The 285,957-nt window shown below is 44.8% G+C and overlaps 5 protein-coding genes across 32 annotated transcripts; 2 read left to right on the top strand and 3 right to left on the bottom strand.

Moving 5' to 3' along the window:
- Positions 1 to 39,049: 39,049 nt before the first annotated feature.
- MYO7A (myosin VIIA) lies at positions 39,050 to 102,581 on the top strand. 2 transcript variants are annotated; one of them, XM_069016865.1, is made up of 50 exons: positions 39,050 to 39,600; positions 42,684 to 42,797; positions 43,820 to 43,972; positions 46,965 to 46,982; positions 49,816 to 50,000; positions 51,483 to 51,604; positions 53,319 to 53,461; positions 53,563 to 53,676; positions 54,493 to 54,646; positions 55,317 to 55,393; positions 56,637 to 56,756; positions 57,972 to 58,114; positions 58,486 to 58,696; positions 59,172 to 59,307; positions 59,715 to 59,821; positions 63,215 to 63,277; positions 67,811 to 67,948; positions 70,004 to 70,162; positions 70,503 to 70,595; positions 71,936 to 72,030; positions 73,170 to 73,254; positions 74,125 to 74,343; positions 74,492 to 74,599; positions 75,150 to 75,359; positions 75,907 to 76,110; positions 76,918 to 77,094; positions 78,781 to 78,870; positions 80,104 to 80,231; positions 80,766 to 80,892; positions 84,239 to 84,358; positions 85,076 to 85,249; positions 86,408 to 86,635; positions 87,931 to 88,101; positions 89,102 to 89,219; positions 89,479 to 89,605; positions 89,720 to 89,889; positions 89,992 to 90,182; positions 90,728 to 90,852; positions 91,565 to 91,722; positions 92,222 to 92,375; positions 92,490 to 92,645; positions 93,007 to 93,112; positions 94,798 to 94,911; positions 95,972 to 96,059; positions 96,853 to 96,959; positions 97,155 to 97,340; positions 98,193 to 98,309; positions 98,775 to 98,858; positions 99,389 to 99,508; positions 100,222 to 102,581. In XM_069016865.1, exons 1-50 carry the CDS (start codon positions 39,469 to 39,471, stop codon positions 100,309 to 100,311), a joined length of 6,729 nt encoding a protein of 2,242 aa, XP_068872966.1. In that variant the 5' UTR covers positions 39,050 to 39,468; the 3' UTR covers positions 100,312 to 102,581. The 2 variants fall into 2 exon arrangements, with proteins under 2 accessions (XP_068872966.1, XP_068872975.1); XM_069016874.1 differs by lacking the exons at positions 46,965 to 46,982; positions 63,215 to 63,277.
- A 1,034-nt stretch (positions 102,582 to 103,615) lies between these two features.
- Positions 103,616 to 142,230, bottom strand: GDPD4 (glycerophosphodiester phosphodiesterase domain containing 4). 5 transcript variants are annotated; one of them, XM_069016820.1, is made up of 16 exons: positions 142,095 to 142,208; positions 127,064 to 127,272; positions 126,343 to 126,446; positions 125,493 to 125,586; positions 119,883 to 119,942; positions 118,013 to 118,111; positions 115,846 to 115,939; positions 114,167 to 114,312; positions 113,585 to 113,667; positions 112,517 to 112,667; positions 111,610 to 111,834; positions 110,649 to 110,806; positions 108,401 to 108,548; positions 107,207 to 107,289; positions 105,546 to 105,628; positions 103,616 to 104,631 (listed from the first exon to the last, which is right to left on the bottom strand). In XM_069016820.1, the coding sequence occupies exons 2-16, from the start codon at positions 127,244 to 127,246 to the stop codon at positions 104,600 to 104,602; spliced, it is 1,743 nt and encodes a 580-aa protein (XP_068872921.1). In that variant the 5' UTR covers positions 127,247 to 127,272; positions 142,095 to 142,208; the 3' UTR covers positions 103,616 to 104,599. The 5 variants fall into 5 exon arrangements, with proteins under 5 accessions (XP_068872921.1, XP_068872931.1, XP_068872940.1 ...); XM_069016830.1 differs by lacking the exon at positions 142,095 to 142,208 and adding an exon at positions 136,632 to 137,213; XM_069016839.1 differs by lacking the exon at positions 119,883 to 119,942 and having other exon boundaries at positions 142,095 to 142,207.
- An 8,382-nt stretch (positions 142,231 to 150,612) lies between these two features.
- PAK1 (p21 (RAC1) activated kinase 1) lies at positions 150,613 to 253,137 on the bottom strand. 22 transcript variants are annotated; one of them, XM_069016612.1, is made up of 21 exons: positions 239,554 to 239,568; positions 239,125 to 239,237; positions 231,239 to 231,415; positions 229,775 to 229,965; positions 227,349 to 227,549; positions 226,245 to 226,350; positions 198,992 to 199,070; positions 184,096 to 184,306; positions 179,060 to 179,160; positions 177,420 to 177,567; positions 176,352 to 176,389; positions 174,342 to 174,458; positions 173,827 to 174,001; positions 170,817 to 170,880; positions 169,906 to 169,954; positions 167,493 to 167,605; positions 162,063 to 162,180; positions 161,510 to 161,609; positions 159,504 to 159,700; positions 157,822 to 157,959; positions 150,613 to 155,920 (listed from the first exon to the last, which is right to left on the bottom strand). In XM_069016612.1, the coding sequence occupies exons 8-21, from the start codon at positions 184,283 to 184,285 to the stop codon at positions 155,834 to 155,836; spliced, it is 1,635 nt and encodes a 544-aa protein (XP_068872713.1). In that variant the 5' UTR covers positions 184,286 to 184,306; positions 198,992 to 199,070; positions 226,245 to 226,350; positions 227,349 to 227,549; positions 229,775 to 229,965; positions 231,239 to 231,415; positions 239,125 to 239,237; positions 239,554 to 239,568; the 3' UTR covers positions 150,613 to 155,833. The 22 variants fall into 22 exon arrangements, with proteins under 22 accessions (XP_068872713.1, XP_068872812.1, XP_068872698.1 ...); XM_069016711.1 differs by lacking the exons at positions 198,992 to 199,070; positions 239,554 to 239,568 and having other exon boundaries at positions 239,125 to 239,321; XM_069016597.1 differs by lacking the exons at positions 231,239 to 231,415; positions 239,554 to 239,568 and having other exon boundaries at positions 239,125 to 239,321.
- Positions 253,138 to 253,160: 23 nt separating this feature from the next.
- Positions 253,161 to 267,052, top strand: AQP11 (aquaporin 11). The gene is made up of 3 exons (XM_069016784.1): positions 253,161 to 253,755; positions 258,838 to 258,954; positions 265,566 to 267,052. Exons 1-3 carry the CDS (start codon positions 253,161 to 253,163, stop codon positions 265,616 to 265,618), a joined length of 765 nt encoding a protein of 254 aa, XP_068872885.1. The 3' UTR covers positions 265,619 to 267,052.
- A 1,748-nt stretch (positions 267,053 to 268,800) lies between these two features.
- On the bottom strand, positions 268,801 to 282,210 carry CLNS1A (chloride nucleotide-sensitive channel 1A). Of its 2 annotated transcripts, none has more exons than XM_069016807.1 (7): positions 282,034 to 282,210; positions 279,272 to 279,408; positions 276,900 to 277,004; positions 276,059 to 276,169; positions 275,446 to 275,619; positions 272,501 to 272,577; positions 268,801 to 269,962 (listed from the first exon to the last, which is right to left on the bottom strand). In XM_069016807.1, exons 1-6 carry the CDS (start codon positions 282,180 to 282,182, stop codon positions 272,510 to 272,512), a joined length of 744 nt encoding a protein of 247 aa, XP_068872908.1. In that variant the 5' UTR covers positions 282,183 to 282,210; the 3' UTR covers positions 268,801 to 269,962; positions 272,501 to 272,509. The 2 variants fall into 2 exon arrangements, with proteins under 2 accessions (XP_068872908.1, XP_068872900.1); XM_069016799.1 differs by having other exon boundaries at positions 268,802 to 269,962; positions 272,493 to 272,577; positions 282,034 to 282,209.
- Positions 282,211 to 285,957: the final 3,747 nt, after the last annotated feature.

Raw genomic sequence — 285,957 nt, 5'->3', positions numbered from 1 at the left:
AAGAGGGTTTTGGATGGCTTTCCCTCAGAAAACAAGCCTGCACAGTGCACATCGGAGCATTTGAAAAGCCTGGCCCTGGCCATGGGTATCTCCAGTCTTGCTGCTGCAGCATACAGACCCAAAGCTCTGGCACTGGGATCTCACTTCCATCTCAGCTTCCCTCCATCAGCTGCCTGTGCTCAGAGGCTTTGCAGCATGAAGGAGCTGTGTGCTTCTGCAGCCCACCCTTAGGAGCCTGGAGCAGACATCTGGAAAAAGCCCTTCTGTTGTGGGGTGGAGGTATCTTCCCAGACCCTCCAGCCTTAAAAGGACCTTTCTTAGGGGAAAAGCCTCACGAACACCTCAATTCCCCAAACATCCTTTTACTCTCATGGAAGGTGTCCTGGGCAGCAGACCTGGCTGGGCATGTATGGGGCCGAACATAGCACAGGAGCTCTGGTGTAGACCAGGCAGCTTTACTGAGTCTTGCTTGGTGCACATTCTAAAAAAAGGTCTATGCAAGCCTGGGTAAGCCACAGACTATCATGTAGGCATGGAGGTTGTGCTTTCCCACCAACATCCACACCTTGATTTTGCTGATAGTGGGGCAGTGGGCTTAAAAGTGTAGGTTGCTTTGCAGCCCTGCCTGTGTCTGTGCTAATGGTGCACACCAGCACAGAGATAAGGATGCTGGAATTTGTGTGGGACCGCAGCACGTTGAGTGTGGAGATGTGCGGAGACTGTGCATGTTTGGAGACCAGCAGCAAGTAGTAGAGCAGTGTACAGCTCCAGGCAGGATCCACCCCAGGCTCACCAAGGGTCCTGCAGCACCTCCTCATCCCTACAGCACAGTCATTTGCCAGGGATTTCTGCTCACAACATTAATTTCATATAGTTTCATATCAGTTTTTGTAGGGGACTTTTTTTAAGGACTTTTTGTAAGGGCATGTTTTGATAGAGCAAGTGGGGAATGGCTTTGAAGTGAAAGGGTGGGGTTAGATGAGATACCTGGAAGAAATGCTTTACTGTGAGCATGGCACAGGTTGCCCAGAGCAGTTGGGGATGTCCCATCCCTGGAAGTGTTCAAGGCCAGGTTGGGTGGGGCTCTGAGCAACCTGGTCTAGTGGAAGGTGTCCCTGCACATGGCAGGGGTTTGGAACTAGGTGATCTGTAAGGTCCCTTCCAACCCAGGCCATTCTATGATTCTATGATTCTATGATTCTATGATTCTATGATTCTATGATTCTATGGTAAATTGGCAGTTCAGGGTCTGCCTTTGACCTGAAAGTGCATCTTCATGGAGGAACAGACATCCATCCTATGGCTGAAAGTTGATGCTGAAGTATTTCTTCTTGCAGATGGATCCCCCATAGCCACCATCTTCCCACCTTAATGCCTGCATACATTCCCCACCATATGAGCCTCCTGCCCCTCAAAAGGATGAGGGATTTCCAGCAGGAAGGGCTGCAGAGGCAGAAGGGCCTTCAACAATGGGACAGGTTCATTGTCTGTCCCTCAGAACTGTTCAGGTGCTGCCACATCCTTGGCCAATAGCCCAGGTTAATACCAAGGGATTGGCCACTGGAGTCTGTTCTGAGCAGTTGTCTGAAGGATCCTTGCAGTCTTCAAATCCCACCTCCAAACCCAGTGGTGCAGTCAGGAAGCACCTGTGTTCCTGGCAGAGCCTCCCTCACTGCCTTTCCACACATGCATGGGTCATGTTGGGCCCAAGGAAAGGCTGCCCAAGCCTTTCCAAGCACATGAGATGCAGTCCAGAGCAAAGCCCAGAGACAGCCAGGATCTGCCCTCACATCCACACCAACTATATTGACACAGTGAGGAGGGCTTGAGTGAAATTGGGCATGGCCCCAGGTGGTCACAAATCATCTGTCTTGAGCTCAAGGTCCGCTGAGTCTGTTCATGGCTGAGGACGGGACAGAAGCAGGGCATTTCTAAGGGCTGGGGAAGGGACCAGGTGACTGTGCTGTGACTCCTACACTTTGAGCAGAGTTCCTGGTTAGCTTTGAAGCAAGGAGGCTCCCTCTTATTCCTCCTTACTTTTGCAGCATCACCAAAAAAAACGCATTCAACAGGAGGATTTCCAGCTCCCTCATTCCTAAGTGGAGCTTAGAAACAAATTTTATGATAACACTGCAAATGAAAAGGTGTATTTTTCAGCTTTCAGTAGCTCAAATGTCAAGCTTTATACCTAAGTAACAAACCTCAGTAATGTTTCGTAGCTCAATTAAAATCCAACCCCACCTTTCTCAGCAGGAAGGAAAAAAAGACAGTAGCCCAGATTTGGGCAGGGTGTCACCAGGTCAGAGTTAAGCTTCTAGGCAAAATCTCAGCTCTGAGTTTCCTGGTCCTCAAGTGTTTTCCTGTCCCAGTTTTCACATTTACAAGTGCACAAGGCTGGTGCGTTCAAACCATGATGCCTGTCAGCTCCTGGCCTCACCCCACAGGACCTCAATACAGTCCCTTGCACAGGCCAGAGACCTCAGGGCAGGAGTACCCTTCCAGCCACCCTTTAGCCCAAGAATCCATCAGGGCTCCGTACAACGAGGACTTGGAACTGCAGATAAACCTGTAGCAGGGATCTTCATGGGTGCCATGAAAACATTTTACATGAGCAGATAGGAAAAAGGGGGCATGGTTTTAAACTTAAAGAAGGGAGACTTAGATTAGATATTAGGAATAAATTTTTTTACTGTGAACATAGTGTGGCACTGGAAGAGGTTGTTTGCCCAGAGAAGCTGTGGATGCCCATCCCTGGAAGTGTTCAAGGCCAGGTTGGATGGGGCTTTGAGCAACCCGGTCTAGTGGAAGGTGTCCCTGCCCATGGCAGGGGTTTGGAACTAGGTGATCTGCAAGGTCCCTTCCAACCCAGTTCATTCTATGATTTTATGATAACATAACCCGGGACAGACTCCAGGGATGCAGGAGGACGCATCCTTGGAGAGTGGGGCTGCTGCGGGAGCGCGGCGCTTGCGGCTCCCGCGATGGAGGTACCACACGCACACTCACACACACTCACACCCCCACACCACACCCACTCCCATACCAGGGGCTGGCTGCAGCCCGGCTCCTCCCCCGCTAAGAGGCTCAGCCAGGGCAGGCGCTGCCCTCGCTTGGTGCTGGAGGCAGCACGGCTCTGCGCCAGGCACCCGTGCCCCGTCCCCGCCGCCGTCCCTGGCCATGCCCCGCTAAGGTAAGGCGGAGCGGGGGCAGGAGGCACCCGGGGAGCCAGGCGGGGGACTGGGGATGCTCCGGGTGGGGTGCAGCGGGGCTGCGGTGGGAGCGCTGTAGGATGCGGTGGGGCGCGGTGAGGTGCGATGGGTGGGATGGATGGAGGTGCCTCCGCCGGGGCTGCGGGCGGCGAGCCGGATCAAACCTGGGGAAGAGGCTGCGCTCGATGGGAGGGGGGAGACGACACGACCGCAGACCTGCCCTCAGTGCCCAGCAGCCCCGAGCCAGCTCGGCTCCTTCAGCATGGATTAGTGGCTCGGCAATTTCTAGCTGCTGCTTAATTTGTCTGGGGTCACCTAGCAGTGAGCTGGAGTGAAAGGTGGAGGGCATTGCCCTCCTGTGCTGTGTTGTGCAGCCCTCCACCCATTTGCTCCACAACCCTTTCACATTCAGGGATACCTCTGGAAGTGCTTAAACATGGGGAGAGGCTTTGGGGCATGTCCCTGGTGCATGGGTCCACTGACAGTGCCACAAGACCCCAGGTGTCTTCCCAGTCCACCTCACCCTCTCCCTGCTTTCATGCAGCTCCAAATACACCATTTAGGTGGAGAAAGCACAACCTGCTCTCAGGTGGCTGCTGCTCTTCGGGGAGCAGCAGGAGTTTTCCTTGGCTGCAGCATAGCACAGATTGTGCCCAGGCTGGTTTTGGGGGGTGTCCCCTGGGTCACACCAGTGCTGGTAAGCAGTACCCAGGGCCTTCCAGGCTATTTAAATTATTAGGACCATCCCTGGGAAAGGACTGAGACTCGATATGGCATAGGCAATTCCCACAAAGCAGTTTGCATTTTGCTGCCTGGTTTGGGAGTATGATGTACATGGGCTGTGCTGGACCAGCTGAGCACAGTCCCAAAGGAAAGTCCCAGGGTTTCCTAGGATATTTACAATTACATTATCCGAAGGAAAGTGGAACAGACATATCTTGGTGTCTCTGGGAAGACTGGGGTGTATGGTGGAGGACCTGTCATGTAGGCAACATGGAGGGGGAGTTTGAAAGGCAACACGCCAGTGGGTCTAAGATTGCCTGGTCGCCCCTTGCTGTTAAGTCTCCCCTGCAGAAGGAGGTGGTAGAAGCTAGAAATGATTTTCTCATAGCCCTAGGCTGTGGTGCTGGTGTGAGTGCTTCTCTCTATAGTCTGGGCAAAAGCATGTCCAAGAATCAACCCTGTGGGGTTAACCTATGCATTACATAAAGATGGCAAGAACAGGGTTGTTGCAAGCTGACTCCTCGCCCATCCTCCACTGTAGGATGCTATGGGTCTTACTCTTCCCATGAGGTGAGGGACTGCAAGCTCCCAACACTGGTAATGTGAAGCTATGGAATGGTTTTGCAGCTTTGACTGAGCTTCAGTCAAAACCTGCATCCCTGTGAGACCCTGTGAAGTCTGCTCCCTGCCCTGTGCCTAAACTGTCCCAGGGACAACTAAAGAGGGACAAACAAGGGTAAAAAAGCCAAGACAGCACTTCTCTCTTGTTCGTTGATGGTCAAAATTGTTTTTACCTGTGGCTTTGCGATGTCTGAGCTCTTACAATTCCCAAATCTGTATATCTAAATTGTGTTTAACTTTGTGGTGATGGCCTGGTGACAAACTGTCCTTCTTCTCTCCCTGACCTGTTTGAAGCTTTGATCCTCTATAAAACTAAGATGTAGGGCCAAAGTCTCTTCTAGGGCTGTTTGGGGTAAGACTGGAGTTACAGGAAGTTACAGTTACATGAAGCTACAGGATATCACCATGGAGAGGCATTTATGAGATCTGAATCCTGTCCAGGGATGACCCTGTTTTCAAGGCAATATTATTTCTAACTCCTTTCCCCTCCTCAGAGCAGCCAATTCATCTCCCTAACTGTTAAGTTTCCCCGGGCTGAGGGCTGCTGTACAGTGTTTCTGTCTTACGCTTGCTAACTTGTGACTTCGCAATCCTTGGGTTGCCATGGAAAGGATTATGCTGTGATTAATGAAGGCATTGTCAGCTAATAGTTTTTTTCAAAGCCTTTCCTGGAGCTGCATAGAACAGCTTCCAAGCCTGGCAGAAAGGGGCTGACAGGATAGGTGGCTGCAGGCACTCAGTCCTGGGCACATTTTTGGTTGTCTACATCAAGACCATGCTGTCGGTAGCTGGCTGCAGTCACTGTCACATCGGCTCTCCCAGTTCCTTTTGAGGGTGAGAGGAAAAACGGGGGGTTTTTGTTCTCTTGGAGCAGAGCCAGTGTTTTTTTGCTCCCAAAGCAGAGTGGGACAAGTGTCACTGTACCAAGGGTTTGGCAGGATGTGGAGACGGCGTGTAAGACAGCTTTGCACTGTGAAACCCTCCTCTCTGCTAGGCAATGTCCAAGGAGAGCTGATGTGGGATGAACCTATGTGTTTGTGACTTTCTGGTCCCCCAGTCATGTGCCAGGTAGAGGCAGAAAGCTTATCAGGACAGCACTGCCCCAGCAGGGTCCATGTTTATGCTGTCTGTCCAACCCCCATAGACCCTCCCAAACCCTGTTGTGCCTGGAGCTGTGCATGGAGCCACTGCTCTGAACTGTAGAAACATAATGGTTGGAAAAGCCCTCTGAGGTCATCAAGTCCAACCCTCAGCTCAGCACTGCCAAGTCCACCACTAAACCATGTGCCCAAGTGTCACATCTACACGTCCTTTAAACACCTCTAGGGATGAAGACTCCACTACTTCCCTGGGCAGCCTGTTCTGCTGCTTGACCACCCCGTCTGTAGAGAAAGTTGTCCTAGTATCCAATATACAGCTCTCCTAGTCAGACTCTAGTAGAGAACAGAGTGCAGTTGTGTCCAGCTGCACAAAGGGAGTGCAAAACATGAAAATCCAATGAAAACCAGGCATTTTAAGTAGATTGAGTACCAAATGAAAATAGAAAAGTTAGAAATCCATAGCCAGAAATCTCTGTGGACTCCTTCATTTCTTAGCAGTGTTGGATGAGTCCCCCCCAGACCTGCCCAGCCTGAGCAGCTAGGTAGCAGCTTCTACCTCAGCCTAGGTGGAATCTAAAAACTGAGAACTTAGTCCCACTGACAGCCTCAGAGTGGCCACAGAAAATCATTGAACTCTTCTTGGACTGCATTCCCAGCAAATGCCTTTCCCAGGATGTTGGTTGAGCTGCTGCCATCCCGTTTCCTGCGTTTAACCTGGTGTAATGACACAGCATTTGCCCGGGGTGCAGATGACCTGAACACAGTTTCACATGCATGAAAGGAGTTAAAACTTACACTGTAGGTTGGCTGACAGGTGCCTGGGGGGGAAGGTTTGCACTGCTGCTGTTGCTGCACAACCAGCCTGGTCTCCACCTTTATGGATATGGAGGAAGGAAGACTTGCAAGAGGATATGCCTGATGTTATGTGGAGTGCGGGGAGAGTGGAGCCTCTGTGAATCCTGGTTTTGTCCTCTCTTCCCATCTGACACTGGCTTGTACAGTGGGAGCTGTGCTTGGAAGGGGCTTCACCCCATCAGACAAAGCCACTGTCTTCAGCTGTTCCTGCCTTTGGAAATGGGAAGATAAATCTGGGATCATGGTAGCTGTCAATGTCTCCATGTAAATGTAAAGACTTTTAGGAATATGGTAGAATCATGGAATGGTTTGGGCTGGAAGGGACTTTAATGATTAACTCATTTCTACCCACCCTGCCGTGGGCAGGGATACCTTCTACTAGACCAGGTTGCTCAAAGTCCCATCTAACCTGGCACTGATCACTTAGATTTAGTCTCGTAAGGCTTGCAGGTTGCAGCTGTGAAACACGTTTCACCTGAGCAGGACTCACCTGCCCAAAATGCCAGGGCACAGGGGAAAGGTGCTCTGGGCTGTGCTAGTTTGGGACCAGGACCCAAATATTGGGACCAAGCCCTTCTGTGTTCCTCCTCATGTCTGCCATTGTCCAGAGAGAAAATTCCACTCCTCTGCTGATTTATCTAATTTCAAGTAATCTAAAACAAAAATGGTTCCACCACAGAGAATTCTGAGAAAGGAAGGATGGTCAGAGGTTTGAAACACCCTCCACAGGAGGAATGATTGTTTAGACAAAGGCTCCAAGCTGAGAAGAGATGGGAATAAGGTATGTTATAGATCTTGAAAGATCATGTTTGCATGGGGAATGCAAAAGGAAGATTTTCCGTAATTTTCCTTTGAAATACAAAAATTAGGGAGCATCAAATAAAGCTTATAGAGACCAGGCTCAAAGATAAAAAGAGTTTGCACAATCTGGCATCTGTGCTGCTCCTTATGGCAGAACCTCATGGATTCTCAAAGTATTGGGTTAAAAAAAAGCACTCAGACAAGTTTCATTTACAAAAAGCCTCCAAAAAACTATAAACATATATATATTAAAAAAAAAAACCCTACAATTTTTTGGCTCTAGAAGTTCTTGAGATGCGAATTACTAGTTCCTGGGGGAATGTTGCAGAGTAATGCCACTACATCTGCTTTTATACTGCTCCTTAGGCATCCTCTGTCAGAGAAGTATAGTAGATGGGGAGCCCATCTACTATGTATATATATACTACTATACAGACTGGATCCAGTGCTGTTTTATGTGGAGCTTACCTCACTAAAAAGTTGTTCATGCCCTGAGATCCTCCTTGAAACAATTCTTCTGAGATATTGGCCTCACTGCACTTCTTAGTTGTCTTGGAGAAGATAAAAGTGTCAGCTCATCGTTTTAGTACGAGTGCCATGCGTCATGCAGGTCGAGGGAAATACAGCAAAACCTGTTCTCTTCTTTTTTCGTTGAAAATATTTTTATTCCAGCAGATACAGAGAGGAGCTTAATGGGATTTCTTGCAGGTTCTATATCAGCTTTCCTGAAAGCCATTAGGGAGTTGCCACAAAGATATTGATCAGCTAGATCTCTGCTAGAAAAGCTGGGGTTTGTGTGTGGATTCCTGTGATTTCCAGAGCTGACCCATGCTTTTGTTGGGGTCAGGCTTGCTTTGTAAGTCAGTTTTCCATGTGCCTGGTGTGTGTTGGTGTACAGGAGTTTGAATTGATGCCAACAGGAGAGGCTGGGAGAAGAAAATGCTTTGCCTCTTGGTGGCATTGAGTTCCCAGCCCAGGCAAAGCTCCCACTGAGCTCAGTGGGCTCAAACAGCTTCACAGTAACAGTGGGGCTGGAAGGGAAGGGGGAGCACCCACAAACCACACCACCTCTCATCACCAGAGGTAGGGTCCCCTTCCCTGGCTGAGGCTGGGGGGGGGAGAGGCACACCTCCTGCACTGGGACAGAGGAGTCTAGCACGTGTGTGCTGTGGTGAGGTGGAAGGAGTCCTGCAAGCCCAGCTGGAGTGCATCAAAGTGCTGCCTCCCACGTCTGAGCCTTTGGGTGTTTCCCAGCATCAGTGGAGGTTGCTGTTACGTTGTGATACCCCAGCTATTTCTGTCCTGCTTCCTCTCATCCCTCAGCTTTGCTGGATCAGTGCCACCAAGGCCAGCAGATTTACCCTAGGCTGAGATGAGCTCCAGAAGCCTCACACACACACACACATGGTTTGTCTCTCCTACAGCCCACAGAAGGTTTTGGTCTGGAGAAATAAAGGAGTGGTCATTTCATCTGTAATTTCTGTGTAAGAGCCTTCCTCAAGCCAAGTCTCCTGAAAGTTCCCATGAGTTCTCCATGATGTTATTGATACACCTCCCAAACACCCCAGGCCAGGCTGGTGGTGCTACTACTGCATCCCTGATTCAAAAAAAAGTGACAAAACTCTCCACCAGTCCTTTAGGATTTCCTTTCATTTCTGCAGGATTTGAGAGCTACCAGCTCTCTCAGAGGACTTGGGGTGCCCAGACACAGTCTGCCCAGGGATCAAGATCCACAGCAGGAACTATTGGATCTTTTATGTAATTCCTTAAAGCAGTGCACAGAGACTTACAAACAATTAATGAGCAGCTCATCCCAATCTGCTGCCATGCCAGGGAGGGCTCTCAGAGCAGGTATTCTGCAAGGACACCATCCCTCCCATGGAAGGTATTGCTCTTCTCCAGTACAAGACATGGGAGGCTTTGCCTGCTGATGCCCCCAGTGCTCGTGGGTGATGGAGCAGGTCCTTATAGAGTCATAGATTCATAGAATCATTAAGGCTGGAAAAAGACCTCTAAGATCTTGGACAAATGATGAAGTAAATGCAGTTGATTCTGTTTAATTGTACCAATATGAGCTAGGGTGGTGGGTAACAGAGGGTGAAAGCTGTTAGGTCAGCCTTACTGGTCTTAGAAAAAACCCTCTGGATCTGCCCCAATGCCCTGTCCTATCTGTTTTTCTCTCAAGGCAGACTACTGTTTAGAGTAACAAACTATGTCCTGTCCTCCCAGCCCCGAGCTGAGCAGGCAGGGAAGATATTAAGTAAAAAGGGCTGGAATGAAAGTCAGGCTTTTCAGGTGCAGCTGTGATGTTGACATCAGCCGGGGAAATGAGACTTGTCTCCAGAAACTACCGATTTCTTAAGTGTAGCTGAGAGCAAATGACAAATATCAACAGCTGACCCCTTTCTTTGTGTGGGTGTCTCAAAGTACTGCAAAGAAGGGTAGGAACAGAGCAACTTGTTAATGCTGGAATAAGTTAAGGACGTGATTAAAGCTGGCTTTCTCATCTAGGCTGATTTCCATAGGAAACAAGGCTTGTGTGGCCACTCCGCCTGTCCCTTTAGATGTGTCACCTAATCACAGTAGTTTGATGATCAAGTTCACTTCAAATTTGAGCTGTAGCAAGGAAACAAAGTTCCTGGACACTTCCTGAAAAGACACAGGTGAGCATGGGAGAAATCTGCAGCATGATGCCAGTGCCTGTTGGACATCTCAGGTGGGGTGAGAAAGCTATAATGGATACCCCACCTGCAGGAAAGTCTTCTTAAGAGGGGCTATGCCCTACTGACCATCTAGAAATCTTATTATTTGGAATTTCATCATTGTAAATGAGGCTTTTGTTAGTTCTGCTCCTCACAGAGGAAATTGTCTGTTTCTGGCTCTGCTGTTTACCAGGTGGGAACTTGTCATGGAGCAAAGCCACTTTACTTCCTGGACACTCCCCTTCTTTTGTCCATCCAGGCTGTTTCAGGATGCAGTGACTTTTACTTTATGCCTATGCAACACCTAACATATAAAATCATAGAATGGTTTGGGTTGCAAGAGACCTTTTAGATTATCTCGTTCCAACCCACCTGCCATGGGGGCAGGACATGGACACCTGCCACTAGACCAAGCAGTTCAAAGCCCCATCCAACCTGGCTTCCAGGGATGGTGCATCCACAGTTTCTCTGGGCAGCCTGTGATAGTGTCTCACCACCCTCACAGTAAAATGTTTCCTCCTAATGCCTAATCTAAATCTACCTTTTTATGTGCCCTTTAGTCTAACTCTGCTTTGACCTATACAAGTGACTTCAGCTCAGCCAGATGATGCCCTTTAGAGCACAGAGTATCCCATGCACCGAATAACATCCAGCAAGGAGAGCAGTGGATGGGCAGCAAACGGCCCCTGTGACTCAGAATCCCCAGCTGAAAAATTAATACAACTTTCTGCATGTGCAGCCAGTGAGTCAGGGAGTGTCTGTCCCCCTCTCATCCAGACTATTACAGGGTTGATGTCTCCCAGCACTGCCTGATACTGCCCTGAGGGGTGTGATGGTGATTGCACCAAAGGCACCCTGAAAGGGCAGAGCAGAGTCTCCACTTAATTTTACAGTTCCTGTTCACGCAAAACAACCTCAGGAGTCAACAGGAGCCTCAGCAGATAAAACAGGGCTGGTATTTTATGATTTGAACCCACTTAATCCTAACAGCTCTTGCGTTTGGAGGCTGACCCCAGCCTCTTGAAGGGCCACGCCGAATTTCTCCAGGACCATGGAAAAATAAGAGGATAGTGTTAGGGCAGGCAGAAGGAGGATTTCACAAAAAATCCCAGCAAAGGCGTTCCTGCTGAGACAAAAACCCTCACAGGATTACAACAGCTTGCAGAAGTCTTGTTCCAGCCAGCATTAGCAGCACCAAAAGGAGAGAGCCAAGGCCAGACCATTAGGGACTAACAAGAGAGGTGAGACAGCTGCTTATTAGGCCAATTTAAGGCTGGAGAAGAGCAGAGGAGCTGCCTTTATTAAAGACATTCTGATCTGGAGTCATAGGTACAGACTTGGGTGCCCTGGTTCTACTGCATGACCTTGAGGAAAGTGACATCCTCCCTCTATGCCTCAGTTTCCCTCTGTGTGAAAGGAGGATGGCATTAGCCCCTCCTCCATAAATAAGCTGGGATTCAAGAAGGAATAACACAGGATAATATCTCACTGGAGTTCTTGGTAAAACAGTGGCTGAAGTAAAGACTCCTTTAGTGCACACTTCTGTAGGAAAAAAAAGCAGAAGTGGATTAGTAATTAATTTACTGAGCTGGGATTAGTTCAGATCTTACCTCTGCCATGTATTGTCTGGGTGGTGGAAAGTCATCTAGAGACTGCCGTAAAATGGAGCACCTCCCCTTAGATTTCTGGTTCCCAAACCTTTGCAACAGGCTGCCCAGATAAAGCTGTGGATGCCCTGCCCCTGTTGGATGGCTCCTTGAGCAACCTGGTCTAGTGGAAATGCTCCCTGCCCATAGCAGAGGGGTTGGAACAAGATAATTTTAAGGTCCCTCACAACCCAGATCTTTCTAGGATTCTGTGACCTTTAGAGAGTTGTTTTCAGATAAGAGACAGAGTCTTTGTAAGTGCCTGAGCAATACAGCCAAAAGGTTACACCTGCATCTAAGCTAAGGGCTAATGTCTGTGGTTCCACTGCAGGGCTGGCAGAGCCTGGGTGGCTCAGAAGGTTGTGGCCTCCTGAACTTGGCCCAAAACAGGATGTACCATGCATGAATCTCCTCCCAAATTCATGCATTCACTGCATCAGGCTGAAGTCAACCACCTTGTCTGTGTGTATCCCTTGCTCTATAAATGGCAGGGATTTACCTGCCCATGAAGGAGCAGGTCCATGGTGACCCCACTGGCACTTTCTGGTCTGCTCAGTCGAGGCTAGTTGGGGTTCTCTGAGCCATGAGTAGGCAGGTTCTGAGCTCTGGCCTTGGCACAGTGCTGTCCAGAGATCCAAATTTGCTCAGGACTAGCAAGTGGGCTTCCAGTACAGCCCAGCACTGTGGTACTCTGAGGAGGAGAATCTTGAGAGCATGTTCATGTCTCAAATCCCCCCCTTTGTTTCAAACAAAGGCTTTGCTCCTAATTTGTTGTCATGTGCCAGGCCCTGTGTGTAGGGGCAAGACTCAGGAGTTCATCTGCAGGTAAAGAGGAGATGAAAACAGTTGCAAACACTGTTCAGCCAACCTGCAAGTGCAGCATTTTCCCTAGATCAGCTCAGCCTGCTGCGTCTGGATTATGCTGAAATTACACCTGACCTCCTTGCAAAAGGATACTTTATTTGATTAATTATTGTGGCAGTTGAAAAACACTCAATCGCCGGTAGAGGTTGGTGCACAAAAGGAAATTGCCCTCCTTGGGAGGCTGTGCTGAGTGCTCTGCAGAGAGTCGGGATCGGATACTGCCGTGGTCCATTGTTCTGCTTGGGCTGTGTGAAAGCACAGTGAGGGAGAAAAGGTCAGGTCTTTTGTTCAGCTCCCCTACCTGCTGGACTTTTCGAGGAGATTGAATGCAGGGCAAATCTATTGAACTTCTTGCTGAAGGCTTAAAAAATTGATACCTGTTTCCTGACCACTCTCAGATGAACAGAGGCTACTGCTTATCGATTCTCAGACTTTCCAGAGGGGGGAGTTTTCTGTGATTTCTTGCTTTAATGTAACATTTTGGCTGGGACTCATTCAGCTGAGGTGTGTCTTTCCATGGCACTGCTACCAAAACCCTCCAAACAGAGGTTTGGGGATCAAACCCTCGCTGTCAGCTAAGTGCTCTTGTAACATATTTGCAGCTGCTCAGGGATGGGAGAAAGAGGGGGACATAGAAATGAAACCAGTCACCTCAGGCTTCTTCTGTAGCCTACGGAGATAAATAATCCTGACAGATGGAATGAATTGGGCCTTGGAGGCACCAGTGTGTCCCCATAGTCATGAGGGTGATCTTAGAGAATCACAGAATCCTTCAGGTTGGAAAAGACCTCTAAGATGGTCAGTTCCAACCATTAACCCAGCACTGCCACGTTCACCACTAAGAGATGACCCTAAGTGCCTCATCCGCATGGCTTTTGAGCACTTCTAGGGATGGTAATTCCACCACTGCCCTGGGCAGCCTGTTCCAATGCTTGAAAACCCTTTCAATGAAAAAAATTTTGCTAATTTTCAGTTGAAACCTCCCCTGGGACAACTTGAGGCCATTTCCTCTTGTCCTGTTGCTTGTCACTAGGAAGAAGAGACCAACCCCCACCTGGCTACAACATCCTTGTAGAGAGAGATAAGGTCACCCCTGAGCCTCCTTTTCTCCAGACTACATACCCACTGATCCTTTGGCTGCTCCTTGTCAGACTTGGGCTCCAGACCCTTCAGCCTTCCAATCTTTGTTGACTTGATTAAACCCAATGTCTGCGTATAAACAGCTCAATCCCGCCTTGGGTGTTAGATGGGACTTGGAACATGAAAAGAAAAGAATGAGAACCACAAAGACAGCTAAATGACAGCACTGTCATGGGAGAGGAGACAATGGGTGCTGATTTGAGGCATAAAGCCACAACAGAGAGATACAGTAATGGACTCCCGTTCTGGGGTTTGCATGCTTACTCCATGGTCCCCAGGCTTGTGTGGATAAACACAGTGACAGGTGTTTGCTCCCAGCTCTCCTCTGATCTGTGGCATAGCCAGGAGGAGGGAAGGAAATGTTCAGGCATCGTTTTGCACCATCCCTAGGTAGTAAGTGCATCACAAAGCAGGCTCTTGCCTTGGTGGAAATTTTTGCTTCTGTCGTGAGTTCTGCTTAAAATCACATCCTGATGTCTGCAGTGTTTTGGGGTTAGTTTTTTGGGTTAGCTAGCTTATCACCTTTTGAGACATAGTGTCAACTCAGAGTGTTGCACTCTTGCACAGAATAACAGAATCAATTAGGTTGGAAAAAACCTCTGAGATCAAGTCCAGCCTGTGACCAAACACCGCCATGTCAATAGAGCATGGCTAGTCTTTCTTAAAGACTTCCAGGAATGGTGACTCCACCACCTGCCTGGGCAGCTCTTTCCAAAATCTAATCACACTTTCAGTGAAGAAATTCTTCCTAATGTCCAAGCTAAACTTTCCCAGGAGCAGCCTAAGCCTATGTCCCCTTGTCCTGTTGCTGGTTGCTTGGGAGAAGAAACCAACGCCCACCTGGCTGCATCTCAGGTAGTTATAGAGTATAGCTCAGAATGCACCCCCAACATAGCTAAACACACAGGGGGGTCAGCCTCTTTGGGGAACTGTCTTGTCCTCATCTGAAACATGAAAGAGTTTGGGTGACTCTGTTAGGAGATTGGTACTGACTAAGTAGAGGATCAAATGGACCGCAGATGTTCGTGAAGATGCTCAGAGGACCAGAGCACCTCTCCTATGAAGACAGGCTGAGAGGAGAGTTGGGTTTGTTCAGTCTGGGGAAGAGAAGGTTCTGGGGAGACATCCTTTCCAGTACCTAAAGGGGCTAAAAAAATTCTGGAGAGGGACTTTGGACAAGAGGATGTAGTAATAGGACAAGGGGAGGGGAGTTGATTTACACTAAGATATAAGAGAGAATTTCTTTGCATTGAGTATGATAAGGCACTGGCACAGGCTGCCCAGAGAAGTGATCAATGCCCCATTACTGGAAGTATTCAGGGTCAGGTTGGATGGGGCTTTCAGCAACCTGATCTAGTGGAAGAGGTCTCTGCCCATGGCAAGGGGTTTGGATCAGATGACATTTAAAAGGTCCCTTCCAACTCAAACTATTTTATGATTCTCAAAAAGCTCTGAGCCCCTGCAGCCGGAGTTGAGTCTCCATAGTCCTTTCACTGACTAGTGCAGTGCTTTGCAAAAGCAAACATTATGGCACAGCCTGGAGCTGTCATCACAGGCTCTGATTAGTGCTGCAGCTCTTGGTGCAGGAAGGCACAGAGGATCACATTCCTTTCCCTTGCTGTCTTTTCAAACCCTTCACAGTCTCAGGAGAGATCAGCACCTGAGCATTTCATGGCACCGCATTTCACAGCTTGTGGAAATCAGCACAATTTCAACCAAAGTCATTTTATCTCAATCATCTGATTCTGCTGGGGACATGGTCATTGAGATTTTTAGCTGGGTCAAAAGAAACAACACTGTTTGCATTTTTAGCTGATCCATAGTCAGCCTGATCAATGAGGTGAGCTCAGCACATGGTTTATAAGTGCTCAGTTTTCTGGGAGAAGCCACATTTTTCCTATTGTTCATCTCTACCCAAGGTCTGTTGAAAATCACACCCTATTTTTGGGTACTGAAATCTTTGGCTGGAAACGCTACCTCCTGCACAGCCCCTGGCACTCGTCTGTCACTCATGTCGAGTAGATGACACCCTGTTTATTGGTGGTTTCAGTTACGAGCATCATTTCCCCAGGTTTCAGTTGCACTTGCAGAATGACAGACTGCAGTGTGCTTTAGCACTTCACTTTCTTCCTGGAGCTACTTGCATGGAAAAGAAAAAGCCCGAATGTACAGACATGCAAAGTGTCTGTGTACGTAATGCAGCAAGGCTGCTCCTGTGCTGGCCTGTTTTACTACAGAAAGCCACCTTGGTACCTGTGGTCTTTTCATACTGTAGTTGTTTGGCCCATTGATTACCTGGTTGTCCATGTTCTTTTGTGTAGGAAAGGTGGTTTTTACTCCAAGTAGCTGCAGTTTTATGGGTTTGGAGATTCCAGATCTGCAGGATAGCTGGAACATCCCTTTTTGCTTTAAAAAAAAAAAAAAAAAAGAGTGCCAAACAAAACCCCACCACAATAACAAACTATCAGGTCTTCCCTGCAAACAATATCCACCCACGAGAAGGAGAAGCCTGACGGGAGTACCCTCAAATCTAATTAGCACCTAATCCTGTGCCTTTCATCACTGTAAGGCTGAGTGTTGCAGGAATAGCTGGAGAAAAAGCTGCACATCTTCTAAAAGAGCCCTTGCAGGCTGTTTAGTTGCACGGTACTTACTGCACACCAAGGAGCCCTTCTGGGGATCCAGGGCTTCCCGATGGATCTTTACCCAGCTTGCTATCAGATACACCTTTACATGTCAGCTTTCAGCTCTGCTTGAATTTGTCTTTTTCCCTCAGTTGTCTGGGAAGTTGGATCTGCAGCTGATAGGGAGGTAATTCTTTACACCAAAATGCACCTCTTGTTCAAGCAGCTATTCCTCTCCTGAGACCAGCATTCACTGGAAATCAGGTAATCACTCAAGTTCTGTTCCAAAAGCTGTAGGAAAGGCTTTTCTTGACCTTCAGTGAATTTGGGTCAGAGCTTTTCCAGGAAAACAGGCTCTGTGCTGATCACAGTGCATGCTGAGCCCGTGGGCAGGCTGTGTCATGGATGCACGGCTCACATGAGCAGTGGTAATTCCAATGTTTTCTGCAGCTTATTGCCACTGTGACCTGCCTTGCTGAGGTGAGAGCTTCCTCACATTCCTCACGTCATTTGTCAGCCTGACCTCAAGCTGATCTGTCTGTGCGGAGGTGGCAATTAAGGCATAAATAAGGGAACTTTCTCAGCACGGTGGCAGGCAACATGTGGCCAGGTGGTGCTTGCAGTGTCCCTACATCCCCACCACGAGAGTCTTGTGCTGTTTGCTCACTTGCAGAAGCTCAGGGTGTGCTGTCCTGTGTGCAAAAAAACCAGTAAATACTTGAGGTGAATTCCTGTTGCTATTTATTGCACTCTGGGCAATACCATTGCTTTTCATGAGAATACATCTTTTCTCCACGTTAAAGGAGATAACAGGTAACGAAACCAGAAGGCTGGATTTTACATTTCTCGTGGAGTTAGAAATGACCATTTCTTCTTGCAAGGCTGAAGATACATGTGCCATGGGAAGGGAAGGTGTAAGTGAATGGCCACTACTGTGACACTTCAGTCCAAAGCTCAGGTGGGAGAAATGGGGGAGATCACAGAGTCATGGAATGGGTTGGGTTGAAAAGGACCTTAAAGATCATCTAGTTTCAACCCTTTTGCCATGGGCAGGGATACCTTCCTCTAGACCAGGCAAAACCCGCCATGTGGGCTCGTCTATGTGGTCAGTCGTAGTTGGTAAGCTGTGACTGCTTCAGGTGAGAAGCCGAAGGCAAATACAGAAGATGAGAAGATATTTAAATATTTTTTAACACTAAGAATTGTTTGAGCTGGAGCTAATTACCTAGAGAAGTAGTGGGTTGTCTCTGTTGAGGGCTTGCTTGTTGATCAAGCTAGTAGGGAAGATTGCTCTTAGTCAAGAAGATGAATGGCTGCCATATTCAGACTGACATCTTCTGACCTGAAAGCCCTGGTTGCCATTCAGGGCTCTAGGAAGAGTGCAAAAATACAAACTGTCATAGCTTCCCAACCATACCAGCTTCCAGATGGACAAAGAGTAGGAGGAGTGGTATGTAGGGATGCTGCCTTCTTCGTTTCTGCTCGCTGTCACCCACAGTCAGTGGTTAGAGATCCCGAAGACTGGCGGGGTTTGTCAGCTTAACCACATTCAAGAGCCATTGTTTTCCTTCCTGATTGTAATCCTGGTTTTGGTTAGGACAAAGGTGCTTGTCTCTGAGGGTGTAGGTCTGACCTTTTTATTCGCCATTTCTCAGATGAACAGTAAAATACACTGGAAAATCCTTAATCCTTCTCAGATCCCTTGCAGGAGGGCAGGAGGTGAAAGCAGTTGTGTGCAGAGAGCACTGACATGTTAAATCTCTTTGCTCAGCTAAGGTGACAGACACATGTTTCTGCCAGTCAAGTGAAGTGGACATAAGGCAAATGAAATTCTGGTTTTTCACACTATGAAGTGCACAGGGTGTTCTCCAAAAGACAGGCTCTATACCAAGATGGGTATAGAAAGGTACAGGCATGGAATGTGAGTGCACACACCCCATAAATTAATTAATCATTTTTTTTCACTGCATTTACATTCAGGAAAATCATGCGGGGCACAGAACTTCAGGAGAAAAGAATAGATTTTACATTTAGAGTGAAATACCTGAATTTCTTCTAACCAATGCTTAATAAGCATGTGCTCTGGAGGATTAGCACAGTGGAGTGATCCCCCAGGAAGTATGGCCAGTCATGTGGTTGGACTCCAGTCCTCAAGTGCCAACAAGGAGCACAGAAATGCCAGTTAAAGAGATTAGAGTAGCAACCCCCTTCTTTGCAATTGCAGGATAATGGCTTCGTCCAGGTTCCTCAGACTTTCCCCCTCCAGAGTCAAACTCCATCAGGTTCCTTTTGTATTTAGGATCTCTTCAGAACCAGGAAAGCCATGCTGGCAATCACTGTGGTGCAGACCTCATACTGAAACACTCCTTGCTTTCTGTTGACCACAGCTTGCAAGCAAGTGGCGTGCTCTGTGTGACACATCATTCTGCATCCAGAAGTAGTTTAAAGCCCCTTCAGCCTTACCCCACTGCCTCCCTCAGATGCTCAGTTCAGATGGCGTTCAACCAGTGATGGCCAGAAAGCTGAAAATTTAACCCAAATTACAAAAAATACACTTTCCAGAGGGTTGTTTCTGTGCCCTTATGTATGAGTGACTTGGAAGAGGTGCTGGGTATGTTTTGTTTAGCTGACCTCATTTCCCAGACCATCTGTAGCGCTTCTTACAGGAGTGGGATTGAAGTGCCCTACACTCACCTGCCAGCAAGGGTCAGAGGGCCCAGGTGGCTGTTTTGTTCCACCAGGGCCCCCATGAATTAATAGGCAGCTGATCTCTCTGGTGCTCAGACAAGCCCAGTCCTTACTGATCCTTGTGGGAAGAACAGGCAGGGGAGTCTGCTGCTTCCCCTGCCCTTCCCTTTTGGGGTGTTCGCTGCTGAGCAAGCTGTGGGGAAAGCTGGCTCTCAGTTGTGTACAAGCTCCCTTGCAAAGACATCATGAAGGGACTGACAATGCGCTGAACAAGAGTAGGCCTGGTGGCATGGGCTGAGGCTGGACCTTCAGAAAATAAAAATAACAATAACCCACAAAAGACTCTGGCCACCAAAGTCCTGTTTAAAACCAGAGTGGATTTGGTATGTGAATACTCTTCCAAACATGGCACAAGACCTTTTCAGCATCATCACAGGCCAGGCTAAGCAGGATGCCCACACACCAGGTAGTCCTAGTGCTGGGAACCAGGATAGCCATGGAAAAGTGCTTTGCTTCAGCAGCAGCAGGACAAAAGCTGAAGGAGCAGTTCTGAGACCTGAACTTTTGCCTTTAGCCCAGCCTGTGGGAACAGATGTCCCATGCATGGTTTTTGCAGTGTGGACACCCAATGGGGCCAGCACACCTAGGTCACTTGGCTAATTAGCATAAAATTTATTCCTGGAATACTTAGGAGCTCCCTTGTTGGGCAAGATCTCTGTTTTTCAGAGAAGAAAAGAGAGGAAAGGAACTACTAGATGACTTGGTCATAGCAGCTGTCCTTCAGCCAGGGAACTCCAAATACTATCCAACTACCCACCCCAGCGTCCAGCACTGACCCTAATATCATCATGTTCAGACCTCTGAAGAACCTCCCCCAGAGCCTACTCTGAGCCAGGCTAAGATTTCACTGACTATTCCCAGTGGAGTAAACTCTTCAACATCCCTAGGCAATCTGCTTCAGGGTTTTCTACTTGGCAGGGTTAGAAAGTTATTTTCAACCCATGTGAATTAAAGAGAAGAGTAATAATTTAATGTGCTACAGAGAAGGTTCAATCTTAGAATTAGGATAAGTGCCTCACAGCCTTTCAGTTATTAAAGTGTGCACATGATTTTCCACCACTCATCTTCCTTCTAGGAAAAGCAAAATTAATTCACTAAATATGGCCTGTGGCCAGACTTTGTCTAGTGAGTATTTCCTAGTGAACAGTGATGCCCTGGCTGTTCTTAGGACACCAGTTCCTTTCCCAGGCAATGCAGATGGTTTGTGGATCATGTAGATGGCTTTAACAGATGGATGTTTTCATTAAGGTGGTTGAAGGCACTTGGACAGCAAATGCCTACAAATTTCAGTGGGGTAGTTATCTCCATCAAATATGTGGTCTGTGAAAATGTAGAGGCGGTGCAGGCAGCTGGTGAGGAAAAGGGGAATAACTGGAAATTCTGTTGAGCCATTACAGTCTCTGCAGGAGCTAATAGAGATAAATCCTGCCTTTGTAGCTAGGATGGGAACATTTGTGTTTCCCACTACACCTGAGAGGCTGCAGAAAATTCAGCCAGCAGGATCAGCGCCAAAGGCCAAGTCCCTACTTGTCTGAATGGGATGCAAGCAGTGGCTGCTGGTGGGGAAGTCACTTTCCTTGCCATGAGGAAAGTGTGTAGGGACACACTTGACTCATGGCAAATGGGACATTATTGTAACTTTTTTTTTTTGCAAGACTTGAGTCTGTCTCTTTGGGACATCTGACCTGGAGACAATTGTGGGGAGGGTGGAAAGACTTCTCCCTCCCATCCCCCCAAGAAATGTTTCATTTTAGTGAGGGAAGCATAAAAATGAAAGTCATGGCTAAAACTTGAAACAAAATATTTAGGTTTTTATGATGAGTCCAGATTACTTTGCCACTGTGAATGACAATGTCTTGTGTCCTGCAAGATTATCCTTCATCAGCCTTCACATGTCTAGTGTCCTGTGGGAATTGTGTCTCTGAGATCAAGTGCTTTTTTCCCTGCTTTTTAAGGCATGAGTATTTTTACTATGCTGGAAAACATTCCACACCATAAATACAACAATTATTGATTGTCATGTAGCAAGGATGACTGAGAGATTAAAAGCTGCAGAAATTCAATTCTTTGAAAATATTTTTCACTCATACAAACCCAACACATTTAATTTTGGGAGCTGTGAAATGGCACCAGAGCAGCAAGCACAAACTCAGGAGCAGCATGAGACTTTCCCATGTAAATCCCACAAAGATACAATTTGCACTACAGCTGGAGCAGAGAGAGGAAATACTCCATCCAGTTCAGGTCTTAGTTCCAGGCTATGCTGGGGGACTTGATATTTTCTTTCCTCTCTTGAAAGCAGTTTGGATAGAAAGATGAAAAGCCAGCCAGCCCTGTGGTGTGCTAAGGACAGTACTCCCTGTCTCCCTGTGCTTTAGTTCATACCACGGGATCCAAAGACACATGTAATAAATCAGTATCAGTGTGTTTGCTGGGTTAATCCTTGGATAACTTTCTAGGACTCAGTTTACAAAATATTACTTGCATAAGCAACCTCCAGTCCCAGTCTCATTCACCTCTGTGCCAGCATTAATCTGGATGTATTTAGAGGATTGTCTCTCACTGTCTGGAATTAATATTACGAAAGCATTGGGAGTTTCAGTGCTACTAGCCCTCTTCCACACCTAGGGCTGTGGAAACACTGTAGGGTTAGGACAGTCCCCGAGCTGGGTCTCTTGAGTCTGGAGGAGAGTCATTAATTGCTGACTTCTTTTGATTTAGGTCCATTCCTGGTGATTGCTGATGTGTTTATACAGGAACCATGGTCATTCTACGACAGGTAAGTGAATCATTCCTGTCTTCAGCTTCTCTAGTTTTACTCCATCACCACAGGCACTAATAAAAAAATTTTTTGGAGGGGAAGGGTCAAGTCAGGTTATTTTTGTCCTGTCTTATTTCCCTAAAAGGACTGTTACAAGATGCAGAGATACTCATTAGCCTTAATCCTTGATTGGCTTAGAGGAAATCATTGCTCTGTGTGTGTAGTCCAGATTAACCTCACACAATGTTCCACTTCTATTTTCTCATCTGGGATGGCCCAAAAGCTGCACGTGAGTCCTGGACATGCAGAAGAATAAAGCAACTTACTGCCTGACTTAAAATAGGGTCTGGTCAAAAATTGATTTTCAATTTCCAGGAACAGTTCTGCTTTGGTTGTGTAAAAATTGAGTCTTTTTGCACATTCAAAAGAAATTGAGGGGTGGAGGACCTGTGGTGTGAAGACAGTCTGAGAAAGTTGGGATTGAGAAGAAGAAGGGGAAGAGAAGGCTCCAGGGGGGCCTTGTGTCACCTTGCATTACCTAAACGGGGCTTGTAAAAAAGGAGAGCAACTTTTACATTGGCATGCACTGATGGGACTGGGGAAGTGCTTTTAAACTAACAGAGGACTAGACTAGATCAGATATTAGGAAGAAATTCTTTTCTGGAGAGGCACTGGAACAGGTTGCCCAGAGAAGCTGCCCCATCCCTGGAAGTGCTCAAAGGAAGGTTGGAATGGGCTTTGAGTAATCTGGTCTAATGGAAGGTGACCCTGCCCATGGCAGGGGGTTTGGAACGAGATGATACTTTAAGTCTCTTCCGACCCAAACCATTCTATGATTCTATGAATTGAAGAATTAATTGTGTAGCAGGTCTCATGTAGATTCTGCAATAATTTAGGGCTTCAAATTGTAGTGTTTTCCCTTTGTCTAGGCATAACATGTCTCACTCTCAGCTTCTTATTGCCATGTCTCACCTGGGGAGGACTGACAGTCCCACCACGTGTCCTGGGTTGGGGCTGCTGATTGAGACTCAAGTGTATTTGTCAATACAGTCGAGCATTGATGAAATGGAGCAAATCTACCCAACAATTTTGACTGAATTCTGTGTCTTGCTTGGTAAATCTGCTTTTGTCCAGCAGAAAGCACTGGACCTTTGAAGGAACTCACATAGTTTCAGTTTATAGCAGTGACACAAAGAGCTGAGGATAGCTTTGAGTGGAAGGAATGCCAGAGATCTTGTGGAGCAACTGAAATGCTTTTTATAGTGTTTCCCCAACCTGCCAGAACCTGAGCCCAACAAAAACCGGCTGCACTTCAGTAGGGGTGTGAAGAAGTTCAGTCCTCCTTCCAAAGGCTTCAAGGCGTTGGCCCCATGCACAAACTGCCTGATGCAGTTTGCAATGACACGGAAAATGGGTGTGGAAATAAACATGAATTGGGTTAAAAGGTCAGAATAGCAGTTGAGAAATACCCTGTAACAACTCCGTCTAGGATGGTATCGCTCTGGGCTGCCTGTCATGTCTCTCTCTGGGAGGTACCCCTATGTGGTTCAGCTACTGGTTCATAGTCTTCTGTACCGGTCTGAATTCACACTTTGCAGAGCCTTAATCAAATTGAGCACCTTCCTCGTTATCTAAAAACAAAGTGTTCTGTCTAGGCAAGGCTGCAGAGTGCTTCTCAATAATTCTGGGCACTCTCCCTGTGGGTTCAGATGCCAAGCAGTGGCTAGCAGGTATCAGGGAAATAGGTTTGTGTTGAATTTGTTGCTTACTGCAAACATCTCTGCAGCATGGATAAGGTGAGCAATGAACTCTGTGTGATGAAGTAAGGTTACCGAGTTGTTAGCAGGTACAGGCCCTTTCTCAAGTCACTTCATACCACTTTGTCCCATCTGAAGGTCCTTTCTGAGTCACATAGGAAACACTTTTCTCTCTGTCACCCAAAAGACTGCTGTTTATGTGATGCTTAATTGCAAATAGCAGCAATATTCATATTTTGCCTCCTTCAGTTTTGCTGTAAGATTTTGGAAATACATCTGTGATGTTCATGACCTGTATTACTTTCCAAGGAGCTTTCTCTCTGTCATTTTGCTCATTCTTGAATATGCACAACATGCTTACAGTCCTGCCATCCTACTGCTTTTTCAAACAAAACCCCAAATCATCACCTGGGATAGATGACCACAGAGTCTTGGGCCCTTACAGCTTGGTTTCCCTGTCCTTACCCAGCTGTAAATCCAGGAATTCTGAAGATGAGCCTGTGACATTGCTTCCCTTCCATTTTCCCATCCAAACAATTCCTACCAAGATCTCCCTTAGGGAGGGAGAACTGAGCACCGAGGGCAGTGCACAGCTCCAGCGAGGAGGAGAAAGCACACAGAGCTTTCTGCCTGCCCTGTGCCTTCCGCCCAGTAATCCAAAAGAAAAGCCAATATTGTTCCCCAGCAGGGGCCTGCAGGGAGCCAAACTTATCAGCTTTAGTCACTAGCAAATTACTAGTGGCAAGTCCATTTCCATGCACAAAGAAAGGGAAGATGGAAAAGGAGGGCTTCCTGAATTCCTGCCTTGGCAGCCTGACAAGTTGGTTTGGCTCGCAGCACAGCAGCAGCTCGTTCATGCATGTTCTGTCTGCTACGTAAAGCAGAGACATTTTTGGAGCTGGAGTGGCGACAGGGAGGGTGTGGTGGTCCTGCCCACAGCTGACCACACAGCCTGGCCAGGAAGAGGGCTTTCCTGGTGGCAAATGGCAACAGACTGCTGCTTGCTGCATGGCTCTTTTTGCCAGATCTGTCTTCTCACTCTTGTGGGCAAGCCCTCAATTAACCCAGTCTTAAATCCAAGGTGCTGCAAATTTGTTGTTGCTGGGCCAGCACAACAGAAATCAAACCCACTTATCTGCTGGGAAATAAAACGTGCTGCAAAATTTAAGTCTTTCGTGGAAGACTGATTTCAGCATCAGGAGTTGGACTGGATGATCCTTATGCATCCCTTCCAACCCAGGATATTCTGTGATCCTGCAAATCTCATCCATTAAGCTAGACTTTTCAGATTATTGTATCTGTGTTACTGTGGTCGCCTGACCCTGTCCAGACTACATCACTGCTATTGCAGGTTTCCCCCATTCTTAGTGTCCCCCTAGCCTGCTCCTGCAGTTACAGGGAGAAAAGTGGAAATAAGAGTTAAAAGAAACAGTGGAGCCTTAATCCAAGCAGATAAAGGAAACCAAAGTTCAGCCAGACATTAAGGTCCTGAGGGATCAAGGACAGTGGATGCTTCACACTATAAAGCTCTTTTTAGTTCAACAGCAATACAAGGAAGTTGTTCTAACTATTTTGAAACTTTGCAGGAGCCAAGGCTTGGTCAGAGACTTCAGCTCTGCTCTCCTGGCTTGTCAGAGCTGCTGGGGAGGCGACTCTTGGGGGCAATGCCAAAATCTCACCGTTTCCTTGCCACTCTCCACTCTGCAGCTCCCGTGACATCTCTGGCATTTCTTTGAATGTAAAGTCCCCAGTACAGCTTCAGTTTTAAACCCCACAAGGCCAACATGAACAAGACAGTCCTGGATATCTTCATGTCTCTGTTTTCTGAGGGTATTTGTGACTTCCTGCTCTTCTGCCAGGAATGGCCTTTAGATAAAACTGTCCTTTCTCCTTCTTGCCATTTCTCAGTGTTTGTACGCAGAGTTATAGTTTTCCCTTGTACCCTTGGAGCTGACCAAAATCCTACAAAACCCTTTTTACCCCCCTCATGTTAAACAAGCTCTGCAGTCCTCTTGTGATGGCGGCAGCCCTTTCTTCACTACTCCACCTTAGTTTCTTCTTGTTAAGACCAGAATTGCACATTGCAATGCAGGTGGAGGGGATTTGTGCAGTGTTGTAAATGAGCAGAAATAGATTTTGTGACTGCCAGTGTTTACAGAGTCTCAGTTTAATGCTCCAGGAGATGTTTTCCCATGCTGGGAGTAAGAATAGCAGAGACCAGGTTTTGAAATCTTTCAGTTCATTCAGAGACATCACCCCCTTGGGCTGTGTGAGCAGTGGCTTTACCTGGAGCTGACATACACAGTTTTGAGCACACACTCAGCTTTGCCAAGTGATTCATTGTGCAGTATGTTTTGCTAGCAAGGAGGAAGGGGCAGGGGAGAAAAACAACGTTGTTGTAGGTCTTCTTGGGGCTCATCTGTAGTCATGTTATCATAAAAAGCCAAGTGTAACTCTGCTGTTTGGATTCTCTTTCTCATAAACACTGAATAATTTAAGTCTTCTCCCATTTATGCCTTATATCTGTCTGATCTATGAGTCTGAGGCTTCCCTGGATAGCTGTAATGCAGCAGTGAAAAGTCCAGCACAAGCCAACCAAAGGGCACATTTGCATATAGATTGAAACATGAATCGTTGGGAGCCATTCATTAGTTGCAGTACTCAAGACATTTGGCATTTTAACAGCTCTTTGCATCAAATCCTTTCCATCACGTTTATGGGGCAATTAAAGTGCTGGGGTTGTTGTGTGCTGAAAATGAGGCTGCAGGCTAGGGAGATGCTCTTGCACTGCTATGGCTGTGGAATATAAATTGTGTGATGTCAAATAAAGGCAGAGCAAGCAGTCTCAGCCCTGGCATGGAGATACCCTCTTAGAGAGCCTGTCTGAAATCCACTCATTCCTGCTTCTTGATACCTCAGACAAACCCCCAGCATCCATTTTCCCTGAAGTGCATGCACTGAAACCTTCATCTATTTGAATTCAAGACAGAGAAGGCTTGGAGTGAGAGTTGTTGTATGTGGGCCTGAGTTTAGTATTGCTTTTTTAAGAGGCAGTAACAAAATACTCAGCTAATAGGACATTCATTTGAGGGTATAGGAAATTTCAAAGGACTCAATAACAAATTTTACCTTGACTTCCTATTTGGGCCACATGTTTCCCCAGGAGAGCTCTTGCAGAGCAGCTCATATATCGTCTTGTCTTGCTTGATGGTAACTTCTCCATGATTGTCTGAGCCTTTAAAGATGCATTTGACTTGCTGAGACCTGTCATCTGGAGCAAAAAGAGAGGGATTCAGCTCCTCAAACTGTCTCTTTCTCTTAAACCCTCCAACTCATCATAGCCTCAAGTTGTGCCAGGGGAGTTGCGATTGGATATTAGGAAAAAATTTCTTCACCAAAAGGATGATCAGTCATTGGAATAGGCTGCCCAGGGCAGTGGTGGAGTCACCATCCCTGGAGGTATTAAGAAGATCTGTAGATGTGGAACTTGGGGTTGTGGCTTAGAGTGTTGGGTTAACAGTTGGAGTTGATGATCTTAAGGGTGCTTTCCAACCTAAATGATCATTCTATAATTCTATAACCTGACCCTGAAAAAGTCTCACTGTATTTACATGCTTTCTGTAAAAAAAAAAATCCTGTCATGAATCTTGAACCTCACCTGGCCACTCTGTCCCAGCTGGTGGAGCGGGGGTCTGCTGGCCCATCTATCAACCCTTCTTCAGGAGCAAAGTTTGGGGAGGGAGATCAGAAATCCTTCATTGTCATCCACCCCACATCTTATCCTGCCACCAGGGATCAACACAAGGGTTGATTTCCCTTGGTCATCTAGCCATGGAGCCTCTAGTTACTGTTCTCAAAGGGAGGAACCATTTTCATCCCAGCTGTGCAAACAAACAAACAAAAAAGAGCTCAGGAGTTCCTGTCCCATGCTATCCCTCCCCGCCCCATCCCATCCCATCCCATCCCATCCCATCCCATCCCATCCCATCCCATCCCATCCCATCCCATCCCATCCCCATACCCTCATACCCACCTACCTCCATCTGCCCTCCACTCTGTCCCAGATGTGTGAGACAGCTATTAGCTGGACCACCTTATCCATAATTTTGCCAAAATCATATGATTCACGTGTACTTTTAAAAATCTTTTACATAAGTTATGATATTTTTTTTCTGTTATTTTTACTGCATTTCTGTTATTTTTTTCTGTTATTCTTACTCAGGTCAGTTCTCGGATGGGATATATAGGGGCTGACAACTGGAGGGATTTGAGTAAAAGGTAGACATTTAAGCCAACATGTCTGCTGTAAGGAGTGTTTGTGATGTGACATCCTCAGTGGAGTGTGGGACCATGCTTGCCATCTGCTCCTTGTACAAGTGACTATGCAGCAGGCGGGTGTCTCTCCCTGTTTGAGGTGACCTTCCTCTTCATCAAATTCCTCTTGCAAGATTGGAAAACATTCAACAGCAAGGCATTAGAAAGAGAACACTCAACATTTCATGGATTCGAGGTTACAGATACTTCTGTGGAATGACTCTGATTTGAGTTTTATGGTATAAAATTCATTCCCTTTTCAAGGCACAGCATCATTTGCTAGCACAGAGTAGACTTGACAGCAATTTTCCTAAAGAAACCCACTTAGCTCTGGCTTTTGCATCAGGTTCAAGAGACCGAGCACATCTCCTGGGGCCCAGGGGAAGAAAAGCAATAACAGACCTTTTCAAATAGCACAAATTGAAAAATGGCATTTCTTTCTCAGGCAAAAGTTGAGATGGGCGTATAGATAATATCTGTCAAGATGTCATTTCCTGGTCAATAAATAAAATAGTTCCATTGAAATGAAAAGCTGAATTTGGAGACAGAATTCCAATAAGGACATCAAAATTATGCTCTCCATGTCAGTCTTCAGCGAAACTCAAGTGCTTTCACTAAAAGCTTTGTTTGTATGTTTTTCTTGTTGCATTACATGTTTTGGTGAAATGGAAATCTCTAAGGAAAATTTATAATGAGAATTTTTGAGAAGTAAATCTGTTTTGAGTTGGTTCATAAATGTAGCCAAAATTGTAGGATAATTTAGATGTTTGCTTGAATACACATAAAGAGACTTCTGAAAAATAATTCAAAATCTATTTAAGAACAAAGAAAATTCAATACTGGGAGTGAAATAACCTGAGATAGGCCAGTGAGCCAGCTGCCACTTTAGATACTTCTACTGGAGCTTTTGACAGTGGGGAAATGAGATGAGTAAGTGTGGACTGGGAGTTGAGAATTTGTATTCTGATACCTTAGCATTTCCATTTTTCTGCTCCTGGGTATATTTACAGATACTGCCCTAGTGGTGGTCAGCAGTACTGGCCAGCTTGTGCAGAGGTTGTGCATCAGGGTTGCAATGTTAGGGAATTGCCTTTTCCCTGTTGGCCACACCCACATGGATAAGTTTTACAAAAATGGGAAGGTGATACGGTGGTGGATCAGTCCTCTTCTTCTCTGCTTTGCAAATCAGCCCTGTTTGGGAGGTGGCATTGGCAAAGGAAACCATCCGATTTTTGCAGTTTGATATCCCCTTAATTTTGGACCAGAAGAGTATTTTAAAGAAGTATCTCATCTTACCTGTCCTGCTCTGTGCTAGGCAGCATCATGGGCCACTGGAGAAAGCAAGATGCTACCTACCATAGATGGTCATTTGGTGTGCCTTAACCTTGCACATCCATTTGCATGCCCTGCCTGAGCTAATCCCACTTGCATCCTGAGAGTATTGCTCCCAGCTCCTCTAGCAAGAAGCAGATGTCCTCCATCCTTTCCCCAGAGCCACTTTAGCAGAACCCAGGAGAAGAAGAGGTTGGCTTATCTTGTGTGCTGAAGAAAGAACCAAATGCTGCTTGGTTTTAAGGTTAGGAAAAACACCTGTCTGGGACAGTGATTTGCCCACCATGACTCAGAAGCCTTTTGGCAGCTCGTGCAAATGCAATGTGAGCAATTTATGTGCTTCCCCTACCACCCAGCCAGGCGTTTTATTGCCAGCACCATTGCTGGCAAATGACTCTTAAGGTCACACATTGCATTTTCATGATCTACAAATCACTTTGTGAGGGCATTTTACTGCCCCTTTGCCCCATAAAATTGCTAGATTTAGTGTGAGATGAACAGGCAGTCTTTCCAATTACATAGGTGCTGGAAATTAAACAACATTTGCATCCAGCAAAATGCAGTGGGGGCATTAACTGTATTTCCATGATGATACTGTCAGCTAATTCCTTACAGAAACATAGGCTTAATTAATATACCTATGTGATAATACTCTTGCAGTCTCAAAATTAAGGCTGTGTGGTAATTACTGAATTTTATACTGAAAATTATACTTTCTCAGAGCAAGTATAAAATTGATGAGTGTTATTCACATGTATTAATTTCCCTTCAAATGATTTGGGTTTGTACATGAGTACCCATTAGCTGCCAGTTTCTGGACAAACTTCTATTCCATCCTAGGCTCCCTGAAAACCCCCCCATCCAAACCAAAATGTTGGTTCCAGGAGTAACGTTTAGCAAAACTTACTTGTAATGCAACCCTTCTCAAAATGGGTTTTGGAGGCCATATCCCCACGTGCAGCATATGGGCTGTCCTTGTAATAAAATATCCATGAGAAATATAAGCAGTACGAAAACTACAGGAATTATTTGCTGTGCCCAAGTGCCAAGCTTATTTCTTTTATGGTTTCATTCTTCTAGCTACTAGAGTTCAGGATGTCCGTATAAAAGTCTTATCCCACTGCCAATCTTACCAGCCACCATTCCTCAAAATTTTCACATAAGGAGCAGGTCCAATTTCCTTTTCCAAGCTGTGACTATTGCTTTGTTTGCAATGGCTGGGGACTGTTTGGTGGGGCTTGGATTTTGAAACAGGTTTTTGGGCTCGTGCGTGTAAAAAGGACTGATGTTCAGGCTGCAGTTCATGGTCAGTTTCTGAAGGCCAGGTCTCTTCAGTGTGTGCCCAACAAGCTCTAACCCATTAGCTGTAAAGCTGTCCCAAGCTCACAGTTGGAAGGCATCCACAGTGCGCATCTGTGTGTGTCCTGATCCAACAAATCGACTGTCTTGGCTGAGTCTGGTAACTGCAGGTGTGATTTGAACAGTGAAGGTTGTCCCAATCTCTATCATCTTGTGCCAGCCCACAAACTCCACTCCATTTCTGTTTGCAACCTCTAGGATTTGTCTAGCTGAACTTTCCAACTGGTCCCTTCGGACCCTTGATAAACCAGGTTGTCCTCCGTGGTCCCTACGTTATTCCAGAGCCTACTGGAATTTCATATACTATTAGCTTCAAAGTTTAATGAAAACCCATGGCGGAATCATCAGAAGCAAGTCTCCTGATGCATTTGGTAATTCCAGAGAGTTACAGCAGATGGGGCTGGTATTGTGCTGCGCAGCTCTGCAGCTGGTCCGCCTCCTCCCTCGGAGGGACCCACCATCAGCACTATGGGAAGTTTTTCCAATACTGTAGGCAGGGGGATTGAAGAATCCAGGCAAATGGTTGCAATTAGCAACCTTCTCTGAGTTTCCTTTTCAAGGTGATCTTGTATGGAGGCAACTCTGGAGTCTTCAAAACCACAAAGCAAGCAATGAAATCCAGATTATTTTTCTGGGTTTTGATAAGTACTTGTGGGATTCTTTTGTTTTCTATTTCATTCTGAAAAAACAATCGTGTGCTTAATGTTCTCAAGAGTTTTTTCAGAGAATCATATCATAGAATGGTTTGGCTTGGAAGGGACCCCACAGACCATGTCATTACAATCCTCTGCAATGGACAGGGACACCTTCCCCCTAGATCAGGTTGCTCAAAGCCCCACCCAACCTGTCCTTGAACACTTCTGGGTTTGGGACTGCCACACCTTCATTGGGCAACTTCTTCCAGTGCCTCACTACCCTCACTGTCAAGAATTTATTCCTGATATCTAATCTAAACCTGCCCTCTGTCAGTTAAAAGCTATTTCCCTTTGTTCCATCCCTACATGCCCTTTTCAAAAGTCCCTCTCCGTCTCTCTTATAGTCCCTTTAGGTACTGAAAGGTCACAATAAAGGTCACCCAGGAGCTTTCCCTTCTCCCTGCAGAACAATACCAAAACCCAGGTTTTTTACATCTTGGAGTATCTTTTCTCCTTTTGGAAGGATGCTACTTGCATTGCAGCACCTCTGCACCCTTGTTGCTGGCATCTAAGGAACAAAGACCAGTATCGAGATGTTTTGAATTGCATCACAAGCATTGCCAGCACAGTTTGTTTGTTTTCAGTTATGCTTCCTCCTGCCATCCATTCCTCTTAGGGGCTGGCTTTTTGAACACACCCCTGGAGTAGTCAGCTTCTCCCTTCAGCAGTCATACCACAAATTCCCTCAGAATGCTAGTGACTGAACTGCAAACTAACCTCCCTCCAGAACCCCTCACTCTCCTCAGTAATCATCACAACCCTCAGTGGGTAAGCAAAGATAGTGTGCAAAAAGGACAGATCTGCTCAGATGTGGTGTGGCAATGAAGGAAAAGTAGCATTACTCCCCTTTCATTCCATATTTCCAAAGATGAGATATTCTATTTAAGTAGTAGGGCTTGTCTAGACAGATCGTGGCTTTGGCTAATGCAAACCCTTAGCACAGACACATTTCTGGTGGGAAAATTGCATTTACATGAGTATAGACTACTACTATATAGGAAAATAATATATTTGCAGTACGATTAAGCACTTCTTTCTACTAAGTCTGCATCTTCGTTTATGCAGGAATTGCTGTGCAGATTACAATGGTCTCACATCTCTTTGGTACGCAGGAGCTAATTGCAGACTAGGTCTCAGTGAGGTGGTGAAAAGGCAGGGAGGAGCAAAGGAGAGCCTGAAGTAAAGAAATTAAGCAGAAAGCATCTTCCCCCAGCATGGAAGATAAAGCTAAAACTCTGAAAGAGAATTTGACAGGTTGCATGTGAAAAGTAAAAGATATTTTTATCGCAGATGGTGGGAAAATATTCTTTGTTTCCAAAGGAATAAAATCAGCCAAAACAATTAAATTCATGTGGTTGTTTTTAGGCTTCTTTGAACAGCCTGCATGAGCCAGGATTAGAAACATCCCTTCCAATTTACATTTCTGTGTATCATCTTCTTTTTTTATTATTTTTCTCCTTTATCAGTACTGTACAATGTAATTCAAACTGTCCTTTCTGCGAATTGTTGTGATCTTGAAAAGGCTGTATGCCTCAGAGGCAGAAAAATGTTTTGCAGACATACCTATTTACCTCCATCTGTTACATAGTTCTGTGGCTCTTATGCTCATCAGCTGAGATTCTGCTTTCATTAATCAAATCAAACAGTTCTCTGCCTTCATCCAGGGAATAGAGCTCATCCGTGAGTGTGGCAGAGCCTCCATCCAGCTGTGCTTAGTGATGCCACTGCAGGTACCTCACAGGCAGCAGCTCCACTCCCCCAGCCATGCTGCCAGTTCTGTGTTCTTGCTGCTCTCCCTGCTCCTGCACTGAGGCTGTGCTGTTTGCCTGGGGAGCCAGTTCAGGGACTAAACCAGCAAAACACTTTGCAGAAACGCATGAAAATGTTGCTGCTGGGTTAATGCCCTGAGCTAGTCCACTGGGGATCAAATCAAAGAAAAAAATCATAGATTCTTTTAGGCTGATCTAGTCCAGTCCCCCTGCAATGAGCACGGACATCTTCACTGTATCATGTTGCACAGAGCCCTGTCCAACCTGATCTTGAAAGCTTCCAGAGGTGGAGCATCCACCACCTCTCTGGGCAACCTGTACCAATGTTTCACCACCCTCACTGTAAATTAACTTCTTCCTAACATCCAATCTAAATCTCTCTTCCTTTTGTTTAAAACCATTACCCCCTTTTCCTGCTAAAAGGTTTGTCCCCAGCTTTCTTGTAGCCTAAAGCAACCCTACTTCAACTTGAAGCCATTCCCCCTTGTCATATCGCTACATGACCTTGTCAAAAGTCCCTCTCTAGCTTTTTCTTGGATCTTCTTTTTGGTACTGTAAGAGGCTCTAAGTTCTTCCTGGAACCTTCTCTTCTCCATACTGAACACCCCAACTCTCTCCATTTGTCTCCATAGCAGAGGTGCTCCAGCCATCTGAGCGTTGTCATGGCCTCCTCTGGACTCACCCCAGCAGGTCCATGTCCTTCTTATCTTGGGCGCCCCAGAGCAGGTGGAGTCTCACCAGAATGGAGGTGCAGGGGAAAGAATCCTCTCTCTTGGCCTGCTGGCCACACTGCTGGGGATGCAGCCCAGGCTGCAGTTGGCATTCTGGGCTGCCAGTGCACATTGTTGGGTCACGTCCAGTTTTTCATCCACCCTGTCCTTCTCCTCAGGGTCGCTCTCAATCCCTTTATCCCTCGCCCTCTATGGGCCCTGGGGGTTGCTCTGACCCAGGTGCAGAACCTTGTGCTTGGCCTTATTGAATCTCATGAGGTTCCCATGGACCCACTCCTCCAGCTTGTCCTCTGGTGTCATCTCATCCTTAAGGTATATCTACTGCACTACAGACCTCGGTACCATCAAAGGGATGTGAACAGACAGCTGAACTGTCCAGCCTTAGGGACCTCTTGGAACCAGCATCCCTCCCAAGCTATGCTTAGAGAAGGAGATAGCATTCCCTTAGTACCATCTTCCTAAAACTTGACATACAGAAAACATACATTTATAGAAAAATATCCGAAGTGATGCATTCTGGATGGTAAGGACTAGGAGTTTCCATCATGCCTGCTGTTACAAACTAGGAAGATTTAGCTGCACCCTTGGTTCTCTGGGGGTATGGGAGTGACTGTTCCTGGCAGATTTAGAAAGTTCCCAGAGTGGTACCCAGCAACCTCTTACTCCTAGGACCTGAAGGAATATGTCTTGGTCAAACAGTACTGAATTACGTGCTCCCATCCTAAAGTGCTCCCCTTCTGATTCCTCCTGTTTTTATCTTCCCTCAACCCAGTTTTCCAGATTAGTACTTCTTATGATTGCTCTGATGTCTTCATTTGGATTTCTTCCATTTGCATTTAGGACAGGACCCGGCCATGGGGCTAAAAGGCTCAGTCTTCACTTCCTGTTCCACTTCTGCATCTTAGCAGATTTTTCAATCACATCCTAAGCAGCATCCATCAGCTTTTTGTGTGAGGTCTGATACGCAGGGCTCTGGCACAGCATTTGGGTGGGTGACACCCGGGGACAGCCTCATCTGCTTGTAGCATCAACGGATTGCCAGATTCTCCACTTCAACTGTGACAGTAATGCCATAGGCGTCACGGATTAAATCTTCTATCTCCCTGTTTGTCTGCATGCTTAAAATCCACTCCTGAGCCAAGAGGTCCGAAACAAGTCAACAACAAGCTCCTTGCCAAAAGCCAGGGAAGAGGTCAGGCATCACTGGGAGCTGAGCCTCATTACACCGCACTAAGTCGCACCCTTGTAAATCTGACTAAATCCATCATTTTTGCTCCCAGAGCCTTTGACTATCCTTCAGCACCAAACAGGAGAATGTTGGGATGAGTGCCACATTTGTGGGAGGTTTTTTTCACTCCTGTCAGTATCAGAGTTACAGGGCGAGTAAGCAGTGCATCGATTATTGAATTATTTAACAACTCCTCTTGCATCTCTCCCTTTGCTTCAGGAAGCCTTTGTGTGTAGCTCGTTACCTTGGCTGACAGCTGGTGCCTGATGTGCTATAAGAAATTGTGAAAGGAATCTTCTATGAAACAGGAAAATTATTAGTGTTACCAACTACCAGCATGTGCGCTTCTCCTCTACGTTATCATTTGTTGTTAAGCAGAAATGCAAGCTTTTTCTTCCTTTTCTACATTTTCCTGGTGATGGTGGCAAATGCACATCTAAAGATGAGTGCAAAGAGTAGTGATGAGCAGTCCTGATTCTCCCTTGGATTGCACAGCTCTGAATCCAGGAGGAGGTCCATTAAACTGAGCAGGGTACACCTGTGTAATTGCGAGCTGAACTGAATCAGACAGGTGATACCTGGAGGTGATGATAAGTGTTTTTAGTAGAGCATGGATGCTCTACTGCCTGAACAATTCAGGTAGCTGCTGCAAGTCCTAACTGGCATAATAAGGGGCAGTGCACCAGTACATTTGGATTTCAGTCTGTTGTCTAAATCACTCTGAATGGAGCTGGGGGAATACCCTATGTTTGCACTGGTGTCACGTGCAAGGATTTTCATTCTTCAAGGATGAGCAGGAAGGGAGTAAAAGACTCAGCTCTGGAAACCTGGATACGTGATTGTGCCTGTTTCCATTTTAAAAAAAACAAGCAACAAACATCACAAACAGGTTGGTTTACCTCAGTTTTTAGAGGTATGGCCCACAGATAACATTTGGCCCACACAGTGCATCAGCAGCTATTCTGCAGGGTATCATCTTTCTTATTTTAGAAAAGCAAGTTTTAGTGCTCCAGGGAGTAACTGCTGGCCTGAGACCACAGACAGCTTCTGCCACTGATTTTTCCATATCCTTCAGCAATTTACCTGAGTATCAGCCCTTAGGAATTTTCAGTATCCATGCAATGGGTAGGAGCCACCTTAGCTAGCCTTGGACACATGTACTGTAGTTTGTAGCTCCAAAGACTGTGAAGAGTATCCTCTTCACACTCTCCTTTAGGTCAGCATCATCTGGCCTAGTTTAATTACTTGCTTTGGTGACCATAGAAGTGTCTTTTTTTTTTTTTTGCCTTGAATGTAGAGTAGGCTAGGCTAAGCTAGGATATTTAATTTGAAAGGGGTGATCATCCAGCAAAGGTCTGGATGCCTTGCTCAGAGGTGAACACTGGGTTAGTTGAGTTGTACCTGACCTTTTGTCACTGAATAACTCAGCTTTTCAGTGGTAGCTGCAAAATGATTAATTCAAGAACACTTCTTCAGCCCTGGTAGTGTCTGATGCATTTTCTTTGCGAGTGAAAAACAGGCTGGGGCAAAGAAACCCAAGCTTTCATTAAATGAGGTGGTTCACCTGCTGTGAGGGTGCTTCCTGCAGTTAAAATTTCCTTTATTTCTCCAGCAGTAAGGTCCATGCCACTGCAATAGCACTTAATGGGAACTCAGGCCTCAGCAGCAGCATAAACTTATTGTCTGTGTCACATCAATTCTTTAGGATAAACATTTATTTACTATGAATATGCACAAAGCATGTCACAGCAGGACCTTGATCTCAGCTGTGCCTGCTGCTGCAGAGGTGTAGTAAATCATCAGAGCAGGGTCCAGCATGGCTCTTCTGGCTCATACTTCTGTCTCTGCAGGGAAGGGTCTAATGTTACCCCGGAGAGCTGTAATCTAAACCGGATGGCATTGCTGACAGGCTGCCAGCCAGATAAAGGTTTATTTTCCTCCACCGTGGCCCTCCCCTCATTGTACTAAGCGTGTTTATTTGTTTCCCACATAAGGCATAACACATTTCCTCAGAAAAAGCAGGCTGATAGGAGGCTTAGTGCTGTTCCTCTGCCTCTGGATGCATAGAGAAGGGAGGCTGGTTTCCAAGCCAGGCCATCTCTTCCGAGGAATGGGGTTTCCCGTTTCCAGGAGGCAGCATGCTCGGGTCATTCAGGCAAACCTCACTGCAAATGTGAGGTGTCTCTGGCTGACACTTGTGACTCTGCCTAAGAGTCCCCAGAAAATCTGCTAGCAGAGGAGCAATGCAAAAAATATAGTGCTAATGTGTGAAATTATAGATCTTCAGCAGCCCCAGTGCCAGAAGAAAAATAAGCACACTCATATAATAGGACTGCAGAGGCTGGTTTCAGCCCTCTAGGGTCCTATCTATCCTTTGGATCCTCTTCCAAGGATAACCTAGGGCAAATCAGTCCTGTGCTCCTCGGCTTACTCTTTGGCAGCACACTGGGACACACAGCCTCAGAAATATGGTACAGGGTATGGCTGAGCAATTATGGTATTGTCTGCTCCAGTGCAAGGTGAGATAAATACCCCAGCTGCTCTCTTGGATCTGCTGCTCCCACACTGCTCCAGTTTCCATGGCAGAGCACAGTGAGGAAAGGTGTTGTGGTGAACAGAGAGCCTCTGTAGGACCCCACTTTTATCCAAAGAGCCCATCTTCTGGATCCCTTTTTATATATTTAATCATTCCTTTCTTCCTTGTGGATCCTCTCATTTTTTAGCTTCAATTTGACATCTATCTTCTACTTTCTAGGGGAGCAAAACCACAGTCATTTACAGCACTGTGTGTTCAGGTCATGCTGGAGGCAGACATCTCCCCAGGGATTGCTACATTCACTCTGTCCCCTTTTTCATGCCTCATGTACATTTTTACTTACTTCTTTGGTGGAGATCCATCTAATTAATCTTCACCTGGCTTCTTATCCATGAGACATGATCTCTTCCTTACTTTCCCTGAACAGCCACAAGAATTATACACCTTATTGTCCTGCGGCTTTGTAATACAGTTTAAACCTACAACATGGCCTGCCCTTTGGGCAAGGGTTGCCTCAATGTTGTCACTGCTGCTCATGGTTGTGCATAACTAGCTCTTTATGTGTTTAATGTACCCATCACCTGCTGTTGTCCTTGGAGACTGTGTCCCATGAAGGGTACCTATGAAGCCTTCCTTTATCTAGAAAGCTTTCCTCCAAGTATGTAAAATCACAGAGTCATTAAGGTTGGAAAAGACCTCTAAGTTCATCAAATCGAACCATTAGCCTAATGCTGCCGGGCCTACCAATAAACCGTGTCCCTATGTTGTGCTCTTCATGGACAAATAGATTCAAAACTCCATGGAATCAAGGCATCATCAGAGCTTTACATTAAAACAGTGATAAATGAGAATGTCTTAGCAGCTGCGCTGTTACCTAGTCATGCATTGCTCTGGTCTGTATAAATAGCAGTGCTTTAGATTCAAAGTTTTAATGGAAGAAATTGGGGCCCAGCTATAGTGGTCTGAAATCCTCTACATGACCAGAAAAGCCTTTCTTAGATGAAAATGAGACATTTCAAGTGTATCTAAGATAGGACAAGGAAAAAGCAAACCTGAGGCTGCCCAAAACTGGGCTGGGCCAGTGGTCCTGATTAGTCCTTACTAGAACAGTCCTCCCTATAGAGAAGGAGTGATTGCAGAAAGGGGTCTGTGGAGCTGGCAGGTGTAGAGTCAGTGCAACCTCATTATCTCCATGGTCCTTGTATTGAGCCCATTTTCATCCACAGCACAGGCTCTCCTCTCACCTCTAGGCACAGAGGCCGTGCTGTGCTGAACACCTTCCACTCAATTATTTAAAATTCAGTTGCTATGGATCTACTCAAGGCGATCAGTTTAAAGAAAATGCAGATGGCCTCTGGTTTTGAGTTCCCGTTGCGCTTTGGTTAATTTGGTATGTAAAGGTATTAGGTTAATTAAATGCCATGTGTTGCATGGGGACTGACTGCATTTGTGGATTAATAAGTATCCCAGAGTGTTCTGTGCTGAAAGTCCTCAAGCTGGCAGACGGTTATTTCACTAAGAAAGGAAGGTAACGGAGAGAAGTCCTGGGGAAATGAAGAGGTTTCCTGTTAATCCTGCAGTTGTTTTTGCAGAACGGGTAGTTGCAGTGTCCTTCAGGTCCCTGACCGAGTATTAGCCCTTGCTGGAGAGACTGGAAGAATTTAAGTGAAGAGAAGCAAAGTTGTACAGTTTGCTTTGAGATTCCCACAGGTCATATACAGTGAGCGTGTCAGCTGGCCAGGGGAGGACCATGGCTGGTGCGTGGGAATTTTCCTGCTAGGAGAAGATCTTTACCAAGAGCCATATTGTGAATCAGGTCAGAGGGTGTCCTGTGAGCAGCAGGCATGATCGTGCTGCAGGTCTAGAGCAAACCGGGCACCGCATTCTGGCATTCATGGTGGAATACACGTAGAAAGCAGAGACAGGGACAAATACCACTGCAAACTTTTGGAGATGTTGAAGAAGAAGAAAGTCGTTTTCATGCAGCCGTGCCCTGAGGTGGTGGAAGATCAGGAGAGAGACCAGGGCAGATGGACACTACTTCGCAATGTCAACCAGGTCCTGAAGCCCACGACCATTTTAGCGGTAAGATAGGGGGTCCCAAGCCCTGAGCATGGCTGGAAGCTTTCAGGCTTACTTTGAAATCTGTCTTGCTGTTGATGGGATCCTTGTACTGCTTACGCCAGCTTCTCTCACCTTCCTCCTTTGTCCCCCCCCCCCAAGCACTGTAGCTCCCCTGCAGAGCAACCTTCTTGCTCTTCACATTTGGAAGCTCCTCCTTAAGATCCTCTTTGTGAATTGTGTGGATCTGTGTGTGGTGTTTTCTCATCTTGCACCACTGTTTGGTTGTCACTGCCCCCAGTTTGTGAAGTCCTGAGGGTCTGCCCCAGAGCAATTTGGAAGATTTTTCTAGTTTGAAAGGGTGCTAAAACCCACTGGCTGCATTGAGGAGGAAGAGGCAGACCATGTTCATGTTGTGAAGGGTCTGGTGGTATTCTCACTTCTCCAGTACTTTGTCATGTATTTTGGAAGATAAACTGCACCAGTTTAGACATGAGGCAGGTTATGCAACTCACAAGCCACAGCTGGTAAATGCATGAATCACCCCGATTTGCCCTGAAATCCCCAATATATCTGCTGGGTTTGGGGCTGATCCAGAGGTGATTGCTTCAGCAGAAGGAATGTAGCTGACTTCCATAGGGTTTATATGAAATTGATTAAAGTCAGAAAAGGAAATGGGTCAGCACTCTTAATAAGTGATGTTATTTTATAACCCCCCAACCTTCCTGAGCTTACCAGCTTAGCCCATCCCATAAGACTTCTTTCACCAGTATTAAGAACTGCACTTTAATGGGTTTAGAAAGAGCAGTTTGAGGGAACGAGCACTCTGTGCATTCGGCAGACAAAGCATAGAAGTTTTCTTAGTGGTAGTAGAGTATCAATTTACCTTGGGGAGGGCAGACTGCCTTTTATCTCAGCTGTGTGGTAATGCACATATGAAGCAGGCTGCTTTTACAGCTATTCAATATTAGAGATTTTTTTTTTAAAAAAAGACAGCATTACAGTTCTTGGGGTTTTGATCAAGAGCAATTTTTACAGAGCTGCTAAGGTGTTGGAAAGGTTTTCTGCTGAGCTGGGACCAAGCAACCTGGCTCGTCTCTTGCTGACACCTTGATCAGGTTACCCACTGTGTGCATGAATTTGCCCAGTGGTGCAGAGAGGATAACAGTGCTGAACATTCTGAAATGTTTGAGTCTTGGATCAAAGAAGCTAAAAAATAAATATTAATATATATGGATTTATAATGTATCTGCTCCTGACACTGTATTCATTAGTTGTGACTTTTTTTCCTTTTTAATTAAGTTATGAGATGTGAGGATAAGACAGTTAATGAGAAAAAGATATGAATATTATATTTTTATGAGCTGGATAAAGATACTTCTAGCTGTAGCACAACCCTTTGAGGAAATGAAAACCCAAACTAAGGACTGGATCCTGAGCTCCATGTGAGCAGGATGACTTTGTTGATATCCTAGTGAAAACCTAGCAAGGAGCTGCCAAGGGTAGAGTCTGCCACAAAATGGTTGGGGATTCCAGGTGTGTAGTTTCTCCATGTGTGGATCCCTGAGTATAAACTTACATTCTGGTGGTACTCAGAGTTTTGTGTCTCTTGGAATTCTTAGTGAATGATGACTTGGATGGTGATGTCTCCAATTCCCACCGCCCAGCAGAGAGATGAAGGTTATTTAGCAGCCTGTTGGGCCAAACCAAATCTCTAAATATGCTCTGTCCACAGAAATGGTTGATAGTGGATACTCAGGAAAGGGGTTATATCAGAGCACATGCAAAGTGATACATCCTGGTTTTCCCTTCTCCCTCTCCCAGCAGTTCTTCAGGACTTCAAAAGGTAGATACTGCATTTGCATCATGCTTAGTAGGTACAAGTGGAGCTGGTCCCCAGGAATGTGGGTTTAGGTGGGGCTACAAGTCCACCATATTAATCTCAGCTGCATGAATGAAAACACACCTGACAACTAGATTGCTCTCAATTTTGATGCCTTTTCCCACTGAGAATAGGGGTGGGAAATAATTCTGTTTTGTTCCAGTGTGGGTCCTGCTTGGGGCTTTAGTTTGGAGTTATTTTGGAGTTTGCTTTTGTATTGAGAAAAACAGCTTTTTAAAAAGCTTTTTTGCATTTGAGTAATTTAATATCTGCAGAGCTGATGAGCAGATAGTCCCTGCCCAGCAGGACTGACAGAGGTACATAGGATCAGTAGTGACATGGAGTGGGTACATAGGGGTCAACTGCTTGCTGTGTCTTTCAAAATGAAAACACAGAGGTCTCAAATGAAAGAGGTAAAACATTTGAAACATGTAAAAGGACACAGCCTTTTGGGTTTAGGGATGCTAAAACTTTGCACAGCTTCAGAACTCAAGTGAAATTGCTTGCAGCAGATAAAATCCACTGAGAAGTATTAAATACAAACAGCCCGCCTACACATTGCTGTAGCTGGAAGAACTCCTGAAGAAGAACATACAGCTGCCTCTATCTTCTTAACCCATCTTTAGTCATTCCCTTTTCAGAAGTTTCCAAGGAATATCTGGTAATTGTTATCTGCCAGGAAAAAAGGTGCCACAAGCCTCCAGATAAGGCTTAGCAGAACTCAAAATCATCTCCTAAGTTGTGACTTCCTAGGTTTGTACATTACACAGAGGAAAACCTCTACCTGGGTGTTTTTTTCTGCCTGTACCACTGTTCTGTAACCTGTTTCTGCTGGATGCATTCTGTGACCAACAACCACTCACAAGTTTGAGGAGCAGAGACTTAGGGCAGTGCATGTTTGCTGTGTGGACCATGCCCTGTTGCTGGCACCTTGCAGGGGATTTCACAGAGACAGGGAGTCATTCAGGTTGGAAAAGACTTCTAAGATCATCAAATCCTACCATTAACCCAGCACCAGCATGTTCACCACTAAACCACGCACCCAGGTGCCACACACAAAGCACCTTCTTTCCTGAGCTTCTATGAAAAGGGGTGGTTTGTGGTTTGCAAGGGAAGTCATTTGACTTGTGCTAACGATTTGGGTGCCAAACATCAACAACTTGTATCCCAAGGGATGCTGAACTTCCTGCAGCACTGAGTATAACTGTGCTGTCTTTGTTTCCAGGGGGATTATGTGTGGATGGACCTCAAAACCGGACGGGAATTCGACGTCCCCATTGGAGCAGTGGTTAAACTGTGTGACTCTGGACAGATCCAAGTCGTGGATGATGAGGGCAATGTATGTACAAAGGCTTGTGATGTCCCTTCTTCAGCTCTGTGACCTTGCTGGGACAGGGGTCCGAGGGCCATGATAACTGACTGCATTATGGGCTTCTCATATGTCCTTGGGAATCAACTGTGCCATAGTTTTCTATTTGTAAAGACAAGACAGTGTTGTGTCCCTACTTTTGTGGCTGTACTGGGAGTGCAAGATTGAGAAGCTTCTTGAGTACAATGGTAGCAGAAGCCCCCAAAACACATTTAGATAGTTATTTGTGCAAACCCTCCTAAGCCTGAGGTTCCTCTGTTTATATCCAGTCCTTCCTGACCTCCTACCAATGCCTGATGTGCCCGAACATTGGTTCTCCTTCAATTTCCCACCTCTACTTTTGTGCAATGGTGGCTATTTTAGAGTAAGGTCTCTATCACAAGCAGAAGGTGGTTCTCCATGCTTCTTTTGTTTTTCTTACTGGGGTAATTGTAAATGCTCTCACTCCCTTCAAGGGTGATAGAAAGAGACTTGGTTTGGCAGGGTCCTTGTGTGCAATTTGGAGTGGCTTGTGAAGCCCTTAGAAGTGGTGAGTCTAAATAACATTGCCAATAAAAGTATGACTTTGCCATCCCTCTCTCCTTTTCTAAATCATCTTCTCTCTGCTCAACAGTATTTTGTGGCAGAGGGTTAACCAGGGATGTGAAAATGCAGTTGTGAAGGGGAAGACAAATCTGCTTTTTGTTATAAACTCCCCTGATGTGCTGGATGAACACGTTGCCCTGGAGGAGGCTCCTGCCAGGATGGCTTGTGTCTCTAGTCTCTTGCTGCTCCAGTAAAACTCCAATAAAAAGATGTTTTTCTTCTTCTGTTACAAATCTTTCAAACTCATCACTGCCTTACCCCAGAAGTAGAAGCTGTGGCACATGTGCTGATAGTCTCTTGTGTACATTCTTCCATCTGGTCCTTCTGTTTGGGGTGGGCTGTTTGTGTCTTTCATCCAAGTGGTCTCTCATTTGACTTACCTTTCTCTGGCCCTGCTCTTTTCCCAGGAGCACTGGATTTCCCCACAGAATGCCAGCCACATCAAACCCATGCACCCTACATCCATCCATGGAGTGGAGGACATGATCCGCCTGGGGGACCTGAATGAGGCAGGAATTCTCAGGAACCTGCTGATTCGCTATCGGGAGCACCTCATCTATGTGAGTGTCCACCTTACCTCCACCTCTCGTTCTGCTCTCCACCCCCTGCTTTCCTTAGCTCTGGGGAACCCACATTGGGGGGACCCCTGATTGAACTAAGCATCTGGGTTTCTACCTTCACCTTGTCCCAGGTGGTGAGGGGATTCTGACTTTAGAGGACACATTTCAGAGCTTGTGTATGCCCCAGTGAAAAACCCTATGAGTTAGGTGATGGGCAAAGTCCTCATCATCTTGCTGTCCCACCCCTGTAGAGGTTTTGGGCATGTGCATTAGCTTTCTGCATACAGAATAACCAGTTCAACCCAGGCCATGAGCATGTTGTAGTCATCCTAAAGCAAAAACTTTTGTAGAGGTGTAAACTACATGCTGGATGTGACCCTTCTGCCCTCTCCCCCTGAGCCATTAACTTATTTAACCCAAGCGGGTGAAGACAACAATTGCTGGAGGTGGAAGGGGTGGAGAAAGGATGAAGAGGGGCACGTATGAAATAACTGGGAACAAAGAAGTGAGCAACTCCCAGAACACCTCTAAAAAAACTTCCCAGTCTGTGTTAATGGCATATTAGCCCTAGGTTGCCTGGGATCCTGACAGCTGATCTCTGGGGACAGCAGTGTCCTTCCTTAGGTCAGCTCAGTCGTGTCATGCCCAGTGGACCCAGTGCAGCCTTGCCAACCCAGACATTCACAGATTGAGGGGTTTACAGGGAGCCAGTCAGAACTGCATCTCTTTTCTGTGATAGCATCGCAAAGGCCACCTCCCCAGCATGACAGGAGTCAGCATTCAAGTCTCTGTGCTGGTTTTATCAGTGTTCTCTATGCTGTGTAGTCTTATTCATGTTCCTCAGAGAGAAATTCAGAGTGCATGTGTGTTTGCTGCTAGATAATGTACTCAAACAGCCTCTGCAAATATGGAAAATCTAGTATTACTCTTAAATCCTACTGTTTTCATATACTCAGGTAAGTTCCTACTGGGCCTTTGAAGGCCTTTTCAAAGCCTGCTGGTCATGTAACTTTTAAAAGGCTCTAGAGACCACTAGATTTTCAGGCCAGAGGGAACTGCAAGACAGTCAGACTTCACAGATAAAATAAGCTAACAGAGTATGGGCAGAATTTTATTTATCAAGTCTGTTTGTTCACCACTGCTTGATGTCCAGTGCCTTTTGATAGGAAGGTTTTGGATTAGGGCTGGGCAGTGATGGAGAAGACACCACTCTGCTACATAGGCTGTTAATATGATTGACTGCTTTTTGCCCCTTCTCTGGGAGATATCGTTCTCTTCTTTTCAGAGATGGAGTCCAATCCTGGAGGAAAGGGACATGGGTGCTGAAAAGGCACCCCTAAGTCCCCAAAACTTGGAGGAGAATAGAGACCTCCAAATGCATCTCTCACTCAGACACTTTGTTGTCTATGATGCCTAAGTCCCCTGCATTGTCAGTTTAGACAAAAAGAGTATAACCAGAAAATTATTCCCACCTTAGATGAACTGAGTTTCTCCCTTTATAATTGAAATTTCTTGCCATTTATAATGATAAACTAGCAAGTTAACAGGCCAAATTCATGCTTGAGGTGGTGTCTCCATGTGCACTGGGCATCCATGGCAGTCACCAGAGGTGTCAACAGAGCCAGCCAGAGACAAGATTGCCTTTCAGCTATGCAAACAGAAGTGCCTCTCGGATGCTTTAGAGCTGACTGGAGCTTGGATATCGTAGAAGATTTTATGTTGGAAGAAAAGTTTAGGCTGGTGCTCTACAGTTCAACCTCCCCCTGCTCAGAGCACATCTATCTTCAAGGTTAGGTGCAGTACTTATGTGGATAATTGAATTCAAGCAACCTGAATGCCACCCAAGTACAGATGGCCAATAATTTGTAGCTGATTAGCTCATTCAAGGAACTTGTATTTACCCATTGAGCACTGCCCCTTTTTCCCCTGCTTGTGGGCACCCTGCAGTGGCACAAAGTAGATTCCTGCCACTCTCTCTGAGAAAGTTTGGATCATGTTGGATATTTTTTCAGTGGTGTCCATGTGTCTCTTTTGGGGTGCCTCTGTTGTCCAGCAAGTGCCTGTTGCCTCTCTAAGTGACCAGAGGTCCTCAGATACATTTTTGTGTGTGCAGTATCAGATTGCCTGTGAATACACCAAGCTCCTTCGTAAAAGCTCTCTGAGCTCCCTTGCCAAGCTATTCACAGGCATTCAGGAAGATTAGGAACACAAACAAGCACTGGGCAAAGTGTTGTTTGGCAACATCATCCTAATAAGGGCTGATGCAAAGGGTAGCTTCTAGCCTGGAGGTGAGTGTGGGTGGTGATTTGGGCTGAAGTGACACGATAACCACATAGGTTTCTCTTCGAGTTCTTCTGGTTCGATGTGACAGTGCAGTGTGTCCTGCAGAGTTACTGCCTAAGGGATGGCCACATCCCACAAAGACATTTGCATCACAGAGGTTCCAGGTTACTGTGCCTTGATTGCTCCACACCACTAGTGGCTTTAGAGTGCCAGCCCAAGAACTGGGCACAGCACAGCAATTAGTGCAATCTCAGAATCGGAATGACACTCTCAAAATGACAGAGGGTGCATAGCTTGATAGAGAGGCATGCAAACCCCTTCTGTCTACAGGTGTGTAGTTGGAGACTTGGGAACCCAACCTTAGATCTCAGCTGTTAAGAATTATGGCACTAGGAGGAGTAGATTTGTGTCAGATGTGGTAAATATTGATGCCAGTTTTGCAAAGCCAAAGTACCATATGGATGCCATGTGTGCAGGGGACACCCAGTCCCCTGAGGTGTTTTTTTCTATGATATAATTAGCCCTGTCTTAAAGATAGTGAAGTTTCACTGCTTGAAAGGATTTCTGAGCCTGCTGAGTAAATGATTACTTTTCCAATGGGGCTTCAGTTCCTCTTGTTTCCTCATGTCCTTAGCTTTGTGGAGGATGTAGTTCTGCTCTAATAAAATATAATTTCCCTTTTTCTTCTCCCTCACATTTTACTCATAAGACAAACTGCGGCGGGAGGGTAAGTATGACTCTTGGCAATGCCATTTGCAATTGCTGTCATGCCTTCCACTGGATCACCTTTTTCTGTTCAACATTGTGGCCTTCTCATTTACTTTGCACCACCATTGCTGCTGCTTCATAAATGCACTGAGAGCATCCATCCGCTTTGGTGCAGAGCTTGACCCACATGGTGAAGTTGTGACACCTCCCAGAGCTGGAAGGTCCCTGACCTGTGAATGTGGTTAAAGCTTTAAGTCCTTCTCAGTAATGACCTTAACTTGAAGGGAAGAAATGTCTGCAGCAAAATATGAAAAACTTCAACAAGGGATTCTTGCCCTTAGTTTGGCTTGCATGCACCAAGAAAAACTATGCTGAATAGCAAGAGAGTCTGGTGGGGAGTTTGGACTCGTGAGTAAGGTTAAATCTCTTTATCTGGAGATGACCAGTGCCTGCTGCTGCTCTCTAAGGGCTGCCAAAATGCAGTAATGTTTGGTAGAGCTTTAACCCCATAACAATCCAGATGAAGTCAGCCATGGTATTCTGGGTAGCGAGGGAAGCAGGCTCAGAAAGGATTTGTTTGGGGCTAATTAAAATGTAGGTCATGCAGGCAGTAATGAATTTGCTGTGAGATGTGGTTCCTGTGGTCAGATACAGCAGAGTCCCTGCTCTCAGTAAAGCTTTATTTTTCCAATAGAAAAGGACTTTGACATCACCCAGCAACAGAAACCAGTGAGCTAATATTTCCTTGGAAGTGCCCTTTGACCCCTCATTGAAAGAGTGAGCAAAGTTTTGCCTTCTGTCAGCTGTGAGAATAGGGCAAATTGTGATTATTTATCAACTAGGAATGACCTACGAAAACAAGCAGTAGTACAAGAGTTCATGCTGACAGAGTGTTTTGCGGATCACAAGGGAAGGGTCAGTGAGAGCATCCAAAAAGCTTTCCTGCCACTAATGGTTAACACCTTTAAAAGCCTCTCTGTTTGCATTTGTGGCAGGGCAGACCAGTGTGACTGAAATGCAGGGATTTCAGAGACCTCTGCAAGGAGTTAGATTTTTTTTTTTTTTTTTTTTTTTTTGAAAGAGGCTCAAGGAAGATGAAAAATGTCCCTAAAATTAACCTGGTAATAAATTGTAAAGAGTTTTCCAAATATCTCAGCTAAGACTCAAAGGAGTCTTCCTTAGGGATCTTGGTGTCATAGTCCCATTCAGAAATTGAGCTCACTTGTTCTCTGAGCACTGAGGTTACCTGTTATGTCCCTTTGAAGGCTTTTCTGGGATGTCTCTGCTCCCTTATTTCAATGCCTACTTCTTCTGAAATCCAGTCTACATGATTTCACATTCAGTATCTACCCTTTGGAGTTGTGACAACGTTGTTCTTGAGCTCAAAGAGCTTTTTCCCCTTACTGGCACATAACCCCCTATTACAGAGAAGAGTATCATGTCCTTTCTCAATCACCACTGTAAAGTCAAACCTCACATGGGATTGAACTGAAAGTTGCTCTCTTGTGTTGGCCATGAGACTAGAAGGTGAGGAACCCCAATGTCTTTCATCATCCCTACTATAGGACACAATTGCCACCTACTGGCTGCCTTCAGGAAGCCCGAACTGGTGGCAAGTGTTCCGTAGATGGTGACAAATTACTTCTTTTCTCTCACAAGCATCCTTGGCTGTGCCACTTTGCTGCTTTGTGCCAAAATCTTACTGGTTTTAGGCCGTGCAGATGACAACCCATAAGGATTATATTAATATTGAAATTACTTATTTTGTTTCCTGAAAAATATGTGCAGTAGTGGGGGCACTTTCACAGCTGGTTCCACCAGGAAAGAAAGGGGAGATTAATCTTGGAACTTCAGTTGCTAAAAATTAACCTAGAGAAAGGGACTTGAATTCTTTGAAGTCACAGAGTGAAAGTAGCCTCCATCTCATGCCCCTTGGCTAACCCAAGGTGGAGGCCCATGACTCACCTCCTCTAGACACTGAACTCTAGACAGATGAAACAGGGGAAGGAGATCCTTATTCTCTGCCTTGAGCTTGGGATGTGGCCAAACCTCCTAACCCCAACACTGCATCTGAGCAAGATAACAAAGTTCATGAGTCCTTTGGTGAGAGGCTTGAGAGAAACAGCTTCTGGAAGGACAGAAACGAAAAAGCAAGATACTACAGAGGAGTTTGCTGTCCAAGGCCCAGGACTGCTTTGCTCGTTCAAGTGCCCCAGAGAGCATGGGATTGGACCAAAGGCCATTTCCAAAATTTCAGAAATAGATGAGAAGGGATATGTCAGGACTTTGTGGGCAATATCCATCTGCACAAGACAAGGTTTAAACTGAAGTATGGAGAGATTTGGTTAGGCAGAGATGGTAGAGAAGAATGTATTGCAAAGGGAAGCTTAACATCTGCTATGGATTGATAGAAACAGGTTAGATAGTCATCTGTCAGAATGGTTTGGATCCTTTGGAATGGTTCTCAGGTTTCTTTCATCTATGGTTTCTTGTTGTATGTGGAATGCAATAGATGTGTATGAACATATGCGGGCTCTGGTGATATTTTTGCAAATATGAGCTTCTATTGAGACTCTAAATCTTAACTGAGAGCATCCAAAATATGAATTAAGGCTTGAATCCATGCTGTGCATGAGCAAGGCTGAGTATGAACTGATTTAGGTATTTTGGGACTTCTGTTCCCCTTTTCCTCTAGGCTCCCCCTGCAAGCATCTCTGACTTGAGCATTATCTTTCATCCAGCTTTTAAAAAGCCTTGATTTTTCTGGCCTCCATCCACATCCCATCCAAGCCTTCAAAGTCTCTCAGCTGCACCCCACTGTCCCCATAAACCTTTATGTGCTTCTCCTCCAGACATACACTGGTTCAATACTGGTGGCAGTAAACCCCTACCAGCTCCTACCCATCTACTCACCTGAGCAGATACGCCTCTACACCAACAAAAAGATTGGTGAGATGCCACCACACATCTTCGCAATCGCTGACAACTGCTACTTCAACATGCAGCGCAACAACAAGGACCAGTGTTGTATCATAAGGTGAGTTGCTAAGTTTCCAGTTGGACCATATCCTGAAAGCAGATGCTGAGCAAATGCAACATGCTTGATTTGGAACAGCCTATCAGATAGAATCAGATGTTGAGTGACTGATTAGATCTTCCATCCACATATTCACTGTGCAGAGGTGGTCTCTGCAGTCACTCTGTTCCTAGTAAAGGTGCTTCATCCATACTTTGGTGTTTACCCTTGCAACCCAATAGATCCTATATTCATGTTTAGCCTCCCCTTTTAAATTTAAGCTCAATACTCCTACAGACATCAGAAATGCAAATATCTATACTTTCTGCACAAGGAAGGGTTAGGGACAAGCTTGATCACTGGACCTATGGTCATTCACACTCCTGAACGGTGTCTCCATGCATGGCTCTGCTCTGGACCAATCACCCTTGGGCACCAAGAAGTGCCTGGTTATGGGTATAGTTATATATATAATATGGGTATATATTCCCTCCAGTATCTGTCCCAAACAATGATATGAGCCAGATTTGACATCCTCAGCCCTCCAACACTGTCAGATAAATTCTGAACCCACAGACAGTTTTTTTGTTTGAGGCACCCCTTTCCCCAGGGCATGCCTACCCTAAGTTTCATTGAATAAAAACCCATAACTCTGGAACATCCCGTGTGCAGTATTTCAGATACGTGAGTCTGAAAAGGCCATTCAGTAAGGCTTATTTTGCTGGTTTAAAAAAGCGTCATGTGGTGCCCATAGGAGAGTCGATGCAGTGTGCCAGTGGCCTGAAAAGTGAAACTATTTGCCCTTGAGGCCAGGGCTGGGTACTCAATGTCAGGAAGGTCTATTTAAGTCACTTATTTTGGGTACCCCATATATCAGACAGGCCATATGCTCACCAAAATATTTCTGCCCAGCCCCTTCCTCTTGTAGCATCACAAGGTAACTGAGGTTATCTTTCAGTGAAGGGGAAAGTTTGAGGAATAACTCTGGCTTTCTGCCCCATAAGCTTCTCCTCTCCCACCTGCTCTTTGTTAGAACAAGCCTAAGAGACCTGTGGAAGTCCCTGCTGTTAAAAGGCTATATTTCACAGTCTGCCTTATCAAGACTAGTGATGAAGATGTCCCATGGGAACAGCTAGACCCTGGACCACAGGGTCATGGTCTGGTGATCATACCTGGAAAAGCACTGACTGAAAGTAGTTTATGACCTTCCTAGTGCTGACTGAATGATGGCATTTGCTCAGGATACCCAAACTCAAGCAACAGCTTGGGCCAAATGGAACCCAGAGCAAATCTGGATCTTGGCTGGAAGTTGTCTGGTACCATGTTCTACCATTTATCCCACAACCAGTCCTTGGGATGCTGGAAACCCATCCTTAGTGGTCTCATCCTGCCTACACTAACAGAAGAGACACAGAGACAGAAGTCCCTTTGGACACAAAGGGAGGGACGTTGGCATGGATGCAGCATGGCTTTCACTGACCTCCACTCCTGTTGTCTTTGCAGTGGTGAATCCGGAGCAGGGAAGACAGAAAGCACAAAACTGATTCTGCAGTTCCTGGCAGCAATCAGTGGTCAGCACTCCTGGATTGAGCAGCAGGTGCTGGAGGCAAATCCCATCTTGGAAGGTGAGGCCTCAGATAATGGAGAATTCTTTAGCTGGAAAAAATAAAAAACAGATTCAGGAAGCACAAAATATAACCAAATGTAAATCACTTACGTAACACTGAGTTTCCAAAAAAGTGATAATTTTTATTTTTTTTAAAGTACACTTTTGCTAAACAATACATTCAGATTCTTTCCATCTGAATTTATTTTTCACAAGAATAGTAATCTCTGGTTTGAGCTCTCAGTGTTTCCTTTAATATTTTTGACAACTATTGTTGAAAGCAAAGCATTTCAGCTGACCTTAATTATTTTTTTCAACTGTTTTGTTACTTAAAATAGAAAAAAAATGTGGTTTTCCAGTTAAAGCAGTATTTCTTTCCTCAAAAAAAAATCCATAAAAAATCCTGAATTTTACCTAATTCTGTGTGTAGTATGTAAAAGTGCTGATCAATATCTTTTTGAGTATCTGATGTTCAATCAAAGTTCTTTTGAAAAATCTCACCACCGCTTCCAGTGCTGGACTGCATGCAGAGCACCAATATCCCATCAGTGCTGCATTCAGCTAACTCATTATTTGCTTTTTTTGGCCATAGTTGCAAAAATCCTATTTTTATTCTTTGATGGTTCCATAAAACACCAGTTTAATAGGATCTGAGCTTCACAGCACCTTGTGCTGGCCATACACAATACCAAACCCCACCTTTTCCTTCCAAGATCAGTGAATGGCAGCAGAATGCAGAAGAAACAGAGGAGGTCAAGAAAGAACCAGATAATGAGAATCAGCTTGTGGCCTTAATAGGTTCAGTGGCAAGCTGTTACTGTGATCAACCCCACTATTTTAATTGAATGTCTGTAAATTAAGTAGGGGATCTGACCCTCTTGAACCAACGTGATGCCAGATGGACCTTTTATGCTTACACAGAAAAATCACATTTTCTTTAAAGAGTAACACTGGGGCTGTTCTTTAAGGATGGAGGTTTGATCAGCCTGGTCTAGCAGGAGGCATCCCTGCCTTGGCAGAGGGGCTGGAACTAGATGATCTTGAAGGTCCCTTCCAACCTAAATCATTGTATGATTTTTACCTCCACTGCGTGGTAAATAACCCTCTAGGAATCAACAGAAGTGTGACAAGCACACAGGGCACTATTGATTATGCACTTAGTCACTGCTGAGATTCAGGGAAGAGAGGTTCTGTAGTTCAAGCACATGTCCATCACCTGCCAGAAATCCTGGAGCAGAAGTTACATGGTGTGCTGGCTCAGGGCACTCATCCACACCCAACAGAGGATGGACATGGGTTCCTTTCTCTGCATAGGCTGTTTGCAGAGAGAAGTCTCCCGCTGGGGCTTGGCTTAGTTGTCTGTGTTTCCCTTTTGGATGTATTTTCCTTTTTCTTTCCCTCTCAGTGATCAAATTGCTCACCAGCAACTCTGTCATTTCCTGCACAGTGTCACCTTGCACACTGCAGCCACTCTTGCTCAACTCTTGTATTTCATCAGCTGCTGCCAAAATCATGCTGTCCTAGCCCTTCTTCCTGGATAAGGTCATCCCATCGCCAAGCTTCCTTTCTTGTGCTCCTCTCTGTATTTCCAAGGATAGTCAAACTTAACGGAAGGCTTTGGAGCTGCTTTTTACCCTCTCAGCCTCTCTCTTTTGGCTTTCTTTCCCACCATGACACCAGATCCACCATTCTCCCTGCATCAGATCCCCTCTAACCCACCACGCTTCTTGCAGCTTTCGGGAACGCAAAGACCATCCGTAATGACAATTCCAGCCGATTTGGGAAGTACATCGATATCCACTTCAACAAAAGGGGAGCCATCGAGGGGGCAAAGATTGAGCAGTACCTGCTGGAGAAGTCCCGGGTGTGCAGGCAGGTAAGGTGATACACCTGCAAGGCACAGGGACTGGCGCTCGGGCAGCCGACCTTTGCAGTGCTCTTCTCCTCACAGAGCTGACACTTGCTCTTCTCCTGCAGGCCCAGGATGAGAGGAATTACCACGTGTTCTACTGCATGCTGAGAGGAATGACCATGGAGCAGAAGAAGAAGCTGGGTCTTGGGAAAGCCACGGATTACAACTACCTTGCGATGGTGAGAGAGCAGTGGAGCAGAGGTTTTCTGGGGTGATGTGAAAGGGTGTTAGCAAGAGAGAAGGAAAAGTGAGTTGCTTCTGCAGCCAAGAGCTGCTTTGCTGGTTATGACCTTCCTGAGCCTTAGCCACAGGGTTTGAGAGATCTCTTTGTCTCACCACCACGAGGCTCACAGTCTTAGTGGAAACCCTTAATCCCTGTGTCTAGACCAGGCTATTTCCACACTTCCTGTGAAGTAGGACATAGTCTTGGATGGGATGGTGTATGGTGCACATGCCACGTGTTTGGAAATTACCAGGGAGCTGGGTAAGACCTGATGCTCTTGAGGCAGTGATGGACAGGGAGGAGTGCTTGCCTGGATGGCACATTCTAAGCAGAATATGGGGCTGAGCTGTGTGTCCAACTGAGCAAGTGTCCAACTGAGCAAGTGTCCAACTGAGCCAGCAATCTCCAGCCCCACTCCCTATGTACCAGTGTTGATACCCAGAGGAGCTGATAGAAGCAGGTGTAATCATCAGCAAGGCTGGGACCCAGCTTTCTAACTGGATCAGTGGGAGCCTTCAGCTTTCTATCCCCATCTCAGACAGCTTTTTCTCCTCTGCCGGTGGCTGTCAGACCCAGAGTACCTGGGGACAATAGGGTGAGTGTAGATCACAAGGCTGAGCAATGAATCATAGAACATGACAAAGGGCAGAGCCAGATCCACAAGTTCAGCATCATCCCTTAAACAAAATGCTGCTGGTTCAGGGGGAAGCCCTGATAGCTTAGGGTTACACCCTCGTGCTCCATGCAGTGTGTGACCTGTTTGCCTCCCCAGGGTAACTGCACCACCTGTGATGGCAGAGATGATAGCAAGGAGTACGCCAACATCCGCTCTGCTATGAAGGTCCTCATGTTCACCGACACGGAGAACTGGGAGATCTCCAAGCTGCTGGCTGCCATCCTGCACATGGGCAACCTGCAGTATGAAGGTAAAAGGACAAAATACAGGGACATGGTCCAGTGCACTGCTGCTCTTTATTCTGCATGCTGACAGGGAGCCAAGCTTAGGGATGGAGGGCTGTATCCAGAACACCTGCCATGGTGCCATGCCAGGCACTCAGGTGTTTATTGTGGCATTGTAAGGACAAGGAATGAGGAATAACTCCACCTGCCCACAGCAGGGCTCCCAGGCTGCAGTGTGCTCAATGACATCCACATTTTCTGAATGTTGTGAGGTTGAATATGGCCACAGGCCATTCAGTACATTCAGGTTTTACAAGGAGAGGCTAATGGAGTATTTGACAGGTGCCTGTGTGATTGGATATGCTTTTGTAAAGGTACCAAACAGCTCTGCTGTCAGAAATGACAGTGATTTAAAAAGCCTCTTTGGAAGACAGGAGCCTAAAGCACTTAGATGCTAGAAATATTTCTATGTTCTTTACTGTCTTGTCTGGCAGAGCAGAGTACAGGTCCTTTGCAGCCAGCAGCAGGACTCCAGCAGATGTGTGAACTTTTTTCTCCCTTCTGATGGACAGATTTTGCCAGGACATCACACAGAGGCAGTGGAAAAAGACCCTTTCCCCCACCCCATCCACCTTCTGCAGAGACACGTCCCTTGCTGATTTGCTGATGACTTTCCCTCTGCCTTTCTTTCCCCAGCTCGGACCTATGACAACCTGGATGCCTGCGAGGTTGTTCAGTCAGCATCACTCATCACTGCGGCAACGTTGCTGGAGGTCAGTGGCCCTGCAGTGCTGCTGTCCCCTTTCTGATTCAATCCCAGGTTTTTAGTATTGTGGCAAGGCTTCATCTGAGCCAGCCTGTCCTTGCACCACCAGCTCTAGGAAGCTGAAGAGGCCCAGATAAGCCATATTGTGTCCTGCACTGGCGCATGAAGGTGGGTGTCTCCATCTGCACTGAGTAGCCAGAGGACGCCACAAGATGGTCAGAGGGCTGGAGCACCTCTTCTATGGAGACAGGCTGAGAGATTTGGAGTTGTTCAGCCTGGAGAAGAAAAGGCTCTGAGGACAGCTTAGAGCCCCTTTCAGTACCTAGAGGGGCTACAAGAGAGCTGGAGGAAGGACTTTTGACAAGGACGTGGAATGATAGGACAAGGGAGAATGGCTTCAAACTGAAAGAGGATAGGTTTAAATTAGATACTAAGAAATTCTTCACTGTGAGGGTGGTGAGGCACTGGAACAGGTTGCCCAGGGATTTTGTGGCTGCTCCACTTGTGGAAATGTTTAAGGCCAGGTTTGATGGGGCTTTGAACAACGTGGTCTAGCAGAAGGTGTTCCTGCCCTTGGCAGGGGGGTTGGAACTAGATGATCTTTAAAGGTGTCTTCCAATCCAAACTATCCTATGATTCCATGATTCTATGATCTGAGCTCCCCTTCATACCAGCCGATAGTAACAGACCCTCTGTTGGCACCTCGTCCTAGTAAGGACATCCGAAATAACTCAGTCTCTAAAGCAGGGTGTTTCCCTCATTGATACAAAGAAAGTTCTTATTGGTACTTGAGACAGATGTCATATATACTCTGTGTATCTGAAGTGAGGTGAGATGACCCTCGCTGAAACCATGCGTGCAGTGGTTGGAGCATTCTTCAGTGGCCTTCTCAAGAGCTGACAGGGATCCCTCAGGGACATCATCTTATCTCCATAGGCACTGCTGGTCCCAGAGTGTGATCCACAACTCTCTGTCCACTTAGGGAGTGGACATTTCCCTGAAGAAGCATAAAAAGGAGTCAGGGTGATGCAAAGCTTTAGCCATTCTGGTAGCATACAGCTTTGCAGGCTTTACTTCTCTTTCTCGTCCTGTCTTCCCACACCTCATTAACATCTCATGCTAAGCCAAAAGAACACCTTCCAGATGAAAATACGGTATAAAAATGTTAATTTTTCTCTCTGAAAATGCCTGTGTCGTCATTTGAGGTAGCTCTCCTGTACGGCAGCTGTGTTTGATGTTGTCTCTGTCAGGTTGAGCCTCAGGATGTGATGAACTGCCTTACCAGCCGGACTATAATCACGAGGGGTGAGACTGTCTCCACCCCTCTCAGTATGGAACAAGCACTGGATGTGAGGGACGCTTTTGTAAAGGTAAGTCTTAGGGCATTTTCTTATGCCTTCTGTTGATAAGCTGAAGAAATCTGCCCCTTCTGAGACTGGAGTATCCACTGCACAGGACTCCACATCACTTGGGGCCTGTGTGAGCTCAGATCAGCAGATGCCTTTGAAACCATGTTCTAATTGCGATGCACAAAGAGTTGAGGAGGAAGGAGACTAGGTAGCCTGCTCTGCAAAGGATTTGCAATCTGGACTTGAGATTGTCTGTAGTCAAAGGGGACCTGCAGAAGAACCAAGAAGTCTGAAATTACTTCACCTCAGCTTCAGGAAAGATCCTCAGCTGCTGTAAATCAGAGCAACTCTACCAACACCTCTAGCACCCACACCTGAATTTCAGGATTGGGGATGTAAGCAGCAGTAAATACAATTGAACAACACAGGGCCAGGGATAGAGCAGTCTAGCAGCCATCAGAGCACATAGAACATCACTTGAGGCTCTGGGGAGATGAAGGTTGATGGGGTGGGTGTGCATCACTGCTGTGCTGTTTGCAGCCCCATGTAAAATTGTGAGACAAGCATTATTAGCATGCTTTGACCAACTTGGGTCCTCACTTTATCTGTGGGGAAATGGTAGATAAAGCTGGTTTGATAGCTAGCCTGCAAATCCTGACAGTGTCTTCTTTAGTCGTGACGAGCTTTTGAATTGAGCTCCCCTCTTGGTTGCACTGCTGTAGCTTATAAAATAAAAATCAATAACAGTTTAAAACGTGAAGTTCTGAAATTACTGAAGCAGCAATATCTGTTTCATTAAATCATCAGACTCTTCAGCCAGCACTGCAACGTTTCAATGAGCACCTTGTCCAAGTGAGGAAGGTGTTCTTGCAGTGTAACATGGTTCTGCTCTGCTGATCTGTAGAGAGAAATGTGTGGAAACCAAAGAAAGGACTGTCTGGCTTCACAGCGAACCCATAGATCCAAAATTTAAGACTATCCAAATTTGGGGTTTTGCTCTCAGTTGTCTTTTAGCTGGGCTTTCAGGTCTGTTTTCCTTGATCTACATAATGGTTCTTGAAGCTTTAAACCATGCCAAGAGTCTGGCTCAAACATTGGTGAGCACATCCTCAGGGACTGTCTGATTGTTGGCCATGGTTTAGAAGAACCTGTGTCATTGAGGGTGGAATGGTGACACAGACTTGCAGGACAAACTGCTGAACTGTCTCAGGGAGCTCCATCTTTGGGATGTTGCAGGGAATTTATGGGCGACTTTTTGTGTGGATCGTGGAGAAGATCAACGCTGCAATTTACAGACCTCCTTCCCAGGAACTCAAAAGTATCAGGAGATCCATTGGCCTTCTTGACATCTTTGGCTTTGAGAACTTCACTGTGAACAGGTATGGAGCCTGCAAAAGGAGAACGAGGTCTTGCTCCTCATTCACAAGCCCAAGCTCAAGGTCTTGCAGTCCTTTCACCTCTCCTGAAGTGAACTGGACTGGGTTGGTCCAAGCCTTTTTCTGTATGAGAAATTATTAGAGCTAATCAATTGCAGCAGACAGCATAGTTCCTAAACTGGTTTAGACCACACACATAACATTGTTCTTGGAGAAAAACTGATTGTCTGAACCAATAAGGAAATTCTAAGCCAACAGCAGCCTTACTGAGTGGTTGACAAGGTCTTAGAGTACTACTTCAGGCATGGAGAGAGATGTAGAAAAATTAACCATGATGGATCTAAAGTGGCCTCTTCCTGACCTTCCCTCCACAGTTTTGAGCAGCTTTGCATTAACTTTGCGAATGAAAACCTGCAGCAGTTCTTTGTGCGCCACGTCTTCAAACTAGAGCAGGAGGAGTACAACCTGGAGAACATCAACTGGCAGCACATCGAGTTCACTGATAACCAGGATGCCTTGGACATGATTGCCATCAAGCCTATGAACATCATCTCCCTCATTGATGAGGAGAGCAAGTTCCCCAAGGTGTGTTTTGGGCCCAGCCTTGCTGCCAGTGACTCTCCTGGTTTTATCCCCTTTGCACTCGCATGCTGGCATTCTGTGAGAGATCTGCTCAGCCCCAAACACACATTCACCAGTGGCCTGCCTATTTATAGTTTTTATTGCTCTCTTAAATTTTCTTCCATCAGTATCACAGCCATAATAAAACAAGTGTTTGTGATGGGAAAATATGCCTGGAAGGGGCTCAAGAACATCTATTGGCAAAGTTTAAGAGAAAATAGTGTTAAATATACTCCTTTTGGAGCATTATTTTGAATACAGCACTACATACCAGTGATATTTAATCAATTTCTGTAATTTCTGCACTTGACATATCCTCTCCAACATAGCACTTCTCAACATAAATGCACAAGACAAGAAAGAAATGTGCCATTGAGTGGAAAATTATTTCAATGGGAATAGCCTTGATTAAATGTCAGATCTTTTCATGCATGCACAGGGTACAGATGCCACCATGTTACACAAGCTGAACTCCCAGCACAAGCTTAACACCAACTATATTCCTCGGAAGAATAACTACGAAACCCAGTTTGGCATCAACCATTTTGCTGGAATTGTTTACTACGAAACAAAAGGTATGGAGAAGCTTCTGGAACAATTCAGGGGATGAGGGGATGTTCATGGCAGACAAGCTGCTGCTGTGTTGGAGCAGGGCAGGGTGGTCGTCCACAGTAGTGTCAGTGTCTTTTTCTGGCTGCAATGACTTGACCCTCCAGCTGTGCCCATGAGCTGAAGAGTTTGGTGCTGTTTCATTCGTGTGTGCCTGTGACAGAATGGCAGTGCTTTGCACCACTGCATCTTCGATCCAGTCTGAAGATGTGCCTCTGTCTTCCTTGTCATGGTCCCTCTCTCTCTGCCCGCTCATTACTCCCATTACCTCACCAAGAACATCCAGTAATTCACCAACCCAGAAGCTGCTTGCAGCTCACATACTGCCCATGTTGCGCTGTGTCATCTATGTGTTGTCCCATTATTTCTCTAGGTTTCTTGGAGAAAAACAGGGACACGCTGCATGGAGACATCATTCAGCTGGTGCATTCCTCAAAAAACAAATTCATCAAGCAGATCTTCCAAGCAGATGTGGCAATGGTAATGCAGGCGGGAGAAGATCTTTATTCACGAGGAGGGGTGTTCCTGGAAGGGGTGGAAGATTTGCAGACTCATATTGCTCTGATGCTCTTTGGGGTGTTTCAAACCTGTTAGTGAGAGTCAGCCATCAGGAAGTGTTAATGCAGTGCCATGGGTGCATCCACACTCAGGCCCCCAGTCCACTGCTTTTGGTTCATCAAATATTATTTTTTTGCTGTGATTGCCCCTCTCTGAATTTTGTAGGGATTGGAACAATTAGGTTTGTGATTGTAGAAATCTGAGAGAAAAGGAACTGTGCCTTCCACTTGATACATTCAGATGTGTGTGTAATTGAATGAGAAGTAAACTAACAGAGGGCAGGGTCAGATTAGGTATTAGTAAGAAATTTTTTCCTGTGAGGGTGGTGGGATACTGGCACAGGTTTCCCAGAGAAGCTGTGAATGTCCCATCCCTGGAAGTGTTCAAGTGTTCAAGCAATCTGGTCTAGTGGAAGGTGTCCCTGCGCATGGCAAGAGGGTTAGAACTACATGACCTCGAAGGTCCCTTCAAACCCAGACCCAAACCTTTCTATGAGTCCAAGTAAAAGCTAAACACTTGCCAATCAGAGTAGAGCAAAGGGAGAATCTTGCTGGTCTTTAAGCACTGCAACAGGACTTGGAGGGAACAGTTGTATTTTACTGTTACAACAGCAGAGAGAGAGAACACCAGTTATGAAAACTGGACTTTAAAGCTCCTTTTTCCACATCCTAGTCCTCCGGGAGGTTATGTGTTTACTGCATGCTCAGTGTGAGAGAAGACTGTGTGCCCTGAAGCTTTAGAGAAAGGCAGAGTTATTGCTTTAACCCTTTCCACACCATTTGAGCATTTATTAGTGGGATACCAGCTTAAATGCTGAGATTAGTGACCATTTCACCGTTAATAACAACACAAATGTGTGATATTTTCTTCGGGAAGTTGAAAATCTAAATCTCTCTACTCAGCCCTGCTCCCAAAATTAAAGTAGAAAGTGTTTTAAAATATCAGTCTTGCAGAATCTGAAAGTCTATACAGATCAGTCACTATGGCCAAATCCCCGAGTTTTTCCCTAGGCAAAAGCCATAGAACTGCAGAGGGTGTGGGGACAACATTTTTCAAAGCAAACAAACTTTTTGGCAGTTGGAGTCCCATTTCCAAATGCCAGCCAATGCCACTGATGGACCAAGGGACTTAGGGACTTTCAGGAGTGCCAAGCTGTAAGTGCTGAATTCCTTTACTTGATAAGGGAAAGAAATATTTACATTCCCAAGCCATTTCTTTAAATATGCTACATGCTGTTTTGAAAGCCTTGGTCGTAACCTTTAGCTATTCCCTTTTGCTCCTGCTGAAATTAATGATCATTATCCTTTTGACTTCATTACGAATAAGAGAACATTTATCAATTATTAATTAAGCTACCAATTGGCATGACACTCCTGGTGGGTTCAGAGCTATCCTGAGATGTGGATCCTCCTGTTGAAGTAGACACTAACTCCCTTAGCATCAGTGCTGCTGCTTGCTTTGCTTCTTATTCCTTATTCCTCGCTGCTTTTTAATTTTGGTGTAAGCTTTTGACCTTGGAAGTGATTTCTTTCTTCTTTGGGCAGAGCAGAGATGCACTCTGGGTGATCAGTAAGAGGGTTTACACAGTCACACAAGCTTTCTCACGGGGACACCTACCAAAGCATCTTTAAAAGATGCTGGAATATATAATAGCAAAGTTGAGATGTCTGCCTGGATGTCGTCTAGATCGTGAGAACTGAAACCTTTGAAAGCATCAGAACACTTTTTTTTTTTTTACAGAAACCATTTGGGGTTTTTTTTATAGTTCCACTAGACATCTTCAGAATCTGTCCCAAGTGGTGGTCTCTGTGCTTTGATACTTTAATGATGTCTGGTTTTCTTTTTTGAATTAGAGGTTTTTAGCCTGACTGTCATGGAACTGGAAGAGGAGCCAACATTGTGTACCAGCTCCCCTAGACATGCACAGTGTTGTTGTGAATCTGGAGAGCACTTATTCCCTGAACACCACCACACAAAAATTCTCAGACAAGCAGGATCCAACATGGGGCTGAGATGCTTTTGCCATTGCTTTCCACCAAAGTTCAGTAATGTTTGCACCCCCTTTCCTAGGACACGTGCCCCAAAAGAAGGAGCAAGTGAGCCTGGGTCATGGAAATTGACTGCATGTAGCAAAGATCTGTGGTGAAGTGTCCTTGGAATGTCTTGGAATGGTGCATGCCTTCCCTGAGCATCAGTGAGGCAATCTGTGGAGGAAGAGATGCTCAGGCTTGGGCAATCAAATCTAACATCTTCCCTTAAAAAGAGACATGTGGCTGCTCTGCCAAGGGCTAAATCAAATCATGAGGCATTTTGCTCAACACCTTCCAAACTTTGGTTCTCAGGAGCTTATTGACAAGTTTGTAGGATTTTGTGGGTCAGTGACAAGCAAGTCCACATCTGCTTTACATTCAGTCTTTCAAACTGGGTCCTTATAGTCCAGGAATTTGAGAAAACCACAGATCAGATCAGAGAAATTTGAAAACCAGTTGAGAGTGTATCTTTGAATATTGTAGTAACTATTTGGTCCCTGAAAGACCTAATATTTGTGCACAATGAAACCAAACCTGTGTGGTGAACTGGGTGTTTTCTGGAGCACATGGGGCTGTGAAGTCTCATTTATGCATGGCCATCACAGAGAAGGTCTGTCTGCATGTGTTTGCTGAACAGGAACATTGCTTTGAGTGGTGCCAGGTGAAATTATGGATTGAGTGGGAGTTGTACACTGTTCCTCTGAGGAATCAGCTGGTATGGTCTGGCAGCATTGCTTGCTCAAGGAACAGGTAGAAGGAGCAGTGGAGGATGGAACCCTGTAAAGGGAAAAACAAATGGGAAACTGAGGGGGCTTTCCCCTTGGCAAAAGTTTAAACTCTATCCAAAATACCTGATTTTTGGGATTAAAATTAGGGAGGAAGGGAGGGATTTCTTTAGAATTTTTGTGTTTTGTTCCTGACACCTTCCCAGCCACTGTATATTGAGAGCAGAGATGAGTGAGGATGAAGAGTGGGAATGGCTGAAATTGGATGGATAAAGAGTGGGGTTAAAAAATGTACAACGTTTGTTTCCAAGAAGCAAGAGCTGAACACTGGCAGTTCCCTCAGGTTCTGAGAAGTTAACATCGAGACAAAGGGGAAAAACCAGGAGAGAGTTAAACAAAAAGCTAAGAATAAATGCACTTTGTTCATGAGATATATTACAGCTGGACCTCCAAGACTAAAAATGTCAGGCTCCCATTTCAGTTATTCCTTCTTTTCACTTTTGCTCTTCTCTGTCTCTGTTTTGTGTTTTGTTTTGTTTTTTTACCTGTGCTTCGTGTAGTTTCTCTGTGGCTATGCATCCAGCACATTTGGCCAGTCGCCCTCGCCCACACCCACACCAAAGGTAAACTGAATACATGAGTTCCTCTGTTGTATACTCACCTCTCCTTGGCAAGGATTGTGCTTTACTCCTGTTGGTTTATTCCTCTTCCTGCACTATCTGTAGAGGATCCATTTCAAGTGACCATTGTGATGGAGAGCATTTTTACAGCTTGTTGGATAGGTACAGGTGTATGACTGTGTCACTTAATTCTAGGATTCAACTCAGAAGAACTTTGTAATGGTGGGAATTTGGTTTGGATAAAATCAGAACCAGGCTCAGCCACAAGTTTTTTTTCTTGATATTTTAATCATTTTAAATAACTTCAGATGGATCATCTGGGATTTGGCTGTTGTTTACTGTGGTGACACCACTGGCTTCAGTGGGACATTATTCCTCCAAACAACTGCAAATCTGGCCCTCTTTTGCACTTTTTGAGGCAAGACAGCTGATGTGCAAAGGGAGACCCCTGGACTGCATTTCTAAATGCCATCGTTTTTGGAGGTGAAGGGTTAGTTCTTGTTCAAGGGAGACCTCAGATCCAAGTCTTCAGAGACAAGATAAGATGAAATTTTGTCATGATCATCAAAACAGGCTTTTGGCATCGTTTTTAGGTCTTTTCTGTTGTATCTCATCTGCTGACTGGTTCTGATAGCTTCCCAAACTTTGCTTGCTAGATATTTGGCTGTAAGGTAGCATATTGTGTGCTAAAGGTTTTATGCTATAAGCTTTCTGACTCTGCTCACATTTCCATAACCCCTTGATAACCAGAGGATTAGCCTACTTTTCAAAATTCAAATCCTTGCATGGGGCTGAATTTCATCTTTTTTTACTTCTGCAGTATCTTGGATGTTTGGATTTGGAATTCCAATGAGGAGATGTGACCCAAAACGGCTGAAAGCCATTCATTCCTTACTACTAAACCTCATGTTTTGTGGGTTTTCTAATGAATAATAATTGTTCATATTTGTTAGACACTGAGGTAAAAGTGGAACAGCCAAGATAAAAATGATTTTTCATATATGTATATATGCATGTCAATAAGCTTATAGTTCAAAATAGTGATACTTGGCACTGTTATGTAGCCCAAGTCAACTTTGCAACTTTGCATTGGAAGGCACTTTCCAGACTGCACAGCCTTTAGGAGAGAGACTGTCTCTTCACTATATGACACTGCATAATGAGGTGGCCTCAGTTTTCAGTGGTCACCTGAAGGCCACCCCAGTGACATTTCATATAAAAACATAACAAACAACAAGCATCATTTTTCTCAGAAACTGCATGTCACATTGGCATAGCCCAATTTAGTTACCTTATAATCCTAAAGAGATGGGAAGATAGTCCTTTGTCCAGAACCTTTCCTCAAAGTACTGCTGGTGATACATGCTTCTCCTTCCTTCCTTAACTCTCCTCAAGTATTTAATCTTTCTGCATTTCCACTGAAGCAGGTTCCATCTCCTGATGGTGTTTCTGGTGCACCAGCAGCCTTCTCCTCCAAGGAGGAGAAGGTGCAAAGGGACAGAAGGAATAACTTCTACCATTTCTGGCACAGTGACATTTCTCCTTGTAGTTGCCATTCTCCTTGCCTTTTGTCTTGGTGTTACTACAAACAGCCATGTACGTGTTTGCACCTCCAAAGTTCAGACTGGCTTGAGATGGCAGAAAGAAGCAGAATTGAAGCATGTCCAAATGGCATGCTGGTCTGCACATCATTCTAAACTCTCTTTGGCATGCTCCTTCCCTGTAAATCATTGAATTATCTTCTTTTTCTCATTTTTCTCTTCTGTTTTTTGAGTCTTTTCTTCCTTTGATGCAGAATACAGGCTGAGTGCCCCAGTTTTGGGTACAGCACCTGTGAATGCTGCTCATCCTTCCCCATGGCACACAGGTCTCATCCTCCCTTCTACTGGGCTTTGTATGCACACAAGTGAAGACAGAGTCTGAGTCCCAAAGATGTTACAGTCTCAGAGTTGGAAAGCTAAGAAGTGTCTGGCCAGGGAAAAGCAGAATGTATCAGCCCTTTTCCCATCAGGCTATGTGGACTGGGTCTGGTTTTAGCTAAAAAAATGCTTCTCCTCTGCAGTAAATTCTGTATTTTCAGTGCCTTGCTAGGCTGTGTTGACAGGCTGCTTCGCTCCTTTTTGGGGTCATTTTGTTGAAGTAAGGGAAGAGGTGTGATTCTCTCCAAGCTGCTGTTGAGGTGAGGCAGAAGGAACCACAATTCCTTGAGTGGTGTCACCTATCCCTGAAGGAGGAAGCTGATGCAAAACACTTGCCAGAGTATTCATTGTGTATCTGAGAGCCCAAATAGTGCCCATAGGGCTGGTGCCCACTATTGAGAGGGGTCTGTGCACAAAAGTCAGGCCCTGAGATGTCACCCCTGAATGGGATGATGTGGTCTTGACAGGGGGAGCCCAGACCACTCTGACTATTTGGACAGGAAGACAAGCTGCTCTCTGGTCACTGTCCCTTCCTTCCAACCCCTCCCAGCAAAAAGCTCTCAGATGTAAGGATGGAGATGGCACCACTGCTTTTTGCCAGATCTGGATGCATGCAGGAAAGAAATGCAAGGCACCAGCAAGCTGGAGAGGCATTTCTTGCTGTCTGGGAGCAAACCACTCATGCATTCCCTCGTAGACCCTTGTACAAAGTCTTGCTGCCTTCCTAATACCATGGCTTAAAAATTATCTCTCCCAGCCAAGCCCAAATTGACAAAAATTTGGCTAACATGCAGTTGTTTCCAACTGCCAGCTCTGCTCCCATTGCTGCTTCTAACCCCTGTGGCTATCCTTCCACATCTCACAGAGGTGACCTCTTGTGCATAATTAGCAAAGTGATAAGAAAACATTCATCAAAGCCTTTCAAACCAGGATTCTTGCTGAAACAGCCTTTTCCTCAGAAAATCTGTGACAAAATACAAGCATCAGAATCTACCATGCTCTGCAGGTAGCAGCTGTGTCCATTAATTACTCTAGATTTGTTAGCAGTTTGTCCTTCTGGGGAGGATTTTGCTGGGAGAGATCACTGGTAGCCCCCCATGCTCTTCTTGACAAGCAGGCCAGATTTTTGTGGTGTTTGCATGAGCTGGGTTTTCTCTTGTTGGAATTCCATGATGACTTTGTGTTTGTCTTGATTGGGTTTGTCTCAACATCACATCCAACCTGAGCACTGTAAACTCCCTGTTTGTGGTAAAGGGGTTGGACTAGAGGGAGTTTATAACCCCTTCTGATCCAAACTGTTCTGTCATTCTATGGAATTCCTCAGTTTTGGGGGGGTGGGAATGTTGAAGGTTATTAGTGCTATGGGATGAAGCACATGTAAAGATTTTAGCAAAAGTAGAAATAAACACGGCAACAAAAATATGCAAATAAACACTGCAAAATGTGGCAGCAAGGCCAGTGCAGATGAGGATTTTGTGACTCCACACATGGCTTGACCACCTGCAAATAAGAGGATGTTTGGAGGAAAAATGCATTGAAATCCTGCTGAATCCTCCCTTTGGGAATTCTCTGGCCATCAGGTCATGTCACATGTTCACCCTGTTTTTAATTCAGAGAGAGTTGCCTCCTGGTGCCAAATTTCCTCCAACTTTTCAGCATTGCCTGCTGCCCCACAAAGACTCTCTGAACACCAGACCCCACTAGACACACAGCATCACTGTGACTGATGTGTCATGAGCTCAGGTAATAGTTGCTGGCACATGAAATGAGCTAGGGACTTCATTTGGAGGTGGTTTAACAAGGTTTTCCCAGAGCAGGGAGAAGGGACTCTTAAGGGAAACATATATGTTCTCATTTAGAAACACTTGCCCCAAAATAGAGGTTGGGTTATTAATTTGACCAAGGGAACTAAACCAAGAAAAATACTTCACATCATCCTGATTCACCCTAAATACTCACCTCACTTAGTCTAGTTAATCTTCTTTTCCAAAAGCAACTCGGATCTGTGGTGGTACAGGTTGAGGAGTCTCAGCAGAAGTTTCTGAGCTGTTGCAGAGTCACCCTGCAGCAAGCATTCCCCTGGATTATATTTTACCCTAAATGGGTCTCTGGTTCTTGTTCCAGGGAGAAGGAGGAGCTCAGCCTGACATGAGGAACCATGACAGAGGGTTTGGCATGCCCATGCTGCAATCCATGGGGACAGGGAAGCCCGTGCTGCTCCTGAGGAGCATCCCTGGGCAGGTGCATTGCCCCAAGCTGTAATACAAAGAATTTTGATGGCCCAGAAGAGGCTGTTTGCTCTTATGGGCAGATCTTCCTCGTGGCTTTGCATAGGGAAGATGGGTTTTCCAGTCACACAGCGAGGTTCAAGCAGGAGAAATTAAATCATGGCAGTTTTCCTGCCTCCACAGAGCCATATGGAGTAGGCTGCCGGAGCCTGGCCATTGCAAGTTCACAGGCTCTGCCCTTCCCCTCTCCTGCCACAACTTTCAGCCACCTCTGGCCCCACTCCCCACTCCAGCCCTGGCTGTTGCAGGAGGTTCCTGGGGATGTGGCCAGAGGGGAAAGGCACTGTTATCCTTTCATTTCCTGAGTGCACTCTGCTGCGGTTTTGCAGGGAGCAGAGACAAGGAAGCGCTCACCGACGCTCAGCAGCCAGTTCAAGCGCTCCCTGGAGCTATTGATGAGGACTCTCAGTGTGTGTCAGCCCTTTTTTGTCCGCTGCATCAAGCCCAATGAGTACAAGAAGCCCATGGTAAGTCCTGCTTTTCTCTCCTGGTTCCTTTTTGTACAGGACTGCCCGTGGGGTCATTCTGCCCTGGAGCTACCGCCGAAACTCCTTTGGGCATCAGTGGAGTCAGGATTGACCCTGCGCGCTTAGAAAACCAACCCGCAGCCTCTTGTGCAAGCAACAGAGTCACAAAAGGATTAACAAATTCAGGCACTTGCTTTGCAGTCCAACAGCACCCCAAAACTTCTTGCTCCTGACCCTGCCTTTCTTCCCAAGGGCAATCTCAAGGAATTCACCCTGCAGCCCTTTATCCTATAGGAAATGCCTCTCTGTTTCCATAGCGGGTAGTCTCCTTCCTGCCAGAGACTTCAGCTGAGCCATGGATTTTGTTCTGTGGCAGAGTTCAGTGCTTTCTAAAAATCATCTTCCCATGGGTGTTTCCCTGAAAATCTTTGCTCTCAATGGATCTCCCTTATTTTAAATCCTGTTTGATCCTTTCCACTGCCTTTTTATTTTCTTCACCAATTACAAAAGCATGGTTTTAAAAGCAGAGGGAAAAAGAGGCAAAATAGCACAGAGGAAATGTGAGAGGAGTTACCTCGCTCAATTCCCAGTGATTTGCTTCAAAAGCAATGAACACTATGGGGGCAAACTTTTGGGAGCAAATGAAAAGGAAGAACAGGGCTGTCAATCCTCCTGACCACAAACTGCTCATGGAGGGGAGAGGGGACTCTGAGTTTTGCAGAAGGCGGCAGGTGGGTGTTGTGTGCCCTGATCCCATTCCCCACACTTTGCAGGATCAGACACTGATGCTGTGAGCAATCACTGTTACCTGCTCACCAGAATTAATAGCAATACTGCTTGGAGAGGAAGAGCTTTATTTAATAAATAAAGTTAATATGGCCAGATCTGGGGCTTTATCTGAAGTCAGTGTCTGTTAGCAAAGCTCAAGTGAGTGTGAAAAAGCATAAAATACTGAATTTCAGAGCTGTTATGTACAAGCAGTGTTTGAAACTTATTTTGGCTGTTCAGTGAATCTAATATGATGCAGAACAAAAGGTTTGGTGCCTCTCTCAGATCATTTTACTGTGCTCTTATCCTGGTTTTGGTGAGAGTAAAAAGGCACCTGTTAGCCTGTTAATGGAATACCTTGGGTAAATATTTAACAGTATGTCTGTTCTGTGATTATCATCTGAGCAGAGATCAGAACAAGACCTTCTTTTTGAACATAGGTGATGTTGAGAAATAGATGTACATCCTGAACTGATGTTAGCAAATTATTCCAAATGCCCTGACTCTGAGCTGTTTTTACACCTGGGTGTCTGGAATTCAGTCTGGTATTTTGTGTCATGCATAGGAAGTCTGTATTTCATCAGCTCTTGCAAGTACTAAGCCAGAAGTCTCTGTTCGACCTATTTGTCTACAGAACTTTGAGTGGGACATTAAATCAGCTCCAAGTTTGAAAGAATTAGACAAAGAGAAATTAATCTCCCCATTAAAGAAATGAGTGGGCAGGCTAACACTGAATCAGAGACTGCAGTATGATATGAAATGTGATTTCTTGCTAAATTTAATTTTGGCCTTGGTTTAATAATCCAAAGGAAAAGAAATCCCAGATAAAGGCACACAGAGCTGTTCAGGGTGATTGCAAAAGAGAACATTGTCTGAGAGATCATTTTCTGTCCCTGCCTTTGAAGGAAAATGTACTGATAGTGATAGGAAATGGGATAGCGGAAGTGAAAGGGCAGTGGAAAGTCCTGACTGTTTGTTACTTTATGTTATTCTAAAACTTTTACTTCCTTCTAAAATGTGCTTTAGGGGGCAAAAAAAACTGTTTGTATCGGGATGCTGGCTGGAGTTCTCTGGGTCTGTACATCATCTCATGCTGTTGTTTCTGAGTATTGTTCTGGTTAGTCCAAGAAAAAGGCATGGGATGAATTCGATAACAAACCATGCAAAGAAAATCAGAACTGTCTCCAGCAGTCTGTGCCTCATCAGGAGCACATAGTTGCCCATAAGTACAATGAACTAGCCCTAAAAGATTTGCAATCAAACCCCCATGTCCTGTGACCTCCCCAGCTGTTTGATCGGGAGCTGTGCGTCCGTCAGCTGAGGTACTCAGGGATGATGGAGACCATCCGCATCCGCCGGGCTGGGTACCCCATCCGCTACACCTTTGTGGAGTTCGTGGACCGCTACCGGGTGCTCATGCCAGGGGTGAAGCCAGCGTACAAGCAGGTGAGAATCCTCTTTCACAGGTGACGATTGCTCTCTGCTGGGGAATCTCCAGAGATATTTATGGGGCACACATCCTCTCCAAAAACAATTATGCAGCGTTTGATCCCCAGGTGTCACAGTGGTGCTTCCAAGTGAAGGAAAAATGGTTACAGGGCTGGCAGGAGCAGTTAGCTGTATTCAGCCTGTCCCTCTCACTCATCTTAAATGAGGTGACAGTAAAGCCGTAAGAACCTCATTAGCAGAAAACTGCAGGATTTGGGACCAGAAAAGGTTCACACTGGGCTTGGGAGAAGTAATGCGTGGGTCTGGTCCTGGTGAATCCCAACCCCTTTTCTATCAGGGCGACCTGCGTGGGACATGCCAGCGCATTGCTGAAGCAGTGCTGGGGAAGGATGATGACTGGCAGATTGGCAAGACAAAGATATTTCTAAAGGTGAGTGGTTCTCCACGTTCCCCCCACCATCTTGGATCCTTGCCTCTGGAGGCATGTCCTACTATTTCCTTTCCATCATAAGACATGACCCTTTTCCATGGTCTCTGGGCTGGCATGTCAGTGGGTAGAACCTGGGTTAAGGCAGAACATTTGGGGCCGGTTTAGGAGCAGCAGGCAGGACGAAGTCCTGACACTGTGCCAGCACTGATGCATTCACAAAACCCCACCGGCACAAAAGTGGTCACATCCAGTGCACAGCCTTTTCCCTCCTGGGGTGAGTGGTTCAGCTTTCTCTCCTGCCTTCACCAGAAAGGCACAGCAGCAGGAGGGATGCCCATACAGAGCCCTGCAGAGCGAGGGACATGAGCACAATAGGCTCATTTTCCTTTCTACACATCCTCGTGCAACCCAAGATGTGCCTACAGTCTCCTTTTCTGCATCAGTCCAGCTGACACAGAGCAGTTCAACACTGCAGGTGCCCTGCAGCCCCAAACACACTCATCTTTCCTTACAAACCCATTCCTGTGCTGTTCTGGGAAGATGAGGCTTCTCTTGAGCAAAAATCTCAACTATAAACTCTGACTGCTTACACCTAAATTCACCCCCAAATCCCACTGCCAGCACAAACAACCCCATCTCTTCCCCAGAGCTTGTTCCCACTAGTTGCTCTTTCCAGAGCATGTTATCAAGATCTCACAGCTGTCAGGACAGGAAACAGAGAAATTGGGAGGCCCCAAGGGGCCGCGGGAGGTCGAGCAAAGCAGGAAATGTGTGGAACTGCCTCTGCTGCACCCAGTGTGGCATGGCTCAGTTTGCCGTGACTGGGAAAGAAAGCTGAATCACACACAGCATGGGAGGAATCAGAGTAAAGCTTGGATTGGTGCATCTGAGAGCCTCAAGGCAAAGGAAATTCAATGTTTCGATGAGCTGTTTTTGTCCTTAGGGTAGGGAGGCATTGCAGTCTTGGCTAGAAGAAGTAATGGGATCCAGGCAGCCTGGAGTTTGCTTACCAACCTCTCCAGTGCTCCTAGGAACTGGTCCCATGGCTGAGAGCACTAGGAGGGAGCTCTGCAGGGAAGGGCAATATAATTCAGACTGTGGAGTATTGCATTTGCAGCTTCTGGATGACCTGTTTCATTTGGGAATGAAGACTCTAGAATACTAGGGTTTATGTTAGCATTTCCCCAGTGAGCAGGTGGGGTAACACTTGGGACATAAAATGACCCAAGAGTTTATTTTGAACAACTGTCCTGGAGACGGGTCTTGTATCACCCTCTCTGGCCACATGTCAGGCAGAGGGAGAGCTTGAGACATTGGTGCTGTGTTGCTTCCTCCCACAGGACCACCATGACATGTTGCTGGAGATTGAGAGAGACAAGGCCATCACGGACAAAGTCATCCTCATCCAGAAGGTGGTCCGTGGGTATAAAGACAGGTAGGTATGAACCCCACTGGCAAATGGGAGGTGGCCTGTGTGGGATGCTTCATCCAGCAAGTAGCTCCTGGAGGCTGTGTCACTCCTTTTGTGCCCAGATGACCAGAGGGGACCCTGATGTGCTGACACTCAGGTGCAGCAAGTACTAAAGGAAAACAGTAGAGTGAACAAGAGGATAACTGTGTTATCTGCCTCAAACCTGGACAGAATAGGACCTTCTCTCCCTGTTCAGTGCCATCTTCAAGGGATGTGGTGTTTGCTATGACAGTGCAGCAGTGGGACTCTGAGCCTGCTGAAGGCAACCCTAAGACTCCAGTCTGTGGAGATCACCACAAGATCTGCAGAGGGAGCGCTGGGTCATCTACTGTGACTAAAGTTGCTCTCCCCAAGGCGCAAGGGGTTCAGAACTCTTCCATTTGCAATCCAGTTTCCAGACATGGGAGGAGGACAGGGAGCTCACAGGACTGTTGTGGATGAAAAGGGGGAGCCACAGCCAAGGACAAGTTTCACCTATGGAGGAGGGACAGTTGTTGGGGTTTTGTTCTCTCTTACCGTCCAAGCTGTGGTGTGACTCGGGTGGTGCTTTGCAGAAAGGGCACCTGCTAAATAACTCATCAATCTTTCACACACTAATCCTAGTAAGACCCCCAAGGCCTAACACAATTGTCTCTATGTTGTCTGCAGGTAGAATCAGGTCAGGCTAGGAAGGATTGGAGGAGCAAATAGCAATAGCACGGTGGTGTTGGTGATGTTTGCTCTTGATATTTGGGTGGGATTCAATCCATTTTCAGGTTCTAGAACAAAATGGGAAGGACACATAGGGAAGAGATTTTAGGTGTGGGAAGGGGATGCAGGGCTAGGGGAAAGTGGGGACCATTCTCAGCATCTCCTGCTCTTCTCATTCCCATAACTGGGCATAATCTGCCTGCCCAGACCTCTCAGAGAGAGTCCCTACAGATGTTTTTTGAAAGCAAGGAGAGCTGGGGAAGGAGACATTTTCAGGCCAAAAATGCAGTGTTTATTCCATCTGGACACTCAGGTTCAAATCTCTAAGAAATGGAGCCCAGGAGATGATGATAACTTGTGGCCAAACCACAGAGGCAAATGATTGAAATTCACTTTGAAATTTGACTTTGCAGGTCCAATTTCCTGAAAGTGAGAAATTCAGTCCTGATGATTCAGAGATACTGGCGTGGACATAACTGCAGGAAGAACTATGGTGCTGTAAGTACAGGGGTGCTTCCTCACACCTCTGCCTTCCTGCCTCTTTCACCTGGGACATACGTGAGGGCTTCTGTTTAAAAATGTCCCATTGAATGTAAGAAGTGATGAGGTTGGCTTTTATCAGTTGGAGCAAGGAAAGGAAGTTTGCTCTTTTGGTCTGTCTTCTCATTGAAGAGACCACCTCCTAGCTGTTCTTCTGCCTGTGACTTAAATGTCCATTTCACCAACTGATGATTTGGGGTTTTGTAAGTCTTCCCCTAGTTTCCAGGTGGCTGGAAACTCAAGAGCAGCTTCCTCTGAAAAATAGACTCCATCTCCACGTGAGGCCATATTTGAGTTTCTCACCAACCCATCCATAGTCCTCTTCTCTCCCTGTTCCAGCTGGTTTTGAACCCAACAGCAGGGTCTTTTGGGAAGTATATTGGGGTCTAAAGTATCTCAATATAATCCTTCAAGCCTGCAACTTGATAGAAATAGCCACTTTCCAGGCTGGCTAGGATGCTGCCTCCTGCTATCAAACAGCATCTTGACTGTCAGGCAAGAGCTTTGCAGCTGCTGGAACTCCACAGGAACAACCCTCATGGCTTGTGGTTACTTGGGATGACCATCCCGACATCCTGAGACCTCTCAAAGGCTCAATGGGGAAGAAACTGTGTTTGTCCTTCCTGGGCTTTGAAACAATGCAGCAGCCAGAGGGCTTAATTTCCCCACCCTTTTGGAAAACCTCCCTCCAGAAGGTTTGCTGTCTTGGGGACTGATTTCAGTGGCTGTTATTTACAGCCGTGCAAGCAGGAGATTAGCAATGGAAATCTGCTTATGGTGGGTGAGCCCCCGGCTGGCGGGGTGGTTTCATCCTGCTCCCTCTTGCAGATGAGGATTGGCTTCCTGAGGCTGCAGGCCCTGTACCGATCCCGCAAGCTTCACAAGCAGTACCATATGGCTCGCCGGCGGATCATCGAGTTCCAGGCACGATGCCGGGGCTACCTGGTCCGTAGGGCTTTCCGCCACCGCCTCTGGGCTGTCCTCACCGTGCAGGCCTATGCCCGGGGCATGATTGCCCGAAGGCTCTATAAGCGCCTCCGAGGGGAGGTGAGTACCATGGAGGAGAAACAGAGATGAGGAGAGGGGAGAAAAACATGCTTCTGTATCATGTGGTCTTGGGATTCATTTTTAAAGGAAAAAAAATCCAAAAATAATTTGGTTCCTATTCAGAAGGCTCTTCTATTTATTCCCACAGTATTATCGACGCCTGGAAGCAGAGAAACTTCGGCTGGCAGAAGAAGAACGACTTCGAAAGGAGATGAGTGCCAAGAAAGCCAAAGAGGAAGCAGAAAAGAAACACCAAGTATGTGGGGACTGATCTCTTTCTGGGGTTCTGTTCTCCAGGAAACAGCTTTGCTTCTTTGAGGGGCAATGACAAAAATGTCTAAGGGATTTCTGCCCTGCTTGAGTGGTTTGTATTTAATTCTCTAAAGTACTCTGTGCTTTATTAGTTTGAAACTGCTCCAGAATTTCTGATTTGCTGCACAGGAATGCTAGAGATTATAGTTACTATTCACTTGCTTTTGCTATTGTATAAAGGGGGAACTGGGACACTCTGTGTGTGTGTGGACATGCAGGGCTGTTGTATAAAAGAAAGAAATGAGGTCAGTGAGAGTTTCTGTACATGGACCAACACCCCTAAACAGGCACTAAGGAATGGGGAAAATGCATTGCTTTGTCCTTCTGCAGTTGGGAAATTGCGACATGGACATGTCACTGATTTGCTTCAAGTTATGATACGGGTATAGTGCTCTAAGCACCAGGCAGCCTGCCTTCCTACAGCCAAGCCCTGTGGAATTTACTGCCAGCTCTTTGGAAGGAGCAGTTCAGTCATTGCACTTGGCCTTTTGCAGGTACGCCTGGCCCAGCTGGCACGGGAAGATGCAGAGAGAGAAGTAAAGGAGAAAGAGGAAGCACGTCGGAAGAAAGAGCTCTTAGAAAAAATGGAGAGAGCTCGCAACGAGCCGGTGAACGACTCGGAAATGGTGGACAAAATGTTTGGATTCCTGGGGACAACCTCCTCCCTGCCTGGCCAGGAAGGCCAGGCACCCAATGGCTTCGAGGTACTGGAGATGTACAGGAGCCTGGCTATCTCATGAAAGGCATTAGCAAAATACTAATAGGTCAAGGAAGAGTACAGCAATAAAAAAGTGTGTCTCTGAAGGCTTCCTTCAAGGCCAGGCTCTCCTGTGTGGCCCCAGAGTGTTACTATGCTGTGGCTGGAGATGGGTAGGCAGACTGGCCACTTTCCCTGGGACTACCAAATGGAGGAGAGCAGTATCACTAAAAGGTCATCAAGGACCTGTGACCTTTGAGATCTTTCCTTTTTGGTTCATCACAGCTCAAGGCATTTAGCTCTTAGACACCCTTTCCACATGCTGTGAGTGGGGCCATGCTTGTTACTTCTTCTACTGCTCTAAGGACATTCCTGGGCATGTCCTTCAGAGCTTGGGCTTTGCATGGGCTCCAGAGCTATATTCCATGTTTTCCCTCCATCTGACTTTTCCTTTTGGGATGGAAATCAGACTGACAGAAAATTCAGGCCCAAAGGAAAATGGTATTTTGATATCTAAAGCCATACTGAGTGTCTGACGTGTCCTTCCACAACAGGATCTTGAGCAAGTCCAGAAGGAGTTGGAGGAAGAGGACCTGGATGCAGCATTGCCTCTCCCTGAGGAGGAGGAGGAAGACCTCTCAGAGTATAAATTTGCCAAGTTTGCTGCCACATATTTCCAGGGCACAACGACACACACGTACATCCGCCGGCCTCTCAAGCAGCCTCTCTTGTACCATGAAGATGAAGGAGACCAGTTGGTGAGGCAGGAGATGGAAATCCTTGAGCAGGGCTGGGTGGGTTGGAGCAAGCCTGGGTGACCCTCCAGCCAAAGGGTACCAGCAGTTTCCATTTGGGATACACTCATCTGCTGCACATGTGTCCGTGGCCACTGTCCCACGGGCATGCTTTGAGTGCTGGTAAGACAGTGAATATTAGAGGGATGGAGCATTAGAGAGGAGGGTCCATCTCTGGACCTTGGTATCTGTGTTAAGACAATGAGGTGCTCTGGGCTCAGCACATGGGCAATGGAAACCATTGTTTGAGTAGCACCTGTAAAGCTTCTAGGGAGCTGGAAAAGTTGCTTCTTACCTTGTCATACACACCAGTGCAGAGCTGTAAGAGAAGAACTGCTTGTACCATAGCCAGTGGTACAAGCGCAGAAATGGGTTGAATCTGCATGGCTATAATGCACATTACATTATTCTTGAACTTGCCTTCGCTGTGGTTCTCCTTTCCCTCTGCAGTGGGTTAGGAGCTGCAAGTCTCTGCCCCTTGATAAGGCTGGCATCTCCTATCAAGAAGCAAACCCCTGGTAGGGTTCACAAACGCATTCGTGGTGGCACAAACACAGAGCCTGAATGTGGTCCCAGCCAGTGGCCTACCCAGCCTGCTCAGAGGGGACGTGTGCCGCAGGCAAAACTTCACGTGTGACGCAGGGAAGTGTTTTATCTCCTGCAGATGTACAGAGACACCACAGTGGGGTTCCTGATGGATTCAGCATGGCTTGCCCACCCCCTCCACTGCCCTGGTGGGAGCTAATGGGGTGTAACTTTCCTTTCATATAGGCAGCACTTGCTGTGTGGATCACTATCTTGCGTTTCATGGGAGACCTCCCCGAGCCGAAATATCACACAGCCATGAGTGATGGTGGTGAGAAGATACCAGTAATGACAAAAATCTATGAGACTCTTGGGAAGAAGACCTATAAGAAAGAACTGCAGGCTCTGCAGGGAGAAGGAGAGGTAACTGCTGCAGCTGTAAAAGAGATGTTGTTATTATTAGGTGTTGGATATTGAAATGTGTTGGAAAGAAATGACTTGTGGGGTTTGTGGCAGGCAATCAGTTTGATGATTTTATTTGCACTTATGCTACGAAGGGAGAATTGCCTGTGTGTCAGATGTTGATCCTGTCCCTCCCTCACAGGAAGAACTGAATGTCCGCCAGCTGAATGTTCCCCAGTGACGGAAGTGCCCTGATATCTCCCAAGGGACTTTGAGCTCTCTCCTTCACCCCACAGGGCTGAAATACAGGGGGGGGAAAGCAATGTGCTATGTTTCTTATTTGGGGATTTCCTTTTGATCTGCCCTGAGTCAGGAGAGACTAATTTAAAAATGTGTCCTTAATCTTGGAGCAGGAAGTAATTAGTTACCAGGACATTAAACTGTGGAAATAAAAATTTTTAAAACAGTAAATCCCTATTGCATCCTGAGTGCCTTCTGGATATCACTGGAGGACTTAATCTTAATATCCTTCCCAGACAAAACATTGTTCTGGATAAATCAATGTCCACAGTGCTGATACATTTCCATCTTTGGCAATTGCTTTATTCAATAGGACAAGATATTCTCTGCTATTAGCATCTTCTGGATGTCATTGTGTAATTTTCAAGAAGTTTTCTTGACAAATCTCTGCAGCATTTGCAGAGGTAAAATAACAAATCTCCTCGTTCTTAGAAATTATTATACTGTTCAGCACTTCCAGTGAAGACAAGACTTCCCCTTCTGGACAAGAATAGCGTCAGGATCATAATTCTGTAAAAATATACACCAAGAATCACCTTTCATTCCTTCTACCCACAATTGCTTGCTTGTTTACTACAAAAAGGCATATTTTGTCCAATTGAGATATCAGGTAGTACAGTAGAGAAGGAAAATTTAAGCTGTCCTTTTTCTCTGTGGTTACATCATCTCTTCACAGTACAAAAGATGCCGGAGTGAAATAATATGCAAATCCAGGTTTACAGCACCAACTCATGTTTATAATGGATATAAACCATCACAGCCACAGGACTCAAAGTGTCAATTGGGTGTGAAATCATGGTCTGTTCAAAGCTACTTAAATGAGGAGAGATTAACTGGGTCCAAAAGTTTGCTATAAAAGTAGAAAGCCAGCAAGTAATTTGATGATACATAGTCAGTGCCTGGAGCTGTCCCACGTCAAAGATATTCTTCTGGGAAACCTGATAGAGCACAGGGCTGATTAAAAGTTATGAAACCACAGTGGGTAACTACCTGTCCCTGAATCCCTGGCTAGATGGCTTCCAGCTAAAAACCTGCTGTGCAAATGGCTTGTCTCAGAGAGTGGTCTTGCTCATCTCATTTCCACTGTCATACAGCAGAACTGGGTGGACGTGGGTTAAGCAGGAATCAGCCATGTATTCAACGTAACTTTTTTTTATGTTCCCAAGATATAATTTTGATCTGAAGGACACTTACTGATTAGAGAATATCTACAAAATTCAGAGCCAGCCCTGGGTTATCAAGGGGCACAGGAATATGTGTCCAGACTTCTGGTTCTCAACAGCCTCTGAAACATCTCACTCTCTGCTCAGGATTAATGGTCTTTTGCAGGAGCCCAGGTGAGGCAGGGAGAGCACTTGTTCAGCACTTGCGTCTCACCACTTAGCATCCACCCCTCTTGCTTTGCAGAGTACTCACATTGATGGGCACAAGAAGAACAGTGTACGGCACAAACTGGTCTCCTTAACACTCAAGAAGAAATCCAAACTGACGGAGGAGGTGAGGGGAGACGCTTGGCCGCCTGGCAGCACAAGTGCCGTTGGATTGTCTGCAGCCCTCTCTGACTCTCTTCTGCTTTTCCCTAGACAACATAGAACCAGCCCTCCTCTGGGTTTGGCGCTACCTGTCTCTCTGCCTGAAAGATTTAAGGAGTGTTTAAGGGGAAAGGTTGGCTTCCCGTGTCTCCTTGAGTCATTCTGCACCTCGCGCCGGCCTCCCCTCGGCTCCTGTTCTCCATCCATCCAGCACCTTCCCTCCCCTTTTTCACAGCCCTCCATCCAGCTGCCGATACCTCCCACCACTCTGTGATGGTCTGAATGTTATCCCTGCTTTTAGTTTCCTGCCCTCTACCATGGCATAGATAGCAGAGGTGGGGTCTCCAACAGCACTCACCCATCCTCTGCTCCATTCCAGTGCCAGGGACAAAACTCCCTATGGGAGCAGTTACGCCGAGCTGAGAGCTTTTGAGAAATCCCATCTCAAAAGAGTGAGGAATGATAAGTCTTTCAAGTGGGGGTGATGGAAACAATTCACAGACTGCCCGTTTCCAGAGCAGGCACCATCTCACCTGGCTATAGCTGCTTGAGAGCATGAAGATTGCTCTGTGAGATATTCCCTTAAGGGTCAGTGGGGAGAAACAGGACCCAGTCCAGCTCACCCTAATTGGCTCTGAACACGCTCTAAAAATATTCATCTCTCTAAATGGAGATGAGGTTGACTAGCTGAGACAGTGAGCTGGTGGGCAGATGAATGCCATCCTTGTTTTCACAAACAGCACCATGCTTATGCATTTTCAGCTGCATCATTAGCATGGGGAATAGGTCCATTTTGCCAGTTAAAACACTGATGATTATTTTAGTGTGATTAAGTTAAAGGGACAGGTCCTCCTTGGCAATAAGATGGGTTTATTCCCAAGACCCTTGGTGGCTCTCTCCCAGCAGCAGGACCAGCTCAGAGCTGGGATGCAAGGGTGCCATTGTAGAAACCCTGGGAAAAGACCAAGCAGGTGGAAGTGTGACTAGACAGGACCATTTTTAATTTCACCCATACATGATTAAAGACAACACAGTCAAACCCTCCCATTGCTGTTAAAGTCCTAAATTGGAGAACTTCTGAGAGCCCTCCTGGCTGGTGGAGGAGTCCTCCTGGGGGAGCACCACACACTTGGGATGGGGGTGGGGGGGGACACAGTAACTGGCTGTCCTGAAAGAGACCAATATGTCTGGTTGGCAGGTGACAAAGAGACTTCACGATGGTGAGTCCACGCTGCAGGGTAATAGCATGCTTGAAGACCGACCCACTTCCAACCTGGAGAAGCTCCATTTCATTATTGGTAATGGCATCCTCAGGCCAGCCTTAAGGTTAGAAATCAAGACAAAGGCATGAACATGCCATTCTTTTCATTCCTTCTTCCTTGAGCTTTTCTTGAGTTATTCAAACAAGTTTGATACTGTCTGCAGCTTTACAAAGCTCTCATTTTATAATTTTTATGGTTGTGTTGTATAATGCAGGCTGGGCTGAATCATGTTTCTTACTGTCCATATCAGGCCCAGTGGAAAGACCATGCAAAGGGATTCAAACGTTTCTGAAAGTCCCAATGACACTGGATTGGTTTTATTAATGCTCACTCTTGTTCCTCACTACTCCATTTCACCATTATATCTCTTTTGTTTGTGTGAATATTTTTAATGGTCTGCTAATGAAAAACTCAAACTCATTTCAGCTGCTAAATGAAGCATTCAGAAATTCTAAAATGTCAAATGAAGGCCACTTGCACATCTCTGGCTTAGCCAATTTATGTGTTTATGCTTATTAATAGAAATTAATTAATGTTAAATAGTTCCTCTAATTTTTTTCTGTTTAACTTCTAATGATTTTGTTTATTCCTGTTGTAGGGATGAAATCTACTGCCAAATCTGCAAGCAGCTGACCCAGAACCCATCCAAAAGCAGCCATGCTAGGGGTTGGATCTTGATGTCCCTCTGCGTGGGATGTTTTGCTCCTTCTGAGAAATTTGTGAAGGTAAATTTTAGATGACATTTGTCTGATGAATTATCTGCCAATACATTTTCTTTTCCACTCATGGGACCAGCTTTTCTCTTGGGTTTCACAGTAGAGGGAATCCCAGTCTTTGCCACAAAGTTCCTAAGGAAAGTGTGCATTATCCCAAGTTCAATGTCTAATGTGAATTAGATGAGTCACTCCTGAAAAGTGACTCTCCCTTTCCTGTGACTCGAAAGGTAATGTAGACAACCAAATTTGATGATGCCTCCTGCAGTGTAGATGTGTGAAGATGTGATTAAGTGACTTCTGGCAGGAAATTTGTTTGTGGGAGGCTGCAAGTGGAATTTGCACAACCAGAATAGCCCACATTTCTCCCCTGTTTCTCATATGCAAAGGTCTGTGCATTCAGCATCTACTGGCTTTGACAGTGTGACCTCAGGCATCTACTCTACCAAAACTGGCAAGGCATAGAACACAACCAATTATGAATGGAAATTTATGCTAAAAAGAAATGCACATAGAAAGGGAAGGATTTAGTTTACGTGGAAGTACATTTGCAAACGTACTCTCGGAATGACACTACGTTCCCCACCACGTGTCGTACTGAAAACATCCAATTCCAAACAGCCACATGAGATAACATGTAATCCATCTTCAGCAGCACTGTGGGTCAGCAGGACTGAAGTTAGTGGGAGATGCCAAGTGGCTGACACTTTTGAAAATCAGGTTGTTCTTAAGGATTTTCTTTTCCTCTTTTCTGGGCAAAGCTCTGTTGCCTAGATTTGAACACTCTGCTTTCCAAATGAGTTATAGAGTCATAGAAGTGATTAGGTTGGAAAAGATGTCTAAGATCAAATCCAACCACTACCAAGCCCACTGCTAAAGCTTACCCACAGGTTCCACTAAAGCATGTCCACAGGTGCCACATCTGCATGTTTTTTGAACACTTCCAGGGATGGTGATTCCACCCCTTCCCTGGACAATTTGTCCCAGTGCCTGACTGGAAATAAAGATGTTCCATTAATTTCCATAGATATCAGATTAGGTACCAGGTCTTCAGCACTGAAAAAGCTGAAGCCAAGAGTAGAAATGCCTCCTTCATCCCCAGGCTTTGTCGGTGTGAAATCTAATAAAGAAGATAAATCACTGGCAAAGTTGCAGGCAATTAAATTATGTGGGGAAAATGAGATCTGAGAAGTATGGCACAGGAAGTTGAGCTGGTTTAAATCTTTAATAACAGAAGATTACTTTAGGATATTGAAGCACTTATTAGAAATAATTTATAAGTAGTTCTGGAGACTCAGACACAGAATCATAGAAATATAGGATCATAGAATCACAGAGGCATAGAATGGTTTGGGTTGGAAGGGATCTCTGTAAGTCATCTAGTTCAACCCTGCTGCCAGGAGCGCACTCCTTTCACTAGACCGGGTTGCTCAGAGTCCCATTCAGCCTGGCCTTGAATGTTTCCAGGGATGGGGCAGACACAATTTTTCTGGGCAGCCTGTTCCAGTGCATTACCACCTCCACAGGAAAGCATTTCTTCCTTATGCCCAATCTAAACCTGCCTTCTTTCAGTTTAAAGCAACTTCCCCTTGCCCTGTCATTCCATGTCCTTATCAAAAGTCCCTTTCCAGCTCTCTTATAGCCCCTCTAGGTTCTGAAGGGTGCTCTAAAATCTCCTTGGAACCTTCTCCAGGCTGAACGCTCCCAGCTCTCTTAGCCTGTCTCCATAGCAGAGGTGCTCCAGCCCTCTGGGCATCTTAGTGGCCTCCTCAGGTCTGTGTCTTTTTTGTGTTGGAGGCCCCAGAGCTGGACACAACACTCCAGGTGGGATCTGGTTAGGGCAGAGCAGAGGGGCAGAATCCCCTCCCTCACCCTGCTGCCCACGCTGCTGGTGATGGCTTCTGGGCTTTGAGTGCATATTGATGGGTCATGTTGAGCTTCTTGTCCATGAACACCCTCAAGTCCTTCTCCCCAGGATTAGTCTCAATCCATTCTCTTCCCAGCCTGTGTTTGTGCTTGGGATTGCCCCAGCCCAGGTACAGGAAATCGCTCTTGTCCTTGTTGAGCTTCATGTGGTTTATACAGACCCAACTCGCATGTCCAAGTCCCTGTGGATGTCACCTATTTCCTTCTATGATTCTGTCATTCAAAAGTATCAGTTAGAACTGAACATTTTGAAAAAGATTTCACTGATAATGAGGCAGGTCTTCAATATGTGTTCCAGCTCCCAAATATGCAAGTTGTGCTTTGGATCCCATTAGACACCTTTATCGCATCATGTGTTAAGCATCGGGCCAAGACACATTAGCACTCCTGTTCTTTGCACCTTTCTTTCAACCAACAGAGGGCTTAGATGGAAGCTTCAGTCACAAGGAAGTAGGAACGTGAAAAAACATGTAATTACATAGTTCATTGTTTGCAGTAGCATAATTAAAACTACACTTTTACCTTCCATCGAACACTTAGGATCATTTCAACAGCTCTCATCTCTGTAACCTGGCTGTATTACATAGATACTTCGTAGTGCTGCAGTGAGTTATGATTGACAGAGATACCTGTCTCTCTAGCCATGTGATTTATGGCTGACAGTGTTATAAAACAGTCTGTGTTTCTGAAGGAACAGCTGTGTGTTATCATTCAGAGAACTCTTTATCTATCTATAAAGTCTCTCAGAAAAATTAGATTTACGGAATTATTAGTCTTACCTGGCATTTTGGCCAAGATGTTTGTGCAATATTTTTCAGTGTATTATCTTTCATATTGTGAAAATCACAGGATTTAATTTTCTCTACAATAGTATGGTTGTATTTTTAACATACAATGAAGCACTTCAAATTCTGGTTTAGGCCAAATTGCAATTTAAAGTCTGACTAAGGGAATATCTGTTTAATGTCACCGTGAAAGATCTTTTGTGCTGGCAGCTAAGTGTTCTGAGTGGCATTCACTTACAATTCCCCTGGATCATTACTTACACATCTTTTTCATTCACTCCCATCTTTTTGGCCAAAACTCAATAACATTTTATAATACATCTTTAAAATTCAAAGATAGAAATCAGTGGCAGCAATAGCAAGAACAGAAAAGCTGCTGCTCTGGCTTCAGACAAAGTCTGTTATCTAGTCTGGTATCTTATCTCCTCTGAGGCCAGAAATGCACAGTAGAAGAACAAGGCAGGGGTGCAGACTGTCCTACTCTCTCTCAGCTTCCAGTGCTGTGATGTAGGAACATCCGAGCTTGAGTATTATCACTGTCATTAGTCACAGAGGGTTTTTCTCCCATAAAACATTACTTGTTAACCTTTCAAATGCTTGGCCTCTTAAGCCAAAGGTCTAAACAATGTGTTCCCTGCTGCCAACAGTATTTAAGGAACTTCATCAACGGAGGCCCCCCAGGTTATGCTCCCTATTGTGAAGAGAGGCTGAGGCGGACATTTGCCAATGGGACAAGGACACAGCCACCCAGCTGGCTGGAGCTGCAGGTACGAGCCCCTCTATGTCCTCCCCAGGCAACTGTGGCTCAGGGTTTAAGCCTTTCACTGTCACAAGAACCACATCTTTGTCAGGACAGAATGTGGGGCAACAAAATGCCTATTTCTGTCAAGAATTTTCAGATAATTCCAACATATTGCATTCCCTGTACATCTTGGCTTTGCTCCAGAGTGTGTTGAAGATCAATCCTTTTGGCTGCATCAATATTTGTAAATTCAATGTGCTTGAGAGTGCTGTTGGGCATTGAGGCAAAGCTGGCCCAGAGCAAGCCCCTGTGTGTTCTAGGAAACTGTCTTCCAGATGAAGGTGGGTGCTGGCAAACTGCCTCCTGTGAGTGGTCCCTGGGACTTGTTTGGGGGTAATCATAGTTGGAACAGGCAGTTTGTGCAGAAATTGCTCTTTTTCTATACCAGCTTGCAAGCACATACAGCTGTGCTCCAGTGTCCATGAGCATTCCCTGGCATGCTTGTACTGGAGTAGGCACCTCGATGACTGAATGTGTTAAATAAAATATCTGTGACTTCTGAGTGCTTCCAGTGGCTGACCATACATTATCCCATTGATAAATATGGTATGGTAACATTGAAAAGCAGCCAGTTAGTAGGATCAGGAATTAGTTAGTGGTTACCAGAGTGGGGTGGAAGAGTATGCAGGTAAATAGTATTGAAATACACATAACATTATAAAGTTTGACTTTAATCCTTTAGGCAACCAAGTCCAAGAAACCAATCATGCTGCCTGTCACATTTATGGATGGGACAACAAAGACACTGTTGACAGACTCTGCAACAACTGCTAAAGAGCTCTGTAATTCTTTGGCTGACAAAATCAGCCTGAAGGACCGATTTGGCTTTTCGCTCTACATTGCGCTTTTTGACAAGGTATATCTTAAGTTCTGTTCCTGAATAGCTCTGGGAAAGAAGGGGGAGGTTCTCCTTGCTGTCACATAACTTCCAGAAGGCAGGATTATTTCTACAATGCAAGTGTCACCATGATTTTCACAAAAAGAGTAGTCAAACTCTGCAGCTGGGTTGTAGGAAAATCTCTCTCATTGGAGATATTCAGAATTTTACAGGAAAATACAGAGAAAGCCATTCAAAGAGGCACTGTTCTGACCAGTGTGCTGGACCAGAAGCCTCCAGAAATTCCTTTCCTCCTACATACTTATGTGATGCTATTCTCTTGCTCTCAGTTAAGCTTATTAGAGAAGAATTTCCAGTAAAACAACCTACCTGGATTTTTATGCAAGGGAGCCAATTAAATTTAATCAGAAAGCTAACAGTTGAAATTAAGCTCCCAAAATGAGCTAATATCCAAACTGCCATTCCTGCATTGGCATTTAACCTGATTTCTTTAACATAAAACCACATGTTTTTCAGAAATTCTGTAAAAATAAAAGGTGAGTATAAATGAGAGGGGTAAAACTTCATCAGGTGAGACAACAGCTGCAAGTCAATGAAACTAAAATATTCCAAGAGGTGCTGTGTAAGAGGATGAAGTATATTCTCACCTGCAGATGTGGCCACCTCTGCCTCTAGGTGGAGAAGAAAATGGTTTATACTCTGCCTTCTTCATCTTTTTTGAGGAGACATTCAGCCAGGGATGCTGAGTCTGAGGGGATATAGTCCTTTAGGGGCTTCATGGCAGATGCCAAAGAGAAGGCAGGTAAATTTCTGTAACAGGACAGGCTTTTTTATTCTGGGTTTTTCTGATGCTTAGCATGGTTGGGTCCAAGCCCATGACTTTGAAACAGTGTGTTTCAAAGCACAATATGAATCAACAATAGTTTAAAATGGGACCATTGGCTTTGCTGGTTCGTGTTGATGCTCTCCTTTCAATCTGGATGGGAAACTGGAGCTCAAAATGGAATGACTCAGCCATGCTGCAGAACTATTCAGTCTTGTCTGTCTAGAAGACATAGATACATTGATTGTTGTGATTATAAAGGAAGTCTGGCTGAGTGACTCAAAAATAGATCTCTACCGAGAAAGGTCTGCATTTGGTCAGGTGAATGCCACATTTCCCTCTGCCCTTCCCAGGTGTCCTCGCTGGGGAGTGGCAATGACCACGTGATGGATGCTGTGTCCCAGTGCGAGCAGTACGCCAAGGAGCAGGGAGCGCAGGAGCGCAACGCGCCGTGGCGGCTCTTCTTCAGGAAGGAGATCTTCACTCCCTGGCACAACCCGAGTGAGGACAACGTGGCCACCAACCTCATCTACCAACAGATCGTGCGAGGGGTGAAGTTTGGGGAGTACCGGTGTGACAAGGTGTGTGACCTCAGCAGCTCCCAGTCTGGTCCAACAAGTATCTTTGAGATGGTGAAATAGGTTACAACAAAGGGAATGATAAATATTCCTCCCTGGACACCCATTAGCTTGGGCATTATGGTATTCACATAGAAAACAGGAACTACAGCAATCAGATGCTCTTGACTGGGCTTGGATGCTTCCATGTGCTGCATGAGCACTGTCTCCTGTTGAATTTTGGATGGGAGAGTGAACAGGCACTTTGTCCATCTGCCTCAGTTTGGAGGACCACAAATAGTCTGTAACCAGATCACCAGACCAGCAGTACACAGCAGAACCCTGCTTGGTGAATCCTGCCAAGCCTTAGGCATGAGAGATGATTTGCAGGATACCCAGACCTCTGCCATGCAGTACAAACCCAGTAATGTTGCCATATACTGAACAGACACTGGCAGCATAAACACAGCATCAGAGTCTCTGGGAGCTCACAGAATTATTCCAGTGTCATGGAAAGTAGCATTTCAGGAAACATCAAAATCTCTGAAAATATCCATCATGGTTTTTGGGTAGGATTTTTTAGCAAACAGCCAACTTTTTGTGGGGCTTGTGTGGGGTTTTTGTTTCTGTTTAAAATCATCTTGGTGTCAAATTGAAGACATCCCTCTTCCCCAACACCTGACCATTCTCCTGTGATCTGGTAGAATCCAGTCACCTTGGAAACTAAATCATCTTTTCACATCTATATTGAATTAACTGCAGCTCTTTTATCCTGTCAGAAATCCTGTCCTTTCTCCCTCACCTTCTGCTGCTCCTGGTCTCCCTTGTGCTATTACCATTTCGATAGCTCTGTTGCTTCACACCAAGTGCTTGAAATGCAGCTGCATTAAAGGATGTTTTACAGTTCTGCATTATGCACACGTGCAGTTGGTGGGCTTCCCAAATGTGGGAAATGATGGACATATGCAGTTTTCAATCATTAAGCTTTGTCTGCCATAGCAAAATCACCCATTGCCGACTGCAGACATCAGAAACAGACTGATCTGCAAAGAAAGGCTGGGGCAAATGCTGCCACACAGTACAGTGCTGTGTGGTGCTGGTCACTGAACATGTTAAGGCTTAATCATAGCTTTTAGTAGTCAGTGTCCTGAACTTAAGTTGTGCAAAAAAGCTGCAAAAGGTGAAGATCTGCCAAAGAGAAGCATCCCCACACAATTCTGTAGTACACCCAGCCTCCACAACAGGCTCCTGGAGTGGTGGAGGATGGATGTTGTGGTGACCTGGTAACAGCATTAACTTGGTTTGTTTGGCTCCTACAGGAGGAAGATCTGGCAGAACTGGCTTCCCAGCAATACTACGTGGACTATGGGTCAGAGATGGTACTGGAAAGACTGCTAAATCTAATTCCATCCTACATTCCGGACAGAGAGATCACAGCTTCAAAAACAGTGGAAAAATGGGCTCAGCTCATTATAGCTGCACATAAAAAGGTGGGGACTATAGATCACCAGTTGAGGACCACATTGAGCTTCAGTAGCTTCATGTGCCTTTTAAACGTGTCAGACATCATAGCTCAGCTCTTAACCTGGCCTGAAGCTAAATCAGCGAGAAAGGACAGGGTTTGTATTAACCATATTCAGCTTTACCACTGGGTTTTATGCAAGATCTGACAGAAGACAACCTGCAAAGATTTACTGTGAGATGCAAAATGCCATTTCTGGGGTGACATTCCTGTTACATGAGATTGTGGTGTTACTGGTTGTATTACAGAGGTGGTCCATGTCTCCAGGCATTGTCAGGACCTTGTTGTGCCAGGCATTGTATAAAACCTCCCTGACTTCAATTAGAACACTTGTGACACTCTCACATGGCAACACTGCATAACTCATTACCCAGTACTCATGACCACTCCTGAGGGGTGATGTTCCTGGCATGAGGATGGGCATTCAATTAACATCAGGAGCCAGCTTCAGATTACAATCCCTACAACTTAAACATCTCCATATGCATTAGGAGTCTCACCTCACTTGAACTGTCAGTGGAGACACAGGGATTCACTTGGATCTTGCACATCCTCTGTCAGCCTGTCAGCTTTGTACAGAGGTGTCAGGTGTTTAAGAATGCCCTAAATAAGGGGCTCAAGGGCTGATGAGTGTCCACTTCCAGCTAAAGGAATGTCAAGCTGAAAAGTAAACACACACTTTAGGGAAACCCAAAGTCAGCTGAGATGAGCCTCACTGAGACTGGTCACTCCAGATGCTTGTCCAGCCTCTCTAAGTCAAATTATTCCCTAAAGTGGGAACTGAAGGCCAGGACTTTGTCCAAACTGTCAGTTGTTCCTGTAGTAGTTTGTTTGGCCCTTAGCCACACTGAGACCTCCATTAATATTTGTTCCAAGATCTTCAGGTTACATGGATTGATTTTCTTTGCTCTCTTCTTGGTTATAACTGTGTTTTGCTTCATGTTGGTTGTGGTTTGCATTTTCTGTAGGGAATTTATACTCAGAAGAGAGCAGACCCAAAAAAGGTCAAGGAAGAAGTAGTGGATTTTGCACGTTTCAAGTGGCCTTTGCTGTTTTCTCGGTTTTATGAAGCCTTCAAATTTTCAGGTGAGTCAGTAGAGCACATCCCCAGCGGACAAGATGCTCTAAAGCAAAATGAAGGAGAGATGGAGATTCCACAGACAAGAAGGGACCCATCTAGCTGGTCTGTTTTGGATACATTATTTTTTGGTGCATCCTGATTAGCAATGGCTCAGGCTATGGGTCTGCCACTATATCTCTCCATTAAAAAAACATCCTTCTTTGGAACATTTTCTGTATCCTAAGACCCTTCACAAACTGATTGAATGACTTGTCTTCAACCCAGGGCCAAGCCTGCCTAAAAATGATGTGATTGTAGCTGTCAACTGGACAGGAGTGTACTTTGTGGATGAACAGGAGCAGGTTCTCTTAGAACTCTCTTTCCCAGAGATCACAGCTGTATCAAGCAGCAGGTAAGGAGCAGTAGACTTGGCTGGCAATCTCACCATAGATCAGTTCTTTTCCAGGCTTTGCCTCTGGATGTCATTATGTTTCGTGTTTATGTCTCCTATAAAAATATATCCCAGAGGAGGAAAGCTGCAAGGGCAGAGTTTTACCCTGGCCACCATTAAAGGTGATGAATACACTTTCACCTCGAACAATGCAGAGGATATCCGGGACCTGGTGGTGACCTTCCTTGAAGGACTAAGGAAACGATCCAAATATGTGGTCACTCTCCAAGACAACCCAAACCCAGGCAAGAAAATAGCCCAGCTCCGTGGTAAACATATGGATAGATTGAATATTCCCAAGGAATTTGGAAAAAGACAGTTCAAACCAATGGTTGTTTTTTTTGCAGTGGGAGAAGAATCTGGGTTCCTCAGCTTCCTTAAAGGAGACCTGATAGTTCTGGACCAGGACACAGGAGAACAAGTGATGAACTCGGGGTGGGCTAATGGGTTCAACGAACGGACCAAGCAGAGAGGGGATTTCCCAACTGATTCCGTCTATGTCTTGCCTACAGTCACCATGCCTCCGCTGGAGATCGTGGTAAGCTGTCTTACAGAACTACACAACTTGGTACAGGGAGGTCAAAGCCTTCCTGAGGTGCTTTCATCTGGCCAGAGTCTCCCTGAAGGTAAGGCAGAAACCAAAGTGGATGAGAGAGGTGACAAGTTGTCCAAGGCAAAAGTGACCTCAGCCTTTCTTCTGATCTTGGCGCTCAGGATACCACAAACTTGTGACTTGGAATATCCATGTATTGTGCTAAATCCCTCCAGCTGGCCTGGTTGCTTAAAGGTGTATTTATGGTTGGAGGGAACTGCTACATTCACATATGGAGCTGTAGGTTCCAGAGCACATTTTCTTCCTCAGGAAATGATCCACATTATGGAAACATCTGTTATTCCTTGCATTAGTGACTGAGAATGGCCCAGAGAAATGACAGCTGCATAGTTCTAACTGCCTGTTAACAGGAATTGATGGATTATTCTCATTTGCACTGTTCTTGTTTTGTATCTGCTTCCTCTCTTTGAATACATCAGATATATTTTATTTCAGATATACCAGGTAACAGAGAGCTTTTCATCCCACAGGCTCTGGTCACAATGACCCCTGACCAACGACAAGATGTTATCAGAACCTCTCAGATGGCAGTTTCAGACAGTGAAGAAAGAGTAAAGCCATACACCTTGGAGGAATTTTCCTATGATTATTTTAGGTGAGTTTTTTAAACCATTCTCAAAAATTATAGGAATCCATCAGCAGGTAGCTTGGGAATCAGAAAAGTTGTGCTACTGGAAAAGACTCTGAATACCCCATTGTGTGACTTTGTACAACTGTAGCCTCTGGTTTAGGTCTTGGCATTTGAACAGCAGGTTTTCCACAGACAAGGTCTTATAAAGGATTTCTTCTCAGCAGAGGTGTAGCAATGTGAAATTTAGTATAATGTGGGAGGATGTGCTTAGACTATATAGGCATTTTCATCTCAGCTCCAAAAATCTAAATGTGCACCACTGCTGAGTGCAGCTGACCAAAGCTCCCACTTCTGTTTGGATGGGCTGGCAATCCAAACAGACAGACCAGATCCTCTGGGATGTCTTCAGCTTGTGAGGCTTACACTGCTAGGTGATATTCTTTCAGTGCGGCTGCCCTGGCCATTCATCCATCATCCTTCCTGTGGTTTGAAGCTTTTTGAGATAGGGTTGGTGGTTGTGGTGTCAGTACTTTGATAGGCTCTATAGAGACTCCTCTGAGTCATAGGAATGTGCAAGTGTTTATCTTTGGGCAGAACTGGAGCTTGCTAAATTGTGATGTCCAATTTGGTGTAAGAGTTCATTAGCCAGATGCTGTGAGCAACCTTTCTAGGTGAAACACAAGCTGTCCCTTTTATTCCTGTAGTCTTCTACCTTTTGCTTTGTATTTGCCACCAGACCACCTCCAAAGCACACCCTCAGCCGGGTCATGATCACCAAGAGCCGTGGAAAGGACAAGCTGTGGTGTTACACCCGCGAGCCCATCAAACAGCCACTGCTGAAGAAGATCCTGGGCAGTGAGGAGCTGTCCCAAGAAGCCTGTATGGCCTTTATTGATATCCTTCCTCTGCTTGGGAGTGCCTTTGGGCAGCAGGTCTGACAGACAAAGGGCTGAACAGGCTCTTTAGGGCCCCAAGCAAAGCCCAAAGAAAGGTTTGTGGTCTCTCTTAAGGGCTGTGGGACCATGTCACAGGCTTGGAGATGGGTGTGCACCACAAATCTGTACTTAAGCATCCTTGAAATCTGAGGTGTGTCCACTTCTTAATAAATGAGGATTAGGGGACCAGTTATTGAGTCCTGCTGGTCCACACTCACCAGTGGTGTTCTGTCTTGGTTCAGCTGACTCTCTGCAAAATGCACCTGCTGTGGAAGGCCACAGCCCTAATCCGTGTGAATGCGGACCAGTCCACATGGCCTCAGGGACCCGGGTTGATGCCTGAGTATCCCTTTGCAGCCACTTCTGTAGTCATGTGTAGGATGTCTTTTAACAACGTCATCAACAGAGGGGCTTCTCCAGATATCCCAGTTAGCTTATCCTTGACTCCTACCTCCCACCAGTGCTGAAATATATGGGTGACTACCCATCCAAAAGGACCCGCTCAGTCAATGAGCTGACAGACCAAATATTTGAAGGTGCCTTGAAAGCCGAACCCCTAAAGGATGAAATCTACTGCCAGACCCTCAAGCAGCTCACAGACAACCACATCAAGTAAGGGTTGTTTGTTCCCCTTTCCCCAAATGCACTAGACTGTGTTGCACAAAGCAGATCTGAAGTGTCCATGCCATGAGTGATTTTCTCCCTCCTGGATTTCTTCTTGCACAGATACAGTGAAGAGAAAGGCTGGGAGCTGTTGTGGTTGTGTACAGGCCTTTTCCCTCCGAGTAACATCCTCCTGCCCCATGTCCAGAGGTTCCTGCAATCCCGGAAACATCACCCCTTGGCAGCAGACTGCATTCAGAGACTCCAGAAAGCCTTGAGGTATGGCACCAAAAGACCTCCTAGTCCTGACTGCGCCACAACATCCAAATATGTGTGAGAAAATACAATTGGGAGATATTTTGGTGACTAGAGCACAGTGAAAGCTCACAGCCTCCCTCTCTATTCCACCAAACTGATTGAAAGAGACATTGGGTTGCTGTAAGCAGTGCAGAAAAATAGAAATGAATCAACTTTGTTCAGACCCACTTAAGTCACTCTCTTCTTTTTAGGAGGAAAAATATTCTAATGTTAACAAACTAGATGAAGTTGTTTAAAAAGAATATGCATTAAAAGGGAAGATTTAAACAAAGCATTCTGACTTTGATGATGCTGTGACTCTTGCCACCTCCTGTTTTTGCAGGAATGGATCCAGGAAATACCCACCCCATCTGGTAGAAGTGGAAGCCATTCAACACAAAACGACCCAAATTTTCCACAAGGTTTACTTCCCTGATGATACCGATGAGGTAAATGGGGGAGAAGGAAATTTTTTTCTGTCAGGATGGCTGTCAATTTTCTTATTAAAATCTCAGAAGAAGGTGATATTTGTTCTGATTCAGAAAAGTTCAGCCTTTCCAGAAGCCTCTGGGCCAAAGCATTACAAGGAAAATCCATCCTTGTCTACTCTTTTTGTAGTAGAGTTGTTGCAATTCATGTTTTTCAAGGTATGGGTGCTCTGCTGGTGTTCACTGGAGGCTTTACAGTATGACTGCAGAAAGAGGGAAGCTGGATAGGTTCATCCACTCACAGTAGCTCACAAGCCTTGGCTCTCAGTTATTTGGAGCCTAGACCAACGATACCCAGTGGGGTATCATGATGGGGCCCCGTGGGGACTGGGCAGACTGCTGCAGCACTGGAAAGTAGGTGACTGAAATTACCCCTTTGGACCTGAGATGACACAGAAATCATACCTGCACTCAGGAAGCTCTCACTAAGCATCTTACATGCTGATAAGGCAGCTAGTCATATTGATGCCAGAGCAGATAGGCATGTCCTTGCAGATACTGCTGTCTCACAGTACTGATTAGTCTTCCTATGAGGCTCACATCTCTCTCTTCCCTCATGCCCTTGGGTACAACTAAAATCCTGTATTCCCAAATAGGTTTATTTGTAAAACAGCCCACACCCATAGAAGGAAAAGGATGATTCCCCTGCAGCAGCTGTGAGTGCCCTTGTCTATCTGTAATGGAGAGTTGAGCGAACTCTTGAGGCTTCTCATCACTTTGGGTATTTTTTCCTACATGACCAGCAGTGGACATGACACTGCTTTGTACACATGCATCTGTGTGAGAGACAGTAGGAGGCAGTGTGGACTTCTGCACTTGGATGGGTTTGCTGTGATCCTTCTGGCCATGGAAGTCATCATGTGGACTGGCAGAGTGGCATCATTCCAGTACAAGATGCATCTGCTTGAAGTGCTGCTGAGCATTAGCAGCACTGAACCCCAGATCAGACTCTCATGGGATGTGGAACATGGGTCCTAGTGGTTTGGTGATTCAGGCTAACACAGCCATGCATGTGGGGGTCAGGAGCTTAAATTCCTTAAACTGCTATGGACTGAATCTCATTAAGTGGGCAGAGCAAAACTGAGGCAATGTAAATGCTGAGCACAGCTCAAAAACCAAAACCAGAATTGGGATGTGCATAAAATGGGACAGATCTTTAAACATCCCATCCTTTAGATATCCATAAAACAGGAATCATTTTCCTTCTATTCTGCTATCTAGAAATCAGGCATCTGGCTTAGGCCTGGTCTAAGCCAGGCATCTGACTTCCTCAGCATCACTGGAGAGACAGTTGGGACAAATCAGCCTCGAGGTCTCTCACTCTGTCTTTCCCACCCCTCTTCCCTCAAACAAATAGTTCTGACACTTCACTGTTAGATAGAAAAATTTCCTGCATTACCTAGAGAGCTCTGGATAAGCCAGCACAGGATATAGATATAGCATTACAAAGCACAATGGTACAGCAGTAGCGTGACAGAGCTTCTGCAGGCATCCCTTCCAATGCCCAGAGCCCCAGTCCACAATGTCACTGATTTCACTGGTGGTGGGCATCTAAATCCCTCTGTGCACCTGGAGCTCCTCAAAGAGAGCAAAAAGTGGAAATTAACCTTGAGACAGCAGTGGTGATGATCTTCCTCTCTCTATAGGCATTTGAGGTGGAATCCAGCACAAAAGCCAAGGACTTCTGCCAGAACATCTCCAACAGGCTGCTCCTGAAGTCCTCTGAGGGCTTCAGCCTCTTCGTCAAAATCTCCGACAAGGTGAGTGACCCACCCTGAGGTTCTCGGGACAACCCGCTTACCAGTGGGTACACATTGGTGGAGCCACAGCCATGTGGTGAGCAGCATTTCTCTACAAGCTGTGTGGCATTTCTAAGTCAGATCTGACCTGATACAGGTGAGGTTTGCAGTCCCACAGCCCTGACTTCCAGCAGTCACCCCAAAGGACTTAAAGCACAGACAGGCAAAGCTCTCCTGGCCTGTTGCTGAGTTGGGTTTATGAGAAAGGACTAAGTAAGAAAAATGTGCAGCTTAGAGCTGCCTCTGGCAACTGGGAGAAATCTATGGAGATAGTAATCAGGAAGGGAAAGGAATTGTTGTGGTGAAACAAGTTGCAATGAGGAGTAATGGGTGAAATTAGAGACAGAGCCTGAAGCAAGGTGCTAGCAGGGGCTTTCTCACATCAGCAGTTTATAACACCTCAGTGTTAGCAGCACAAAGCAGTGAGCAGCACCTACAGGAGAGGGACTGGGGCCAACCCTGCCTGTGGTGTCTTGCCACTTGTTTTGGGCACCACAATATAAGGAAATACAGCTGTTAAAGAGGGCTACAAAAACAGTGAAGAGGCTTGAGGGGAAACCATATGAGGAGCAGCTGAGGTCACTTGGTCTGTTCAGCCTGGAGAAGAGGAGACTGAGAGGAGACCTCATTGCAGTCTGCAGCTTCCTCATGAGGGGAAGAAGAGGGGCAGACACTGATCTCTTTTCTGGGGTGACCAGTGATGAGACCTGAAGGAATGGCATGAAGCTGTGTCAGGGGACACTTAGACTGGATACTAGGGAAAGGTTCTTCACCCAAGGGGTGTTTTGGCACTGGACCAGGCTCCCCAGGGAGGTGGTCATGACACCAAGCCTGACAGAGTTCAATAAATATTTGTACAGTGCTGTCAGGCACATGGTGTGATTCTTAAGGATATCCTGTGGAGGGCCAGAAGATGGACTTTGATGATCTTGCTGGGTCCCTTCCAACTCAGGATATTCTGTGATCCTGTTGTATGACTCACTTGCTTAGTCTTTATGACTTTATGGGCTGTGTCCCCTAGGTCATCAGCGTGCCAGAAGGAGATTTCTTCTTTGACTTTGTGAGACACCTGACAGACTGGATAAAGAAAGCAAGACCAGCAAAAGATGGTAACAATGACTTTTTTCCTTTATGGGTCACACACAGCCTTCCTACAGCCCTCCATCCCTTTCAAACAAGACTGACCACATAGTCTGCCACAAGCACTGGAACAGGCTGTTCATGGAAGTGGTGGAATCACTGTCCTCTAGTGTTCAAAAAAATGTAGATGTGGTGCTTAGAGACATGGTTTAGCGGTGCACCTGGCAGTGTTAGGTTAATGGCTGGACTCAGTCTTAGAGGTCTTTTCCAACCTCAGTGATTCTGTGATTCTATGATCTGTTGGGCCACACTCATAGGGGTGGTGCTCTCTACACAATCCCTGGGGACATCACCTGGAAGGTAATCCATCAAGGAGCAGCAAAACCTCTGCTCCAGGGCTAGTCCTGGCCCCTGTGAGGAGCACCTGCTGGAGGACAGCTTTCCAGGAAGTGCCTGCAGGAAGGTTCCAGTGGTGGGATTCATCTCACCTCACCAACCACATCCACAGTGGAACTGGCTGCAGCTCTGGTGAATTTGCCAGTGGTTGCAAGGCACAGGTGCCTCCAGGGTACAACTCCTCTGTCCTGTGTTAGGCATGGGCACTATCAGTGAGGTTGTGGAAGTGAACCCAGACACTTTTTTCATTTCATTAAAGCTTTGCATGGCAGTGATATGGTTTGTTCTGCAACATCAGAGCCCAGCTGGCCTTGTGAATGCCCCTGTCCCTGCAGGTTGTGATGGTGCATGGGCACTGCTGGATGCAGACACTGATCTCCAGCTGGTACTCTCACCATTGCTGTTATGTTTGCTTCACTTGCACAGGTATAGTGCCTTCCCTCACCTACCAAGTGTTCTTCATGAAAAAACTGTGGACCAACACAACGCCTGGAAAAGACTCAATGGCAGACTCAATCTTCCACTATTACCAGGTGCGCCGGGACTCTGCAATAGCTGTGGAGACTTGGGAGGGATTAGGAGTAGGTGTAAAGACTTGTCCATTTGCAAATGTTCCCTGGGCACAGCCTCTTAGCCAGGGGCTGGATACCTCCACAAATTCCTTTTAACATCTGAGGATGAAGGTCCGCAGGCATCCTCTCTATCTCTCTGTTCTTTCCTCCATGCAGGAGTTGCCAAAGTACCTGCGTGGCTACCACAAGTGCTCACGGGAAGAGGTCCTGCAGCTGGCGGCTCTCATCTACCGGGTCAAGTTTGAGGATGACAAGTCCTATTTCCCCAGCATCCCCAAACTCCTGAAGGAGCTGGTGCCTCAGGACCTCATCCGGCAGCTCTCTCCAGATGACTGGAAAAGGGTAAACCAGCAGCTTGGTTCATAGGTGTGGCTGGGAGATGCCCAGTCTCTCAGGTGACTTTCACTGACATTCAGTGTTGAAGCCGGACTGCCAGAATGAGTGACCCTGATCCTTCTTGAGCCTTATCAGAGCTTCAGCCTCCCTGGCACCACCAAGAGAAGAAATTGTGTATGCATGTTCACATACACATGCCTTTCCCTGGGTTTTCTTTGTCCTGAGGCTGTGGCTGTAGCGGAGGATGCAAAGCCAGATGGAAACATGCTAAGAGATGGTCTCCTGTAGAGGTGGTCTGTCATTTAATGCAGACTAATGAGTAAAGGGATAATTCTCCATGCTTCACACAGGGAGAACTGTGGCACAGGTGCAAACAGGTCTAGCCTTAAAACATTAGAGGTGTCTCACTGTCAAGAAATAGTCTGATAAGTCCTTTCCGTTTCCTATCTGATATCAGCATCTCTGGGTTTAAGGTCTCTCAGTCTCATCTGCTGTATAAATTGAAGAATCAAAATTTACAATGTCTTTAATGGAGTCACCAGCTCAGCTTATCTAAGAAGGACCTGCCTTGGTTCCAGGCCCTGCTCCTGTGACCAGACAGCACTTTTTTGAAGTGTTATTGGAGCAGAGACTAGAACCAAACATCAAGGCCAGGTTGGACAGGACTCAGAGCAACCTGCTCTAGTGGAAGGTGACCCTGCCTACTGAAGGAGATTGGGACTACATGATCTTTCACAGTCCCTTACAACCCAAACTCTTCTATGAGTCTGTCATTGTGGGACTGATGCTCCTTCCCTGCAAACATCCCTGGTGCCAGGTGGTGCAAACCCTCCATCTCTGTTATGTTCTCTGTTGCAGTCCATCGTGGCATACTACAACAAACATGCGGGCAAAACAAGAGAAGAAGCCAAGCTTGCCTTTCTAAAGATTATCTTCAAGTGGCCTACATTTGGATCAGCATTCTTTGAAGTGAAGGTACCTGCCCTGGGGGTTCTCTGGCAGCTTTTAGCCAAGATCAGGAGCACTGTACCACAGAGGGGTTCCAGATCCGAACCAGACTGGGACAACCCTGATGAAACAGGGAAGTAGTGTCATCATAAAGAGCAAATACACTCATTCATTGCTGTCCTGCCTCTTTACACTGACAGAAGCATTGTAGAGCTTCAGCATATCTCAGTCATTGGGGCTGTTCCCACAGCTGTGCTGCTGAACACACAAGAGCCCTTCTCTGTTTTGCCAAGGCAAAGGGGAACCTGTGGTATTCCAAGGGATGTGTCTCTACCCACCACAAATCAAATCTGGACCATCCACCATGGCACTAGAGTTCCATCAAGGACTGCAGAAGCCAGTGCTGTCAGGAGAAGACAGGGAGAGAGGAAATAGGAAGGGGTCTGATTTTGTTTGATACATCCTCTAACCAGTTCATCTCATTTCCAACAGCAAACTACAGAGCCAAATTATCCAGAAATCCTTCTAATTGCCATCAATAAGCATGGAGTCAGCCTCATTGATCCCAAAAGCAAGGTAAGCAAAACTTAGGTATTCACCAGATGCTCCTGAGCCCAGTCCCCAAGCCCTCACAGAAGACATCCCAAAGAGTATGTTGTTCAGAACTTAGTGAGTTCTCTTTAAGCCTAGTTAGAAAGGCTGGATAGACAGAAAACTTTCTGGAGGCAGAAATTCACTGTTGCACAGAGCCAGCCCAGCCTTTTTCAACAAAAGATGGATTGGGAGCATCAACTATTAGGGCCCAATACCTGGAGAATGCACACACTCCTTCCTTAATCCTTTCACAGGCAATAGGAAAGGAGCTGGAGTAAATGAGATCTTACTAGTTACTTCCACCACCTGCATGGTCATTCTAGTATGGCAGTCCTTCACAAGATCTGGAGGATCTGGAGTCTTGATCTCACTGCCATTCCCGTGAGTCTTATCACAGTAGACATCCTTGGCCTGCTGTGATGGAAAGTGAACAGGGACATGAGAAGTGCCCACAGCCCTTCATGGAAGTTGAGGCTCTTGCATGTTGAGTGTCAGTCTTGTGTTCCCACCAGGATATTCTCATCACTCACCCCTTCACCAAGATCTCCAACTGGAGCAGTGGCAACACGTACTTCCACATAACCATTGGCAACTTGGTGAGAGGAAGCAAGCTGCTCTGTGAGACCTCCCTGGTAAGAAGTGTTAAAGATTAGACCAAATCCTGTCTTTGGCAGCAAATTGTGTCTCAGGGATTCTCTGGACTGAAAGTGGTCTCTCAGAAGAGCTGCTGATACGTTTTTTCTCATTCTGAATTTCCTATGGCTCTGCTCAAGGAATCAGGGCTCTCACTTGGTCCGTCATCCAACATACAAGCAAGCCTAAGGTGCCTGGGGTGTTGCTGTGTCAGGACCCTGGGGGACTGCTCCCTATCACTGGGCCGAAAAACACCTTAAAGCTGGTGCGGGCTCAAGGGGTACTCTTGAGCCCTTCAACCAGTATCATTTACCCAGCTTGTCCCTAGTAACAATCACAGCGACAAACCTCCTCCTAGACTATCTTAAACCCAAAGCACAAAGGATAAAAATTCCTTCTGGATTAATTGTTACTAATCTGAGGCATTCAGTATTTTGTTGGCCATTTGAAAATCCGTGTCCTATCCAGAGCTCCCTATGTCCTTACCTCAGCAGCATCCTGGGACAGGCAGTTCCCCCATCTCAGTGTTGCAAATTGTTTGGACAGTGTTCCTTGTGGAGGTAACATTCACTCAAGGAGAATGGGGAAACAGGTCAACATGTACCTGAAAACTCAAAAGTCAACAACTGATGGCCAGTGTGTTCAGGAAGCGCAAGCCAGAGAGTGTAAACTCTGCTCTAGAGGCTGCTAACATCTTCCCTCTCCTCCTCAGGGGTACAAGATGGATGATCTTTTGACCTCGTACATCAGCCAGATGCTAACAGCCATGAGCAAACAGAGGAGTGCAAAGGGTAGCAAGTGAACTGCAAGAAGCCACTGGCACGTGGTCATGGGGCTAATTCACCAGCTGAGGGCTGTGGGATACCCTTGCAGCTGGGCGAGAACCTTTGCCTCCCAGATGTGGAAGATGAGCCGAACACCATCAGGGAGTTCACTGGATTCTGATCTTGAGGGCTCCAATCCCACCTCCCCTTCCAGCGAAGATGACTATCTCTGACCTATTCACCTTCCTCACCCTGCATCTCAATCCTACACCTCAAAGATTTCCAGGGGACACCATTGCTCTCAGAGAGTGACCAAGGCAAAGACACTCCAGCAGGTTTGCCTGAACCCAATGGTTGGCATCACAAAGGCTCTTGGAAGAGGATTTGTGTGTCTGTGTGTGTGTGTGTGTGTGGTTTGCTTTGCTTTCATTTGTTGTTTATTTTCTTAAATATGAGAGCTGTAAGGATGCTAACAGTTTTTTGGTGAAGTTCTGGGAATTTCACGTTTGAAGAGGAATAACAGAGCCCTGACCCATGCTGGAAAGATGTCCAATGAACACGGCAGGGCTTGGTTTTTTTGTCATTACAAAAGAATACACTGTGTTCTTAAGATGGACAGAAAGATAAAGCAGGCTGGGAGGAGCACATTTTAACTAGGAATCAGAATAAACAACCTACTGATCGAACAGGCTAGAGTACTAAAGTGCGATCTGTGCAATGCTGGAAATATTTAAAGAACAAATTTTAAAGTTTTGTTTCTTCTTCTATTTATTTTTTAAAATATTAAAAAGGAAAAAAAAAATCCTGTATTTCGTGCCGATATCTGGATGATGACTCAGGGCTGAGGGTGACCTGCAGAACAATCCCTTGCCCAGGGATTCCCCAAGAGCCATGTCTGCCAGAGGCTGAGTAAGGCACATCTTTCCTGACTTAAGGGCTCAGCTGGAAGTGAAGGTTGGAAAATTAGTTATCTCCTTTTTCTCCCTGTGTCCAGAAAAATTAACCTTGGGAGGACTTTTACTGCAAGCTTCAATATGGATGTAGGGGTTTTGAACACCCCATGCTTGGAAGACTGAGGGCGAGCCTATGTTGGGCTGTAATTCAAACATGAACTTGGCCATTGCGTTTGTACCAGCTGAGGATTTTATTGTGCTTTGTGTGTGTGTTTCTGTATAAAGCAGCTCTTCATGAGTCCCAGCTGGACCTGAACCAACTCACAGCAAGGGCAGACTCCTGATTTCCGTGGGCTTTTCTCCATCTTTGACTGGCTGTACTCATCTGCTGGCTGTTTGCCTCACCTGCCACCCAACGCCACGCAGCGTGGACCAGCTTACTTTGGAGCAGAGAGGAGGCTGAAACCATGTTGTGTCTGGGAGGATACAGGGGAAGAAGCCTGGGGGTGCCTTTCCAAAATCCAGGCTTCAAAGGAGCACATGGCTGGGTGTGGGGTATCAGGAGAGGTGACAGTTGTCCACCAAGATCTGGTGTTGGTGCCACTAACACTGAGTGGATCTCAGTAGATGTTGAGGCCTCTCTTGGTTCCGTGCATTGGACTGGGTTTGGCTGCTTTTTGTAGAAGTCCATATTGTGGGGTGTCACATGCTGCTCTGTTGAGCTCAGCTGCGCTCAGGTCTCCAACACCATGGTGTGCCAGGCAGAACTGGCAGTGCTGCCTACCAGACCTCAAGGACTGTGACATCCAAGTGGGATGCAGCAGTGACTTAGGACTGTGGTTGCTCCATCAAAGCAAATGAGATGCTCCATGGAGACATCCACCATCCAGACAGGGCTGCTAGGAGATCCTCTTCCTCTATCATCCTCTACCCCAAGCACTCTGGTGATGGGAGCATGGTTACACCAACCAAGGCTACGCTGGGAGCCCAGCTGCCTTCACACCATCCATCTCTGACATTTCTCTCTCTTCCCCAGCTGCCATGATCCAGCTGTCCCAGGGATCCCACCTGTCCTTAAACACATGCCTATCATCACCACACATTCACTGCTTTTTCTGAGTCTGCAGCCATCCCTGCCTCCCATAGCACACTCAGCAGATGACCTGCTGCACAGCAGTGTTTCCAGAGCTGTTCTGGGTCATCTTCCCCCTCCCACTACCCTCATCCGTCCACTTACAGCTCTGTTGGCCTCCCATGCACCCCATAATTTTGGGGGAGGCTGGAACTCTGTGTGCGTGTACCTGTGTGTCTTATGTATTGGCATCTGCTGGCCTCTTTGTATTCACACCAAGCGATGTAACATGAAAAAACATGTCCAAGTGAAATACTCCAATTAAAAAGCATCAAGTGGCTTGTGGGAGGCTGTTCTGCACTGTGCAGTTGTGGTGACATCTCCGGGGGAAGGGTGGGATCAGGGCTCTCAGGTTCTTGGGGACAAGACTTCTTGCACAGTCCAGTTTCTGGTGAGAATATCCAGCAGTGGGGAGCAAACCATCAGTGTACCCAGACTGGAAATTAATTGAAATCTTTTCTTTTGGGATAAAAAACACTGAAGGCTGACTGTCTCCATTGCTTGTCCTCTATAAAGGCTGAATCTTCCAGTTTTGAGCTGAATCCCTGGAACTGTTGGGTGAAAAGTTTATGTGTGGGAGTCAGATGACCAGCCATGTGCTTAACAAGGTTGCCAGACCTTGCTAGCTGTCAAGCAACAAAAATAGTTAGCCACTGAGATGTGACAGATTGTAAGGCATTAAAGGAAACCACAGGTCTAACTGGCCAGGCTCTGCCTAAGCAAGGCTTCTGAGGATGAGGAGGCCGAGTACAGGGAGTTAGCAGTGCGTATTGGCCAAGCAGCAGCTAGATGCACAGATCAAAGAGCATCGAGGTGGCTTCTCCCAATTAAAGGCAGTGGTTGGGGGACCACAGCCAAGCCCCTCACTTGAACACCAAGGGACAGGCTGAGGAGTTCATGGTGTACACCATGCTCAACCCACACGCTCCCCACCTCCTACTTTTGCTGCTCATACTTCCCCGAGTGGTACCCATGACACCTATCTATGCAAGGCATGGGGAGGGGGATTTAACACCATCCACTCCCCATATTTCATCGATCTGGAGCTGCTCTACAACAATTCATCAGCCCTTTAGCCTTTTTCCAAAGGAGGATGCTTCATTTTTTGCATTTCTAGCCTCCAAAACACTCCAAAATTGCAACTTGGAAAGGTTTGGGTGCTTCTCAGCACAGATAACTCTGAAACCTAATGCTTTCCTCTGACTTGTGATCACATCATTTAACAAAAGGCTCATGTATGAGAAAATGTCTATAGTGTGAATCAGGTAAAGACTACTGTATTCTTTCCCAGTTTGCTGAAATAAGAACAAAACAGGATAGGAGAGGTAAAATGTATTTAAAACATCACTTGAAATTTACAAAAAATGTATTCTTATTATCTGTTCAAGTAGAAATATATGGCTTAAACCTGAGAGATGTTTACATCTCCCTTACAGAGCATAGGCCCCCTCCCCACTGTGTGACAGCAGCCACCAGGGAGAAATGAAAATTGGAATAAATCCCAGGGTGTAGTACAGGTGTACAGACCTTCCCAAGGGAAAAGCAAACAGGACACTTGGTGGGACCAATTCACACACAGCTCCATCCTTCTGAAGAAAAGTTGTTGGTGTGTTACCGGTCATAGTCCCAGTAGCTACATGGCCAAGACATTAAAAATCCTTCAGCCCCCATGGGAATGACATGCCTTCACCCACAGACAAGGGGAGGAGACTGTCCTCTTAGGCTATGGCAGGGCAAGAGTGGGGAAAAGGAAAACCAAAGTTACCCCTGCCTCTATTATAGAAAGGTACCTATTGTAATGACCCAGCCAGCAGCACCATCGTGGTGGAGACAGTGTGCTCTTGGTGGTGGTGGACACCTGCAAGGAGGGAGGAAGGGAGGTAGTGTGTGGAGAAGAGGCTGGTCTGATAGGAGAAATCTGGGCACCTGAGAATGAGGAGGGCTGGAGGATGCTCAGATGTTTGCAGCATGTGTCGAAACAGGGCTTACACACAGCACGAATGATTGCCCTGGGGGATGCCCGTGGTCTCAGGGCTAAACGGTGGCTTCCATGTGGTTGCTGCATCTCACCATAGTGCACAGTTTCTTCATGGCTGCAGCTCCATCTGTGCTCTCCTACACCCCAAGGATCCCTGACAGGCATGGGAGTGTGAAAAAAGCTGTAGGGGAGGAAGGTTGGTGCTTATCTCCAGCAGGGCCATGAAGGCAAATGGCTCCTCCTCACCAGGTAGATCTGAGCCCCCCCAGCTGGTCTCCTCAGCCTCATTGAGATGGCAGGTCCATGTCCCCTCTCTGCCCATGTCAGGCCAGGACAGCAGGCATGTCGTTGAGCTCTGGAAAAGGAAACACATGGTGAGCTACCAAACATCTGCATCTGTTCTGACATCCTGTGAGCAAATAGAACCTGTTTGAAAAGGCATGCAGCCCAGGTTTGGTCATTTTTTCTGGATGATAGCTCCATGGGTGCAGAAATGTGGTGCATGGGAGGGTCCTCAGCCAATCCCAACCTGCCTGGCAGAACCAAGAGTGCTCAGTGCCTCCAGAGTCTCTTTTCACAGCATTGCAGAGTAATGAATATTGGAGGGGACATCTGGAGGAGCCTTTGCTTGAAGCAGGGCCAATTGGATTGTGCTGCTAAAGGGTTTGGGGCTGAGATTGATGCCTTTTCCTGGTCTTAAAATCAAGAGTCAAACACGGTTAGAAGGGAAAAAGGAATTTTACCTCTATTTGTTTTAAGGATCCTTAGGTGCACTATGTTTAGGTCGAATGCACCTCCATGCAATGCGCACCCTCCCAAAGATCAGGTATAATATTATAGGTCTTACTAATTAGCATATCTATCAAAGATTCCCCAATGAGAGGCTCAAATGAGCCCCTCTCCCCCAGGAGCCTTCCCCTGGATGGTTTTATCTTAGTTTACAAATGTGTTCTGGAGAGGCCCTTGGGGTCTGGGGCACCCTGATCCCTAACTACGAAGCTTCTAAGATGTTTAGTCTCCTAGCTGAACAAACAAGTCCAAGAATGTAGGCAAAAAGCACTACGAATAGAGAAGTTGTAAAAAGGTGTAACAGGGGTTTAAAAGAAAAGGCAAGAAATCATCATGGCATCAAGATAAACCAGATTGCATCCTTCCTCATAACCCTCCTTATAAGTATGGACATCCATCACCAACCCATCCATCAGGATCCCGGTGCTCCCACAGAGACCATCCTGAGCAGGATGCAGCTGCTCTCCTTGCCCTGCTCACCTGTCTTGAATTTGTTGTATGTGCCATTCTCTATCATCGTGTTACTGTCCTGGACACAGCAGGAGAAATTCTTCTCTCGCCACCTGCATGGGGCAAAGCATCTGGGTCAGGCCACTGCTTGCTGTGGTTTTCCTCACAGCCCCCTGCAGCCTTGGACACCTTTTTCCTACTTTGTGAGGGCAGGTATTTTGGGATTTTCTCAGGTCCTTACCGAGAAAGGACTTGAGTGCATGACTGATGTCTAAGCACACACACTCCTGTGTGCAACAGCATTTTGAAGGCAACTTTGTGACTAAGCCCTGTTTTCTGAGCAAGATTTAAGAGCTCCAAAGCCCCAGAAATGTTTACAGCCACTGGCTCTTAAGCAGCCAGGGAAATTTAAAAACTGTGATTTTGGTGTGTTCATAAACCTGACAAGACCACACGGGGCACTGAGGCATTGCTGGTGGCCCTTCAGTCCCAGGAGGGCTGGGGATGCCCTTGCTGGAAGGCCAGCCCAGAGAACTTCATTGTTTGGTTGGACCAGAGTCATCCACAGGATCCTGGGAAATGCACACAACAGGAACATGATCCTGGAGAGATGGGCATGGGAAGGTCTGATGGTGGTGGTGATGCACCACCCTACAGCCTTGAAAACAAAACGAAAGCAGGACCTGAGGAGAGGAGAGGAGAGCAGAGCAGAGCAGAGTAAGAGGGGAAGGAAGGGAAGGAGCAACCTTGCCTTGGGAAGGGAAAAGCCTGGATGCCCAGCAAAAATGCCTGTACAGCTACTAGTTCATCACTGTCAAACTGCTACTAATTAATTTTTTCATCATCCCAGAGCAATAGTAGCCCTCCAACCTTTTCCTATGCCGAAGCAAGTCACAGTAAATGGCAGGCCAGAGTGCTCACCCGGGGGCTTCCCAAACTTTCCTCTTGCTGCCACTGGCAGCACAGTTGTACTGCCAGCACCCTGCAAAAAATCTCCCCTGGGCTGCCTGCTCTGATCCTCCCACCCATCCACAGACAACCATCTGAAGAGCTGAGCCCAGCACATCCTGCTTTCTTTGGGCACTACTGGGATGAGAGCATAGGCACGTTCCTCATACAGCTGTGGCAGGGCAGAACATCCAGCAGCCAAACATGACCAGCTGGGGTGAGCCTGTTCTATGAACCCCAGATTTCCCAATAATCTTTGACAGAGGGGAAGGAAAAAAATGTGGTGTCTGTGACACAGACATTTTTGTGTGGGACGATGGATTTCCTGTGGGGTTCTGGCATGTGCAGAAAGAATGGGATGCTCTAATATTAACATTGGGAGCTTTCCTAGCAAATCAGTCCAATGAAACATTGTCAAATAGTAATAATAGAAAAATAATTTCCTTTCTCAGCCCATCAGCTTTGATAATTGGTTTATGTTGCTATTATAAATCCACCAGTTCTCCACTGAATCCTGAAGGTAGACAATGCCTGAGCTGCCAAAATGGAAAGGGAAAATGAGAGAAAGCGGGAGAAACAGAGAGGTTTGGGGGGACTTTAGGGGCTTTCTTCCATTTCCAGAAGGGAAAGCTAATGTTCTCAAGTGTAGTTTTAACCCTTCAGGTCACCTGAACACATCCCTCCTTCCCTCCACCTGGAGCAAAAGATCAGGTTAGAATGGCCATTAACAACTTGGTAGTTACCAGTGCAGAGCAAAGATGAGTGAGATGAGGAATGCAGAGGTCAGATCTGTCAGGATCCACATGATGTTGTACTGCCGCGGAGTCTGGAAGAGAAAAACAGAGGCTGTGTCCACCACTAAGGACCACAAGATTTGCAAAAAAAGTTACTCAAGCTCTTTCTTCCTGTTGAATATGGCTGTTCAGCTGCCTGGTTTGCATCTGCAGTAACATCCCTTGAGTATTTAAAGCATTTGGTGACATTTCAAAGTGGCCACTTACCACTGCGTTGTGTTGGTGCCAAATCATTCTCCTTCATAAAAGTGGGTCTGTTTTACCATAGAAGATTTTACCCTACCACAGTGAATGCCACAGAGACCTCTTGTGTGTACAGGCAGGCCTTGCACTTCTCTGCTTCACCCCAATAACAACATTAACTGGTGGCATCTCATTTTCTCTGGAAAAACTACCCTTTACTGAACACCACAGAGAGCCTGGGGTGGCTCCTGCTTTAAGTCTAAGAGCATCTGAAGATTCATCCTTAGACTGGACCTCCACCCAAACTTAGGATGGACTGAAACACTGCAGTTCTCTGGAGGGGAGCATTGTAAAATCTAATTCAAGAGTGTGAAGCCAACTGCTTAAAGTCCTTACAGAGACTCTGGTGGAACCAATGCCCCAGGTGCTTCTTGGCACTACAGGTTGTCCAAGGCAGAATAACAAATAGAGAAATTATGTGAAAATTTCTCCCAGAAGGAAGGCTTATTTCTGTGGTTGTTTCCCTTGGACTTGTAGAACAAGACCAAGTTTGACAAGGGCAGTGGAATGCTCTGGGAAAAGAGAAACATCTGACACCAGTAAGGTGCTTCAAAAGGTTAGAAATGGAAATCCTCATGCATCAGCTTGTTCCCTCAAAGGTCCTTCCTTTCTTCCTGCACAAGTCTCAATATAACTTGTTTTCCCTGATCCCAAGGCCTGAGGTGATAATCCTAACAAGTAGGGTGCTTCTTCCTGAGCCAGGAGAAAAGAGAAGGGTATGGTAATACCTGTAGTGTCTTAGATGTTCCAGTAAGCCAGGTTTCAACTCAGGTCCTTCTTATGCAAAGGATCCTTAAAGGATGCTTTCTCCATATGTGAACTGGCCCATAGTCTCCAAAGGTAACCGTGAACATCCCAACCCTACTTCCCACCCCTGAGACAGAGAAGACTTCCACTTACCATGAGGAAGAGTGGCTCGCTGAGATCCTTCAGCAAGTGGACGGCATTGGTGGTCACAGAGTGTGCCCCAGAGCACCATGCCAGGGAATAGAGCCATGGCTCGTTGACCACATAGAAGTTGGTGGTGATGTTTGCCTCGGCGTATTTCCTTTAAAAGACCAAAAGGCAACAACCTTCATTGAGCAAGGAGATTAGTACTTCCTTCGGGCTTACTCAAGGAGATTCGGGAAGATCATGGGAAATGGTTGTAATCTTCTGTAGGAAGTGCTTACTTTACGACCTAGATAAGGAACATAAAGGAAAGCCAACCAGCCAATAATTAATCATTAACAATTGGTCAATACAGAATAGCTGAACAGCTGGAAACAAATGCAGATAAAATGCCCAAAAGGTCAAAACCTTTCTAATTCTTCTGCCATATTAATCAATGTAACAATATGTTTGTAAAGGAGGCTGTTCAAGTAACAAGCAATAGAAAAGAAAAAATGGCCTCAAGCTTCACCAGGGAAGGTTTAAATTGGATATTAGGAAAACTTACTCAATGGAAAGGATTATCAAGCTTTGGAATCAGCTGCCCAGGGAAGTGCTGAAATCATCCTCTCTGGAGGTATTTAAAATATGTGGATGTGGCACTTGGGGACATGGTTTAGTGATGGGTTAGGGAGTGCTGGGATAATGGTTGGCCTTGATGATTTTAGAGATCTCTTAAATCTAAACAATTCATGTTATTCTATAATCTCCCCACATTGTGTTCAAAACCACCACAGAATCACAGAATAGCCTGAGTTGGAAGGGACCCAGAAGGCCACAGAGTCCAACTCTTCAGTTAATGGCTCATGTGGGGATTGAACCCACAACGCTGGTGTTGGTTAGAGCACCTGAGTTGGTTAGACCAGCTGAGCTAATCTTCGAAGCTGACCACCCAAGTTTGTTATGGTTGCTCCATCAAATCATCATTTCTCAAGTTATTATGAGTTATTGAAACTTGATATGAAGTAAGTTCATTCTTTGTATAAAGGTAATGTATCATCAGTATCAGCATTTATATATCTACTTAGGATCTGTCCAAGGTTTACCCAAATGGATCTGCCTATGACTTTTAATAGCCTTTCAGCCTAGAGAAAAGAAGGCTCTGAGGAAACCTTAGAGTACTTTCCAGTACTGAGAGGGGCTACAAGAGAGCTGGAGAGGGACTTTTTACAGGGGCATTGAGTGACAGGACAAGGGGGAATGGCCTTAAACTGGAGGAGGGAAGGTTTAGATCAGACATTAGGAAAAAATTCTGGATTGTGAGGGTGGTTGAGACACTGGTATAGGTTGCCCAGAGAGGTTGTGGACTCCTCATCCCTGGAAGTGTTGTGTTCAAGGCCAGTCTATGGGGCTCTGAGTAACCAGGTCTAGTGGAAGCTTCCCTGCCCATGGCAGGGGGGTTGGAACTAGATGGTGCTGAATCCAAACCATTCTGTGATTCTATGATTCTATGATTTTACATCCTGTGACAATTACAATTGAGAAAACATGAACATTACTCTTGTCCAAAGGATTGAAGTTTTTCCTTTCTTTTTAATTTCAACTAGACTTCAATGGTTTTGTGCATTGGAAAGAGCAAAAAATCCTATTTACAAGAGGAGACCTAGACAGGTAAAGCTTGGGGGGTTTCGGTGGTTTGTTGGGTTATTTTCCCACGTGCAAGTAGCATTTTGGAAACTCCTGCAATGAATGTAGAGCCTTTCATCATAGAAATTACATTTTCATTGTGTCACATGCAACAGAGTACTGGTAACAACAGACAAGAAATGATGTCTCCAAAACACTGGCTACAAGAGGGTGATGGTCTCTCACCACAGCATTATGCACTCCCACTGATGTTTGCAGAAGAACCATGGAAGGTTAAATAGTTGCTTATTCTCCATGATTCAGTGTTGGTGGGACTGAGGATGGCACAAATGAAAAGACAAGAAATCAGGATACACCTGTGTTGTTCTTAGCAGAAGATCCTCAGATCCTGGTAAATATGGAATTGAGGACAGCAGGGTTTAATTACACGTGCCACCTCTTAGTCAACAGGAGGAGTGAACTGCAGTCTGTCACCCCTAAAGTACATCAGGGATGGCTACTTGATCTGAACGACCTGTTCCCAAAATATTCTAGTCTCTGGAACTGGTCACTGGAGGGAGACATTGTCCCATGCATGAGGCAAACATAGTCCAGATGCACCCCAAAGATTACACTTGGAGCTCAAACCTACCGGATATCTTCACTGGACATTTCAGTGTAGACCAGATTGAGTTTGACAATATTGTGCTTTAATAGGTCTTCTATTGGTGCCTTTCTGCCCATCGTGTGCTGAAACCCAGGAGCGACAGACTGAACAAAGGATCTCACGCTGTTATGCAGCCACAGAACCTGCAGGCAACAAGAAGAACCAGTGAATTCTCAGCAGCAGAATTCATGCCCCTTATATGCCCCACTGTTCACACAAACACAGTAAAGATAACGTCTTGAGGGGCTTAACCCAGCTTGTCAAATGACTTTCTCCCAACAATCAAAGAACATTCAGATGCAGGGTTAAAACTTGCAAGTCACTTTTATCAAGAAAAAAAGTATCCACTGTTTCTTGCTTACCCACTGGAAATCAGTGAGTACATTTCATACAGCCCAACAAAAGATGCAGTGTTGAAAATGAATGAAAAGACAGCTTTGGTCTACGGAAAAGGCAACCGCAAATATTCTGTTCTACCATTCTTCCAGCATGGAAGAAAAGATCTTCAGCAGACAGAGATCAGCATAACTCCCCAGACATCAATGGGTACATAACCTGATTCCTATGAGTTTAGCAGTCATCCATTGCCAGGGGCAGGAAGGCAATATTACAATTTATTTTAATTTAAGCCAGGAATTTTAATGCAATGTATAAAATAAGCATGAGTATCAGGGAATAGACTGACAATTATTATATTTATGAAAGGGTGCTGTTTAGGGGCTAAGGCATCAGCTGGTATATACACTGCCTTTTTCCTGTGCTGCTGAAGGATTACGCCCTTGTGAACCTTCTGAGGAACTAATAGTAGGAATATACTCCAAATTATGCCTTTTAAATCAAGTTAAATGCAAAGGGCCAATTTTATGCAGGTGAAATCATGCAGAATATGCCCCAAAGTCCCAGTTAGGAGAGCAAGAAAAAGGGATATGGAGTGAGGCCACCCTACCAGATGGCGTTTAATCTTCGACTCCTTGAGGATGACGTCCAGGATTTTGCGGATCCACAAGTTCCTGTAAGGATGTCTCTCTGGAGGGCGGTAGAGATCAAATATCACAAGTTTATTGTGACTGTCTGCGAGGCGCAAAAAACCACTTAGCGTGTAAATGGACTGATTCATTGCCTGGTTTTGATCTGCCTTTGACAGCGAGCCCATCCCTAAAAATGGTTTGTTCTAGAAATAAACAGATATAAAAAAAAAAGGAAATCAATCAGGCAGTTTGCTCTGGGAGTCAGCTGTATCTCTAAGAGGGAAAATGTTTGATGTCAGTCCTCAACAGGTGGGGATGTTTTATTTTGCTTATTTCTTCTACATAAGAAACGGGGAAGCTAACCCAGGCTGTGAGGACATTGCTTCTGGGACCTAAACTGCATAGTTCACAGCCAGCTCTGCTGTGCTTCTCTGTCCCACCTTGTTAGCTCTGAGTATTATAAACAGCATGTTGCACAAGTAGCTCTTGTCTTCTTCCCCCAGCCCACAAGCTCTGCTGCTGCCATGATAAGGTGACACAGGAACACCCACCAGCCAATTGTTACGGGTCTCCTTAGCCTAAAGGCAAACTGGACAAAGCAAAGAGACCCAAACTAAAGGATTTACTCTGGCTTATTGGGAGTTTTGGCTCAACTAGCAGTTCCTCTTCTAACACTGATGCTGTTAAATAATAGGCAGCTGGTGTCTCTTCTACATCTAGTTGGTGATAGTCATGAGATCATAGAAAAGTTTGGATTGGAAGACACCTTTAAAGCTCATCCAGTCCAACCCCCCTGCAATGAAAAGGGACATGTCCAACTGGATCGGGTTGCCTAGAGTCCAATCCAACTGATCTTCAATGCTTCTAGCTCTTTATGATATTTACCTTAAGGAACCATGTTCCAGCATTCAATTTCTGCAGAGAATCCCAGGAGAATAACGAAGCAGCTTTACCAGTCTCATTAGGGTAGACCTCATGGATGTTAGTTGTCCTTCTCAAGGTGTCGTCATGCATGAGGAAAGGAACCCCATCATAGCTGCCAGAGAGCAAGAGTTCAGGTCACCTGGGGTACAGGTTCATTCACAGCATGAGCAGACTCATGCCAGGTCAGAAGAACATGTGGGCCACTGTGAACGCAGCAGTATAGCCTCCCTCAGTGCAGAGAGTGCAATATGGAGGAATGCTGAGGCTCAAGACATCAGGTTATATCCAGCTTAAATACTTCTAGGAGATCTCACAGAAGTCATGCTCATCTGTGCCTCAGTTTCCCTAGGGGCAACATGAAGGAGGAGACTTTTTTGCCTGCCAACTCCCCCCAAAAATGGTTAGTAACTTATGGTTGAAATCTCTTTTTTGCTGACATCAAAGTGTTTCTGTGGTTTTCAGAGTACTGAATTCTGAATGGACAGTGATGGAAATGCAAAATTTTCTTTTATAGAAAGGTCTAGTCGAGTAGAACATCTAAATATTAGTGTTTTTCTCATTCAGTGCCTGGAAACAGGCTCATCCTGCACAGAATGTTAGCATTTCATGGCAATGGGTTCACCAAAGGCAGTTAAAGATCTAATAATTAGGGCAGTGCTGTCACAAATCTGAACACGATTTTCTGTTGGTTTGTAGACCTGATATAACCCTGTGATCTGGAAGTCAGACTAGAGCAGGGACTTGTCTCTATACTCTGCCAAGCATTTAAAACACCCTGCAGAAATAATGATTGTTAAATCAATAGCTGCAGCTTATTGACGTGCCTGAGAACAACCATGCCCTACAGCCCCTGCCATCCCATGACAGCTGAGGGACCCTGTCCCAGGCATCAGTAAAGCCTAATTGCCTGGAGCTGCATCTCTCCAAATACATGTTTCTGTAGTGAGTGGTGAGTATTTTGGACCAAACCACTACAAGCTCTTAGAAGAAGCAGCGTATATTCTGTGAGATGTGATGCTTTGCCCTCACCTTATGGTGACATCTGTTTCAAGACCATCCCCACCATGCTCAATTGTCTTCAGAAATGACATCTCAGTGTTTTCTGGCGCCAGCTGAAAAAAAAAAGCAGATGAGCAGATCATTTTTAAACACTCTCTGGAGGACTCTGTAAATACTTTCTGCCACTTTGTAACATCTCTGTTTTTTATTAAGGGAGCATCATTATAATGTTAAAATCTACTGTTTATTTTCTTCCACTTTGGCCAAACCCATCTTGTAGAAGAATAACAGAATCATAGAATGGTTTGGGTTGGAAGGGACCTTGAAGATCACCCTGTTCCAATCCCCCTGTCAGGGCAGAGACACCTTTCACTAGACCAGGTTGCTCAGGGCCCCCTCCAACCTGGTCTTGTCCCTCAGGAACAGTGTTTTCCTTGTAAGCAAACCCATGCAGTAATGCCTTCGGCATGCAGTCCCAATGACCAGAAATGTCTCCCACCCTCAACAGATTTCATGGGAAAAAAAACCAAACAAAAGAACAACAGAAGAAGATGATGAAAGTAGTAAGACAAAGGATGAAGAAATGACATAAAATAACTTCTTCAGACCTACCATTGGTGCTCCACGGTGTCCAATGAGGGCTGGCTTTGGTCCAAGTGTTCCCTTCTCTCTGATGCAAGGAGAGTACATCCCCAGAGGTATCAAGAAAAGAAAGAGAAGGATAGCCAGGTATGGACCAACAATTACCACCTGAATAACTGAAAGAATTTGAAGGAGGAAGGCTAGAGTTAATCCACGTTGTAATGTACCAATCTGCCTTGCTGCTTAACTTCTAATACAGTCCTCCAGCTAAGTAGCTTTTGGGCTTTGTCCAATCCCTTTTTCCATCCCTTCTTCCCCTAATTTTCACTTTCTCTCCAAACAGTGCAATGCAGGAAAACAAGTTGGTCAAAGCAAAGATGCAGGCTTAGTCAGGGCTGCAGGTTTTATGTTTTAATTACATCTCACTATGCCTTGCAGCAAGATACGGCTTTATTTCTTTTTGCTTTAGACATGGTGCAATGAAATCTCCATCTGTAGAAAAACAATCCTCAACAGAAGGATGCTAATTTTTTCTTTCTCAGGTAAGAACAAGCACCATTTTGAAGTTTCATTAACAGTGAAGAAGAGTAGGTACCTCTCCTTCAACTGTGTTGCATTTCCTTACTGTGAATACTTCTCTGGTTCATTCAAATTGTTGTTAGTGCCCTTCTGTGTGTGACCTAGAGAATCCTATGGACTGAGAGCATGGATATTGCACCTCAGAAACTTGCCAACTCATTACCTACAGTCTTCTCTGGACTTTGTTGACACATTGCCCAAGAGCCCTGGGCATCCTTCACCTCAGGGACCAAAAGAGTTCTTCTGAGAAATGAGCACCTATGCAACAACACCTCTTTCTTGAATGGGTACCACCATCCCTCTGTGCCAGTGGCTCTGAAGGATGTACTAAGCTAGGAGTACCTCAGGCATGGTGGTGTGTAATATCTAGGGTGCCTGCATATTCTCCCCCAACCTCTCCAGCTGCAGTTCAACAACAAAAGTCTTGGACAGGGAAAAAAAAATGCTTTCACCAGTCCATTCAGTCTGTGATTTTTATTGCAAACCAGTATCTGAAGGTGGGTGTCAGGTAGATAATTTTGGCTGTATGGAGAGACAATCAGAGAAAAACAGTCACTCCCAGTCAGGCTTTTCTGCAGTTGTTCCTGGCATCTGGCTTTGTCCTTACAACACTGGGTCATTCTTCCTCAAGGTAGGCAGGAACTTCCCATGAGATAACACTAGGAACTGATCAAAAATCTCTTTTCCCTATCTCATCTGGCTTCTCCTGAGATACATTAGGCTGAAGTGGTTTGTCTGACTGGACTGGAGATCCCTTCTCTATACAGAAGGAAAAATCAGCCAAGGGAGCTGCCACTGGCTGCTTTCTCCTGCAGAGGGCTAAACAAATTTTCACTCATGACTCAGAACATGGGTGCTTCTGCTAGTCTCCACCATCTCAACACAGATCACTGCCTCAGTATAGGGAAAAACAGTGCAAGATAACATACAAACCAGTAATACATTGGGACAGAAACAGGGCAGTGCACAGCCCAAGTCCCAGCCCCACTCATTTCCTTGGGATATGCAGAATTTGAAAGTCTCCTCCAGCTGGAGTGCAAGTGTGAGAGGAAAGGGTTCCTGCATGCCTCTTTTCCCATACTGATATATATCTTTTATCATACAGAGAGCAGGAACCAGAGCTGCCATACCTTTCTTATCTGCTCTGATGGCATGAAGAGCCACAGGCCAGGACAGAAGGACCATGATGGCAATTGCCCCTATGTGGAGATAAGGAGCTGTGACCTGGCAGGCAGAAAAAAGGATTTTAGTCAAAGGATGAACTGTGGAGACAGATGGAAACAATCCCCATCAGAGCTAGAGCCCTTACCCCTGGATGGGCTCCTGCTGCAGATACCAGCAGTTAACCACTCTCCCTCAATGTGTTGGATCCACCAAACACCTCAGGACTCAGAGGAGAGGCCAGGCCAGGGAGGAGTGGGCCCCAGCCTGAGGAGTGCTCCTCACTTCTTTAATTTTTCCTAAGCCAGCTGAAGGGGACACAACTACCCTCCTCCATGAAGACATGACTGCCACTACTGATATGCCATAATCTGTGAGCATCTTCCAGTTTAACCCAATATAAACCACTCCAATCCCATCCAGGAGATAGCTTTCTCCACACCACACCACACTGCAGTTAAATCATTAAACTGATGTCAACACACCTGAGTGATAAAATGTGATATTTACTAGCTGTGGTATGAAATTTAATACAGTGGTGTAAGAGAAGCAGATATATTAGATAATATTGCTGGACAGATAATGATGCCTTAGGTTTTAAGTCAATAGATTTGATTTCTTTAATCTTAAAGATTAAACAAGAAGATTATAAGACAAGAATCACTTCCATGCTTCTCATGAATGCATGAATAAAGTTGGAAACCAAGCAGAAATACAGACCCTGAACGGTTGCTGGTTTGATACGTTTTTCCCCAAACTAGGCAAATCTGAGCTAGAAACCAGTCCATCATCTTCTCATGCTCACCAGAGCCCTGTGGCAAATACTCCAGCTAGAACTGAATGTTATTAAGGTATGTGCTAGGAAAAACCCCAACTATCCAGAAGCAAGCCTTAGTCCTGATGCTGGAGCCTCTAAGATGGAAGGGTTGAAGAAAGCAGCAGTCACTGGGAGATGTTGGTGGATGTGACACTCTCTGCCCCAGACACTCGACACCAACATCTCCCAACCAGAAGCAGGATCCAGTTGTGCAAGCAGAGGTGCCATCTGAGATGTCCATAATACCTGAGGTAGATCTGCAAGGCTAATGGACGCAGCATCTACAAGAGATTCATGTCCTTTGGGAACAGCAATGGGAGGCCATCCCAAAGGGCATGGATACCTGAAATAAACAGCACCTGTGGGGAACCCAAAGGCTCTTGTGTCTCCTTCTCCTCATCCACATCCCCTAGTGTCTGTCAGGGGGAAGAGAAGCTGATGTTTTCTCATTACCTTTGCCAGTGCATAACCCAGTGGTTAGCAAACTGTAGAACAGGAAAGTGCAATTAACCACATCCTACAAACACCACATCTTCGATTCCTCTGCCAGTCCACTTGCATTGCTCTCCCAGCCTTCACAAGCACTAAGCCACATGGGAGAGAGCTAATAGACCCAAATAGGGTAGAATCATGGAACTGTAGAGTGGTTTGGATCCTGCAAAGCAGCTGTGTAGTCAAAGGCTACATACTTCTTCCTGCCCAATACAACTGGGGACCTGGATGCTCAGACACTGAACAGCACTGGACAGCTCTTGCCTCCACCTTCAGATCTGGTGAGAGTTGAGGAGGCCAGCAACCATGAACTCTGATCTCCTGCATCCAGCATTTTGTCCCACCTGACACCAGCATTCTCCACCTGCTCCCCAAAAACTCGTTGCTCTCTTGCCCTCAGGAGATTAAGCTCTTCTGAGTCACAAAAGACTGGAACTGTGCTGTACCAGCAGATTGGGATGAGGGATGAGGGAGAAAGTTCTTGCTCCAGCAAACCTCCCAGCCTAAGGGGTCTGATTTACCTGCCCTGGACAGATGAAATTTAACAGTACACCTAGATTTTTGGGAGAGAAAAAAAAGGCTGTAACTTTCTATATCTTTCCAAACTGAGACATGTTACATGACATAGCTTGAAACTCAACCTCGGGCCTTGGCTTCCTTTCCCCCAAGAGGAAATGTTAGGTCATAATAAAAGTTTACTCAGAACGTACCCTGCTAACAAAAACCATGTGAAAAACACACACCATACAGAATATCTTCTGCCAGTTGTCACAAAATACTTCTATAAACAAGCTGCTCTTTCAAATAGACGTCCTAACCCCTCTTACCTGGAAGGACAGGCGGACAGTTTTCCGGTGATCTCGCCAGAGTATAGATAATGCAAAGAGGGATGAGATAGTGAAGCCCAGGACGAGAAAAGTACCAATCTGGGGACACAGAGAAGACATAAATCAGCTTGGCCATTTTTGCACAGGGTATGCCATCCATCTGAGTCACAGGCTAATTTAAGCAGCTCGATAAATTGTTTCAGACGCATGAGACTGACTACGCCAGTTCAAAGATGGAGAGATCCAACGGGACTAAAACCAAATCAACAATGCTGTCAGTATGGCAGGACTGATTTCGGGAGCTGGGTACTCAACTAAGTCAGCTCTCAGGATTCTCCCTGTAATCAGTGGAGAAAGAGGAATTTCAGAGGTGATCCATTCCTGCTTGCATTGTGATGGAATATTCATTTCTCCCTGTTGCTATAGATGGAGCCTAGGTGACCAGCTTACACTAAATCCCTAACCTGCAGATGGAATTCATCACTTCTAAACTCAGAAGTGACAAATTCCACCCAAAAGGGACAACACCACAACTTCCTTGTTCTATGAGCTGCTTTGTAACAGGCTTCAGCGGTAACAAACCCTCCCATAATTAAGAGATCAGAGTTCACTTTTTAACCTAGAAGGTGAGGCAGTATCTCAGTCAATTCTTCAGCTTCTTGTTTGGTTTGGTACCATCGCTGCAGTAATGGCAGGTTCTTCTTGGTGTATCATCTATCTGCTGACAACTAAAGGCAAGTAGCAATTGCACTAAGGCCCTACCCATTCTTCAGGGGATCTTCTACAGATCAATGCCTTAATAATCTATCCCTAATCCCTTGCACCCAAGAATGCCTCTTTTTTATTATTATTCTTTTTTTTTAAATTTGGTTGGTTGGTTGCTTTTTTACAAATTGTTCTACAGCTTTCTGGTTCTCGTGGAACCCATTTTTCAGTTGTAAAGATCTCTCCATTTCCATTCCTTAAATGAAGAAACACAGGATCAAGCATCTGCATGCTCAGCTATTCCCTCCAACTGCAGCCTTTGCAATTGCATTGCATCCTACCCGAAACTGCATGGATAGAGGAACATTTTTTAAATGCCTCACACAGCCTCAAAAATTACTTAAGGAAGATGATTCTAAAACATAATTTTACAGCAGCAAGTCCCCAGTAATTTATTTCTGTATCTTCAAAACTCCGAAAGGCATTTCCCATACCATAGGATAGAATTAAGAACCATAGAACAGTTTGGGTTCAAAGGGACTTTAAAGATAATCTAGTTCCAGCCCCCCTGTCATGGGCAGGGATGCCACACAGTAGATCAGATTGCTCAGGGCCCCATCCAGCCTGGCCTTGAACACTCCCAGGGAACCATCCAAAGACCAAAAGGCATAAACCACCAGGATGCCCTGGAAAAGCCATATTTCTCTCCTGCAGAGAGAGCAGACACTTTTTGCACTGTTGTTGGGGTCTGCTCCAGAAAATCATGCAGTGCTTCTCAGGAGAACTTTGCTTTTGACTTCATGTTACCATATGTAGATGTGTCAAATATAGATATCTTCACCTGAATGAGTCACTGCAGGCACCTCAGTGGGGAAAAATGGTTCTTTGAGTGTGATTCATCTCATCTTAATTTAGATGTCTATGACCAGCTGGATGAATTGCATCCTCAGAGGATTCATTTCCCTCCACTGAGTGCAAAAAGAGTTTGAGTGATCAGCTCAGGTGGAGATATCATTTTCATGGTATCTCGATCTCATAAGATTAACCTCTTCCCTCTCTTCCTTCTCTCCCATAGTCTAGGAGGTTTTCTGTGCAAAGAAACACCACAGACTCAATTAATTTAAAGCATAGATTAGAGTTACCAGAAAGCCCTGACTCTCCCCACCTTGTGACTCCAGTGCAGGTACAGCTGCTGACCTTCTGCAAGCAAACACATCGCGAGGACCTGGGAAATCAAGAAGAGATTGTATGGATCCTGGTGGAAGCTGGTGATGTGTGTCAGTGAGGCACTTCTGGAATTATTTTTGCATTGGGAAGTTACTTTACACTAGATCTTCCTGCACAATGTCAATGTTTGCAGGACAGGCGTATGGAGAGAAAAGTTTATTGCTACAGTAAAAATGCTTCTGAAATGGCCAAGCACATGTCAAGACTGCCCTTCAGGATCAAAGACTTTTTCCTGGGTAACAGATAATTGGGCACTTTGGGGTACTTGCTTTCAATGACTTTTTGTGATGAGAGACTCTGAAAGAGGAATGATGGCCAGAGTAAATTATTATTGTATAAAACAATACAGCACAAAACTTGACTATTTTCTATGCATTTATTGTGATTAGAGAGGTATCAACCATGGGAGAGAAGTTAGGGAATAAAAAATGCCTCAGAGCAGCACAAAAGTATGGAGCAGACAGCAGAAAAGGCAATTCTTCCACATTAACCACAGAGAATGCACGAGACAGGCACATCTCAGACCAGAGAAAAGTGTCTTGGGGATTAAATGACTCAAATTTTTGGTGGTTGGCATGTTCTGTCCACTTGATGGCAAGTTGGAGCCCTTGGGGAGGGTTCTTGTAAGGCATGCTGCAAATGCCAGCCAGGACAGAGGACAACCCAAGATGCTTTGAACACCAAGAAGTTGAGAATGAGGCAAGTCAGTCCATGGCCCTCATGCAGAGTTTCTTCACATAGCTGCACACCTAAGTAACCAGTGGGTCTGGAGATGAATTTCACCCAAAGAAGCACTTTGCTGCTGTGAAAATGCACAAGTCTATGCTCAGGAGTCTAAATGCCTGGGGAAACTTCCCAACTACTGTAAAGGATAATTTTGGGCCCAGTATCACCAGGTATCAGGGCTTAGAGAAAAGTATCTGTTAGTAGACATCCACTGAAGAGGATAATTTATGCTGCAAGTCCCTCCAGACGGCAGCACAGGGGGATTGTATGAAAATAGGACATATAGATTTGGGGGAGGAGGGTCTTCTGTCCTGAAACACAACTGCAAGTGAATGTAAGTTGTTTCCTATCCATCCACAAAAACTCCCTCTTTCCAGGATCATGCTGATTTGAAGCAAGATATAAGGCCAGGTTGGATGGGGCTTTGAGCAACATGGTCTAGTGGTAGATGTTCCTGTCCATGACAGAGGGGCTGGAATTAGATAATCTTGAAGGTCTCTTCAAACACAAACCATTTTATGATTCTGTGATAAGCTCAGCAGTGAATAAAAGTGCTTCTTGACATGTTGGCTTCCTTTAATGGAATAAATGCACCCAGTACAGGATGAGTAACTGGGAGCAGTTGAGAGAGAACTGAACTACTGCTGAAGACCTTAAATCGGCCCCATTTAAATAAGCTATTTCAGGGTGAAAGAATGAGAGAAAAAAGCTACTCTGCTCCTTTGCTGCAAGTCTTTGTTACACAAAGACCTGGTCCTTGTGTACAGTAAAGCCAAACATTTAGAATATTCTGAGCCAGAAGGGACCCACAAGGATCATCCAAGTCTATCTGCTGGCCCTGCACAAAATCACACCAAGAATCACACCATGTTCCTGAGAGGATAGTCCAAATACTTCTTGAACTCAGGGCACTCAGGTAGACTTCATCCTGTAACTACTTCCCTGGGGAGCCTGTTCCAGTGCCCAACAGTCCTCTGGGTGAAAAACCTTCTCCTAATTTTTAACATAATCTCCACTGATAGAGTTTTATGATGTTCCCTCATGTGTTCTCACTGGCCTGTCTACTCCAAATTGCTTCTACACACTTTCTGGGATTGTCTAATATAAGTACAGAGGCATGAGGGCTTAGGTGACCAGTATGTTTCTGACTAATACTGCCAAGGTTAGAGTCAAGGTCCTTCTTGCCAATCCCATCATCTCCCAGAATCTCACAGCCTCCAACACTTGCATTCTTCTCTTCTTTAAAATTAGGTGTGGAAGTGTCTGCCCTCCACCACCTACCTGCAAAGTGGTGATTAAGGGATGCTTCTCAGTGGTAAGAGAGATGGGTTCGCTGCAAGGAGGATTGCACCTTTGTCCCCCTCTTTCTGAATGGCTGCATTGACCACAAGGTTATGCTGCAAAGGGTGGGCAGCAGGTGCTTAACTCCACTCTGCTTCAGCATGGGAACAACCTTGTAATCATCTCAATACTTCTGGTGAGGTGTGGGCAAGCTCTGAATCTACACTACAAGGGCATGCAGGCAGGGACTTAGACACTCGGCTCACCTGAAACATCTGCTCACTTAGATGTTCTCAACAGCTGGATTCAGGTCCTTATATTCATTCACTTTATGGCAAGAAACTCAGAACTTGTCTGGTACTCCAGTCTCTTAGGGATGGAGTTTTGAGGTCACGTTTTGGATTTCAGCATCAATGTACTATTTTGAGTCCTTCCATTTATGAATGAAGAGGTCACAATGCTTCTGAACCTCTTTACTTTGCACAGTCACAAGTCTCCTCCTCACAACCCTCAGAACAAACATGGTTGAACTGCAGAGAGGCAAATGTTTTCTGCTGGGGTGTGAAAGACTACACAAGAAAAGATTTTTCTTCTCCACTGAGCATGAACAGCTCTGTAATTAGACCCCTCAGCTTAACCTTTTAGCCCTAATGGGGATGAGAAAATTGTCTTGGGGACTGATTGAACAATTGAATTAATTGAAATTGATTGTGTGAAAAAATGACAATGATGCGTGTGGATGGAGAGCATCTTTGTCCAGACAGCTAGTGCTTTCTTGTGCAGCATTTTCTTCGGCCACTTGTGGCTGGTGGGCAGAAGACTGTATGCTTCAGGGGGTCACAATAAGGTCATGGAAGCAGGCTTGCAGGTTCCAGTTGGGTGCCATCATTAAGAAAGAGAGTATGGTGCTCACAAGCAAAACCAGACCAGCCACCAGTTTATACAAAATCTTTCTGCTCTAACAAGGGCATCAGGGTGCTCAGTTTTCCAACATGATGTTCATGCAAAACACCACCAGAAAACATCACCTACGTGAAGGTCTCCAGTCCTTCTTGCAACACATGGGGTGATACTCTCCATCCAATGCCATTCAACCAGAATTTGGGATGTAATTTATCATGGCAGAAACCTATTTGGCCATCAGTTGTCTGAAAACCACCTGGTCATACAGTACCCACACTGAGAGATGTATTTAGATGTGGAAGGGCTGAGTTAAACTTACCAGCCCGTGGGGCTCACAGTGTTTTGCTGGGTGGTCCATCAAAGCCTTCAGTGAAAGGGAAGCACTGCAAACAGCAGTGGAGGGGTGAATTCCGGGTAGAGTCCTTCTCTGAAAGAGCCCTGCTACAATGAGCTTTGCCCAGCCACAGTTGTTACAATACCCTTCATGTTTTGAGATAGAGGGAGCATAAGTGGTGGCAGTGATAACTTTCCTTGTTCCCCTTTCCCTCAAGACCTAATAACATTTAAGTAGCAGCCTCGTGCCCCCAGCACCCACTGCTCAGCATGGATGCATGCAGCAGTCTTGCCACATAGGACACAGTGGCATGGTGATGCAATCAAGCAGGACAAGTGTCCTCAGAAACACCCAACAGCTTTCGTTGGGTCACTTAACAGCTTCATAAAAGCAAGGAGCAAATGGACCTTCACTGCAGGGGCTGTTCCCAGGGTGGAGGAACCTCTGAAGTGTTTCTTCTGTTGTCTGATACCATCCAGACAACTTGCATTCTTTCAGGTTTATCCATGCTCACCCTTCTGAGGAAGGCAAATGTTGTTAGCCTCGTTAGACAGAACTGAGAAGCATGAGAGGAAGAGGAGGATGTAGATACGTAATAAAGAGTGAGACCAGGACTGAACTACACCATGTAGGACACCAATTTCACCTCATATCCTCCATCTTCCTTTCTGGCTTTACTTTGCCCATCACCTGCCCTGTCAGTTTGCAATCATCACATTCATGCTGACAAAAACCTGAAAATACTCTAAGAAAGTCCACTGCTTGGACACTGGCTGATGTTTGGATCCAGACAGAGCATGACTGAACTGATATAGCAGCCCCAGAGGTTTTCAGGCTCCTTAAGCCCAGGAAATCCTGTAAAGCCAATTTCTAGTACAGGCTGTGGTGAAGTAGTCTGATCCTGAGATTGACTCCAGATCCACAGCCTGCTGAGGCACCATCTCAGATGTATCCATGTCATATGGGCATCTCTGGCAGCTCTGAGTTGCCCCAGGTAGCAGTGTAACCACCAAACTACCCACACTACTCCATGGCCCCTGGGAAAGCCAGGTAGGCTTTGCTGAATAATAGTCCATGAGCCCTAGAGCCACCACGGTGTTACAAAATCCTTGTAATTAATTATTGTTGTTTGTCCCATTCAGACCTCAGTCAGTCCACATCTCTTACAATGCTCTTGATTGCTGTAGGCATGACCAAGCACCTGTCCTATTTATCACTTTGGGGTTTTTATTGGTAGCACTAGAATAAAAGTACTATTTATTTGTACTTCATCGGGAAGAAAGGGCCCCAGAAACCAATTATGTTAGGTACCGCATGGACAAAGCCAAAAGAGATTCCCTGTCATGAGCAATTTACAGACTGACTGTATGATGACACGTCAGGGAATGGGGAAGAACAGCAGGAATGGAAGATAAAAGCTGGTTGTCTTGGTCACAGAGGTGAGACAAAGCCATAACCTCACCTTCAGCACCTGGCATTTCAAAATGAAAGTCGAAGCAGGCACAAGACTGATGTGGACTCCAGTGCCTGGAGTCAAAGTGAATTCTTGGCCTATAGCTCTGGATGCAGAAGGTGGAAACACAGATGCAAATCTGTTTAATTTGAGAGCTTTCTTATGAAGGAAAGAACCAAGGAAAAGGATGAGTAAGTAGAAATTTTAGGAGAAGTTTGGGTTTGGTATGTTTCCCTAACTAAAGCAGACATCAGATTAGAACTCTAGAAAAACTTTCACAGGACGTGGAAAAGTGAGGATTCCAGGAACCTCTTTCAGCATAAACTTCAGCAGCATTTTGTGACCACATCTATAGCCTCTACCTGGAGAACATCCTCCAGCAAAGCAGAGTGAGTCAAGTGATAAAGTTTGATTCTCCTTCCTCTAATAAACCTTTTTATCCAGGATTAGAAGAGTAACTCAGCTGTGATGACGTATCACCACTGTTACCTGACTCAGAGCCCCGTATTTCCCTGCTGCCAAAGAAACAATCTTCATTTCCCTCCAAATCTAAATCCAGCCACTGCTGGCTCAGCTTTCCTTGGGTTCAAGGAGGAATTGTACACATTTATCAAAGGGACATCATTGAAAGAAATCACAGAAACATCTGGCTCAGAGACCCCTGAGCTGAAACTGGTCATTTGCAGGTGGATATGGGGAAAAAGTACTGTAAACACTCATTGTGTTCCAGATCTTCTCCAGGCATTCACTGTCTAAGGATCATATGGAGGACTAGACTGAGCTTTGGTCTGAGACATTAAAGCCATTCCTACACTTAGCTTTCAAGGTCAGCTTACAAGAGCATTACTTACCAGTAACAGTGAGGTGTACGCGAACAAGACTGCAGCCACAATCAGGATAACAAGAGACCAGAGAAACCAGAAGCCCAGGTTACCATAGTTATACCTAAAAATAAACCAGTAAAACATTGTAAGAATGTTTTTGGTTAGCACATGGACTAGAGGGGACCAACAGCCCTGTCCCTTGAAATTCTGAAATTTTCTAAACAATAGAACAAAGAAAGGCAGAGGAACAGCCTACGCTGGTAATATGCAAAAGTGATTAAGAGCTTCCTTCCCAAAATCCCTGATTGCATTAACCATCAGACTAGTACACATTATTATACCTTTCCTTCCCATAATATTTGAGCAGCTCTAATTTAATTTTAGGGGCCAGACTTGCATAACTGTTGCCTGCATACTGCAGAAGGAAAAGATGTGCATAAATCCCTGACTATTATTTCTTACTTTCGAATCTGGGAACCTGGAATTCTCTTTCAGTGAGAGAGCTGGTTCAATGCCTCTGATTCCAGCCATTACATTTCTCCACGTGGAATGGGAAGGAGAAAGGGAAGGAGAAAAAGAAAGACTCAGAGAAGGAAAGAGTTATTTAGTCCCTTTCATTCACAATTTTTGTGACGGTGATCTCCTCTTTCTCCTAAATTCACACTTACACCTAAAAACTGTAGCCAAGCAGAAGGCAGAGCCTCAGCACCTCCAAAATCACTGGACATTCAATTTGGATGCTGTAACCAAGAGTTTAAGGTGCCAAATCTTTGCTTCATGACTAAAGTACCCTGTTTCAACACAGCTGCTCCAGAGGGTGCTCATCCCTTCCCAGTCATGCCCAAGGGGTGGGAGAGGAGGAAAACACAGTACTTACCAGTCAAAGCCGTTGTAGTCATTTTTACCTTCACCCCATGTGTACAGAAAGACCAGAGAAAAGCAGAAAGCTGCAACAAGCAATGGGAAAAACATGCATTCCCGCTGGAGAGGGAGAGGAAGGACAAGCAGTCAGAGCTATCGCCAGCCCAGAGCAATCAAAGCAAGTGGCAGGTACTTTTAGGCTCTCACTAAAAATATGTAGCTTGGTGTTGGAATTCTATGAAATTACCATATTCTATGAAATAAATATGGAGAGGAATTCAATTCCCATCCCTTGTAACCAGGAGAATGTCTTCAAAAGCATACTCTGCACTACTTGTTTTCAGGGAAAACTCATGACTTCCCAAATGAATGGGATTTTAACCGCCTCACATGAGAGGAAATTGCACTGTACAGCAACCGTCTTTGCAATTCTTACTGCACACCCAACCCTAATGTTACTTCTTTAATTTGATTCTATGGCTTTGAGATGTTTCACTGGCCAGGAGAGGTTGGTGCAAGCTCCACATTTATTAGCTGTGTGGCAGCACAGACAAATTGAGCTTGCCACCGAAACAGCAATTCATCAAGCATTTAGAGCAAAATCTAACAGCCCAACAGATCCCAGCAGGCTCCAAATGATATTGGGCTGGGATTCCATGACATCAACCCCTTGTCTGCTTGGACTGCCCTGCCCCAGAACATAAATCCATGTCTGTGCTGATTTTGAGCCCATTTACCATGTTGCAGCAGCATTTCCCAGGCTCAGTCCTTTCGCGCTGGTACCGCCTCCACCGGCAGCTGTAGAAACCAGCCAGGCAGGAGATGAAGGGCTGGTGCTCGTACCGCTGCAGCAAGCGCCGGCGGACCACCTTCAGCTTCCCAAACTTGAGCCTCTTGAGGCTGGTGGGACTGGCCTCCATCTGAGTGGCTTTAGCTCATCTTCCTCCTGGAACAAGACCACAGGTTTTACGGGGACACTGTTGGGTAAGCTCTCCATATCTGAAAAAGGAGAGGAAGTTTTCCCAAGAGGATGCTGAGACCAGCAGGAAGCGAGGCTGAGGACATCCCATCTAATTTTGTATACCAAAGTGAGATGACCAGCTGAGAAGGATGATCACTGCAAATCCTCTTAGCAGTCAGTGGTGCTCCTGGTTGTAACTCAGGCACTCTGAATCACCTTTGAGGCTACCTCTGCCTCCTTTTGCCTATACAGAGAGTTCTGGGAAATGAATTCCTTAACTTAAGCACATTTCAGATTATGTCATATGAACCTGAGCCTAGGCTTACCTATGGGAATTATTCAATATCACTGTGACCTGTTTGAAACCTGCTATCAGTTTAACAAGCTCATTTAGAAAAGGCACTAAACCCCACCCCCAGGTACACAGCTCTCTTATCCTGGAAAAACTGCAGCACTGCAGAGACTGATCCCTTAAGAAATAATTATTTCCTAGCTGAAACAACTTTACTTGGAACAGGTTTTCAAGTGTAGAAAGGCCAGCTGCAAAGATGTATATGTGGGAGACCTATTCATAATTTAAAACAAAGAACTTGGTGGTAAATTGCAACCGGTGTAGTTACAGTGAAGCAAATAGCACAGGGACTAGTTCTAGTTGAAGACTGCTTCACCCAGCAGGGCACTACCTTCAAGGTAAGACCTCAAGGAAAGATTTAGGAAAACAGTTTTGTGTGGGCATGCAAAGAAGCCCCATTATACAGTCCTTCTTTAGAGTCGAGTTAGTCAGAGATGTTTTTCTGTTGCGTTAAAAAGTGCCATCGCATCCTTGAGTCCATACCAACCATGTTCAAATCTTGGACTGCTTAGGACTCAAGATTTCCCTGATTTTTCAGATGTAATAACAAAAATTTAAGAGGAAGAATAAACAGTTTGCTGCACTACACACATGGATGAAGAGCACATATATAAAGGAAATAACTTGGATCCGAGTGTGTCCTCGGAAAAATCAGTGCATAAATCCTTGCAGACTGACACATCCAAACAACTGACCAGTTTGCAGGAAGCACAAATAAATCAGAGACATCGGACACAAGTTAAAACAGAAAAGACACTCCCCTCGCTCTCTTTCCAAATGCCCCAGCCTATTGGCAGCTGGAGTACCAGGAAAGAGGATGGAAAGGAAACAAAAAGAGGGTTCCATTTGGACTGCTACTAACTATGCAGCGTTAAGAATGCCATGCCCTGAATGCCTTCCTGAGACAGATGTTTCTGTCCATCCAAGACAGGCGTAGGGAATCACACACACTTGAATGTGGTGGCATCAAGCCATCCCTAGAAGCTCAGCAGTACCAGATCCTGGCACCAGCAAGTCACCCTTAGTAAAAAATTGATGCCAATCTCATGTGGCAAGATGGTGATCCTGCTCTAGAATTCCCAGAGCACAGCTGGGGGGATGTGGTGCAGATGACAGCTGGTTTCATCAGCTGGCCCAAAGTACACCTGGCTAAACCCAGCAATTACCAAGTTACAACAGCCACAGCTTCTGAATATATTTGAACCTTCAGAGCTCTTACCAGAAGGTTGTCACATGCCATGGGACTGCAGTACTTGTTACCTCCTATAAGGACCCCCAAAATAGGAGTTCCCGTATCACCAAAGCACAGCATCCATTTCTGCTCAGCCCTTCTCCTTCAGCTACAGGAATTCAGGGCACTGCACCAAACCCGTCAGTTTTGCTGTCAGAGGGCCATGAGGTCTGTTACTCACATTCCCGGGTGTGGGTACAAGGCTCACACATCAATATTTGTCTACGAGCACTCAGGATTTGATACGAAAACAGATTATGGAGATCCTGAAACACTGCCCACATCATCTGTCTGGCTCCAGCAGCATGTCAGGTGTTAAACCTAGGTGTTAAGTTTACCCCTCATGAAATTGTCAGTGATGGAGATCCCAGCATCTCTCAAGACAGGCTGAACTAGTCCTAACTCACTTTATAATCCAACACTGGGGGGGGTTTCCCAGTGTCTTGTCTACTGTATTACAGTTAAGGACATTACTTCATGCCTTGTTTATCGTGGATATAGTGAACTCTTCCTCTGTTACGTATTTCATGTATTCACATGTAGATGTCTTCCCTTAAGCCTTCTCTAGCCTCAACAATCCCAGCTTTTCTAGTCTTTCCTTGTAGTTCATGTTTCCTTCTCCTCAGAGTATCCTTGTATGGAGTGCACAGTCACCTGATATTTGGGATTTCCATGACAATTCCCATGGGTTTTGGCACACGGTAGTCACAGTCTCTCCAGAATACACCTGTTCACCCACAGCACGGGCTACTCGATACCTGCAGCATCCAGTTTCTCTCATGTATCAAACATCATCTGGCCTTGAGCTTCTGAATGCTTAAATAATTCACCCTGGACTCACCCCCAGCAGGAAGGGAAAGGTGTTTTCAGCTTCATCACACAGTGACAGAATTGTTTGGATTGGGAGGGATCTTAAAGATTGTTCCACTAGACCAGGTTGCTCAGAGTCCCATCCAACCTGGCCTCTAACACTTCCAGGGATGTGGCATCCAAAACTTCTCTGGGCAACATCAGAGCTTCATCTGTGTATCAGAGTACTTATGACACCACCATAATTAAGAATTTCATGACCTCCTACCTTAGTCTTTCCAATCAAGTCACCTCTCCAAGCCCACGGGTTATTGGGAAAAGGGGTACTTCATTGCAGAGGAGGCTGGGGAATGAGGGAGAGACAAACACAACCTCCTGTCCACAACCCCCTCCACCAGCCTCTGGCTCTCCCAAAAACATCAGGCTGGTCAAAGAAGAGCAAAACACCTTTCTGTGTGGCATTCCCTGAATTCCCATTGACCCTGTTGTCCAAGCAGTATCACTATGGCAATAAGACCTTTCAGTATCAAGAGACTCAAAAAACGTAACTTGTCTCCTGCTTTGGGCTCTAGCTTCTGCTGGCATCCATCTGTCCCTCTTTTCCTGCCCTCTCCCTTTTTTCTGCCCAGAGACCTTTTCCCTCCTCTCCCAGCCCCCAACAGACAGAGCTACCTCACTCAGCTGCTCCTTTGAAGCCTGCAAAGGGCCAAAGAATCCCACAAAGACAATAAACTCAGACTGAAATTTTATCTTGTCGAGTACAGATGTTCTCTAGCATATCTCCACTCAAGTAAATGGAGATATAAATGGAGACCCTATTGCACTTTCCAGTACCTAAAGGGGCTAGTACTGAGCTGGAGAGGGACTTTGGACAAGGGCATGGAGTAACAGGACAAGAGAGAATGGCTTCAGACTGAAAGAAGGTAGGTTGAGATCAGTTCTTAGGAAGAAATATCAGTGAGTTCTTGTCCAAAGCAGAAATCATCCTGCCAATTCCCAGATCATTATTTGATCCAAGGCTCCTGCTCCCTCTGGGCATACAGGGCTCACCTAGCAAATAGGAGTCTTTGAGCAGCTCTGCCCCACAGCTTCAGGGACCACTGGGTCTCTGCTGAGGAAAGAAGCACAAGGCATGCTCAAAGCACTAAACAAAAGGTGATGCTAGCATGGACATGCAAAGGAAAGAATTGTCAGGGAGAGGGAAGACCAAGAACAATTCATCAAATTTTAGGCTGCTTCACTCTTAAGCCAGTGACTCCTAAGAAGAGCCCATCTGCCTCTGCAGTTCTGCAAGATTCATGTGTTGTGATGCATTTACACTGTGCTGCTGCTGCTATCAGCAAACAGCCCAGTGGTAACTCCCAGGACAAGTCCAGGAGAAAGCCCTCTTCAATGTGCCAAGTCCCATGTGAGAATGAGGAAAACAAAGACAGACACAGGGACAGTCAGAAGGGTGCTTCTCAGCTCAAAATGTACTCATATCTCCAGGCACTCCGTTCTTCTCTTTATACGTGTCCTTCCAAACAGGCATCACTCTTCCCCTTTTACCTCCACATATTCTCCCTAGTTTCTGCCCTCAGGTTCATCTCCACGTTCTCAAGTAATTGTGTTCCCTTTAACACTAGCTCCCTCCTTACCACTCAGTCACCCTTCAGGTTCTCCATGTTCCTCTGTCTCATGGTTTCATCCTTCCTAGTTTCATCCTTGGTAACCAATTATCAGTCTGCTGCCACAGTTGGGAAAAGGCAATTAGAAGCCATAAAAACATTATAACTCCCAAGGTCTGGCTGAATCTGCAGTGCTTCAGACCACATCAAACACTGACACATTTGAATTCACAAGCATCTGATCCTGAGAAAGATAATATCCCAGTAACTGGGCCCATCAACAACCTAAGGGGCAAACAACACCGAAGCAAATGGCAGATGCAGAAGCCAAAAAAACAATTCAGTCCTTGGCAGGACTTAGCAAGAGGTTTCACAGTCCTTGCATCTAGATTTGAAGCACAGTTCTCTTAAAATTCAAAGATCGTCTGCAATTCCTGCCCATCTTTACCAGGCAAAGTTAAATGGATAAAGGGAAACAGCAAACTTGCATCCATTCACTGGGAATGCCATGGGAGCAAAGAGCAACCAGGTAAACATGCATCAGTAGGATGGCAAAGTTTAGGACTCCTTAACAAGCGAGGCATGAAAGCAGTAACATATGTTTTTCTGCTCCATAAACCCCAGGAACCTCAGGTTTTTCCATGGCAAACAGAGACTTTGTGTGCTTGCAGATAAGAGTCCCCATAATCGCAGGCAGTCAGACAGGGCTCCTGCCTTCCCACTGCTTGGCAGAGAGTGAGAAAAAGCATGGGAAATAGCCTGGGGGCATGAGAGAGGAAAGAGAAGGAGAGCAAAATCAGGAAACACATTCAGCCACACAGCCTGAACGCTGAAAGCACGGCAAAGAGAAATGTGCTTGAGAGACCAGTGCATAAGCAAGGATTAAAAACCTGTGTCTTTTTGGGTGCTGGGGCTGGATCATTCATATGCCAAGGGACAAAGGTACAGCAGCCAAATTTGTCATTGCCCTATAGCTTTTTCCCTTGGGCCTTTTAAGAATTTCTTTCCTTTCCCCTGCATCGAGGTCTCTCCCACACAATACCGTACAACGCAGGGGGTTGGTAAGGCACGGCCGGCGAGGCGGCAGCAGCGGCGGCCGAGGTGCGGCCGGGGGTGAAGGTCAGGTCAGGCTGTCCAAGGAGAAACACTCCAGCAGCAGCAGCCGCCCAGAGCCCTCGCAGCACCGGGAAGCTCACGGCAGCGGAGCGGGCGGAGCCGGGAGCACCGCGGCGGTTTCAAACCGGCCCGGGCAGCGCGAGCGGCCGGGGCCGGCGAACGGGGATTGCGCGGGGATGGCGCGGGGAGTGCGCGGGGAGTGCGCGGGGATGGCGCGGGGAGTGCGCGGGGAGTGCGCGGGGAGAGCGCGGCGGCTCTCTGGCAGGCAGCGGCTGGCACGTGCAGCGGTTGTCCCAGCGGTTGTCCCAGCGGTTGTCCCAGAGGGCGCTGAGGCGCTCCAGCACAGGCAGCAGAGTCAATTGCCTCAGATGCCTCGAGATGAGACGACCAAGAGGGGACCTCACCTCTAAGTGTCTGCGGGGAGGGTGCCAAGAGAATGGAGCCAGGCTCTTGACGAGAAACTGGTGCACAGGAAGCTCCACCTGAACAGGAGGAAGAACTTCTTTACTGTGCAGGTGACCGAGCACTGGAACAGGTTGTCCAGAGAGCATCTCCCACTGGAGATACTCAAGAACCACCCAGTCCTGTGCAATGTGCTCTAGGATGACCCTGCCTGAGCCATGAGGTTGGACCAGATGACCCAGTGTGGTCCCTTCCAGCTTGACCTGTTTTGATTCCGTGATTCTGTGGTTGCAGGCTCTTTCCAGATCTTACATTTCCCACTTCACTGCAAGAGAGCTGGGGGAAAAAAATTGCATGGGTAACAGGAGTCACATGAGGGACACAGAGATGGTCATTTCTCAGCCCCTGAGCATGGCCAGCTTCTCCTAAAAATCTTGATGGTGTAGAAAGACAGCAGAAAGGAGTGATGCCCACTCTACCTGTTCCACTGTATCCAAGGGGTTTGGAGAGAAAGTGAACCCCATGCCAGGACTAAGAGATTCCTTGAACCTGAGCTGAGCCTCTCCAGCATCTGCAGCTCCTTAGCCTGGAGATTCCTGCCACCACTCTTTGGGGGAGATCACTTCCTGGCCTTTCCCCTGGCACTCTTCTGCAGCATCACACCAACAGAAGCAAAGGAATAAAACCTCCTGGCAAGCTGCCGGTTGATCACCATCATCATGAGCTGCACATAGATCTTGCCACTAGCAGAAAAGGTCAACAAAGAGAATCCCTTAAACCTGCATTTCTGCCCTACAGTCTGCCCAAGGCTCTTGATCACCATCCAGCATCCCTTTTATTTGACTATCATCTGCCTTCAGTTTCTTTCCAGGAAATGAATGAGGCGTAACCCAGGAAATGAAAAAAAGATCAAATAAAATAAAGATAGTTGTAATCTCCCTGTGATAAAGAATAGATCCTCTCCCTGGCAGATGTTAATTATAGTTTATCAGTATGATGTTCAGCAGTTTCTTGATAAGCCCTGATCTGGGATCCCAGGGAGTGGTACAGCCTGTGACAAACACGTGCAAGGCGTGTCTCATGCGTTGCTTATCTGTTGGCTCTGAGGTGGAAGAACACAGCCCTTAGCAGAAAGAAACAACAGGGCTTAACATGGGAAACAACGAGCAGATGTGGATATAGAAGGGGAATAACAGCTCCTGCAGTGACTGCAGGGACAATACTTCTCTTTTCCATTTGTTGTAGTACACCTCTAACAGGCAGTGGCTGTGGCTTCCAAAGACATGAAGAGATTTCCACCAAGGTCCATGCCCTACGTTGTGGAACACCCTACCACATTTTGAACAGACAAAAATAATCAAGCCCATTTCAAACAAATACTGCCAGAATCCTGTATCTATTACACAGGGACTTACCCCATCACAGAGGACATCCAGGAGGAGCTGTGCTGGGAATGGCTGCTGTCCCCTGCTCAGCCAGAGGTGCCTCAGCTGTGGATACGTGCTTTAAGGAAAGATCTTCTCAGGCAACCAATCAATTTTGTGGGGTCAATTTAAGAAGCCCTTGAGATGCCCCCATGGCTAAGAATGAGTGATATGGGTTTAGAAATGCTCTGCAGACCCAGATGTCTAAACATACCCCTACACAGTGAAGCAAGCCTCGCTCCAAGGTGAGAGCTATTGATCTTGAAACAAAACCCGACATCAGCCATGAGAATTTAGCATAAAAAAGGCATCTTAATCCCTGGTTTTATTCCAGAGTGATCATCATAGGAAATAAAGCTGCATAGCTGAAACACATTTTTGCACAAATCACATTTTTCCTCCCCCAAAACCCTCCCCTAGAACTGTTTACTGTCTCTGTTTCTTCAAGGTACCTCTCTGAAGAGTGTCTCACAATCGGAGGACTGAAGCACCTCTCCTGTGAAGACAAGCTGAGAGAGCTGGGGCAGTTACTGACTTTAAACTGAAAGAGTGCAGGTTTAGATTAGATATTAGGAAGAAATTCTTCACTGTGATGGTGGTGAGGCACTGGTACAGGTTTCTCAGAGAAGTTGTGGCTGCTCCATCCCTGGAAGTGTCCAAGCTCAGGTTGATGGGGCTCTGAGCAACCTGGTCTAGCAGAAGGTGTCCCTGCCCATGGCACAGGGTCTGGAATGAGGTATCTTTAGTTTCCTTCCAACCCAAACCATTTCATGATCCTATGTTTAGAGCATGTTTGTCCCCAGTGTGCAGTCCCCAGGGATGACTCATTATTCACAGCCAATTGCAGAAATCTTGTTTAATCATACTTATCATCATTAGAAATTACAGCTGTTTTTCTTCATTTTCAAAGCACTTTTCAGGCTATATTAACAAATGTGTGCCCAGGAAATTATTGTCCAAGTCTCAGAGCATTTACAATGGGTTTTATACAAATGCTTTCAGCTTCATGTGGAAACAGGCAAGGGGAAATCATCGTGTTTGTAAAAGGGTCTCAAAGTGCTACAACAGATTTTCCCCTCTCGCCTGCTAGGAGCAAAATGAGTGTTTTGAATAAAGTGGAAAAGGAAAAGAGGAGAAGGAAGGAAGGAAGGAAGGAAGGAAGGAAGGAAGGAAGGAAGGAAGGAAGGAAGGAAGGAAGGAAGGAAGGAAGGAAGGAAGGAAGGAAGGAAGGAAGGAAGGAAGGAAGGAAGGAAGGAAGGAAGGAAGGAAGGAAGGAAGGAAGGAAGGTAGGTTGGTTGTTTTTTTTTCAATGCCATGTCTTTGGCTGGACTCAGGCATAATCTGATCCAAGTGTTCTTGGGTACATGGGCACTTTCCCAGCATAGCAGAAATGAGCATGACTGACAGGTATCTTCATCTCTGTTGGTGCCAGACCCCTCAGCAGAGTCTTTCCTCCGTTTTTTACTCTGATCAGCCTTCATGTACCTCATTTATAAACCATTTCTTGGGTTATACAGCACCTCATCTCAGTCTTGGGTTCCCACCTCAAAAAGACAGAGCCCTTTAGGGAAGCTGGCATCCTTCCCCTTGGCAACACAGGTAAGCAGAGGCAGAAATTAGCCCCAAAAGGGATCAGGAACAGCTACCTTCCATCTGTGATCACACAGAGACCTTCCACCCCCCAGCCAGATGCTGGTCCCAGATGGCAGCAGTGAGATGTCCATGTCTGCGTGTTACTTCACTCAGCCAAAGAGGGAATCAGGACCATCACTGAGCTCCAGGTCAAGCCTGAAAATGGAGACTCAGCATGACCAGTTTGGGGTGAGATGCTGCTCCCCACACATCAGTGTGGTCAACAGGAGAAGGGAAGAGTTTTGTTCTCACTGTGCTTGTGGGTGTGCAGTGTCACCAGCAGCAGTGTGTGCAGATGTGCTCAGCTCAGCCCTGTGCAGCACGTGGGCACAGCCCCGGGCTCTGGCCCTGGGTGGCCCACAGCTCTCTAAGAAGTCGCTCTCCCACCATTGAAAAGCCACTGTGGGGAGGCAAAAAGTGCTTCCATGCCTCAAAGCCTGCCTGGGTGGGAGGAGGAGGAGGAATAAATCCCTTGGAAATAAATAAAAAAGAGCTCAGAAAGGAGGGGAAAATTTCTTTGAAGCTATAAATCCTACTTTGTGCATTTCAGCATGCCCTGGCTTGGGTCCCTCTCTGCTCCTGGGAATGCCTAAGCAGCTCTTTGTGCCCTGCTGTTAAGGGGAGACGAGGAGATTGGGACGCAGTGTGGGGGACCCTCTCCAGCCCCACAGCCCCACCGAGGCCTGTGCATCACCACAAGCATCATCTCCGGGGGAAGACTTTGTCCCTGAGCCAAGAGGGAGAAGAAAAGAAGTTTCCAGATTGCATACCTCGGCCCAGCAGCTCTGCAGAGCACTATTCAGCCTGGACAAAGGACAGGGGCCCTGGACAGCCACTGTGCTGAAGACCCCAAGCGCTGGCCCTCCCCCAGGCTGGGTGTTAAAGTTCAAGCCTTGGAGCCAAATGCCCTGCAAGGAGAGGAAAAGGGAGGAAAGGAGGCTTTCCATGTCACCAGACAGAAGTTTATCCATTTAGTTATTGACAGTATCCAAATGCATGAGGGCTAGCCAGCTTTTGCACCATAAGAATGTGGTGCTGCTGTTCTCCGAGAAAAATCCTTTTTAGCTAATTAAACAGTACCACAATTCTGCATAAGGCATCTCAGAAAATTCTGAACTCATTTCAGAGCAACAGGATATTCTGACACACAAATCCCTTGACCTAACCTCAAACCACGGATGCAGCGAAGCCAGCACCCAGAGCCTCAGTTTCCCAGTTCAGGGTTGTGCCAACAGTGCAAGATCAGCAGGTCAGGACTCTATGGCTCATTTGATTTTCATCCATCTGCTGGTGTGAGACATGGAGTTTGCTTAGCAAAGTCAAGAAGATTAGCACAGATAACCCATGGGCAGAGCCTCGATGGACCTCCTCAGGGCCAAGGACACACAGCACAGTCACATCTGCTGGATCAGCACCCAGCAGCGCTCACATCCCAGCATCCTGGAGGGAACAAGTGATTTATTCAGCTGTAGAGCTTGGGGTGGGTGTTCTCATTCCTCCATTGATCTTTCCTGGAAGACTGGTTAGAATCATAGAATCATTAGGATTGAAAAGCCCTCTAACATCAAGTCCAACCATTAACCCCACACTGTCACGCCTACCACTGAACCATGTCCCCCAGGTGCCACATATACACATTTTTTCCAGGTGACTCCACCACTTCCCTGGGCACTCTGTTCCAGTGCTTGAGCACCCTTTCAGTGAAGAAATTTTTCCTTATATCTGATCTAAACCTCCTATGGTGCAACTTGAGGCCATTTTCTCTCCTCTTGTTACCTAGGAGAAGAGACAGACACCCACCTGGCTACAGCCTCCTTTCAGGTGGTTGTAGAGAGTATTAAGGTGCCCCCTCAGTCTCCTTTTCTCAAGACTAAACATTCCCAGCTCCCTCAGCCACTCCTCATCGGTCTTGTGCTCCATCTCCTCTGTAGTCGAGTGGTCACCCTGATCACCCAGAACAGCCAGCAAAGAGAAATGGGCACAACTCAGCTCATGCAAGGGCAGATGTCTAAATAGGCCAGATGAATGGCCTCACACACACCCAGAATGCCAGGGCATTAGCCCAGCCCAAAAAGAAAGGGCATTCATTGCTTAAACCCAGCAAGCCCTGCCAGTTCACCTTCAAGGAACTTCTGCATCCTGGCACAGAGAGACGAGGCCACAACTGCCAGGGGGTTGTCATCCTGTTGCCATACAAAGGGACAGCCACAGAAATTCTGCATATGGGGTGACATGAAGCAGTCACAGGGGACACAGGTGGGTCCATGGGTAGGACCACATGTAAGGCACCAACAGGCTGATTCAGGGCAGTAGTACTCAACCCTACAGTGCCTCATTCTCACAGAAGGGCCAAAAACTCACCCCTCCCTGTCCCCCCAAACAGAGAGGAATATAGAACAGACCCAGCCTGGTAGCAGGTTGCCAACTGGCAGCAGGGAGGGAAGGAAGAGGTCACAGCAGCAAAGCACTAAGATGAAGGCTGGAAAATCTGAGGGATGGAGAAGATAAAAGGGTTGGCGTTATTCACCTGCATTTCTTGCAAGGATTGGGTCTTGCTCAACGAAAAACTTCTTGAAAGCTTTGCAGGGAAAGAGAGCACTTAGGACAGAGGCACCATGACCCCACAGAACCTTTCTGACGGCTTTGAGGCATGAATCAATTAAAGCAATCACAGACCAAAGGTTAATCAGTAGCAAGTACATCTTAAGAAATAAGTAGTCTTTCAAAAAGCAACTGTTTTTGCCAATTCCCCCTTCCCCTTTTTCTAAAGTGTCTTTTATTTCTCCAGCTCTGGAGACCTTCCAAAGTAAGGTCAGTGATTAAGAGCAGCTGCCGAAAGGACCAGACTGAGTCGGTGGCGGCAGCCGGGGCTGCCGGAGCAGAGAGGACCGGACCCATAATTGTCACCAAGGCTGAGTGCTGTAAAAGTGTCTCAGGGATTGAAAACCTTCCAGGGGCTCCCAGCCTAATTGGAGCAGATGGAAGCTGGAGAAACAAGGAATAGCTCACAGTTGCATTGGAGAACAGAGGAAATGAAGCAGGAGAGTAAGGCAGACACTGACTCTAAAGCGTTTCTGCACAGGCAGTGAGACTCCAGCAGGCCTACAGCAATGTTCCGAGCTGCTCCCAGCCCGTGCCCTGCTTGCAGATTTTTGCTTCTTTCTTCTTGCACCCAACACTGGAGCTGATGTCAAAACAGCCGCCCTGGGCAGCAGCCACAGCCTCATTCACACATGTACTCATTCCCCCACCCAGCCCTGCCCTCCTTCCCTGCCTGCTGCTATTCTCGTGCTCCCTGCTGCTATTATAGCACAGCACCGTCACAGCCAACCTCTTACCCTGCCACCTCTCCTTGCAAGTGTTGATGAAAGAAAAGAGCTGGCACACTGTGGTGGCCCCAAGATCTTCCCTTGGCACCAGACCTGCAGAGGGTGAGTCCCAGGACAGGGTTTCTCATCTCCCTCTTGCTACAGCATCATGTGCACTCACATAGACTACAGCTGCTCAGCCACTGGAAAGGACCCGGGCCATGAGCATGGAGAGTCCATCCTGACCCTGGCAGCAGTTTTCATCGTGCTTAACACACCTTCTTCCCTGGAGACACCACAAAGACTGGCAAGGCAAACAATGACAGGGGAATAGGATCAATAGGACATGAGCATGTTCATTTAATCAATGTATCATAGAATGGCTTGGGTCGAAAGGGATTTTCAAGATCAACTGGTTCCAACCCCCTGCCATGGGCAGGGACATCTTCCTGTTCAAGCCTCTGAAATATCAGTGTTTCTACTTCCCTCCTCTTTTCCTGGAGGAAGAAATGCAGCAAGTGCTCCTGCTGGTGGGGAGAATAACTGGGAACATGACCAAAGATGCTCTCTGTTTACTAGGTTTTTATAAAATGCCAAGCCCTCAGCCACTAAAAAGCAGCCAGCTGTGAGTCCTGCTTGAATGCTGCTGGGAGAGCAATGTCCAGCACATGAATAACACGATGAGGACAAGATGTTGAGGAGAGGAGCACGTGCAGGCAGGTTGCTCAGCTCCCTCTCACTACATGCCTGTAGCTGGAGCAGAGGGTGCAATGTGGAGCCAAGCCTGTGCACCCTCAGGACTCATCCTGCCACGAGTGCCAGGGTGCCTCACAGGTCATGTCTCCAAGCTGCTCTACCCACACCAGCTCTTTTCTTTCCTTTCAGTTAGACCTGCAACACAAAGGATCTTCTCCCAACTTTTTATCCGATCTGCTCACCTAAAATGCAGCCCTAGACCCTTTTGGGGTTTGCTGCACACCACAGAGATCTCTGGGGCAGTTCTACAGGCCAACACACAGGAGGTCACTCCAAGATGAGGTGCAGACCTGTTCCTGCAAGATATCCTGAGACATGGAGTCAGGTTTGGACCAAAGCCAGGCTGTTGCTGCACATGTGCATGGTGTTGCAGTCTACAGGGAACGACTGCTGCAGAGCTCCCTGCACCCTGTCCCCCAAGCAAAGCCACTGAGCTGGGGCTTTGCCAATGGGCAGGATCTGCTCCACGCTGGAGCATGTGTGCCTCAGCTGATGGGTGGTAGCTTCTGAGAGTGTCTACGCACAACCTGAAAGTTTTGCCTGAAGGAGAGCCTCTGGGCTTGCAGAGAAGAGAAAGGTACATTTTCAAAGGGCCACAAACTTCTAGAAGAAAAAACAAATCAACTTTTCTCTTTTATTTTGGCTGATACTTTATCACATTGACCGAAACTGTACAGTAACAACTTGCACAGAGGTACATTGTGAGCTGCAGGCAGCCTCACAACAAGCTGACACAACTAAATTTAAAGAACTGTGTTTCCATCACCAGAAATGATACATAAAGTTCAAAAGACACCATTTGCTCACCTCCTTGGTCCATTGTCATGGCATAAGGAAGTCCCAGGACTGGTCGTGAGAACAAGCTTTGTGTTTGTATTCTCCGCAAGGATTTCTAATTGCCCTGAAAATCTTGCACACCTTTTAAAAATTTCAATAGTGAAGTTATAAAGGAAGTGAGAGCTTTGGCTCCCTTCACATTCAGAACAATTTTTAATTACAATCCAGCTGGTCTCATGGTACATTATGCCTTTTTTTGTTGTTAAATGCAGCTTAAAATCTTTCAGCACCTGTAGGAAATGATTTCTGCTCTCTCTTGTCCTTCCACCTGGTATCATCTCTCAGAACTTATATGGGGAGATGTTACATTGTGAGATCAGGATTCCCAGAGAAAGTGTAGAAGTGAAGAGAAGGTGATGTACACCATGGGCTGGACCTCCAGCTAATCAAAGCTTGCACTTTGCAACTTAAAGTTGTCCAGGTGCCAGTCTTCAGGTTCACATCAGCTGAGTGCCTGATTCTGAATTAAAATTCACTCTTTCCTAGAAGCCAAAATTCCCCTGTTTCAGTGCTAATTGTGGTTATGCCTACAAATAATGTGGGAGCATTTGGACAACAGCAGACTAAAGCCAGGGTCAAATCCTGTTTCAGCTGCAAACCGAGCTGCTCTCCGAACAGTTGCCCATCACAGCTCCCAGGGTGACTGCAGCATCAGGGCAGATAGTGGACTGCAGTGTTGCTTCCAGCCTTTCTAACCAAGTCGTGATTATTTACAGCTGTTCCCAGATGTTACCCGTTCACGGGTTATTTGTTCCTGAGTCAACCTCCCCGTTCACACGCTAGGCAAGCTCAGGGGAAGAGAGAGAGAGGCTCCTTTCTCTCTTTTACTATGGAAACAGCCCTTTATCCCAAGGATTGCGAATGCTCAGCCGCCGTTTCCCTCCCACCGCTGCCCCAGCTACAGCGACCCCATGAGCCACCCGCCGCTCACGCCTCATCCCGGCTCCCGTTGATCCGCTCAACAGGTCACACCAACTCATCCAGCATGGACCCTGCGTGAAGCAGGACTGCTGAGCACCTTCTCCTCCCCAGCAAACTACCAGAAAGCCCCCTGCTCGCCAATCACCCGCCTCCCCCCCTTTTGTTGTCGTTTCTCCCTATTCTCCGGCTCTCTGGGCTTTGTTTCTCGCTGAAGCCCAGGCGGGAGCCGGGTCAATCGCCCGCTGTCGCATCCCAACCAACACACTCAAAAACCCACAGATAACAAAGGAAAAGCGGAAAAAATCTCGCCACCTCGGCGCTAACTTTCAAGGCAAGCAGGGAATAGCAGGCAGGGGTGAAGTTCTGCAGGCAGGAGCATCTCTGAGAGTTCGGGGGCAGGAGGTAACTCACCGCGCCGTGACGCACATGGAGGGGTTATTTTTGCTTTCCGCTGCACTTGGGTTGCTGTGTCCTCCGCCCCTGACACTCCGGGACGCGAATGGTGGCACCGCTGTGTGACACCCGGTATTAGAGAGGCTGCTGGAGCCGTCCCTCCCACGGTAGGAGGGGCCATGAGAGGCTTAATAAATTCAGTCCCCAAGGCTAGAGAAATTAAAATCTCATCATGGGACGCAGACAGCTGCTCATAGCATGGCTCTGGGAGACACCGGGGACTTGGGGACGAACTTAGGATTGATTCATTCATCCCTTGCCCACCCAGAACAGGAGAGGCTCGTATTCACATCCCACCTTGGCAGAATTAAGCGTCCAAAGGATGGGGTTTGAGGAAATATCCCAAAGGAGATTTGGGAAAGATGTGTCATTGCTGACCCTCGGAATTAAAACTCCTGAACCTCCTTCATGAAAATATTTTCCATGGCTGTAAACCCCAGGCAGGAATCCACTACACCAGATTTCTGAGCAACCCCGGATGCAAACCCGCTTATTTTACTTGGGGTTTTGCATGGTTTTGGGCTTTAATATCTAAATCCTATTAGAGTTATAACTTCCTTTGAAGGGGGAGAGGGGACAGGTCAGTACAACAAAAGCAGGTTGTGTTTTGTAACCTCCAATGCACCCTGGACTTTCAGAGAGGCAAAATCTCATAATAAAGTTTCTCAGGATAGGAAGTTGCACAACCTCATGCAGCTCCCCCTGCTCCATAGAAGTTCTTTGCTACATTAGAAGCTAAACAAACATCCCCTCCAGCCCTGGAGGGCTCTCTGAAACACCACTGGTGCAGTTTTTCCATCCCTGTAGTTTCTCACATTGGGATTTTTCTTCTTAGGTGAAAAGACAGATCAGGGGGTCCCTCAAAAGCAAAATCAGCAAACTGCCCTTGGGAACAGAGAGGGCAAGAACATGCCTGAAAGGATGGTCCAGCAGATTTTGTCCCATTCACATTACAAAGAGAAACTTTTAATTAGAAGATGAGCTACAGAGGTGACAGCCTGGTTCACTCCAAAACTTAACGATGAGCAGAAGGCACATAAGAGTTCTACTTTAAAACAGTCCTTACTTAGCACTTGGTCCTAAAATAACATCACTCTTCCTGTGGAATTGGGAGAATTGGAATTAAATAAATTCAGGCACCACAAGGCATGAAGGTAGAAGCAGATAATTTTACTGCTGGTGGTTTTCCAGCTAACATTTAGCTGGCTGGAGTAAAAATGCATGGGGCTGTGTGTGAGCCTCTAGAAAAATTAGTTGCTTTATGGTCTAATTCCTGGAAATCTGATAAATAGGGCAGGAAAGGGTGAGATTAAGAAGACTGGTGGCACTAATGAGATTTAGGAAGCAGCAGCTATTCCAGGTACCCTGCAGTTTTAATCTCTTGAGTTGATCCACTGGATTTTTCTCCTTATGTATTTGGGCCATGTTGAACCCAGATTCATCACGGGGCCCCACTGAGGTCCTGCAGGTCCATGGCCAGAGGAAGCATGGGGGTGGCCTGGAAGGCTTAAGGAGTAGTGGAGGACACAGAGAGCCAGAGTACTTTGCTCTGCCTTTGAAGACAGTAGTAAGGTCAGCAACTCCCCAAAGTAAGTTTTGAAGGGCCTTCACCATCATCCCTTTTCTGGCTGCCATTATTCCAGCTGCTGCATCCTCATGGTGTGTATGAACCCCAAGGGTTATAGGAAGATAAGGGGACAGGGTTGAGCAACATCATCAGCCCAAAGAAGCTCCTTACAGTGGAGGTAAGAACCTGAAAAATGAAAAAGCTTATTAAAAGCACAACCATAGTCTTACCTCCTAACAAGCAAAGAAAACCTCAGACATCTCTGTTCTCTGCCCTAAAAAATCACTGTGTTTTTGCTTTCTTTTGGGTATAGAGATGCAAAGCCTTCAGCATCAGTTTCCTCTGCAAACACCTGGCAAGACTGATCAGCTGGGCAGATGCTGCTCTGGCTTCAGTATCTTCAGCTCAGAGTTCACCAGTTTATCTCAACTACAAAATCCTCACCCAGTGTCCCAGTCAATGCCCTAGACCTGCCAGAAACTGGGAATGAAGGCAAGCAAGGATCTGCTGGAGCCCTGCCACCACCAGCAAGTCCAGCCTTGGAGTTTATGAGTCCCTAAAGGAAATGCCTGCAAGGGACCAGTGCTGTACAAACCCTCTCCAAGGATATCAGCAGGGTAGGTCAGCCTTGAACCCAGTGAGTTTTGCTTCTGGACAAGATAAAACAGGGCAAAAATGGCACAAACAGGGAGTGGGGATGGTGTCCCTGCCCAGCTGCCAGCCACATCATGGAGTATTTTGCTGGGAAATACATATGTTCACACCCTCCTACCCTAAGTCCTCTCACAACACACTGCCTTGGCAGCATGAGGGGCCAGCATGTGTCCCCATCGTGTCCCCCATTCCACACAGGCCATTTGCCCAAGGAACAGCTGCTGAACTTTCAGAGCAGGTGACTCATGCAGGTAACAATGTCCCCATGAGATTTAGGACAGAAATGGCACAGTTTATGGCAATTCCAGGAATGATAAGGGAGGAGGGGGGAGAAGGAAGTGACCTGAACAAAAAACAGGGAGAGCATCAGCATGCCCCAAAGTGTTGGTGTGGGGGGACTCAGGGTAAAGCAGAGGCACAGTGCAAATGGGGAGCAACAGGTTTGGCAGGATGCTGGCAAGCCTCCATGGAAACCTGGGCCTGGCCCTGAGCCTGCATCCTGGGACACCTCCTTCACCAACACTCAACACTTGTCAGGCTGCTTGGGTTGATCAGAGTTGTTTCCAAATGCACTTGCTCCCAAGAAATGCTGCTGTCCCTTCCCGAGGATGGCAGCAGCTGTGGCTAATACTGCAAAGTCCAACCAGTTGTGCCCAAGATATGGCAATTTATTCTGGAGTGTGCAAGCCACCAGGTGCAAAACTTACCCCAAGAATCAAAATATAAACTCAAAAAAAATCACCTCACACAGGCAGAATGGCCAGGCAAGTCCTCCCAAGTCCTGGGGTTCAGCGAGGGGCTCTGAGGCTTGTTTCTGGGAAAGCCCCATGCCTCAGGTGGGCAGCAAGGGAGACCAGGCAGATACATCATGAGCCTGACCATGGGTAACCAGCCCCAAATACTGGCTGTGTGGAGTGGATGGAGGGAGCTTTTACATCGTCCTCAAAGCAGCTGGCGTGGACACTCTGCCTCTCACAGCTGTTCCTGCAGCAGCTCCGCTTCCCGCTCTCCCACAGCACAGCTGGCTGCTGCTGGAGTGGATACAGCCTTGTCTAAAGGGAGGAAGGGAGAGTCCTCACTCTTCTTCCATATTTTGTGGCTGTCCTTTAAGAAATGGCATCATTTTGTCCTTTCCCAGCAGAAATCAGGGGATTGCAACACACCCAGGAGGATACAGCTTGAGGTACCCTGAGAGCCCAAGGGATTCCCAGAGGGGAACATCATGCAAGGACCAGTAAGGAAGAAGAGGGTGTGATAAAACATCCCTTGGCCAAATTTTTCTGTGTCCAAGAAATGTCATGTGACAAATGGTGAGGAAGGACTGTGACAGGTCTCAGGAGTGAAGCACTTCAGAGTTTTGTTTCTTGAGCACACAGGCAGCCGTTCTGTGTTGCCTCCTCCTCCTCTTTGGTCGGTGATCCTGGAGGTCCATGTTAGCCCTACCCTGATGGTTCCTCCCTCCAGAGTGGTGGGGACATCCTACTGCTGCTCAGTGGGGATGTTGCAGCAAGATCCCTGGGTTACAAACCACCCTTCAGGGAACTGAGCAGCCAAAGAGTTTTGTGGGGACTCAGAGCTGATGTCCCATTTTGGACTGGCAAATATGGTTCCCACCACTCGGGCTCTTAAAACTGTGCTGTGCCCCATGTCTCTCAGCCTGGGCTGTGGCTCGTGCTGCAGCTTTGTCACCGTGGAGCCTCTCAGGTGACACTTGTCATCACCAGGGTAAATCCAGAGAACTCACTGGGTGCATCTTATCCTTCACATGGTGGATGGCATGGGCAAAGAGACACAGGCTGGCCAGTGGGACCCACCATCAATGAGATCCCCCTTCCCCAGCACACCAGCACCAGTGGTGACATTGCCTAAAGCTCCTGCATCCACTCGGGAGCACCCAACCCATTCTCCCTGGTGCAAGGGGAGACCTGAATGGGCTGGTGCCTGCTCTGGGGACATCACTATCTTTCTGTGCCCCAGCATTACCACTGATCTCATGCTGGTCCTTCCTGGGCTGGGACCTACCTGGTAGATTCTTCATGGTGTAAAAAAGATGGGACAATTTACAGTGTCCCTGGGCTGGGCTGTTCCCAAAGCCTAGGCAGCTTCAGAGTGACTACAAAACACAAAGGCCTCGCGTGAGAGGTGGGGTTAGAGGCTGATGTGGTTAGAAAATGTGAGGAACAGAAGAAAGTGGTGGATGCTTCCTGTCTAGGGGCTCACCATTCATGCGGCCATGAGGCTGGATGTGAGGAGCCAATTCAGTTTTGTTGTGCCTCAACAATGGTTGTCAGAGGCATGTGGAGGAGGGGTGCACATGTGGCAGGTGCAGGAGGCAGCTAGAAGAAGCCTTGTCTCTGGGGTGACTTCGCCTGGCAGCACCTCCCAGGAGGCAGGCAGTAGGAGACACTGTGGAGGGGCTTCTCCAATCGGGTCTCTGCCAATGGGTGGCAAAGAAAGGCTGGACTGGGCCAGTGGTTCCCTGTTAGCGAGTGGACTTTAGGAGGGGCCGGGGGGGGTATAAAAACTGACCGCATTGCTGCTCGCTGGCAGGGCTCGTTCCCTCCTCTGCCCTGGTCCCAGCCTCCCTTCTGGCTCTCCTGCCCTCGCTGGCTCGCCCTCGCACCTGTCCTGCCTTCCCGTGCCCCTGACCGCCGCCTTGCCACTTCGCCCCGTGTCCTTGCCTGGGCTGCCTGCTTCCAACCCCGTTGTCCCGATCCAGCCCCCGCTGCCCGCCCTGCCCCGATCCAGCCGGTCACCGCGACCCTGTCCAGGGTCCTGCTCCTCCCGTCCGAGCGCCCTCTCCCCGCGTGTCCGGGGCCGTCGCCGCGGGAGCCGCGCCCCGCCGGGAGCCGCGGGGGCCCGGTCAGAGCCGGCCCGGCCGCGGGCAGGCAGCGGCACAGCCCCGCCTGGGCACCGACAGCGCTGCCCTGCCTCGCTGGGGGCAACGCCCTCTTCTGCTCTCTCTCCCCTCCCTCTCCATTCCCCCAGTCCTTTTCCATTTTCCTTTCTTCTTTTCTGTCTCCTCTAGCCCTCTTTTGTTTGGGCGACTCCTTTTCCTTCTCCTTTCTCTTATCAATAAACAGTTTTTCAGATACAACATTTGCCTCATTTGGCTTAATTTCCTTCCCGACCATCCATTTTTAAAAGAACTCCTCGCAGTTCCCCTCAGTGGAATGCGACACTGGGGAATGAAAAGGAGTGGCACTGAGGGAGCAGTTTGCCCCCCAGTTCACTGCCCTCCTGTGCCAGTCCAGACTCACTCCCCAGTCTGCCTCTGAGCATTTCAGCTCTCCACTGGTGAGCTGAGAGAGGACTCCTACCTGCCTGCCACCCTCCAGGGCACAATCCAGGCACACCTGAGCCCTGGACACCATTACAGCTGCACACGTGGCCAGCAGGACCATGACCTGGACTGTCAGAAAAGCTGTCAGCCCCAAATTTAGGCAGGTTAGTGGTTTTAGGGCGCAAGGAATGGGATGAGGGATGAATCACGGTTCACTTCGCCCCTGACTGCATTCACAGGAGAAGAGCCTCTGCCCAGCAGCCTCTCTCAACCCTGCCAGCCATCGTGGCACAGTGCCCCTTCTCCTTTACCAGGCATAACCAGTACGTCAGAGGAGACCTGGCCACCAGAAAGTCCCACCAGACCTGGGAGAAGCACAAGGGTGTCGGTGAACCCAGGATTAGGGACCCATGCTGGGATGGGAGCAGAGGGCTCACACATAACCCATGAACCCATGGCCTGGGGGAACACGTTTGCCTTACAAGGCCACTGCAACTTAAAAACGTGAGAGGAGCAAAGCTGGAGGTGGGGGGATCACAAGGGAACAGACACAGCGGGACACCGGATTCCACGTCAGGATGACCTCCTTATCCATGCTCGCTGTCTTCAGCGTGCATCCTCCAAAAGAAACAAAAAGTTCCTTTTTAGGTTGCTCGTGGAAAATGAACATGTAAGGAAAGGACTCTTCTGTGCAGCTGCCGGGAGAGGGCATCACAGCCCCAGGAATGAGGAAGGATCGGACAAGCCCAGCCAACTCCCTGCTCACCGCGTTCAAACTACAGAGCCTCCTCAAAGATGAGCTTGAGAACCAAAACTTGGGAGTCTTCTGGGTGCTGCTGGAAAATGAGGGACCCAGTCAAAGCATCCTCTGCATGAGGAGCTGCAGTGTTCCTGCAGCATGTGCTAAGGAACACCTCTTCACTGTCATACCTGCCAGTGTATTGCTTCTCCTATCATTTATTCCCCTATTTTGTTCCCAAATAAATATCCTGAAGGTACACACAGAGTAACTGTTCCCACTAGGATTTAGCTGCCAGTGTGCTGTGTCTGGCTCAGACCCGAAGCTGTGTTTTCCCCAAAGCTTTTTCCTCTCTTTCCTCTCCTGCTCCTCCTTCACAGATCAGCTGGTCTGACACAAGGCATTGTCACCTTGTGTCCATCTCCAGAATAATTTCTCTCCAAAACTTCATTATTTAACTCCAATTATTTAACCCCAAAACTACTAAGCTATCAAATAAGCCTTCAATAATTATATGTTTTTAAATTTGGTTATGAATTTTCCTTCAAGGAAAGGGCTTGGGCTCTGAAGAGCCTTCATACAGGTTATACTTCACTGAAATCAGCATCAACCATTTCCTAAAGCCTTGACATCAGTCATTGTCCAACATCTCCCATCCCCCATCAAGTGCTGGACAACTCAATCAAGTTCATCTCAAGGGAAGACGCCTCCAAGACAGAAAGTTCTCCCCAGAAACCATGGATAATGGTAGCTAGTTAGAATACACTCTGCTCCCTCCATGGGACAGGGGGTAGAGCCACCAGGACCAATCCTGGGCATTTTTAGGGGCACTTTGAGGGGGGTGTACATTACCATGAGCAAAGTTCGCCTGGTATCCTGCTTTGTGAAGCTTCACAGGAAGAGAGGTTGTTCAGGCTAGAGAAGAGAAGATTCTGTGGAGACCTTGGAGCACCTTCCAGTACCTAAAGGGGTTACAAGAGAGCTGGAGAGGGACTTTGGTCAAGGGCACAGAATGACAGGACAATGGGAAATGGCTTCAAAATGAAAGAGAGAAGGTTTAGATCAGATATTAGGAAGAAATTCTTCACTGTGAGGGTGGTGAGGCACTGGCACAGGTCGTCCAGTGAAGCTGTGGATGCCCCCTCCCTGGAAGTGTTCAGGGTCAGGCTGGATGGGGCTTTGAGCACCCTGGGTCTAGGGGAAGGTGTCCCTGCCCATGGCAGTGGCATTGAAACTGGAGGATCTTTAAGGTCCTTCCAACGCAAGCCATTCTGTGATTCTGCAGAGGTGGTGTTGGCCCAGTCAGATTTTTTTTCTCTAATGGGGCAAGGACATCCAATGTGGGATGCTACCCATCATGGCAAAGAGAATCACCCAAATCCCTGCCAGTTCAGCTGCAATGTTGCTCTTGCTCAAACATTGGGGCCCCCATCTCTGTAAAATACAACTTGATGGGTATCTCCTCTGTTTTCCTGAAAAAAGCTGATGGAAAGCAATCTTCAGCTCCAGCATCTGTTCTAGGCAGAGGGGGTTTTATGGAGTAACACTGATTTCCTTATTCTAGGTGGTCAGGTCCCGCATTCATCCCTTTTCTCTCAGTGGGTTCTCTAAAACCTGGCTTAGCACCAGCTGACTCACAGGAGCTTGGCAGAGCTTCTCACTGCTCCTCACCCCCATGTTCCACAGATGCTGACCTCAGAAAGTCCTCACAGCACTGGGTTGGGCTTCTCAGACTTCAGAATAAAACATCCAGGTCAGATGAAATCCAGGCAGTATGATGAACTCCTGTTCTTGTTATCAGCCTTGTCCCACCAATCCTGGAAGAAAAAGGGATGCTGGGAAAGTGGGTGCACATACCCATCTCAAATCCACCCCTGATTTCCTCCTCCACACTAGGAGCCTCAGACACCAAACTTTATCTGGGGGGGGGGGGGGGGGGGGGGAAGCATCCAAGCTTCCTCCTCTTCTTCTTCAAGCTGTGGTTTAGATCCTGCTTCCAGCCTGCTTTCCAGAGCATTAACTATGTCCAAACAAGTTAAAACAAGTGGTGAAAGTCACACTTGCTGCAACAGCTTTTAGTGTAGTCATTTTGCTCAATCAAATGAGATCTGATTAATCTAAAATAGGTCAGAGAAACACAACCCCTCTTTTAAGCACCCCCATTCATTTCTACCATCACTGCAAGGGTCTTTGAAACAGCAAGTCAAGCAGAACCAAATAATTGATCAAGGTCTTATTTAAGGTTTCAATATTTATTTTTAAAATGGCTGAGCTGACCTGGCACATTAAACAAACTCAGCAGTACAGTACAGGAGAGTTATGCCAAGACAGCATGGAGAGAAATACATTATCCAGCAGATTTTAAAACTGCAACAGCCTCTGTATTTCCAGGTGGGACATGACACAAAGACATCTACCAACAGCAGAGAGCTGCAGTCAGAAATCAGTAGGTGCAGAGCAAAAGCCTTCTTTACAAACACAAGACCGAAGTTGGGTGGCTGCTGACACGATCCCAAAGCAGGAGCTGATCTCAAAAAGACACGACACTGATGCTGCAAGGCAGGAGGGAACGAGCTGCTTGTCATCCACAGAAGCCTGTGTTAAATTCATTTCTGCTGTTTCACACATTCAGGAAATCTGGCCTCTCTCTTCAGTTCCTTGGCACATCAAGGCCATCTCCTCCATTCTAGCTCCACTTTTCCTTTTCAGCTGAATTTTATCATTTTTTGTGAACCTCCTGGATTAGCTCCAGCTCTTAGCACAGGCTGTGACTCAGAGACATATTGCTGCTCCAGTCTCCACTTTCAGCACCTTTTCCCTTCTCAGGCTCCTTTCTGCTCTCCTCCTTCAGACACGCTGCTGCCTTGAGATGCAGCAGGCTGATGTGACAGTCCCTGAGTTTCCTCAGCAACTGTGTAATTGAAGTTTTAACCTTTGCTTCATCCTACCCTTTGGGCCAACTCTATCTCTCTCCTACTGCTCCCTGTAGGTTCCATTTTGCAGGAAGTTTCTATCCAGCTCCCATCCTTATTGCAGTTTTATTGCTGTTGGCCATTCCCTGTCAAAGTCTGCAGCTGCTTCTCTAGGATTCCACCTTTGCCACCGTGAGTTGTCATCAGCAACAAACCATGAGATCCTACAGCATTCATTACACATATGCTTCATCTAGTTGGGCTTACAACCCCCAAATACATCTACAGGCTCTCTATTACAGCTGAAATAAGAAGCCATTAAAAAGTCTTGCTGTTTTACGGGAGAAAGATGAGCAGATAATCAGTTCACCTTTAACAGTTGTAACACTGAAGATGTTGTCATTCACCAGACAAATGGACTATGCAAGCTGTAAAATTAGGAATGGGCTTCAAACAAATACTATTCTTGGAAACTGGTCAGAACCAATTTTGCTGTCAGCCAAGAAGGGTGGGTTCTAAGAAAGCAAGCACCTAGTACAGACCATTGCAATCCTTTCTTGCACAGTACTCTGCTGCAAACGTGCCCTGCTTACACCGACCAGCAGCATTTTGAGACAGATGGATTAGGATACTAACAGAGATCTCAGCTAAGAGCCAGACTTTTATACACCTCACAATCCTGAGCAGGCAACATTCTCAGTGCTTTTTCAAAACCAACCCCCTGAAAAGGGACATCAAGCTGGCAACAAAACACAGCAACCCCAGCTGCTTTGCAAAACAGTGGCTTTTGTGTCAGTGTGGTGTCTACCCACCAAACCTCTTCTCAAGCCTTAGCCAGATCTTTTAAGTCAAGTAAGTGTCTCCATGGAAACCTCCTTTCTCGAGCCTCCTTTGCTGGAGAAATCCCTGCACCCCTTTTGTTTAAAAGGGGAAGGCAGTTTGGTAGGAGCATAATGCCTGCCTAGAGAAGTGCCTGTAGGAACTAATCAGTCAGATTTATTTTCTTTAAAAACACGTCCACTCAATGAAGACATTTCAGGGATGGCTAAAGGTGTGCTACTGCTGCTGCAGCCAACCAGTTCTGCTGTGCCCTCCATCCCTGGCTCTTCACTCTCAGCCTCACAGAATTTCCTGAGCTAGAAGGGATCTGCAAAGATCATTGAGTCCAGCTCCTGGCCCTGAACAGGACAACTCCAAGAATCACACCATGTGCCTGAGAGTGTTGTCCAAATAACCTGCCTTCTTCCCACATGGTCTCCTCTCACACACATACCCCTCACACACAAACTCCTGGACCCAAGTCAAATTGTTTAGAAAACCTCTAAACCCTAAAAAACCCTAATAGCTAAAGTAATATAAATCAATGCCCATGATTGAAACATAGAAGTCTTATTGAAGCTACCATCAATTGATACTCAAATAAGACAATCTCTGTGTTTAAGAAAAGATTAGTTTTAGCCTCTTCCTCCACCAAGCCCTTTGTAAACTGTAGGATATGAAATTATTTCTGGTATAAGATTGCTTGAGATCCCTCAAAAAGGAAACCAATTTTCTGAAAAGACAGTCAAAACAATTGAATATTTAATGTTCTAATATGGAAGAGAGAACTTAATTATTAATTTGCCTGCTAATATTGAAGGGCTGTGATTAAAAATGGTTTCAACTCAGGCAAATCAGTTAATAAGAGAAAGTTGGGGGGGGGAAAGGCACCAAAGAAGCTGTTAAGTTGTAGTCATTTTCAAGTAACAGCAGGAACAAGATATTCTCAGAAAAATAAGCCCTAGAGGTTAAATTTTCAGTCAGAAAGTCACTTCTGTAGACAGGAAGGTGCTGTAGACAGGAAGGGCTCTTCAAAAGCTAACAGAGATGCTGGTGCCAAGCAACTCACACATAAAAGGACAGGGGAGGAAACAATGCATTTCAGAACAGCTAGAACGAAATAATCCATTCTCCTAAGATTAAGCTAATTATAAATTTTTTTAAAGATTTTTGGAGAACATAAAAACATGATGTGTCTGGCAACCAGAAACCAGGTCCAGGCACGCTGTAGCGATCGCTGCCTTTTCCCACCCACCCATCACGAGTGGGGACAAAACAGCCTGGGACAAGGTGACACACAGGCATGGGCACAGTCTTGCAGCTTTTGCCAGCTGAACGAAAGGCTTTTGGCAACACCCCTCTCCAGCAGCCAACAGAAACCAGGCAGGAGCGAGTCAATGTGGAAGTCGACGAGACAGAAGCACATTGTAAGAGGAGGGATAAACAGTCACTGTTAATCCCTTTCCATTATGCAATAGAGGATCCAGAAGAGCAACTTAAACCACATAAAAATAACCTTTTCTATCTTCTTTGGGGAAGTTTAGCAGAAATCTCGCTGCAGGAAAATAACCTCCCATGCATGCTCGCAGATAGGGCACACCTGCATTAAGGTTCTCATCTCAATGAGATGCAGAGAAGGGAGTGGGGAAGGGAATTAAAGAGAAGTCAGAGACATTAAACACATTGTGGATCAAACTGAACCCTGTGCTGTCAGAAAAATAATCAATTTCCAAGTCTGCCAGTCAAATGAGATTTTAGATCAAGAAAGATCCAGCCACTAATTCTTTTCCTCCCACATATGCCATCCTGAGTCTTCCAGAGGGAATACAAAGACCTTTTCAAAGGGAATTTATTCAAGCATAGTGGCCTTCCATTCCACAATTTCCACCTAGGCTCCAAGCAGATGAGCTCATTAACAGATCAGATCCCTTTCCAGGTTGGCAGCTCAACTGTTTTGCCCAAGGAATTCAACCTTGGATACAAACTTTGTGAAAGGAAACTTAATAATACTGGGAGATTAAAATACACACACAAAGGGAGAGAGGCTGCAAATTTGGGCAATAGACTTCACCCCTCAGCCTTGTGTCAAACAGTGACCAACCTGGAGCACAAAGAATGGGAGAAGGCCCCTCAGAAGCAAAAGAACTCACAAACTACCTACACCCAGTAAAGCTGGTGTAAGAGCTGTCATGGACTGTGGAGCCAATTGGAAAAATTTATTTCATTAAAGGCCAGGTACAGGGAGGAAAGGGCTGAGCCAGCAGCAGGTCTCAGCAAGAAGGAATGAATTTCTGTCCAACAGAAAGACAAGAGGTTACTCCAGAATAGGTTTCAACTCACCCCATGTGTGACCAAAGCAGTACAGAGAAAGCAGCTCCCACAGTTACAATACACAATTTTGTATCGATTTTCTCTGTGTGTAAAGTTACTCCCTTGAGGGCCACTCACTATCCCAAAGGACTGCAGAAGAAGGGGTAAGAAACAAAGGTTATATTACTTCATTCAACACATTCAAGTACCTGGTCACCATAAGAGCAATGACAGACTTGTCTGGTGACAGTGAATTCTCCAGTTCTCCCCTAGCCCCAAGTTAAGAAACGCAGCAGTCACTTTATTAAAAATCAGTATACAGTTGAACATAAGCCCAGTGTTTACAACCAGTCCCTCTTCTAGTAGTTCCAGGTTTCCTGATGTTTTACAGACTATTGGCAACCCGAGGAATCAGTAGCATAAAGAAACTATAATTTCAAAAAATTCATGTCTCCACGTCTCCAAGGAGAAAGCAGCATCCATTATCAGTTTGTTTTCCATTGAACTTGCTCTAAGAAACAAGAGTTTTCAACATATTTTGCAGGCAAATCTTATCTTTAGAATAGAAATTGCTTTGTTTGTCTATCACACAGGGTAGGGTCTCTAGAAAGCCTCACAGCGCTGATAAAATAACCCTAAAAGAGCTCTCTGTCATTTTTTTCCTGTGATTTATTTCCTAGAACAACAAAAAAAAATATTTGAGATTTGTTTAACTAGTAGAGTTGCCACTAAAGGAGGAAGGGAAGGGAAGGGGGGAGTAGGGGGCAGTTCACACAATTTGGCAAAGAGATCATCCATTAATTAAGTTCTCCAATGGCTGCAGGAAGCACACAGAGGCTTTGTCTACACTTCCTCAAAGCATCCAGCAGTGCTGCAGGAGGGATGCACCTTCACCCCCTCATTCCCCTCTCTGCTGACAGCTGTTCACATTGCTGCTGCCTGCTTCCTTCCCTCCTCGAGTCATCCAAAGCACAGAGCAGCCTCCATGGTGTAATAGCAGCTTGGCAGAAGCAGGCAAAGTGCAGCCAGCAAATGATTTAATTTATTAAGATAAACATGGTCTAAGGCTCCACATTATTTTTAAAAATAAACACCGTAAGAAATACGAAAACAAACTGGCTTCGCTACGTGGAGGTCAGGTTCAGACGCTCTCAGAAAGATCTCCTCACCCATACAAAATGTTCTTCCCCTCTCGTCCCCACCACAAGGATGGAAGGACAGTTCACCATGTAAGATCAGCCATGTCCCTGTTGTGTGCCCTTCCCTGTACAGTGAATGCCACCCTTCAGGGAAAGTCGAAGTTGTCAGAACACCCCTGCAAAGAAGGAGCAGAAGGGGAGAAGGGCAAGTAATTCAGTCTCTGAAATGAACATCTAAAAGTCTTGACATGATGACTCTGTTGACTTCACCACTTTAGTGGTTATTCTTGGCTGCCTCTTTAGCTGCAATAATCAGAGGAGTGAGACTGGATAGAGGCTTTGCAATTTTCAAGAACTGGTGCTAGGACAAAACAAAAGGAAAAATGGTTAGAATTTTTCAGAACATGCTCCAGAAGTGGCTATTCTAAACATTTTCACCTAAACCCATATGAAATCTAAGAACCTACTCTACTCTCTGGACACATGAAACCCGAGGATCTGTTACTACCACAAAATTCTGGGGATTGCCTGAAGTGATGAAGAGATTTGCACCCCACACATGCTAAATTACCCAACGTTTGCGCATGTTCAAGATCAAGCAAAACTCAGCGAATTCCCCTGAGGAATTATAAAGTTGCAGTATCTATACTGAAATCCAGTGTGATGGAAGGTGTACTAAAATCAACCTGTGTGACTCAGACACAAGGCACAGGGCTCTATGCAAGAATCACCTCTCATTTCCCTGTTCCCCATTGTCACAGGTCTGGAGAAAGCATTGCCTTGGCCTTCTACCAGATATCAGAAACTTGCAAAGCAGCTGAAATTTAGGAGAGCAGCACAGAGCTTGCAACACAGCACCATTCAGTCTGCTACATTGGTGCTCTTCTTTAATTAAAACAATATTGATTATCAAAACAGCTCTCAGAGAGTGAAGGGCAAGTCCACAAGCTGTTCTGAAAACAAAAAGCAATGATAATCCACAAGACTTCTGAGCATCAGAAGGGATCAATCACCCAAGGCAACACGCTTCAGAGATGGAAAAAAATAAGAAGTAAAAATTCAGAGGCCACAAGGTAGTTAAGAGCAGGCTGAAGCGTTACAGTCAGAATGTTCTCCTGCTCCAAGGAACAGGACATAACTTCTTTCTGATATTTTAGGACTGAAAAGTCCAGAAGAAAAAGTGATCTTTCAACTACTGCCATTCTGTCAGCCATTTATGCTTCATTATAGTCTCAGAAGGCAGCAGCATGTCCAAGTCTGAGCCCACTACACAAATTAGTGGAGAGAGAGGAAAACAAAAAATGGAAACTGTCTGATACTTAACGTCTGAGTGTTCCTGATCACAGATAGTTATTTTACAAAGACTTACATATTCCATCCTCATGGCAAATTTGACAGAAAGAACACACAAACCACTCCTCTCATCCATGCTGGTAAAAATCCTGGCACCTTGGTCCTCAACTTTCACTATGAGTTCAGACAAAGACATCAGTTTTTCAATGAAATATCTGATTATAGGGTGGTAAGGCACTGGCACAAGTTGCCAAGAGAAGCTGTGGCTGCCCTATCCCTGGAATTTTTCAAGTCCAGGGGAATGGATGGGGCTTTGAGCAGCCTAGTCTAGTGGAAGGTGTCCCTGGCAGGGGAAGTGGAACCAGAGGATCCTTAAGGTCTCTTCCAACCCAAGCCATTCTATAATAAAGGTATCTCACAGGCTTTGTTCCATCATCTCCGTAAGGAGTAGTATCAGGCAAAATGTGGTAACACTGAACTGCTCCAGTTAATAGAAGCCATGCACATTTCAAAGAGCTTTGTGATCCTTCCTCCAGAAAGGAGACAGCCAGAATATCTGATAGCTAGAAGCCTTCCTGCTGTCCAAACTGGAACAAGCATGACAAGGCTGTGACAACACATACAGATGTCATGGCCAGCCACGTGAAGAAACCACAGGAATAGGGGGTCTCAGCATTTGGCAGGCCTGGGACATATCTATTATTTGAGGTTGGGCACAGAATACACTGCACAGCTGCTGCCAGGAGCCAGTACAGCATGGAAAGGGAGCAGTCTGTTATCACTTTATTATGGATTTATGTTTGGGGGCTGTGGTTTTCAGTTGCTTTTTTCCCCTCAGAGGTTACCTTAGCTGTGCTTGTGCCTTCAGCTGATGCAGCATTTAAGACCTCAAACAAGACCTCGCCCTAAGCCTGGCCTCACTCAGGACTGTATGATTACATTGTTCCAGTCTTGTTCCCCATCACCTACCTGTAGCAGCTCTTTTGCAGAACCTCTCTTTTCCACGTCCATTTCAAGACAGCGATTTAAGAAGTCTCGGAATATGGGTGAAAGCTTTTCTGGATTCTGCAGCTCTGGAGTCCCGTTAGTAGCAATGAGATACAGGGCCTAAGACAAAAACAAGCACCCAGGAAACAGAAGGTTATGAAGATTAGATTCTATCTCTAGATTAGAGACACCCATTTCTCCTCTCCCTCCCCACAGTTCAATGGGGAGGAAAAAACTCCACCTCACCAGGGTCACTAATCAATGCCTACATTTCAGCAAACAGAATAGCTGCCAGCCCTATTTTTTGTGGATGAGATCCAATCCTTTATTGTTTTACCCTTGTAATCTGGGTTTGGATCCTGCAGCCCTCTCAAGGGATTACAAGGACAAAAACAACATTCCAGACCCTGTTTACACAGGGAAGTTAACTGGCATGACTCTACCATTACTCCTGTAATGACTATATCCTCATGGGAAGGTAACCCTGACTAAACAGATTTTTCTTTCTGTTGGTACTCTGCCTGAGTGCACAGGGCCTAAAACATCAACACGATAAAGATGCAGTTGGCTCTTTACAAAAGATGTCCAGCAGACCCTTAGGCATCTTTTAACACCCTGCAGAAAAAAAAGCAGTTTTGCTACTGCTTGGGGATGAAGCATTCACATACACCCTCCTCTGAGAATCAAGAGACTCAAAATTCATCCATTTCAGGATTTCATGTGAGAAACTTCCTGGATGAATTTTCAAAAGAAACAGAAATCTGTCAGAGACTCATTAATATACAGGCCTTTTGAACACATCACTCAACACATCCCATGGGAGCAGTCTAATAGAGTGGTAATTGGCATAAATTGTGTTAAATGAGGCCAAAGTATTGTTACTCTAACTCAACACCGTTTTATTCCTTATAGTCTTCTTAGCTGCTGCATTTCTCTCCCAAAAATCAGTTCCATTGCAAGAGATGGGAAAAAAATTTAAACAGAATTTTTCTAGATCCCTCCAACCCATGTAACTGGGGGAAAAGCCATAAACCTAGCTTGTATTAAGAGAAGTGATGTCCCTACATGCTGACAGCATATCTCCTTTTGTTAGTAATGAAACAAAGCAAAGACATCAGGAGGCTTAAGCCCTGTCTAAAGGCTTATTACGCTTCTCATTTTACTTGGAGCGTGCAAGGAGGAACAATTTGCCAGTAGGAAGAAGGTCCTACAAGAATAGAATCGAATTGAATCACAGAAACATAGAATGCTTTGGGTTGAAAGGGACCTTAAAGATCACAGAATTCTAACACCCCTGCCATGGGCAGGGAACCTTCCACTACACCATGCTCAGAGGAGAACTCTCTCATTCACAGGTAGAAGGTTTGAAGACATGACGGCTTTGTTGCAGTAGGTAGAACTTCTGCCTCTGTTAGCATCCCAGAAAGTGGGAAATTACGAGTATGCATGATCTAACTCATAAAGAACCCACACCTCTGCTACCCAGGGCAAACTATGGGTTTTAACTGAGACTCTCTCAGTCTTCTCACTAGGACATCTAAGGAGACCACAGATTCATTTGAATTAGATGGGGCTGGAGGTGGTGAAACCACACTGGAGGATTCACATGAGCTCGGTTTCGTCAGCAGCTTAGTGAAGAGCTGAGGAGAAAAGCACTCGCTTACTCTCAGAGGGTTCTCATTGAGGTAGGGGGGCTCTCCTTCGATCATCTCAATGGCCATGATCCCCAAAGACCAGATATCCACTTTGGGCCCGTAAGCCTTCCGCGTCACCACTTCAGGTGCCATCCAGTACGGGGTGCCCACCATGGTGCTGCGTTTGCTCTGCTCAGGAGTGATCTGGGCACAGAAGCCGAAGTCAGCTGGAAAATTAAAATAGGGTGGAGGGGAAAGAGAGAGATGAAGGAATCAGCAAGTTTCTCCAAAAACAACCCTTACTGACACCAGAGCTACAGTACACTTTACCCTGCTGCACCGTCTGGTGTGCTGCTGCTGCAACTGTGACAGAAGGAGAGGTTTTGTGGCTAATACAGAGGATGGTGTTTAGAGCCAAGTTTCTAAACCTGACTCTCTGAGGCCATGAGGATTCTAGAGCTGCTTTCACTTGTCTGTGCGGAAGATGGGGATCAGGAAATAACCACATACAGGAGTTGGGACGCTCAGCTGTGTTTCAGCATTACACAGCTGTAACACACTCTGTAATACATCATCTAAAGACCATTCCTGGGTATGTGAAAACAGGACTTAATGCACAGTCTGTTCTAGATACACCGCCCAGACCACACGCTATACTGCACTGTCTGGTGGTATTTTCAGTCCAAGGGGTATTACTTCCCCTGTAGACATATCATTTCTCACACAGCATCTATTTTGTGGAGCAAAAAGTGTTCAGAATAAATTTAAAGTACCTAAATTTATACTGATTACTTTTTTGGAACAGAGAGAAAGATGGAGGGCCTTCACACAAAGATTGCTGTGCCCTATGTCTTATTTGTATTTGGCTTACCAAAAGAAAACTAAATCTGTTCTTGCAAGCCCAGCAGAATCAACACAGCAAGATGCACCGCCCATCCTGACCCCCTATGGCATTGCAGGTCTAATTTTAGGCAGAATGATGAAAATTAAACTGATTCCTAGCTGAGTTTTCATCAAGGGTAAATACCAGGAAAGGACATATGGTTCATAAACAGGGCAAATTTCCAGCAGAGCCAATAAGCAGCTCAGATCCAGAAGGTTACTGCATCATATCCACAGGGATTTCTCTAACTTTAAACTACAGCCCGGCACCAGCACACCGTGCTCAAAGAAGTTATTCCATAAGAACAGAGCACTTTGGCCCCCATCAGTTATTCATTGCTAACACTCCTGAGATCTGGCTCCACCAAGGTGCAGCTTTAGTTTAAAAAGCAATTATGTGCAAAAAAACCCCACCTTCTTACTCAGCATATCTGCACTCTGTGAATTTTAAGTCATATCTGCTGTCACTGCCGACAAAAATAGATTTATTTATGCCTACTGGGTGCTAGCCAACAGAACTGAGAGGAAGAAAAAGGGAGCACCATTCTGTTAAAGCTATAGGTGGAAGATAATAATTCACTGGTTTCCAGGCTTATCTCTGCATGGACAATGACAAGCACAACAGCTACCTAGCACCCAAGGGGCAGAACAGTCTCAAGGTTTTCATTACTGGTGATACCACAAGGAGGAAACAACATTTAGACTCCAGTCTGGGTTGGCATTGTAAGATTAAATGATTTCTAGTGACATGGTTTTAAATTCTCCCTCCACTTCTCCTGCCCCTCGAGTACCTGCAGCATTTTCCAGACTGAAGAGATTGTTCATAATTGAAGACTTATAGCCTTACATCTTCCAACCCAGCTTTCTAGACTGGAGTAGCATTAAAATACTGTTATTTTAGTTCACATAAACAGATGGCCCAAAACTAGACGAACCCCAAGCCTCACTTCAGGTCTGGTATTCCTTCACAAGGATTTTTGTTTGCCAGTCTTCATTAAAACAAATGCCACAGAAATATCTATAGTAGCATTTCTACAGCCGGTTCATCATGACAGCATCAAGCACCTCAAACACCCATCTCCCTAAAATGCCTGGCCCAGAGCAGATAACTGGCATGGGTTGATAAGTCATCAGCAGTAAAGTTCCCTGCATACTTAGTTTGACAGAGCCATCCATTCCCAGCAGGATGTTGTCACTCTTGATGTCTCTGTGAATAACCTGGTTTGAATGGAGGAATTCCAGGGCTTGGAGACACTGAAAAATAATTGAGATATTCTTACTGTGCATGAAATGATTCACCAGTCACAATTAGCCAACTAAAGGACTCAAACAGACTGTGCATTTTTGGTAGTAAGGGCGCAGGGTCTCAACACTTTTCATATACTCAGTATGTGGAGGGCTACAGAGAGATGTCACACTGGGATCAGCAGATCCTGGGAGGACAAGTTAGTCCCAAATGACTTGAAGAACAGACAAAAACAATAGGATCCCAACCCCATTTCCCACTCTAGTTCCTCCCTCTGGGGTGAAACATGAGGTTTGCATTAGAATTGATTGCTGCATCCTCATAGGTGAAATCCATTCTCTAAAAGAATGACTGTCACGTTACAGAAGCTGGAGACATTCCCATGGAGTCAGTGACAGATGGTGGAAAGTCCATGTCCCATTCCCAACCAGAGCTCCCTCTGAGTGTGAGTGCTGCTTTACCTCCCGGCACACGGCGGCGATTTGTCCCTCGTCCATGCAGGTCTCTGTCACAACATCAGTGAGGGAGCCTCCTGCCAAGTACTCCATCACCACCCAGAGCTCTTCTCCTACAAGGTAACTGAAGAGCCCAGACCAGATTTTAAAAACAGAATGCACAGGGTTTTAAAGTTGTCTTAGAAGTGCACTAAAAACAAGAGCTGCGTTTAACAGTATTAGGGAACCACAAAATTCTGGTACTTTCTGTACATGGGAAGATCTGATCACAACCTGAATGACCAAAGAGAAGGGTGAGTGCAGAAAGTTGAGGAGAGGTGTAGTGGGAGAGCTGGCTAGAAGCTTCCAGTCCATAAAGGCAAGGCTGAATTTTTCTGCCATGGAAAGGATGCAGACTAAGATGGAGACCTGACCTTACAACTGCTCCTGCTGCTGGGAGAGAAGGAAAGAAGCAAAGATGGGGTCCAAGCATGCAACCCAGACATTTGGCACACAGCGATGGCTTCTGAGGGCTCTTGCACTGGAAGAGGTGGCTGGGGGCTGTTTCACTACTCCTGGCATCCTGCTGTCCTTAGCAACTGCTTGCTTTGCCTCAGCCCAGGGACAATTCTGGGTGACACAAAAGATGGCTACCCACAATCAATCATGAATGAGCACTTCTTTTTTAAGCATCATGCATTTGAAAAATCACCTTAATCTTTTCCACATCATCCAACTAATCTGTGATGTTGTCTGAAAATTTCAGAACCATTCATAAGGTCAAAGTAGTACACCTTACTGGATGAAACAACAATTATAAAGATTTAAAATAGAAAAGGAAATGCCAAAAAGGCAGGTCTTTTCTAAAAAAGGCCTATAGAAAGATGGGGAGGAGACAGCTGAGATGAGAGTGGCTTTTCTCAGTCATTTGGGATATTCCTCTCTGCTGAGTGTGTGTTTGTACCCATGTCTAAAAGTAGAAGATGGGAGATGAAGACTTCAGCATTAACACATTAAGAAAACACAAACAAAAGAACCAAAAAAAAAAAAAAAAAAAAAAAAAGCCCAAACCACTAACCATTTCTGCCCCTTTTTGGACCCATCAACACAAACTACCATGACAGATACATCAGGATGACACACTCCTGAAGGAATGAATCATCACTTTGAAAACCCACCTTTTCAGCCAATCCTCTAATTTTTCAAGTGAGTGGACAGATGAGTCAAAAGTGAGAGGGCAGAGAATCTAATTAAAAGCATCATCTGGCATTAGAGTTCATCAAGGATACATTTGCTTTGCTCTAAAACACTGATCCTACTGAGGAATGAATTTGCCAGGAGCCAAATGCAAAAGCCAGGATAGGCACTAGGGAACAATTAGGTAGAAAGCAACAGTAGTGGAGAAAGAAACTATTAAGCTTGGCATGGAAAGTAGACAAAGATGAGTGAGACATCACAGCAGTGAGCAAGGTGTGGTATTTACCTCCCCAAAGGACACACTGACAACACCAAGCTGATGAAAAAAATCCCCCTAAATAGTAATAGTGGTCTGATCTACACCTGGATGACAGTAGTGTTACAGTTATGGACAGCTTTTAATTCCAGGGACAAAGTGGGTATCCTGGTTTGCTGATGCTGAAGACTGTGTAGGGAGGTGCAATCTGGAGATTCTTACAGGATGCAAAGCCCAAGGGCACAGGGCTGTGCTCCCACAGCACAGAGGTCTCAAATTCTACTATGGAACAGAAGCTGATGCACTAGCTTTTTTTTTTCCCCAGCATTACAGACCCCAGCAAAAGCACTCAGCCCCTCTGAGTAAGAAAAGAGCAGCAGGACTGCTTTCAGAAGCACTCCTGCTAATTTCTGTAGGTCATTTACCTTCTGTTGGGCTCTGAAAGCCCAACTGCATCCACACTCTTCCTTCCTGCCCTATGCTATAGCTACTTCTTCACTTCTGCCAAATCAGGCTTTCTGCAGATTTTATCAGCACCCTCTCAGCAAATCACCCACCATGGACATCACAAGGTTTCCCTTCATTGCCAGTAGCACTCTCTGCAGCCCAAATCCCACTTGATGTAAGAATGGGGGCAGAATGGGCTCTTTGCATGACAATCTCAGGTTCCACATGCTGGGAGCAAGCTGGTGTATCTCTGCAGCCAAAACAGATGGAGCGAGCCAAGAACCACGCTGTGAACCAAAGCTGAGCCATGAGCAGCCACAGACATGTGCCAAGACCCTGGCAACTCCATAATTGATAGATTTGACATAACACACAGGGAGGTGGAATTAACAGTGGCTCCCTGCCAGCTGCCACCAAAGGAATGTCATTTCAGGGTGGTACTGTCTCAGGGATCTTTCCACTCTCTTGCCAGTCTTAGTCACTGAGCTGCCCACTGAAGGCATGACTCAAACCCACTCTCTCAGCAGTTCTAGAGACACCATCAGGAAGTCCGTACACCTACGTGCTGCTCTGATGCAACATCAGGCGCAGCATGGTGTCACACCTTGTCACCCACTGTCACCTTCCAAAACAAGCTGGCAGTAAAAAAAAACCTGATGAAAATCTTTGAGGAAGAAAAGGATGGTCTACAGCTTTCTCTTCATCCATCTGCAAGAGCAGCTAATGTCTGATCCTGTAAGGTGTTCCTCAGCTTCCACTTAGATACCTTAGGAAGTTGTCCACCAAGCCCTCTCTATCACAAATACACATATTTTATTGATAAATTTGATGAAATTTGGAGTTGCCCAGAAGTGCAAGTTCATTCATTACAGAATTTTGCACCAGTAACTTGCCTCCAACATGCAAACATGAATATAGCCTGGAAAGAAACCAGTGTGTTCTTGTAGCATGACTGTCTTACACCTTCAGCTTTATTCATTGACCACCCATCCCTACTGCAGTTTGGGGTTGGGGTAACAGAGGCTACCACTTATTTGTGGGGTTTATTAAGTTAAGGAGTTCTTCAGAATGAAACTAAAGGGCAGGAGTTTGCTTTGCCTAGCACTGGGCATCTGACGCCTGTGTTTAGATGGCTGAGTTTAGAAGCAGGGCTCTGAGGGCCTCTTTCATGCAGCAGAAAGGAACTGGCACCTCCAGCAGGTAATTCAGCACAAGTGGCTGTTTGTCTGTATGGAAGACTGGTGTCACTGCCTTCAGAGCCAGATGCTTCTAAATCCAGCTCCCAAGTACAGCTGAATTAGGCCATGTCACTATCTTAAATATCACAGCACACCTTTGTGCAATGCTGGCCACTTAGACTGCAGCAGAAAAGATGCTTAACCACAAGCATGTAGGCTGTGCAGCTATGAGGGGACAAAGAACAGGAAACCCTTGCATAAGGGCAGGAGCTGAGGCAAAGAGAAGAGAGAGAGCTGGTTCATGCCAATGACTATCTAGATTGCAGCTCCCATTAGGGACACAGAAGGGGAGACACTAACAGAACCACAAAACAGAAACCAGACCCTGCAGTGATCAGCACATCCTTCCTCCACCTCCTTCAGCAGCAGGCAGAAGCCAGCAAGTGGCATCCAAATATCAGCTTAATTCAGCACTTGGGAAGCACAGGCACATTAGGCTGGGCAGGAGGAACACAGCTCCCCAGCAACAGGATCTTGCAGTTACAGAGCTGAAGTGGCACAATAGGCACAAGAACCCCCATGTTCATCCCAGTTGCTGTTCTGTCCATGTGCAGCACTCAAACAAAAGCTAATCCCTCTGAAAAAGATTAGTGAAAGTGGAGGACAAAAGCAGCAGCTTTTGTTGCTGAAAGTTTGAATAAGACAGCAGGATGTGGAGCTATCCTGCAGCTGGGATGCACAGGCTAGATGAGGTAAGTGCATGTACACAGTGATGCTCTCTAATGGGAAGAGCCTGTCTCTCAAACAGTTTTGTCAAAACAAAGCCTCTAATGCCAGGAGAAAATAACAGTTCCAGGCCAGATGGAGTTCTTAAGCACTTGTTTCATTTTACACCAGTAACATTCTTCTGCTCTCTCTAAGAACAGGGCGTGTGCCCAGAATCAGTTTCCTGCACACACATCTCTTGCACAAAAATTTCAGGAGCAGACTTTCTGTCCCCTCAACAAAGTAGTTCTTTACAGCTATGCATGGGACACAGCACCACAAAAATTCAGCAACACAACTGTTGCAGTTTGTAAGTGCCACCTTTTTTGGCTAAGACATTGAAAGCCTGCTAACTAAACCTATTAAAGAAATAGCTGATTAGATTTTGACATACATGCCAAGCATAAAAAGTGTGCAAATCCCCTCTCAAATTTCCAAAAGAGATTCTAGGTCACATCCCTTCATGGTATCTTCCAAAAAACCCCAAGCTGCCAAGATTAAAGCCTGCAGCTCACCCTATCCAAGCAGTCTTTACCCTACAATAAAGCAAACCTGTGGTTCATCAGAACTGCTACACTCAGATGTTGAGTGCAGCTGACAGAAAATCTTGCTGCAGCTCAAGTGGAACTAGCTCTATTTTTAACAGGTAAAGGACACAGGCTTGACACAATGAAGCAGTGTCATGTTGATGGTGAATTCAAGCCACCATGCAATGCTTTTGCCCGTTGGGCTTTCAGCATCATAGAATTATAGAATGCTTTGGGTTCAAAGGGACCTTAAAGACCATCTAGTTCCAAACCCCTGCCATGGGCAGGGACACCTTCCTGTACATGAGGCTGCTCAGAGTCCCACCCAACATGGCCTTGAACACTTCCAGGGCAGCCACAGCTTCTCTGGCAGCCTGTGCCAGTGCCTCAACACCCTCACAGTAAAGAATTTCTTCATTATACATAACCTAAATCTACCCTCTTTTGTCTGAAAACTGTTCCCTCTTGTTCTATCACTACCTGCCTTAAAAGTCACTCTCCCTCTTTTTTAAAAGCCCCCTTTAAGTACTGGAAGGCTGTGTTGAGGTCTCACTAGAGCTCTTTTTATGTGTCACATGTCATTCACCTTCATTGCTGTTATGCTACTGTGGAAAAACCTCAGTGGACAGTCACAGGGACAAGACTACATCTAACCCTGGAAGGAGTCTGCTCCTCTGGCAGCAGAACACCACCATTGCTCAGTGAAAAAGAAAAGAAGAGGAAGGCAAATAGAGTAATACATTTCAAACTGTTTCTATTTCTCCTTTAGTAACAGGAAGGAAACAAGCAGTAAATTTGTTGTGTCAAATTTGGCAAAGGAGAGAGACAAAAAATGGAGTCCTGACAGGACCTTTGTTGCCAGCCTCTCTAAGGAGAGCCTAGACATCCCATTAACACTGGTTCAGATACCTGTTTCTCCTCGCTCTGGAGAGAGACTGCCAGGCCACCCACACTCCCACAATGCCACATGCATTAAGCAATGCAAGGTTGTCCCACACTTGCATTAAACTGAGCCAAGAACCATTAAGACACCGACAGGGAAGTGTTTTCCAGTGTCCCTTTGTGAGCCCTTCAAATACTGACATACCTGTCCAAGTAGTTGACAATGTTGGAGTTTTTGTTTTCCCTCATCACAAGGATTTCATTAATAATCAGTTCTTTTTTGGGCTGCTGCTGCAAATTCATCTGTTTGATTGCAACCTGCAATGAAAAGAGATCAAGCAAAGCATTATTGCAGGAGTCCCCCAGAAACTTGCCAGTACCAGTCCATTTAGTCCCACATTCACATGAGGGAGAATAAAAACCTTTTCATCATGAGGTCACTTTTTCATGTTAGCTACTGAATCCTACTACCATCCCATAACACTACACGTTCCTGCAGCCAGTCCATTTCCACACATGCTGGATGATGCTTAATGACAAAAAGAACAAGGGGAATTGCCATTTTCATACTGGATCTTCTTGTCACAGTTGGATAGCCATCTACAGCTTCTTGGTAATAAGGAAGAGATCCCCTTACTCTGGCATGGACTGATATGCCAAAAAGTTTTTATTTCTGAAAGGATTCTTATTAATTTTATATTTAATTGGATGTTTCTGAAAAATTTTTGGTGGTTTTTTTCCTCCTCCCATGCAAATTTCTGCTTCTAGAAGTCTAAAGGAGGGTGGGTAAATAACACAACCATGCTTAGTACTTCAAGGTAGCAACTCTATTTCTTTTGTCACAACAAGGCCTGGGGGAAAGAAGCACCAGTGTTTAGATAAAAGGCTGAAAATAAATGAATTTGAGCCAGTTTTATGGCCAGTCATGCCTGAAGTGCAACAGGGATGGATCTGTCAGCTGCAGCCCTTTGGTTTAGTAGCTTTCTTCCTGTTTTAGGATACCAGCTCTGCATGTATGTATGCAAAGAGCAGGAAGGTTACAGCATGTTTTTAACTCTTGTATTCAAGTTTCCACACTACCAGTACTTTGTGAGAGCACCTGGCCCTCTGAGGAGCCTCCAAATCAGTAAACCTACTCAGCAGAGCTGGAGGCAAAAATAACTCATAGATGTCACAACTCAACTGCTTTTGAAACAATATTTAGGCAAAGGGAATGAGATGAAACTACACCTTTACAAAACTGCTGTGCAGAGAAGAAGGCCTGGGTGAATGGACCGGAGCCAGCAACTACAGTAACTCACAAAAACAAGGATTAAAAGAAACAAGCCACAGAGTGCCAATACAGATGGATACAATTAGCATTTTGAAAGTATAGCAGGGAAGACTATAGAAAAATCCCAACACATGAGAAGGCAAGAGCAGACAGACATGCTGGTTTTCCACAGTACTCACAAGGCTGCCAAACAGTACTTAAAGAACTCAAAAACAAAATCCCCGTGCTGCTCTTTATACAAGACCAGAGAGAAGAATGAAAGATGAAAAAGAGAGGGAAGACATTTTATGCAGATAAAGAAGTTCCCAGTGTTTCCCTGCACGGAGCTCCTGAGTTCAGTGCACTTCACAGAGAGGAACAAACAACAACATGACAAAGTTACAGCGATCCCAAATGCAGATTTTAAAATCCAGGGCCTGGTCACACTAGTGTAACAGGAACGATTTAAAAGTCTGTTGTAATACAAGAGCTCAAATTCTCACATGGGAGTCACCCAAGTGGTCCAGGAAGAAAGCAGAAAACCATCAAAGGACTTCCTCCTTCTATAAAATTTCTCATTGCCTCAAAATAAATATAAGAACTCTTCCTTAAAGGCTACAATTAAACTGTATTACTTCTTCAGGAACGAAAAAAGGGGGTGAAGGAATTTCAGCAAAAAGCCCAATTATGAAATTTACTGGTGAATAACTCCTTACATTGTACAATGCAAAGTAGACATGCATTGTTGCAGACTTCCATAAATAAATTCAGAATAACACATGCACTTTAATCTTTTTTAAAATCCTCCATCTAGAAATAAAGGTTTCCACAGATGCTGCATATCCATCACTACCAGTTTATTATGCAGGCAATAAGCATGGCACTTTTCAATATTTGAGAGAAAAAAGAAGAGACGGGCATTCCTTGTCTCAAAATTCAAGGGCAGAAAGTAAGTGGGCAAAGGGTGGGAGAGGAACTATTTCCATGCAAGTTAAGTAGTACAAGTGTAGGAAGAAAAGGAGCAGAGGGCAAATAAAAGCGCTTGTATGGACACATGCAGAAATCTTGGGGAAGAAGACAGAACCTTTTACTGAGGAACTGCCCAGATCCAAACATTTGCTTCTAGCTTTTGCAATCACAGAAAGAATCTTTATAAATATGAAGTTATTCAGGAATCAAAACTTGGGAAGTAATTTTTTCCAGTTCTCTCCTCAGACCACTCAACCACGTCTCATTAGTAAGTAAATAAAGACCTCATTAAAAATAAGATGTCATGAATCCCTGAAAGACAGTATTTTGGAGCATCAACTTGAACTTTTAGGATACAATCCAAAATCCACTGCTGTGGTACTCTGGCAGCACTTACCTCCTGTCCTGTAGCTACATCTATTGCTGTGTAAACTGTACCTGAGGCTCTAAACAAAACAGAGAAAATGAAAAAAAAAATTCTTAGTGTCTCAAAGTAAAAGTGAGAGCTTAACACATGCCCCTTCCCACTTGTCTCTCTGAAGTGCTCTCAGTCCCATTCCTTTACATGCAATAATTTCAATGGTAAACATCAGCTGAAATATTTCTGAGACAAGGCTGTTGTTGGAGCAGAAGCCAGAGAATTATGGGCAAAACAGCTCCTAATAAGGGACACTATGGTCATCCAAACCCTTGCTGCTAAACCAGCAAATTGTAGGACTGTGAGTTTATCCCATTTCAAGTGGCATGACTGCAGTACCCTGGCTTGCAGAATGCCCAACATGGTAACAGAGCAACAGGATCAGCTAAAGTAAACAAATGTGGCATTTGTAGTGAGGAAAAGAGGAGTTTGAGCACATGGAGCCAACTGCAGATCTGTGTTTTGCCTCAGTACAGTCTCTCCTACAACTTCTACTTTCCCCCTGCTTAGAGGGCCACAGCACATGCCTTGAGAAGATGCTTATTCAGAAGCAAACCTGTAATTTGAAGATGGTCTTGCAGTTCCTTCCCTACTTGTAGCTGTATTTATAAACCTGATCATCTAATGGCATAATTTTTATACTACAACACAATTGCACAAAAACCTGGTCCCTGTGACTTTGTCAGGAACAGAAGAACAGCTGGAGGGGATGTGGAACCCAGCAAAACAACCAAAAACAAAAAAAGAAAACAAATAAACAACCAAACAAAATAAACTTTCCAAAGTATCCCAAACAGCTTTTCCAGCAAGCTCACTTAGCCTGGTTTCAGTGGATTCTTCTTAGCATAAGGAAATGAAAGGTCTAGGACAGAGAAAAAGCATATACTAACCCCTGTCCAATCTTCTCAAAATTCGTGTACTTCTTTTTTGGATCACCCACACTCACAATACTTCCTACAAAAAAACAAAAAACAACAGGATTTTCTTCAAGTCCTTTTTTCATACAGCTACAAGAACTAGCTGTAAGAACAGCTCCAGTGGCCACAGCAGGCTCTGATGAACCACTCGTCAGAAATCTAGAGGCACATGGACACCAAGGAAGCCCTCAGTTATTTACACACATACCAGCTGCAGCATTCCCTTCTACCAGGACCTTCCCTTCAGAAATGATGGGACACAGACATTAAGAACATTTAACTTTCATTAGCAGTGATTATTAGGTGCAGGATGGGGATACACAGGCCTAACACATGGAAAAACAATTTGTTGGAAACCTGCTACTTAAAGTCACTCCCAGCTTCAGCACCCTGGATGATCTAAGATGTGCCCACACTGCAATCTCTCTGAAATTGGAGGCTGGGCTCTCAATCATCTTGGAGCCAACAGTCTTTTACAAACCTAGCCAAAGATTTCCCTACACCATGACAGCTTGTAGCAGAAAAAAAGTATTTATGATATTTTTGTACCAGCACAACCACAGCCATTTACTGACCCAGTGACTGGGCTGTAAGACTCAGGAGAGAAGGTGGAGAGACCCTTCAGAGCCAAACCTCCCCTGCCCTGTCTTGGGCAATGCTCAGCTGCTTTTCTAGGAACCTGACAGCCAGCACAGGTTTAGCAGCAGTTACCAGCATCCCTCTGGTTTTGGAAAGCAACCTGAGACCATCTCAGTTTGTTCTCCCAAAACACGGCTGTTCAGCCAAAAGAAAGTCCATTACTGCATCCCTCAAAGGGAAAAGCACTTTGCCTGGTGTTCCACAGCATGCGGCTGCAGACTTTAACTGATATTGATAACTCCCCTATGGCAGGCAGGAATTACCCCTTTTTAGGGCAAAGAAACCAGATCCAGCAATTTCTAGAGCTCAGCTGGTAGTCAGTCAGCTCTCTAACAGCACCAAGGTGGCTCACAGGTTCAAGGGACGCAGAGCAGCATCCAAGTTGGGGTCTGCAAGTCACTGAGGCTGCCAATATATGGTGCTGCTTTCACAGGGTCTGGGGCTGAGCCTTAACAGATGTATATTGGCAAAGAAACTGCTCATGGTCATTAAGCCAAGGAAACCAGTAGCAAGCAGAGCAAGAGCAGGCTATTTTCAGACACCACTGGAGAGAAGCCAGACCCAGAGGGTTTAGGACAGACAGAGGTAGAAGTAGGGAATATGGCCCATGTTTGGAGAGGAGGGCAGGAAGAGAAATCTGGCTTTATAAAACCCACTCTTCAATTACAGAAGCAATGCTGTCTGCCCTGAGGACTGGTATTTCTGGACAAATATTCATAAATTTTCCCTCAAAGCCTAACATAGGCTACAAACAGACTGCAAACGTTTCCCCAAGGCAAGGACTGGACAGAATGCTGTGGTGACAAGAGGCATTTGCCAGTTTTGCCCTGTTTAATGCTCTTAACTCTAAAATAGGGGGAGGTTTCCTACCTTCCAAAGAGTCGGGTGAGGATTCATTAATGTTTGCACCAATGCTGTGTTTATGCTGAGAGGTAGAGATTGAGCAGCTTCCTTTTAACCTTTGCACACATTTAGCACATCTTTAGTATGTGTAAATATATTTTTGCTTTACAGTTTTAATCATTTTATTTACATGTCAAACTAAAATGTCAAAAGGCTGCTTGTCTGCACAAGTACAGCTCCACTGCCCTCAGTGGAAAGACATTTTTACTGAGATTAAGACTAAAGATTAAAACTTCATAACATTTTTCTGACTAGCCCACATATAGAAGTTGACACCTGGAGCAAGCAAAGTATCAGAACATACATCTGCTTCCCAACACTCCTAAAAGTAGCACTTGCACTTCTCTTCGTGACTGAAGTGGGTGTATTTGTATTAGAATAGCACCTTTTTTCCTGCCACAGTTCCTACCTGGTCACAAAATGTCTTGAATCCTTAATGGTACAAAGATCCTGCTAACTGAGTGAGTGAAGTTGATGTTTTGAAACAACAGGTGTGAGTTTTCCAATAGCAAGCAGTTCCAGTTCATAAGCCATCAAGACAACTTAGGCTTTATTTAGAGAAATCAGGTACCGTTTTCATATTTTAAAATTTTTTTAAAGTTATATCCTCAGATTAAGTCTTCTTGCAGCTACTAGACTCTTATTCCTAAAACACTAACAAATATTTATTCAAGCCAAGGAGGTCAGCCTTACCATAGAGGTTGTAACACAATTTAAGTCAACTGACAAGCAAGGAATGGATGTAATTAATACAGGATTAGTAGTTCAAAGAATTAGAAATGCTTTACTCTAATAAAACCTGGCCCAGGCTGAGGATAGCAATCAATTGCATGAAAGAGCTGGTTCAGCTGTTGGATATGCCACAGCAGCTTTGTGGCAAAAACCACCAAGCAGCAGAGGGGCACTTGCACTGAAGGCAGGAACTGTTAAAGACACGAGGACACAACTGAGAGACTTGATGAATTTTTCTCATTAAAAACTCACCAATCTGGCTACCCACAAAATGTTAAAGCGCTTAAAAATAACCAAGTCTCTTTACACCACGATACTGTGGAAGGCAAACTTGGGGATGCATTAATTTTCTCTCCATCTTTCAGACACCTTGTGTCTAACATTGCAATATAATAATTTGTGCTTCAGAGCTACAGAATAAGACGTGGAACAATCTCAGACTTCATTGTTAAATAGATGTTATTTGTTCAGGGCTTGTTTTGCAGAGCCTGAGGATCTGTAACTCCCTAGGGACTTCAGCAAGTATCACATGTGCTCAGTTTACGTTCAAGCTCACCCCTTACATCTGCCCTCAGTGTTGTGTTGTGACTGTGTGCCCCTGTCTTCAGTAAAGGATCTCAAAACAGGAAAACATTTCAGCTTATTGACATTCTGAGAAACCAACACAGCAGGACCTGGAATTTAACTTTGTTAAAGAACAAGGACATACTTAATTTTTCCAGTATCTCTTCATCTGACATTTTTGGCTTTTTCTTTTGCTTCTCCGTGTTCCTGACCAGCATGTCGGGTGCTGTTGTGCTGTTTTCCGAGGGAGAAGAAATAGGAGAGGTGGCCACATCTCTGGTAGGAGGAGGAAGAGGGTCTATCACAGAGCGGGTGTATATCTAATTTTGTTGAGAAAAACACACAAGTCAGGTGAAGACTTAAACACTTCTATTCATCTTCTTACTATTGCTATTGTTCTTGTTGTTCCCAGGGATGCATTCCTACAGCTACTTTGTTAGCAACTAACATCACTAATCAAGGATTAGTGATTAATCATTAATCGTGCCCCCCACAACTAGGCAGGTGACAATACTAAGGTGCTCTGCCAGAAGGAATGGCTCCCACTGCATCCCTCCTGCTCCCTAGAAGGGCTCAGCATGCCATGCAGAGAGACAAAGTCACAGTCAAGGCCTGACTGTGGTTGCAGCAGTGCGGGCTGAACAAAGAATTTCTGCTCACAGATTTGGTGTGTTCAGGTCGTGGAGCTATCACAGGGGGTGGAGCTGCATCATCTTCATCATCCTCATCTTCAGACACTGAGGGTACTGCAGGGGTCTCAGAGACAGCCTTCACATTCTGCATGGAGTTGCACAAATAGCAAAAATCAAAACCCAATCGCACGTTGTAAAACTGGATTAAGCTCCTAACAGAGATTGCACTGAAGCAAGTGCAGAAAAGCAATAATCAGAACAGGCTGGAGAGTTACAGTGTCTGAAAAATTCAAGGCCCAAGGTTTCTGAGTCTTCATGGGAAACGGATGTGCAGTCCAGCACTGCCTGACACAGCTGTTCAGACAGAGCTCCTCATCTGCCTGACTGACAGCAATCCCCTTCCCAAGGACCTGAGAAGACCTGGGCTCTCTCACTGTTTCCCCAACACCCACAGAGCTGCCCAGCAAGTTTTGGGACACTCAGGTTTGAAAATATCTCTCCCTATTTATACTGTCTCTTAGGGTTTTTTGCTTGCTTCAAACCCTGACCATTCAGTATGAAGATTTCAGACTTTAAATGCTAGAATTTGCATCAAACTCTTAATGTTTTCTCCAAAAGTTAGGAGGTCAAGTTAATGTTGCCTCTGGTATTATGATTGAGAACTAATTAATTAATGTGAGATTTTGGAAGCAGAATCTGGCAAAATCTTTTCAAATCTCTTTTAAAATCACTTCCTAACATAAAATTGAATGGGAAAATAGGAATGATTTATTTTTTTAAAAAACAGTTGTATAGGTGGATAAAAAATTATCTGGAATTTTCTTCAATACTGTGATTAGGAATGAAAGTAACTTTTAAACTTATACATTTAAAACTGGATTTGAAGTTCATTACATTCTTTACACTATAAACATTTCAGAATAAACTTGGTGAGGTCCTCAACCCACTAGAACAGTTCTGTTTGTGCATCATCACCTCCCTAAGAGTGGCAGGGGGAAAAGTATTAAAGTCCTCAGAAAGAGGGGGAAAGCAACACAGTATTTCACTCAGCCTAAAATACTTGAAGTCATCATCATCCCGACAAATAATTGTCAAAATGCACTTGACACAAAAGCCTGGCCTGTTAAAAGCAACAAGGAAAAACTATGCACTGGGAGTTTCCTGAATATCCCCAAAATTAAAGGTTACCCAATGCCCTCCCTCAGGCTATCTCAGTAGACTGGTAACTACTGCTTTAACAGGATTTACTTAAAAATCCAACCTCAGATATTGAAACTTCTGAGGACTGACATACAATGACATGCAATAATGAACAATGGCAGAAACATTTTCCTTTTCTTTTTACAGAGAGTCCTAAATGATCAGATCTGAATAAGCTGCCTTTGGATGGGAGAAGAACAAGCCAATTCTGTGTAGTGACATGGCCGTGAGAAAACAAGAGATGAGGGAATTGTGGGGTTTTATGAACCATCTTCAACTGAAAGTTTTGTTTCTTCCATCTCACAGGCACACACAAAAATTTATCACATCTCCTAACAAAGCAAATAGGAGTGGTGCCTGCCCTGGTAAGGACTGAGTAAAGGTCAAGCAGAGAGGAGGAGAACCTTTTATTTCCTGTTCTGCTAGAGATTAGTCTGGTTAATCAACATTAGCTTTGGTAAATCAGACTTAGTGGTTAGTAAATAAACTTTATTATATCACAGATGTTTTATAGAGACATAAAACCTGACAGCAGAGTGGTTATCAAATTCTAGGTATAGGAGAAGACCAACTTCTATGAAAACAGAGCTATTTCTATTAATTAATTCACTAATTTCCATTCACTAAAGATCCTACTTCTGTCCACTTTACTCCCCGTCAGTTGAAAAAAAAAGTGAAAGGAGCACGCCTGGTTTTATAAAGATGTATTCACTACACAAATATATATAGTTCAGATTTTAAAACACTAAGCAAACTACAAGTTTACATGTAATTAACTGGTTTGTTTCAAGTTTTTCTAATCCCCAAACTCGAGACAGAATGTGAGTGTAAGGCTTACCAATGTATTCGATGAATTGTAATCCTCTGCTGATTTATCTGAAAGACAGGTAACAATGCCATTATAAATGAGTTATAAACGCAGCAGCAGTGGGGACAGGAGCAAGGGACAAGCTGTCTTTAGAAAAGGCAGGAAAAAAGGCTGCTCCCAAACTTAGCTTCCTAACTCCAGCTTCCCAGAACCAGCCATACCCTGGCAGATACAGGAACAGAGGGTAAATAAATGCAGACAAATACAGGGGTCACGAATCCCTGCTGCAGAAGGGTGGAACTGCCCAGAGCAAAACCTGAATGAATATGGTCCTCCATCCACATACACAAAATATTATCAATGGACTGAGTCAGCAGCAGAGGCACTGCAGCTGGCTCCCTCCTGCATGATGTTCAGTCTCAGACACCTAAACTTCCTGCAAGAGCACAGAGGACCCCCACAAGTCAACTGGTGGGGTCTATCCAGGCACTAATGGGGAAGATTTGCACTTTTATCCCTGCTTGGAGCCTTCCTAACTAGTACCAGATCTGGTGACATGGTTCTATCCCCTTAAAAGAACCAAAGTAGGGGTTAATATTTAGAAATTGCAAAAATTTAGAGTTCCAGTTGAAAGGGAGGAGTGGTAATTGCAGATGTCCTTCAGAGGGCAGGTAATCCATAGAAAAAGGCACAAAAACCTTGAGAGTTTTGAATTTTAGAGGAATCCAGCCAGGAATTTTCAAGCACCCAGGCAGCTGAGGCATATTCCTCAATCATGGCACATGGGAGCAGAGAGACTCTCACCCCAAAGACACAAAAAGCAACATCCACCCCCCCCCCCCCCCCGCAAACTGAAACTGGTGCAAAATTTAGCTGCCTGTTTTCTCCAGGGATTTTCATCCCTGGGAGCCCAGCCCCAGCAGTCTGGGATCTGTTTTCCAGATGCTGGCTGTGAGCATCAGAAAAAATACGTGTTTGGGAGGCTTAGCCAGTTGACTGACCACCTCTTTTGCAGCTATGCTAGGCATCAGGATTAACAGAATGGAAAGACTAATGGAGAGTTGGACAATGCAGCCACATGAGACCATCACCATGTACCTGTGAAACTCATGTACTTCTGGCTGTTGGAGATCTTCTTGGAGTTGTAAAACTCCAACACGTCCAGCACTGCCTGGGGATTCTTCTTCTGTTCTGACTTGGTGATGTTGGAAGTCTGCAGCAGACGTGCCCATTGCTCTGGCATTCCCTGTGGGAAGAGGCACCTTGTCAACACACAGTTGGCCTAACGTGGTTCACAAAACATAAGCCCACTGTCACAGTTCTGCCCCAGCTTTTGGAGTTACACAGTATTGTAAGGGAAATAGGGAGAAAACAGGACAGGAAAGGAGAGGAAAGAAAAAGAGGTGGTGAATGTGTGCCTCCCTAGCCACTGCCTGTGTTACAAATCACATTTGGGCATGTAAATGTCACTCTGCTCTTGGTTGTCTGGGTGACTCACATGTCCTTTGCAGACCAAAATTCAAAAACCAGAAAGGAGAAGACTCAATTGCTGCAGTTCAGGAAAAGTCTCAGGAAAAAAAAAACCAAAACAAACAAAACACAAAATCCTTTATGCACAGGTATACACATACTTATATATACCCTAGAAAGACTATAGAAGTAACATACACTGCACAGCCTCCAGCACAATGCACATGCAACACTCATTTGGGTCTTCTGGTAGCAGTAGGGTTCTTTGGTAACAGCAGTGTGGTGCCCATTGTAACCAGAGCCGTGAAAGCAGAGGTGTTAACTTCACATCTCAAGCTCCGAATTTCGGTATAGGGACATCACTTAAGCCAGAAAATAAACACACCTGGAGAACAGCCAGACTTGTGCCTTTCCTCACCAGCAGGGATAACAGTTTGTATGGACAAAGAGGCCGAGATTGGGATCCATTAGCAATGACATTATCCTCCCGGTTCAACAGGATGGCTGGATACACCCCTCAGGTAATGCCCCACTGATGCCTTGAAGCCCTAAGGCATCAGCACTGGCACACGTGGGGTAACCTGGGCAATTCTAGAGGCTGCCATGCAAAACACAGCTGTACACATGATTCAGGGTAGGGGAATAAAGCCCTGAAAAAGCACCATATTACAGACAGGTAGAAACACCTTGCTCACAAACAAGTTCTGCTGCAAGGAAATACTCTCTCATAACCAAAATAAGAATAAAAATATGATGATGATGAAATACAACTCTGTCTTTACAGTATTTTGCATGTCAATAAATGAAAAAACCCACAACACATAAAAGCATCTGACATTTAGCCTTAGGGCAGCACATGCATATTCTGTCCTAAGTAGTTGTAGACAGCTGTGGGCCTCCCACAGGAAAACTCCCAGATCCCCAGTTGGGGGACACAGACTATGCTGTAGACCTATTTCAGCTCTAGAAGAGGAAGGGAGGGGAAGAGAAGGGAAGGGAGGAGAGATATACCATGTTTAGCTGACCACAACAGCAAAAAGAACAGGAAAGGAAGAGTTTGCTGGTAGTCTGATCTCCTGGGATGTGCCAAGTTTGACCATCTTTCAGCATGGATTAGTGGGTAACCTCTGCAGATGTGTTTCAAATGAGATCAAACTAGATGATGGTAATAGCCCTTCCAGCATTAATATATAAAAGATTAATGGGCCCTGGCTCCTCCTAGCAATAAGCTAAACCACACAGTTCCCTTTTCCTCCAGATTCGCTTACTGTGAATTCTCCCGTGACTGCATCAAACCCCACGTGAATCGTGTGCTCAAAGTCTGAAGGGAGGGAGATCTCCGGCCGCTCTTTCTCTTTCTTCTTATTGGCTGCAAGAGACAAAAACAACAACAATTAAAAAGTCCATAAATGCATCAAGAATTAAAATCTCCTCAATAGCTTCTAATTCACCTATACAACCACCCACACACACACACACTTTGGCTAGTCATAGGATTTCAATCTGGAGCAGAGAAACAGTAAGTTTAAAAACTTTGTTTCCTCACTTAAGAGAAGCTACAGAGAGTGGACAACAAAAATACCTGTAATACAGGACAAGCATAAGAGAAAGAAACTGATATTTTCAGTATGTAAAGTGTCAACTAGTATGTCTACACTCAACAGCATGAGACCTATTTACTCTAAAATACTCACTCAAACTTACACAGGTCAGAGTCAAAAGCTCCACAGTGGCAGTAAGTGGAAGCCAGTCAGTTTTGAACACATTTTTTTATTTGTTGTTTTAAGCAATTTAAAAAAAATATTATGTGCTTTTAAATGTACACTTGCCTCTCACACAAAGCCAGGGACAAAATTAACTACAAATACTGCTTAGAAATTGCTTTCTTCATCCTATTTCCCCAAAAGTGTATGAAGAAACCTAAATATAATGTGGACTTCTGCTACAAGATCTTATGATCAAAAGCTCTTCTATTTTTATTTGCTCACAAAATGAATTAAAGGTGGTTCTAATAACCAGCTTTGAAGACATGAGTAAGACAGCAGAATCTGGCAGGTGAGGTGCAGAAGTCATAAAGAAATAGGGAAGGAAATACATCAAAGCAGATGCACCCTGCAAATTTTAAACTGAGGTCGTCAAACAAGATTATCATTATGCACTGGATTCAGTTCATCCATATTCATTATATATTCATCACTAAGGGCTCCACCTTCCTTTTAGTATTTGTTGTATTCAAAAAATTGAGATTAGTTTAAGGAAGAACCACATTCTAGCTGGCTTTGCTGCTGCTTGCAATAAAATGAGTGGAGCCAGGAGAAGGTGAGCAAACCACTCACGTTTCCCAGCTGCTCCCCTTTTTTATCCAAAGCCAAACAGAATTTGTTTTGTGGCTGACATTCCCCAGCACACTTTTGGCAACACAGATGCCAAACCCCAGGTATTTCAGAAGCCTGCAAGGCTAACGCTCAGAGTAGCAATTCTTTAAGACACTGCTGCGGTTGGCTGTGTAGAGAGGCTCAGGGCTGGCCCCAAAGTACTGAATCCCATTTCCTTCAGTGCCAGCTCTGGCACCATTCTCTGTATCATTACACAGCTACAGTTGTGCAGAGTAATTTTGGAGAAAGAAAAGGATCAGATGCTCCATTTGGGACACGAAGATGGAACAGATTGTTTTTGATCCCTCTTTCAAACAAAGGGGATGGGGGAAGCTGAGTTGCAGAGGAGCGACAGAGCTGCCAAGGGGAAAAGAGCCATGCTGGAGGAGCCATCCCTGAGAAGGGAGCGAGGAGGAGACAGGAGCAGCTGCTGGTTAGCAGATGGTGAGCATCTGCAGCACAGAGGCCTGCTGCACACAGCAGCAGTGGATGGAAAGCAATAGGCAAAGAAGTGCAGGGAGTGCCATCAGAGGCACCATATTCCATAGGTCTACCTGCAGGATCAGTCCACTTATCCAAGCCAAAGAGTGAGGTGCCATCTCAGCCTAGAAGCCCATTGCTCAGGTGAGGAAGAAGAGGACACCTCTACCAGCGCCGCTGTGCAGGAGTTCCTCACGGACAATGAACACCCACACAGGGTCCAGGGCAGCTGCCACAGCAGAGTTGAACATATTCCTAAAAAAGCTTAAGGGCCTTAAGTCGTTATCCAGAAGTTTTAGGCATTTTTTATTTCTACATTGAGGCAGATCTGACAGATCTAGAAGCCTAAACATTATTAAACCATTAATAACACAATTGCCTCTGTAAGCAGATATTTATGTCATAGCAGGTGGTATAAGGGAAAAAGAACTAAAGAGATAGGCACTCCCAATCTTGCTAAGCACTTAATGTCCCTTTAAAGTGATTGTATTATCCTTGCAATAAGCTTAAAAGACTTGAAGAATCCTAATTTTTAAAAAAAATTAAAAAGAGAAATAATATAATATATTTAAGACAACCTGCCTACCACCACCAAAGGCTTCATTCCCACAAATACCTCACCACCTCCTCATTCATAACCACCCTTTTCAAAGCTGTTACAAGAGCCTCCCATAAATTTTCCTTATGATGCTCTGGCACCTTGAGCTGCTACTGTGAAGCATGATGTCTGACCATGCAGTGAGCCACCCTGAAGCACACTGAGATGAGAAAGGTCTTGACCACTGCTAACATGGAGTAAAGTTCTCCCAGTCACCATGGGAAGGGCTCCTGGTTGCTGCACACTGTCACCTTGTTGGTAAAACCTTGCCTCTGTTTGAAGCTGCAGCTGAGCTCAGCAAAGCTCACAGGAGCTGTGTGCCCCATTCAAGCAAGACTGATATCCTCAATTAGCCACTGATGAGTCCCCTGAGCCCAGGAAAACTCAAAATGTTCCCAAGTCCTGCTGAAAGCAACAAGTCACACAAGCTCTGCTCCGAGTCCTTTGGGCAGGACCCACCCAGTATTAAGCCAACAGGTTTTTTAAGTACCGGGTTTGTGGTTTAGGCTGGGACAGAGGAAATCAGGACTTCAAATTACATCCTGAATTTTGCAGGCAGAGCATGACACCTCCAGAGCCACCTGGCAAGGGGAATAGCTCAATGCAAGTGTGCAAACATGCATGAGGCCCTGGATTTATGCCCCCCGTTTCCCTTACACGACACCTCTGCTCATGCACAGGGGTAGCACAGATTTGCTCAAAATTACTTTCCTCTAACTGAATGGAAACCAACTTCTCTTTTAATTCAGCCAAACAAGCAAGTAACACCCAAATTATTTCAGGCACAAGCCAAAGAGAAGTGTCTGAACACTGAAGAATTTCCCTACGTTTAAGCAGCATGAAGCTCTAGGACTTTAACTCTCATCATAAAAGACTAAAAGAGACTAAAAAGTTTTCTAAGATGGAAATCAACCAATTTGAAGTGAAGGTGATAGTGTTAAAGGAATTTTTCGCTCGACAGGAATTAGAGGACAGAAGCAACCATTCTCATTTGGGCAGGTGTATGGCAACAGAAGGCTCTGCTGGGCTTGGCTAAACAAAAATCTCTCACGTCTCGAAGCATCTGCCATGTTGGCCAATCTTCAGTAAACACAGGCATTTTCAGATCAGTTGCAGTCTGTCTGCTGATTTTACCCAAAACATTCATTTTTCTCCTCGTTCGTAGTTCTCCTTCATAATCCAATTCAAACTAGCATTTCAGGTTCTACTTTTTTACTCTTTTACAAGTTTCAGGTGACTTCTTTGATCTCTGAAACAGTTGATCCCAGAGATTTAAAAACTCCTCTCCCTTAAGTAAGCCAACACAAAAATCCTGCAGCTTTTTTAGGATTCATACTCACAATGGCAAGTTCCAACCGAGATCCAGCAGACTTTTAACATTGAGTTCACAGGTTTCTGGATTGCAGGTTCAAAAACACACATTTGTAAAACAATCCAAAGTTGCCAAAAGTATCAGCTAAGAATAATAATCATCATCATCTTCATCATCATCATAAATACTACAGTATTTTGTAGAAAATGATCCACCACCTTGCTTATTTAAATTAGTGAAGCAATCATTTCAATTAGTCTTTTCACTAATAAAAATTAGGAGGCAGCCTCCCTCCTGAAGTCCAGGGAGTTGAAGATATCTAGCTTTGATTTAGTTGCCCAGTGCTTAGATACCATTGCAATACAGAAAAAAAGCTGATGTATTATGTAGAAGAACTCCAAAAAAATAGGTCAGATATAAAAAGAAACCAGCACATATTAGGGGATGGAGAGATTTTTTTTTCTTGCATCACTTCAAAAGATTCATGAGAGAGAGGTTTTCTAAAATATCCTCATCCTAAAAATTAGAATTTCATGTACAGTTCACAGTTCCTATCTCTTTTTCCATCTGTTACAGTCCCTTGAACATGAAAAAATTCCTTCAGTTCACAAGAAATACGCAAGAATTTTCAGTGACAGATTGTTCTTAAAAGCAAGTAGACAATGCCTGACCCAGACATGAGAACAGAGTAAATGGCCATGAGGTAAAATATGACAGGTCTAGTAGGAGATTGCATGTTAGTCTTGTATATCTCAAATTATTTGCTGTTTAAAACAACAAAACAAGCAAAAGACCTCCCTCTGCTCTCCACCAAAGGAATTGCCAATGACAGCTTTACTGGCCAACTTGTAACTGGCACAAAAATTTGTGATTTTCAAGACCATTATGGACAAGTCAGGCTGGGAAGCAACAGAGATAGTCCCAGAGTTAGTCCCAGTTTTCATGAACACTGTTCTCATAATTTATGGGAAAAGCAAAATAAATTCTAAAATATCTGCAAGAAAGGGGGCCTAAAAGAGACCTGAAGAAGGATTTTGGGATAAGACAAGAGGGAATGGATTCAACACAACAGAGTTCAGGTTTAGATTAGGTATTGGGAAGAAATTCCTCACTCTGAGGGTCTTGAGGCACTGGAACAGGTTGCCCAGAGAAGCTGTGGATGTCCCATCCCTGGAAGTGTTCAAGGCCAGGTTGGATGGGGCTCTAAGCAACCTGGTCTGGTGGAAGATATCCCTACCTTTAACAGGAGAATTGGAACAAGATGATCCCTAAAGTCCCTTTCAACCCAAATAATCCTAGGATTCTATGATCTTATGAAAATAAAGTGAGATGGATTAAATGTGATAGGATTAATCATTAGAAAAAACGTCTCTACAGACTGTACCTTATGTACCCTGAAAAAACCAAGACAGATGTGCAGGAAACAAACACACAAGGTTTTCTAAAACCTCAACCATCACTAAGCATCAAGGGCTTGACTATGTTCAAGCAGAGCAACGTTCAGACAGAAGGTTTATTAAAAGAGATAAAGTACTGTACTTTTATCTCCTGGCAAAATAGATCGGTAAAATCGATCCTTCCTCTTCTTTTCTTCTGGATTGGGAGGCAGAGGTTTTGAGCCATGGTTTAAAGTCCCAGAATCTTTGCTGCCCGATCCAATCATAGTGCTGGTATTTCTCATTGGAGGAGCAGGTGGTTTGTCTTCTGTTTCAACTCCATTGTTAGACATCTTCAGCTGGGGAGGCCGTTACTGGGAATTGGAAAAGAAAACAAATTAGAAGCCCTATTTATTTATTGTAGACTAGAATCACACACTATCAAGTAAATCATTAGCAGGTATTTGCAGACGGACCTGCAACCTCAGTCCAACCATTAACCCAGCACTGCTGTGTTCACCACAAACCATATACCCATATGCCACATCCACAGGCTTTTTGAACACTTCCAGGGATAATGACAGCAACACAAACCCAGCACAACAAATTCTACTCAAGCTCCGAATTTTTTTCTGTTAATAAGACGGTGTTCAAGCATTTGAGTTGCTGATCACTGAGAAAAGCCTATTTCAGGATACAACCACTTCTCAAGCAAACCATGGAGCTGACATGCAGGGTGGGAAGGTAAATATAAGGTAGCAAAGAGTAGGGATGCCTGAGAGGAGCCAACAAGTTGCTGAGTTCGTTAACACCTCTCAGATCCCTGCTAGTTCTCCTAAAAACATGTCAAAAGGTTTGCATCAGTCTCCAGCACAGCACAATACAGAGACTGAAGTTTGTACTCAAAGAGTTTTGATGCAGCCACTCAGGCTCCTTTGCTAAAAAGCTGCTGAGCGGGTTCAGAGGCAGAGGTGGCCGGGAAGCCCTGAGCTGTACCCAAGTCACCTCAGATGCAGTGCCACAGCCCTTGATTGTGCTAAGCCAGCCCTGGCCTTTCTGCAGTAACAGCACACTTCAGGAACAACTCCAACTGCCAGGAAGTTGATTGCATTTTGTTCTGTTGGGAGGGTAAAACAAAACTAGATCCCCAACACACACTTAAATCCATAAGTAAATAATCCCTGCTGTGCAGATTTAAAGACGGAAGCTTGGGAACAGGGTAATAGATTATTCTGCAACAGCTAAACTTGTTCCACCCAAATGAGATCAGCATTGCTCCAGACACAGCCCGGCTGCAGCAAGATCCTTCTGGAAACTGAAATTCATCTACACTATGTTTTCAAAAGTAAGTTGGGAGTTAACTGCTGAATAAAGACCAAAGTGGGAACAGTTTCTGTTTGGGTGGAAAAAGCAATTCAACAGCTTCACCAATTCCACAGGCAGTAAGGGCAGATGTTTTGCTCAGGGAGAATTACAAGGTGGCAGAAAGTCAGAAGCTGTTTGCTCTCTGCAAGTGAGAAGTCTAGTTACAAAGCTGAGAGCACTGCTGACTGCCAAGGAGCCACTTTCCATAGGCTGGACTCAGTGGGACACTGAGTCACACTACAGACAGATCCCACCACCATACCACAGTCCAACGGCCACACAGCACCCAGCCAGCCTCCAAAGTCTTCTTCAGCCAAGCTACTGATCCTCAGTGTAACTGGCAAGATTCAGACCCAGAGCACACTGCTCTTGCTGGTGTGGGGAACTAAGGCAGGCAACCACTGCCCACAGAAGTCACTCAGCAGCAATGCGCCAGATTTTGCCAAGAGCAGGGTTTCCCTGTCGCCTGCCAAGCCATGGCTGGCCTGCAGCTCCACCTCCTCCTCCACTTGATTGATTCCCAGTTTCTTCACACTTGCCCTTAAATGGGAGGGCTGGCAGTGCTGTACACCCTGTAGGGCTTTGGGCGAGTGTTCACACAGGGAATCTTGTAAAAGGACTGACCCCAGCCCCGTTTTCCTCCCAATACAGCTGTGCAATGGAATATTAAATAACAGACTAGCATTTGGGGATTGATTTTAATGGTGGGACAGCTTTGGCATTTGGGAGGGGTGGGGGGGAAATTAGCTGTGCACTTGTCTGGGTGTGTCCTTGCATGTGCCCTGTGCATGTCCCACCACTCATGCTTCAGCCTCATGCCATTCTCAAGTATAAAACAGAACAGAACTAACTGACAGCTGGAGTGCCAGCCATGAAGTGGTTGGTGCAAATGAGTAGTCTCCCTGCCTAAGCAGTGGAAAAAAGTCTAAGCTAAAACCCAACTGATAATTTTGGCAGCCACTGCTGCGCACATACATTGTGAAACACGAAAATACTGAGGCTTTCCTGATGGGCTTTGCACATCACAGTGTCAGTGGCTGGAACTGAACTGGCACAACTAAACCATTTGAAACAACATAAGCAGCAGTGTCCCATAAGAGATGCATTCTCTGCATTGATCTTATTTAACTATGAGAAAGCAAATGCCAGGAAGGTGCTAGGAATATACTGCAAACAGGGAAGCAGAAGGAAAGGGAATGTTAGCAGATCTGCACCTGCCAAACAGACCTCCCCAGGAGTGGCACCGAATTCGCTGCTCTAACACCCTGGTTTACCCCCATGGGGGTTTGAATAAAGGTGCATCCAAAGATTCCCCCACCACCCAGACTGCCTGGAGCTGCAGGCATGGCTGGGATGCAGACTGACTCATTTCTGGGTCCTTCTCCCACTGAGCAGAGGTCAGTAGGTGAGAATTGGTGCTTCTCACCTGCTGCCAAAGGCACGAAACTAAGCAGGAGACAGAGTAAAGTTTACTAAGTTGGGGAATGGATGCAAACATCAGACTGAAACAGAGCACTATGTGGCTCCGGGCTGAAGAAAAAGTGAGAAGAGGAATTAAAAAAAAAAAAAAAAGCCAATTACAGGCAGAGGTTGGCCTAGTGCTGGGGGAAAGCAAAAAACCCCAAACAAAGACTCTAAGAAAAATCTCTGGATGTCAAGCATCCTCCCGCTCAGTTCCACCAGCGCAAAACCCCAGGGACATCTGCTCTCAGTTTCTTCAATACAAGAAAGTTTTTCAAAATCCCTCAGTCAGAAAGGATAGTGCTCACATGAATTACTGTTTTACCGCAGGGACAGAAACTGGCAGTACAAGCTTTTGTTTATCTTACATGATTCCCTGAATGAGCAAGTAACTGCTGAGAAGTTACATAGTTTTACAAACAATATTGTTTCACACCTATTTGATAACTGCAACTTTGCTGTAGGCAAAGCCTATAGTACACCCTCTCATTTTCCCTCCATCACTCAAGCTCCCAGACCTTTCTCTTCATCAAAGTCTTACGTTTTGAGTTACATGAGCTGTTTGGAGATGGCAGAGTGAGAGAAATCCACTGATCCACAAAACTAAGAGACTGATTCCACAGAAGTTGTCCCCTGTAATAGCAGCACTAGAGGGTTCCCAAAAGCCTTGTGCCACTATATAAAAGGGAAACCAAAAACCTGCTTAAGTGAATCCTCCCACTGCAATACAGAGGTCAAATGCAACATCATTATACTTGCAACTTCCATAGGCTTCAAAGTAGGCAGATGAAACCCTGTCCTGACAGAATTATACCCCCAGTCAGAGCTGAGAGCTCAGAGCCATGCCAAGTAGTTACAGAGGTAGCCATCTCCCTCACTGCAGCCCAGCTGGCTGTGCAAATTCTCTTCTTCCTAAAATAATCTCCTGCCAATTCACATGTAAGCAGGCTTTAAACAAACCCCCTCGTGTAGGCGCTGCTCAGATTCAGAGCGCCAGGCAATCGCTTCCCCAGCCAGCAGAACATCAGCGCTAGGCCGCTGAAATGAGTCACTCTGCTTGGCACAATCCCTTCCAACAGGAATGCAAAGCATCACTGCACTGAGTTATTTCCTTCTTCACACCAGCACAACTTTGCCTTGAGAAATCCATCTTAGGTTTCCACTGCGTGATTAGGTGAACAGTGGAAGCAATGAAACAGCACATGAACTTTTCAACCAGAGTCAGATGAGGGAATACGTTTTAGCTGCAGACACAATTATTCTCAACTATTGTATCTATTAAAACACCAGCACTCAAACCAAACCCCGTAGACACCACTAGGAAGGCATAGCCGTGATGTAGGACTATTGTTTCTGCAGACATTTGGGAGCACTGGAAGTTCAAGTTGTTTCAGCACACAGTAATCAGGAGAAATTTTATTGCATACTGCAATCTGTGACTGCTGTAGTCAAGTTATGGTTGCCTTCAATGCACCCCTGTCCCTCCCCATCAACTTCTGCAGCCCTTTAGCTACATAACATTGCCCCAGCCTCAACAGAGTCAAACAGCAAACCTGACAAACTCTCCTTTTACACCTACAAAACACTTCTGCATTCAGGAAAGAGACAGACAGAAGACAGAACATGCAGCAAGCAGAAGTACTGAACAGAAGACAGCATCTACAGGTGCCAAGAGTGGCATCCAAGAGCTCAGAGTACATTCACACATGCAAAGATCCATACAGGTCTGCTGATCGTTGTTAAGAAGCTATAACACAAAAGACAATTACAGAATCATTAAGGAAAAAGACCTCTAAGAACATCAAGTCTGAGCATTAACCCAGCACCACTGTCTTAACCACTAAATCACACTCTCAAGTGCCACATCTAAATGCCTTGTGAATCATGCAGTTTATGCCTAAACTACAGACATAAACTGTAGTACAGGCACAGCCTCCTGAGACATTCACCTAGCAGAGTGGGACCCAGAGGTAGGTGGGACATTCTGACCCTACTGTAGCACACACACAAGCAGAAAAAAAAAAAAAAGAGAGAACAAAGACCCTCTATGTATGTCATTTTTCTTCCACTTAAGTACATCATTTCAAACCTGCTGCTCCATGCTGAACTCTAAGTTTCTATCAAGCTGCTTGTGTTCTCTTTGCATTCCTTAGCAAGACAGACAGATGACTGACTGCTAAAACAGAAAGCAATTAAAAAGTCAGAAAGGCTGAAACCTACGCTACAGTAGATGCCATACAGATAACTACGTCCAATGCATACTAATTGCAGGAGTCAACATGAAAACTCATAAAAGAGCTATCTATAATTCATGCAGTCTGGCAAGAGAGTAGCTGTAAGTTACTCACTACAACTTACAGATGAATAAACTATATCAAACAAGACAGGGAGGAGGAAGATGCTCAGCAACTGCTCTTCCCTCTCTGCCTACTACCAGAAGGAAATCACATTTTTCCAAGACAGTAGTATTCTGTTGTTGACAGGGTGAGGAAAAGGTGTCTTGCCCACAAAAAAAAGAGAGAGATTCTTAACCTTTAATTGAGTTGATCTTGATCAGAACAAGTGTTTTACCTCTGCACCAGTATCCCTGCATCCTTCCACCCCATGGCTAGAAATTGCTTGTGCACACACAGTTGAAATCTCCTCCTCCCTCGCACTGCCCTGGTGAGAAAGAGCACAGACATGCTGTGCCCTGCTCTGCTCAAACACATTGCAAGCTGCAGATTCCCTCCCTGTGTGTCACGCTTCCATGCAAATCCCATCCGAAAAAGCAACATCAGACTTTACCAGCTGGGTTTCGACACAGTATGAAAAGACAGCCATTCGTTTTTCATTACTTTACGTGGGACTAAGTCTCAAACACCAGTCTCGCACTGAAGGAAAGGCACCCCACACATTCCACCTGAAAAAGAGGCAAGAGGTGTCCTCTTCCTCCACCCGACAGCAGATGGGACCTGGAACACATGCTGTCGCAAAAAAGGCAGCTGCAACACACACCCCGAGGGAGGACAGACTGATCACCGAATTTAGAGATGATTAAAAAAACCCTTAGAAACTGTAGCATGGAGCTGTCTCCCCAACCAGTTACTGCACATCTGAGCTCTTTGCAAGTGTGCCAATTAAACCAAAAAAGCCAAGGACCAGCAAAGCACCAGCACAGACCCGGCATTTACATGTGAACTACAACAAAAACAAAACAAAAAGAAAAACAAACAACAAAAAAACTCCCAACAAACTAAACAACAGGTTGGCATAAAGTTCAAATAAATAATTACAAAACAGCAGTGTTTGCTGATGTCTTTTAGAACTTACCTGTTAGACCCCTGCAGGTGCTGCCAACACCTAAAGATGCAGATGAAATCACTAAATTAAATGAAGGAATAATCACTCAACATCAGTATACACGTAGAAGAGAATGCATCCACTGCTACAGCATGGATGGGCGGGTGTGAGGAGGGGGAAGGGAGACTCTCTCATGGCAGATGGCCAACTACAAGTTGCAGTCTTGCTCCACTGCCAGCATTATTTCCATAGTGCCAGACATGAAGGATCACTGACCACTTACAAGTCAACAGGAAAAGCTGGACAATTCCATGGCTTGGAATTTTAAAAGCCAAAAGTCTGGATGGTCCTTTCTAAAAAAGCCTTTAATTCAACCCCAACAGTTTAGGCTTTTAAAGGCAAGAACTGCCAGGTGGGATTCCCTAGCGCAGATTTTGCAGGAGGACATGGACATCACTGCAGCGGGCAGGAGAGCTGCAAAATCTCTCCCTGGGCAGATATCCATGCTAACCCATCCTACTGCACAGATACGCTTCTAAAGAAGAACAGACTAATTATAACCACTCGATTCCTAGCAACAGAGTTCTCCTTTCATTCAAGTTAAGGAAGCTTCTTTCTGTTTTGTTTGAAAGAATCGAGGCCCAGTGTTCACCGGCTTCCACAGTGTGGGCCCATGCATGACCACTGCGACAGCAACCCAGGCGCACTGAGGGTGTCAGAGGTGCTGAGGCAGGTCAGGCCCTTTCCACCACATTAGGCTTGAATCCAAAGCCACAGAGAGGCAATGCCAGCTTAAATTGCCGTGTTTAGACTTGGCTTCAGCTGTTGCACAAATAACTGGCAGTGTCAAACAATAACCATTTCACAATCAATGCCAGCTATGCCCAAGTACCTGGAACACGTGATGAACTGCCCTTACTTGTGCTCCAGTACTCAAGCTTGGAGAACTGCAGAGGTCATCTCTGGCTGATCCCATCTCTGGGCAGCAGCCTCCTCCATTTTGATCAAGCATTTACCCACTTCTAACAGTGCTTTTAAACAGCCCTAGAAAAATAAATTGCATCTATTTTCAAGGAGAAAAAAAAAATCCAAGCTGAGACAGAAAGAACCAAGAGAATCATTTTTAAAAGCTCTCAGCCCACAAATCATCCTCCTTGTTTCCTCATCTCCAGAAGTGCTGCCTCCCCTCCCTCAGCTACATGCCTGAACAAGCAAGTTCGCTGTTGCAGATGTCAGGACAGGCTCCCTTTTCCAGCACAGCACAGAGCAGCCTTGGCTCTGGTTCTGCTTTTGCTCGCAGGAGGGCAGGGCTTCAACCACACAAGTCAAAGTAGTCACTGGAGTCGGAGCTTGCTAAGCAGGGTGGGAAAAATAAAGGCCTCTTATGTTAAAGCATACCCCAAAGCCCATATAAGCAGGTTTCCTGGAGGAAATCTGTGTTCCAGAGGAAATGACTAGATGCAGCATAAAGAGAATATATTAATGCACACAGTTAAACCCACCCCCACTACTCTGTGCCTAAGTTACTTGGCTCAGAGTCCTAACTACACATTAGCAGCAACAGCAACTGAGAGCAGCCGAATCATTAATCATTCTTCCATTCAAAAGTTTCCAATCCAGAAGATGGACACAGAGCACAGGGCTCAGAATTAAGCCCTGCTATCCCCTAATGTGGAATAATTCCGTACAACGTATTCACACTTTAAATACACGTACACATTTGCAAAACCTGCACCTTTTTAAATGGAGAGATCTGTCATTTTAGCAATGGAGGTGGGGGTAAAAATATATGTAAGAAAATGAGAACATTGTCAGATCACGTCAACAACGTACCATAGGCACAGAGGACACTGCAATACAGTGGTTATCAAAAAGCCACAGTATGTAAATAGATGAAAATTTACATGAATCTGTAAAAGCTGAGTTTTTTCTGAGGTGAAGAAACACCAAGACAGAGAACTGCAAGGAGGGAACCAACATTCTTAAGAGCCAAACTCATTCAACTCCTTTGTCGCTGGGAAAGTAAAGAGCAAGAAGACAACCCAATTATCGTTAGTGAATGAAACCATCCAAGACCCTCAATTAGACTGAGGGGAAAATGCCACAACAGTTCAGTGCTAATTGGAAATGCAAACATTTATCATCAGAGTAGTGCTTGCTCCTGTGTATAGCTCCATTGTGTTCACTGCAGCTAATGACAGTAGGAAGCCCAGTGCTCCACAGCATTTATGTAATGACTGGTGAAGCTGTCACATTCCCTCAATTGCTAGCCAGGATTTTCATACTGGCAATAGTTTTCAATTAAATAAAATCACAAAGATTGGTTCCGTTTCATGTTGCTCTGTTAAAAGTTCTGGTTTTTCAAAGCTGGGGAAAGAAGGAGAATGAATAGTTCTCCAAAGACAGGATAAGCTCTGCAGCAAATACGAGGTTTTTGTAGACAAATTGAATTTAGAGACAAGGAAAGCACCACCAAATACCCAGCACTGCAAGAGCTAATTTAGTGTGAGTAAAGACAAGCAATTTGAGCACTGCACATAAATCTGCTTCACGTTTGCAATGATGACTTCTTCAAGTGTGATACATTAAATGCTCTAAGAGCAGTTCACTTACAAGGCAAAATGAAAAAGCCAAAGGTGGCTTAGGGTTTCTCCCCTAATTAAACTTTCACTGTAGAGTCTTCTTCGCTGCAAGAACATCTGCTCTGTGTTTATAGTTGTATGTTATCTAGCAAAACTCCCTATTCTACCTGCTTTATGATTCCAGAACATACAGGAGGAACCATAGTGGGAGGGTCTCACATCCCTAGCTTCCTTACTTGTACCAAATGCACTGCAGAGCATTAACTAGTCCATTAAGAATCATCATCGTTTAATTTAATGAGCAGCAGTTTGTTTTTAGGAAGCACCATCAAGCCTTTTATCACATCATTTACTCAGATTCCAATCATACTTACTGTATGTCAGTAGAGAAAAGAGAGCTCTATAGGACTGGCACAAAGGAACTGCTGTTTCTGCAATATATTACAACCAAGTCTGCATTAGTGCTCAGTTAAATAAAGCCCATGAGCCAAGTGAACTATTTTTACTCCACTGAACAAAAGGAAATATAACAACATCACTTATTACAGTGGCAGGCCCATTTTAAGGCACTATGTAATTAGGAGTAGGAGTTAATTATAAGACTAGATATAGCAGGCAAGGTTTTCCTCAACATCTTTGAGCAAGGTTTTTCTGGGGCATGGATCTTCTTACCCTCTGTTCTTGCTACAATGACCTAAGCAACTTTAAGTAGGATGCATGGATCTTCACTGCTACCTATTTAAAACGCATTCTTTCTCAAGAAGCAGCAACACTGCAGCCATAAAACCCAACCCAGAGGAGACTGACTGAGCTCCCATTCACAGCCCTGTCAGCATCTGAAGCAAGTGACTTGCTTATTTCCATCCAATTCCCAGTGGACAAGCATCTACATCATACAATTAGCAACAATATGAACTGCAAATTCAGCAGAATTGGGATTTCACTGATGGATGGTTTGCCAGTATGCATGTTTTATTCATCTCAAGACTGCTTTGTCAGGTAGTTGTATGTCCTCTGTGTACTTAAAATGCTAAAAATCATTTTATGGTCATTACTGAGCAGACAAGAAGCTCTATAGACAATGTTGTACCTTTCCTAAGTGGTAGCCAAAACTCACCAGATTTCCAAAATGAAGACAACGACCAAAGACAGATGCTCTAGGAAATTGTATGAGTTAAGGCATTTTGTTCATTACAGCATTCCCTCCCACTGCTCTAAGGCACCTTGCTCAAGTCCTACAGCTACTTCCTCCTAAGGTCATCAGCATAAGAATTAGCCTCCCTAGGAGAGCACAGCATGCAGGAAGTCCAGGTGCAGTTTTCTGACCACCCTTCCCTAATTTCAACAATTAAGATTCAAGTATGTTCACAGCACACTGTCACTGAGATATGGTACCTACCCACAACCCCAGAGCTTCCTCAGTGTCCAGGCACACAAACCCAGCACCCACCTCAGGTTACCTGACCACACTCCCTCTCTCCCATCCAAGGCGAGGGAGTATAAAATGATACTTTAAATTCTGTAACTAGCACACCATAATTTCACCCCTCACCTTTACAGTAACAACTCTGTTTGCTAAAAAACTCCAGATACAAACAGGGCAGTCCATTTTGGAAACGGCTATGTTACTGCTCTCAAGAACTCCCCGGTTTGGTCCCTGGGCACACCCAGGAGCAATGCATGGGGGTGCACTTCCCAAACCAATTTTTCTTTCATGCCATTTACACTTGTCTCATGTAAGTGCTCCCTTCCTCTTTAGTAACAATAACATTCATACACACATTGTGGCACAACCTGCACTAACTCCACCTTTGCTGTTCTTACACTCCTTGCAGAGGAATCCAGTGAAGTAAAATACACTTGCTGTGGGAAAGGAGATCCTTCAAATCAATGCACAACAGAGCATGACCTGACGATGGCTTTAAGTGAACTGTCTCCTTTGCAAGTATGAGGTTGCATCTTCCACTCTTTCCAGTTGTTTCTTTCGGCCCAAGATTTCATAGAATCATAGAAAAGGCTTGGGTTGGAAGGGACCTTAAAAAAAAAAAATCAACTAATTCCAGCCCCCCTGCTGTGTGCAGCAATTCCTCCCAGTAGATCAGGTTGCTTAGGGCCCCATCCAACTTTTTGTTTCATTCCTGGTTATTCTTGTACTGCTGGTATTTGCAGGTGCTGATTCACAGCCTCCCAACATACGCACGTTTGGCTGCTTTTATTTTTAAGAAAAGTCTCTTCAGGCTGGAAATAACTCTTGTTTTCCTGTGAACACTCATCAATGTACATCTAGTTTTATCTGAGGAGCCTAAATATTCTATTTTGACAAAAGTTTCAAAGTTTTGTCAGTCTCTCTTGTTCTATTAAAATGTTATAAAACAGACATCTAGACTTGTGGCCTGCTACTTTGTAAGGTCCCTTATAGCTTTAAAAATAGAAACTGGATTTGAGCCTAGTATATATTCTTTAAACTTCCAACATGGTTTGGATTTACATTCCCCACAGGTGAAACTTCCCCAAACGGTTTCAATTCGTAAAGATAATTAAAAACTTGCAAAAAATTAATGCTTTATTTCTGACAAAATTTAACCAAGATATCTTAAATGGAAGTAGCCAAATCCCAAATAATGACTTTTTTTAATCGGCTCTCAAAAAGTAGTCCTAAGAAAATAAGCCCATAATTCTGTCATTTTAGTATCTTATATGTTGCCAGCAGATAGCTTCCATTTTAGATCTGAGATGATGTATTGTCTCCAACCCCTTCTCCACTGGCTCCTAACCCTTTTCTTCCCCATGGAGCATCAGTACTCTACAGGGTATTTCCCTGGAGATTCGTTAACTGCTTCTTCCTCAAAGGCTGAGATTATTGGCATTTTTCTCAGACACATTTCTAGCCATTTAAAAGACCTGTCAGGACAGAGAAATAAATACATACCAAAAAATAGCAATTCATCATTCTCTCTGTCAAGACATCATAGGTAAAGGGAAGACCTAAGTTTTGGCTGATGCCTTTAAAGACCATTTTCTATCTTGCATGACTGTAAATCATTTACATAGCATTCCACACCCTCTTTTAATGCCAGTATCCTAAGGGAGAGGGTGGATTAGAATATTGGTATCTTTAATTTAGGAGGCAATTAGACCAACAATAACAAACCAGAGCTTTATGTATGCTCAAAACAATCTAGTTAAAATTCTATTTTAATTAAAAATCAGTCAAATAACCCCATTATGCCAAGAATTGCTTTAGGCATGGTTCCAATCTAGCACATCTTTTTATTTAGTATTTTAGTTCCACACAGAGAAAGTGATTGAAATAACACTGTAGACTACCAGAGTGGTCCTTTCTGTACAGCAAGTTCCTCTTCCAGTTAGAGAGCTTGGGAAGATACAGAAATAAATGTTCCAATGTCAGTCAGCCACTTGGTAAGCCACTAAATAACAGAAACAAAAAGAAACCTGCTAAAATAAAAGCAGCCTACATCTCAGGCAGAGTAAAGGGATTCTCCACCTCTGCTCTGTGAGACCCCACCTGGAGTGCTGCATCCAGCTCTGGGGACCTCAGCATAAGAGGGATGTCGACCTAAACATAGTTATCCTCAAGTGACAAAGTACTAAAAAGAAAAGCAGTTGTAAAAAGTTAGAAAGCACAACAGACAGCTCTAAATTAATATAATTTGGTATTGCACATTGCCCACTTACTTCTGTAAGTATTCATACACTGGATCTTGTTTCTATTAACTAGAATTATATTAAATTATAAAATAAATAAACCTATTCCCCAGAGACATATAAACAAGGTTGTTGCCCAGATCCGTGTTGCCCTCATGCACATCAACCACTACCACTCCCAATACTGAAATATACTAGGGAATTAAACAAGAAAAGAAAATGAAGACATTTCTTGAGGACATTTTCTCTTCCAAGACACTTGTGGGAGGAAGGGCCCAGTACCTTAGCAAAGGTTAGCCTCACCAATTCCCTCCAGGCTTGTGCTGAAGAAAGGAGAGATTCAAGGCCTTGCAGTTCCAGAAATAGAAATCCTCCTTTACAGACATTTTATTCTACCAGGTCAACACACAGAAGACAGTGGTGGGTCCCCAGACATATCTTCACCACTCTTTATCCTGCTGAGCCTTCCAGTCTGCTAAACTCAACCTTCCAATGCCTCTGGCTTCTTGGGAAGTAGAGAAACTCCTGAAGCACCTGGACTATTGTCACATTATTTATTTTTAGCATTTGAGCATAGAAGTCCAAGGAACTGGTGGGTAGAACCAGATTTTGCTCATCTTGGTGTTTTGTACTAAGACTAAGCTTCATCTGTGAAGCCCTATTGCCTCTCCGAATATCATTGGGAAATAAGGCAGGATGGTTTTGGGGTGGTGAATGTGTACATGATTATGAAAAATTGGGAAGATATTCCTTATTACAGGCTTTCCACAGCCTTAATCTTTGAGAAAGTCTGCCTGAAGAGACAAAAGTGCTCTTCTTGCTGCCAGGACAGGGGGGTAGACCCAGAGCAGCCTCCATGAATGTGTAACAGTGGTGGGCAAGTGACCTTTACACTCCAAAACAAAATCATTACAAAGCAGCGAGGTCTTAGATTTGACAAATTTTTACAGGACAGTCAGGAAGCCAGAGCAACTTGGCTGTGCATGCCTGCACGATTAAACACAGCCATCCAACACCATGCCGGGGTCCTGCAGGATCAAGATCACCGCTGGGCTGCAGCCTGGTGGTCACTAGAGCCAAAGGCCATCCCACCTACACACACAAACCCAGAGTGGAATACTGCAGCATGAGTCTGCAGGACCATATGGCAAGAGCACCTCTGAAGACAGAATCAGGCAGCCCTGTGAGGAGCAAGCTGACAGAAGAGGTAATATTTGCTTTGAACCTTTTCCGTGTCATTGGTGCTTGCGCTAATTATGATAACCAACAGCTGCAGTCACTCTGATGGGAGGGCTGAACAGAAGTGACACAGCTGTCAACTCCATTCAAAGAACTAAATCCTTAAAAGTCCATCATTTTGGGGACAGAACAGAATCCATACAGCAAGATGCACAGGATTGCAGCTTTTTTAGGGCAGAAAGCTTCAGAGAGCAAGTACAGCTGACGCAGATGTTAAAAAGCGTGTTTGCCTGTTTCTCAGGGGGATTTAAACAGCAGGTGAGTGGGGCTGGTCTGTGGGACACGACCCTTTTTTATTTCAGCTATTTAGATGCAAATTGTTCCCCCTCCCTCCCCCTCTCAACACCATCTGTTAGCCCAGAGGTTTAGACTGTGCCTAGGATGTAGTTTTTGGGGGAGGGAGATATAGATAAAGCACTGAGAGAATTTCAGTTGATGCCTCTATTTCCTCTAGGGCACAGTTTTGGAGAGAAAAAGAAAAATCACTTTGCAATACTATAAAATAAAAATAGGATTCTTCTCTCGTTCTACTGCACTTTTTTTTACTGACCCCATGGATTTCCTACCCTAGAAAGCATTCCTTGTCCAGCTTTTGGCCATCAAGCCACATTATATAGTGACATTTACAGCAGGTTGCTATGGTGTTAGCCAAGAGCATGAGCTGGTATTGCATGAAGTATCAGAGATTCAAGGAATTAAAGTCCTAAATAATAATAATGAAGTCCTTTACTACAAGGCACAGTATTTAACATTCTTTTAGTGCTAGTGAAGCTGCCTCATCTCTGTCTAACTTTCCCACATGAACAGCAATGTACTTTCAAGTACTGTTGAGAGATTTGATTCATTAAACACCTCACACAAGGCTCTCGATTCTTTATAAAGGAAAGATCATAGGTGTCAGCAGAGTCCACTTTCAGTAAGCTCAAAGATTATATAGTATTGGGATTGGTGGCTGACAGACCAAGTGGGCGTGCTGCCACTCAGAGGGATGTGGACAGTCTGGAGAAATGGGCCAACACCAACCTTTGCAGTTCAAAAAAGGAAGATGCAAAGCCCTGCTGCTCAGGAGCACAGACTGGGAGCCAACAGGCAGAAAGGAAGCAGAAAAAGCAGAGAAAGACCTGAGATCCCTGGTGGACATCAGGTTGATCATGAACCTCCAAAGCACCTCTGTAGCAAACAAGGTCAACAGCATCTGGGCTGCAATGGAAAAACAACTGCCAGGAAGTCAAGGGAGGGGATCCTTCCCCTCTGCTCAAGGTTGGTGAGACAGATCTGGAGTGCTGGGACAAGTGCTTCCTTCCTCTGTACAACAGAGACAGGGACATACTGGTGCAAGTCTAGCAAAGGTCCACAAAGATGATTAAGGGACCAGAGTGTCTGGTATATGAGGAGAGGCTGAAGGAGCTGGGACTCTTCAGCCTGCAGAAGTTCAGAGGGGAACTTATCAATGTGCATAAATACCTGATGGAGGTGTAAAGAAGATGGAACCAGGCTCCTCTTGGTGGTATCCAGCAACAGGACAAGAGTCAATGGGCACAAACTGAAACACAGGAAATTCCATTTAAATGTAAGAACATACCCCACAACAAAACTCCACTTTTTTTCTGGATGGGGATGAGGGGAGATGGACACAAAATCACAGAACCCAGAAAAAACACAGATTGCTCAGAAAAATAATGGGAATTTTCATCCTTGGGCATGCTCAAAACCCTGCTGGATGTTCCCCTGAGCAAACTGTTTCAGTTGCCACTACTTTAGGTGGGGAACTGGACTAGACTATCCACAGAGGTTCCTGCCAACCTGCAATTCTGCAACTACAAGCCACACACACTGACAGGGAGGCTTCAGAAGAGAGATACACACATCATTCAAACTACTTGTCTGAAGCACATGTCTTTATTCCTCAGTATCCAAGGCCCTAGTTTGGCAATGAAGACAAATTTAAAGAGGTTGTGACAACCTTGAGCAGAAAATCAGCAGAAGAGCTGGGATCAGTATCACAACACCCTCATTATGTGGAGGACTGTGAAGTACAGTCCCAGTACTTGGGAGATGCCAGCTCTTGTGCCAGTTCTCACAGACCTCATTTGGGATCTTGGAGGCACAAGAGGGGGAGAAAATACTTCTTGTCTGCTCTGCCGTCCTCCCATCAGTCAGTCATCTCTTTAAAGAAAAGGCAATTCAGGTAGTTACAGAGCACACAGCATGAGAAGAATCCCTTCCAGGTGCTTCTGCAACTTCAGTTAGCACAAGAAACACATTCTCAGCAAGAAAAAAAAAAAGGAAAAAGAAAAGAAAAATAGAGCTGTGTATGCAATCCTGATGGGAAACTCAGAGGTAAAGGGGAACATAGAAGAATTTGAAAACCCTTCTTCCCCCTTGAAGTTCCAGAGATGGGACAGAAGAGCCCTCCTGAGCTTGAAATATGAATAGACAGCAACCACCTAAGGGGAAATGGAGAAGGAAAACAAAGCAGTGTGGGCTTCAGAGCCTCAGCTGCAGCTGAGCAAGTTCTTGGGGCGTCCTTGCATAATATTTTAGGCTGACACCAAGCTGGGTTCAGTCAGACTTTAGTGACGATGCTCCACTGAGGCAAAGGAAAGAAGCTCTTCAGCTGGAAAGACCTTCTGCCAGATAAGGTTTGCACAGCAACATTTTCTGAAGGGATTTGGGCCTTTTTCTTTTCTTACTGTTGGGATATTGTTTGATTTTCTTAAGTGTTGCCAACACAAACACAACATCTTCCCTCTTTCTTGCACAGAAAGAAGAAGCCAGAACAACAAATTATCTCAATTACTTGGTGACAGTCAGGAACTTCAGGTACCTACTTTCAGACAATTAACTTCTAAAATACATTTAATTCAATTTTGGTGGAAATCAATATACTGGCAAAAGTTGCAGGTGGAAATCAATATACTGGCAAAAGTTGCAGGCATTTCATAGAAACATTCTCCTAAAAAAAAAAGTCAGTTATCTGAGCAAACAGCATTTCAATAAATTTGTGCTGATACTTTGAAAGAATTTAAAGTTTTCATTTTAAAATTCATGGGATTATATTTCCTCCATTTATGAAAAGTAGGGTTTTCAGAACATCAGTACTTCCTCTACAGAATAAGTGTCTTCTTCATGCACTGCCTCTAAATCACCAGCTAATTTCTGTTTCTGGATCTCTGGCATTTCACCAGCACTAGCAAGAATCTAAAGAACAGTTACTGGAAATGTTTTTGGTTAACCAACTTCTTGTTCACGAATCTCAGCACACATACAAACTTTAGGAGCTGCAATCCTGCAGTTTGATCTCTAATACAAGGTACAGCATCAAGTCTCAGTCTCCTTGACTTTTAAAAGACAGAAAGGTCATCTGTGATAGCTGAGGGGTACTTGGCCTTAATGCCAGCAAGCCACCCACTGAAAACAGTGGGAGTTTAGCCCAAATTAGGATTTCAGGATTTATCCCTGTAACACCTCCCACACAGGACTACCTGACAGCTTCTGAAAACTGGCAAAATGTGAGGGACATGCCAACACCATCCCAGATGAGGTTTCCAAGGGTGTGTTTTGCAACAATTGAATTCAACCAACACCAGCCTGCATATGCACATATTCTTGCAGCTCCAAGGGGGTTTAGCATGCTGACTTCAAAAGCACAATGGCTAAAAACACCTCTGATACTGACTCAGTGCCAAACAAACCACACTTTTAAAGGAGAAAAAAAAAAAGCCAAGCCAAAACCACAAACCCAAAGCAGTTGCATCGAGGATATCACAACTTGTGCAATAATATCCCATCTTCAGATGCTTTTCTAGAACTTCTTTCCAGCACCCCCACCTAAATCCTCATCTTTTCCCACCCATTACCTCCAGAACTGCTCTAAAATAGCTACTGCCATCCCCAGCTCAACCTAGGACAAGGTGGATGGGTTTACAGCACGGAGGCACCGAGGTCTGAGAGGCCAATTTGTGCCCACACAGCGACTTCAAACCCAAATCTAATGGCATTGATGCTCAGGAAACCAGTTTACCACTGGCTGATGATCTTTCAAATCCCTGTCCCACTCTTAACTAAGCAAATATTGCCCAGGTAAGTATGTGCCAGAGCTGAGCATTTCCCCTGAGGGAAACCTGTCTATGAGCCCTGTTCAACCCAACCTGGCCTCGAGCCTGTGGGGAGCTGAGTAACAACCAGCCCACATATTCCAGGGGCCAAAGGCTTCGTACAGCATCGCTTCTCTGAATGGGGGACCTGGGTCCTGCCCAAACTGAAGTCACTGGCTTTACAGACAACAGCATAGGGTCTGTAGCATCTAGTTCTTGGAACAATCCTTTATTTGGATGCCTGGAGGCAGCAGGGGTTTGCACAAGACAGGGTCAACACCTATGGTGCAAGTCAGATTGTATCCCTGTAAATAATCAGTGCAGCAACTGAGATACAATAGGTAAGATGAGCAGCCTCTTTAGGTATCACAGCAGCTCCCTGACAACACCGATCAGAAAATAACCCAAACAAGTGATAGAAAAAAAGTTTAAAAGACAGTCAAGGACAGTGGGTATTTGAGAGACTGAATCATGACTTACTTTGGAGCAAGAGCACAGTTAAGCAGACACACAAGAGACAAGAAAGGTTCCACTCTAAAAGCAGCAATTAGTTATCAAATGACAGAAAACTTCCACAAGTTATTGGGTATGCTTGCATTTTCCCCTGAAACTAGTAATTTTTAAGAGGATCCAAATGCAGGACAAGGAAAGAAGCCTGACTCAAAGAAAAAAAAAAAAAAAACACACCAAACCAAATAGCAAAAAAAAAAAAAATCCCATAGCTGTCATGTTTATGACATACATTCTCTAGACAGGAAATCTTTGGAGCAGCAAAAGTGTCTCTGCCCTTCACTTCACAAACCCTTGATATCATAATCACATTTTTAAAATATTGCCTTCTTGAACGATGCAGATTAAAAGGCGTAAGTAATTCCCTGACATGCTATCAAAAACCACACACCAGCACGGAACAGCATTTTATCGCATGCAAGGCCATTAAACTCTTACTTACAGTGCAATAAATAGTATATCCACACAGATACCACTGTCACTGCTGAGCAGAAAACCTAGGGAATTCCTCATCCCTGGCCCCTGGGGTTTGAGTGAGAGAAGTTGAATTGCTCCTGCTTGAAGCAGGGTTTTGTCTTGCAGAAACACTGCAGTATCTCAGCTACCACAGCAACTGTCCCATAATTATCAGGCACACTTTACGGTCAGTGAGACAAAAGGGACCTTTCACTTCAAAAGTAATTTTTAAGGCAAAAACAGAGGAAAGCTTTTCAAATGATGCCTGTGAAAGGACAAGGAGAAGAGATTGTGTATTTATATGGGTCAGTAAAGCATTCAGGAAACAACTGTGGCAGGGGATGGTCATGGGAGACCAGGGCTCATTTGCCACACCAGAAGTGGGTTTATTTCCACAGAGCTAAGGCACTTGTCAACCACTCAGACAGAGCCCCAAACAAGAACGCAGCCTGACAAGACAGAACAAGACACCCAGCTGGCTCCACAGTCAAGACAAAAACTTGCTTCTCTGAAGCTTTTATATTTTCCCTTCCTCTTCCAGAGTTAAAATTGGAATGGTATCAGTTCCTTTCCCAAATGGAAAGCCCTCTGAGAGCAAACCAGATTTTGAAGCTTTCCAGCAACTACACAGATCAGGCTGCCAGAGCTTGCTGCTTACGTGTCTGTGTTCAGGGCATCCGCAGGGTAGTCTTGGGATCAGAGCAGAGCTACAGCTGGATGCTCTCCAGACGTATTTTAGGAGAACAGAATCAAATTGCCACACAAATATAATTGCCAAGTTTTCGTCTACTGTTTCAGCAATTTGCTTGACACGTTTAATTTCAGAGGAGAGAGTGGTAGAGTAATATCTTGGTTTTATTAATATGTCTAAATTCCCTAACACAGCATTCATCTCTTTGGTATGGTGCAGAATTCTTCCAAGTTCTGCTTTTGATAACAAAAAGCATTATAAATTCTTCATGCTGCCTGGAAAAAATACTTGGATAGACTGAGGTTAGGGTAGTCAGTGAGAAAGGTGCAAAGCAATATCCTTAAATTACCTATTCCCCTCAAAATCTACAAATCCAGAGCAGAGAATTCTGATCCTCTGCTTTCTCTTCAGAAGTCCATTCAGAAAGCCAACCTTCAAGACACCTGTATGAGAAGTGTTGGTCACTTCTTTACCTGATGCTTTCAATTCTTGTGGCCCACACAGACCTAACTCATCTGGGAAAAAAAGATTTCTCTGCCTTCTACCCCACAGTGTTTAAGAGAGTTCAAATTCTGGACCCTTTTGAAAAGGCTGTCTGAGATCAGTATGCTTCTGTGCTCCCAACACCAACTCATCATCCATCCAGCTCTTGCCCATTGCACCTCTCCATTTCCAAGCTTACAGACATCTCACAGCATCCCAGAGAATACACTGAGATCATCTGAATGTATCAATATGCATTTGGATCATCTGTTAAACCCACGAGGCATCAACTGCCAGAAGATCCATAAAGAGTGGAGAGTCTATGACTTCTTCACCATTTCTTGTTAAAAATATTTCAGTCCCAATTCCCATAGAACCAGAATGTCACCTAAAGAGGACTGTTTGCCTTCAGAGCTACATGAGAATTCAGGTTTTCAAGTAAAACTGAGCTATCAAAAAATCAAGTTGCTTATACATCTAGTTTCCATCACAGAGCAGATAGTACAATATTATTTGTTAGACTCTGCACATATGAACGGTGCTTTTCCAAGATTTCACAACAAGGAAGTGAATAAAGTTTTAATCTAGAAAGTGACAAGAGGATTAAAGAGATTACAGACCTCTAAACGAATTACAAGAGCCATGTCATTCTGTAACACTGTTCACAAGAATTGAGCTCTACCTTCAGAAGCCTGTCATTTGGATTATTAGTTTTTAAACATGAAAGGGCTGTATCCCAACACTGACTTTCAAGCCTAAAAGCGTTTTGATCTGAAGATGGCTGACCATAGCAAAAACATCAAGCTAAAGAGTGTAGGAAGTGACTTCAGACCTTTTGAGCAGGTATATGATTTCAAGCACCAGTTTGATGATTAGGTTGAGCATCCACAGGCATAGGAAGCACCAACTCTAAGTCAAAGGAAGGACAAGTCGCAGCTAACAGCCACATAGAGGCAACAAAAATCCATTTTTTTCTCTCCAGCTCTCTGAAGTTCTCTTCTTTCTTGAATCCTTGGAGAAGGACATTTTTCTGCTCTATTCCACTTTCCATGGAATTCCATGTAAGTAGAAATTCCACCTTTCCCGTTACTTTTTGGCACAGGAAAACAGTTACTTTTCTTCACACGGGAAGATAGATTTTAAAGAGAGCTTGAGCTTGTAAAAACTGTACCATCCTACTCCACAAGTGAGACAAAGTGCTCCAAAGTCATATTCTGTGTAATAACAGAAATTAAGATTTTACCAGTTTCCTCAGAGCTCTGCAGAGCCTATGAAAAATCATTTAAGTTTTCAAGTCACAAATACCACTGACCCCATCAGCCTCACACACTCAAGAGTGGTTTTATGAAGAGTGGGTCACACTTCTGCAGGCAATCTCCAAGCCCTGAGCAAGAACAGCGCTGGCCAGAGCTGTGACAATGCTGAAGTGACAGACAGCACTTGAGCACAATCTGGCCAACAGTTACTGCTTACAGACGCCATGAGAACTCCACTAGAGATATTAGAGGAAATATTTTTGCAGAAGTCCACTCGCAGGTACAAAGGCGGAGAAAGAAATGGCACAAAGCTCTCAAGCACGACTTTGCTTGCTCTTGTAGGATTGACAGAAACCCACAGCAGCACAGACTTCAGCCTAAGCATGAGCCACTCATGAACACTGTGGTCTTTCAGTACCCAAATATTGCCTACAAGAATCTGGAGGGGATCCATTTACAAGGGCATGTAGTGATAAGACAAGAGGAAAAGGCTTCAAACTGACAGAAGGCAGGTTTAGATTTGATATGAGGAAGAAATTTTCTACTGTGAGAGTGGTGAGGCACTGGTACAGGTTGCCCAGAGAGGCTGTGGATGCCCTATCCCTGGGAGTGTTCAAGGGCAGGTTGGATGGGGCTTTGAGCAACCTGATCTAGTGGAAGATGTCCCTGCCCATGGCAGGGGGTTGGAATGAGATGATCTTTAAGGTCCCTTCCCACCCAAGCCATTCTAGGATACATACCCTGGCTCCAGGCAGCTTGACATGGTTAAGCCATGACACTGTCCATGCTCCAAAAACACCTCCAACAGCAGTGAAGACTGAGCTACAGAGATGAGCACAAAGCCAGGTGACAAAAATTTCAACACGATAACACAGTTTCAACAGACATTCAAGCACAGCCCCAGTTTCCTCTAAAAATGAAAGGCTTCAGTGAGATAACTCAAGCAATTAAATCTACACAAAAGCCTTGAGTCACTTGCTGGGTCACGATCCATCTGATTCCAAGAATCTGTATGCAGGCTGCTTACCCAGAAATTAACCTACTGCCTCAGAAAGTGTTACTTAATTTAGAAGAGTGATTAATTACAGCACCTGCTGCTAGCCTCCCAGCCCCATACGCCAGCTTCTCCAAAATTAATGCTAAGTCTTCTAAAATTATTTACATAAGTAATTAAGGAAAGAACTAAAAAAACAGTGCTAAATGTAAAACATAACGATCAGCTGGGTTATCAGCAGCAATCGAAACTGTAATTTCCAAAGTAAATAGTGTGAGTTAAGGCAGTTTGAGCTGAAGTTGCAGTCAGCTCTTGTGACAGACTCCCTTCCTAGCCAGGAATAAACAGCAAACACTGCACAGGAGACACACACCAAATTGTGTATGTGCATGACAAAATCAGCTCAGAAGCAGCCCCACACAGCACGAGAACCTTTGCAAAAGAGGTGTCCTGGCTTTAAAGCCACATTACCTGTAGGCTTTAAATGTACAGCTAAACCCACAACCTTGTCATGCAAGCAAAGAGCCTCTAGCAGTAGCCAAGGACTGAGGTCAGCAGGCAATGGAGAGAGGAAAAGAAAGGAAGAAAGGAGGACCAAGGAACAGGCTTCATTCTCAAGCCTTAGCCCTTCTCTTGAAGTTTCTGTCCATAGCTACAGACAGAAATTCAAAATAAGCACACAGGCCTTAATGGGAATGCCAAGGGAGACAGCACAGGCCACTGCAAGGCCATGCTCAGTTTGATCAATCACGGCAACTGGCAGAAGGGCCCATAGACTGGAGGAAAGCAAATGTCAATCCTGATGTTCCAGAAGACCCAGGGAACCACAGGCAGGCCTACAGGAACCTCATGAAGTTCAACAAGGAGAAACACAAAGTGCTGCACTCAGGGGAGAACAGCCACAGGCACCTACATATGCTGGCGGTAGGTGGAAAACACTCTGGCAGAAAAGGACCTGGGGGTCCTGGTGGTCACCAAGTTGAGCGTGAGCCAGCAGTGGGTCCTTGCAGCCAAGAAGGCAAATGGTATCCTGGGCTGCATGAGGCCAAGTATTGCCACCAGGTTCAAGGCAGATGATCCTTCCCTGCTCCTCAGCACTGGTACGGCCACACGTGGAATGCTGGGTACAATTCTGGGCTTTCCTGTATGAGAGACACACAGACCAGAGAGTCCAGCAAAGGGCCACAAAGATGCTGAGGGGAGCATCTCTTCAATGATGAAAGGTTGACAGAGCTGGGAATGTTCAGCTGAGAGAAGAGCAGGCTCAGGGAGTCTCATCCATGTCTATAAATCCCTGTGGGGAGGGTGCAAAGCAGATGGAGCCAGGCTCTTGTCAATGATGCCCAGTGCCAGGGCCAGAGGCCATGGGCACAAACTGAAACACAGAGGGCCCCTCTGAACACCAGGAAACACTTTTTTACTGTGAGCGTGACCAAGCACTGACACAGGCTGGCCAGAAAGGTGGTGGAGTCTCCATCCTTGGAGATATTCAAATGCTGTCTAGGCACTGTCCTGGGCAACTACCTGTGGGTGGCCTTGCTTGATTACAGCAGGTTGGGCCAGATGACCTCTGGAGTTCCCTTCCAACCTCGAGTTTGAGATTCTGTGAAGAAATGTACCTAAAGGTGTACAGGCATCAAGAAGAGCCCTTCCAAGAGCCAATGCAAACCTTAACCTTAATTTAAACTACTGAATGCATATTTTTATTCTTGAAAAACAATGCTTGTTTTATGCTTGAAAAACAATGACATTTCAGTAATAGTAGCTGAGATGCTCCATGCTTCCTCCCAGGAGAAGGGGTTCAGAATTAAACACGTAACTCTTCACCACACAGGTCTGTTTCAGAGAAGAGTCAGCCCACTTGCTTGTGTGCAGACAAACTGGAAGCAATTCACATTTGGGGGCTTATTTCTGTTCCTAATCAAGAGAGAGGTTATTTGCAAAAATTCAGCTGGGATCTTACAACCCACTTCATGCACTCAGAAGGACTTTTTCAGCAGCTTGAAAACATCCAACAGTCTGTGCCTGCTTCCTCCCCTGACCCATATATATCAAAGTCTAAAAGCCACAAGCGGCCTATACAGAAAAGTTTGCCTTTTAGGAGATGGAACAAAGAACATAACATTCCTGTCTGAGTGCAACAAAAACAGTTTGAACAAGATTTCAAAAGGTCACAGTCATTGCAGCCTCCCAGAACTAGAGGCACCCAGTTGCAATTCAAGCTACGCAGCTCATCTCTTTCAAGCCCAAAAGCTTGGCTAAGTTTGCAGGTCTTTTGGGGACACTAAGCAAAGTACCGGAGTGCCTCAGCTCCAGACACTGGCTGTCTCAGAAGCCAAAGCAAGCAAAGTAAAACTCAAAGTACTGAGGCTTAGGAGAGCTGTGTGGGCAAAATCTGACTTCGCCCATTGCTTTGCAGCTGTGTAGCAGGACCAGAAAGCATCACACTTCATATTATTCCTTAGGGTGTTCTTATTTCTTTGCTTATGGTTTATGTATTGAAGTATCTTCTAATCTGTACGGCTTTCCAAAAGAACCCTCTATCTGCTGTTTCACTGTACAATGAATTAACAAAGGTTTGATATAAATAACTAGTCTGAAATTATTTTGAAAGGAAAAATGCACAAGAGTTTCTGCAGAAAAGGACACAACTCCCCCTTCCCCCACCCCCTTGACCAACTCTGCCTATACAAGACTCTCATACAATTTCTGGACATTTTTCTAAATTTTAGGCACTGCACAGAAAACCATTCATGCATAAAACACTACTCAGTGATAAAATGTTACTAATGTGGGTGAAAGAACGACTTCTGCCAAGTAATACAGAATACCTGAAAGTGGACAGGAGCGTCTACCACCCTTCTAATAAACTGAGGACATGTCTGAAGTGAGTTGAGAAAGGTTACACAAGTTTACAACAGAGAAGAAACACATCTTTCAGGCTTCTGTCCTGTTCTGGTTCTGCACCTGCAACTCTCCAACTCCCTGCTAATTTTGCAAGCAACTCTGGAGCAAGGCATGGAGTGGGGATCTGCTGCTGGAACAGGCTGCCAGGCAGAAGCTGCTGGGGCTGGTACCACACTCAGAATGGAAACAGCTCAGAGAGCAGGAGGAACTGGCAGCAGCTTGCCATCCTTATCCATCTTCTGTGCATCTTTCCTGATCAGAGACACTGGCACTGCTCACTCTCTTTTGCCTTTCCACTTGTGCAAGCCTCACAGATTTGCTCCTGGTTTAAACTATCAAGTGATTACAACACTTTACCCTACTCCCTATAGGGCACAGGTTGCATAAAGCAGAGATTTTGATCACTGCTCCTGGCACAGCTCATAGTGTTCTTGTTCCAACCACCTATGCCAGGAATGGGATGTTCATGTCACAAAATCACAGAATCATTAAGGTTGGGAAAGACCTTTAAGATCATCACATCCAACCATCAACCCAGCACCATCGCCATGTTCACCATTAAACCATGTCCTCAAGTGCCATATCCACACATGTTCTGAACACTTCCATGGATGGTGACTCCACCACTTTGTTAGGCAGTCTGTTTCAATGATTTACAATATTCATTTGACAAAAAAGTTCCTAACATCTAATCTAAACCTCCCTGGCATATCTTGGGGCCATCTCCTCTTGTTCTGTTAAGTACTTTTTCTCTGGAAAAACCTTTCACCATCAGATATTTCTCTACAGCTTCTGCACTCTGAGGTGCTTAAAGCCCTCAGTACATCCCCTCAGACTGACACTGATCTTGTTCCCCACTTCCCTCACCTCGCACCAGGATGAATCTGTTGACCTCCACTCAAAGCACATGCTCCAGCCTATGAACTCACCCCAAATCAAAGCACATCCAAGTTGTGACATGACCATCACATTCCTTTCTCTCTAAAGTGCACTCATTTATGTTGCTCTGCTGAACAGCTGAGGGACATCTATTCCCACAGGCTTTTCTGAGCCCCACCTCCTTGCTCATCTGTTTCCTCCTTCCCCAGGAGACGGGGGCCCACCTGGGGCTGCCCACCCCAGCATTACCAGTTACTTCCCATCAATTTTAACTCCTAAACACTTTTCAGATCAATGCATGAACTGCCACTTCAATAAAACATTAAGAGCTGAGCATCAGAACCCTCCTTTGATTCATGTAAGATTCTGATAAGAGAAGCCAAATTTCTAGAGACAGCTCTTGGGGCAGAAGCAGAACTAGAACAAAACCAACATTGTCCTCATGCAGTGGCATCATGCCAAACCTCTCTAGGCTTTTGGCATCAGAAAAAAATGCCAGCCATCACTACATTCAGCAGGAATCAAAAGTTCTCAGTTGTGCAGTCTATCACCAGTTCAGCTTCTTCAACTACATCGAGGTTCTGATAACAGGAGTGAAGTTATTCCCAGTATGAGAGACTTTCTGAAAGGGATGCTTGCTTCAGTCACCACAAACAAGGTGCTAACGACAAGCCAGGTTTGAGTCATAAACTTCATTAGCCTCTTTACAGAGTTTGTGGTTTGTTTTTCATATTTCTCTTTGTGCACAGTGAAAGAGGTTTTCTTTTATTTGTATTCCCCACTTCCAGTACAATTTCAGCAACAGCTGTGTTTTAATACCTTTATCACTTCTTTTTTCTTAACAGGAAAACAAGCAAAAGGCCACACATCCCCTGGATTTTCCCTCCTTAGTGGTACAGAAATATTCTATTCATCTGCTCCGTGTCCCTTTCAGGTTTTACAACTTAAAACAAATTTTAGCCAACAGCATTTGTTTGTGACTTCCAGTGCCATTTGTTTTCTTTCTCAAAGATTCAGAGAACCACCTTGACCTAATCCCCTTAGTACTGCTATTAAATTAGCATACTCAGCTGTCTGGTGGGGACCACATTTTGATCACAACAGGCACCCCTGTTCCAAGGAGATGGGTGAACCAAGTGTTGCAATACAATGCCCTGGCAAATGGGCACAGTGGCAGAAGTTGTCTGAGCCAGCATCAGGACATGGCTGAAAGGACTTGGAAGCAGATTCACACCCCATTTGGTCACTCCCACTAGAGGGACAACAACCTCAGGCAGAGCTGCAACAGCCACCCCAGTATCTGCCCAGAACCACAAATTAGTGGTGCAAAATACAGCTGCGAGGAGGCAGTGCCTCTGCATTGGTTCAATTCCTCTGGCTGTCAACCAGCTTGGAGTCAGTCCCACAGGTAGAGAAAACTCTAAGAGATTGGAATCAGGCCTCCCATCGGTGAGGCAACCGATTTCACTGGCCTTTTCATCAATCCCTCAGGGCTGTTTTCACTCTCTCATGAGAATCTGGGATATAGTTATGTAAAACAGATTCCTCATCCTTAATTAAAATAAAGTTCACATGCACACCCTGCTGAAGGCAGCATTAAAAAAAATTACTTCTATGAGGAATAAGTCACTTATAATTAAAAAAAAAATCTCATTGTGCACATAAGGGAGTGTCAAACACTTGCCAGCCACCTGGATAATTGCTTCCTATGAAAAACTGCAGAGGAGAGCCCTGGGGAAAGGAAGGGTCATGCAGAGAGTCTTGCAAAGGCAAGAGTCTTGCAAAGTACAAGTGGGATTTACCCTGCACAGGTGAGTGCCTGAAAGCCTGTCACCAAATTCTACCTATTCTGAGGCTACAGTCACCAATTCTCCACTGCACTAGTATGTTCCTTCACCTGTTTTAAAATCAAAGCCCATGGTGTTTAACCTAAAGTTCCCTGGCTGTAAAAGCATGAGAGCTGATGGTTCATATTAGCTTTACCTGCTGACTTTATGATTTAAACCTGTGTTCCTTCCCTTCTTCCCATATGGAATAGTCTCAACTACTTCAGCTTCTTCTCAGAAGGTAGCCCATTTCTTTGCCCTTTCAGCTGCCTTTCTGCAATGACACTGTACTCTGCAAGAGATGTGGAGACCAGAACTGTACATCACCCACAAGATATGGGTGCATCAAGCATTTATACCAAAGCCAAATGGTGTCGTTCATCACTTTCTCCATGAGGATGGTGGCTTTTTTGGTTGCTGCTGCAGTGATACTTCCCTCTCCATCGTAAAATGTGAAATTGTCCCTAATTTTTTACTTCCTATTATTCTTGTAGCCTTCAAACCATAAAAAAGCCTTTCCTCCAAACTTACAGGAACTTAAGATGTGGACAGAAGTTTTCTGAAAATCCAAAGATATTATATCCACTTTAACCCTTTCTTACTGACACCCCACAGAACTTAATGGGGTGGGGCAGGAGGATTTTCATTTTCAGAAGCCAAACTGACTTTCCCAGCAGTTAGCGTTTCTCTATATATTCAGAGATCCTTTCCATTCCTGGTAGCATGACTCTCTGTTGTGCTGTTCCCAGGATCCCCTCTAGAGCCCTTTTTATAGTTGGGAATCACACTGGCAGCTCCCCAGTCCTCTGGCACCGTGGCTGTCTGTAGTGATAAATTATACAGCTTGGCCAGCAGTTCTGCAGTTTCACATTCAAGCTCCTCAGGACTCTGGAATGGCATCCAGCTCTGGGGACTTATTAACATTTATCTGTTTGGTCTAATTTTTCCTTTTGTAATTATCTCAAATTAGTTTATCGATCTATGGGCTACAAGAAGTGCACTTGACACAGGAACATCCCCAACACCTCCAGCAGTTAAGACTTGATATTCTCTGCTAATGCTTTATCATCTTCAAGTAGCTTTTATACACCTTTGACATCAAGCACTCCCCAGGATACCCAAAACTTATTGGATTATATCCTCACATACATAATGTTTAGGTCCTAGTGGCTATAGTAAGTGATGTCCTAATATCTCAGGAGAGCAGTCCCAAGACAGACTGTTTTATCTACCTGCTGTCCCCCTCCTACGAACCTGTGCCCTGGAGCAGCTGTCACCCTGCTTTTCTCCCCTGGTGAAAGTTTCAGATACCACAAGAGATCAGTGAGATTAACTGTGTCACCATGGCAGCCAGCTGTAAGGCAGAGTGGAGATCCAAGCACTCACAATCCAAGTTTGGGACAGGAGCTATCGAGGCCTAAAGTGGAGTTTTCTAAAGCTCCTGTCCAGGAAGGCCAGCACAAATGGAAAGCAGCCTTTGTGTGATGTGATGACATTTATAGATGCCAGCCAATCTGAGGTGCAAACAGCTGCAGATTTTAGTGGTTTACCCTGACTGAAGTACTAAAGCAGGTACCTTTCTTGCTGCCACAAAAAGTGTTTCTGTTCCTCACCAGCGCGTCCCTGTAACACTCACAAGGTTCAATGAAATTGGTCCTTTTGGATGAGGCTGTGTGTGAAGCTACCTGCCTGCACAGGCACTTGCAGAGTAGAGACTCAGACAGTTTCCTTCTTCCACACCCTCCATTCCTTGGCATTTATACCTTTCAGAAGCCCATAGCAGTCCTGCCCTCCTACTTATTTTATAAAAACTACACAAGTATATAGCTTTTATCTTCCTCTTGCGTCAATCCCTCCAACCCCAAAGTCACTTCTGTTGCTTTCCTTCAACTTCCTTCTGTTTATCTACTAGAAAGTAACAAAGATCAAAGGCACCATTACATCACAATAAAAAAATCCCCCCGCCCTTCACACTGATTAGCAACATCAGACTCAATTTTCAGAAAGATATTTAAGAGTTTTTTTAAATACTTTGCCAGTTTAGGTGCCAAATCCCAACAGTTTCCGAGGGAATCAAGCGCCCACGCGCTTTCTGGATTCCCACTAGATGCCTACCCACATCTTTTAGTACGTAACCACATGAAACACTACTTTTGATCTCAAGGTTAGGCTCTCAAGTGCTGCTAAGACAGTCCCTGAATGTTCCCACTGAAACACACAGGCTACAGAAAGAGTTATGTCTCCTGGTTAGGGAGAAGAAAAAGAAAAAAAGGAAAATAAAAAGAGGAAGGGGGAAAAAAGAAGAGTAAAAGAAAAAAAAGGGAAAGAAAAAACCCTCCACAACTTTTGATTTTTGTTCTTTCATGCCAGGCAGATCTTACCAAATACCTGCTGCACAGTTCCTGCCAGATGAAAGCTTTGTTTTCATCTTGGCTAGGAATTCTGAGGCACAGATGTTGCTGAAGTCTTTCTGTACATATTGCAGGGTATTCAGACATAAAATTACATTATGCTATATCAGAAATGTGTTTTCCTACTCCTCCTGTGCCTGCTGCTTCTCTGTTTGCCCTTTACACCTATATGACAGAACTAGGCATATTATTCTCCAGCATAGTTGTGTTTTATGCTCACCATGAGCCTTTACTGGCAGTGTTTAGGTGGAAGGTGACAAGGCATCACAGCACCTCCATGAAAAAGCCATCAAACATTTGTACAACTCCTACACTATAGCACTTTGGCTATGAAGTGGAGGACTGCAAGGTAGAAGAGGAACAGCAAAACAGTAGGATTATTTAATTTTGAATGACTGGCAGCAGCATTAGCAACATAATTCTGTCTTAGAGTAAAAATATATTTCCAGCTGGACACCAGCAAGAAGTTTGGGTCCAGCTTATAATCATTCTTTCAATTCTGAAAAATTTCTCAAGAATACATGTAACACTTGACATAAGACATTATACAGGTTGGTGATGGGAAAATCCCAAAAGTGCTCTGCTACACTAACAAATGAACCCACTAGGCAATGCATGGGAAGTCCCTACAGCATGGCAGGGATTACAAGCATTATTCCTCTACAGGGACTCAAAACAGAATTCAGGGCAACAGAACAATGGGATGGGGAGAAATACACGATCCAGTTGTGATTTTTTTTTTGTCAGGGTCTTTCTCCCAAATACATTTACTAAAGACAGAGAACCAGTTAGAGAAGAGTCAAAATCAAAAGGCTGAGAAAGTTGGGGCTGTTCAGCCTGGAGAAGAGAAAGCTCCAGGGACACCTTAGAGCCCCTTCCAGTACCTGAAGGGGGCTACAAAAAGGTTGGAGAGGAACTTTTGACAAGGGCATGGAGTGACAGGGCAAGGGGGAGTGGTCTTCAGCTGAAGGAGGGTAGGTTTAGGTTTGATATTAGGAAGAAATTCTTTACTGTAAAAGTGGTGAGGCACTGGCAGAGGTTGCCAAGAGAAGCTGTGGATGCTCCATCCCTGGAGGCATTCAAGGTCAGGCTGGATGGGGTTTTGAGTAACCTGGTCTAGTAGAAGGTTCCTTACCCATGGCAGGGGGGTTGAAACTAGATGATCTTTAAGGTCATTCCAACCCAAGCTATTCTGTGGTTCTATAAAATCTATTCTGCACTGAGGACTTTCAGATCTGCAGCATAAGCAGGTCCTACAGGAGCTGACTGGGCAGGTGCTAGAGGTTCAGAGAGCTTGGGGAGAGAGGGATATAAGTACAAAATAAGCAAAATAAAAAGCTGTATACAGCAGGTACCACAATGACAGAGTAAAAAGGCACTTACTTGAGTGTCAGTTCTGAGGAGCCACTAAATCTCACCATATGTCCTACAGACCTTACTTCCAGCTTTCAGACCTGCAGGCAGCTCCGTGATCTTTAATACTACACCACAGCTACAGTCACTCATACTGCTTTGCAAAGTTTCCTGCCAGGTCAGCTCACAGCCAAGTGCTGAAAGGGAAAGGCACCCTTGCCTGTGGATGGCTGTGTGCCACGATGAGCTCAGCTGTGTCAAGCTTCCTCCTCCGAGCTCAGCTCCTAAGAAACTCAAGCGAAGAGCACACGCCCAGCAGGTGGAGAGAGATCTCTCCTGTCCTTTCATCATGCACTCAGTCTTCAAGAAAATGCAAGTTCAGAATTACACTTTTAACGTTAATTTTGAGTTGACCACATCAAAAGGAAAACAGCAGCCAAGGGCCACATCCTTGCTTTATAGTTTGGGGGAGGAAGGGAGTGCAAGCTAGTTTTGAGAAAAAAAGCAAAACACAAGCTTCTCATACGCTAGTCAAGAAGAAAGTTAAGTCAACCACAGACTCTCCTCCAAAATTTGTAGTTAGTTCATTAGGAATTTAGAGCCCTCACAGAGTTTTTATGCTGAAACTAGCACAGGTTGTGGTTCATAGAGAACCCTTTCCCTGCTCACCTCATTCACACCCCAGTGAAAAGAAAAGCAACGCTCACAAGAGCCCCACCACAGAAGGGAAGCACATGAATTCATGAGAAGGGAGAGACAGAGCACAGAGAGCAGGCATGATCATCATCTTGGATTTCAGATGGTTTACCTATAGCTACCCGAAGTGCAGATGGAACAGGATCTCGTGCCTTCAAAAGCAAAAACAGCTACATCACACATTGGATGAGATCACCTTGTTGAAGTCACGGCTCCTCCATACTGAGCCAAAATAACAGGGTGGGATTCAAAGAGCAACATCATTAGAAACACAAAGCATCCACTGTAGTACTAAATTTAAAGCAGGTATGATGTTAAAAGCAGAAAGCCACTTGCTGCTCAGGTGAGATTCTTTTCATCTCCATAACCATTACATCCTAAACTGCACATTTACACATTTAATGCTGCCATATGTCAGCACGTGATGAAACGTTTTTGAAATAAACAAAAAAAAGCCCACACAAACACTGTTGGTGGCATTTGGACTAGGTCCCAGGATGAATAAGTATTGGATCAGAAGGCAGGAAGGGCTCCTGCAGGATACACCTAGTGTTAAAAAGAATTGGCTCTTAAAAAAACAAAGGTCACCTAGAATAAAATTGATTATGTGAATTAAACCAAAAAAAAAAGAAAAAAAAAAGAAAAAAAACTATCCTGATGATCATCTAATGAACTGCAGGAGATAAAGGAAATCAAGCTGAGATCATTTCAGCGTTAGCATTTTTCTAAAGCAGCAAATAACTTTAAAAGAAGCCATTGCCTGCAAGAAAAGACATTGTTGGTTGGACAAAGTAAATGACTAAATTCTTACCATTTTTACAGCTCATCACTTCTGAACATTTTTCTTTTGCAGCTCAAGGACTTGTTTCAGAGACACACAAAACAAATGAAAACCTGGCACTTTGAAGTCTACAAGGTTGTGAGATTTCTGATCTGCCCTTGCAGTCTTCTCCTGCCCTGACACCCCCAAATCCCCTCTTTGCCATAAGTTGGAAACAAGCTAGGGAGGGGGGGACTGTTAATATGAGCTGGCAGGACACTGTTTCAGCAAGTATAGCTCTGATGTGAAAGCCAGAAGCCCTACTATGACAGTGCAGTGAGTCACTTGATGACAAGTCACTGAGGCATTTAGAGAGGGATTTTGAATTCTAACAAGTGACACTGTTTTGCCTCCTCTAAAAGGATGTGCCTTTATTGAACCTGGAATCCAAACACCGGCTGTGACCGTCTGCCTCCATTTAAAGGCAGCCTACACAGAGAAATACACTGTTGCATACTTTCAGTCTTGCAGTAGAGCCCTGAAGGAATCTTGAGTTGTTTGCTTTCTCTTCTTGAAACAAGTCCTGCTTTTGTCATTCCCAGCCCTACCCTTACCTCCTCAGCCTTTCTAATGAAATCTACAGATTCAAGTATTTCCAGACATCTCATCACCAAAACTACCTGCTTGATAGAGGAAGATAATGGGTTTCTTCCCCTATCCAGTCTTCATCCCCCTCCCAAGCCTCAAAGAAGATGCTTCTTACTGGGGTGGAGGACAAAATATTTTACCTCCCTGCTGCTCATCTGTGCTTGCCCAGTATCTTCAGGATCACAGAAGTATGAGGAATCTGTTTCTCATCAGTCTTAGGAGTGGCTGGGGAAAGTAAAGATAGGCAGGAGATGAACAAGGGTTCTGCAGAAAGGCAAAAGGAAAACCAACAAATAATGCTCTAAGAGATATTATCAAGGAATGGAAGCAGGGAAAAGAAACCAAACAGGAAGAACACAAAAGTTAGTTCCCCCATACACACTGCAAGTTAATTTCAGTATTGTTGTCAGGGCTCCCAAAAATGGCAAGAGAGACACTAGTCTGACACTGGAGGTTACAGCTCCAGATAAAATGTCAGTTTAATTTATTCATTCTCTTTAAAATCTGGTTTAGGAACATATGCAAAGGAATTAAAGCAGGCCTGGAAAAGTACTTCCAGTCTCACTTCTTCAGAGTCTTTTGGCAGTGGCCTGGTAGTGGATGAGACTCCTGCAGATTTCTGTGAATATGGTACAGCTTTTTTACTCATTCTCTCTGCTACCAAGGGAGTCAAAATTGCACAGAAGAATTTATAGCACACAAATGTAAGAGGCTGTAATTTTTCCCAGACACCTTATTACCAAGGCATATAGGCTGATGCAACAATAAGAAATTTGATGAGCCAGAAATTAAAATGCAGATTTTTATATTGGATTAAGGTAACTGTGAGACAATACTCGTTGCTGGTGCTGCAGCTTCCTCTCCTTCCTTCCCTTGCAACTTCTCTGGCTTTCTGTAAGGCTACTCAGTGAAGAGTTCAGTGATTTTGGAGAATTAAGTTACAATGCTAGTAACTCACTGTTAAGAGGTAGTAGATACTGTCACTTCCTCACACAAAATTAGGAACTGGAGACTCAAACCAAAGCCTCTGTGTGCTTAAATCTCTTTATTTCTTCAAGGCACATTTGGATCAAATTCTGTCATTTCTCTCTACAGATAGGAGTGGGAGAAGTCTCTTTTATATGACACATATTTTTGCATAGCTTTCACATCTCCAGAATCTTGGAGCTTAACAGAAAGCATCAAACACCTTAACACACACCCACAACGTGCATACATTTTACCAAAGAACCTTACCAATGACTTTGATTATCAGAAAATGGATGGTTTTGATGAAGGGCTATGTGGTGTTATCACCATTTCATTTCTGGGCCTCTCCTTTGAGTTCAGCTCCCAAAGCTTTTTCGTTGCCACCTGTGATCATGATGATCATGAGCCAGAGAAGCAACACTGAAATTGAACGCACAGCTTATTCCAAAGTGGGACTAAAGATGAGCACAATGGCAGGCCAAAACAGGGATGTGAACTATAAGCTTGTGGTTAAACAGGAAAGTTAACTCTCCTGGGCAATGTGGCAAAAAAATTCAATCAAACTTCTGTGGAAAAAAAGAAATACCAGTGACCACATTCATAAGAAGTGCCATCCACTTAACAATCATTCCAGGATCTTAGTTTTATGGCTTTATCTTCCTCCAGCCTCTCTCTTGCATGGAAACTGAGTATTCCTAGAGCAATTTCTCATTTCAGCAAGAATTGCCATGAGTCAGGTGGCTCAAACCCTCTCAAGCAAAGCCTTTATTAAAGATATTATTCAAAAAAAACCAACCAACCAAAAAAGAAACACCTTAGTAAAGCACAGAAATTCACATTGGAAATCCAGTTCTAAGTCATTAAAGTTCATAAGATAATTAGATCTGTTGCCTGAAAAATTGCATTTATGTACTGTGGAGGCCACATACATATTTCTGAATGATAGGGAAAAAACTGACTCCTTTCCCTTTTAGGAAGAACATGTCCTTTCACATACTTGTTCCTTGAGTTCCTGAGCTTGAATCAAAGGGTTTCCCCTCTGTGTGCTGTATTTTGAAACAGATTTGTCTGCTTTGCTAAAATTGGTCAGTATGTGAATATCTGCCATTTAATTTTTGACCCTACCTGAAACAACATTAGTCCAATTATACCCTAATTTAGATCACTCTCCGTGAAAGAAACTTTTTAGTACATAATACTAGGACTACATCTTCCAGTCTCTTAAAAACAGTGCCCTACCAAAACCAGTGTTTACTGGATAAAACACTGACAAACTTGGGCTCTATTCAAAGTTAACACATTCTGTAGTTTGCAGACAAAAATGACATTAAAATTTGTCTTCTGTGAGGTATTCCTGAAAGGATAAGGACATATAAATTGTTCTATTTCCAGAAGAACTGAAAAATGTAATAGGACTTTTGTAATTGAGTGTCTTATTAATTTTAATGAGCTAATCAATATTGCATTGCGAATCCTGATATGTCTGTTTGCTGCTAATCCCTCTTTGTGCCATGCCCGCCCTGGTCTTTGCAGCTGTTACCTGACAAATCTACCTTCTATTGTGAAGGGACACGGCAGTTCAGGCTCAGGTGACCAGTTTAATGAGCAAGAAAAGCAGAGGATACATTATGAGCCTGGCCTCATTTTTTTTCTCCTCTACCCCAAAACATGCTTGCATTAGAGAGCTCCATAACAGCCTCAAACACCTCACACAGAGGTGAGCACAGGGCCTTGAGTTGGATGAATCTAACAGCTTCAGTAGTATACAGAGAATTGGGAAAGAGGGGTTGGAATATTTCTCCCTTCTGCTGCTGAAGGAAATCAGCTTTTCCTTCACACCAAACAAGTCTGAACTCTGGAAGTGCATGAACTCCACACTCAGCTGTGACTTCTACCCTCTCAAAGCATGACTGAAATAAGGTATCCTTGAAATACCTACTAAAGGCAAATAGTAGAATCATTCTGGCACAAAGCCTCCAAGTTCAACGTGTTGGCAAAACTGCATAACGTTTACTTACAGATAGCTGGGGAAATTAAATACAAGTTTTACAAAAGTAATCACTTCTCTGCTCTTTCCACAGAAGACTCTGGGTTAAGAGGCCAAGCCACTCTTATTTTAAGATCAGCAGAGAATGTGCATTTGGGAATATGTAGGTACAAATAATAATCTATCTTGTAATTTCTTTATGCTAAATAGGTGAAAAGTTATTTTGCATTACACTATATGCAAAAGAGGAAAAAACTCACATGATGCAAGCCACTGGTTCAAATAAAAATATTTCTCGCTGCAGCTCTTACTTCATGAATAGAACATCAGCCCTGAGAAATGGGCTTTGCCTCGTAAGGGAAGCATCATCTAAAATACTTGTGTGCCACTACAGTCATTAAGAAAGGTGATAGTTCAAAGCCCTACCGATACTTAGAGACAGTAACTCAAAGTGGTGCTGTGACCTCAGCAAGCCAGTCTGTCAAACTGTGTCCTAACCTTCTGTATTTGATTTCCTTCTCTGTGCTGCCATCTGGAAAGTCATCAAATGCCATCAGCTGTAAACCACGGACAGACACTGTAACTACACACATCAAGCTCACAAGGGCAGGAGACAAAGGTAAGGTAAACTTGGATGACTCCTCCATTCCCAAAACACACACAATATGAATAGCAATTATTTTCCTCCCCTGTTTTCCTTTTAGATTACAGGTGGACAGACTTTATGGAAAAAGAAGAAGGAAAAAAAAAAAGGCATGACACAAGCCTTTATGCCCCACCTGGATGCAGCACACACTCGTCACCTGACTTCCTCACAGTCCCACAGCTAAAGGCCCACCTAGATCAAAGAACTGTTTGCACCGAGATGTCATATGCTTCAAAGCAGTCACAACATATTTTGTGCACTGTCTCTCACAGGGTAATTGGGATCACTAAGGGCTACTTTGTTAGAAATTATTTCTTTCCAGAAAGTACATTTGCTTACTACTTCTGCAGTCATATGATTTGGCCCAATTTTCACAAATTAGGACTTTATTTTTTCTACACCAGTAACCTTTTTTCTCTTCCTTTTTTTAAACCTAAGATGATACAAGGTTGCCTGATTCAGCATCACTTCTGACTTTTGACAGGAAGTAAGAAACAGAATGGCTTGAAGGCAGTTATATCAGCTTAAGAGTAAAACAAACTAGCTATATGGCAGGTCCAAAGAGTACAGATTGCAAGAAGGAAAGAAACTATAGAGGGGAAGTTATTGTTTAACCTGCATCTCAGACTACACACAAGAGATTGATAGTGTATGAATGGAAGCCAGAACACTTGGATTGCCAGGCTGAAAGAGTGTATTAGTACACAAACCAGAACTGAATACTTGGACTTTTTCTTCGAATTTCCCTGGAAATCCACTTCTCAGATGGCTTTTTTTTTTGTTGTTTCCTCTTCCTTCATCCCAACAAAAAAGTGCTAAAATGAAGAGAAAGGGTGAAACCCATGCTACTACAGCGCTTTTGCTGATGAATTTGTTAGCAATGCTGCCTGCCTGCATCCCCACAGTGAGAGGAGCAGGTGAAACTCCTCTCAGCTGCTCCAATATACAACACAACACATGGGAGACAGAGGAGACCAAGGAGACTACAAGAGGAATCAGCATTTTTAGAGTGCAACTCTCTAACCTATTTTAAAAACACCTACAGGAGGATGATACAAGGCACATCCTAAAAGGGCCTTTCCCTCTCTGCAGATCATACTGGGAGCCTGAGGAGACACGTTCAGCTCAGAGCAACCATGTTTTGAGCTCAAAGCACCCATGTTTTCATCAAATGGATCCCATGAAGGGTCCTGAAATTGTGACATGCACCCCACTGTCATGTGCCAAAAAGAAGACAGACCATTGAAGGACCCAAAGACATCCACAGCTCTGAGGATGTGCCTGAGGTGGGATGGGACAAAAGTCAGCTCCCGTTCTTGCACAAAGCCAGCAGCAGTCATCACCACTGACGCACTGAGCGCTACCCCTCAGAGCCACAACATCCACATCTGCATATGCTGTGCACAGCTGCACCCAAGTGCAGGAATTTCAAACTTGAACTTCAGTTTGCTTAAAAACCCTGATTAGTACAAGCAGCATCAGGTACTTTTAACCTTTTCATTCCCAGAGACCATCATATGCCTTAACCTCAGATGGGCAGAACTGATCACTATGACTCCTCTGCCACATCAGTGAGCACTGGCTGACAGTCCCAGTTCTGCCACCACCAAGGGGAATGGACCCAGCCATTCCCATCTCTGGGAACAGGGGTGGAAAGCAGCTCCTCCCAGGTGAGAGCTGTACAACTGCATAAGAAGAGTGCACTGGACTATTTTCTCCATAAGAGCAAGCCCTCAGCATCAAGCAGAACATGCCTACATTGTCCCCAGTTCGTATACAAGCCAAGGCATCAGGCTGAGAAAATTAGTTCAGCTCATTGCCAAGTATAGAAAAACACCCTTTGACACAATACAATTCTGGCACACGGTATTATTTTGCCTTCCCATAGAGGTAAAATGCCAACAGTAGGCATTCTTGTACCTGTCAGAGGGCTAATGGCTATGCTTTTAAGAAATATGACTTATTTTGTCTGGTTTCAGTCTGTGTCTTCCACGTCCTCACCAAGACTGGTCAGTTCCTTTATGAAGTCTATTTGCTTCTGTTATCTGCTGTTGATGAGGATGAACTGTAAAACCAGAACAATTTGAGGGTGGAGCTCTGGATCATTTCTGTATTTTTCAACTGAGAAAAGTTTATTTCAGCCCTAGGTTGTTCTCTACACTCTTAAGCATATAAGGAAATTGGACCATAGCAACAAGCTTTTGAAATTACAAAACTTCCCACACTGAGGAAGTGAGACAGGTGCACAGAAGAGAAAAAGAAGGAAAGAAGCCATACTGCAAGCTCACTTACATTTATAAAAAGACAAAACACTAGTTAGCAAACTAGGTGAAATTCATGCACTGTAACCCAAGCTGAGAGAAAAGGTCTCCCTTCACAGACCTGGAAAAGGATAATAAAACAGTTCTTTGACCTCTCAAGCAAAGAGAGCTAGCATCAGTTTTTAATCCAGTGCAAGCAAGACAGTCAGAAACACAATAAACAAGCAATACATCTTCACTTGTGGCAGTTATATTGGACTTGTCACGTATTTCTTTCAATATCCCCACGGTGCCCAGAAAAGCATGAACTAAAACCCTCACTTTTCCCTATGCTTTTTTTTCTGAGCAACATCCAGAGCACAGAGTATTCCCAAAAAAAACCAGTAAAAGCATTCTTGCTGTCATGCTATAAGAGCATTTTCCTCTTCAAGTTTATTTTTGGCTTTCATTTCCAAATCAAAGAATAGTAGTTATATCGTCCTATTTGAAGATGCGGGTCCTTCCCCACAGAACTCAAAGAAGGCTAAAAAATCACCTGGCAGTTTATTGTCCAGTCTTAGACTCCAGCTTTGTTATACAGTACAGCTGAGAACAAATTCTGTTCTGTGCCACAAGACAGGCAACACAGAGTTAAATAGAATCGATGTTTAGACATATTTAAATTCCCACCATACCTTCTGTTCTCTGTGCAGAGATGAGCTCCACTACTCTGACTTACCCACAAAAAAATGCACGGGGAAAAGCAATCTCCAAGCATCCAGTGGACACACACACACAAACTGTTCCACAAGGAGGAGTTTTTCCAGCCTTGCCCTATAAAGCTGAGAGCAAGATCAGCACACCCACACTAAGAGATACTGGAGCAGCAGACAGGAAGATGCTCCCTGCTTGGCCAGGCAATGTGCGCAGCACCAGGAAACTCCAGGTATGGAGAAGGGGGAGGTGGTTCAGTGAAAGGCATCCGTGAGCCACAGTGCAAAGAGTAATTGCGAGCAAAGAAAACAAACATTCTTCCTTCTGTGCCCGACACAGCCATTTCACCCAGCCACAATACCTGCTTTCACTTTGAAAATAGAAAGCTTGGCTAACTGAACAGCTTTTATGGTTGTTCTTACACACACGCACATATATAAACATATCTCACACGTAATTACCACATAAAGTACACGCCTTACAGCCAGTCCCTAGCAAAGAGCCAGGTTTTGACACCTATTTTTAAATCTTGCTCCTGAAGAAAAAACTCCTGGAGGCAATGTCGGAATAAGAATCAAGTTAATGCTCAGCAGGAGCAGATGCACCGTGACACACATACGGATGGAGCCAGCTACTCCCAACATCATGAATTTTAAGCCCTCTGGATAACAAAAGCAGCAAGACCAGGAATTGCAGGCACGGGAGAGCTGTGGATTGGGGCATTTCCATGCATAGCAGAAGACAGAAGCGCTACTGCCTCTGAAGACTCGTCCTGCTGGTGCTGCCTCCTCCTTCGGGCTCCCAGGGGCATTCAAGAGCACCCAGAGGTGCCACCCATCTCCGATGTCCCTTCACTGCTACCCACTCCCCAGGCAGAAGCCCCTGCTTTGAAGGAGGCTGGATTAGAGACCACCTGACGTCTCCTCCAATCTGAATTATGACACGATCCCAAAGTTCAGCTTTGCTTTTAAGTATTTTACTAGCGAAAAGCCACGGTTTCGTAGACACACGCGGGCGGAGGGGTTAAAAGACAAGCTCCCACCTCTCCATCCCTCCTTCACCAACCACACAAAGCCCGAGGCTTCATCACCCCATCGCCCAGCATGGGTCCAGCTCCTCAATTCTTTGTGTTTTCCCAAAGCGCCCGCCCCTCCAGCCGAAGCCAGGACAGGGTGCCTGGCAGAAACTGTGGGCTGAGCCCCGATTCCACCCCAACCTCTGCGCCGGGACCTCAAGCTCGCGGCCCCGAAGGGCTCCCCGCTCGCAAAGCCCGGGGGCTGAGAACAACTCCCTTTGTGAAATGAATGAGCCGGGGAGACAGGAGCGGGGAGACAGGAGGAGGAAGGCAGGCAATTTTCTAAAAGAAAATTTAAAGAGAAGGGGGGAAGAGAGAGGCTGAAGAAGAACGAACCCGTCCGCTCAGCCGCTGCGCAAACTTCCCGGTTACAAAACACGCGAGGAAATCCCCTTCCCCGGCGCGGCGGGACTCACCTTCCGCCCGCCGCAAGGTGCTGCCCGGCTCTCCCGCGGCTCCCCGCCCGGCCCCGCTGCCCACACCGCCCCTATTGTCGGCCCGGCGCCGCCCCCCGCTCCCTGCCCGCCTTGCCGCGGCCATTGGCTCCGGGGGGCCCGCCCCGCAGCCCCCCTGCCGCCAAGGTGGGCAGCCGGGCCCGCCGGGGCGGGGGAGGGAGCGGGGAGAGGGCAGGTCCTTCCCGCTTCGCTCGGCGGCGGCCGGGGCGCGGCATCGCAGCCGAGTGGCCCGCGGTGGAAAGTTTTTTTGGGAGGGGGGTGGTACCTTCCCGGCGCAGCAGATCGGGACCCCGGAGCGCGGTGCGCCTCGGCGCTGCCTCGGGAAGCCGCGGGCAGTGCTCCGGCCGTGCTGCGGCTGCAGGCGGCTCCCGGAGCCCCGTAGCTCCGCAGGGCAGAGGGCGGGAGCGGAGCTGGCCTGCCTGGGACGTAGAAGTCTTTGGTGATCACGCCATCAGCGGAGCTGCCACGCGGGGAGTGGATTGCCGGCAGCTGCACCCTTGGCGAGCAGCGCTGCAGTGACTTTATTCCTGCTGCTCGTATCGCGCTGCGCTATCGCGGAGCCGGCTCCATTGTGCTGAGGACCGTGTGCGTGCGGATCCAAAAAAGGCAAGAATAAAATGGGCTCTGCCCTGCTTCTGTGTTGCACAAGCCGAGGCGTCTATACCTTATATTGCCGGGATCCGGGTGTTCCCTCTCCCCGTGATCCAAAGCTTGCTGGAAACTTGTCACCCTAGTTAACAGGAGTTTTCGGCTCGGCGCTTGTGCTCTGCCTGGAGAGAAAAAGAGGAGGGGTTTGATGGCGCGTACAGCGCAGGGCTCTCGAGAAGAGAGCACGGGCATGCTGAGGTGTTCCTGGGACGTGCTCTCTAGAGGTACGAAGGTGAAATGTTTAAGTGAAGCAGGTAGATAAAGGCAAAAGGAAGACAAGCTTTATACCGAGACAGCATGCCCCTATACACGACAGACTAAGACAGCACTGCCACAGTCTCACCCTTCCTCCTTGTACCAACATCTATCATTTCGCGTGATAAGTTTGTTCGGGAGCTAAACCAGCAGAAAATTAACATCGCAAAAGTAAACAAATGGAGGAAGCGAGAATGCAAGTCTGGGACTGATAGGGAGAGTGGGACTGCCACAGAGCTGACTTCAGTCAGCTGAACGTACAGTGGAATTGCACACTTTATGGTACTTCCCTCTCTCGGATACATTTAAAATTGGATTCAAATCCACGCACACAGGCAGATTGCATGAGCTCCCTCAAGCACCGTCTGGCCGTAGTCTGTCCTCTGGTTGCAACATAAAGGTTTTTATGCAGTTCACGGTAATATGTATCAATCACTTCACTTCAAAGACAGGATCAGAGCGTGTCAAGAATCCCAGAGATACATGGGAGCTTACAGGATTGCTGCTGGGGGGTAACTGAGGCAGAAACCATGCAGCTCAGTTTAAATGCTGGATCCATAAAGGGGGCTCCATCAAAGCTGGAGTTAAAACCCAACAGTTACCCTTCAGCCCTGACCTGAGAGCTGAAGAGTGACCTCCTTTTTGTACCACGCTTGAAATCCCAAAGCCTTTTCAGAAACATGGATGATGTTCTCTGATAATTTTAAAAAATAAATTTTGAAGCCAGGCAAGAGATCAGCCCAAAACACCCCATAAACATGCCTTGTTTGACAAAACGTTTTGTCAAATGCATTCATTCAACTACATGGATAACGGATGAGTAAGGTAATTGCAGTGGTTGACCTAAGCCCCGGTCCATACACACCTGGTGTACTCCACTCTACTCAGCCCTGGTGAGGTGCATCTGGAGTGCTGTGACCAGGTCCGGGCTCCTTAATCCAAGAGAAACATGGAACTTCTGGAGTGAGTCCACAGAGAGCCACAAATATGATTAGGGGACTGGAGCATCTCTCTTATGAGGAAAGGCTTGAGGGAGCTGGGCCTCTTCAGCCTTGAGAAGAGACATCTGAGAGGGGACAATCAATACACGGGTTAACTCAGTTCAGAAATTATTTCAATTAAACCTTTGTATATCTGCTGCCAAGGGATCTCACCAAAACTTTCAGAATCCTTGTATTTTGCTATTTTCCTACTCTGTAGTAATGTGGAATACTAATGAGATATTCTGAAGGGAGATCCAGGAATTACAATACTTGGAGTTTTCTGAATTTACCCAAAGTTCAAGACTCCTTTGTCTGAAACTATTGCTGGGTATTTCAGAGGGAGTTCCTAAACAAAAGGAAGAAGATGTCCATGAACAGGTAAGAATAGGATAGAAAGCTACCGCTGCAAACCAGAATTTGGTACTTGAGAAAGGAATGACTGAAATGTAAATCATTTTATTTGCATTTCTAAGCACTCAGAGCTAAGTGTTCAGACCTTTTCAGGGAAAGGATCCATCTTGCCTTGTACTCAGGTTAAAGTCTGATGGCCCTTTTCAAGTATGGAGGAAAAAGGGGATTTCTTACACCTCAAAAGGGTCTCCTGTGTTCTGTGGTGGGAAGAAGCCTGGCACCAGACCCCAGCCTCGAAGACCAACTCTGTTGAACAATCGATTTTACAGTGATCGCATAAGAACTGCATTTCCTTCCCTTCAGACACGCAGCAGAAGGAGCAGTACAGCTGCCATAGGGCACAGCCTGGTGATTTCTTCTTTGTCAGCAGCACCAGTATCAATAGTTCTTACTCTGCTGTGCATCTCTGTTCCTGAGCTACTCCCTGCACTGTGCCAGCACAGCTGTTTGTGCAGCTATGTAATGGAAGGGATCAAACAACTGGTCCACCTAGGAGTTTTCCTAGGTGTTTTAGCCAGAGCAAATCCCCAAATATTTTAGTGGACACGAGGAGGAACACAAGAGCATGGGAAATCACAGAAACTGAAGCTTAGCTGGGGGACAGTAACTTGTTGGGATATGCCCACTTAGTCACCTGCATTAACCTGTCCACTCATTTAATCTGCTCAAGCAAACAGAGACAAATTGGACTCAGACTACATGGAAGAAACCAGAGTTCATGAACTACTTGAAAACTAATTACAAGTTTCTCGGTCTTAGTAGCAGGGAAAGGAAAAAGACAAAAAGAAAAATGGAGTCCTATAGTTATACAACACACAATTACAAAGTTCCTTAGCCAAAGATCTCACTGTGAAGATGCAGAAACAGCAAGCAGCAGCAAGCAAAACTGGAGGTGATGGTGGGTCAGCACACTACTGCCTGGAGGTTTCTCACCCAGTAAATCAGAAGTCAGTCCAGCAAAGTAATGTTCTTATGGTGGTGTGAAGCAAAGAAGAAGACAGACTGTGATTCATCACTGCCCTACATATCATATAAGTTTGTACAGCTCTGCAAAATGTATGCAAAACACTTTCAAATCACAACTATTTCCTTTTCATTTTGTCCAGATAATACAGTACACTAAAGCAGTGAGGAATGTGTTTCTGGACACAAATCTGTGATGCACAAATGTTTTTGCTAAACAAACACACAAAAGCACGACAGCAACAATCTTTCATTTCCTCAGTAAGTTTTAGAGTGTTTTAGTGCCAGAAAAGCAAAGTAAAAAATAACAAAAGGGCCAGAACACCTGACTAGCACAGAGCAGCATCTGGTTCCTATCTTCTATACCCTGATGTTAGATAGTGTGTAATACCCATCACAACAGAAGTTAAAATCACTTCCAAAATGTATACAAATAGCACATTACATCTGATGTATATTTAACATGGACATGCACCTTCTACCATTCTGGAGAAAAGTTTGCTACGATTTCTCTGCCTAGAATGAGTTCAAATACAGGAGTCAGGGCCACCATATTGGCAAAGCTGGTTCTGGGTTACACGTTTTTCATCTTAGCACCGAAGTGGAAAATCAAGCTTATGCATGAACATCTCTCAGTATTTGTCTATATGCAGTTGTTTCACTCTGGATAAATGGTTAGAGCTTCATACAGTACACGTTCCCACTTGCCACTTAGCCCTCCGTTTCTGTATGGAGAAGCTCACAGTGAAGGGCCAGGATCTGTCTGGTGCGGTTATAACAGTAATTACAACTTGGTGTATTTATTTTTGACACTTAAATCCCAAATAATTCTGGTTCTTCTTATGGGTTACTTACTTGTCAGTTAAGTTACCCTATAGTTGGTTGAAAACTCAGAGGAACCTTCATGCCATTCCAATTCTAAATAATCTCTTACCGCTTCATTGAAGTCCTGGAATCTTGCAAAACCTCTGGTGGTGAATGCACTTTTACATTCCAGATCTCCTTTAGCCAGGAAATTGCACAGAGACAGCTAAGAGAGCTCAGTGCTTTGGTGAGCAGTCAGCAAGCCGGGGAATACTAGGGAAGCCACAAATGACTGTTTGATTCTGGAAGCCTTGTGTATCTCTGGAAGTCATAAAATACAGATGGGCAATGGCTTAACAGTGAGGTCAGTCTTTGATTCATTAGCTAACAGCTGAATTTAAGCACATATATCTGAGTTTTGAGGCATGCTGCTAATTCAAGCTTAAAAGCAAGGGGGGAGTTTTACCCTGCACTGTGAGTTTCTATGGAGCTGTACAGAATCCTGGCTTTGGCTTAGATTTTGTATGTTCTCTTAATGATCTAAATAGTTTGTTTTTTGGGAAAATATTACTAGGCACTGGTAATCTTAGGTAAAAAACATATTTAAATGCCATAAGCTCTTTTTTGTGGTCGGAGGTCTAAACTTCAAACACATTGGGTCAGTCACTGAAGCTATAAGAGTTCACACCACAGGCTGACCGTTTGTATGTAAATCCTACATTGTGCAAGAATCTGTGGAGATGAGTGCCATAACAGAAGAGCCTGTTTTCAGATATTAAAAACAGTACTGACGTGCTCCAGAAACAGGAATTAGGTTCAGAATTTCATTTTTCAATCTTCCAACTGCAGTCATAGTTCCTTACAGTAGTTCCTATAGTTCCTTACATCAAACTTTTCTGTGCCTGCAGTCCAAAAAACCCCTATCCCTGCCTGCCCCTATTCTTCTCCAGCTGTTTCAACAAACATCTACTCATTCCTACTTCCTCTCCTTTCCCCTTCCTTCCACCTCCCAGCCTTATTTAATCATTCACCTCACACTGAAAGTCCCTTTCCTTCCTGATCGTACCAGCCAGCCTAAGGCAAGGATGCGAATATGGTCTAGACACTCTTCCAGGGATCCATGTCCCACCTTGATTAGAAATTAGCATAGAATGGTTAGGGTGGGAAAGGACCTCAAAGACCATCTCGTTCCAAGTCCCCTGCCATGGGCAGGGATACCTTCCACTAGGCCAGATTGCTCAAAGCCCCATCCAACCTGACCTCAAACACTTCCAAGGGATGGGGCATTCACAGCTTCTCTGGGCATCCCATTCCAGTGCTTCACCACTTTTGTAGTGAAGAATCATGGCAGCAGCTCTGCTTTACAGAACACAGGCAGCAGCAGATGAAGAAGGAGGCACCCAGGGAGAGCAAGAGGGGCACTGCTGAGAGGGAGGGGAGGGAAGGGGGAGGTCGTAAATACTGCTTATGCACTTGGGCCTTTGGAGCATGAAGGAACTGCTGCCAGTGAAGGAAGTGTGGAAAGTAGCATAGTAATGGCAGGCAGGCAAACATCTCAAGCACATGAAAGTCTGTCTCCCAAGTGACAAAATACCTGCAGAAATCACAGAACAATCCATGGTTGCTGGCTCTTGTTCAGCCACCAGTACAAGGTCCTGGCCTGTGTTACTGTGTGGCACAGCCGTCTTAGAACTGTCTGGGTGACTGTCCTGGCCTCAGCTGTGAACTGGTTCTCTGCATTGTCCCAGAACCATGACTCTGATTTTCTCTCCTCAATATAAAGAAATCAGAAAAAATAACTCAATACTGCCCACAAAGTAACTTTGCTAGCTAGAACAGATTTCGCAACAGACAAGTCTATGACAGGTTTTCCTTCCAGGATTCAGCGTACAGAGTTACAGCGGTTTTATAACAGACACTCAGAATCACTTTTCCATTCATTTTATTGTGGTTTACTGTAGACCTTTGACGAGATAAATTCTCCTCTGTGAGAATGTGGAAGAACACAGTAAAAAGAGATTTACACATTCCTTGGGCTCAACAACTCCTGCTGAACCAGTAAGAAAACCAGAACAACACTACTGAAAGTGAAATAAATCCAAATTATTCTGAACTATATTTTTTTTTTTTTAAATTTCCTTTTACCTATAAGTGGGAAGAAATAAAAAAGAAAGCATAATACTCTGGAAGTGTGGAAAAAGAAGAGTGCACTAAACTTACCTTTCATTAGGGACTCCCCAAGTTTAATGGGCTATCATATAAAGAAAATAATAATAAAAATAATTTAAAAATCAATTAGCTTTTCCTCTCTTTATTGATTTTTTAAAGAATACCTCTGGAGAACTTTCACTTCCAGTATCAGGACTTAAAAACATAGCTAGGTAATGCAAGAGACAGTCTGAATGAGACATCAGACAGAGACTACTAATCTAGGGCTATTTTTTACTCAAAACCTAACAAAAGCAGCTTATTTTTCTACAGAGAAAGTCTTAGTTGCTTGGGAGGACACTGTAAACAGATGAGGGTGAGGCTGAGAGAGATTGTAACAGCATAATGGCACCACAAAAGTAGATTCTTTTGCTGGTTTTGCTGAGCTTATTCAAACTGAATGACTCTGAAGACCTGATCCTGTTTTAACTGAAGCCAGTGAAAGATTTGCCACACATTTCAGAGTACAAAACCAGCCCTTCAGTCACAGCACCTCTGCCAGATTTTGTTTCACACCCTGCCAAAATGTCATAGCTTGAATCACTTCAGTAGCTTGAGCCATTTAAAACTGGACTGAATAAAACCCTGGAGAATAAACTGCAGAGAGAAATCTTCCCCTGTTCTTTCCCTTATCTCTGCTCTTCTGCCTCACTGGGTTACATGAATAGCAACCAAAAACTGCAGAGCACTGACAGACATGGTGTCTCTGGGTATTTCAGATATTTCACAAGCAAGCTGTGAAAGTATGAAACCTCAGTCCTTCACTTCTACCTATTTGCATCGTGTCCAAGAGGGCCTAAGTGGATCATAACAAAAAGATTATAGACTTCAAATGTTTTGGAAAAACTGCATTGAATTTGAGAGATTTCATGGCAGCTTCAAACATCAGTGCAGTAAAATTTTATTAAAGTGCAAAGTAAAGGTCTTCAACAACATAATCTGAACTGACCTGGAGCAGACAAAATGTCATAGAAACAGCAAGATAATTCAAGTTAACTCATCAAAAAGCTGGAGAGATGGAGCACCCATTTTGCAGGGTAGAGAGAGACTTTGACAGTTAACCCAATAGCGGGAGCTCTACAAGCTCCGCGGCACTTTGGCTGAGGAGAGTGACACTGATAATTTAATTATACTGGTTGGTCACACTATAACCAGAGTTACACTAGAGATACAGATCACAACAAGCCTGCCAAGAGAGCTGGCCCTGCAGAATTCCTTTGATATGATGTACATCTCAGTGCTGTCCAAATCGCCGATGAGTCACGGATTGTTCTGCAGGACACAGGAAATCTTAATAAATTATTTTTATTGCATAATCCTTTTCTATTGATTCCTTGTATATACCTGCAGGAACTGCTAAATAACAACAAACAGCCCCCTGAGCTTTTTCACTAGCTGCCTGAGCATACCACACTGCCAGGATTAAACAGGTTTCAGGAACATGCCAACCTCTAACTTTATATCCCTGTCAAGTTGCTCCTGCAGTCAGAGGAATGTCAAGTCGCACTGGCTGTAATTGCCCACAGTATCTCTGATGAGGTTTCTATCCTGAATCTCACCATCTTGTCTCAGTTTGTTAATTAACAGTTTTAGGGATGGCTATTTCGCCTTTCTTTTTGCCACATTTTCTGGGATATGTAGAGATTCTTATCAAGTTATTACATCCTTACCAAGTAATTAACTTCATCAGCATAAATTAATCACCAAACCATCCTAGCAGCTGTATCACAGATGGGGAAAATGAGGTAAGAGCTCAATCCGTAGCCTCAGGCTCTGCAGCAAAACTACTGCAATAATGCTTTTTGAATTCAGGAGTTCCTACTTCCCATTTCTGCTCTCAGACTAAATCAATCCTTTAAGCTGCCTCTGAAAGCTTCCAGTTGCTGTAAATATAACCTCATGGAAGAGACCTGGGCCTGCAGTCATACAGAGAACTAATCTTCAGCAGGCAGGTGAACTATAGGGAAGAAACATTTAGTATTGCCATTTGCAATTGGCAGCCTCTGCCCACAGGCTTTGTGTTGGCAGAGAGCAGCCCTGCAGGAAACTGTGATAGTGAAACTGATTCTCTGGTGACAGTGGCCTTTATCACACACAGAGATGAAGGTGCAAATGGCTGTCTAGAGAAAAAGGGCCTAGAGGCCCAAGGTAAATGATTTTTAAAAAACAGTGCAGAAAGTGAGTCAACTGCTGATGTGTGTGGACTGTGCTTGAAACAGGAGGGGAAAGCTACTTGCTGAAGGGAAAGCAGGTTTGGGAACATTTAAGTCTGTATACTGAGGATTTCCTATTTTGCCTGCATGCCTAGATTTCTGGGAAGAGCACCTTCCATAAAACCGTATTCGAGAAGCCCGTGCTGAAGTAATTGTTTTTCCCCTTTCGTTTTTAAGTGGTTAAAAAACAATGAAGCTCTCAGTTCTTTACACTTCGCAGGGGAGAGTGTACAAAGAGCTGCTTAATCTCTTTCAGTTCAGCTCTTTAATTCTCATGGGTATCCGGTTGCAAGGTATCTGGATCAATCTCTGAGTTCTCAGCTGCGCATCAAACTGTTGGCTCTTGTTTTAACACGCTGTTTCAGAGCTGACCAGGTTTCAGCATGAACATGTGAGGGCTGCTGTGCCTAAATCCGCTTGACGTTGGCAGAGGAGCAGCATCACAAATCCAGCAGTGCTCGCTCTGGTGATGAAATGCCAAGTAAGCACTTTCACAATGCCAGGCTAATCTTAACACTGATGTTTGCCATCCAGAAGGAAGCAAGCTGTACAGCTAAAGGAAGCATGTCATCAAGGAAGATTTGAATGCTTCCTGATTGGTTTCCCAAATAATTATTTAATTTGCTTCTAACTGAGGCTAGCTTGCAATTCAAGGATTATATGGTTTTCTCAACTGCAAACTGCAAATAAGGAATCAGAAGGCAAGATGCAAACCATACCACAAGATCAGCTAAGAAAAAATGGTGAAACTGGACAAATTAATTTTGACTTTATTTCCTCCCATTATTGCCAGACAGTCTCAAATGCAAAGTGGAAAAAAAGAACATAAACATATTTATAGCTAATGTAATAAATTAACACCTGTATGCTATATTAATGTGAGAAATTTGCTAAATTAAAATGCTATATTTGGCTCAGTCACTTAGCAACAGCTGCATCAGTTTAAGACGTTTCCATTCTGCAGCTGTTACCTCAGGCTGGATCTCCCATAGAATCATAGAATGGTTTGGGTGGGAAGAGACCTTAAAGCCCATCTCATTCCAGCCACCCTGCCATGGACAGGGACACCTTCTACTAGACCAAGCTGCTCAAAGCCCCATCCAACCTTGCTTTGAACACTTCCAGGAGTGGGGCAGCCACAGCTTCCCTGGGCAGTACGTGATTGTGCCTCACCATCCTCACAGGGAAGAATTTCCTCCTGGTATCTAATCTAAATGTATCCTCTTTCAGTTTAAAGCCGTTTTCTCTTGTCCTCTGACTACACGCCCTTGTCAAAAATCCCTCTCCAGCTCTCTTGTAGCCCCTTTAGGCACTGGAAGGTGCCCCTCCAGGAGATTGGAAGGTCTTCCTGGAGCTTTCTCTTCTTCTCCAGGCTGAACAACCCTAACTCTCTCAGCCTGTCTCCACAGCAGAGGTGCTCCAGCCTCCTGCTAATTTTTGCAGCACTAGTCAGATCCATGTCTTCTCTGTGCTCAGAGCCCAGAGCTGGATTCAATACTCCAGGTGGGGTTTCACAAGAGGGGCAGAATCCCCTCCCTTGCCTTGCTGCCTGTGCTTCTTTGGATGCAGCCCAGGACATGGTTGGGCTGAGAGAGCACATTGCCGGGTCATGTCCAGCCTCTCATCCACCAGCACTCGAAAGTCTGTTTCTCAGGGCTGCAATCAATCCATTCATTCTCCAGTCTGTATTAGTACTAGGAGTTGCCCCAATTCACATGAAGCATCTTGCACTTGGCCTTGTTGAACCTCATGAAGTTCCCACAGGCCCACTTCTAGTGCTTGTCCAGGTCCCTCTGGATGGCATCCCATCCTGCAGGCTCATCAGCTGCACCGCACATCTGTGTGTCATCTGCAAACTTGCTGAGGGTGCACTCATCCCTCCAGCAAAGTCAGCAGAAGGAAATGCGTGCCTGCATTTTGCCTGCTCGTCTCCAAAACCAAGTGTCTTAACTCAGATACATCTTTATCAAGTACCTACTGGTTTGGTTTTGTCGTCAGGTAGAAGCCTCAGCACTGGTTCATTCTGACAGCTCTGATGTGAAGGAGTAACCCACACCAGAGGGGCAGAACAGGCAGCCACATCTTAAACTGCCACAGCAATACTCACCAGAGTGCAGAGTGTACCCAGCAGTGCCTGAAGCGAAGATGAAAAGTAGAATTGTGAAAAAGCATGAAAGTGCCCAAGGAAATAATCACAAGAAAAATTGCTGCAGGAATTTTGTCACAGTGCCACAAACTATTTAGAAATTACCACACCAAAAAGAAGAAGCATAAGGGTTAGAACACACTGCAGGGAAAAGGGACATCCAGTCGTGGTCCAAGCTAACTTGACTACTTAACTGCAGTGCTGTGGTTATTTATTTACTTGTTTCCTGATGTGAGTGTGAGTGCTGTGATGTGTGTTCAGGTCAGTGCTGTCCCTTGTGAGGCAGGTGTGCCTGGGGCAATGCTTCCAGACCACAACCCCTAGTGGATGCAGACAAAGGAGTGCCTACTCTAAGGATCACGGGTAGAATTAAGAGCAACACGGGAGCTGAACTGCTTGCCAAGAAAAATTCAGAAAGCAAGAAACTTTGCCAAACAGAAATAAATCACTTGGGCTGGTGATTTTGAAGGACAATGCTTTTGTGAACCTACACACCTAAACTCCAACAGAATGCTCAAAAATTAATATTTTGTTCCTTAGCATTCCTGCCAGAGAACACCACTGGAATAAACAAATTCAGTAAGTGGTAGTCGCAGAAAGATTATATCTGTGGGATGGTGCTCACATTTTCTTGTTCAAATGGATTAAAGAAATTTCTCTCTAGGAGCTGTAGCATCTCCAGCTCCACTGAATGCCCTTGGGAAGGGCATAATGGTGTATCTGGAGCAATGGGGGCACACAGTCCACCAGGTATCATCTGCTATTCATCAGGCTGGAACTCCCTCGAGCACAGGGATGTTTTCTCCCATGCTTTCCTTTGGCAAGAAGAACTACACAAAATCCATAAGCACAGCACTTCAGCCTCCATAATAAAAGTTAAGCTAAGGATGGTGCCATCGTGCTCAGCCACAGAGAAGCAATTTCCAGCAAAGTACGCTGGAAATGCTGCTTGTTTTATTAATCATCCTAATTTTTTCATTGTGTTGTCTTTCTTCATGAACAGAAAAAGACAGGAAACAGCTACCTGCTCTTAGCCTGTGTACAACCTGCATAGTCACCAGGGATGCCACAATCTTTGGCTGATGCCCTTCAGTTTTAAAAACTAAGCAGACAAAACATGCACCCAGCCCAGGCCATACAGTCATTAAAATCCCATTAGGTGCCCATACATGAAAATCATACCTGGACCACATGTCTTATACAGACCAAAATCAAGGCTTCCATCTGATGTTTTTATCAGTACCCACAGTGGCAAGGCCCTGGCTTGTAGGCACCACCATAACACTAATTATGAGTAATAATTTCTAACCTAAATGATCCGGTAATAGTTTGCCAAGCCTGAACTCACAGCTCCAGCATCACACACACACACACACATCCAAACCACCCACTGGTATTGCAAAAAGCAGGAGTTACTGTGCTTACTTATTTATTTATTTCCACTGGGAGTAGCACATCCAATTGTAGAAATGGAGGAAAACCATCCAGCATTGCAGGTACATGACTAATCTCTGTAACAAACAGGCACCGAAAGTATACCCAGGAAAACTACCTAAAAAGACAAGTGGGCCAGATCCTCCACTGCTCAGTATCCTTGATAGTCATTTATGTTATGACAGGAAGTAGGATAACAAGAGTTCATCACCTCTGTTTTGTTCTGCACCATGTACATGTTCTGCACATATACAAATTAGAGCTATTAAAAAAAATTAGCTTCAGCTTATATGCTACTATATTCAAACCACTAGTAAGTCCACTTAAGCTTTTGTTAGCATAGGTAGGAATTGCATGTGGTTCCTTCCTACTACAGGAGCTAAATTTCCTTCAGCAGATGGTCCTCAGACTTAATAAGTAAATGTAGAACAGAAGATATGTGTTGAAACATGAAAAAGAAGTAAGCAGACTGCTATTATTAAACAAATTCTAATCAGAGATTGCCAGTGCCTGTATCTTTTCCTGGTTTTCTTCCCCAAACCCTGGAAGATAATGTGATGACTGAGAAGATCACAAAAACAGCAGGTTATAAGGCTCACTTAGTAAGGGAAAATAAAATGAAATGCATTACCTTAAGTGCTTTTAAAAAATAAATCAGCTCAGCAAGCAACCCAAATCCTCAAAACCTATATAGGAAGTTCTCTACTTGCAAAGAGTTTCCCCTCTTCAACCTTCTAGGTCTGTTTTGGGGTTTTTTTTTAACAGCACAATTATTTGAAGATATTCAGGGTAGGCAGAAATGCAGCTGAAATTATTGCTTTGCATGGTGTGAGGAATGAGAGATTTCCCCTTTAAGTCCACTCTGCAAACTACTCCCAAAACTAGTTAATTAAGTCTTGGTCTGCTTCATAAAATACTAGAAAAAAGATCTTTTTTAGGTTCACAGACAGTATAAAGATCAGAATTTGCACTTACCAGCAGACCATGTCAAGCACACAGTCTCCTCACAGACAACTTTGCATATCCAAATAACCCAAAAACCCCATGCACAGCCTACAGCGCACAGTGACAACACCCTGACAGCTGCTAGTTGTCAGCCCAGACAGATCTTGGCAAAACCAGAGCAGAGTTCGTCCCTTTTGTTGTTTACCTGCTTGTTTTCCATGAATCTTTCCTTCATGACCTGTTAGTTTAACATAGACAACATGGCACAAAACGAGTTTAATGGGCTCACAGGATGCAATCATGCAAAATCCCAAATAAGTACGGGACTTTGACCTCACCTGTTTATGCCATCCTTCTCGCCCTAACCCTCACTTTCACCTGTTTAGCTCAGTTTTCTTTGTGGCAACACACCAACTACTTCACTGAAGTCCTGAGAGATCCTACTTTCCTTGTCAAAAATCAGTCATTTCACAAAATAAGCTTACACCCTTGTTGTGACACTATCTATTTTGGTTAACTCCTTTTACTTCTTACCTGATCTCCATTTGTTTCTAAATTCTCCAGGTTTGTTGTAAAGCCTCTGCTTCCATCAAGGCCAGATTAGTTCCCGAGAGGCTTATGGGCTAAGCTGCAGTTTGCTGGTTGCTCTGCAGGATGGCCAAAGAAGAAACAGCAAGCTTGAGACCTCTGCTCCACAAAGATTTGGGGGTTTTTTTTAAGTAATTTGCCTTTTTGCTTGCAATGCAATTCCAAAGAAAGCATTATATAGCAATGAAGTCATAATGTCAAAGTGTTATTTACACTTTGATTGCAAGGGAATGGTTTTGTTAGCTATGCCCACTATTTTTGTTTGCTGTGGTGTCACTTCCTGTGTCAGAGAGGGACGTCATTAGGAACATCTACACCAGCACTTCTCCCTTGTCTAACAAAGTGATCATTTCAACTGCGATCACTGGTACTTACTGCAGATCAAAAGAAGGCAGCTGATGAAACCGAAGTTTGTCTGAGCACGTGAGATGACTTTTCTTGTTATTCCAATTGGAATGGGAAGTTTTGATCCTGCAGTTGATCCACATGCCTGCAATCTGAGCCAAATTCTCCTGTCAGTCACAAGTTTGCCACACACATTAGACCAGAGTCCTACCAGGTGTAAGTCTACAGACTTCCATGCAATCAAATCATGACATATTTAGCCCACTGTTACCTATTTTTTTCTTTTCATTAAATCTTTTATCCAGGCTTCTAGGATGCTGCAGAAACAAAAGTGTATCACACAATCTCCCTGTATGAAACATACCAAATGAGTTTAAAGAAGAAGGGTGAGCTGCAGCTGCCAAAGAATGTACTGACTTCCAAGATGTGCACCAGGAGACCTGAAGAAAGCTGGAGCAGAACGATGGCTGGCATCCTCGGGGAGTGAGCTCTTCAGACAAGTTCCCTGACCTGAGAAAGCCCGATTCCCACAGCTCAGTCAGAGGGGACTGCTGGATGAAGAACAAGACAGACACACTGTCCCTGACCGCCTGCCTGCCTGCCTGAGGCAATGAGTGACACTGAAGCATTTTCGGGGAAAACAATTCTACCTGGTCCATGTGTTACAAAACCAAGCAGCTTATTTAATACTGTAAGAAATGCATAGAAGCCAGAAACTTCCACAGTCACTACTTCATGCCCAAGTCACTTTGAGCTCTGTGGGAAGGAGAAGAAGAATGGATGTCTTCAAAACCACAAGCACTTTCAACAAAACAAAATTACAATCTCTATTGTTTGTTAACAGCACTCAGCCTGCAACATCCAGCTGGGGAGTTCTCACATCCAGCAGCGAGGCTTAAGGATTTTAAAAGGTTTTATATTACAAATTATTACTAACCATCTTTATCAGCACAAAATTTAGTTCTAAGGTGGTAACAAAGGACAGCAGAAATTGTGCAAAGAGAACATGTCTCCAGTTCGAAAAGTATAAGTAGACAAATCAGGGACTACACACTGCTACTCGTGTTCCCAGACAAAGCTCATACATTTCAGTTTTTCAAATGTAGTCCAAGTCAGTAGTAACTGAAAAATCTGGGCTTCTGACAGCTATTCCGTGTTGTGACTGCAAAGCCTTAGAATCCTTGCCTAGGGCTTCCAGGCTCTATCTCTATACAATACACAATGTTAATTAAACGCACAAAAAGGAGGCTAAGCGAACATTAATGAAATTTGCAAATCTAAGCATTTGAAGGCTGCAAAATGCCAAAGTGAATGTCAGCTGCACCACCTTAATTATTGCCCTTTGTATATATTCCTTATGGTGGATTTTAATTACCTGCGTTGGTGCTGTTTTTCCACAGGTCCCTGCTTCCTCATTTGGTTCACAAAAAGAACAACACTCACTCAAGAGGAGATTGATGTCATTTGCCTTTATGCACCAAGTTTATGCGATCTGAGTCTCAAGCAAGCTGAGTCTCCTTTTGAAATACAGAGTTCACGGCGACGAACTTACAAAAGTATAATTTAGATATCTCATGGATATGTCAGCAATCCACCTTTTAAAGCAACAGCAGCTCAATTCCTTTTTTAATTCCTAATTTCTTACATGCTCCGAAGTCATATTCACTGTAAGCTGGCCAAACTGAAGACAGAAAATATTACTTTATTCTATATTCTATGATTTTCATCATGATAGATCCTCAGCATTTCTTTCTTATTTTTATAATATCCTGGAAGGTGGAGGAGTTAATCTCTCCAGTCCCATAGGGAACATCTCTTGCTCAGTCTCAGTTTCTCACTTCCCATACATCCTGTCATTTCTGTTTTGTTTGTCCAATGTATTTGTCCCCACGCACACCAAACTGTTTAGGTAAATCTTTGTCTACTCCCCCACAGCCAATTCAACACCTTCATAAGGCCAGTCCTAGTTTCCTGTTTATGTCCTCTCTCTCCCATCATCTTCTCATCCAGCCTCTGTCATTCTCCCACCCACTGTTTTATTTTACTGTTGAAGTTCAGCACATCTCCCAAGAACATGAAAAGTGAGATTCTTTTTTAAAGCCTCCTGACTTGGCCAAATTTAGGTCAATTTTCACAGGCACAAGAGGCACAGACCTGATACATATCCCATCCTCTTGCCAAACAAACAAACAAAGAACAACAAAAAAACCCCAACAAACCAACAACAAAATCAAACAACAAAAAATCACACACAAAAGCATCTGAGCTTCTAAGATATTTTAACACTGAAAAACAACTTACTCTTCTCTTTTCATACTGGGAAACGGCTGAACATCTCTGGCTGAAATTTCAGAGGGAAGTAAGGATGAGTCAGCCCAAAACAGATCCCTGATTGAAAAGCATCAGAGTTAATTAAAACTAAATAGGTAGTCTCAAACAGGGGCCCCATTACAAGTCATTAAAGGAAATTGATTATTTTTATTGCAAGTTATGCTTTTTTGTGGTCTCCGTATGAGCTGTGATTCCCCTGGTAAGGTATCAGTCACATTTCTGAAGGAATTTGCAAAGTTATGGTCTACTGACCCTTAACATCAGGTCATTAGATTTATGTCAGATGGTAAACACTGAGGGAATTAGGTTTTCACACATTCTTATTAAATATTTCACCCAAAGGGATCCATGCAGCTAATTATTACGTTTTGAATATGCTTTAAGTATGTTTTAAATGCACTGCATGCTTTAGCATACAAAAGGCTACCCTTTTTATTTCTTTTTCTTCAAAATCTCTTTTCATTAGAACCAGTAGGATTCAATTTCCATGCCGTATTACCAAGTCTAGTTCCCTGGTTCATTACAAGTCTGTGTCTTGAAATCCTAAGCATTTATTATCCTTGTTATTGGTGGTTTACCAGTTGGAGATTATGGAAGTGGTCTGGAGTGGGCACGTTTGCAAACACTGATGCAGAATCCTACATATCCAAGATTTCTTTTAAGCCTTAGCTCATTAGAAAAGACTCAGGCTCTGTCTTTTTAAGGTATATTTATTTCTGAAAGCAAACATTTGTCTTTCTGACTTTCCTGACCTCCAGTTTTGGTTTGGCTCTTACATGCAAGTCAGTTTTCCCCTGTCCTATTTGAGTCCAATTTCCCTTTTCAGATATTGGGCTGAAGATTCTGCTGAGAGCAGACTGGGAGAGACATTGCATTACTGAAATCCTCTGTTTGATCCTCAGCTTAATTAAAACCCCTCTTCCTGTTTATATTTATTGTTTAGACAAACTATGCGGGGTCAGTGGTGCTCTGGCACAGCCTAATGAACCCTGATATAACTGGTAACTTGACTTTGGCTTTTCTTTAATATTACCTCCCAGGTTTCTTGGAGATTGTTGTATTTTAGCAAGGAAAAGTATTACTGACAGTAAATGAGCCCGCATATTTTTCAGCTGTCATTCTAGGAACATAACTGATAACATGACTGCAACTGGAAAGGAATCCTCGAATCATGAAATTGTGTTCTTTGCCACTAGAAGCATGGGAATCAAAGCTGAAAATAAATGTGTTTGGTTTCTGGCTTAGCAATGTTCACCTACTTCACATTTCACACGTATATCTTTCCATTTGTTCTTGTGTCAGTATTGTCTTTTACACTGAACAGGTCATCTCTCTGTGGAGTTTTAGCTTCTTCCATGTACTCTGAAAGAGCAACAGGAGACATTTCAAGATTTCATTTGCCTTCATCTAGGCACATCTTACAGCTGGTCCACAGTACACTGGCAGCTGGCAACTGAATCCAGATGTTTTACCTCTACTCTTTCTGCAAATCTCCTCTGTTCTATCAATTTTTTTTCCTTAGTCCCCAGTACATGACTATGTGACTTCTCTTAATCCAGTCCTTAAGGTTATGCAGTGATTCCTATATGATGTTCCACTTCTTCTTTGTTTTGATTTTGTCTTCCAATTTTATGTCATTGCTAAATTTAATTAGCAATTTTTCTCTTGCCTGATAATTAGCCCTGAAAATATTGTTCATTTATTGCTTTCGTAGGTTTTTGTTTGTATTGTATTGCTGTTCTTTTGACATGCCTATAAACACATTTCTTTTTATTAGGTCTAAGTGGTTATCTAAGCGGTTAGCACAGTTGCTACTTTTTCTATCAACTCTAAAAGTGTCATTTTTCATGGTTACTTGGCCCCTAGGTGGCCTCGGGAACTGTGATGGCACTTTACTCCAATTCCTCAATAATATGGTAACAAAAATGAAACCATTTCCTTTGTTAAGTTCAGAAATATTACCCACTGAGAAGAAAGGCATCCGTTCATGTTTCTCAGGACTATTTTTCCCATAGAACTCTGAAAACTCATTTCAGTCACATACTAAATTGTTTTCTGAAATTATGTGGGCTAGAAATCAAAGAAGGTGGGAGAAAATGGGTGTTTATAACAAAAGCTTCAATTCTGGGAAACCAGCAGCATTACAGAAAATTAGCAGTTGTCTGTGGTTATGCACTGGCTGAATCTGACCCTAAATAATCTTTTTTCAAAGATGACATGGAAGTTCAGGCTTGAGAGACTTCTATGTGGCACCCTTCAACAGGTTAAAACTCATAGAAAGCTAGAAACAGAATAACTGTGAAACAGCAGGCTTGACACAGTACTTGTTTCTAAGATCTGGTGACTCAATATTACCCTTCAAGTTACCTCTTATTATCTGTGTTGAAGTATGATGCCTAGCATCTTACTCAGGACAGAGTCTCTTGATACTCAGTGCCCTCATCTCACCCTCATGAAAACTTTCAAAGCTCCTGGTGATTCAGCTTGGGCCCAGCCTGTCCACAGCAAAAAGCAAACCCATTGCTCACTTTTTAGGCCCAGAACACGCGAGTAGGAGCAGCTGAAGAAAAAGAAAACCCAACAAAATCACAGCCAGTCCCCTGAGCACAGACTGTGTGCTCTACACACAGGAACTCTGTGACGCTTTCAGGTGTCACAGTTCTCGGGTTTACCAATAACTTGAAGTAGCTGAGGGAGTATCTGTTGAGGGTGTCGATACTTTGATTTTGTGATCAAGGTTAAAACCTGGGAGTCAAGAAGCTCCACATAATCCACAGCCTTCCTGACATCCCAGACAAGGCATTGAACAATCTGTTAATTTACTGCCTTGTAAAATGAGCAATGTTTTACTGCATCCTGTAATAGTGCTGTGAAACATACTTTTTAATGCTCATGTAATATTCCAATATCACTGTTATTTCTAATTAATTGTATTACACGAGGTTTAGAGATCCCATCTGAGATTGTGACTGCATGCCACTTGGCAATGATGATCCATACACCCAAGTGTTGACACTGCCAGTTGACAAGTAGAAGGCTGCAGACAGGCGGAGCTGGAATCAAAACAAGTCCACAACATATGGTTATGCAATAAGGATTAGACTGCACCTCTCTTGACTAGCATGCATGCTTTGCTACCAGCTTACCTCATCTCTAACAAATGAATTATGATTTCTTTATGGAAGGAATCAACCACTCAACGCTGCTTCTTACGCTGCAAAGAAATACATGTATTGAAATATAAAATATAAGCAAACAAAATAATCCCCCATAGAAAAAGTACTGCAGCTGCTTGAGTGAAATGAAAGAAACCCAGTTGTGTTAATAAAGCTTTAATCTTATTAAACTTTCAAAGCAATTATGTGAATGCAACGATAAACAGCCATGAGATGTCTCCCAGTACTAGAAGCAACAACTTCACTAACACAAACTTCTGCCACAGGGAGTCACTTGAAATGATCTTCCTGTCTGACACTGAAGTTCTCCTTTGCTTCAGCTTCACAGCATCAGGAACAGACAACGAACAAACGCACCTTATCAACAGGGATGCCAGCAAAGACAGGCTTACAAAATGCTCTCTCCGAAGGAAACCACAATGGACACAGGCATGGTACAGCTCAAGTGAAGGTGCAACATAAAAACAGGCATAAATCAGAGCCATGCTTTTTTTCCACAGGTCCACAATCTTTCCTTTGGCACCAGAGGCAGACAACATCAGAGCCAACTAAAAGTTGTGATCATTCCCTTTATAACTGGTTCTCCACTCACCTTTGGTCAAGCTTGCTGCTGCAGCTGTCTGATTCAAAGCCTTCTAAGACAGGCTGCCTCCTTCTCTCAAAATCTTTCATCACCTGTTCATAAAGAAAAGCAGAGCTCCCTTCTGCTTTCGGAACTACTGCTATTGTATTTTGGAGGCTGTAAGCAACACATGAGTCATTATCAGTAACAATTGAGAGAGGGAGAACAAAAGAACTCACTTCTTTCCCACAAAGAAGTTTCTGGCACACTTGCAAACACACTTTTTTTGGTAAATGCTTTCATACATGTCAAGGGAATGTTGTGTCTGATTACTGGTTCAGAAGGACACTTGGCAGGTGTGCACCAACATCATACAGGGAGATGATTTACACTTGAATACACAGTTTATCTACAATCAAACTTGAATTCAAGAACTGCTTTGCCTGGGCCAAAACCAAACTGCTTTGGTAACAAGGGCAAAAGGGAGCATTACTAGCACAAGCCCTCCTGCTCACACAGTACAGTGACTGCCACTCACAACACAGATACCTGAAGGAGAAAGACAAAACTGAGTGCGAACCAGGTTGAAAAGCTTTTACAGAGTATAAAGACAGCGTGCTAAAAAGACTGCTGGATTCCAAGGCTCTAACAGCCTTGCAAAACACAAAGTCATCCTAAATATATTTTAGTGCTACATGAGACAATACAGCCCCTAAAAACTGTATTTGTACAAAAATATTCATTGGAGCTACTCTAAATCACAGTGGTAATTTATTTGTTGGGTTTGTTCCATGGTATTTCATAGAGAGAAAGCTAATTATCAGTGAGGGCAACCAGAATTCAGTAATGTATCTTTCTTTGCAAGTTCAGCAGAATATTGTGTTTTGTACTTACACATTTCTTTTTCCTGGAAACAATCACAGGTAAAAAGAAAACAAAGCAATGATAATTATTGGTGATCTATGGTACTATGCATAATAAACAGAAGCAGAGAATTCAGTTGGTTGTTTTGGAGATAGTTGTCTTAAATATACTTGAAAATGAGTCATATCGGCTCAGGGCCTTCTACTGGTTTTTCAGCATTTACAATACTTAGAATATGCTTCTATGTTAACTCATATAATCAAGGAAAATATGTTCACAAGCAATTAAAAACTCTTTTGCAAGTTGGGTGTAGCAGATATATTGAGACAATAAGCATTCACTTCATGGACTCCCTGTTCAATACAGGACCACGTTTTAAGGCAAGCAGTTCAATTCTGGAACAAGCTTCAAACAGATGGAAAGCAACATGATGGGAACAAAAGATGAAGGACTGAACACTGTGCAATTTTTGTTAGCAAGTGTCACTTTACTATCATGAATGGGGCTATGGCAGCTAACAGCAACACTTAAGAAAGGCAAAGCTAAGCATTATTTTGTATTACATAATCCAGAAGAGGGGGGGGGAAAAAAGATAAATGGCCTTGAAAAACAAGAGCCCCTAAAAAATGTGAAGCTTCTTCTCTGCCTTTAGCTTTTTAAGCTTTTATCCTTTTTGATTAGGGTGGATTTAGTGGGCCCTTGTAAGCCTCATTAAGTGCAGCAAAGTAAAGTTCAAGGTCCTGCATGAGTCAGGGCATTTCCAATACATTTCCAAGTACAAATAAAGGCTGGGGTATGAAGGGATCGAGAGCTACCCTGAGGGGGAGGAGTTGGAGGTATTGGTTGACAAGAAGCTCAACATGACCCATCAATGTGCACTCACAGCCCAGAAAGCCAATTATATCCTGGGCTGCATCCAAAGCAGCACAGCCAGCAGGGCAAGGGAGGGGATTTTCCTCCTCTGCTCTGGTGAGACCACCCCTGCAGTGCTGCATCCAGCTCTGGGCCCCCAACATAAGAAGGACATGGACCTACAGGAGCGAGTCCAGAGGAGGCCATGAAGATGATCAAAGGGCTGGAGCACCTCTGCTATGAAGACAGGCAGATCCTTCTGGTTTTAAATCAAAACCAACAGATTCACTTTAATTCTGGATCTTGGTCTACAGGGAAAAAGAGAAATACTTTAGTGCTCATAAACAAAGCACGCATCAGTTAATCCAAGGGTCTTTTGCCAACAGGACCTGCCTTCCATTCATCATTAACTTAAAATTAATCTAGTTTTGCTCCAGTCTTATGAAAACTTTTATTTAGAATCCTAATTCTACACCCACTGCTGCAATAATAACAGGTAGGTTTCCACAACAAAGTATCTGGTAGAAACAACATAGAAAGCTGTGTCTATTATTAGGGAATAGTGATTTTATCTATATTAATTTGTATATGTCTTGTTACCTCAGAGATTATGAACATCAGATGGTTTGGAGATTTCCTTCGTCCATGATTCACCTCATAAAATAACATTGCTTGTTACATTTCTAGAAAAAAAAAAGTCCTTCCCACCAAAGCCAACAGAATGATCAGAAAACAAAAATCAGTGGTCTAACTAAGTGCTAGAGGTGCAAGGTGGCCAGTCATGACTGAAGAGCAAATAAAGCTTCTGGCCCTTTTGTATGAGGCAGAAATCTTTGGAGGCAGAATAGGGGAACAGATGGAAGCAACCTCCCTTCAGTTCCTGGTGTCTAAACCAAACAGGGTTTGGAAAAACAGATTTTCAGTCCAGTGGCTGGGCCCAGTCACTGTGATTACACTCACATTAGTAAATTAAACAAGTCTGGGACCAGTCTCTGCCCCTGAGGCCAGCTGGCACAGGACATCCAATGTCCAGTCTATGAAAGCCTCAAAAAGTCCATGAAAGCACAGTCTGCCTATTTGTAACAGCAGGATGTATCCCCTAACTCACCCCCTGGAATATTTTGGGGTACTGCTCATTGGCCCAGGCTAAAACCATGTAAGGATTATGAGAATCAGTAGAAACAGCTGAGTTCCGGTGCTCAGGGATATCCCTGATGCTGTTTACTTTGATGGTGTGGGCAAAGCTTTAAAGAGTATGTACACTTTCCACACTCTGATCCCTGCCAACGCCCTCACCAGGTCCTTGAGGCAAGAACCCTCATAGGCAGTGGCATTTCTTGCCCTGAAATCAAAGGCTCGCGGGTGTATTGTCTAAGAGCTCAGACTCCGTGCACTGAGCCATTCCCTGATGGTATGATCCCTGGCTCTTCCCCACTGCCCGTGCACCGGGATCTCTCTCCGCACAGCAGAACAGCAGAGCTTCCCGCTGCCCTCTGGTGCAAATCCTGGCACCGGCATCCAAGTGCTGTGAAACGCAGCCAGAAAGGGGAAATGTCCCAAAGCTCTGCAGCCGCTTGCTAAGAAAAGCTGTGCCCGAGCTTGCCAGGGCCTGCTCAACAGCGATCTTCTGTTTGGAGGCACTATGACTACTTTTACTTGCTGTATTTCCAATGCAGCTTTAAATGTCAGTGGAAATCTACTAATTTTGGGGGAAACCAACTGAACCCAAACAGAGAAAACAGGACACACAGATTCCCTGGTATATTGTTACCTGAAGTACAGATTCAGCTCCTCTGCAATTACTCATTAACATTAATATGGATGGAAGCGTTCACCAGCATTTTCCAGCATGACAATGGCCAATTTCAACCCTGCAAAACCCCTCCAAGAATTCCAGGCATATTGATACCCTCCGAATGATTCAGCCTGCCATAGAAAAAGGAAGAAGATGAGGGAATTTTAGGAAGGAAAGGGCCTGAAACCATACACACAGCTAAGAACAGTTAACTGCATGCAGAAAAAGCAGGAAATACAAAGGTTTGAAAGAAAATAAGAGAAAGTAGGAATACACACAAATAGGAAGGAAAATACAAAGAGTGATTTGCATGGAAGGGGAGATGGGTGAAAAGGATGTGGAGGGACTTTAAAATGAGGAGAAAAGAAAATGGGACAAATCAGACAAAAGGGAAATTATTTATGTCCTGGTATAGAGCAGGTAGGAGCATGAGGGAATCTTGTTCAGGGAGGAGAGAGCATACACAAGAACAACCTGGAATGAGACAGAGACAGCAATGCCACCAAGAAGAAGAAACTGATGAGCCTAACTAATTCAGTACCAAAAAACTGTATGTTGTAAAATGAATTTTGAGAGACACAGAACACTCGTTTTTACAAATTACAAAATTAAGGGCTTGAACTTGTACATAGAAGATCTATTATTCTCACCTCCCTGTGGCAAAACACAAAGTTCCTATAGGAGCACACCAAAAGCAATTGTTTGGAATGACACTACCCTCTGGTGGTCAAATAATACAACTATATGTACACCACGAAGTAAAATATTCACAGCTGATCGTACAGATACCTTGAAGATACAATCAATTCCAATCCACACTCCAGTAATCCACCTCGAGACCGTGCTGTTAAATCAAACATCTACCTTATTAGTCTGTTTTAAAATGACAAATTCATGACTGGGCATACGCTCAAGTAACTGTCCAAGGCTCTGAAAGAGACCAGGGTTTTTTTCCTTCCACATTACAGCTACAGAACACCATTGCTGGCAAAAGCAGTTGCTTCAATGCATAGTTTTCACGGAGATGCTTTGAGACTTAGGTAATGACTTAACACAGTCGTGTCTCCTGCCTTGCCTCACTCATGTTTTTTGACATCTAATCTTGTACAAACAGTAAAAGCCAAATGTTAACTGCTCTGTCATTTTCTCCTTTCCTCTCTTTATATCATCACTGTTCAACTGCTGTTTTTTCCCCTCTCCTGTTAAAAACAACCCTATTTCTCAGAGCCAAATGTGCCTTCCAAATACTCTTTTATTCCCAGATTTCTTAAGCCCAGGTGTCTCAATGGTCCTACATTTCTGGAAATGAGTAAGAGCTTGTCACTCCCTTCTAGGGGAACAATTCCGTATGTTTCAACTTTGATCTTTATGGTAGGCTGACCTTCAATTAAAAGTTTGCTGTTGTCGCTTGGAAGCAACTATCTGTGTATTGCCTCCTTGCAAGAAACACACTGTGCGGACCTTGATCGGGCAAAAGTCATTCCTGCGAGGTCTGATAAACCGACATGGATGCCACCTTGTGGCAAAACTACTGGATACCGGAATTCTGGAAAAACATTCAGCATTTGCCCCTCCTTGCAGGTGCATTGAATTGCAGCACAGCGGTTACTGCTGTTTGTAGCACTTCAGTTTTAGAGTTCATAAAATCAGGATTTGGACACTCCTAAAAACACATTGCCAGTCAGTGACAGAGAGGAGGAAAAGTAGGAAAAAGCACCCCAGAATACATTTATTTTTGTTTTATTAGGGTGCAAACTAAATCACTACACCCAATGACACATAGCACAACCGTTCATGTGCTCAGAGCTTGGGCATTTTTCTCTTTTCCCACCAGAAAAACACTCTGGCGAGAGGTACAACCCATTCCAAACACTGCAAAATAGCACTGCAGGGACAGACTGAAGGAAAACTCAGCCCCAGCCTAACAGAACAGGAAGCATTTCCCAATTATCTCACGCTGGGCTCACCCTTCTCAGTTACCAGGCCCAAAGAATTACCCTAAAGGAGCCCATGCCTATTTTCCCAGGACAGTCCCGATGCCATTTGGGCCCTGCTATGAATGCCAACGTTACCACATTCAGCAGAATGAGGATGATGCCTATTTTTAGCATTGCTTCCACTGGAGAAGCCCAAGAATCACCACCTGCTTCCTCCGGGCGCTCTGTCAAACACCCTTCTCCCAGCAAGTGAGTGGGAGGAGGAGGCTGAATCAATCTGCGCATTGCGTTTTGCACCACCAGGTTCCCAAAAACACAGGAAAGAAACCTGTCTTGCTACAAAATGTGGTAAATGTAAGAATTTTCTTAAGAAAGGATGTTCTCTAATGTTTGATCTTTGTGTATTTCAAGCCTAATCAACAAGAAAGGAGGTTTAATCCATGAAACAGAGCAGCCAAGAAGCTCTAAACGATGTCCAGGTGTTAGAAAAATTGTCAGTAGAATTGCCTTGTTAAGGTTTAGGGCTCAACCTGTTTCAATGACCTCAGACCTAGGGGGAGGATAACAAAGCTTGGGAAGAAGGATGTACTGCTGATAGTGGACACAACCCAGAATTCACAGGCCACAAGGACACTTGGCAGAACTCATAAGATAAGGAAGAAACTAATAAAGACAACTCAGCAACTGGGCTGAATAATCTCCAACTGGGTAAAAGGTAATTCTGGCAGGGGGAGATCCTGGCCACCAACTCACTCACCACTGACCCAAGAAACTCACCAGCTCAAAAAAGATAAACACTGAACGTGTGGACGAATTAGCATGGGAATTGAGAGAATCATTAACCAACAGAAGATAAGAGTGCTAATTAATAAGAGAACTATGTAACTTGTAGTCAGTGAACAAATCTTATGAGGAGTGGCTGAAGGAGCTGGAGGTGCTTGGTTTGGAGGAGGTTCAGGAGGGACTTTGTCTCTCTACAACTCCCTGAAAGGAGGTTGTAGCCAGGTGGGGGTCGGTCTCTTCTTCCAGGTATCAAGTGAGAGGATGAGAGGACACAGGCTTTAGCTGTGTCAAGGGAGGTTTGGGCCGGACATTAGGAAGAATTTCTTCACAGAAGGGGTGATTAGACATTGGAATGGGAACTCCTGCCCAGGGAGGTGGCGGAGTCGCTGTTCCTGGAGGTGTTTAAGGAAAGACTGGATGTGGGACTCGGTGCCATGGTCTACTTGCCATGGTCGTGTTCGGTCAAACCTTGGGCTCCATGTCATATTAGAGGTCTTCTCTAACCTAATTGATCCTGTAATTCTTTAATGCCTATGTGTGCTACAACGTACAAATAGCAAAAAAAGTTCTGATAGTTGGCACGCTCCTTTTGCTGAACACCACCGAGCACCCAGGCTTGCGCAACTCTAAATGAATAACCAATGTCTCTCTCTGGAGCTTGCTGCAAACCGCGGGGCGAGGGATCTGATCTCCGCGGACAGCCGGTGCCGGTGCCGGTGCCAGGCCGGTGCGTGCCGGCGGTGCCGGTGCCAGCCCCGCGGAGCCGCCCCGCCCGCCCCCCGCTCCCTCAGCGCCCCGCCCGCATGCGCGGTGCCGCAGCGCCCGCCGGAGGGGGCGGCGCGGCCGAGCCCGCGCCCGGCTCCGCGCTGGGGCTGGAATCGTTCCCGCAGCTACGGACGCACCGCAACGCCGATCCCGCCGGGAAATCGGCTCGCCTCCCGTTCCCCCGCGGCCGGGAGCGGAGGCCCTCCCTCTCCTCCTTCTCCTCCGGCAGGCTGAGGGGACAGGGGAGCTCGGTCCGTCCCGCGGCGGAGGGGCTGAGGAGGCAGCAGAGCCCCCTTGTCCCCGCTCCCCTCCCCGTGCTTTTCCGCCGCAGGGAGAGAGCTTCCTTCTCCTAACCCGTGCCCTGGCAGGAAGCGGGATCCCCCTGCCCTCACCCCTGCCCTTTGCTCCGCTGAGCGGAGGGTGAGTCAGGCGCCTCGCAGGTGGGAACAGAAGCTGGCTCCTACCTCCAAGGGAAAGCCGGGGGCATTTTCCTTCCCTCTCCCGCTTGCTTTCTCCCCGCAGGTGGTGGGGCTGGACCTCCCGCGAGCCCTCGGGCCTGTGAAGCTCCGGGCATGGCTGTCGGTGGGGTCGGGAGCTCCCTGCTGCTGATGTCCGGCGTCGTGGTGACCGTGGGGCTGTGCCGGAGGCTGGCCCGGCGCCGGCTGCGCTCCCGCCCGCACCTCTTCGCTTTCCTTGTGGAGATGTTCAGCACCTTCCAGATTTGCGCCTGCACGAACGAGCTCAGCCTGCTCGGCAACGTGGAGCCAAAGCCGCACACCGCCCTCACCCTCACCTACGGCTTCACCGTCCTGCACGGCCTGACCCTCGCCGGCAGCACATGCAATCCCTGCGGGGCCCTGCAGCCCATGTGGGGCGGCGGGACATCGCTCAGGATGGGGGGACTCAAGATCGCCGCTCAGTTTGTGGCTGCAGTGCTCGCCAGAGTGTTCATGCACTTTATCTGGAGTCTGGAGATGGCAGAGCCACATTTTGGAGCACTCTCACAGGGCTGCAGCAGCCCCATGCAGACTACAGAGGTGCAGGCATTCTGCATAGAACTGCTCTTTTCTGTCGTTTTCCAGCTGGCCGTCCTGCGAGCCGAAAGTGTTAATCCCAAATACAGAGTCCATTTGATTGCTCTTCTCATCACCATGCTCGTGTATGCAGGTTAGTCTTTTTTCTTTTTTTCCTTCTGTTCCTGCAATAAAGTTGTAATGGAAGGGGTTCTTACTGTTTTTGCAGAAGTGTTTAGACGCAAAGTGCTTTTTCTTAGATTACACTTTCCTTGATGATTTCTTTTTGTATCGTCCTACATATGCAAAGTTCATTTGGCGTTTATATAAAGTTTGCCTGGTTGCAGTCCAGGCAGGTATGGGGTTAAGAACGAAATGAGTTACACATTTAAAATTATGTCAGGTCTGCAAGTACATATGGTTAAGTGTTAAAATATCTCAGTGAAGGATTGTTTCATAATCCAACTATTTATACAGCATGAGAGATTTCATACTATGTGTTCTGATTACTAAGTGTCATTGGGAGAGCACCGCTGGCTGCATCAGGAAAAAGTGCTGATTGTGCAACAGCAGGGTACAGACTGGTAATACAGAATCTCTGCATTTAAATAATGCATAATTCATATCAGTGCAAATTTTTTAACTACTTCCCTAAATCAGAGACGGGAATGGTTATTTGTGGAATATGTACAGAAATAATACCTCATGACACCAAATGTAAAAAAAAAAAGGAAAAAAAAGAGGTGCCTGTTTTATTAGAGCTTCCCTTGTCTGTAATGCCATGTGTGTCCATATCCCAGCCTTTACCTGATTATCACCTCGTGCTTCCCAGAGCTGGGACGCTGTCACCTGTCCATCTTCTCTGGACCAGTGGGAAGGGAGAGGTGAGGGGAGTCAGTCTGAACTTCTTTCTTCTGACTGTTGATGTTCCCCTCTTGTCCCACCGAAGTGACAAGAGTTATTAGGTCACTTGAGGACTGCCATGCAGGGAGTCCTTCTCCTACTGGCAAGGAGATCGTGTAGCTTGGAGAGGTGAAAGAGATGATTACAGAACTCCTTGCTTGTGCTACTGCCCCCACCACAGAAAAAGTAATCTAGGCAATTACCAAATCCCTTTGAGAGAGGGAGATCACTTCTCTTATCTGCAAACATCCGGGATGTCATTAATGCCTTGTCCTAAAGGTTTAGCTATATTAATGCTATTTAACATAATAGCATCTAGAACAATGTACAGTCACATTTTCAGATGTAGTAATGTAAAAATCTTTACTCATTATTTTTAGCTGAAATTAGCTAATACCTTAAAGACAAAAGTCGATGGGGAATTTTGAGAATTAACTTGGTAGTTTGAACTACTTTCTAAAGTTAACTTTTAAAAGCAGAAGCAAGGTGTCAGTGCATTTGAGGACATTAAATATATTTCTCTGTTGCTAGGTGAAAGTGTAGCCAAATATCCTCCTCCCTCTTCCGCAAGCATAGAAATCTGGATTCCTGATTCCTAACATTCTTCTCCTGCTTAGCAAACAGTCGTGTAAAATATTATGTGTCACACTGCCTTTCTTTTAGCTAATTCATACAAAGAATTCACTCCCAGTGTCATTGGCCAGGTTCCTATCTTTTTCTAGCAGGAGAAGGCTAAGTGTGCCACGTGAAGGCTGAGTGTACCGAGTGCCCTTCTGTGCTTGTTGGGACTATCCAGTGCAATCGATCTGCACGTACTTCTAGGAAACCTCAGACCTGCTGAGGTGCCCAGGCCTCTTTTGCATCGTGTGCACAACACCCTGTGCCACCTGGACATTTTCCTTTGCATTTCTTTTAAACTACAGTCTACTAGTCTACTATAAACATGTATGTGTATTCAGATCCTGGCATAGCTGAGGCAATAACAAGGGGCCTGGTAAGTGGCCATGGATGATGTCTGCTGCACATATCCCGTATGTCCTGTGCATCTCATGGCATAGCCCTAACCATGTCTGTCCTACCTCTGCTTCTTACACGCAGCAGGGAGAGTGACTTACAAATCAGGTGTCACAAAACGTGGCCTCCAGCAGGACGAGTTCTCATCTGCAGGCTGTGAAGACAGACACATACACAATTTAGCTGAGCTGGATCATTCTCAGGAAATCTTCTGCACCTCTTTTGTTTACTGTTTATAAGAAACTTGAGTGCTTCTCTAAGAGGAAGAGATCTTCCTTGCACACCCAGTACCAAAGGCTCAAGCAACCAGCACAAATTAAGGCAAACTTACCCTTACACACTCTTACTTTTTTGTACAAAAGTATTGAATAGTTTAGAGTCTTGTCTGAATAATAATTTTTTTAAACTTTAATTTGGTAAATGTGGATACTAAAAGGCTAAGAGCAGAGGAATTTTCCAGCTGCTGAAGCATCTTGTGAAGTTTTTCTTTCTCATGCAGGCTAGCTGAAAACAGTTTTTTGTAAACCAAGACTTTATCTTGCACCTGCAAACTTGTTGTCCAAGTTGTTTTGTACATTGGAAAAAATTTTTTGAATGGGCTTTATGGAACCTCCACCTATCACTCTAGAGGGTGGATAGTCAAGTGACCAATGGGGTCATGCCACCCTTGTGAACAAAGCTATATAAGCTGATTTATAGAATTAAATAGAGCCATTTTGGCCACTTAACCTGAAATTGGACTTGTGTCATTTTTTGCTGTTTTTGGTACAACAGTGACAGGTAAATACAGTGTTCTAGCTAGGAGCCCAGGTGCATTAAATTTACAAAATAAAATTCATTATAATGATTTCTTTTTATACTCTGATTTCAAAAAACTAAATCAATTGTGCCTTCAGGACTTGTGTTTGTTACAGTTATGAGTGAATTAGAAATTACAGAAAAAACACCTCATACATGGCATATCGTATTTCATTCCATGAATTATGCTCTGCTGTGAGTTTGAAAGCTGTATCCTATAAGGTGAATGATTGCTGTTTAAACAGGGACTGTAAGAAGGAACACCTCTCATTCCAGTTTGGTGTGGGTAAAATTCTGAAGGACAGCCACATCCCTGTGGCTTACACCTGTCTAAAAGTACTGATGCACAGACAAGGTTCAAAAACATTCAGTTGTATTTTTATGGTTGAATAAATGAAGCTGTTGGAAGAAACACATCTCAGTAGGTCAGTGTTGTACTGATAAAAGGTACTGAGGTCTGCCCTGTACCTTACTGCTGTTCCTTTACTTTTTCTTATACTTTTTCATACTTATAAATATTTGGATTTTTTTTACATTTAGTCCTACACAAACTGAATTTTTATAGTAGTGCATACTGAACACAAAAGTTCTGCTTCACTCTCTTGTTTTCTACTAAATAAAGAAAAAAAAAAGAACATTATGTCTTTACACATTAAGGGAATGATTCATTAGCTAAGGATGCAGACCATATGCAAGATGGTAAAGGATATTTTTGTATAGTTCTTTTGGGAAAGTACTTATTTAGGGGTTAAAACAATACACCTTTTGAGGGGTTTTTTTATTTACAGGCAGCATTACAATTAAGTCAGAATCATATGAAATTGGTTAGATTTTTCTGAGCCTAACATATCAAGGTACAAATGAGATACCTATTTTTAATTCTGAGTTTCTTCCTAATTTTGGCTTTGCCTTTAGTAGAGGCAAAAAGGTAAAATTACTTTCTCATGCACTGTGTGGCATTACTTCCCCTTTTAAACATTTTATGCATACCCCATCAAAGAGATTACACTTCTTCTGCCATAAAATAATTTGTCTTTTCTGGTACAGAGACTGAGGTGTTAAATAAATAATTTTAAGTAAGATTATAGTCGTGCCCCTGGCCTATGGTTGATATTCTAGTAGTTATTAGTAATGAATATTGAAGAAATACAGCAGCTAAAACTGTCTAATGTTTAATGTTCATCAACTGCATCCTGAGAGTGAAATTCTGCTTTCAATTGTATGTTTGTGGATATAGAAGCAGAAGCAGTGGAGTCATAAATAGATTAAAGCAAAGTAAATTATTGTAACTGGGCTTCCTGGCAACTGTGGACATTGCTAATATGTCAGTGTGCAGAAAAACAGACTGCACAGTAAATCTGACTTGTTCTTGAGAACAAGTGTAAAACCACAGTGAACTGAGTAGACAAACAAAGATTAAAATGTTCCTGAACCGTAATAACAGTAAAAGAAATAATAGGGAGAATACAGAAAGAGAAATACAGAAGAAGAGAATGACAAAGATTTTACTGAAACTTTGGGTAAATGATTGCACAGTCATAGCAAATGAGGATTACAGCAGCAGGGTATTTGTCCAAAGGGTGAGTTCAAAGCTCATAAAAGCTTATTTGGGGAGAAGTCAAGAATAAGCTGTAAGGAATTATATAGGTGCAATTACAGAATATTTTATGGGAATAGGTTAATAGATAAAACAGGTATGGGGTGGTTAGTAACTAACAGTAGAGGAAAACAGATAATTTAGCTATGAGTAATGCTTTTTCTGCAGAATTGCAATGAGAGGAACAACATATGTAAGAATTAAACATCCTTAGCTCCAGGTATCTGTAGTGTAATTACAGCTTAGTCCCCAGTGTAATGTGTTTGGATCTCGTTATTTAGAAAATGTTTAGGCAACTTCATTTACATCTGAAGTCAGAGGCAAGGAAAGATGCTTGGCTTCCTTCTGCAAGAAGTGGAGTGGCTCTTACTTCTATTTTCTTTGAACAACATATAGAAGTTTCCCACAGTTCTTATACCATCTGAAAATCTTAACGTTCTGTACATTAATATGGTAATATTAGTGTTCCTTTAAGAAAGTAGAGAGGTCAGCTTAGCAAGGACAGTACTTGACAGTTTTTTTCCTTTATCTTGCATATGTGTTTCATGTGACATGAGGCTGTAATGTAATGACTTACGTAATTTCTGTCTCCTCTAAAATCATGATACAGAAATAGCTTCTAGGTTTATCATTAGAAACATTCCACATTGGCCAGACCTATCTCTTTAAAGAGTATTTGCTAAAAAGAGATAAAGGAAGTTATAGCTTACCCTTCATGTTTTAAAGCCTTTGAGAAAACAGTTAAACTGTTTACTATGTCATCAGGTGAATAACTTGAGAAGAGTTTTATCTCTTCAAACTGTTTCTGCTAATTCACTTTATTGCAGGGTGTAGATTTCTTGTAGTATGGTGTATGTGCATTTTAATTTAAAGTAAATGTTAAGAAAGATGGTTTGATTTCATGCTGTTTACATCTTATTGCAGGTGGAAATCTCACAGGAGCAATATTTAACCCAGCACTGGCTTTTTCATTACATGCAGACTGCTTCTATGACAAATTTTTGAGTTACTCACTAGTATATTGGATAGCACCATCCTTAGGTAAGTTCTTAATACTTTATGTATTTGAGAAAGTGTTATTTAGTACATGGTTCATAAATCAGGAAATAGGTGTTCTTTATTTGAGAGTGTGCTTGATTTTTGCGTTAAATCCAGAAAATAGTAGATTATATTGTATGTGTTGAAGTCATTCAGAATCATGGTTTCATTTTGCAAATGCAGGCTGTGTATTTTAAAAATTTTTAATGCTCTATGTAGAGTGCCTGCAGCACTGTTTTGTGAATTAGAGAATGATGTGGATTGGGAAGGACCTTTAAAATGTGGTCCTTACCTGAAATTAAGTATCAGCCTGATGAACTTCAAAAAGAGAAACATACTGGTTACCACGCGGTGTCTGTCTTGTTTTGTGACAGTTTACAAACACAGGGGGATGATAAATTAAAAAAAACCCTACCCACAGGTATTGGGATAAGTGCCTTAAATATGCTTTCTCAGTTACCACTTGTATTTTATCAAATCTTTTTTATCCCCATAGTGTCTAAATTTTGCAGTTCCCATTCTGTGTTTTTCCCCCAGTCACTATTGGACACAGTCTGTTCTGACAGTTTAAGAATAAGAAGTGTTAGCAACTAGGTTTTTTCTAACTTAAATTATGGTTTTAATTTGGAAGCTATTGACTTTGACTTCTAGCTGTGTGCAGATGAAAATGCTCCATGTGATACTTCATGCTGTTGTTTGTTTACAGTTGGTCCCTAAAAATCCTGAGCTTTCTGCTTAGGGTATATAAAGAAGCAGTCTGCTAATCCTGAATTCTTTCATGACTCTTAATCCTATTAGAAGGTACAACAGTGATGAAGGCACAACAGGATGTAAAATATACACAGGAAACCCTGGAAGGGGCTCCTGTTTGACCAAACACTTCCTTTTCTTGAGTTCAGGTCTTGTTGCCTTGACTCTCAGTCAGCCAAAAACGAAGACAGAAGTTTAAACCTAACTGAAATTCACTTTAATATAATCTTGTTAAATTCGATCTCCAGACAGGATGACTGAACCAACAGAGTAAGTGAGAAATTAATGAAATGTCATGGGCAAAGCTGATCAGCATCACTCGGGTCCTGACAGGCCACATAGTATTTCTCACAATTCAGCTTTAGCTTGCTGATACAGTAACTGATTTCAACCTCATAACCATTTAAAGATTTTCCAGGTTCTAAGTATTTGGGATTTAATCTTTTGGCAAGTGATTTAAAGAAGCAGGAGGCATTCTGAAACCCCATGTTCTACTTACATTCCGAGATGCGTCCTGCAGAACAGCTTTGCAGAAAACCTCCAGGTGATTTTTGACATCATAAAATCAACTGACCTTAACTGAAATGGACCCATGACTTAGAATGTGATTAAGGAGCAATGTTCTATTTCTATGAAAATTCAGGAACAGTGGTTTTTCATTGGTTAACATCTAGAATATACATACAGAATACATTGAATGCTGTCTCTTATGAGGGAAAGGAAGGCCAGACTGAGCAGTTGTAAAGATGTGAATACTCAGGACACATCACTTATTGCAGTGTCACTACTGTAGCCAACATTTAGTTACAGATCTCAGGTCTGTGGATCACCTGTTAGTGATATAAATATCTTATTACAAAACAAGGATGTTTCATGGATGCATTTCATACATTTCATAGAGACCTTATAAATCAATAGTTGTAAACAATAAATTCTTGGGAAAGAACCTCTAAGCAGAATCATGAAAGTAGATGATGAGGGAAGGGATATTTTAAATTCAATTGTAAAAAATTACTTTCAGAATCCACATGCCAGCAGAAATGCTGTTTCAGACTTCCTAGAAACTGGCAGAGTCACAATGATATGCTAATATGATGTCTTACTTCTTCCAGCATCAGCCTCGTAGATGGTTAAATTACTTTGTTCTTACTTTGGGAAATTTTTTCAAAGGGTTTTTTGTGTTTTGCTGTAATAACTACCACACAGTAGAACCATGGACTAACATATCACGAAACTTAAAATTGCCTATGCAAAGTGCAATATATTCTAATTTATGGCCATAGCAAAAATCCATGAGGACAAGGAGATGGAGAGTGTTCAGTATATAACTGATACCCTGATCTGGCTGTAAGCACATTGTAAACAATGTTCCTAGAAAGGACACTTGGAACAAGAGGAAAACTGATTATCACTTTCACAAGATGAGGATGAAATGGAAATTTTCTTTTAGGATAAACAAATCTGGTGGTTTATGGTCTTTCAGGAATTTAATCTTGAAATTGTAGTTAATTATTCATTTTTCAAAATGGCTTCATTGATGTTTTGGTGAAGGTGATTCTCCAGCAGCAATAAACTCCCGATTCCTGCAATAAACATAGATGCCAGCAAGTGTTTATAACTTAGCACAGGCAGGCCTAAGTTCTGCACTGTGAACATAGACTCAGTAAGTACCAGTGGAACAAAGACAGTTTCTGTTTTGCTGCCAAAGGAATCCATGATAGTGGTCCAGGGATGATTATACCATCAGTAATGATGGGGACGGACCTAATGCTGCTCTTTCAGTACCAGGGAGATGGCAGCTATGAATGGAAAAGTTGGTGACAAGATAGTCATGAGGTCAATAAAATGAAATGCTCTTTCCTGGACAGGTGCCAGCATAGCATATTATAGAATTGTATTGTAGAGTGAGGGATGTTAGAGACCATCAGTTTTAACCCCCCTACCCAGGGGCAGGGACACCTTGCACTAGACCAAGATGCTCAAAGCCCTAGCCAACCTGATCTACCCTCCTGCTAGGTTTCTAGAATCAACGCCCCTTTCTTTAGATCAGTTTTACTAGAAAGACTAATACTATTCCTTAGAAAATAAGTGCCACAAAAGTCACTTAGCAGTAGATGTAAATGGAAGAGGTAAGCAAGAGAGAAGGCAACAGGTGACACTTTGAGCTTTCTGCTCAGAGGAGAGGCTATTCAGAGGCTGCCAGCAAGTTCAAACACTTAAGCAAAGAAACAAGAATTCCAAGTCCATCTGCAGTGAAGTGTTCAGTACCTCAGGCACTTGGAAGCAAAGGAGGTTTTCAACAAACAACTAGAAAACAAACTACTCCTATTCCCAGACCCTGGTCCTCATAGGGGTTTTCAGCTCCACAGACATCATCTGAGCAAAAACTCTTACGCAGTGAGTGAATGCAATCCACGAAGCTCCTAGAAACTGTCAGTAATTATGTCTAGTTCAAATACGGAAGGGCCAGTGAGTGGTTAATCCTGAACTTGACCTGCTTACAGAGCAGAATGGGTGGTGAATGTGGCCACTTGGGTTGTAGTCCTCACAAGAGTTCAGGGTCCAGAGGACTGGGAAGGTAAATAGCAGAGCTGTCCAGACTTTGGACTTCAAAAAAAAATTCTCCTTGTTTAGGGAATTGCTAAGTCAGTAGTAATTCCCTTGGAAGCTGCTATAAATTAGAAAAGTATATGTTACAAGGGTGATTTTTAAAAAAAGCTCATGAGAGCTCAGTAATAGATTGAGATATGCAGAAGGAATCTGTCACATAGTTAGACTAGGAATTTGGACAGAAAGCCTTTCCCTGCTGGCTAGACAAAAAGCTTCCCTACAACAAAGGAGAGCATGTAAGAAGTTGAAAGTGGGACAGGCAGCAAAGGAGGAATGTAAGAGCTTTGCACAGGCACTTGGAAACAAAATCAGGAAGGTTAGAGCTCAGCTGGAACTAAGAGCAGGGGCATGCAGAGTTACAAATATCCTAATCACAAAAAAAGTCCAGAGAAAATGTAGGTCATTTGGAGGATGGGGGAGACAACCTAGTGATGGATGGCATGGAAAAAAGGCTGAGGTACCACGCAGTCTTCCCAAGCAAAATTTGCTCCCAAACCTCTGTGTAAATCAGTAAATTTTTTCAAAGAAAGCAATAAATAGGGAGCAACACTATAGGAACAACATATGTGATTGTGAATCCACTGACTCTAGTGGGATTTACCTAGAAATGGAGGTAGAGTTGGCCAGTGTTGGAACTGTCCTTCATTTATGAGAATCCACAGCAGTTGGAGGAGGTTCCTGCCAATGGGAAATGTGCTAGTATTATGCCCCCTTTTGAGAAGGAGGAGAGAGAACCCAGGGAACTGTAAGCTAGTTGGTCTCACTTCAGTCAGTGGGAAGGTGGTGGAGTATCTAGTCTTGGAATCCATTTCCAACCATGTAAACAACACAAAGGTAATCATAGGAACCGTCAGCACAGATTTAGCGAGGGTAATCCATGCTTGACCATGCTTGGTTGCTTTCTGTGATGAATCCACGTGGGAATGAGGGGGGAGCAGGGATGTAGCATACCTTCACTTTAGTAAGGCTTTTGATACCACCTCCCACAGCATTCTTGGTTCAAGGTGGGGTCACTCAAAAAAACTATTAGCTGCAATAAAGATTGGCTAAACCATTGACCTCAAACTGTCACAATCAATGGGTTGACACCTGGCTGGTGGCCAATACCATGCAGAGTACACTGGTGTTGGTACTGGGAGTTCATATTCCCCAGTGTGTTTAACAGTGACCTGAATTAAAGTTTGTTCACAACAGTTTGGTCTCTCTGCAAGACAAAGCACGTGATTCAGCAGTTTGGGATCAGCACCACTGCAGAGGGATCTCCACAGGCTGGAGAGGTGGGCTGAGACCAACAACATGAGATTCAACAAGACCAAATGCTGGGTCCTAAGCTTTGGCCACAACAACCCCATGCAGCAGGGCTACAGGCTGGGGGCATAGTGGTTGAAAAGTGGTCCAGCAGAAAAGGACCTGGGGGTGCTGGTTGACAGCAGCTGAACATGAGCCAGTGTGTGCCCAGGTGGCCAAAAAGGTCAATGGCACGTGGCCTGTGTCAACAATAGTGTGGCCAGCATGACCAGAGAAGTGATGCTTTCCCTGTACTTGGCACTGGTGAGGCCACTCCTCAAGTGCTGTGTCGAGTTCTGGGCCCCTCAGTTCAGGAAGGACATTGAGGTGCCAGAGTGTGTCCAGAGAAGGGCAACAGAGCTGGTGAAGGGTCTGGAGCACAACTCTTACGAGGATTGGCTGAGGGAGCTGGGGCTGTTTAACCGGGAGAAAAAGAGGCTCGGGGAGGACTTTATCGCTTTCCACAAATACCTGAAAGGAGGTTCCAGCTGGGGTAGGGGGGGTGTCAGTCTCTTCTCCCAGGCAACCAGTGATGGGATGAGAAGACATAGGCATAAGCTTGTGCCAGGGGAGGTTTAGGTTGGACATTAGGAAGAATTTCTTCACTGCAAGCGTGATTAGTTTTTGGAAAGAGCTGCCCAGGAAGGTGGTGGAGTCACTGTTCCTGAAGGTGCTTAAGCAAAGACTGGATGTGGCACTGAGTGCCATGGTCTACTGACACGGTGGTGTTCAGTCACAGGTTGGACTACATAATCTCAGGGCTTTTCCAAACAAATTGATTCTGTGATTATTGCCTCCTTCTACTCAATGCATGTGAGGTGGCATCTGAACATAGGTGGAGTCCCCTCGTTCAAGAGCGACGTGTCACAAAACAGGATGCAGGCAGTGGAGGACTACAAAGATGATGAAGGGCCTGGAGTACCTGATTTGAGAGGGAAAGCTGAGGGAACTGGACTTGTTTATGCTGCAAAAATAAGATGAAAGTGTGTTTTAAGTACTGTCAAGCACTATTTCAAGAGTAGTTACAAGGATAACAGATTAACCATTCTTTTTGGCAACAAGTAACAGCAAGGCCACAAATTGGGGCATGGGAAGTTCAGCTTAGATTCCAGGAAAACATTTAGGGGGAAGGGTGCAGCAACACTGAAATTAGGTTCCTGGAGAAATGCTACAGTCACCAGCGTGGAGGTTTCTGGGACTCAGCCAGGGAAAGTCTCACTGACCCATGTAGCATAGGCAAAGTCCTGCACTGAATGGGAGACTGGACTAAACAGAATCCCTTCCAATAAGCTTTTTTTGTGATCTAAGAAGTTTCATAAATACAAGCTTATGTGTGGGCAATGCCATCAATGCCATCCTCTTTGCCTCTGAAAGAATACACCACTGATCATAATAAACTGTATTTGGATGCCCTTTGGATTTATGGGTCCCTTCCAACTTGAAATAGAAGTTTCTTCATGAGAATTGTACACTATCTCTAACTTTACAGTTTTTTCAGCTTCAGAATAAGCCCTAAATCAGAATGATCTTCAGTAAAACACCCACTATCCTATACCCACTTGGCAGTGCCTAAAAATGTTATCAAAACAGACACAGCTATCAGACTCAAGTGAGGGATGGAGGTTAAGCTGCTGGTTCAGTCATTTATACATCCAGCTACAAAGAAAGGAACCCTGATCAGGAACAGGAAGGTGCCCGTGCTGGATTCACCTAGCCAAACTCTCTGCCTTTGGCTTGGCTTACATGGATCAAAGCATTAACCATACTAAAGAAAACAAGATTATTAACTCACAGGGACCACTTGCATGGCCTGTTGGAAGCTTCCTTTGCAAATAGTACTGATGCAGTCTCTGCAGTATTGTGTTAGACACTCAAATACTTGAATATAATGTTAATTTTCCATACCAGTACTGAGTCCTTCTCAAATGCATTTAAATAAAGGTCCTTTCTGTAACTTCTCATTTCAGGTACAATACTTGTGGCTTTTATATGGGATGAACTCTTTCCTCGGATATCTTGAGACATCAAATCCTGAAATTTGGCAGCACTACATAAAAAATATTTTCAACATCTCCAGACATAAAGCTTTCAGAGAACTGTTGACAGACTTCCATGCCACCTTTCATTTGTATTTTCAGACTTCACATTTGAAATATATGACTTACCACTTTGTATTCAAATAATAATTTTTTAAATGCATATTGGGATTTTGGGAATATCTGCCACCATTTTCAGTTAAGCCATATGAATGTGAAAGACTGTTAAAACACAAACTTTGTCACTTTAGCCATAAGTGCCATTTGCTGACCTTTATTAGCATGCAAAACTAATTTTAGAGAAATACCCTATCCTTTCAAGGTTTGATTTTATTGGATTTCTTCCCATTGAAGGCATCTGCAAAAAGGGAGCTGAAGATTTCTTATACTGACATCATCATATTCCTACTTGCCATATAACTACCTCTGAGAGGAAGAAAGGCTACACTACTCCCTAGAAGAGTCTCCACAGCTCTGTTCTAGAGCCACCCTACACCAAAATTAAAAGTCTGTATGACCAACATTGTTTTAATAATACCTTTGTGCAGGTAAGTAACTCCTCCCTTCCATGCAGGCTCTGCCCCATCCTGTCCCACTGGAGACTGTTGGAAAAAGCAGTAACAAAGTACCATAAAATTCTGTAGACACGCACATCAAATGGCATTTTAGGCAAAGCCCTCTACTTTTTTTGGCAATTACTGCTGCCTCTTCACATAGACACAGTATATAGGCATGAATCATGCAGTACTCCATTTGTCCTTGATTTTATGTAGCTCTTATCAACTTCTTTAAAAAACAAATGAATCTGCAATGCAGGAGAATAAATAACAGAGATAGAACCTACAGGAAAGCTACCTATACAAAACAGGCACAAGCCTGCCCTTTACAGCCTCAGCTGAGGCAGACACCACTGATGGGTACCACCCTCTGAAGCTCTGATTCTAGCATGAGGTTTCTTTTTCTGGCTGCAGCTTAATTTTTAAATATGCCAAAATAGATCTCTCAAATTTAAAAGTAAATTCAGTTTTTCATTTTATAGTTACTTGGTTTGAAAGGAGAGATGGTTAACAAATTCTACAAAGATCTCAGCATTGTGTCCTTCGCCTCATCATCCAAGTCATCTTACAAACCATATTTTAAGAGAAAGGGAATCAGATGGGGGGTTTTTCACAGTAAACTGATGAAGTCTTTAACAGCTACTGTTGTCAGCTATCTTTTTTGCAAGAGTTTGGGAAGTAAATATTTCCATGTAATTTCCTTGTTGCAATAAAATCTTTTCTTGTTTTATTTTTCCAAGGTAGCTATAAGATTATATTGCAAAATTAAATCAGTTGTATGAATGTGCTTCACATACAAGAGTGCTATCCATGACCCTGTGTTCAGTAATTAATAATAAAAGAAATTAGCCTGCTAATACACTGAAGAGAACTAGAACTGCTGAGTTATCATTCAGCAGCTCCTCGACCCTGGTGTGAGTAGTTCTACCAAAGGAAACTTGTTAAAACTCTCCATGGCAAGGACCACACACCAGCACACTGAGCCTGAAAGATGTGATCCTCTGAAAAAAGATGTATTTTTATACCTTGTTCTGATTCTAAAGCAGATCCTTTTGGGGGTTTCTACCTTCCCTTTCTTGTTTTACTGCTTTTTATCTCTTTTACCTATTTTTAAAGTGATCCATACCTAATAATTTTTCCCCCCACTTTTTCACCTCATTTCTTATGGAAACAAGTCTTTCAAAATCTACATGATTTGATGTCTCCTCTAAACCCATGGAGCCCACAGGATAAAGGTCTCAAAAATAAACCTCAAAGAGCATAAAAATAGACAAAGAAAAGAGAAAGCAGATATACAAACCTACAGGCAGCCAAGATTTATTAGATTAGAGGCCCTACTTCCACATCATTTCTGATGGCCTGCAAAAGCAAAGTCCATAAAGTAAGGAAGTCAGATGAGATCTGACTTCTCCATGTCTGCTTTGCTTATTTTGCCACAACATGTAGTTTAAAAGAAATTGGTACCAATCTGGGTGATTAACAAGTAGTTGCTGTATTTATAGGCACTAGAACACAAAATTAAAAGACAAATCACTAAGAATTAGAATTAGAAGAATAAGAATTAGACTAAGAATTAGGCCTTAAATCGACTAAATTAATGCAGAACAAAAGAAAAAAAAACCAACAAAAGTAGCAGAAATAAAGAAAAATGAACCTGAGCTAGGAACTGAAGAATTTAACTGGTTTTGGTAGTGCAGACAAAAAGGAGTAATTTAGTAATGAAAGCTTATAAAGTCCAGAACACTTACAGCCTAAATACAGTATTTTATTGAAAATAAAACTTGTCAATCCACAAAAGACACTTCTCAACGGTACCTCCAGGGTTCATCCAGGTTTGTTTCCACCTCACCTCGATGTGGCTCCATTGATTTGACTGGAAGCATCACAAGATGTCTGCTCCTGGAGCGCCACATCAGTACAACACGAATTCTCCTTAGTGAGAGTGCCAAGAGGAGCAGTGAACAGTCCTGCTGCCCTGTAGCTAACTCTGCCCATCTGCCAGGGTATGTAACAGGCTGCAGTTTAACGTGGACAACAACAGAAACACCACATTCCAACTCACATTTACACACACTAAGAAAACCCCACCGGTCTGCTGTAACAGTGAATGGTGACTTAGAATTCAATGAGCCTTTTGCCTCAATTATGGTGCCGGTAAGAGTTTTACCTGTCCCAAAATCTCACCATGGCAAGATTCTCCAAACACCAGTGCAAAAGTCAAAGCATCACTCTGTATCCTCCTTTGTTACTCTGAATCCCTAACAAAATCATGCACACACTCCCATGAATATGTTTGTATGTATACAAAGGGGCTGCTAAAGACATTCTTGTGGAATGTCTTGTTGCATAACATGCTGAACACCTCATTTATTCAGCTACATCAATGGTTCACAGCACTATTAAGACATCCTTAATTTGACTGGCATTCCTAACAAATATTCAACAAAGAGTGATTATAATTATTATAATTATAATTACCTTGGAACCAAATCACATCCTAATGTGTAAGCAGTGTAGGGCCAGTAAAGAAAACTGTTCATATACCAACACAGCAATACCTCACCCCCTATCCACCCCCCCCCCCCAAAAAATCACAGGTCAACTTCAAAATGAAAGAAAATGGAGGAAGTTTGGTCCAGACTTTCATTTCAATACTGGGGAAGAGAGGAACAACCTGAATTTGGCTGACATTTCCCAATGGCAAAATCACCACCCCGAAAAGAGTTGAAACAGGAAAAGCTCCAGCAGGACCAAGATCTTGGCAATCTAAAGCTGGGTTCCTAAGTTTGGGATGTGTCTGACTAACTCTATCACAGGCACACTCTGCAAATGCTCTGCCCTTTTATCCTCACATCCAGGTAAATTATGAAAATGGCTTTGGCTTCACTGAAGATTTTTTTGTTACAGAACAGAGTTCTGAAACTTGAGGGTGCGAGCTGCCTGCTGAAGTAAAGGAGGGAGAACTGCAACACAGAGCTGGGTGTGAGATACAAAAAATCTTAAGTTTATTTAACAATGTTAACATTTAATACATAGACACAGAACAGTTCTCTTTGTCTGGACCTTACAGACTTTATTCCATCTCCTCTACCACCCTAGCTCAGCTCTCAGAGAAATGAAAGGGATAGCGCTGAAATGATAAAGCCAGTTACTTGAGGAGCTTTTAATTTAGCTTTTCTTTTAATCATTGGCCAATCCTATTTCCTTTTAGTCATAACATTTCTATTTCCATTCTACTCCACAGAGTCAATGACAGGTAAAAAAATATGGAAAATTCTAGGACAATCTAAAATTCTGTTGTACTTAGTTTTATTTCTGAAGTGCTAGAATTCCTACAAAGGCTTCTTTAAAAGGCCAGAGAGGTTGCTCAGAGAGACTGTGGCTGCCCCATCCCTGGAAGTGTTCACAGCCAGGTTGGGATGGGGTCCTGAGCACCCTGATCTACTGAATGGCATCCCTGCCCATGGCAGGTGGGGTTGGAAGAAGATGATCTTTAAGGTCTCTTCCAACCCAAATCATTCTGTGATTCTATGAAATGACTCCTGATTAGCCCCATTCAAGTGTTAAATGCAAGAGGTTTTATTGTTTTTATTTTGTTTTTTTAAATAACCCCATAGTGGTCACGAATGTCAAACCCTGTTTTAAACGTCTCTAGAAGCATTTTTAGACCTAGATGTCTAAACGTAGGTCATGAAAAGAAAGGTTAACTCCCGATAGTCACTGCAATGCCTTCGGTTTTACAGCTTACTCTGGAAGTGCCGCAAGAGGAATCTGAAAGACACAAGACACCCAAGTTTACATAATTGGCATTAAAAGGTTGTTAACCTTCACAGAGTAGTAGCTATCTGTTGTTGGCAGTCAGAGGACAGCACTTTACTACAAGCCCATGAATTTTCAGAAGGGCTGAGCATCTTTGCCTTTGGCAGGAGCTCTAGCTCAGGTCAGCTAAGGACAGCATGTGCCCACAGCAGGCACCAGGGTGCCCTGGCAGACCCTGCTGCACCCACATGCGGACACACCAGTTGCTTCAGAACAATTGTTGCAGCCTCGTGATGGCACAGACAAAACACCACTTATTGCAGGAACAGTGGAAATGTCCTGCACCAACTATGAGCAAGTATTTCAGGAGCTTCAGCAGGAGACTGCCACATCTCATTTGGGTGGCATGCAACATGAGCATCACAAAAGGGCATTGTTTTGGAGGCAGGGCAGCATGCTGCTCTCTAAGGGATCACCAACAAGATGTTCCTGTAGATGATTTTGCAGTTCAGGAGGTTAAAAGGGCCAAGCTGCTCCATGGAGTACCCATGAGACCACAGCATGCTCCCTTCTCTGCCCCTACTTACAGAGTGTAGAGCCAAGCCACCCTCTGAGTAGGGTGATTAGTACAGACCTCCCAGAGCTGTCCTTGTCACTTTCTACCTTCAGTTCCTTATTGCTGCCTTAAGAGCCTAGATTCCTGAACTTCCCTAAATTACATCCACACACTCAGGCTGGCGGTTACTCTACAAAGGGCCATCCCACACTGCTACCTGGAGTGATGTCACTGCAGCACCTGACACTGCAGGCGCAGGTCACTTGATCTGCTCTGACAGGGATCAGCCCCTCAGCTCTGATCAGCACAAGCAGAAGCACAGGAGGAAATCCTCTCCGGTCACCTCTCACAGCATTCATCTCCCACAGCCACATGCCATACCATGGAAGGCACAGAGCTAAGTAGCAGGAAAAATTCCACTGACCAAACCTACTTCTTACTGGGTGTATTTTGTGCTTTGCTAGAAGAACAGTCTACAACACTTCCACCAGCACTTTCAGGCTTCTTAGAGATCTGCTGTCAGCTACAAACTGTCCTTAATCCAGATATCAAGTTTAACCGGGATAATAAATAAAGCAGTCAAATTTGAATTTTTCAAAAGCATGATTTTTCTTTTTAATAAACCATAGACCAAAGTAGTCTTGGAGATGGAGTTATCAGAGCCTAAATTTCCATTCACTCACTAGGAGGCACTTGATCTACAGCTAAAGACTTTTCTTTAATTTTTAAGCCTGTCCTTTACCAAACTGGAGGACCATCCAATGGCAGGACAACCAGTATCTAGATTTTTTTTTTTTTAAGAACTCCTCTCTGCTCTGCAAAGTCCTTCCCAGGGTAAAAATGCGACTGCAGAAGTTTGAGCTCTTACACCAGACAATAAATACCAATTCAGGAGCAGTGGCAGATGTGGAGGTCAGTAAGGGAACACAAGGATACCCTGAGACTTTCAGAACTGCAGGAGCGAAGAAAAATAAGTAACAGAGGAGGAATGCAGCTGTGCAGCACCCCCCCACAACAGCCCTCCTCGGGGACTGCAGCCTCTTTCCTAGTGACACTGGAATCCCTAATCAACTACTTCCCACTTTTCTTTCAGTGTGTCACACTCCTTTTTGTGTCCCTTTCCTCCTTCCTCCCCTGAGCTTTCTGCTCCACAGCTGCTCTCTCTGGCATTTCAATGAGATAGTTGGACGCTCGCTTTAAGGTAAGAGCTATCAGTCTCCCTTCTGAGACAGGCAGAAGAACTGGGACAACACAGCACCACTTGAGCAGCACATATAGACTGAGCACTAGTGAGCACTGCTGAAGCAAGGGGGGGATCACAACCCCACTGTGCTGGTGCAGCTCTACAGACAGTCCCAGAAAAAGCTGCTCTTCCTCTCCCTCCAGCACCAGCGAGGAAACACTGGCACAGCTTGTACCAGTACTAAGAGGAGAAAAGCAGCACAAGTGATGGAAGGCTCTAAGCTGTGCACTCCTGACAGCAATCCTATCCAGACAGCTCAGTAACTTTACCAGGAACTGTTCCTGCTCTGCTTATAGTGAAGGAAGAGATGGACTTGCAGTGCTGTGAAATGTCCTGCCCCCTTGAACAGCCTGGGAAATCCTGCACACTAAGGGCAAAAGAACAGACACTGAAGGCAGTAACTTCCCAGGGATGGCTCCAGTGTTCATATATCAACATCTAAAAGGCCTTTGAGATCAGACACTTCTTAAATCAACTAGAAGGCTGACCTGTCTTCCAGACAGGCACATCCATGCAGGTTGCCTCTGCAGGGTAATGGTTTATGCCAACAGGCATTTTGGCCCAGATCATTAAACATCTTTCTACACTTCTAATAACTACAGCTCCCTTTTCCTTCTTCTGTATCACCACCATCCCAGTATTGTGAGACTCTTCCTGTAGGATCATGTACATTACACAAATTACAGAGAGGGAAGGCTCTGCAGAACTGAAAAGCACAGATGTGAGAAGTCAGAAGAACTTACAGCCGCACCTGTCCTCCTCAGTGATCGACTTCAGCGTCTTCAAACTGCCCGGCAACTACTGGCGCTATGTCCACCTCCATCCCATCTGAAAAAAACAGCCAGTACTCCGTAAACAAGCAGATGAGGGATGACGTTTCCACGAGAAATAGAGCGGGTGCCCTCTGCTGACAAGAGGTGGCCAGGACAGAAAACCCCTTCACTGAACTTCTGAAAGCAGCCTAAGGAAACACTGATGAGCTCACAAGATAGTGGGTTTGCTCCAGCTCATCAGTCAGTCACTTAAAGATGTCACCACTTCCTACAGCCTCATCTCACCCTGTCTTATTAAAAGACTTAAACACTGGATTTTAACTATTTCATGTTTTAAATGAAGTTTTGGTGTAACAAATGGCACGATTCCTTTGAATAACTTTATTCTAGCAGAAAGAGGCTGCATCCTGTTCTGAAACAATCATTGAAAAGAAAGAGCAACTGCCCTATGCCACAATGTCAAAAAATAATGTAACTCTGAAACTGAGCAGCCCTGGAGATACTCATAATCGCAGCAAATCCAGCAGCAGTACTACAGCAAATAAGATTAGGAAAGTAAACAAAGCTGATGAAGATGACTCTGAGGCACATGACATACTTGCTGTTCAATTTATATTCATTTCTGGAATTTTGGGATTCAGAAACCTGACTAGATTTTCAAACAAAGCGCACTGCTGAAACAGGAGCATATCACGTATGGTTGTCTTTACATTACATAAATTTATTCAAAATTGCAGAACAAATAGAACCTTAACTGACAAAACAAGTAAGATTAAAAGCCCCTCCCTGTGGATGAGAACAAATTCGTTATTACTCTGTAGAAATCCACAACTGCTGCATCATTTTCCATCTTTCAAAAACATGAGGGCATATAAAAAACACTGCAATTTATATATAAAAGAAGCAATGCTACTAAACTACTTCGCTGTTCTTCTCCAAGATAATATATTGCTCTAGGGAAAACAGCACACAGAAAAGACAAAGTCTGAGAAATCAGGTGTTTTTCGCCCAACAAAAAAGAAATTTTGCTCCTTAAATACATAGATTTAACAATCAATAGAATTAAGAGACAGCATTCTTCAGGAAAATAGATCTTTTAAAATAAATCTATTTCTGTGTGTTTGAATGATTCAGAATTCACCCTGAACTCTGTTAAGAGAATTGTTAACTTATAATTTAGGGTATTAGGAAAAAAAACTAAAACCAAAACCCAAATAAAAACTACAACTCATTTACAGTAGAAACTGTTTCCTAATCCCAGTGTAGACTGATAACTTTAGGGTTTTTTTTCCTAATCAACTTCACTTTACCACTCTTACAGGAAATCATACCAGGAAGAATCAAGTGTTCTTAACACTGAAGTGCTCACTCTTTAACAGAGCAGCCCTCAATCCACAGCAGGCAACATGCTGCCCACAGGGCCACAGGCCTGTGGGTGATCCCTCACCTTTTGCAGAAGGTATCACCTACAGCACTGCACTTGCTCAGTCCTGGTGTTAATGCATCAGCAGGATGGGAGAAGCAACACTTTCATATCATAGAACCAGAGAATAGTTTGGGTTGGAAGGGACCTTGCAGCCATGGGCAGGGACACCTCCCACTAAAGCAGGCTGCTCAAAGCCCCATCCAGCCTGGTCTTGAACACTTTCAGAGATGGGGCATCCACAGCTTCTCTGGGCAAGTGGCTCACCAGCCCCATGGTAAAAAATCTCTCCTTCTATTGTCTGAATCGCCCCCTCCTTTTGTTTGAAGCCATTCCCCCTTGTCCTACTGATGCCTTTTCCTGGTCTTAAAATCAAGAGTCAAACACAGTTAGAAGGGAAAAAGGGATTTTACCTCTGTATTTATTTTAAGGATCCTTAGGTGCACCACATCCAGGTCAAATGCACCTCCATGCACACCGCAATGCACCCCCCCAAAAGATCGGGTATAACATTTTAGGTCTTATTAATTAGCATATCTATCAAAGATTCCCCAATGAGAGGCTCAAATGAGCACCCCCTCCCCAAGGAACCTTCCCCTGGATGGTTCTATCTTAGTTTACAGAATGTGTTCTGGAGAGGACCTTGGGGTCTGGGGCACACTGATCCCTAACTATGAAGCTTCTAAAATGTTTAGTCTCCTAGCTTGACAAACAAGTCTAAGAATGTAGGCTAAAAAACACTAAGAATACAGAAGTTGTAGAAAAGTATAAAAGGGGTATAAAAGAAAGGGCAAAAAAATCATCATGGCACCACTACAGCAACAGGCCTCACAAATAAGTCTGTCCCCATCTTTAAGTACTGAAAGGCTTCAGTAAGGTCTCCCCAGAGCCTTCTCTTTTCCAGGCTGAACAACCCCAATTCTCTCAGCCTGTTTCCATAGCAGAGGTGCTCCAGCCTCCTGATCATCCTCATGACCTCCTCTGGGCTCACTCCAGTAGGTCCATATCCTGTTATGCTGAGGACCCCAGAGCTGGATGCAGCACTCCAGGTGGGGGCTCACCAGAGTGGAGAAGAGGGGCAGATTCCCCTCCCTTGTCCTGCTGGCCACCCTGCTTTGGAGACAGCCTAGGACATGACTGGTGTTCTGGGCTGCGAGTGCACATTGCCAGGTTGTGTTCAACTTTTCACCCACCAGCACCCCCAAGTCCTTTTTGGCAGGACTGCTCTTAATCCCCTCATCTCCCACCTTCTGTTGAGACTGGGAGTTGCCCAAACCCTGGGGGAGCACCTTGCACTTGGCCTTATTGAACCTCATGAGGTTCCCACAGACCCACTCCTCAGGTTTGTCCAGGACCCTCTGGATGGCATCCCATCCTTCAGGAATGTCAACCGCACCCCTCAGCTTGGTGTCGTCTGCAAACTTGCTGAGGGTGCACTCAATCCCACTGGCTGTGTCATTGATGAAGACAATTCTTCAGTAAAACAAAAGCATGTCTTACCTTCAAACTCCCTTATGGAGTCCTCTGTTCTCACTCCAGCCATGTTGTACTGGGTGCTGACAGACTGGGCTAACATGCCTTCTAATCTCTCCAGCGTGGCCTGGCCTTCTGCAGTTAAATGTGACAATCCCTCTTCATATGTGTAAAAGCTCGGGATGTCACCTTGTTCTAGCTCTGCAAAAACAAGTTTGTGTTTATCAGAGCTAAGTTTAGGAGCCAGAAACATGCAGAGGTTGAGGAACAGGGGAGCAGCTGGGCAAGTTATGCTCAGATGAACTGACTCAGATTAAAAAGGTGCTTACATCAGGTACAGAATACACAGAGTGATGTGAACTGACCACACAGCAGCACGGGCACTGAACCTGCACTAGCACAGCCACTGGGAACAGGAAAGGCTGCTCTTTGTGTCTGTGGGCTTTGGAGAGCCAGAACAATGCTTTTGCTGAACTCCTGTGATTTGTGACAGCTAAACTACAGGTTTTCTGCAGATTTATGCATTTCTATACAGTGCCTGTGACAAAAGGGATGTTTAGGCAAGATGAATAAACAATTATGACAGATACCAGGTATCCAAGTGCTGGCAGGTATTTCAAAAGAAGCAACTGTTACCAACCACGGGCCTCAACATCGTACTCGTCCCCTTCGTAATCGTTGTCTGAGTCCTCATCGTCCGGGTCTGGGTGCAGGGCCTGGCACTCACACATCGCTGAGAACATGGCTTCCACTGCAGGAACACAAGTGAACACAAACCTCCACCAACATCCCAAAGCAACAGGCAAGAAACCCTGCTCCAAGTGATCAAAGGGATTCAGAATACTCCTTTAGCAGAACCACAACTGAATTCGTATTTGAAAACATCATCCAACAAGCCAGAAGCCAGGTAAGAAACAAATCAGGTTTCAGAGATCCAGCCTGGAGCTTTAGCCTCTTAACAGCACTTTTGCATTATTTCATTGATGATAAAGTTTTATCAATGGACAATTCTGTCTGTGGTTACCCACTGCAGGAATCCTTGCAGCATCTCATCTATCAGATTCCTAAAACTTGAATCCAACTGCGAGCCCCACACTGGACAGGATATGACAGCTTTCCAGTGGTAGTGTCAGGACATTAGCATGTTTCTAATGAAATTGTCACTGACTCAAATATCACTGAATTTGTAATCAAAAAGTCATTTCCCATACATGCTCTCTTCAAATGTGTATAAGTGAGATTATCCATGTTGTGTATTTATACTCAACAGTTTCTATTTTAAAGCATTAGAATTTTACTTGAGAAGCAGATGCTTGAAATAGTCCATCTTCAAGCCAGATAAAACTGTTCGTTCCAGCACACAGGAATCAAGTCATTAGAGAAAGACACTGAAGGATCCTGGTATTTGCATCTCTACACCCCAGTGTCTTCCACACATAGCCAGGACTTGAAAGTAAAACACAGTTCCCCTCCTCACTTACAGGCTGATTTGTCACTAGGTACGAATCTGAATTCCGCAATCGGTTCAACGTCATCATCGCTGTCGTCCTCCTCCCCTTCAGTCATGGGAGCCTCTTTTGTCTCCTCTTTAGGAAATTGAAAGATTTAGAAGAAATATGTTTATTTTGTCCAAAAAAAAAAAAAAAGCCATTTGTTTATTTTTTCAGGAACACACACATAATCAAGTCAGAAACAACCTGAGAGAGGCACAAAACCTCCACTGCGTTCTCCCAAAAAACCCCACGAGACTCCTAGACCTACATGGATATATGAGGCCCTCTCATAGCACATCAAAAACACTTGCAACACACAGGCAAGCTTCTCTGTTTATAACTTTAGGACTTAAGATTTCTGTACTGGTCACACAATGTATTAATGTATTTCAGGAAAATTACCTGATTCTTATTAAGAACAACTGTGCTCAAAACCCCCAATTCACAATTGTTACCATTTTTAAAATCACATGGATGTTTTTTAGGGATCCTTAACATTACTGTCATGAAATCAGCTAGGTTCCAGTGGGGCCCCTCACAGGGGACTCTGACATGTGCAGAGGATGCCTGTTCCATCTCCAAGATTCCTAGTCAGCCAGCAAGATGTGAGAAGTACAAAGTGCACCCAGAGCCAGTGACAACTGCGGTGCTTCCTGACTTATGCAAGACATGTACATGAATAAATGAGCATCGCTGTGGCATTTTCCTTTCTACGAATAAAAACCCCACAAAAATGGCTGCAGTTCATCACTTCGGGGCTGGGGACACTGCATTGACAGCCTCAAAAGTGCACAATAATTTTCTACAGGAGAAGAGGCTGTTCCACTGAGAGTGGTTTTTATCACATACAAAACTGGCACCACCAAGAATACAAAGACGCCAAGAAGCTGCCAGCCAGCTGCCCCAAAAATGAAGTGTGCAAGGAAGCTACCCAGTCCTTTTTCAACTGACACCCACAGGCACAGCTTGTTACTGTTGAGCCCAGCTCTTTGTTTTCAATGCAGTCAACCTCTGAGTGCCTTTTTCTAAAAAAAAGGGGTGAGGACAAGGCACAAACATGCAGAGAGCATACGCAAAACTTTCAGAGGAAGAACAAAATGTACCCTGCACAACAGAGAATGAAGACTCCTGCAGCCAATTAAGTGGAAAGGTTTAACACTATTCAGCAGTTAAAATTGCAGGCTAGGGCTAGACTTGGATAAGTAAAAGCTACTTGCTGTGGAAGATTTACTGTAGGCAGGGTACTAAAAATACTAAAAAATACTAAAAAAAATACACAAAAAATACCCACAAAAACCAGTCTATTAAGGATTTCTAGAAAAGGGCTTTCACAGGATATCTGTATTTTCAAATTTTTAAATCAAATGGAATTAAAAGCTAGAAACAGTGTCTTTCTTCAGACGAGGCTCTGTTTACTTCAAAATAACCACAGTGAAAGGAAAATGAGGAAGAACCATGAGGTGTATGCAAATGTCCTCTTATTTGTAGTGATAGACTGTCAGAGAACATTAGTAACATAAGAGAAGGAAATAATGAAGAACATTAATAGCTTAAAAGCGTCTCCACCTCCTCAGAGTCTTGTCATTACTTTCTGGATGCATTAAAAAAAAACCTAAATGCCAGGTTTTAGCCTTTAGCTGTGATGACCAGTAGGCACGAAGGGGAAAAGGAGACTCGCTAAAGACCTCACACTTTTTAATCTTCAACTGAGATGGCAGTTTTTGACGCACTTAACAGGTCTGCCAGAAGAAAAATATAAATATATATATAAAATATACAGTATATATATATATAAAAATACAGTCTTCATACAAACAATGAAACAGAAAGCTTTGCTTTCTCTATATCAAAGCAAGAATGGTCAAAAAGAGGGGTTTTGTGGGCAATCTACAAAGATCCATTTAAGCCTGGTAACATGACCTATCGCCTTTTCTTGTTTGTTTTTAACCAAGCTGTGGGAGAAAATGAATGAAAAGTTTCCAGGCTGTGAAACAGCAGGAATTCATCAAGCCTGGAGAGGGCAGCAACATTAACATAAATTCAATAAAGAAAAAACCATACTCAAGATGGAATCACAGGGAGACTGGCAGAGGAACTAAATTGTTTAAAACAGTGTAAGAGGGCAGAGAACTGATTCTCAGCAGCTTCAGCGTACACAGCCACAAGCTGAGAGCACAACTGTAAAGAAGTGACTCTAAATCCATGCAAAGCTGTGCTTCTAAAATAACCATCCTTCAGGAAAATAAAAAAGAAAATACAAGCAATTACTTAAATTACTTAAAATCAACATTTACTCCTTCTGAGGAGGAAAGCCTGTCACTCGGGGCTGCGTGGGAGCAGGAGCAACACTCCAGGCATACCTTCGAACTTGGCGTTCACCATGACGTACAAGTGCTCCCTTGGGTAGGCACTCAGGTCCCTGGAGACAGCATGTAAACTAATGGTGGGATAATCCAAGGAGAAGCCAACTCCAGAGTTTTCCAGCCAAGACAGGCGACTAGCAAGGGAGGAAAAAAGGAAGACACAAGTTAGAAACTAACAGAGGAATCCACAGTACCTGACTCAAGCGTGCAGAAAACTAAGCCCAAAAGAGAACTTGTAGACAAGGCACTTAGCCAACTCTCCAGGCATATGGTCCTGGACCTGCCTGAACAGATCTTTACAACAGCATTAACTGATGGCTGAGGTAAAAGACACCTTTGCTTAGATGATGTGAAGCTAAGAACCCTAAACACATCACAGCTTTATCACATTTGCACTAAATGCTGAATTTCCTTCCCTACCTCTTCATTTTCTCCTCCCTGTAGATATCTATCATATACCAAAGGTAACTACAGAGGTTCCAGAGTGTGATTTATAATTCAAACTATTAAATGTGGTTTTTCAAGACAAAGAGAATACTGAAAGGCAAGTCAGCATCATAATTCCTAGAGGATTATACATCTGATGTGGGTATAGCCTGTTATGTGGATAAACAGCCAGTTCTGTGATCAGCAGAGCCATGTTATGGGTATTCCTCCACTCAGAACTTATGTGCTATAGCCTCTGCTTCCCCCACTTTCATTCTCATCCCTAACCACAGCAAGAGACAGAACAGATTATCACCACCAGGCCACTGCTTCCTTTGTATCAGAACAGTCAACATCTTTCTGGCCACTGAGAAATCAAACTTGAATGAGATTTGGGTGCCTGTGATCAGTGATGTCACACAGTGAACAGAAATACTGAGGGCCAGAAAGCAAGACCTCCACCATGTGCAAAACTCAGCATTCACAAGCTTTTGTGGTAGGACAAAACCAATGGAAAGGTCACAGAAGACTCCTTGCCTCGGAAAATCTGGCTGAGAGCAAGAGCTAGTGCAGTGGGAGCAAGGAATTTATCTCCTAGCCTCGACTGGCCAGTCCTCAATGTTTACAGCTGCTGGTGGAGAGTCAGTACATGGATCAAGAGCCACACTGTGCTCCTGGGCACTCCATTCTCCCATGGCACTCCTGCAAACACTGGTGTTTTCTGTTCACTTCCAGCAAGTGACTCTGGTGAAAGCTCTGTGATGCACTTGAAACACGTGGAGGGGAAGCTGGCAGCCCTGTAGGTGCCTCACACAAAAGTCTACTGAAGGCAACTTACAAAGAAGCTCAACATTACACGTCCTCAGAGCAGATACCCCACAAACAGAAGTCCTGATAACTGCAACCAAACTAAAATCAAACAGTAAACAAAATTCCAGATTCCTCTCCAACACATCACTAACAAGCTCAGGTGGGGCAAAAGCTCCTCTGACAATATTGGCCATTTCATCAAAGTTTCCTAGTCTGAGGTTTTGAAAAGCCAATTCACTCCTCAGTGCACATTTTAAATTACGTTTTTGTTCCAACAATGCTCTTCATCTGCAGAATATATTATGAGTACTTTTCCACGGTTAAAGAAAATTACATTGTTTCAAATATCAAGCTGTCTCCCTGAGCTATACAATGCAGGGAGGATTGAAAGGAGACCACAAAGAGCTCAGAAATCATCTTCCAGAATAACCAGACTGATTTCTGCCTAGTAAGAACATACAGTCTCCATGTGCTTAATGCAACATGAAAGATGTCACAGAACCACAGTAGTTATTAACAGCAGAAACCCAACAGCCCCGTCTACTCTGCTGTCACAAGGGGAGAGCTGACGTGGTTTTGATGATGAAATGGTTTGGGTTGGAAAAGACCTTAAACACCATCCAGTTCCAATCCCTTACCTTGGGCAAGGACACCTTCCACTACACCAGGATGCTCAAAGCCCCATCCAACTTGGCCTTAAACACTTCCAGGGAAGGGACATCCACAGCTTCTCTGGACAACTGGTGCCAGTGTCTCATCCCACTTACAGTAAAGAATTTCTTCCTAGTATCTAATCTAATCCTCTTTTACAGTTTGAAGCCATTCTCCCTTGTCCTATCACCACAGTTCCTGTCAAAGACCCCCTCCCTTTCTGGCTTCCCTGCATGCCCCTTCTGATACTGGGAGGTTGCCATGAGGTCTCCACACAACCTTCTCTTCTCCAGGCTGAACAACCCCAACTTCCTCACCCTGTCTTCGTAGCAGAGGTGCTCCAGTCCCCTTATCAACTTTGTCGTGTCCGCTGGACTTGCTCCAAGAGTTCCAGGTCCTTCTTATGCTGGGGACCCCAGAGCTGGATGCAGCACTCCAGGAGGGGTCTCAAAAAAGCAGGGGGCAGAATCCCCTCCCATGCCCAGCTAGCCACGCTGCTTTTGCTGTGGCCCAGGACACAACTGGCTTTCTGGGCTGCAAGTGCAAATTTCTCCACCACGCTGAGTTTTATAGAATGGTTTGGGTGGGAAGGAACCTTACAGCTATCTCGTTCCGGGCCCCTGCCGTGGGCAAGGACACCTCCCACTAGAGCAGGTTGCTCCAAATCCCATCCACCCTGGTCCTGAATGCCCCAGCCAGCCGGGTCCGTGGCCGTGCTGCTCCCGGGAGCAGCGGAACGCCCCCGCAGAGCCTCACGGCCCCTGGGGACCTCTCGCACACCACGGCCCCTTCCTCCGAACCCCCCATCCCGGGCCCCTCAGGGCCGTCCCGGGCAGCCCCCGAGGGGTGCCAGCCCCGCGCGTGTCCCGCACCTCTCGGCGATGTAGAGGGTGCCGGCGCCCAGGCTGCGCCCCGCCAGCAGCGCCTCCGTGTCCGGCTGCTGGTGCCGGACGCTGTCGGCCGGCGGCGGGAAGCGCTTGAGGAAGCTCATGGCGCCGCCGCCGCCTCCCTGCTCCACCATGGCGGCCGCCGGAAGCGGAACGCGCCGCTCGCTCTGTGATGCAATTCCGCCCCGGGACGCGGTGTCAGCGCCGCGATCCCGTTCCGCGGGGCCGGGGCGCTGCGGTCGGGGTGCCACGAGTGCCGCGGGCGGGGCTGGAGTTAACTCTTTGTCTGGAAGAGAGGAGCAAAGGGGAGCGCTGAGGTGGTCGCTGAGGGCTGGAGCACCTCTGCTGTGGGGACAGGCTGAGAGCTGTTCTCCGAAGAGAACGGTCCGGGGAGACCGTACAGCCCCTTCCAGTACCTAAAGGGGGATACAGGAGAGCTGGACAGGGACTTTGGACAAGGACACGAAGGGATAGGATAAGGGGAAAAGGCTTCAAACTGACGGAGAGCAAGGTGAGATTAGATATTGGGAAGGAATTCTTCCCTGTGAGGGTGATGAGGCACTGGCAAAGGCTGCCAAGAGAAGCTGTGGATGCCCCATCCCTGGAAGTGTTCAAGGCCAGGTTGGATGGGGCTTTGAGCACCCTGGTGTAGTAGAAGGTGTCCCTGCCCATGGCAAGGGGTTTGGAACTAGATGGTTGGAACAGGTCTTTAATGTCCCTTCCAACCCAAACCATTCTGTTTCTGTAATTGACAGTACCAAGAGCAGTCATAGAACCATTGAATATCCTGAACTGGAAGGGACCCACAATGATCATTGAGTCCATCTCCCAGCCCTGCACAGGACACCACAAGAATCGCACCATGTGCTTGAGAGCATTGTCCAAATGCTTCTTGATCTCTGCCATATCTATTTTAGCCTGCAAGTCTCTGTTGGACAGGTGACAGAGGGAAAGACAAACACAGCGGCTTTTCAATTACCATTATTGGATGCTGGAAAGGGAATTTTTGGTGGGTGATCAGCACCCAGTGTCTCATAAATACACACAGAGAAGAAAAAGAAAATCACAAGTACCTGAATTGCTTAATTTGCTTAACCAGTTGATTTCCCTCAGCAGTGATGAAGTTGGGGTCAGGAGCCCGACACTATTGCAGTACCTGGTGAGCTGGGGGTGTCTCAGGACAGCACACTGCAGGGATGGAAAGGCTGCCACCCTCTCAGGAGCACTGGCCCTGTTTCTTCCCCCAGATTTACACCATTTCTCTTGCTACTGCAGTGAGAAACAGGGATTACTGACGCATCAGTGAAGTACATCTCTGTCCAGGCATGCTCCTGGTAATGCCATCAGTGAGACAGCATCACTGCAAACATCCCTTCTCCCTGACTTGTCAGGATGACAAATGCTCCTGCCATAGCAACATGCCAAGAGCCATGCAACTTGTTAGCTTTTCATGGATGTTCATCTTCCCTTTTATCAGTTTAAATTTTCTTTTTAGGAGTCATTTACCTACCTGTGTTCAAATGCAGGTTCTCACAAACATGAACCAATTATTACAAGATTAGATCCCCATCTTTCCTTTCTCTGGACTTTCTTAGCTATGGTCTTGGACAGCAAAGAGCAGAACATAACATGGTTCTCTTAGGCTGAGCTATTGACCATGCTTTGGAAAGCTGCTCAACCATGCCTTCCCATTCTGGATTCTAATTAAGGAAATAATTGTTACTCATACAAATAATCACCTAGACCAAAATGAAAGCAAATTCCACTACAAAGTGATATTTAAACACCACTGGAACAGCTTGGAAAAACACAACAGAGGCAACAGGAGATGAGGAAAGGGGAATTCCTCAACCATCTTCAAGTTTGCCACACCAAGACAAGTGGTCAACCAGAAACAAAAATTTACAGTTCATCCATGAACACTGATCAGACTGTGGCAGCTGGTGGGAAGAGATCCAAATACATGGAAACACCATTCATTACACTTTGTGGTTATAAAGCAATGCTTCTGTTCATGTCCACCCCCTCTCACCCGATGTGGCTGTCATATTAGCCACAGAGAGTTCTCACCACCTTTGCAGTTAACTCCAAATCACACAACAACTTAAGGCAATTATAAATTAAGATTTCTGAGTGGTTGGGGTTGAATTACTGCAGTTTGAAGCCACTGCAGGGGAGCAGTAGAGTCTCCATTTCTCTTCCTGCATGCAAATGCAAGTCCTTCTTCTGTGGCACACCGCTCTTCCAAAAGAAAATGGGAAAATGGATGGTTTAAGCCCAGGCAGGAAGTTGGTTTTGAGGATGAGGCATTAAAGGAGGAGAAGAAATCCACATCTTCCTTGTTTACATAATCCAGACACTTCACACCAGAGTACTGAGTGCTGCACCTAACAGAAGCTTAGAGGTGAAGGCAGACATTTCCTCTAAGCTTGAATGGAACAGAATGGCACTATATGAAAACTTTTCTTCAGCTAAGTGAGTTAAAATCCAGCCTCAGACAGACATCTGAACACTGGATGTCCAGCAGTGATTTAGTCAACCAGGACCATGTTCAGAGGCAATGAAGAGCAGCAGGTACCTTCACAGGGTTAAGAGTCACCTTAGGACAGAAGGCAGGATTCACCATCCAGAGGAGCTTGTTTCTCTCCACAGCACTGCCTGCCATAAGGTGGCCAGTTCAGACTTAGATACCCCGAATCTGTTAAAAATTGAAGTGCAAAGTTTCAGCAGTGGATTTGGAGCAAGAGGACGGATTTCACAGCAATTTCTCATCACTACAGGAACATGCAGCAGCTTGACTGCAACCACAGACAGATTCAAAATAAAGATTGACAGGCTTCAGCAATTCACACAGAGAAGCCATTCTCTCCTTCGATTTGTTTCTTTCTCCCTGACTCTCTCCTGTTGAAGTCCCAAAATATCATCCACGTCCATTGCCACATGTCAGAACATCTGCTTCCTCAGTGCATCTCTGCAGATTTCCATTTTTTTCCCCATTTTTCCCAGGTTTTACACATCTGAACCTAAATAAATGAACCTGGCTCCTCTGTCAGGAGGAGCACATGGACACCTCATGGCTGTCTGCTGGAACAGCCAGCTGGGTACAGTGCCAGCTGCAGGCACACTGGCTTTTGTCAAGTGACTGCAACACCACTGTGAGGTGAGATACAAAAATTATATAGAAGATGGAACACACACAGAAAACCATCGTGACTGCAAAAACAAATCCATCAGTCTTCCCCACCATCAGCCAGAGCTGCTCAGAGAAAGAAAAGACTCTGTCAGTTGAGCTGCCATAATAAAACCAACATAAACCAGGAGTTGCCCGTCCCCATGGCAGGCAGTGGCCCTATCATGGAACAATACACAGCAGCCATTATTCAGTGCTCGTTTGAAAACTAAGAGAGGTACGTGCATGTGTAATGCCCATTAAAAAGCACTTATATCTGCAATACACATTATACTTTGTACATCAAGTTATTTCAATTTTTTTTTTATTATGACAATTTACATGTCATATTTATATGAAAGAAATGACAGTAGATATTATAACAAAACCATTATGAAAGAAAAGTTACACAATTAGGCCTACAAGCTATAAAATGGCTTCAGGCCCAGCTTATACACAAAGAGTTCTGACCAGACTGTAGTGAGAGACAACGCTGAACAATTCATTAACAAAAATATTGGCACCAGCCTTAACATTTTTTCTTACTTCATTTACAAGGAATACAGTATTTAAACAGTTGTGTACTGCAATTCTAAAAACATTAGCTGTTAATAAACTGCAGTTAACCCTTTGAGCACTATGCCACCATGACTTCCATTTAAAAAAGTTTTAACGCAGCATGTTTTACATGCACGTGGTATTACCAGTGGGAGGGAAAAGACAGTGAAAGCACCACCCAA

Source organism: Aphelocoma coerulescens, chromosome 1 (assembly GCF_041296385.1).
Source record: "Aphelocoma coerulescens isolate FSJ_1873_10779 chromosome 1, UR_Acoe_1.0, whole genome shotgun sequence".
In the NCBI taxonomy this organism is placed as follows: Eukaryota; Metazoa; Chordata; class Aves; order Passeriformes; family Corvidae; genus Aphelocoma; species Aphelocoma coerulescens.
This window is presented reverse-complemented; position numbering and strand designations above follow the sequence as displayed.

Excerpts from the sequence above, each read along its gene's own strand:
- PAK1 (XM_069016693.1), bottom strand. The coding sequence starts at position 184,285 with ATGTCTAACAATGGAGTTGAAACAGAAGACAAACCACCTGCTCCTCCA. Across the intron at positions 170,881-173,826 it reads AGAGATACTGGAAAAATTAA|GAAGTATTGTGAGTGTGGGT; the intron begins GTATGTCCTTGT and ends GTTTTTTTGTAG. Across the intron at positions 169,955-170,816 it reads TTTGAGAAGATTGGACAGGG|AGCCTCAGGTACAGTTTACA; the intron begins GTTAGTATATGC and ends TGTTTTGTTTAG.
- AQP11 (XM_069016784.1), top strand. The coding sequence starts at position 253,161 with ATGGCTGTCGGTGGGGTCGGGAGCTCCCTGCTGCTGATGTCCGGCGTC. Across the intron at positions 253,756-258,837 it reads CACCATGCTCGTGTATGCAG|GTGGAAATCTCACAGGAGCA; the intron begins GTTAGTCTTTTT and ends ATCTTATTGCAG. Across the intron at positions 258,955-265,565 it reads TTGGATAGCACCATCCTTAG|GTACAATACTTGTGGCTTTT; the intron begins GTAAGTTCTTAA and ends TTCTCATTTCAG.
- GDPD4 (XM_069016820.1), bottom strand. The coding sequence starts at position 127,246 with ATGGAGGCCAGTCCCACCAGCCTCAAGAGGCTCAAGTTTGGGAAGCTG. Across the intron at positions 118,112-119,882 it reads ACCTGCACTGGAGTCACAAG|ATTGGTACTTTTCTCGTCCT; the intron begins GTGGGGAGAGTC and ends CTGTGTCCCCAG. Across the intron at positions 115,940-118,012 it reads CTGTCCGCCTGTCCTTCCAG|GTCACAGCTCCTTATCTCCA; the intron begins GTAAGAGGGGTT and ends TCTGCCTGCCAG.
- CLNS1A (XM_069016807.1), bottom strand. The coding sequence starts at position 282,182 with ATGGTGGAGCAGGGAGGCGGCGGCGGCGCCATGAGCTTCCTCAAGCGC. Across the intron at positions 275,620-276,058 it reads GTACGATGTTGAGGCCCGTG|AGCTAGAACAAGGTGACATC; the intron begins GTTGGTAACAGT and ends TTGTTTTTGCAG. Across the intron at positions 272,578-275,445 it reads CTCCATAAGGGAGTTTGAAG|ATGGGATGGAGGTGGACATA; the intron begins GTAAGACATGCT and ends TGTTTTTTTCAG.
- MYO7A (XM_069016865.1), top strand. The coding sequence starts at position 39,469 with ATGTTGAAGAAGAAGAAAGTCGTTTTCATGCAGCCGTGCCCTGAGGTG. Across the intron at positions 72,031-73,169 it reads GTCCGTGGGTATAAAGACAG|GTCCAATTTCCTGAAAGTGA; the intron begins GTAGGTATGAAC and ends TTGACTTTGCAG. Across the intron at positions 90,183-90,727 it reads TGCCTCCGCTGGAGATCGTG|GCTCTGGTCACAATGACCCC; the intron begins GTAAGCTGTCTT and ends TTCATCCCACAG.